General features: G+C 34.7%; 1 protein-coding gene and 2 pseudogenes across 3 annotated transcripts; 1 reads left to right on the top strand and 2 right to left on the bottom strand.

Moving 5' to 3' along the window:
• The first annotated feature begins 57,146 nt into the window (after positions 1-57,146).
• Positions 57,147-280,083, top strand: SPATS2L (spermatogenesis associated serine rich 2 like). 3 transcript variants are annotated; one of them, XM_051985915.1, is made up of 12 exons: positions 57,147-57,264; positions 181,326-181,387; positions 209,812-209,920; positions 214,772-214,821; positions 219,763-220,003; positions 239,196-239,399; positions 240,504-240,639; positions 265,865-265,923; positions 272,078-272,187; positions 273,696-273,798; positions 277,366-277,583; positions 279,197-280,083. In XM_051985915.1, the coding sequence occupies exons 2-12, from the start codon at positions 181,349-181,351 to the stop codon at positions 279,590-279,592; spliced, it is 1,665 nt and encodes a 554-aa protein (XP_051841875.1). In that variant the 5' UTR covers positions 57,147-57,264; positions 181,326-181,348; the 3' UTR covers positions 279,593-280,083. The 3 variants fall into 3 exon arrangements, with proteins under 3 accessions (XP_051841875.1, XP_051841877.1, XP_051841876.1); XM_051985917.1 differs by lacking the exon at positions 57,147-57,264 and adding an exon at positions 163,542-163,636; XM_051985916.1 differs by lacking the exon at positions 57,147-57,264 and adding an exon at positions 180,156-180,237.
• On the bottom strand, positions 73,963-85,680 carry LOC127554420 (60S ribosomal protein L6-like; annotated as a pseudogene).
• On the bottom strand, positions 195,307-195,435 carry LOC127558585 (uncharacterized; annotated as a pseudogene).
• Positions 280,084-288,358: the final 8,275 nt, after the last annotated feature.

Raw genomic sequence — 288,358 nt, 5'->3', positions numbered from 1 at the left:
GCAGAGAGGGATTATTTCATTTTCTTTCTCCCTTTAGAGTCACAGATTTAGTGTACCTAAAATATCACTTGATAAGGCTTTTAATAAATGCTTATTGAAATGCAGTGAATTAAGTTCTCTCCTTAAATATTTATTTTCCCCAATTCTTCATTCTTCCTGATTCTGGAGACCATAGATGGTGGTTGCTATTAAGGAAATCACTGATGCTAGGTTACATCTATGTAATAAACAACAAGTTTATTTCATTATTCTTCATCCTTTAAGAAAAGAGTAGGTCTCAAAAGAGAACAATCCTCCAAATATGAACTTATCACTGAAAAATTGTTCAAATGCTACCTCATTAATCAACTTCAGTAACCTGACATTATGTTTTGTTTGGGTTTTTTTAATGAGAGGTTAGAGCAAGAATATTGTGATTTTTCCTCATGTTGTACACCTGCTCTCTTCCAAAACTCTGAAATTTAGCTATGTTAAACACATGCAAAAAGTCGCTGAGGTTTCAGTCAAACAAGTCTTGATAATTTACCACTAAAAATAAATGTGTGCTCAAGAAGCAGCCACTATAAGCTGCAGTGGGGCACGTACTCTACAAAACCTTCTTAGCATCTGGGGAGAGAAGCTGTTGTATTGCATGGGGAGATGCAGAGTACGCGGCACAAAGAGAATGCTTTATCTTTGGGGGAGCTGGCATCTGCCGAGCCTCAAGGAAACGCAGGACAAAGCAGGAGCATCTCTGCTTCCAGCCTGGAAACGCAACGTGACTCATTGTTCTCTCCTGAACAGTTGCACACTCACTACTCCATAATTGGGCTAAATATTTGAGCTTGCTTTTCCTTTGCAGCTCCAACATACACCTATACTTTAGTATTGAGTGCAGGCTCCAAAATACATATTCATTGTGGAAGTGAAAAATGCAATTCTTTGTTCCCAGTGGGTTGGCTCACTCTTCCTCACCCCTTAAGCCCCAGATAGCCAGGTATATACAGGTGTGCCCCAGCTTTAAGAAAACAGCTTTTAAAAGTGGAAATTTAACAAAACCATTTAGGGATTCTTCTCATTAGGAAAGAACTTTTTCCTTTACAAAAAGATTCCCCTCTGGAGGTCTTTAAATGACCAATTCCTCTAGTGCCTTAAAAATGTGATTCGGTTTACACCTAGCTATTTAGGAACATATTTATTCTGTAAAACAAGGCACAGCTCTGTAGTTTGGTGAACAATATCCACAGGAATTTGTGTCACCAACCTCCATATTGCATCAAAATGTGATAGAGGAAGAATGGACTCAGAGGACAGTTGCTTAGTGGAAAAGAAATTTAAAAAATTTATTAGGCCTATTTTGGAAGTTTGAAGTAATCTGTAGTTTTCTGATGTCTATGTAAACTGTTCTCCATTACCATAGGCAACTGAGAAAAGATTGTAGACAGTCCTTCAATTTAGAAACTCCTAGATTGTTTCTTTCCCATGGCTGTCATTTTCAATGGCCTGTGGTGTTCTTGCTCCTCACCTCAATCTTCTGGCTTTCCTGACTTCTTTCAATATAAACTACAAGAAGTGTTCCATGGACTCCCAGTCCTAGTTTTTTCCCTTTGAGATTTCCCCCTACTAACACTGTTTTATATATTGTCTGGATCTAGTCATTTGTATATTATTTCCGCCATTAGAATGTGGGCTCTTAGAGAACAAGGAGAGTGTTTTTGCCTTTCTTTCTATCTTCATTGATTACCTCTGGTCAGCACCTGGCATTGTTGATCTACTCACTTCCAAAAGATAATTTGTAAATGAGTTTCTTTAGAAGTCAAAGTATTTTATCAAAGAAACAAGGCACTATACACATAGATAGGTTTCTAGGCTAACTGCCAACGCCTACCTCACCAGTAAATGACCACAGTAAAGGCAAAGTCAACATTTGTCTACTGACTAGAATATCAAAATCTCTGAATTTCACAATCTCTGAGAAGTAGAGTCACTAAGTCCAATTCATACCCCCAAAGAATCAATGGTGTAACATATTTAACAAATGATCATCCAGTCGGTGTACATACACTATTTTCTGGTGGTGTCTTTAATTTGATTCTTTTACTTTCTAGGTGGTCATTCCTAAATTCTCCTTGCCTTTCCAGAGATTAATCAGATTACCTCTGGCAAGGTTGGATCCCATAAAGACCAAAAAATGTGGGCTTTGGTTCCCAATCACACAAAAGGAAGTTGTGGACAAGAAGAAAATTCAAGTTCAGCATCAGCAAAATAGATACTGTAATGATTATGTTAGGATTATGATAGGTTAAGTAGATATAGTATGAAGGTTGAGAGATCAAGAAAGGCTTCATGGTTGGAGTGATACTTAATCAAGGTGGAGGGTAGAGTTTGGGGAGGGAAAAATAATTGTTCATATTTATATAGTACATAAAATCTTAAAGAAAAACTATACATAACTCAACTTTACTCAACAAACTTGCAAGGTGAGTAAATTATGAAGTATTATATCAATTTTATAGGTCCAGAGTGAAGTGATTCACCTACCAAGCATTAACAAGGAAGACTTCAAATCGGGATTCAAATCATACCTCTTAGGTCCCAGCTAACTCCAGGCCCAAATCTCTTTTCCTTGAACCATCCCTGGAGTTAGACAAGAGAAAACATTCCATAAGGAATCAAATGCATGAACAGAGAAAGGAAGCTAGAAAAGTGGGGGGCGGGGGAGAGGATAGGTGGGCAGTAAGTGAATAGGAAAAAGTAACAGATGAAATTAGAGACAGATTAGGATGCAATTGTGGAGAGCCTTAAATGTAAGGATCAAACATTTGGACCTTATTCAAAGGCAATGGGAAAACTATAAAGGTTTTTGAATAAGAGCAGAGTGCTATATGATTGAAGCTGTGCCTTAGGAAGGCCAATCTGGCTAGAGAGAAACTAGGCATGAGGAGACCATTTAAGCAGCTGTTGCTACAATAGTTCAGGTGACAGTCAAAGAGGGTCTGAACTGACGTTTATTCTGAATATTCAAAATACTACCTAACCAAGAATGTGCTTTAGACTGACTAAAAGATGTTCTTTCCCATAGCTGTCATTTTCAATGGCAAGAGCTTTTGGCTGAAGGAAAAGTCTCAGAGGTGAATGGGGTGGACTTTTTTTTGTACTCCTAGTTTATAAAACTGAATTACTCACTTGGATTCCTCTAGTTCACACCAGAGCAGCATCAATGCAATGCTTTCCCATTTAATTCCTTCCCCTGGTCTTGCTGGGGAAAGGGAGAAAGGACAGCCCGCATGATACAGAGGAGTATGGAGTGAGAAGATCTGCATTCAAATTCCACATTTAACATTTACTATGTCTATGTCCTTGTCTCCCTGGACCTTAGTTTCTTGTTTATCAGATGGAGGTAAAGGAGATGCTTCTGTGGTCCTTTGCATCTCTACCTCTGTGACCCTGTGTTGTATTTTCATGTGCTTTTTGGGTTTAGAAGGCAGGAAAGAGAGGAGGAGAATGAATGTCTCCCTACATCCTCTTCCTTAACCCCACAGGGACTCTGAAATCAATGGGATTGGAAAAGAGTAAGGACTGGCATTTTACAGTTTTCTTCTCTTTTCCTCCTTCCCCCCCCCTTCAATTTGCAGCAATTATAAAATTAACTCCTTATGAATAGCTATGGCCCTTGTACTTCAATAGACCCTGGCAAGGAAAGAGTGAGTAAGGAAGAGAAATGGAGAGAATGAGTGAGTGGGATTGACCACATGACTCAGAAAACATGTAACTATGGTTCAGAACCGATGCAATGACAATAAAGCAATATCTTTAACTGTTGTAACTTGTAATTATATTTAGAAGAACAGCTGTTTCCCTTCCTTTCCTGACTTGGCCGACTTTCTATTTCTTTTTTGGCTATTTACTTTTCTTTTCTTTTGTGTGAATTGCTAAACTTACTTCCTTTGATGACTATTATACACTCATTTCCTCCTTCCTTTTTGAAGGAGTTAAATACATGGTATGTACTCAATAAGAAATTGCTGATGTCCTTGTCTTTGGCTTTGACTGTCTCCATGATGTCAATCACCCAGAAGACAAGGGACAAATCCCCACCCTCACTTATACAGATATTATCTTGTATACTGAAGGCTATAAGTTATGTAGCACTTTACAAGCCTCTGTAAAAAAGTATAACTGCCATTTTATAGATTAGAAAACTGATAATTAGAGGGGTTAGATGGCAGGACAGTGGCAGAAGTGAGCAGAAGAGAAGACTTGAACTTGGTTTTTCCTGATTCAAACCCAGCTTTCTGGGTACTACATCACATTATGTTAATGACAAACTATGGAGTATTGTATAGAATAGATGAAAAGTATTATTAGTATTAACGGTATTTGCCCTTTTTAATCCAGCCATATGAAAGTTGTTTTCTTTTAGGATTTTATCTGTTACATTGACTAAGGAATATTGCTTTTTTCATGTCTACTTACCTGACAATTATGTTGATATATTGCCTCCTGCATTCATTGTTTACTAGGTTTCTGGCATTTCTTTTTATTAGCCAAATACTTTTCCTTCTACTAAATCAGACTACATATTAAACAACCATTTAACTTGAATATTCAGGTTATAATAGCAAAAAATAATAATAAAAAAGAGAATGTAGCATCATGGAAAGGTCACATCTTTAAGATTCTTAATAGTCTCATTTCTTTTATGTGGACTTGTCAAGTCACTTAACCTGGAATTCACTTTTTTTCAATTTTAAATGAAGAGATTGGATTAGATGATCTGTAACATTCCTCCCAAATTTAGATTTCTGACACTTGTGAGAGATCAGATTTTGAATCTCACCTCTGATACTTGCTAGTGTGAGATCATAAACAACTTATTTAATCTCTCTAGGCTTCAATTTCCTTATTTGTAACATGGAACTTGTAATATCGGGATAAAAAGAATCACCATAGTGCAATGGATTGAGAGCCAGCCTCCAGGCCAAGAAAACCTGAATTCACTTCCCAATGACTAGCTGTGTGACCCTGAGCAAGTTACTTAAGTTCTGAGAACCCCAGATAACTCCTCCTTAAAACTACAAATTGCAAGGAAGGTGAAAAGAATCTCCTCTACTGATGGCCCTCCTTATACCCATCCTTATTCTGAAACTCTTAAAAATTCGTTTCACAGTTGTTTTAAGGATCAGGTGAGATAAATCATACAAAGTACTTTGTCAACTTTAAAGGCTAGATAAATATTATCTATTAAAAATGAAAGCAGTTAGTTATAGTTATGTGGCTCCAAACAAGTAAAGGGTGCTTCAGCGTGAAATTAAACATTTTCAGTGAAAAGTAGGTATTTTGTTGGAGTAAAATTACTGAAGTCCATGGTTCAAAGATTTAGAGTGGGAAAGGATCTTATAGGCTATCAAATCTATCTGTTGCATTTTACAGATGAGAGGTTAAATGATTTATCTAAGGTCACACAGCTTACATAAACATGAGGCAGAATTTAAACTCAACTGTTACAGATTCCAGATCCAGACTATACCATGCTGTCTCTCCTTTCATGCCTCTTTCCCCCCACTTCTAAGATTACCTGCTTGATCTCATTTAGTCCTGGGTAGAGTCCTACCAACACACTAAGCCTGAGACTTAAACCCCTGTCTCAGAATAAGTTGACTCAATTTCAAGGTCATTTTTGCCATTCATGTACATACATATACACATATGCACATACACTTATTTTTTATGGAAATTTTCTTTTTTATAATAGCTTTTTATTTTTCTGGGAAATCAGGCAGTAGATCAGAGATCCAAATGAAGATAAAGAGGCAGGAATCAAGGCACAAATGTTGGTAGCAGTCCGTTGCTTTTCTTGCTTTGCTCACTTCAGTCAGCATCAGTTCATACAAATCACTCCCGATTTTTCTGAAATCAGCCTGCTTAACATTTCTTATAGAACAATAATATTCCATAATATTCATATATCATAACTTATTCAACCATTTCCTAACTGATGGACATCCACTCAGTTTCCAGTTCCTTACCACTACAAAAAGAGCTGCTACAAAAATTTTTGTACATGTGGATACTTTTCCCTTTATTATGATATCTTTGGGATATTGACCCAGAAGAGACACTGCTGGATTAGAGTATACAGTTTTATAATCCTTTGGGCAAAATCCCAAATTGTTCTCCAGAATGGTTGGATCAGTTCACAAGCACACCAACAATGTTATTACTGAACCAGTTTTCCAAACATCCCCTTCAACATTTATCTTTATGTCTTTCTGCCATCTTAGCCAATCTGAGAGGACACACACACTTTCTATGCCATTTTTGAGCAGCTAAGATCTCTCCTGCTACTACCCATTTAATTTATGTCTCTTCCCATACATGTTGTCTATATCCTCTATACTTGTGGACATATGTGCCTGGATTCCTGCCTCTCTATCTTCACTTGACTCTTCTCTTGGATCTCTGATACCCACTGCCTGATTTCCCAGACACCAACAACTATTTCCCAGATAATCTATGCTATATACCAACCCTGACTCTGTTGCTAGATCACTAGATCTTCTAGGTGCGAGATCATCTCTTCTTGTGTTATGCTGTTGAACTTAGTTCTTTTAATGACTCAGACTCCAGACCATCTATTCAAACTATATTTTTTTCAAGGGACTCAGCCCTAATGGTTAAGAGTTCAAAGGATATGAGTAGAAAATCTACCCCAAAAAAGTCACCTAAATAAAATAAACAAAAATCATGTTGACTTTAAAGTGCCGTCTCAATAGTAAGGCCATTGGGGAGAAACAATTATGTTCATACATTGCCAGCAAGAAATCTTAAACTGTGGATTGACTTTTTGAATAAATAATGCAGTAACTGGAATATGTGTAGAGAGTATTTACTTCCATACTTTTATAATTTCATTCATGAAAGAGTTCCCTCAATTGGTGCAGTTTACAACCTATTCCAACTTTCATATTTTCTTGAAAATCTTCCATTGGGGACCCATCAATATAGTTGGAGCCTTTGTCTGGATTTCCTGAAATCATATATGTATCAGTGGAGCACCTGGGCTATCCCTCAGTGATGCTTCACATCACATAATCAGCCTTTATTTTCCTCTCAAAGAGAAGCACCCTCCTTTCAGGTACCCAGATTTAGAGCTTCATAAGCATTCTCAAGTCTTTTCTTTAGCACCCCCATATTGAATAAGTTGACAATTCTTGTTGATCTGTCTCTATAAAATATCTTAAATACTTTTCCTTTTCTCCCCTCATGACCCTGGGATTGGCCACAGTACTAATTCAAATTATCATCACCTCTTTATTATTACAATGGTTCCTTAACTGGTTTCCTTGACAAAAGTTTCTCACCTTTCAAATATAACCTTCAAATGGATACCCCTAAACCCCAGGTCTGACTATTTCATTCCCTAGCTCAAGAAGTTCCAGTAGCTTTATACTGTCTCTAAGATAAAATATGAGCTCTTTTATCTGGCTTTTAAAGCTCTTCATCATCTGCCTCCAGCCTGCATTTTTGGACAGGTTTATTGAATACCTAGTGCTGGCCCTCTGGAGTTCAGACATGTCCTCTGGCCAACAAGAAGGAAAAAAAAAAGTTTTTCCACTGAGGACTCTTGATTGAATTATCAGTTCCTGCTTAGTAGCCAACCAAAAAGGCCTTTGTTCTTCCAAACATGATAAATAGATAGGAAACAAGAAAAAATACCTACATATGCTCTGAAGTGTAGAAATCCCAAAAGTCTCAGTCCAGCTTTAAGCTTTAATAGCTTTGTTAACTTAAAGCTGCACTAAGACTTTTGGGACACATGTAGTAGAGAGACAGACCTCCTCCTTTGTACATGACCACATATCCAGAAGCATGACTATCAGGGCAGGGCTCCCATTTGTCAGATTCTATTATTATCCCCAATTTACAGATAAAGAAACAAGCAAATAGAGTGATAACTAGAAAGTGTCTGAGGTGATACTTGAACTCAAGCCTGACTGAGTCCAGGTCTTGCACAGTACCTGGTATATAAAAGGTGCTTAATAAATGTTGATTAATTGAATTCAAGAAGAGGGAGCTCATCCTATGCATGGAGAGTGGCTTCTGCAAAGACACATGGATGGGGCACAGAATATCATGCCCAGATAAGTGGGTGAAATGTAGAGGATATGAAGGGGAGTAACTTAGAAATTAGTCTGAAAAGGTAGATTGTATTCAGTTAGCAAAAGATTTTAATTGCTAAAGTAAGGAGTTTGTAATGTATCCTAGGGGCAATGGGGCATAGAATATTCTTTGAACAAGGAAATAATGATCAAAAATCTATATTTTGGAAGATCATTTCAACAATAGTTCTTCTTTTTTTTTTTTCTTTAAAATACTTTTTCTTGAGGCAGTTAGATGGCGCAGTGGATAGAGTACCAACTCTGAACTCAGGAGGACCTGAGTTCAAATTTGACCTCAGACACTTCACATTTCCTGGCTGTGTGACCCTGGGCAAGGCACTTAACTCCAATTGCCTCAGCAAGCAATATAATTTTTTTTTCTTTTTCCTTTTTTCTTTTTTACAATTTTTTGACTGACATACATAGCACACATATGAACTCTCCATGTAGCAAATAAAAATAGTTAAATTGATTGAAAAAAGCAACTGTGTCTATCAGACAACTATACACACACACACACACACACACACACACACACACACACACACACATATATATATGCCATGATTTCTTTTCCCCAAGAGTTTGATGACTTTCCTTCTTTCATATGAACATGGATCTGGGTGTCAGTTCTCAACATTTGGCTGGCTCAAAGTTGTCCTGATATTTATTCCTAGCAATTTTGGAGGGATGTCCAGATTCAGAACTACAGAATGATAAGGTCACTCTTAAAGTGAACTTTGATTTGTGAGAGTGTGAGAATTAGGATATTATTTAAGCAGCTCCTTCCATCCCACCTCCAGCCAGGGCTGAGCATTGGCAAGAATAATTGGAGAAAGGGTTTTTTCCAGCAGAGATTGCCAACTCTGGTGTTTATAGTGTCTTTTTATGTTTTATTATACAAGGGAATTGAAAGGCCAAATAAAAGGATGAGTGGTGGTGGTGGTGGTGGGTGGGTGTGTTGCCCCAGACTACCTAAATTCTGAGATAGGGTAGAGGTAAAAAGAATTCACAGGCCCTCACTTAGCTGGACTAAAGTCTAGGGACATACCTTTGAAAAGGGGAAGTCAGTAAAATCTTAGAGCTACCTGGGTGGCCCTTTTATCCTAGGTGAACAAAGATTGTGGGGCTATTTAAAACAGAACTGAAGAGTTGTTGACTAGCAGAAGTATATGGCCTGGGTGGTTCCTGAAAATAACAATTGTTCGAGGCTGCAGCAGTGTCAGGAACCAAGTCAATGAAGTCTTAGCAAATGACAGTTCATAGAGCATCAGCAAGGTACAGTGAGGGCAGAGGACGTAAGTCAAGCTGTGTAGCTTTAGCAGATGACAACTATAACAGCACAGCTGAGGATAAAGCTCAGCAGATGACAGCTTGGGGGCCAGTGACAGCAGTTGAGGGCCATTCCCTAGCCCAAGAAAGAGCAGATTTGGGGCAGAGCTTCAGCTGAGTTCCTGGACCACGCCAAAAAGCTACAGCAGGTCTCAGAGACAGCAGACGCTAACAAAAGTTTTCTAGCTATAACCCAAGGCAGTTACTATTGAATTATTTAGAATCATTGATTTAGAGCTAAAAGGGATCTTTGAGGTAGTCTAGTCCAACCCCCTACATTTACAGATGACAAAAGTGAAGCCTAGAAAAATTAAATTGCTTGCACAAATTCATAATTTTAGTTAGTGGCAGAAATGAATTTAAAACTCATGTCCTCTGGCTCCAAACCTCTCAGAAACTCTTTGTTTCAAAGCATGAGTTTCCCTGGGAATTGTGCTCTTACCAATCCAACCCCTTTAGGGATACATGGAGATTGTGTCTATTTGTAAATAGAAAGGGTGGAAGTGCTGAGAATGATTCTATTGCTCGCTTTTTTCCTGAAATTTACTTTGCTTTTTTTTTTAAACTCATGTAAATACTTTGATCATTTATAATTTATTTATAATTCCTACTCTGTCATTTGGTAGAAAGTTCACTGGAAGAAGGCTCAGGACAAATATTGCCTTCACATTGAATTCAAATAACATAATGATCCAATAGTTGGGTGGAATACCCATTATACAAGATTAAATGTCTACTAGACTTTGTGTCATCTCCATGGAGTAAAATCCAGCATGTGAGCATAGTGATGACAGAATGTTGATGGATGCTAAAGCTGAATGGAGCATTTATGTGCTATAGAAACTTGGCATCAGAAAAAAGAATGTCAGGGAGGAGGGAAGTGCCAGCATGTCAGAGTACCAATGGGAACAGTCCTGACACTTCAATTTTGGATAAATCTAATTGTTAGAAAAAAATGTCCCCTAAATCAATCTTTTCTGCCTTGTTATAGGTTCTATACTTGGATTCCAATAGAAAAGGTTTAATCTAATTCAGTGTTCAGTCCAGTACTTAGCACATAATAGGTGCTTAATAAATGCTTATAGATTAATGGATTGAATTTCTCCTTAATTTGTGAAGTTGAAATGATGGCTTTTCAAATAATTAAAGAAATTTAATTATGTTCTTTGGTCAGTCTTCTCTTCTCCAGGTTAAATGACCCCAGTTCTTTGAATTGATTTTCATATGGCACAATCTTAAGGCCCTTACTATGTAATCTTCTTTTAATGTATTTCAGTTTTTCAGTATTTTCTCTTTCTTTCTTTCTTTCTTTTTTCTTTCTTTTTTCTTTTTTTTTTTTTTTTGAGGCAATTGGGGTTAAGTGACTTGCCCAGGGTCACACAGCTAGGAAGTGTAAAGTGTCTGAGGCCAGATCTGAAGTTAGGTTCTTCTGACTTCAGGGCTGGTGCTCGATCCACTGCGCCACCTAGATGCCCCCATTATGACTCTTAATGGAGCATTAGATCACTTAATTTTTTTAAGCTGCTATATCACACTGTTGACATAATGAGTACTGTCCAAATCTATCCCCAGATGGTTTTTTTAATATTTAATAACTAATATTTAGTCATGCTTTACTTTGTGAAGTTGATTTCTTGGACCTAAGTGTAGGACTTTATATTTAACCCTATTGATTTTCATTTATTTTAGACTTTATTCTAGTTATTGTAAAACCTTTTTGGAAACTGTCTCTTTCACCTAGCATGCTATCTAACCTTTCCAGCTTCTCATCATGGGACCTATGACTTTGCCCAAATCATTAAATATATATATATATATATATAATATACACATATGTGTGTATGATATTTAAAATTAACACAAAGTCCTAGCTAGATACCAATCTCTGATGGATCACAACCCATATTTTCAAAAAGTCCTAAACAGTGAATGCATATTTACATCATTGTATTTAGTTTAGCCTGATATTTGTGATCTCCTGTTCTTTCTATTGTCCTTCTCTCTAGGACTTTCCTTTCTTATTTCTCCAACCACATAATAATTGAGCACTTCATCTTTGCTTTTACTGTATCATTTCATTTAATCCTTACAAACATTTGTGAGAGATATTGCTGTTATTATTACTCCCATTTTATAATGACAAAACTGAGGCTCAAAAAGTTTAAATAATTTGTCCAAGATAACATATCCACTGAGCATCAAAAGTTTAACCCAGGTCTCTCTAGACTAGAGATCTATTGCTTCTTCCACTGCTCAAAGCTGATTAATTCACTTTCTTCTCTTGCCCCATAAACAATTATTTATTATATAATATCCTTCATGATTAAATTCCTAATTCTTTCCCCCCTTTACTTCCTTCCCATTTTATTTGTTTTTCCTTATTCTAACCATTGTTTTCATAAAACCATGGAACTTTTTATCCCAAAGAAGTCTTATCTTAAAACATTCATTCTTACAATCATCTCTCAAAGGAATTTATGACCAAAGAAGAACTAGAGATCATTACTGATCACAAAATGGAAAATTTTGATTATATCAAATTGAAAAGTTTTTGTACAAACAAAACTAATGCAGACAAGATTAGTAGGGAAGCAATAAACTGGGAAAACATTTTTACAGTCAAAGGTTCTGATAAAGGCCTCATTTCTGAAATATATAGAGAATTGACTCTAATTTATAAGAAATCAAGCCATTCTCCAATTGATAAATGGTCAAAGGATATGGACAGACAATTTTCAGATAAAGAAATTAAAACTATTTCTAGCCATATGAAAAGATGTTCCAAGTCATTATTAATCAGAGAAATGCAAATTAAGACAACTCTGAGATATCACTACACACCTGTCAGATTGGCTAGAGTGACAGGGAAAGATAATGCAGAATGTTGGAGGGGATGTGGGAAAACAGGGGCACTGATACATTATTGGTGGAGTTGTGAACGAATCCAGCCATTCTGGAGAGCGATTTGGAATTATGCTCAAAAATTTATCAAACTGTGCATACCCTTTGATCCAGCAGTGTTACTACTGGGCTTATATCACAAAGAGATCTTAAAGGAGGGAAAGGGACCTGTATGTGCCAAAATGTTTGTGGCAGCCCTGTTTGTAGTGGCTAGAAGCTGGAAAATGAGTAGATGCTCATCAATTGGAGAATGGCTGGGTAAATTGTGGTATATGAATATTATGGAATATTATTGTTCAGTAAGAAATGACCAGCAGGATGAATACAGAGAGGCTTGGAGAGACCTACATGGACTGATGCTGAGTGAAACAAGCAGAACCAGGAGATCATTATATACTTCAACAACACTACTATATGATGATCAATTCTGATGGATGTGACCATCTTCAGCAATGAGATGAACCAAATCAGTTCCAACAGGGCAGTAATGAACTGAACCAGCTACACCCAGCGAAAGAACTCTGGGAGATGACTAAGAACCACTACATAGAATTCCCTCTATTTTTGTCTGCCTGCATTTTGGATTTCCTTCACAGGCTAATTGTACACTATTTCAAAGTCCGATTCTTTTTGTACAGCAAAATAACGGTTTGGTCATGTATACTTATTGTGTATCTAATTTATACTTTTAATATATTTAACATCTACTGGTCATCCTGCCATCTAGGGGAGAGGGTGGGGAGGAGGGGAAAAATTGGAACAAAAGGTTTGCCAATTGTCAATGCTGTAAAATTACCCATACATATAACTTGTAAATAAAAAGCTATTTAAAAAAATTTTTTTAAAAAATAAAATCTTATCTCTCCACAAATTTATGTATGCCAGCATTGCTATAATCATCTGGAATGGTCTTTTTATTCAATATGATTGATCTCTTTCAGAATTATTCCTCAAAATGTGTTCTTTTGTATATTTCACATGACAGTAGTAATGATAAACTAAAAGGATCAAGTAAAGGGAAAATAAATTCAGTTATATGCAGTTGAATGTCCTACTTTTGTCTGATGTTAGTTTCACTTTGATTTCTCTAATTAATTTGCATTTATATTCTAGTAAGGCAGATGATTATCTATTTCTAATTTTTTTTAAAGTTTTGAAGGCCAAACTAAGATGAAGCTTTAGAGCCAAACTCTTTCAACAGTCACCTCCAAACAATTTTAAAATAACGCCTCAAATTGAATTTTGGAGTGACAGAACTAACAAGCACTTAAGGTGAGATTTTTTTTCCTGACCAGGAAAACTTAAGGAAGTCTGAAGGCCTTTCCAGAGCACATGCAAATGGTGGTAGAACCAGCAGTGGTAGCATTTTTGGCAGCTTTTAACTCAGGGGCAGTAAGGGAGTTGAACAACTGTACAGCAAGAGATTTTAGGGGTCCTCTTGCTGATACTGAGTGCCACTGGCACTGATTAATAACTCTTTTGCCCATAAACAGTTCTGGACTGTAGTTCAGGGCAGAGAGGGGGGCTTACGATCTGTCACAAGTGAGCAGGTGACGTAGACACATTTCTAAGGAGAACTAGCAGTTGCAATCACAGGAGAGCAGGGGTCCTGGTCACAGCTAAGAGGAGGGCTAGCAGTAGCATCTTCAGGGGAACAGGATTCCTTCTTGGGGAAAGAACAGAGTGCAGACCAAGAGAGCAGTGATGATACCTCTCCTAAGATAACACCACCTTGGAATCACCAAAAACTTTCAAAACTAGATTTGAATATGGCAACATAAAAAATCCTAAAACTTGGAACAATGCCTTCATTTCATCTAAAATTCAAAGTCAATAAATAGATGGGGAAAATGAACAAACAACAACAAAAAAAGAATTTGATCATAAAAAAGACATACAAAGGCAGAAAAGACCAAAACACAAATTCAAAGAAGACTATGACCATACATAACTCTGACTTCTGCTAAAAATTGCTTGTTCATAAACCATGAAAATTTATTAATTAGGTAATGATTTTTATTCTTTATAAATTTGATTCATTTGCCTCTATATTTGAAAAGTGAGGCTTTTGCCAGAAGGTAATAGAGGAGAAATTGGGAAAAGAAATTAGAGTGTTGCAAGACAATTATGAGGAGAGAATTAAGAGTGTGGTGGAAAAAAAAAAGACAAATACTAAAGTAAACAACACTTTAAAAAAACAGAATTATTGTAATGGTAAAAGAAACACAAAAATTTTCTGAAGAAAAGAACTAAAAAAAAAACACACATAAATTAGTCAAGTGGAAAAAATGTATAAAAGCTCATTAAATAAAGTAATTCCTTAAAAACTGAAATTTGTGGAAGGGTGGCTAAGTGGTGCAGTAGATAGAGCCCTGAAGTCAGGAGGATGTGGATTCAAATCTGGCCTCAGACACTTAGCACTCCCTAGCTGTGTGCCCCTGGGCAAGTCACTTAATCCCAGCTGCTTCAGAAAAAAAAAAAATTTAAACAGTAACAAAAAAACAATAAAGTCAGAAAAATGAAAAAGAAAAGAAAATGTAAAATATCAGAAAAAAAAAACTATCCTGGAAAATAAATCAAAGAATGATAATTTAAGAATTAATGAACTGTCACCTGAAAGTCATTTTAAAAAAAAGAGCCTAAAGTTCACATTTCAAAAAAATTACTAAGAAAAACTATGCCAATATCATAGATCCACAAGGTAAAATTGAAATGGAAAGAGTCACTTGATCACCTCCTGAAAGATCTGCAAATGAAAACATTCAGAAATATTATAACCAAATTCAAGCACTTTCAAATCAAGGAGAAAATATTGCAAACAGCCAAAAAACAAAATCAAACAAAACAAAGAAACAAAATTGAAATCTCACACCACCACTACCATCACATAAATTCTTATAGTCAGCCATTAATTCATCCCTCCCCCCACTCCATGGATAGTGTCTTGTACATAGTAAGCACTTTAAAATGTTTGTCAGATTGAATTTCACTGTGACACAACGGAAAATGAAAAATGTGGCAGTATTTGGTGCCTTTATTTCTCTCCAGCCTACACTCTTGATTCTCCAAGTCTTTCTTTACAATATCCCCAGAAACCTTTTCATTCTGCAACCTTCCACAATCCTTAGGACATCACGCATTATTAGAAGTACCTTCTGCCCTTATGGCAATTACTTTTACCTACTTTACTCCTCTTTTACAATAAAAAGTCCCTTTTATGTATTATTTTCCCAATTAGAAGTAAGTTCCTTAATAGAAGAAACAGTCTTTCTTTGTTCTTGAATTTTTTCACCCAGACCCGAGCATAACATGCCTGATACATGTTATTTAGTCATTGTTCAATGGTATCTAACTCTTCATGACCCCATTTGGGTTTTCCTTGGCAAAGATACTACAGTGTTTTGCCATTTCCTTCTCCAATTTATCTTACAAATGAGGAAACTGAGGCAAAGAGGATTGAACGACTGCTCAGGGTCATACAGCCAGTGTCTGAGTCTGTATTTGCACTCCTGAAGATGCCTTCTTAATTCCATACCCTGCCTTCTATCCACTGTTTCACCTTGCTGCCCTGCCTGGTACTTAATAAATGCTTACTGATTGACTTTGAACAAGTGACTTAACCTCTCTGATTTTTAGTTTCCTCATTTATAAAATATATAAAAATGATGGAACAGATGGTCTCCAAGGTCTCTTCCAATTCCAAATCTATGATACTATGAATTGCATTAAGCTTCAGCAATCATGGAAACATAACAGATGCTACTCAGTGGATCTGATAAGGGCACAGATATTTCTGTGAACAATACATATCACTGTCTTACAATAGAAAAACTCAGTTACTTTAAGAGGTCATGTGCAAGTATTACACATAGTCTGCAGAAAAGAGCCACTGCGATGCATCTTTCTCAAATCTCCAATATAATCCTATGTTTAGAATCTGATCTTTTTCATTCCAACAAATAATTTTTGAGTCCCTCAAATCCAGATTCTCAATGTTTAAATGCCATGTGATTTAAAAAGGGAGGGGAAAACCCAGCCAACACCACATTGACTTGTTTTCTTTCTTTTTCCTAACAGATAGGTCAAAAATATAATGAGCATAAAAGCTAAATTATGCCCTTTCCTTCTGAGAGGGTTCCCATACCAGGAGAGAGTCTGAGGCATCACCAGGGCAACGAGCAGGGAGCTTACCAGTTTGTGAATGTCATCAGGCATTATGATGCATGTAGAGGCATATTGGCAATTTTCACACTTGAGGACCACAGTGGACCTGCATGCTCTGCTGTACATGTGACCGTGTGCGGGGCAAACCTATGAGTACGAGATCTTAGGTCTGAGTTTCTTAAAACTGGATTTGTAGTAGTGCCTTTAGCTCACTTACACAACAATTTTTTATAAAGCAGCTACAAGGTGCCAGATATCATGATAGCTGTTGGGGCCATAAACAAAACAAAACAAAAAGGGGGAATAAGTCCCACCGGAATTTTCATTCTATTAGAGAAGATAAGAAAGACTTCCCTTTTATTGTCTGTTGGTGGGGTACATGTAGGAATTGTTGTTGGTACCATACACAAAGAAATTATCAGGAAATCATGTTTCTATGGCTTTTCTTAAGATCCTGAGTCCATTTTGGTCCAGTGTCTTTGGGTAATAAGAGGTAGTTTAGAATTATAGAATCATAGATTTAGAGTTGACAGGTATCTCAGAAGGCATCTAGAAATCACCCTCATTTTCCTGAAGAAACTGAAACAGAGAGAGTTTAATGACCAAGCTCACACAGGTAACATCAGCAACACAAACAATTTGAACCAAAGTTCTTTCACTACAAAGTTAGCTTTTCTTCCTCTGTAATAAGACATTTACGTGGTGCTTTACAGTTTGGAATTTGGTTTTGCTTTTTGGACAGGATTTGTAATTTTGGTAAATGACTTACACAAGCATCATGCATCAGAGGAAAGACTTGAAACCAAGACTTCCTAATAACAAAGCACTTTCTCCTTCACCAACCCTATTAGGTAGTTCTAGTATTGTGGCCCCTGTTTTTACAGATGAAGAAAACTGAGGCTCAGATAACTTGTGTCTAATTCATACTTATACAACTGTGAAGAGAGCCAACTGGGTTTCAAATCCAAATCTTCTTCCCAATCCAATGTTCTTTCCCTTATTCCACTTTCTCATAAAATTTAGAATTGGAAGGGACCTTAGCAATGAGGATAGACACTCTACAGCTGGAGGGCCAAATTCAGCCACTGTCTGTTTTAGTACGGCTTGGTGAGCTAAAGATTTATTTTTACATTTCAAAATACAATGCAAAAACCATTCTTAGCAGCAGGACATACAAAAATAAGCAGTAGACAAATGCAAGTTATATTAGCTGATCCCTTGCCATCTAGTCCAAGTCCCCTCATTTTGAAGATGAAAAAAATGAAATATTCACTATATTGGTAAACAGATAATTGGGCTGTGATTAGCACTAGATTCTTCTGAAACTAAATCCAGAGTTCTTTCTTGATGTTAGACATTGTCTATTAAAGAGGACCTTCAAGAAGCCATTTAATTTGGAAGGTACCTTTAATGCTTCATATTCTACCCATGGAAGAGATTTTTTAATGACATGAACCACTTGAAGCCCATGTCAAATCATCCCATGTATTGCATGTCAATGGCTCTGAGGCACATTTAGCTCTCACATGGATAACTACATGCTGGAAGTTTGGGAGAGAAGGAAAGGAAATATTATGCTTTATGATAAGCTACAGCATGTTCTGAATGGCCTACTGATTTTCATTCTGGCATTCCCTAAGATGTAATTATCTAAGCTGTTTTTGCCCCCCAAATACTGAGTTACCCTGCTACCCATATGGTACCCATTCTGTGGGTAGATTGTGGATTTTCATTTCCTGTACATGTCTTGTATTTTTTGCCAGCACTAATTTCAAGTTTGGAGCAAATATAAAACAGCACTGTGCTTAAGAACTTCTGGAACACCAGCAGTTTAGAAATTCACTTGTATTGTGATCATATTTACCAAAGAAAGTATCAGAACTCAACTGTGATCATGAAAAATCTGTCAATAGTAACATATATCAATATAATTAAATGTTTATATCATTTCAAATGGAGGTCTGAAATAATGGAAGAAAGCTGTCAAAATGAAAAGAAATATAGAATTAAAGGCAAGGAAAATGGATTAAGAATAATTCATTCTTAATGTACTTTTGGTTTCAAATGCCCTCCTATGACCTAAAAATACTTAAATAGATTTTCATTTTTAAGTTCCATGCAAGCTCCTCTTGTTAATCTGTGATCTGGGGCACCTAGTTTCCCCCAGAATTTAATTTTGTGACTAAGTTATTAACCCCTGAAAACACAAGTCTTGATATAAAACAAAACAGCTATAGCAGTATCAGAATTAATGCTTAGTGGTAATTTGTATTATAATGCAATATTTCATACACTTGGCACATCTTAAGGTCATTTTTGTCTTTATAGATCTCTATTTAGTTTGGGCTATTTTGAATAATTTTTCCCAACTTCTTTTACTTAGTCATCTTCAAATGTTTAGCCTGACAAAGACCAGACAAATGTCCAAACACAAGTTTGTTCATTGCTTTAAATGTATTATAAAAGGGTTAGGAAGAGGAAAACTTAGGGCAGGTAACAGTGAAGTAGGAATTGATAGGAGTCAGATCTCTTTATAGAGTCCCCCAACTCTTTCCATGACTACCTAAGGTTAAGGTTAATGAGTATTCCGTTAATCTCACCAGGAACATCACCTGGTATGTGAAAGCTTTTTGACTTGCTTAGGTAATCTAAAAATGTACTCATTAGCTCAACCCTTTTGGCTCTCAGATTTCTGCCATAATCAGGAAGCTTGAGAATTACATTTTATATATTCCTCCTTTGTTCTGCTTATTTTCTAAGAAACCTGAGCACAGTATTTACAATTACTTGCAAATACACTTCCAGCTGAAGGTTGCAAAATGGATTTTGTTCCTACTTAATAGCCTCCATTGACATAAAATAAGACATTTTTAAGCTAGTTCTCACTCAGATTTTGAATTGTTAATGATTCTAAAGCAATAAAAAGCAGTGTTGTGGGTTGGGTTTTTATTTTACTTTTCAGAGCTGGAAAAGAGACATTTCCACCTCCAATATTGTACTGAAATTGTCAGAGTGGGCTATTTCACACATCATAATATGGGAAACATTTGAAGACACAGAGATTGAGCCTCCTGATTGGCAGTGACCTCTTGCAGTTACGGTGGAGCAAAATAACATTTGGAATAGAATGTATTTTCTTTCCTGAGAAAATCTTGTGCTACCTCTATTTCAGGAAATTATTCAATTGTGTGTGTATAAGAAGTCATATATAAAGGAGGAACAGAATTTTTAGAAAATGACAAGTAATCTACGGTGTTCATGGTAATGGTGTTTTTATTGGTTGGGTGAAAGGCTTCACTTTGGGGAGGCGCCGGTTACCATTTTAGTGCCCTAGCATAGCAATTTCATAAATGATACTGACTTGAAAGAGCTAATGCATTTCAAAATTGCCTAACTAATGGGGTAAAGTGGCTAACCCATCAGGTTAGAACTGAATCTAGGGCTATGTATGAGAGAGGGAAGCCAAATAACCTAGCCTCTTACATCAGCACTTCTACCTCAGTTTCCTTATCCATAAGGCAGAGATGACAATATTTGTACCACCTATTTAAAGTGTTGTTGAGAGAGATAAAAGGCCTTTAAGGATATGTAGTTTTGTTTTTTTTTTTTTTTTGGTATCCCCAGAATTTAACACACTAACTTGCATTAAGTAAACACAAAGATTACACTGAATCATGGATATTGGTTATTGTCCTTTGTTCTCAAATAAGATCAAAATGACATCACTATATCGGGATCAAGGCAACATGTGTGACTGTGGCTGATCAGACCTGTATGGGTTCAGAAGGCTCTCCACAGGTCAGCTGCAGATAATCCATATGAACATTTAGAGTGGGAATGTCTCTAAGTTCAAGCATCTCACTTTTCCTTTGAGCTACTACACTTCTAATTTGCTTACAGAGCACTTCTTTGATGCAGGCATTCCATGCTGGGTGGTCCTGTGCCAGTGCCTCTCATGTCTTACAATCAATTCCCAAGTTCTTCAGAAAGACCTTGAGAGTTTCCTTATATAACTATGTAATAAATATTACTTCTCTTCTATCACACAAATGTTAGAAGATTTAATTTTTTCAACATTTTTTCTATTTTTAATATTTAACATTCAATTCCATGAAACCATTAACTGCCTCTTAACATATTTTGATCATCATAAGTACAAATCAATTGATTATAAATATATGTTTAGTAGACATCATCATCTGATTCTTGATGAGAAGAAAAAAAGTTTCATAATTTGGAAATACAAGAAATCTTTTAGGGTCCTATGATAGATGTGCTAGAAAAGACAATTTATTAAATGAACTGGCTCAACAGAATTAATGCATGTTTGAAAAGCAAGCAATTAACTTTTTGATCAATAGTACAATTAACTCATCGGTAACAGATTTCTTTAATGTACCATTATACATTGAATATGCCTTATTTCCATATTTGAACTCTGATTTGCTATCTGAATATACTATATTGAAACATTGTAATTTTGAGTAGATATGAATCCAATACTAATCAAAATCACCTTTTAACAAATATTTTTAATTAAATGAGAAGATGGGAAAAAGCACCAAGTGGATCAACTCAATTATTCTTACTAGTCTTATATAACACTAAATCCTATAATTGTATTGAATGTCACAAAGCTTTCACTTTCAGTTCAGGGCCAATTTGACATTAGAAAAATCACAATAAAGCTTTACCCTTTAAAAATAATTAATACAGGAAAGATTTTAGTCAAACACCTGAGTCAGAAATGGAAAGGTGGCCAGAAATGGGAAAAAAAAGTGGGCGGAGAATTAGAAGATCTGACTTCTTTCTTCTTTTTCTTTAAGCAAATGACCACACTTCATTTTTTTGATGTAAAATAAAGGGTTTAATTGCATTATGTTTTCATCTCTTTTTCAGTTCTGAAAACCAATAAACCTATGTAATAATAAGATGTAAACCAGCTCTCTAATCACTGAAGGCTATAACTGGATTTTTTAAGTATAATTATTCCTAACACATCATGGGGGGTAAGAGAGCTACACCCTCAAAGCAATCTGGAAAATCCCCTTAAAATTTGTATCAGAAAAAAAAGTTTGCATTATTATGGTATTAAAAAATAAAATTTGTTAATGTTATATAATATTATATATACATATGCATATATATGTATATTTCTGAGTTTCTAATTTTTTGTGTTGTTTCTTGGCTTTGACATGTCATGTGAAGCTTCAATAAAATTCCTCCAAAATTCCCATTTAATTTTTTATGCTTACTGATATATCAAAACTATGATGGGCAAAATCAAAATGTGGAAAGAAGAACCATACATATAATAAGCAACCACTCTCCTGAAATCACTTGAAAGAATTTAGGAATGAAGTCCTTTGTTCAAAAACAGAGCTTCTCTAATTGTTTATCTGATAACTGAATCTGCACCAATTCATTCATTTGGCTTGACTCAATTCTTATGAAAAAGTAAACATACTAGACTTCCAGAGATTTGACACATTGCAAAATTGCAGAATTGCAGAGTTGGAAATCAGAGTCCATCTAGTAGAGCTAATTTAATGCATTACAGATTAAGGATTACTTCTATAATCTCTCCAAGAAATGACCCAACAGGTGACCCCACATATCCTTTGTTCAATGACCTCCAATAGACATTGCTACCTTTGAAGGTATTACATTTTACTTTAGGTAATTCTAAAGTTAGCAAGTTTTCCCATACAAAGTCTAAATTTGTCCCTTTAGAATTTCTATCTCTTACTCCTAGTTCTGACCCCTAAAACCAAGAAGAATGCAACTAAATCCTTTTCCACAGGAGAATTCCTTATATATTCAAAGACAGTTATCATATATCCCTTGACTACTCCCCTCTCCAAGTTTTGCCAGTTCCTTCAAACAGTTCTCACATGGTGTGATCTTCTAGCATTTCCCCCACTAAATTGTGAACTCTTTTTGAATAGATACAGTCATTTGCTTTTCTTGGTGTCTTCAGTGCTTAGCACAGTGGCCAACAAGTAAAAAGAGCTTAATAAATGTTTATTAGTTAAACAACTGACTTACACAATGCTAGTGACATTACTTTGTGTACTCTTCACCTGATCAAATAACCTATGCAAAATATGGTATCTGGAACTGAACTATTACTATATTAAATGGGATCTGATGAAGTCAGAGAACAGCAAGATTATCATCTCCCCTGTGTTGGACACTAACCCTTTCTTAAATGAATTCAGAATCACATTAACTTCCTTAACTGCTATGCCAAACTACTAACTTCTATTAAATTTGCAGTTCAGCAAATACTCCAGATTTTTCTCAGATAAACTCTGTCTAGTTCACCTTCCTCATCTTTCATTAATGAAGTTGCATTTTGAATCCAACTGTAAACTTTATTTTGGGGAGTAAGAAGACTGGAAAGGCATACCCGTAATTTCATAATTGTCAGGTACATCCAGTGAGAAAAATCCCTTTACCAATGCAAAATTTTACCTACTGTATAACTTATAGTCTTAGAAAACTGACTTGGACACTGAGAAATCAAATGGGATTTGTCTAGTTACAGTCAATATTTTATCAAAGGTGCAACTTGAACCCAGGCCTTCCTTACTCTGAGGTTACTTCTCTGTACATTATGTCAAACTGCTTCTCCACTTATGTTTATCCTAATTAAATTTTATTTTTCTTAAATATAGCCCAATATTCAAGCACAGAGGTCAGCAAACTATTGCCTGCTTCCCTTATCTTCCCCTTTGAGTTGTTACAATCCATATCTACCACTTAATCAAAATCCTGCTATTCTCTAGATACCCCCTAAATGACTCCCCTTATTTCCATAACAAAATTCAGTACACAGCTCAAAATCCTTCTGTACTCACCAACTCCTGCCCTCATACTAGTAGATTTCAACATAGATATTGATTTTCCATCAAATACTCTTACCACCCTATTCCTCACCCTACTCATTTCCCATGACTTATTCCTCCATCCCACCCACAAAGATCTTTCTGTCACTTCCAAACGCACTTCCTTGTCAAGGAATTCCAAAATTCCCCTATCAGACTACATTCCATTGTATTTCCACCTCTCTCTTTCCTTTTTCTTACCAACCCCTACTCTTTGTCTATCCTGTGATCTCCAATCCCTTGAATTCTCAGTTTTCTCTCAGGCCATCACCCCTATACAAACTACTTTCTTGTTTTTTCCCCCATCTTGACTCCTTGGTGAGCCACTTCAACACCACATCGTCCCCTTCTCTTGAGTCTCTGATCCCCTTACTTTGCTGATTCTACCCCATCAATCCTTAACCTTGGATCTCTCCTATTATCTGCTGCCTTTCCACACATATGCAGTTGAATGAAAATGAAGAAAATCGTGCAATCATTGTAACAGGGTCCATTACCAATTTAACATCCATTGGGCCCATTCTCTAGCTAAGTTGCCCTTCTATACTTCCCTTATTTAGTCATTATCCCATTCTCCACAGTAGGTATTCCAAATGTTTTCATCCCTCCTCAAATATCCCATGGTTTATCCCTTTTCCTCCACCATGCTCATCTGAGATCCTTGTCTCATATTTTACCCCAAAAATACCCCATTTGCCATGAGCTCTCTTTTCTCTCCTCTTCTTCATCTCAAATCACTTCTGTGCTCTTTATTATGATCTCATCCTTCACCCATCTCACATAAAGAGGTGGTCCTACTTCTTACCAAAGTAAACAATTTAATGAGCACAATCCAATTCTGTCCTTGCATCCCCATCAGACTATCTTTTCTGTCATATCCTTCTCTCTCACATATATTAAGCATTCCCTGGCTATTGGCTTCTTTTCTACTGCCTGTAAACATTCCCACATCATCTCTCATCTTCAAATAATTGTCACTTGATTTTTTCCACTATTATCTCTCTTCTTTTTGTAGCTAAATTCTTTGGGAAGACTGTATGTCATAGGTGCCTTTACTTTCTCTGTTCTTACTCTCTTATCAATCCCCTACAATTTATTTTTCAATTTTATCAATTCACTAAAATTGCTTTCTCCAAAGTTACTAATTATCTCTTAATTGCCAAATCAAATCCCCATTTTTCTTAACCTTTCTACATCTATTGACACCATTTATGGCTATCTTCTCAATATCTTCTCTCTAGGTTTTTGGGACATTACTCTCTCCTGATTCTCATCCTACTCATCAAACTGTTCTGTCTCAATGTCCTTTTCTGCATCCTCAACCTGTTTAACCATAAGCATCCTCTTGAGCCTCTTATCTATTCTCTCTATATTATTTCCCTTGGTGGTTTCATCAGCTCCCATGGATTAAATTATTATTTTTATGATGATTATTTTTAAGTCTACCTCTCCTGGCTCCAACTTTTCTGCTGATCTCCAGTATCACATCTCCAACTGCCTTTCAGCTATCTCAAACTGGATGTCCACTAAATATTTTAAATTCATCATGTGAATATAGTTCAATTGAAATCATTATCTTTCTCTGTAAACTCTCTTCCTTCAAATTTTCTTGTTAATATGGAGAGCAGCGCCATCCTTCTACTCCTTCCAGACTCACAATGTGTCATCCTTGACTATTCACTGTCTCTTACCACTTTCTAACCAATCCATTGCCATGGATATCAATTACATCTTTGCAAGATCTTTCATGGAATATGTACCATAATAACATCTTACAAATGGCATTTATTAGTTTTATGCCCATAAAAAATGTGTTTCACTTATGTGAAAATTTGACAAGCATATAACCTTCTCAGTTGGAGGGGAAAAGGGGAAATAACAAAAGTGTGAAACAAAAAAGAGAAATATTCACTTATTTTAAAAATCAGATATTATTTTAAAAACCCAGCATTGCCCATCTCCATAAAGAAAGGGAAAAGGAGTATTTTATTATTTTTCCTCTGGTATAAACTAAGTCACTAAAACAACACAATATTCACTTTATTTGTTCATTCCATTTACATTGTTGTAGAATACATTATTTTCCTGGCTCTACTTACTTCATTCTTCATTATTACATATAAGTCCTCCTAAATATCTCTTCATGTTCATTATTTCTTATTGTTTTGCAATATTTTATCACATTCATGTATCACAATTTGATTAGTCTCCAGTTGTTGACTAATTGCTCTGTTTCCAATTTATATGAATTTCTAACTCACATAATGAATATTTTGATCTGTAAAGGACCTTCCTGACTTTAACATCCTTGCAGGTATATGCCTAACATGAAAATTATAAGGAATATTTTTGATGTTTGGACAGGTCCATCTCTTCATTACCCCTTTTGGAGTTTGCTTGACAAAAATTCTGAAGTGGTTCACCATTTCTTTTTCCAGCTCATTTGATAGGTGAGGAAACTGAGGCAAGCAGCATTAAATGACTTGCACTTAGTCACACTGCTAGTAAATGTTTGAGGCCAAAATCGAACTCAATAAAATAAGTCTTTTTGATTTCAAGCCCTTTGTGCCACTTAGCTGCCCTCAGAGATAATGTTAGTCATTTTAAAAGCATAATTTCACATTGTTTTCCAGAAAGATTAGATCAATTTATAGCTTTGTCAGCAATGAATCTGTTTATATGAAGCCCCTCCATAATTGAATGAAGTCATCTTGTGTCATCTTTGTTAATTTTTTAGCAATGGAGTTAAAATTCAGAATTGTTTTGATTTTCATTTCTCTCATTATTTGTGTGGTTAAGAGCAATTTTCCATATAGTTGTTAAAATGTTGCTTTTGTTTTTAAGAATTGTTTGTTCATCTTTTTTTAAGTATTTATCTACTGGGAGGACATGACTTGTTCTTGATGAGACCACATAGACTCTTTGTAATCCTTGTTTCATTTTCTAGATGCTCACTATCCCTTTAATAATATTATGTTCTAGAATTTTTTCTAGGAATTGAAGTCAAGTTCAGTAGTCAATATTCTGACTGATTCTATTGCTTGTTTTAACCTAATCAAGAACTTATTCATTAGCTTTGTCACACTCTTTTCTGAAAGCAAGTTTTTATTTCCAATCGAAAGACTAAATGGGGAAGAGGGAGGGGCAAAATAACATAAAAGCCCTTTAGGAGGGAATGTCCTCAGAGGAAAGAAATATTAAAGGAAGGTAAATATATCCCGATTATCTTTCTCTTCACATTTCTGACAACTAATACAAGATGACTAGCATTTCAAAGCATTTAGCAGCCTGGAAATACTAAGTACCCAGTCCCCTGCAATAGTTTCAGAAGCCTGCAGCAGCCTGAGTCAAGATTGGTTTAGTTCCAACTTGCAGTCATTACAATCCAAAAGATCCCCATTTGGGGAAGGTAGATTTATTAGATTACTCACCTCTGAAAGTAACTCTTCAAGTTTTCTACGAAGGAATAAATGTTATTCTCAAAATGGGAGCCTGAAATCAACTAGTATTATCCCCAAACACAAATACATACATGCACTGATAGCTGGCGTTTATCTCTTTAAGTTTCTTTGGACAGATACAAATCAGTCACCTAGGCCTGGAAACCCAACATAGATCCAAGAAGCTCAGAAATATCCCAGGTTTCAGGGTGTTAATTACGTGTTCCTCCCTACATGACTTTTTAAAACATAAAATACTGTTTTCTTAGTATTTTATATCACAAAACTTTCTCCCAGTATTGCTTCCCCTCCTTCTCCTAGAGAGTTCTCTTAAGGAAAAAAGAAAAAAAAGAGGAAGAGACAAAAACATCAGTAAAACTGATCAGTATATCAAAAAAAATCTGACAATATATGCAATGTATCATATCCATGGACCTCCCACTTCTTCAAAGAAATAAGTGGGGATGGGTGATCATTCTTCTTTGAAGCAATTTGTATTCTTAGTAATTTTTTAGTGATATCTTTTGATTGTTTTGTAGTTAGCCTTTCCATCTATATCATTGTAATCAATATATGCTATTTTCATGACTCTGCTTATTTCATTTTGTATCAGTTCATATAGATTTTTCCATGCTTCTCTATATTCATCATGTTCATAAATTCTTATGACATAAAAATATTCGATCACATCATGTACTATCCCACAATTTGTTTGGCTATTCCCAAACTGTTAGGCATCTACTTTGTTTCTATTCTTTTGCTACCACAAAAAAGTTTTATTATAATTGTTTTTGCATGAAAGACTTTCTCCTATTAATGATTTTTTAGGGTTATAAGTCCAGTGGTTGAATCTCTGGGTCAAAGCACATAGACATTTTAGTTGCTTTACCTAAAACATTTTTTTAAAATGGTAATTAGACATACTATCTTTCTACCTCAGTCTCCCTTGTCCTTCTGCCAACTCCGAAGGCCCTGCAGGGATCTGGATCAAAGCAAGTCAACGTTTATGCTTAACAAAATTAATGAGCAACATGGCAAACAGCCAGATAATACTGATTTTTTACTTTGCTAGAAAAGTAAATAGCAACATGTCTAAAATTACAACAAATCCAAAGAGATAAAAACAGTTGGTGTTAGTCCTTAAATCTCTAAACAGAAAAAATTATGATTTTCTACTGACAAAAGCAGAAATAACACTGGATTTAGAATAAGAAAATGTGGGTTCAAATAATGCTATTTACTACCTATACTTGGGTAAGCCACTAGACAACTAGGCTTCCATTTCCTTATTTGTAAAATGAGAGAAATTGGACTATATTGCTTCTAAGTCTCCTAAATGTACAACTTATATCACATGAAGACTGGTAATAGATACTCCCACAGAGCAAATCTAACTTCCTGTAATTTTGTTGAAAAAAAAAAATCTAGCCAGTTAATAATTTGAACACCTACATAAGGAATCTACTGGGGCACTGTGTCCAACATATGATACAAACCTATTGTGCTACATTTTTATGTTCAAGCAACACATAAGTCTTCACAGAAAAATATAGTACAGAATGAAGAACTGATAAAATATGCCTTATAATGGAACTTGCCTCAATATAATGAGCTCACAAGTCTGAATACCCACTTGTGATCAGAACAGGCAACCATTTTTGATAGCTGGGGAGCCTGGAAGCCCCTATTCAAAAAATTTCTCAGACTAGGAGTCTTTGGAGAATAAGACTCAGGTTTTCAGGTCTATGGTAATCTGAAGTTCCTTTTTTAAAGTGTTATTTTTTATTCAGCATGGTTGTACTTCCAGTTTATTGATCTTTAAATTTAATTTCACAAAAGTACCTGAATAAGCAACCTGAGGCTTTTCCATAACTTCTCCAAGAGCTAGAATTTAACTTCCTTATTAGCCTTTTAAACAGTTTAGGGCTCTAAATTTACAGATGAGATCTTATTGGAAAGGGGATGGGAAAGAGGCGAATTAATGAGAAAATAGGAAAAAGAAGCAAGTGATTAGCATTACTACACATATACTGTGCATTTCCTGTGTGGGACCCACTGAGCTAGTTGCTAACTGTATATAACATAGAACTATAAAATAGAATTCTGTCTTCAAAACCTATACTTTAATTGAGGATGTAAGATTTAGGTATGAAAAGATAAATAACTATATAAATATAATAATAAATAATAATATATATAATAAATAAATAAATAAATATAGGATATGTTAAGGCTAAATAAATATTAACAACTAAGTGCTAAGTTTTAGAAAGTACAAAAGAAAGAATGATTACCAATATCTGGGATACTCTTTAGGAGTCTTAGAATCATAGACCTTTGAATCTGGAAGTGTTCGGACAGACATCTAGACTGGGGTTTTTAACCTGGATCTATAAGGTTATTAAAATATTTTTATAACTATATTTTGCTATAATTGTTTTTCTTTATCTTGGAATTGTGTTCATTTAAAGAACATTATTCTTTTTTGAAGGGTAGCATTTCTTATTTTTTTTCACATTGAATAGTATTTTATTTTTCCAAATACATGAAAAAATAGTTTGCAACATTTCACCTTTGCAAAACCTTGTGTTCCATTTTTTTTTCTCCCTGTCTCTCTCCTGCCCCTTCCCAAGACAGCAAGCTATCCAATATAGATTAAACATGTGCAATTTAAAGAACATTATTCTAAGGAGAAGAATGTAGGCTTCATCACTGTGCTAAGAGGGCCATGATACAAAAAGATTAAGGAACCTATTTATACCAATCTTGTCATTTTACAAGTAGGATATTTCCTGGAGCAGGTCTGGAAGTATACTAGTACTGAGGCAAATAGAAGAAGAGAAAGGAAAAAAAACTGCTAGACAGGGAGACTGTGTGAGCAAAGAAATGTAAGCTAGAATGCAAATAAATTGTCTGAGGAAAATTGCATAGAACCACTTGCCCTATTTTTGCATACGGCAAAAGGTAATTTTTAAGAATTAGGCAAGAGATAGAACATGGATACTAGAGAACAAGGATTCTGCTTTTATTTTTATGCCCTCAGAATCTAAAAATAATGTTTTGCACATAATAAATACTTAATAAATATTTGTTGAGTTGAACTGGAGGGCACTGAATGACAAAGAAGTTTGAGTACTGTCCTATGGATAATGAAAAGCTATTAAAGGCTTTTGAATAAGGGGTTAATGTGTTCAAAGTGTTATTTTAGAAAGATTGTGTGAGCCAGATTGGGCCAGAGTGAGACAGGAGATAGAGAATTTAATGAACAAAATATTGCTGGATGCCAGGTGTTAGATAGTGAAGGCTTAGACAAGGAAGATAGCATTGAAAATAAAACCGAAAGGACAGATCAGAAAGATATGAGCTCTAAGACAGAAAGGAAAGTCATAAAGTACACCAAAATATTCATAGCAGCATTGAAAGAAAGCAGAAAATTACAAAACAAATTTGGAAAATTATTAATCAAATTATAACACACTAAAATAATGAAATATTACTGAGTCATAAGGAACAACAAATATGAGGAATTTAGAGAGTAATGTTGAATTCTATAGGAACTAACAATATATCAATTATATGAAATTATCATAATCAGGAAAACAATATACAAAACAACTACAATGAAATAAATGGGAACAAATAAAACCAAACTGAATGATAATTATAATGACCAATTTTTAGAGAAGGTGATAAGGAAATACAGAGAGACAGGAAAAAAAAAATACATTTTTTGTTGGAGAGGTGGGAAGAATATTTGTACACGTTTTCAGATAGTTGATATTAATTGGTTTTGTTCAGATGATTTTTTTTCCTTTGGTACTAGAGAAAATTCAATGTGGAACAGGAAATGGGAGATGTTTATATTTAGCCAGAATAGACTATGATGTAAAAACAAAGCTCATCTTTTTGAAAAAATTTTTTTTAAAAAAGAAAGACATTACCTCACAGCTAAAACATGATTGTAAAGAGATCAAATTATCAAGTCAGCCAAATCCCAGCTTTGCCAGTTGTCTCCTCCTCCTCTGTAAAGTGAGGGGGTTGGGCTAAAATGATCCCTACGGCCCTTTGAAACTCTGAATCTTATTGCCCTCCAGGGACAGTTAATAAGTTGTTGAGACAGTAAAAGGTACAAATTTATGGAGATTTAACTATCTCAACAACCTGCGACAGCGAGACTGGCTTCTCAGCATTCCTAATAAAATAGTAGAACCCCTTCTTTTTTGTGGGATCCTTGTATCAGCCATACTTAGGAGGAAAGTGATTGGTATTTTCCACTGGAGAATTCCTAACCAGAAAGAGCCTCAAACTTCTTTTTATTCCAAGACTTCCTCAAAGTTTTTAAATGCCATAAATTAATGGATATTAATCACTCTGATCCAGAGCGAAGACTGTATGATCCAGACCACTCCTTTCAGCAGGTTCATTTAAACCAACTGATGATATACTTAGGAAAACTCTGATCTGCAAGAAGCAGTCTTAACCCCTAAAATGGCTATAAATCCCTTAGAAGTCCTAGTCTCCTTGTCTTATTGGGGGCAGAGCTGAGGCAGGACACAGGAATAAGAGTGGTTCTCCTTCTTAGGGTCATAGTGTCATAGACCTGGAACTGGAAGGAATGTCTGAAATAATCTAGTCCAACCTTTTAATTGTACAAATAAGAAAACTGATGGTCACAAAGGTGAAGTTCCTTCATTTAAAGATGAGGAAAATGAGCTCTGAGAAGATGAAGTGATAAAGTCATACAGTTTTAAGTTTACAACTTGAATTCAGATCCTCTGTCTCCAATTCCAATATACTTGTCAATTTGTGGCAAAATGGGTTGCAGTTGAGCTGGCCTGGGCTCATGGTGTTTTACTTTCAGGTAATGTTGTATTTCCTTCACTCTCCCCATTTCCATCACTCTGCTAACTCATCATAAGATTTGAGACTGCTTCTCTATTTGGTGTAGCCCATTTGCCAAAATGGTTTACTAGAGTGCAGCCATTGTGCATATTAGTTTCTTGGAGCCACAGGTGAGAATTAGGTGATTCAGAGATGCTAGTCTTCCCTGAACACACCCTAGGGCCTATTTGTGTCTGAGCATTCTGAGTTCAGAGTGGTCTGATCAGCCACAGTCGAACACCTGTAACCCGGCTTTAACACAGGTCCTCAGGAACAAAGGACAATAACTAACCAACCATTTCCCTCACCCCCCAGATAGCTTAGGGATTCTTTGATTTCATGTCATATTTACAGATCTATAAAGGAGCAAAATTCTCTGGGTAGGAACAAGGAGAAAAAGAGAAAAAAAGTAATACACATTATCAATAACAAAAATTGATGGGGACAGGGTCGGATGTTTTGGTGTAAGAGGAAGAGAAATATGAAGGGGATACTAATGACGGTGTGATATGGTAGAAAGAAGGGTGAATTTGGAGTCAAGAAAATCTCGGCTCAAATCTAGATTTGAGCATTTGACTTCACCTATGGGCTTCAGTTTTCTCAACTGTAAAATGAAGAGATGATCAACAGCTTTTAGGTAAAATGGTATGTTGTGTGTAGCAGATGGTTTGGAAAATTATACTAGAAGTACATGGCTGAGGCAAGTTTGGCAGCTTCTTCTCTGTTGTTATTGCCATGGCCAAAAAGAAAAAAAGCAAAGAACAAGAATATATCTGGAGTAGGAACTCTGGGTTATCCAGAGGTCGGGTACTGAACTGCCTCCAGAGTGTGAGATCAAATTGCTTCAAAGCTGTAACCTCTGGGGTTCAAGGAACTAAGCACAAATTTATTTTTAGGCCACATAATCCTTTTGAAATGTCTTTAATTCATCTTTTTTTTTCTCTTTATCTTTTGTATGACCATCATCTCAATTCAAACCCTTAATTGCCCCATATGCGTGTGGGCTGTCATAACAGCTCCTACCTGGTTTACCAATACTCTGCAGCATCATGCTCTTGCTCACCATATTAACCTTCCTAAAATGACAATTTTATCTTGTCTACGAGGAGTAAGATATAACTAAATGATTAAATGACAATAAAATCTGCTCAAAAGTTTCCACTGACTCCTTCTTAAAAGAAAAATGACAACACTTGGGGGACTGGTTGGATATAGGGAACAAGCCTGAGAGAGAAAGCAATGATAATGATAAGTCTTAGACTTAGTTTACTGGACAGTACTTTTTTGTTGTTGTTGTTGCAAGCATTTTTTTTCCTTTTTTTTCTTTTTCTTTATTTTTTTTATTATAACTTTTTATTGACAGAACCCATGCCTGGGTAATTTTTTTTTTACAACATTATCCCTTGTACTCACTTCTGTTCCAACTTTTCCCCTCCCTCCCTTCATCCCCTCCTCCAGATGGCAAGCAGTCCTATACATGTTAAATATGTGGGACAGTACTTTCAACCAAAAAAAAAAAGATGGAACAGTTTTCGTGGGGAAGATAATAATTTCAGATGAGTCTAAAGTTCCAGTGATACATACAATCCAAGAAATTGGACTTTGGGAACTGGAACTCAGGAAAGAGGGGGCAGGGCTGGAAACAATCATTTAGTCATCATCAGCAAAATGATGGAAAACTATGATAGTAGAAGCACTCCCTGAGGAAGAAGGGGAAAAGAAAGAAAAGGGCAGAGAGCTAAGGACTGAACCTTAGGGGTTACCCATATTTAGGAGTAGGAAAAAGAAGACAAACCATTGGAAGAAACTGAAAAGGAGCAAAAAAGTAGGTAAAGACTCAAAATCATGTAGTAACATGGAAGCCAAGATAGGAAAGAATAGAAGAAGGGTGGCCAATCAACTGAGTTAGCTGTTGTGTCAGCAGTAAAGATCACAAAATCAGATTTGCAGACAGAAGGGACAATAAAGTTCATGGTTAATGGTTTCATTTTTTAGATGAGGAAAATAAAGCAGAGAGATTCAATGACTACTCTGAGGTCATATAGCTAGTAAATGTATAAGGAGAAATTTATACTCTGGTCTTCCTGACTTCAATCCTAATTCTCTATCTACTCCACCATATTGCCCCCCAGAAGGAAAAGGGGGAAAGTACAAGCATTAGATCTGTATGTTAGGATATTAAGAGATCCCTGGAAATTATTATTTTTATTTTTTTAATTAAAGCTTTTGATTTTCAAAAATATGCATGGATAATTTTCAACATTCACCCTTGCAAAATTTTGTGTTGCAAAATTTTCTCTCTTTTCCCCTCATCCCCTCCCTAGATAGCAAGTAATTCAATGTATGTTAAACCTGTGTGATTCTATATATATTTCCACAATTATCATACTGAAGAAGAAATATATGATAAAAAAGGGGAAAAAAATGAGAAAGAAAACAAAAAGCAAGCAAACAACAACAAAAAAGTGAAAAATACTTGTTGTGGTCCATACTCAGTCCCTTCTATCCTCTCTTTGGGTGCAGATGGCTCTCTTCATCACAAGAAACTGGCCTGTACCATCTCATTGTCGAGAAGAGCCATTTCCAACAAAATTGATCTCCATATAATCTTCTTGTTACCATGTACAATGATCTCCTGGTTCTGCTCATTTCACTCAGCATCAGTTCATGTAAATCTCTCCAGGCCTCTCTAAAATCATCTTCCTGATTGTTTCTTACAGAACAATAAGACTCCATAACATTCATATACCATAATTTGTTCAGCCATTCTCCAATTGGGCTGAACAGTTTCCAATTTTTTGCCACTACATAAAAGGCTGCCACCACAAACATTTTTGCACATGTGGATCCCTTTCCCTCTTCTGTGATCTCTTTGGGATACAGGCCCAGTAAAATCACTGCTGACTCAAAGGGTATGCACTTTGGGCATAGTTCCAAATTGCTCTTCAGAATGGATGAATCACTTCACAGCTCCACCAACAATGTATTAGTGACTCTGGCGATTCTTAAGAGTCAAGTTTTAATAAATTGATAAGGATGAAAGTTCAGTTACAAGGGTCTAAGAAATTAAGAAGGGCAGCTTAATATTATGAGTAGAGAGACCAAGTCATGGCCAAGAAGTCTTAAGTTCAAGTCATGTCTCTGACACAAACTGTATGGTCTTAGACAATGCTTATAAGACAATAAATGGCCAACTTTGATGGAAGAAAGACCCTGTGCTGATGAAACCATCAGTACAGGCCAATCCAAGGCATGAAAGAGTATAACAAAAAAAAGTCAGAGAGAAAAGGACTTACATGTGCAAGAAATGTTTGTAGCACCCCTTTTTTGTAGTGGCAAGGAACTGGAAATTGAGTAGATACTTGTCAATTGGAGAATGGCTGAATAAGTCAAGATATATGAATATAATGGAATGTTATTTTCTATAAGAAATAATGAGCTGATTTCAGAAAAGCCTGGAAAAACTTACATGATCTGATGCCGACTGAAATGAGCAGAATCAAGAGAACATTGTGCACAGAAAGAACAAGGTTATGTGATGGTCAGCTGTGATGAGCATGGTTCTTTTGCAAGAATGAGATGATTAAAGGCAATTCTAATAGATTTGTGATGGAAAGTGCTAGCTGCACTCAGAAAGAGAACTATGGAGACTGAATGTGGATCAAAGCATAGTATTTTCACCTTTTGTTGTTGTTTAGTTTACTTGGGTTTTTCTTTTCTCATGTTTTCCTCCTTCTGGATCTGATTTTTCTTGCCCAGCAAGACAAATATGGGAATATGTTTAGAATAACTGTTGAATTGCTTTTTATCTTGGGGAGAGGCAAAGAAGGAGAAAGGGAGAAAAAATTGGAACAGGAAGTTTTGCAAATATTAATGTTGAAAACTTTGTATGTATTTGGAAAAATATTATTAAAAAAAGAAAATAAGCCAACAAATGTATATGCTTTTCTAAGGATAAGTATATAGGATAAGAATAATAAAGTCAGATAGCTATATAACAAGTGGCTAGAGCACTGGCCTTGGAGTCAGGAGGACCTGGGTTCAAATCTGCCCTCAGACACTTAACACTTCCTAGCTGTGTGATCTGAGGAAAGTCATCTAATCCCAATTGCCTCACAAAACATACAAAAGAACAATAAAGTCCAGGGACTGGTTGGGGAATAAGGGAAAAGTCAGATAACATTACCTATCTACTTTATCTCCTACTATGTTCAATACTACATCTCTACTCCAATCCTGGTGGTCTCTTTCCTGAGACTACACTAATATGTTTATTCTAAAATGCAATATTTGTGGATCCAATTTTGACCCTGAATTATATACTATTTTGTACTGTTACTCAAGTACTTTTTTATGTGTATTCTTTATCTTCCCACCTAGTAATCTTAGATATAGGGTTAGTAGGAACCTGAGTATTCCTTCCCTCTCATTTTACAGATATAGAAACTGAGATCTAGAGATATTAATTAATTTGCCCAAATTGACACAAATAGCAAGTATCAAGACAAAATTTGAACCCAGGACTTCTAATTTCAGAGCCAGTGCTCTCTTCATTTTATCACCATAGCTTCCTTTTGTAGAGAAGTGATATTTCTTTTATTTTTTCCTCTACTCCTTGCACAGTGCTATTACATAGATGAGACCTTTGATGAATAATGAATGAATGAAGCTATCATTGGACAACTCTGTCCTGGTTTCCTCTCGAATTTTCAATCAATGTATAGAGGCGTCAGTCACTGTGAAAAGGGAGGGAACTGTGGATCCAATCTACATTTTAGTGCCATAATATTGATTATTGGTTATATATATATATGCAATAATATTGGTCATTCTCTGGGAACAGTCCTATATTTCCAGATAATTCCCACAGTTTGTAATTCCTTTGACCAGTAGCTAATTGCCCATTTACTGGGAGATGTGATGCTTCATAAGCAGCCACTCCTTTCATGTCACAATCCCAGAATACCAACACCAGACTGATGAGAACATCAAATCAAGGACAATCAGTTATAGCTGAAATCAGTGATGTTTCAGTATTCAGAAATTAGAATTAGTGGCTGGATTGAATCCATTTGGCTATACCTCTTGCTTCTCTTCAAGTCTTAGGTACAATAAATTAGGAGCACAACACCTAGTACATAGTTTGTGCTTAATAAATGTTAGGTACCTGACAAAATAAAAGATATCTAGGGTAGTGTAAAAACTCAAAATCATGTCATAATGGTAATTTTAAAGAATCGGAGTTGTTTAAGTACAGAGAAAAGAAAACATAGGTGGGACATAAAATTCATCTTTCCTTTCTTGAAGAATTGTCATGTAGAAGAGAGATTAAACTTATTTTTTTTCACAATTCCAGCAATGGACTCTAATAACAATAGATGAAAGTTAGAGGGAGACAGGTTTTGTTCAATAAAAGGAAAAATCTGAGCTTTCCAAAACCAATATGGACTGTCTTAGTGAGGTCGTGGGTTTCTTGTCATCTGATATAAGTAACCACCTATCAGGAATGCTATAGAAACCATTCCTGTAGCTGCTGGGAGGCTGGATAAGATAAGCAGTACAGCACTATCCAGCTCTGAAACCTTATGGATTTTGTTTACTCCTTTGGAGTAAGCTTTAATTCCTCACCCTGCTTCAATTCTCTTATTGAATCCGAGGCCAGGAATTATTGATTCTACTTCCATATCTCTCACACCAGTTTCCTTCTTTTCACTCATATTGCAATCACCTTAGACCTCCCTCATCACTATTGTAATAGCTTCCTCATAGAGTTACCCGAAGGTGACCATATTACCCTAGGCTCCAAAGGCTCTGGTGGCTCCCTCTTCCCTCTGGGATCAAACTCTTCTACTTGGCATTTAGAGGCCTTTGAAATTCAATTCTGGGCTATCTTTCAGGACCAATTGTACCAGGCACCCTATGGTCTAGACAAACTGGTCTTGTATTTCCTATCTCTGTGGCTGGAAAACACTCCCCCCTTACTCCTGCCTCTTAGCATCTTTCACTTTCATTGACGTTCAAGTGAAATGTCACTTCCTACATGAGATCTTTCCCGATCCCCTAGCTACTAATCCCCCTTCTCTTTTCTGTTAGCTCATGTACACTGCAGATGATTGTTCTAAATTTGCTTATTCATATCATTTTCCCCTACTAGAAGACCCTCCCAACAGATTCCGTTTCAGTGTGTCCTTATAGCCTAAACATCACAAACAGTGACTGGAACACAGTAGGTGCTTCATAAATACTGGGGAGCTGAATGAGTAAGTGTGCTTTTTCTAACCTTGCTCAATGTGCACAGAATGAGAACTAGGAGAAGACGGCTTAGTTGGCTTGCAAGGCCTCATGCTGACAGGAATCAGAACAGCTTTATTGATTTAAACTGCAGAAGATAAGATAAGTTTGCCATTTAAAATGTGGCAGTTTGGACTTGCCGACTTTATGAAAACTCTCCAAAGTGCCAAGCTTGCTTGCTATATGACAATTCTTCTTTTAACTCTTGCATTTTGATAACTCAGAAATGACTCAACTAATTTTTAATGAAAACCAGTTCCTCTCAAATGCCTTTTTAGATGTTTCTTGGCCAAATCTATGAAAAATAGATATTTAAAAAGTGAATTTGTCTGCCATATGTTACCACTCTGATAATTTCAGAGGCCCACAAGCTCATATCTCAAGGGCTAGAAAGCACCTTAGAGATAATTTTATCCAGTAGTTCTCAAAGTGTAATTCTTTTAGAATATCTGCAAATGTCAAAAGTATATTATAATAATAAGGTGAATTATCATTAGATGTAATCCACACACACAAAAGCTCTTTGAGTGACCCTCAATCATTTTTCAGAGAATAAAGAGGCCTTGAGACCAAAAAGTTTAGGAAATGATGATCTATTCCAACATCTGCATTTTACAGTTGAAAAAACTGTGACCTAGAGATATAAGTGATTTGCCCAATATCACAGAGGTACCAGAGTGTGACAGAATCAAGTTCTGAGTCAGTGCTCTTAAGACTGGAAGAGTTTTAGAAAGATGATTTTAGTTCAGTGATTTACAAATTGTTTTGATTTACAAGCTATTTTGTCAGAGTCAAAAGACATAAAGGATTACCTCCATGACCCATTCCATTTTCCACTGTAAAACAACCTATAGTCCTATGAAGACCAACACATTGCACCATAACTAGGATGGGGACATTTTTAAAGGGTGCCAACTTTAGAGGGTACTAACAGTGCTTTTCAATTCTTCAGCTACAGAAAGAAGATGGAGCTTAACACCTCGCTAAGAAAGGTAATTGGCTAAAACAACAACAAAAAAAAAGAGTCCTAGATGGTGAACTTCTCTACTTCTCCACTCCATCACCTTTACTTAGCCTCATAAGATTATCCCTCTTACTTCCTCTTCCCCACATTTCCCTCATCCTGAAGGCTTGCTGCTTGCCACTTCCCTTGGGTGTAGTTTGTGGTAATTGCTCCAGGTTGAAGAAAGTCAAGTTACAGTTCAGAAAACTTTAAATTCAGGACCCTCAACCACAAGTTTTTCTAAAGATTTCTTACCATTTTAAAATGTAAAATAAACAATAAAAAAAATCCATGCTCTCCTTTCTATCCTATCTGCTCACTATTGAGTTAATTTTATGTATTTATTTGATAATAACAAATATTATTGCAGCTATACCTTTAAAGTTTTTGTGTCCTAAAATGTAGCTTTAATTCTGCACTGGAAAATATATTTAAGACAACAAAAGGTAGAAGTAATGTTGGAGGTGCTGTGGGAAGACAGGCACATCAATATACTGTTAGAGCAGCGAATTGGTCCAACCCTTCTGGAAAATAGTTTGAAACTATGATAGAAAAGTGACTTAAAATTCATAGCCTTTAGCCTAGAAATACTACTACTGGGTATTTACCCCTAAGGAAGTCAAAAGCAGAGGGAAAAGCCCCATAAAAAGCAAAATGTTAATAGCATCACATTTCATACTGGCAACATACTGGAGAGAAAAATGAGTGCTCATCAGTTAGGAAGTAGCTAAACAAATTATGATATAAGAATTAATAGAATATGGTTACACTATTGGAAAGGACAAGTAAGAGAAATTCAGAAAAACTGGAAGATTTATATGAAATTATACAGATCAAAAGACACAAAATCAAGAGAACAATATCTAAAAAGATCACAAGAATAAAAAAAGAAAGCAGACATCAGGACTCAGATTAATGCAATGACCAGTCCTCCAGTCCTGACTCTGGGATAAGCATACTTCTCTCCTTTAGGAAAAGAAATGCTAATGTATATGTGGAAAAATGGGCATATGTTGATAGGATGTCAGTGTCTTTGTTTTACTTACACATACTTCTTTGTTAAAAGACAGAGCTTTACAGGAAGAGAATCACAGTTATTGGAAAATGAGAGTGATATTGAAAAAATTGGGTTTTTAAAAATAATATGCTCAGAAGACATTTTGGTATGCTTTGTGTTTTGGATATTATGAAGAATTAACTTCAAGATTATAAATAATAGTTCCAGATAGATAAGAATTCACTTTATTTTTAAAAGAACTATGGACAAGGAGGAGGATTGAAATTTTCTATTGATAATTCACCCCAATATATAATGGTTCTTTGGGGAAATTCTTCCTTCGTGTAGAACCTAAACCCTGCATGCTGCAGCATAAGCCAATCTGTTTTGTCCCCAGGAGAGAGAGGGAACAGCTGGTCAACATCTCTGTATAACTTGAAAAGAATTATTAAGTCACTTCTCAATCTTCTTTGCTCTAGGTTAATTCAGCTAAGGTCCCACAGGCTTTGCCAGTTGGTCCTACTTTTTAACCCTAAAGTAATCCTTTCTGAACTATTTTCATATTCTGTGATTGAAATTTTCAAAATCATTTTCTGTCTCAATTTTTAAAAATAATGAGCATCAATTGACTGGACATATTTACATGGTCATAAACATAAGAATTCTTTCTTGTTCTTATGCTATCTATTCTCTTGCCCCTCAATTCTAAACCTCCTATTCAACATCTAAATATAATTTGTAAAGATTCTGTGGCATTACATCTTAAAAGCCACTGTATTTCCCAGAGGAAATGCAAGTTTCTATGTAGCTGTACAAATAAGCTATCTTTAATTTTGATAGAAAAATAGCAGTATATGCCAACCCTGTTGTGTCGAGTAAGCAATGTGGTTTTATAATAATAACTGATGTTTATACAAAGCTCTAAAGTTTGCAAAGTACTTATATTATCTCATTTTAGTCTCATTACAACCCTATGAGGTAGAAATTTAAAGTATTATTACATTCCTTTTAAAGATAAAGAAAGTCTCATAGGTTTTGACTTGTCAAGGGTCATATGGTAAGTGGAAGAAGATGGATTTGAATTCAACTTTCCTGACTCTGAATCTATCACTCTATCTACTCTATGACACATATTATTTCTTCTATAGTCTCTTATTCCTTTCCCCATATTCTATAGACTATTTGCTTTAGGATCTAGAAGACATGGATTTAAATCTTGCCTCTGAAATTTAATACGTCTTTGATGGTGAGTAAATTAACTATTCCTCAAATTTAGTGAGAAATGCAAGTCCTTTTAGTTACAGACTTTATTCTTTTGGCTTCTACAACCCCATCTGATTGAAAAATCACCATTTCTTCTTAGATACTACATGTTAGGTAGCATAGAAAAAATAGTTGATACAAGTGGATAGAGTGCCAGGTCTGGAATCAGGAAATCTCATCTTTCTTAGTTTAATTGTGGACTCAGACATTTACTAGCTATGTAACTCTGGAAGTCACTTAATTCTGTTAGCCTCAGTTTCCTTATATGTAAAATGAGCTAAAATGGCAAACCAGGCCAGTATCTCTGCCAAGAAAACTCCAAATAGGGTCACAAAAAAGTCAAATATGACTGAAAATGATAAAACAACACTACTATATTCTACTTATGAATCACCTCAACATCAAGTTCATACTTAAATGAGTTTAATTAAAGTATGATAAAATTAAGAAACATTAGACATATTTATCACACATAATAGGAGTGAGATTTAGTTCCTTTCCAAGGTCAGCAGGGGTAGGCACCAGAAATAATAATATATTAAGAAGTTAATGAAGTAAAAAGACTAGTTTACTTTGTTATACCTTTATGAAGTGTGAAGGGGCTCCCCTTATAAGAACTGACAAGGTAGCTGGTTATTGACTAGGGTAAATTGATCACATCTCAATATCCTTTAAATAAGTGAGTCTGTGAGTCCTTGAAGAAGCTGAATAGTAAGAAAGATAAAGGCCTTTTTGATAGGGAACAGCTTTTTGGAGTGTGAACCAAATGTCTTTAACAGAGACCAACGTGTACGAAACTGCTACCATTTACTGTGGAATCTCACAATTGACCCCTCAAATATCCTTTGAACCTGTGAGTATATTTGCTCCCTAGGAACCTCACCTGAAAATGGGAGAATGCTAAATTGGAGCGGTAACTCTCACAGGATGTGTTATTTTTATGTTGCAATATGTCAATCACTTCTTATCTCCAACCCTACTTTCAGACTGGATTCAACCTGAACCTTTTACTTTCTTCTGTCTTCCCAGCTGTGAGAAAGAGAGACAACTCAGATGTTCAGTGGCTTATAATGAATTTCTCACCTTCTGGTAAAATGAGACCAGGATTCAGGCAGTTAACTCACAACAGGTTGTCCTTGCAGGATTATAGAGTAGTACAGACACTTTTAGTAATTTTCTTGTTGTAGGTGCAGGTGCCTGGATGAAACAGATACCTGGGTCCATAGTCCTACAGTTCTGGGTTTTATGAAGTCCAGGTTGTATTTGTATGGTTTGTGCACCTGTCTATCCTTGAAATCCCAGGGCTAAAAAAACGAATGCTCAGAGACTGCTGCTTGCCTGTCATAATTCTAATAACAACAAAGAACAGGGGGACAAATGTGGCTGCATTAAGCCTCCAGCTGCTGCTGCTTTCTCCTCTCTTTCTCTTTTCTCAGGTGACAATCAAACCAATGGTATACACGTTGGCACTAAAACAAGCTGGAAAATATGCTGGTACTATGGAGCCTATGAAAACACTCTATCCTAAGGCTCCCGGAATGTGCCCTGATACATTCATTCCCTATTTTACTTTTAGTATGAGAAAATTAAAAGCACATTGATGGGTCATTTTTCAGTCATGTCTGACTCTTCATGACACCATTTGGGGTTTTCTTGGCAAAGACAAGTTTGTTGTTTCTTTCTCCAGCTCATTTTACAGATGAGAGAATGGAGACAAATAAGGTTAAGTGATCTGTGCAAGATCACATAGTATCAGAGGCCAGATTTGAATTCAAGAACAGGGGTCTTCCTGATTCCAAATCTGGCCCTCTATCCACTGCACCACTTAGCTGCCCTTCAGAGTATGGACTTATAGACAAGGTGATAGTACAAATCACTGGACCATCAAATCTCTAAAATGTGAGTTCACAGATTATTTAGTTCATCCTATATTTAAGAAAAAATCATTTCTTTTAAAATCCCTCAGAATTAGTTATCCAAGCTCTGTTAGAAGCTTTCTGGTGATAGGGCTCATTTCATGTTAATAGTAAATTGAAAACCTTCTTCAGAGACTTTTATGTACCAATCTTAGTTCTTCTATTTAGGGATAAACAGGCTATTCCTCTTCCATGGAATAGCCCTTCAAGACAGCTACCATAATTCCTTGGGTTCTTTATTCTCCATTCTAAATATCCCCAGATTTTCCAAGTAATTGTCATGTTGCTTTGTCTATGGTGTCTTAAATAAAATTTTGGATCAATAGAGCCGACAAAAAGTTTAGAGTGAGATACTTTCCCAGCCTGAGAAAATTTAGGAGGTCAGTGGAGCAGAAGGAGAAATCTATGACCTGGTTTGAAATATAGCAACAGAGATGGCAAAAGCAGCTTTGGAAGTTCTCAGCTCGGAGATGGTAAGGAGGTTAGACAACTGTTCAGAAAGAGACTATAGGGGACCTTTTGCTGCTACTAGATATAGCTAATGTTGACTGGTAACTCTATTACTTATGGGCCATTCTGGGACCCAGTAGAGAGAAGAGCTTGTTGTGGGTCACAAGAGAGCAAGTGTGCTGCTCTCAGTTCCAAGGAAGAGAGGAATGCAGCCCTTTCCAGCTACAATGGTGCAGGAGCCATTTCTGGGGAAAGAACAGTGGTGAAAATAGTCTATTCAGACATAAAAAATCTAAAGCTTATGTCAGTTCTTTTCCATACTCAGGAAAATAGAGAACAAATTTAATATAAAGCTCAGTCAAGAGATAGATTGGGAGAATGAGTGGAAAAATAAGAATTTGACCATAAAAAGTGACTACAGTGACAATCAACAAAGACACAAATTCAGAAGACAACAATGTGATAACAGCTACAAGCAAAGTCTCAAAGACAAATGCTAATTGAATTCAAGCCAAACAAGAATTTCTAGAAAAGTTGAAAAAAGAGGTAAGAGTGGTAGAGGAAAAAAATGGCAAAAGAAATGAGAGTGATGCAAGAAAATTATGAAGAGAATGAAGAGCTTGGTAAAAGACAAAAAAATACTAAAGAAAAATAACATTTTAAAAAACAAAATTGGCCAAATAGTGAACAAGAAATTAAAATTCACTGAATGAAAGAACTCCTTTAAAAAAAGCAGTATAGACCAAATGGAAAAAAAGGTAGAAAATTTACTGAAGAAAAGAACACCTTAAAAAGAATTGGCCAAGTGGGAAAAAAATTTACAAAAGGTCAATGATGAAAATAATTCCTAAAAAAAATTAGAATTAGGCCTTCATGAGACATTAAGAAATGCTAAGAAAAAAATTAAAAGAATGAGAATATAGAAGAAAATGTGAAATATCTCATGGGGAAAACAACGAACTTAGAAAACAGATCTAGGAAAATTATTTCAGAATTATTATAATATTGGAAAGTCATAGACAAAAAAGAGAAGGAGGAAGAGAGTAGAGATCATATTTCAAGAAATTATCAAGGAAACTGCCCCAATATCTTCAATCCAGAGGATAAAATAGAAATTGAAAGAATCCACTGGTCAACTCCTAAAAGAAATCCCAAAGAAAAAGCTCCTAAAAATATCATAATCAAATCTCAGAGCTCTCAAGTCAAGCAGAAAATATTGCAAGGAGACAGGAAGAGAACTTCAAATATTATGGAGCTACCATCAGATTCACACAAGATTTAGTAATTTCTATGTTAAAGGAATAAACAGCTTAGAATATGATATTCTGAAAGACAAAGAAGCTGGGATTATAACCAAGAATAATTTACTAAGTAAAACTGAGTACAGGGGAAAATGGGCATTTAATGTTAAAAATAGAAAACTTTCAAGCATACGCAAAGAAAAAAAAACAGAGTTAAATAGAAAGAAATCACAAGAGATTCAATAAAGTTAAACTTTTACATTCCTACAAGGAAAGGTGAAACATAACTCCTAATAATTTTATCAGTAGGACAGTTAGAAGCCATCTACATAAAGAGAGGGCATAAGTGTAGGTAAATTAAGTTTGAATAATCTCTCAAAAAAAAAACTCTAGGGAATGAGAGGGAAAAGATGAGGAAAAGGAGAGATAGAATGAAAAAAATTTCTCACATGAAAAAGATGTTGCATGTTTCTCACATGCAAGAAACAGCTTTTACAATGGAGGAAAAAATGGAAGGGTGGAACCATGGACCATTTTTGAACCCCATTCCTTTCAGAATTGTTTTAAAGAGAGAAGAATATACATGAATACTCAGTTGTGTACAGAAAACTATTTTGTCTTATAGGAAAATAAGAAGAAAAAGGAATAGGAAAAGGGGTTGGGAGGAGATAGTAAAGTGTAGGACAGATTAGGACAGGCAGTGATTAGAAGCAAAATAGACTCGGAGAAAATAGGATTAAAAGAGAGAGAAAAGAAGAAAATGGAATGGAGGGAAACGCATAGTTAAAAATCATAATTGTGAATGTGAATGGAATGAACTCACCCATAAAAGGAAACAGCAGAATGGATAAAAACCAGAATCTAACAATATGTTGTTTTTGAGACACACTTGAAATGGAAAGACAGAACTAAAATAAAGGACCAGAGCAGAATTTTAATATCCTTCAGCTGAAGTTAAAAAAAAAAGGCACTTGTGACAATCATGATTTCAATTATAGGAAAATAGACATAAGTTGGAAGAGATTGTCAGGAAAATTGCATTATGCTAAAAGGTATCATATACAATGAAATAACATCAAAAATGTTTATAGCCAATTTCTCTGATAAGGACTCATTTCTCAGATATATAGAGAATCGAGTCAAATTTATAAGAATATAAGTTATTCCCATTGATAGATGGACAAAGGGTATGAATAGGCAGTTTTCAGAGGAAGAAATTAAAGCTGCCTATAGTCATATGTAAATTACTATCTCATCAGTATCAGAAATGATCAGTGGAGATATGGGAAAATATATACACTTGATGAATTGTTGCTGCAATAGTGAACTGGTTCAACTATTCTGGAGAGCAATTTAAAGTTATGCCCAAAAGGCTATTAAACTGCATGTATATCTTGTCATCTAAAAATACTACTATTATATCTATCTCAAAGAGATAAAAGAAAAAGGATCAAAATGTACAAAAATGTTTATAGCAGCTATTTTTTTGTGGTGGCAAAGAATTGGAAATTCAGGGGATGCTCATCAATTGGGGGAATGGCTGAACCAATTGTAACATATAGTTGTGATAGAATACAATAAAATGATGAGGGATGTAATTTCAGAGAAAAATGGAAAGTTCTATAAGGAGTGATGCAAAATGAAGTGAGAAGAACTGGGAGATCATTGTGCTTAGTAACAGTAATGTTGTAATGATGGTCAACTGTGAAAGACTTGGCTAACCTGATAGACACAATAATCCAAGACAATTCCAAAGAATCCAAGATGAATAAAAACCTTTTCACATTCACAAAGAGAAATATTGAACTCTGAGTGCAAATTGAAATATAATTTTGTTTTGTTTTGTTTTTTTGCTTTTGTAGAAATATAGCTACTATAGGAACACATTTTGAATGATTTCACAGGTATAATTGATATCATTTACTTACCTTAATGGGTAGAGGAGAAATGGAAGGGAGAAAGAATTTGGAGTTCAAAATTTAAAGAGAAAATAAAGTTTAAAATAAATAATAAATTTAAAAAGCAAAGAAAAAAGTCAAGATGTTGTGGGTATGTTTCAGCTTAATATTAACTACATTTATTCTGGAAAGATAGTTTCAACTTTCTTAGAATACAGAAAAATGCAAAAAAAATTCTTATAAGACCCTGATATTTACCAAGAATAATTAATGAAGAAAAATGAATATTATTCCCATCTACACTCAGATTCCATTTGGTACTGTTAATATAAAAATTGACCTATTCCTTTCCAAGACAGGTTAACCTTTTCCTCCTCAGTTATTGGAGACACAGAATCTTTTTAGCTGAGCTCTAGTAAGTTGAAGCCCAACCCAAACCCATTTCTGTCACTGTCTTACTATCTCTCTCTGTCCCTCTGTCTTTCCTTGGCTCTTTTTTTTCCTGTCTCCCCATCTCTTTATCTTTCCTTGGTTTTGTCTTTTTCTATCTCTGTCTGTCTGTCTATCTGTCTATCTGTCCTCTCTCATCATTTGAATTTTAAACTAATTAGTCACTTTCCTAAATCTCATTTTCCTAAATCTCCTTTTCTAGTCTTCCCTACTGTTCCTACACAGTCTCTGCCTAGTTCGATTTCCGCTATAGGCTTCTCTCTAAACTTTCTTTGTTTTGTCCTTTCATCACTACTATTTGAGTTGACCTTGAACAAGTTAGTTTCTCTTTGTGAGCTTAAGTTTCCTCATTTACAAAATGAAGAAATGGGATGATCATTAAGCCCCCTTCCAGTTTTAACATTTCATGTTGCAATCCTTCTCTTATGTTTATGCTTTTTATGGGTTCAGTTAAAAAAAAAAGAAAGAAGCTAAGCATTTAAAAATAATTAAACAATGCAAATATATTGTTTTTTATTAAAGATTTTTTATTTTCCAAACACATGCATGAATAATTTTCAAAATTCACCCTTGTAAAACTTTGTGTTCCAAATTTTTTCCTTTCCTTCCTTCCTCTTAGACAGCAAGTAATTCAATACATATTAAAGATGTGCAATTTTTCTATATAGATTTCCACAATTATGCTGCACAAGAAAAATCAGATCAAAAAGGGAAAAATGAGAAAAAAAGCAAAATATAACTAAACAACAACAAAAAGAGTGAAAATACGATGTTGTGATCCACACTCAGTCCTCACAGTCCTCTCTCTAGGTATAGATGGCTCTCTATATCACAAAACCATTGGAACTGAACTCAATCATCTCATTGTTGAAGAGAGCCGCATCCATCAGAATTTTTCATTGTATAATCTTGTTGTCCTGTACAAGGATCTCCTGGTTCTGGTCATTTCACTTTGCATCGGTTCATGTAAATTTCTCCAGGCCTCTCTGAAATCATCCTGCTGGTCATTTCTTATGAAACAATAATATTTCATAGCATTCATATACCATAATTTTATTCAGCCATACTCTAATTGATGGGCATTCATTCAGTTTCCAGTTTCTTACCACCAAAAAAAGCTGCCACAAACATTTTTGCACATGTGGGTCCCTTTCCCTCCTTTAAGATCTCTTTGGGATATAAGCCCAGTGGTAATACTTCTGGGTCAACCCCTTTGGGCATAGTTCCAAATTGCTCTCCAGAATGGTTGAATTCGTTCACAACTCCACCAACAATGTATTAGTGTCCCAATTTTCCCACATTCCTTCCAATATTGTAATTATCTTTTCCTGTCATCTTAGCCAGTCTGAGAGGTGAATAATAGTACCTCAGAGTTGTCTTAATTTAATGTAAATAAATCATAAAAATTACATAATTTTGTTCATTCTTAAAACCATCAAAAAATCCTAGTATGTTTACGTAGTGAAAATTTTAAATTACCCTTATGGATTATGATTTATGCATTATAAGCATAGGGAATAATTTTGAACAGTATAGTTATATCAGCAATAGATGGTCATCTAGACCACATTATAGGTACATCCAAAATGTCCATCTATTTTTTAATGTTTGGCTAAAGAACAAAAATATCTCTTTCATATCCAATGTCCCAGATTTTTGTACCTATAAATGTTTATACAGAAACAGTAATCCACATATTTCTTATTCATTTATGCTTAGCTCACCAAAATGTTGCTTTGTTAAGTTATTTGATGTGCATGAAGCTTTTTATGAACCTTTTAATAAACATTAAATTTTTTTTCTTTGAAACAGAACTCTTTTTTTGCCATAGGTAAATTAATTTGGATACCAAATATTTTATGTTTGCTTTTAAATTCAGTTATCTCAGTTATTAGAAGTGTAAAAGTCTGATTTTAAAAATATTAATAAAGTACCTTGCACTTGCATTTAATATCTAAGCCAAGTTAAGAAAATTTAATTAATTTTCTCTAAGATACCTTTTTAAATTATTTTTATTGTTTTCTCAACTTGACAAACATCTTTCCAATTTTTTAAAACTACCTTTTCATTCACTAAGAGGTGAAGGGCTTCATTTGTACTGAGACATTTCATATTTCTATATTCTGTCTTCATCTCTCTTAGAATATTTGTCTTCTTCCAGGTACCACCATTCATGAAGATTTTCTTGGTCCCCTCAATTTCCCCAGTTGGTATTGTTCTCTCCTTCCTCAAATTGCTTTGGTTTTATATGTTATATCTTCTGCAGATAAAATGTAAGCTATTTGAGGGCAAAAATGTTCTAAGTTTGAGCATTTGGGGAAGTGAAATTGGGATTTTATTTTCTGAGTCAAATACAGTACCTTATATAAAGCTTAATTGAATTCTTATAGGCTCATAGATTTGAGTTAGACAACATCTTTGAGGTCATCTTATCTAACTCCTTTATTATTTTACAAGATCAAAGAAGCTGACACAGAAGCTGACACATAGATAGTTTAAATAATGGACCTAAGGTCTCACAGAGATTAAGTGGTGAGATAAGGATGTGAATCCAATTCTTTAGGTTCTTTAGGTATTACTGTACCAGTCTGGGTTGTACAATCTGGGCTATACCATAGCTACCTTAAAAAGAAATTCCATGAGTAATTTCCTTGCTTCATGGAAATTCTTTGGTGTTATTCACTAGTCTTTTTTCATAGTCACAATTTACTGAAAAGAAAAAAAAAATCATGGATGTAAAAAAAAAATCATCTCTTCCTTCATGCTTACTGCAATATAATTGCCTTTGATATATTCAACCATGTATTGTTAATTGACTGATTAATCCACCAATAAGCACAACTGCCCAATATGTACCAGCCACTGTGCTAGGCACTGGAGATAACTCAATACCTACTGACAAAGTGCTTAAATTCTATTAAAGACATTAAAGAGATATGTCTAGATATAGATATACTTAGATAGATAAATGGAAAGAAAATAGCAAAAAATGCAAAGTAACTAAATATAGAGTACTAGAGAGGAAGGGCACTAGCAAACGGTAACATCAGGAAAGGCTTCAAGTAGAAAATGGTGTTTGAACTAAATTTGAAGGAAAAGAAGGATTCTACAATACAGAGATGAGTGAACAGGGAGTTCACTCTAGGCTTGGCTAACAGCCAATATATAAGCACAGGGACAAGAGTTGGAGTACTCTGTGTGAGTCTGACTTGGCTATGTAAGTATAGTCTCACAGGTTGTGGTAGCTGCAGCAGAAAAGAATGAGGATAGCTTAATGGATTTAATTAGGACATCTTTTAAAAGCCCTTTGAAGGAAAATCATATGTCCTATGTATTTTAAAATTATAGTTATTCTTGAGTTGGAAATGTTTAAGGCTGAAATTGGTCCTTTTTCAAGAAATAAGGAGCATAACTTACAGGTCAGCACAGATTTTAACATGAATGATTTAGTTTTACTTCTGGTATTTACAATTTCAAGGGCATTTAAGTGGTGCAAAAGATAGAATGCAGGGGATGGAGTCTGGAAGACCTGCATTCAAATCAGATTTCACACACTTCTTAGCTTTGTGATCTTGGGCAAGTCTTTGGCTCAATTTCCTACTCTGGAAAATGACCTGGAGAAAGAAACAGCAACCTGCTCCAGTATCTTTGTCAAAAAAACCAAAAAACCCTCAAATGGGATCAGGAGTCAGACAGGACTGAAACAAATGAACAACAACAACTTAAAATCCCTCCTGAAAAGTAGATATTTGAAGTTGTATTTGTATTTTCCTCTGGTGGGCAACTCATCTTCTACAAGCAAACTTTGCACAAGGTGGTTGAAGTGATGGGATTCTCACACTAAAGCAACTGAAGAAATGCTTTGCTCTAAACCCTATGTGAGAAAAGCTGTCTCACTCTTCCACAGTCATACTTCATCAATCCCTTATCACAGCTGGCTTGGACAGCAGGGGTCCATTATGTCAGCACATTTGAACTTTGCCAGAAAGGTGTTTGTATTTTGTCAGAGTCTGGGTTTATTGATGATGTGTGATTTATGATTCTTTGTACACATAGGGACTCATTATATTAGATCCTGGCATGTGATTAGCATAAGCACAAGTATGCTACTGAAGACCTCAGAAGTGTATAATCTATGCAGTTACTGAGATCTCCTAAGACTAGCGAGGAGGAAGGTTAGGGATTTGGAAATTTTAATATCCCATCACACAAGAGAAGTATGTGTCCTCCACCCTCTTGTTTCTGGAATACTGTTACCTACAATGCCTTGATCATGCATAATGATTAAGAATCCACACTTCTTTTCTCATTTGTACCTCATAAGAGTATATATATATATATATATATTTATATGTTAGCATATAAGCACTTGAAAACTTCCAAAGTGTACATTGGACAAATGTAATGGACAAAATACAAACACCTTTCTGGCAAAGTTCAAATGTGCTGACATAAAGGTACATTTGTACCTCATAAGAGTATGTGTATATATATATATATATATATATATATATGTATATATGTTTATATGTTAGCATATAAGCACTTGAAAACTTCCAAAGTGTACATTTCTTAACTCTGTGAAGTAGATAATATAAAGATGGTATTCCCATTTTGCAGATGAGGATAAATGTCTATTGAAGTCTTAACAATCCTATTCCTACAATATCCTTCACAACCTTCCCATTCTTTCCACTTACACAGTTGTATCTACTCTACCACCAATTTAGGCACTTATTACATCTCTTTTGAATTAAAAAAAATACACTTTATTGATGCCTTTTTCATTTATTTCAGTGTCCTTTGTGACAAAGAAAAACAACTGAATGAAAATGTCCTAAAACAGAGATTGTATTCGACAATTTATATCATATTTTGTTCTTGTATTCCCCAACCTCTCTGCCATGTGGAAGAATATCTTTTAATATCTTTTCTCCAGAATCTCCATTATATTTCAACTTCCTTTTAGTGAACTCTTCTTTTGCATCGTTGTAAGCATTGTATGCATTGTCCTGGTTCTGATGGCTTCTCTTTGCACTGAGTTAATAAAAATCTGTCTGAGTTTTCCTGAATTTCTGATATTCATTATTTCTTACTCCACAATAATATTTCATTATGTGCACACATGATAGTTTTTTTTCAATTGTGCCTTTCTCATTTTTTTTTTTTTGCAATCAGAGATTATTGCTTGTCTGAACTCTTAAAACAGCCTCCTATTGCTCTCTATTCCTCCACCAGGAGTTCTTAACATTTTTGTGTCATAGACACCTGTGACAATCTGGTGAAGACAATGGACCTTTTCTTGGAATAATTTTTTTCCTTCACTTTGTTTTGGCTGCACTGCCTAATTTCAAATACATGGAACAAGATGCCCTCATACCATGTACTTCACTGTGTCTCCTTTCCTGCGTCACTTTTGTGTGGTCTTCCCTTTACATTATAATCTCCTTGAAAACACTAATGTCAACTCTTTCCCTGGCACGTAACACAGTGCATGGCACATAGTAAGCACTTATTAAATGATTACTGGATTGAATTATTGAATTGGATACATTTAAATTTATAAAATAAAATGCCTGGTATTGCAAAGAAAACTAATGATATTGAAATTCAATTATCAAATTATTTTAAAAGTTTATGCCTCCCTCCATGCTAAGAACCCCAGCTCTATTTACTCCTTTCCCTAAAATACTTTCTAGGCTTCCAAAGAGATAGTCTATAGATCTAAATATGTGACTCCCCTATATGGTAAGCTCTAATGGCTTCCTATTACCTCTAGGAACAAAAGCAAACTCACCTGTTTGATATTTAAACCAATCTACTTGCTTTCCCTAGATGATCTCCTCTCTTCTGTGCCTTTGCCTTTGCACAAGCTGGAATTCTCCCACAGAGTCCCCCATCCCATCTCCACATACTCCCTCCTCCGTTCTGCCTCCTACAATTCCTAATTCTTTGGGTTAGTTGGTTGTTGCCCTTTGTTCTTAAAGAGAACCAAAATGACATCATTATGTTAGAACAAAGTTAGTGTGTGCAACTGTGGCTGATTAGACCAACATGAGCTCCGAATGCTCTGCCACAGGTTGGACACAATAGTCCCTATGAACATTTGGGGTGGACTCTCTAACTTTGAACATATCACATTTCTTCTGAGCTAATTTAATTCTCATTTGCTCCTAGAGCACAGCCCCTTCTTTGATGGGGGCACGCCATGCTGGGTGGTCCTGTGCCAGTATCTCTCATATTGTACAGTTAGATCTAAAGTTCTTGAGACACCTTGAGATAATCATGAGAGCTTGCCCTGTGTGAGTTTCCATAAAATAGTCTTTTTGGCTAAGTGTAAAGATCAGTTCTAGTCGCCTCCTATATAAGGTATTTCTGCTGCTGTCCCCTCCCTATTCCCAATAGAAAGAAAGTTTCTTGAGGTCAGGGGTTATTTTATTTTTTCCTCCTTTCTGATCATAGAGCTCTGATGAGAGACTAAAGCATAATGGAAAGTAGAGAATGAATTTTATGATTTTTATAAAGGAATTCCTGGTGGTGGATATTCCCTCTACTAATGCAGTTCTATCCCTTTTCTGAAACTTACACTTGCAGAGAGCAATAGGTAAAAGTGAAACCCAAGTATTCTTGGCTTTGAGGCCAGTTTTCTACCCATTATGCCATATTGCCCTATTGAGCAGAATGGTTTCTGTGAATACTACAGAAAGTAGTCCAAGTGAGAGGTGACTGAAGAAGGCAAGAAAGCCAGATGGTCAAATAACTGGTGAAGGAAGCACTTCACAAATGTTTCTTGATCGATGAAATGGATTAATGAGGCTTTTAAAATTTTATTTATTTCATTTATAATTTATGGAATAAAACAAGCATCTCCATAACATAGTAGAATAAAAAAAATTTAATTGCACACGAAATTGCAAATCTATTATGGAAACCTGCTGTTCTTTTAAATATATAATAGTTATGTAAATTTCTTTTTTTCTTTTACCCCACCCTAAAGATGGCTACCATTAGACACACAAGAATGCACGTACATACACACAGACACACACACAATCATTCTTTACATACTTCTATTTGTCAGTGCTTTCTCTAGATGCAGAGATCATCTTGCTTCATTTATCTTTTGTAATTAATTTGAGTATTTATAATGGTCAAAATCACTCACCCAAACTTGTTCTTAAAACAATGTTTCTATTACTATATACAATATTCTCTTAATTGATTTAATGAGATTTTGCAGATTTAGGCCACTTGCTCACTATCACAAAACTTCTGAGGCAGGATCCAATTACTAGGTATCCAGATTTGATCCTCATGCGAGATCAGCTATTCCACACAGCCTCATGCTGAAAAATAGAAGTCTAGACCTCTTTCTTTATGATGTGTAGTTGCTGCAGCATTCAACTGGAAGTCCTCTTTCAACATCTTAGAGAGAAGTCACTAGGTTCAATTAATCTCTACTTAGATAACTCACAGAGCTAGATAGTCAACCTAGTTTCTTTCATGACTTCCAGTACCCAAATCATCAACTTTCTAGTAGACATTTCAAACTGGATTTCCCATAAGCAACTCAAATGAAACATTAGGAAAATTACTTAACCTCCCTGAGTCTCAGTTTCCTCAATTGTAAAATGAGGTAGTTGAACTAGTCTCTGAAGGTCCGTCTAATTCTACTTCTCTGATCCAATGATCTTGTATCTAAAACTGAACAAATTCTATTTCATCCAAAATGTGTCCCCTCTCAAGAGCTCCTTATCATTCTTGAGGGCACTATCATCTTTCTAGTTACACAGGTTAGAAACTTGCATCATACCAGTCTCCTTATTGTCACTTGCCTCACACATCCAACTACGAAATCTTATTTTTTTTCCTTAAGTCATTTCTCCTATATTCTTCCCTTCTTTAGTCATTTCAGTCACAACCCTCTTTACCTCTTGCCTAAAGTACAGTAAGTGCCTTCTAACTTGTCTCCCAGTTTCACATCTCTCCCTACTTTTATCCATTCCCCATTCAGCTTCCAAGGTTATTTTTCTCAAGTGTTTGACAACGTCAAATCACCCCACCTTCATTCAGTAAATGTCAGTGGCTCTCTATTACAACTAAGGTCAAATATAAACTTCTCTGTTTGACATTTAAAGCCATTACCACCTGAACCTTCATAACTTTCCCATATTCTCCTAGTTTATTCCCCTCCATGAACTCTATGGTTAGACTATAGGAAGCTAGATTGTAGAGGGTTTTAAAAAGAGGAAGTAGAAAATGGATAATGGTGTAGAAAAGAGCTTGATAACCCTAAGATTATTAAATGAGCATAACCTCTAGCAACTCTTGTCTAAGTAAATTCGGAGAAGCTTTGCACAAAAGATTGACCACAAAACCAAGGATTTTTTATTCATACAATTCATAGAAATCACTTCCCAAAACTAGGAAGCATTCATGATGTAAAAAATGTCCATAATGATGAAATTATAGCTCTTGTAGAGTTTAGAAGTAAATCACCTTATTTACTCCTGTTCCATCAGAGAAATGTTTATGTTCAACATCTTCAGGGAAAAGAATGCAAATACAGAATAAAAACAATACAGCATAAAGGAATGGAGGAGGAATTTATTCTTCTGATTAGTCAACTTTCTAAGATCTAACTGAAAACTTAAGGCAAATTTCTTACTTTGGTTCTTTATCTGCAAGTTGTTTATATTATTTATTTAACTGATACCCTGAAATTATCAGCATCCTCTAAAACAGGGATTCTTATTCGTGTGTGTGGTGTGTGTGTGATATAAAGCTCTTTGGCAGTCTAAAGAAGTCTATGGACCACTTTTACAAATAATGTTTTTAAATGCATAAAATTAAGGAAACCGGGTTATAATTATTAAATTTCCCCCCAAATATTCTCAGAAATCTCAGGTGAAGAACCCCTATTCTAAAAGTGAAAGTGCTGTTATTGCCATTTACCCCCTTTTAACTTATGAACCATGTTGAAGGAAACGAAGTTCATTTACCCAAGACAGAGAAAGGGTGAAAATGTTAGCCACGAGAAACGTGTGTGGGTTGTGTAATAAAATCGCTGAGTAAGTAGGTGCCAAGGGGGAGAGAACATGATGGGGTGATATGGAAATGGTTTGTGGAAAAAGCAAAGAAAGCAGTCCAAAGCTAAAGGGACAGAAGGTATGAGAAAATCCAATGGTCAAGTAACTAATGAAAATAGGTAGAAGGGAAATTTGAAAGAAAGACACAGGTTTTTCTTAATGTTCTGGTTACTGAAAGGTTGTTAGAAAAGTATATGTGAAAAATATAGAAGGGGAAAAAGAGAGAGAAGGAAGAAGAAGAAGAAGAAGAAGAAGAAGAAGAAGAAGAAGAAGAAGAAGAAGAAGAAGAAGAAGAAGAAGAAGAAGAAGAAGAAGAAGAAGAAGAAGAAGAAGAAGAAGAAGAAAGAGAGACAGAGAGAGCGAGAAAGAGAAACAGAGAGAGAGAAACAGAGAGAGAAAGAGAGAAAGAGAGAGAGAGAGAGAGAGAGAGAGAGAGAGAGAGAGAGAGAGAGAGAGAGAGAGAGAGAGAGAGAGAGAGAGAGAGAATGAGAAGAGGGCGGGGGTTGGGGGAGCAGGGAGAGAAAAGGAGAGCGTGTTTGTGTGCCTGTATGTATGAGTGACATTGAGAGGGAGGGAAGGAGGGAGGAAAAGCCTGAGTGAGTGAGAGGGGGGAGTGTCTATACGTGGAGAAGAGGGACGCGGAGTTGTGTCAGTGAAGGAATCCAGTTAGGGGGCTGAGCTAGGGCTATGCTCTCAGTTTTTAGCGCCAGCAGAGCAGGACGAAGTAGGGACGAAGAGGAAACCCGCGGAGAAGCAGCTCGGCGCCCAGCCCTCTTTCTCCTCCTCCTCCTCCTCTTCCTCCTCCTCCTCCTCCTCCCGTTGGCTGTGGGGGCTAGCAGCTGCGGCGTCTTCTCTCCACCCTCACTCTCTCCCTCCACACGGCCCGGGCCGAGCAGAAACAGTCCAGTGGCAGAGAGGTAAGCAACTGGGGGAACACTTGATGCGGTGCTTTAGTCCAGGGCTTAAGGCAGTGTTGCGGGTACAGTTCCCTAGCCCCCACCCCCACCACTGTCCTCTTCTCCACCTTCTCCGTCTCTCTCCTTGCTCAAGCTGTGCCCTCCTCCCCGCAGCCACCAGGGGTTTGCATAACGGGGGGAAAGATGAAAAAAGAAGAGGGGGATATAAAGGTGAAGGACAAGAAGAGGGACGTGCTTGTTGGTTTCGAAGCTTAAAAGGGCATTTTGCACCTTAGTTATAGAGGTATTCCGCCGCCCCCCCCTTCTCCACCCCCCTTTCTGGAGCTACACAGAAACCCTCTGAACGCTGGGGTGTGGTGTTAAAACACGCCTGGATATTAATGGTTTGGGGAACGCTCCGTAGGCTGGACTTTACGTGAGAATTGTGATCCCATTTTTTCCTTCCTCCTTCAACCCTCCCCCTTCCCCTTACAAAGGAGAGGTTGCGGAGGGGGATGGCGGAGAGCCACTTTGACTCTTAGTCCAGTTCATTTTATAGGATGAAAATGTTGGCCAGCTGCGATCCAACGTGGAGCAGCCCGCCTTTCATCCACCCCCATCTCGAAAATGCAACTTCACCCATTGCTGAGGTCTGCTCCTCCGTTTCAATACGCTGAATAGCCTAGCCCAGCCCAGTCTTCCCTTTACTTACTCCCGGGACTAGCATATCCTCCCGCTAAATCACCCGTTTTAAATGAGATTTTACATTCCGAAGTCAAAGGTAAAACCCTCTCGTCGCCACCTTCCTCCTGCTCCGATGATTTAGTGGAGCCATTGGGAGCTGTAAACATCAACCGAAATTATTCTTCTTAACATGCTGTATTCAGTATTTTATTTCTTTCCAAGTGAGACTCGAAAGGAAGTTGGATTGCATTTTATAGCTCTGGTCGATATTATTACTTGAAAACAAATGATACTCAGCAAATTATAAGACTATTCCTGGAGTCTGCTCCCTTGAATTATGCCCATACAGTTGTGATTGCAGGGGAGAAAATGCTGAAACAGCACCATATTTTCATCAAATGTTGCATTACAGTTTGTCTGAGTTGCCATATGTTCACATATATACTGTGATTACTGGGCAAGGATAGAAGCTAAATGTTTAGTGCATTTTTCTACAGTATTTTGTGAGACAGCTTAGCCAAAAAAATAAAATAAAAACAAAAAACATGTCAAATGTTGTAAATGTATGTGTATGAGGTTTGCTTACTAAGATGGTAATAAACCAAACAGGACTGGACTTTGATGCGTAAAATTTTGACTATGATTATTTGGAGATCAATATTGTATTCTCACAGCTCTGTTAAGTAGCAGTCTTTATTGCTTTGCTTATGGCAAAATTTGCCACCGAGTATTTAAGTAATTATTGCTAAAATTGACTGAATAGCTAACAAGCTGCACTGCCCAATACTGGGCTCTGTAATGTTTAAAGCAAAACAAACATCAACAGTCACTGAGGCAGCCTGGGAAGAAGGAATAAAAAGTACCTCAAACACACTTATTTGCTGGTTTCAGGTGTAAAAGATGGTTTCCCTCTTGAGAATATTGTAAATGAAGGATTCACATTGCTGACTTTTTTTTTTTTAAGCTTCAAGAGATTTTAGTTGTTAAGAATCTTAATTCTGCCAGATGTCAAGGTTTTGAAGACCTTGAAGCACTTGGATTAAAGGTCCTATGTAGATCGCACCTGAGACTTGTTTCTGAATCTCCAGTATGAGAACTAGTGAAACAAAAGTCTTAAACTTCAGATAAGGCATCCTTTTCTTGCACTGCATCAAATTGAATGTGGTATAAAGAGATCACCATCCCAACATTTAAAAAAAAAAAAGAAAATTGTCATCATATCTAATAATTACGACCTTCTCTCCTGCAGGCTTATCATCATAGCAAAATCTAAAGAAAAATTTTCATTGTCTCCTTTAATTTTAGAAAATGGGGGGTTTTACTGGGTTTTGTTTGTTTTTTGCTTTCATAAAATAGTGAGTGTTTTGCAAGAAGAGTTTGGGACCTGTTTCTGGTGGATTCAGATATTACTTTAGGAATTTAAAAATCATTTTGCCAGTTAGTCTTTAATGAAGAATTTATCAAAGCTCTTGATTTATTTTTTTTCTCTAACACATTACATCAAGTATGTAATTTGTGGCTGAGAAAAGACACAAAAGACAGAATGAATCCTAGTTGTGAAAAGAAAAAATGGCAAATTCAATGTTTTTCAAAAGACAATTCTAAAATAAAGATCTCACATTGTAATCAGGACAAATCATCAACCCCCTGTGATTTCTGATCTCAATTGATTTCAAGAACAGCAATAAGTTACATGGATAAAAGCAATTACAGTGAAACCACTGTACCAACCCTAGCCACCAAAATGACTAAAAGTATTATCTATGTGTGATTGTTTTTTGCTGGAACTAAAGTAAACCTTTGTAATGATTTTCTATTTGGACAAAACAAATAGTCCTGCAATCCCTAATCAAAGTTTTGGAATAAACTCAAGTCTCCATCATTTGTTGAATCCTTTTTTGGGGAACAAAGTACAAGAAAACATCAAGATTTTTGCCAGTGTGTGTGATGGGGGGGAGGAATTAAGATAGCCATCTTTAGAATGTAAGAAATGCTACTTTTATTTACAAATAAGAAAACATAAACCCAATAAGAGGATGTGTTTTTGAAAATGCTGTTTCTTCTGATTCCTGCTTCCGATGAAAACATTAAATGACTTTCTAAGTATCTACTTAGTTGATTGCATTAATTTTGATGGACAAAAGCATCGATAATTCTTTCAGGCTAATTTTATTTTACTGAGCTTCTTGATAAAAAGTCTATTCAGTTTAGTATTGTGCAGTCACTGATTTTTTTTTCAAGTGGTCATTCAGGGAAGAGTATTGATGGCCTTTTGAGGTTTTCCAGTGAGCTCTCTAAGCATCCACAAGTAATAATAAGTGGCATTACTCTCTGGAAATTCTTAGTGTTCATAACCTTGATATCATAGTGCACAATGGTAAGAAATAGCATATGTAAAAGCAACTCCATTTAGCCTATTTTTTGATGGAGGAGTTGAGCCTTAGGCATTTAAAATTTTGTCCTAAAACAAAATATTACGTGAAGAGAATATTTAGCCGCCATCAATTAATATTTAGAAAAGTTAAGTAGTATAGAAAAAGAAAAACTCTTGGGAAGAAAGAAGCCTGGATTTGTGTCCTAATAGATTTAAAGCTATAAGGGGCCCTTTTATTTACAGATGAGGTTACTGAGGCTCAATAACTTATCCAAAGTCACAGTGTAGTAAGTGGCAGGACTGGATTTTCATCTGGCTTCTTTAACTATAAATACAGTTCCTTTTCTATTGTATAACCCTGTCTTCTGATTTAACCTCTTGAAGCCTCATTTTTTTTTCAACTGTTTCATTGCACTGCCTAACTCACAGTATTGTTGTAAATAAGGAATTTGGTAAACTATAAAGTGCCATATGGATATGAAATGTTACTATGTTTTCAGGCTATAGCAGTTTCTTCTTCCTCATAGAGCAAACTAGTTTTAGAAGAAAGTGACCCAGGACAATAATGTTGGAGTTGTGTCTGATAAAAATTGAACTGATGTTCAGAAAGATTTATGCTAGTACATCTTTCTCACCATATGAAAAATTAATTGTGTTTGATTCAAAGCAGAGAAGTCTTGCTTAGTCATTGCTCCACACTACTTTCAGAATTAGTTTTGGACAAGACATTTTTAAGATTACAAGCCCCTTAAGAACAGAGTTTATGTTAAAAAATTTTCTTTCCTATCCCCAGCACCAGGCACAGTATATAGCATATAGTAGGAGCATAAGAAATGTTTTTTGAATGAACGAATGCAAATTATTCCTGTAGGCAAGAAACTGCTGACTCTCATGGTTGTTTTGATAAATTTACAAATAGTAGCCTTTATGAAACATCAGTGTATTCAGAGATTTGAGGGGGTCTGTTCAAGGTTATGTGTACATATTTCTAATTGTGCACAACTCTAAAATGTACTTTTGATATATCATCATCTAGGGTAATAACATAGTTAAAAATACATAGGTTATATGTAGGTTAAAATATAGAAAATTCTATACTGTGGAAGATAGGAACATCACCTTTTCCCTCTTTTCTCTCCTTTTGTGAAATGGGATTTTATGGAAGTGTTATTTCTTTGACACCTCAAAATGGTTAATTTGGTGTTCTTATGTTGTGTTATGTAAATAAACCATATGTTTAGTTTCCAAAGAAATTTATATTGTCAGTGTTAATATTGTGGAATAATATCTCATGAGTAGTGTGGATCGGAAAATTACTTCATGATGTATCACAATAACATATACATTATAATTTTCTGTTCTTAGTCATTTTCATAATTCTAGATTAATTGAATGGGCATTGTTTTTCATTATTACTATTTGAAACTTTATGATAACTTTCCCATCAAGATGTTCATAAGAAAGGTTGTCTATGTGAATGTGTCTTGAACACTGACCTTACCCAGACTTTAATTCCATATCTCCAACTCACTAATTGGATATTTCCATGTAAATGTCTTGCTAACATTGCAAATTCAACATCTGAAACTAACTCATCTTTAATAAAAGCCTTTTCCCTTTTTGTGATTTCCCTATTTCTATTTAGCAACTATCATTCCCCTAGTCAACCAGACTCAGAACCCAAGTCTTCTTTCACTCCTCTCTCCTTTCACACGTGGTTTATAATCCTATTTTTTTTCTTTCCTTCTAGCTCAAGCATTTTTTTCTTCTATAATTTGTTGTTTCCTTTCTATTTCCACCCTAAATGAATGCTCATTACTTCAAGTGAGGATTATTACAACATATTCAAGAGAATGACTAGTCAGTCTTTGCCCTTCCTTTCCCATCATTCTGATTAATTCTGTATGCACTTAGAAGTTTAAAATTACTAAAATGCTTATTTTACCATATCACTTCTTTGACCAAAACCCTTCTGTGGTTCTATATTCCTTATAGTATCAAATGAAACTCTTCAGCCTAGCACTTTAGGCTCACCACATTCTGGCCTCAACATGTCTTTCCAATCTTACCTCCTACTACTTTCCAGATTAAATACTTTAACCTAACCACATCAGTGATTTTCTTCACTAAGTCCCCAAAATGATAAACACATTTTCATCCTTTGCTAATACTGTGCCTCTACTGTGAATGTTTTTTTCCTCCTTTCTACCTGGTAAAATCCTTCCACTTCATTTGTTACTTCACTTCCAAATCTTCTCTGGTCATTTAGCTCACATTGATCTCTCACTTCTCTAAATCCCTACAGTTTCTTCTTATTATTGTTTATTATTATTGATTAGTATTGCTATTATTATTATAAATGGAGCATTAAATTTGGTATTAAAAAAATCTAAACTTAAATCCTGGACCAAATAAGCAACAGGTCACTCAACCTCTCTGGATCTTAAATTTTCACTTTTTATAAAATGAAGGGCTTGGCTTAGCTCTAAGTCTGAAAAAAAAATGTCATAGCATGTGACATTTAACCTTAGCATTGCAAGAGACCTCAGCAGTGCTCTTGTTCAATCTTATTTTACAGTCAGGAAATGTAAACCCTGAAATTAAGTAACTTGCCCCAAATCACAAGGTATCAATGGAAAAGCTAGCATTTGAATCCAGATTTTTTGACTCCAAATCCAGTATTCTTTGCATTATGTTATGATTTCTAGCTCCTATTTTGTCATGATCATATACTTTCCCATATTAATATTATGTTAATGTTTCATGTACTGATGCCTTTTTTCCTTCTAGATTGCAATCTCCTTGAGGGAATAGACTGTGCCTGATAATTTTTTGTATACTGTATCTGGCACAGAGTAAATATTTAAGAAATTTTAATAAGAGAACTATAAAGGGAGATATTTTCTGGCAATGCTGATTGCCAAACATTACATGGGAATGATGAAACGTGAAATGGTAGGAAGCTTTTTAAAATTTGTTTTCAATGGCTTTAATCAATCTCTGTGATAACCAGCTGAAAATTTTGAGAACTTTATATTTTCCAAAGTTAAGAGATAATGATGGACTATGGTATAGCTATGACATCTTTGCACTAGCAATAGTTTGCATTATTTTAAGATCAGAGTTGGGAGTCTTAACATTGAACAAGAGTTGAGTATTTAAGCTTTATGTCAACATTAAAAAAATCAAATTATACCAATCAAACATTTATTAAATGCTTACTATGTAACAGACACTGCTAATTAAACTGTCAACTATATAAAAATTCATACCACTGGGGCCTCTAGGTGCCACAGTGAATAGAGCACTGGACTTGGAATCAGAAAATTCATCTTCAAGTTCAAATCCAGCCTTAGAGACTTATTAGTTGTATGATCCTCATCAAGTCACTTAACCCTATTAACCTCAGTTTCTTCATTTCCACAATGATCTGGGGAAGGAATTGGCAAACCAGTCCATTATTTTTCCCAAGAAAATCCTAAATGGGATCCCAAAGAGTTGAATACAACTGAAAGAACCCAACAACAATAACAACTTTATGCTTATTAAACTATGATCTGTATAAAAATTCAGCCAGCCACTTATAGTCTTTCAGACTTTATTTCAACTTTCTTCATTCTGCAACCAACATGTCCAAAGCCTCTGTTGAACATCTGGCTTTTTGAGATTAAGGAGAAAATCTCAAAATACCAATACTGTATTTAGAATAAAGGGCTCATTCTGATTAAGCTATTAGTTAAAACAGGTATGAGAGGTGAACAAAATGGGCACGTTTTAGAAAATGATACAGAAAACAAAGAAAAATTAATGTAGGCCATCTATGCCTATGAGAGCCTCAAATTTTATTCTAATATGGGAGACATAGAGAGCACATAACTGAAAAACAGGTTGTGAAAGGAAGTTTAACTTGGAAAGAAATTCCTCTGAAGCCTTTGTCATGCAAAACATAGGTCCCTGCATGCTGAAAAACACACTCTGAGGACAGATATTAACCATATATGTAAATGTACACCTTAGGCAAAGATCTCAAAGTTTTAGCATCCCTTCAATAAAGACATGACTTGCAACTTGTCTAGAGATGAAGAATCTTTGCCTCAGTTGCTACCTAGCCACAATTGCTTAATGAGTATGGCCTCAGTCATCCTGAACATTTGACCTGAGTTCTCTCATTCCATCCAGGACCATCTCCAGTCATCTTGATCTGTAACTTGTCACTGGACCCACGTAGCTCTAAGGGGAAAGTGAGGCTAGTGATCTTGTCTAGCCCTCCCTCACTTAAATCCAATTCACTCATATGTCATGGCATCCCTTCCTTTGATGCTCTTTGAAAACAAAGGACAAAACAACAAGAAGGGGCAGATCGTGGCTTGGGGGTCCTGGAAATTGTTCCTACTAACTTTCAAGGAGTTTGCTGCATCGAAGCAAGTTCTAAAAGTTTAGATGTTATCAATAGTTTTCATTTTTTACTTTATATACAATGGCTTAAATCTATGAGAGGCAGCATGGTGATTGGAGAGATCTAGCCTTGGAATCAGGTAAATCTGGTTTCAGGTCTGCCTCTGACATATTTGCTGAGTGACCCTATGTAACACTTTTATTATGATCCGAATCTTAACTCAGGCCAGTAGTAGAGGGTCAGATTTGGGTCTAATAGGCAGTATTGTCTTCATGGACCATAGTATGTAATTGAAACAACTTGGAATAAGTTTTAAAAGGATTTAATTCCTAATTAAATTTAAATAAAACAATATTCCCTTTAATATCCATATTCATCACAGCAATCAATGATACTCTGTCAGGAAGACAACAATTTTGCTAGAACTTCTAGAGGGTGACTCTAGGTGGACAGCTTTTTATGCCCTTAACTCTCTGAATCAACCTGGTCCCATGGAGATAATTTCCCTGTTTTCTTAAAGTGAAATCATCCTACTGTATAGTAAAAAGATAACTTCCTTGCTTCATCATCCAATTTCTCAGTGCCCAGGCAACTCTCCAACACTAATTTTTTATTTTTTTTCTAGTAAATTTATTTAATTTTAGTACATATTGTTTTATGAATCATGTGGAGAGAGAAAAATGTTTCTTTTAAACCATGGGAGAGATAAAAAACAGAAAAAAGGACTGAACACAGCATGTGTTGATTTATATTCAGTCTCCTTAGTTCTTTTTCTGGATGTAGATGGCATTTTCGGTCCAAAGTCTATTGGGATTGCCTTGGATCACTGAACCACTGAGAAGAACCAAGTCTTTCATTCTTGCTATTATTGTGTATAATGTATTCTTGGCTCTGTTTGTTTCACTCAGCATCCGTTCATGTAAATCTTCTGAGGCCTTTCTAAAATCAGCTTGTTCATCATGTTTGTAGAATAATAATATTCCATTACCTTCATATACCGCAATTTGTTCAACTATTCCCTGATTAATGAGCTTTTTTTCTTTGTTACCACAAACAGAGCTACTGCAAACATTTTTGCACATGTGGGTCCTTTTCCCTCCTTTATGATTTTCTCGGGATACAGATCCAGTAGTAGTTCTGCTGGGTTAAAGGGTATGCAGAGTTTGATAGTCCTTTGGGCATAGTTCCAGATTGCTCTTCAGAATCCACTAGATCATTTCACAACACCAACAATGCATTAGTATCCTAGTCAATAATTAATTTTTAGATGCTGACTGCATTAGTATAGTTCCCTATGTCAATGCAATCATCAGTATGCATAGTGAAACTCAATTAAATACTCATGTGGTCCATATGTTTTCCAAAATTAACAAGATGGTAGTTCTTCGAACTTTACTACACATAGACTAAAAACCATGATATTTTGTTCAGTGATCATATCAGATCTAAGAATCAGTGACCAATTTTATCCACTGCCTAACTAAAGTGGGAAAGCCATTAGAGATCTCACAGAGTCATATGAACATATGAAAGGTCTTCAGATTGCTGCAACTAGGTGTTGCACTTTACCATCTATCACCTAATTGACTAAAACAACAATCATCTCACAAATAGAACCAGTGTCATTGAGTTAATTTTTTGATAAAGCTTATGAAAAGTAAAGGTCTCTTAGTAGAATACTTTGATCATTCCATGCTAACCCTTAAGATTTTAGAATCTAAGAGGTAAAATCAGATTTACATATCAATGTTATTAATGAGTAAATATCCAAAGAATAGAAGGTTAGTCTTGTGGCCTTTACACATACCAGTTATGTAGCCATAAGCAAATCACTCACTTTAACCTTTTGGTACCTCAAGCAAGTAAGACTCGCTAGAACAGTGTTGGTGATCTGCATTGGAGAGGGAAGTTTACACACTAGAAGTTCATTACCCTGAACAAATCATAGCTCCGAATAAAAAACAAAATTCTCCAAGACTTTGCTTACTAGACAGTCACCATCACTGTAGTATTGTGCCTTGAACACACTATATTCTCAACAAATATTTGTTAAATGAATGAATGCATGCATGAATGAACAGTAACCTAACACTAATAGTTGTCTTTGAAATGGGAAATACTGAGGAAGCAAGAAATGATTTGTGGCAAAGTCAATATAATAATTCATTGTCAACATTGCCAACTCACCATAGTTTAGAACAAAGTACTACTTTGTGGAATTCAACATCCTGTAGCTCCAGTTAAGTATGTGACACACTGGAATACTCAAACTGGAGAGGTCCAGAGCTGGACATTTTTCCACCAAACTGGAGACTTCTTTTCAATGTTAAAGATATGCTGTGAGTAGTTCCATTGTGGTATCACTGAAGATCTATCTTGCAGAGACCCTAATGGAAACAGAAACTTCAGTTAATAATTGCTTCATTCTGACATCACAAATCAGGTCTCAGGCTACTACCACTGTGGCAATGGAACAGCAAAGCAAGAACTGTTGTAGGGATGGCATTGAAACCTGGTAAATAAAGGAAGCTGGAGAATGAAGAATGTCAAGAAATAATTTCTTTGAAAGAGGTGGGGAGGGAGGATACAAAGGTACCATTCTGCATAATTGTTACTCATAGTGTTTCATTTGGAGAGAGCTCTTGCCTTTTGTAACCTCTGCCATCCATTTGTAATTTGAATAATTACGTTCGCTCTGTTGATGAAGATGAACAAAAGTCTGTTGTGGTGGCTGTTGTTTGGTGTGATTGTTTTGTTCGGTCATATCTGACCTTTGTGACTCCATTTGGAGTTATTTTGACAAAGATCCTGGAACGGTTTGCTATTTCCTTCTCTAGTTCATTTCACAGATGAGGGAATTGAGACAAATGGGTCTAAGTGATTTATCCAGGGTCATACAACTTGTGTCCAAGGCCAGATTTTGAATTCACAAAGATAAATCTTCCTGCCTCCAGATATAGTGCTCTATCCATTGTGTAGACCACCATACTGCTTCTGTTCAAAAGCCTAACAGTTACATAAAATTGAAATACAGTGTTTTAGGTAAGCCCTAAATGAAAGGAAAGACTTGGTATAGTGGAAAGATGCCAAGCTCAGATGAATTTAGAGTCAAAAGGCTTGAGTTCAGATTTTTGACTTGTTCCACTTATCTGTGTAATCTTGGAGAATTCATTTAGTCTTTCTGGACCTCAGTTTCCTCACCCATACAATGAGGGGCTGGACTAGATTCCTGCTAAGGTTCCTTCCAGCTCTAGAATCCTAGAAAGGACTATCCATCAAGTATCCATTTCTCATACTCTTACCATTCATATCACACAGATAATGAGGACAACAGTAGTTAGTCCAAAATATTAAAAGTAGTAGCCACTGAAAAAATTAAGACTCTCCAAAGGACTTAAAAGAACAATTTACAGGCATTTAGAGAACTTCAATAGTTTCCTAGATCAGTGGTTCTCAAACTTTAGTTCTCAGTGTTTTTATACCATTAAAATTATTGAGGATCTGTCCAAAGGTTTTTTGTTTACATGGGTTATATTTATAGATATTTACCATATTAGAAATAAAAACAAATTTTGAATTTGTATATCTTCTGAAAAGGTTTCAGAGACCCCCCAGATTTCTCTGGATCACACCTTGAAAACCACTGCCCTTGATTGGTGACATCAGACCCATTAATTTCTTAAAACAACTCATATTTTTATAAAGCTTTAAATGTATTCTCCTCAAGCTAGTCTTCTGAAATAAGTTGTCCTTGTAGACAAGAAAATTAAGGTTCATAGAAATTGAGTGTCTTGATTATGGTCACACTGCTTTTGTTTTTGAAATGGTATTTGAACTCAAGTATTCTAGGCTTTTAAATTTAAGTAACCTTTTCCTAACTCCAGGATGCTTCCCCAGAATGGAAAGTGTCAATCAACTAGAAGAAATAATTTACTGGGGATGTAGACTAGTTAGAAGTTAAAATTGTGGGAACAGTTTTGATAAATTGGAGCAAAACCAGAGATTATTTTAAAAAATTAGGATTTAGTGTCCCTTGAAATAGATGCAAACTTGGATTATACATTGTAACTGAAAAGAAGTGGTCAGGAGGTGGTATAGTGGATAGGGTTAGGGCTTGAAGTCATAAAGACTCATCTTACTGAGTTCAAATCTGGCATCACACATGGAGTAGCTGTGTGATACTGAGCAAGTCACTTCACCGTGTTTGCCTCAGTTTTCTCATCTGTAAAATGAACTAGAGAAGGAAATGGCAAAGCACTCTAGTATCACTGCCAAGGAAACACCAAATAGGGTCATTAAGAATTGAACACAACTGAAACAACTCACCAATAACAAAAATAGAAAAATAGAAAAAAAAACAACAAAGAAAACAGGGATGATTTTCTTAAGCTTTGAATTATTTGCAATCTTTTCCCCCCCTTTTGTTAATAATTAGCAGTCACACTTTTATATAGATAGAGGATATAACTGGCTTTGTGATATGATTGCAGGACTTTCTCTGCCTTACCCTCCCAAAAAAGGTACCCTACCACTCACCAGTGCCTGAAGTATCACAATTTGGGTTCTTTGTTCCTTTAATCAAAGGGTTTCTAATAATAACAGCTATTATTTATACAGTGCTTTAAGATTTGCAAAGTGTTATAACAGAGGTTATATATACTCCACAAGAATGGTCTTTTTATCTATACTTTTCAGTTAGGAAACTGAAACTCAAAAAGGTTAAGTCAGATCCCCAAAGGTAGTCAGGACCTGAGGTAGGGTACAGATTTGATCTTCTGGACTCTCAGACCTCTTTGCTTCTATATAGCCAGTATTTACATAGCTTCTATGGAATATCTACATGCTTCTTTTTCTTTGTTAAAATTCAAGCAACCCTAAGAAGGCTAATACATTGAGACTTCTCAGTCTTTTCCATTAAATCTCAGTTTGTTCAACACATGGTCTCGATGGGAAGAGTTTGATGATAACAACACGAAAATTGCTTGCTAGGGGAGATACATGGTGATGCTTGAGGACTCTGGTGACATTGCTTTGATCTTGGTTTGCTGATGGATTTGATTAAGGGAAGAGGGAAAGAAAGGGAACATAAAGGTGACTGAGAACACCTGGAACTCTTTTCTCTGCTTCACAATTTTGGCAAAGGCCAGACCTGACTCTAGGTGGCCATTTGTGAGGCTGCCAGCTGGAGCTATGACTAGGGAAACATAGAGCCACTGAATAACCTTAAGAGAACTGACCTGTGTGGGCATAATGTATGAATATATAATGATAGTTTTAGCATCCCTGGATATTCTGATTTTAATCCACCACCAAAATAATGTTTTATTTTTATCCTTTACTGTTAAAATGCTTTCTTTCTATAGAAAAGAAAAAAAGGGGGGAAATCCAGCGAGGAATTATCTGAATAAGGAAGAACTGTATACAAATTAGAGACCAGGGACAGATTCACACTCATTTGTTAGTACCATTCTTCTCCAAACGGTGGGTGCTTTAAAAGTTCTTTTGTTGCATCCTTTATTGTTGATAGGATGGGGGATGGTGGGAGGAGATAAACTAAATGGAGAAGACATAATTTTAAATGGAAGCAGTAGAGTTCCCAGGGTGAGCTGCCTTCCTTGCATTATAGTGATTGCTAAAACATAATCAACCGAGGATGTTTATTGAGGTGTGCTTTCTGCAGTGATGAAAATTCCATCTGACACAATGCCATTTATGATAGGCAGGTGTTTTCTGTGGGATTGTGTACAGTTTGGAATGTTCAAATGGGAAATCAGAAAACAGAATGCTAGCTACTGTGACTTCACTAATGTTGGAGGTGCATCCCACCCCCAAAGAAGTTTGACTCTTAAAAGATACATTGGACTATTCATAACTCATAATCTTGCCTAATATCTACCTGAATGCAACTGGTCATATCATAGCCATGAAAGACACAAATGACATTGTAATTTAATACCCAAACTACAAATTATTGAACAGAAGTAAACCCACTACCATAAGGAAAATTCAGACTGGAGGCACTTTTAACCCTCTCTCTCTCATTGCCAGAATTACAGCAGAAGAGAAATAAATTCGTGTGTTGTTCTAACAGCCCCTTCAGAGAGAACTTATGTGCTGCAGTGAATTCTTTGATATAATCAGCGAGGGTTGCCATGGCAGCATTAATTTATAATTTCCATACTTTTGTAGCAGACTGGGCCGTTGGGAGGGGGTGTATTTAAATTTATTGTGTTTTTTACCCCTCATTGATTCAAATGAAAGGAAGATTCTTCATATCCATTTGACTAAGTGTAAGGTATTGTGTGGGTTTTTTTAGTACCCAGGCTAGGGCCTGATTGTAAGTTACTTTAAAAAACTGAATTATTTCTTTTGGATTATTATGACATTCTTCAGGGAACAACCATTTCAGTGTATAGACCATGCTTTATATCAAGGTCAACCTTCTGACAGCCTTAGCTCTCTAAAGCACAGCCTTCAACCCTGAAGTACATGGAAATACCTGGAGCACCCAAGACAGCTGTCACAGAAGCCAAGCATGGCAATGCTTCACTCAAAGCTTTATTGACACTAATGTTGCACAGTGCTTAACCACTTTAGTTTTCTGGTTTCTCAGTCCACTGAACATTCTACGTATCAAATTAGGACAAGGGTAAGGTAAAGAGATGCTAGAGGAAGGAACCATGATATTAAGTGTTAACTGTAAGTCTCATATCAAGAGGTGAAGCAAAAAACCTAAAAAAAAAACATTCAGCATTATTTTCCACTGCTATATTGAATGTTTGCAATGGAGCTAGTCCTTTGGGCACTTAAATAGAGTTTTGTGGAAGAATTAGACTAGCCACACTATTTTGAAGGCAAGAGTCTTTAATATTTAGGAAAGATCTGTGGTATGGAACTTAACAAAAGGCACCCAAAGCTTGAGATCATAGGGAAGGAAGGGAGGGCAGGTAGGGACATCACAGGAAGGCTCATGTCCAACCTAAACAGCTGTCATTACTGCCAGGTCAGATACAGCATCTCACATCTACTCCCCTTCCCCAAATTAGGCAGTGGCTGAGTAGTTCAAAATAGCATAGGAAAGTACAGGGAAGGGATACAATTAAGAATACTGCTAATGCATCATGCCTGATGGTCTTTAGTTCACAGTGGGAACAGGGAATCTATGGACTAGGTACATAATAATATCAAACTGACTTTATAGAGGTTACAAAAGTATAAACACACTAATATATTATTGGTGGAACTGTGAATTTGTCCAGTCTTTTGGAAAGAAATTTGGAATTATACCCCGTCATTTTATTGTGCATACTCTTTGACTCAGAAATACCACTACAAAGCTTATAAAAACCACCCAGAGAGAGCAAATAAAGAGAGAAAATACTTATAGGTACGAAAATATTCATAACAGCACTTTGGACTATAACAAAGAACTAGGAACAAAGAGAATTGGAAATTAATATATGTTAATATGTATTAATAGTTTGCAAATATGCATTAATAGTATGTTAGTATGTATTAATAACACATGAATATAACTAGTAAACATGAAAAAGAATGTTCTCAGAGAAACTTGTGAAAACTTACATGAATTAATGCATGGTAAAATGAACAGAAGCATGAGAATATGTACATATAATAACTGCATCACCATACAGAAAAACAGCATTGAAAGACCTAAGAACTAGGATCAGTGAAATGAATGCCAGTGTGTCCTGATTCAGGGGACAGAAAGAAATATGTCTTTTTGGACCTGACCATTGCGAAGATTGGTTTTATTTAACTATGTTCGTCACAAGGAACTTTATTTGGGGAAATAAGGAAGGGAACGATGAGGAGATGGTTGTAGTGAGAGTGCTGCCAGAAAAAGTTAAGGCAAGATTGTTTTCGAAGCATTTACAAAAAACGGACAAAAGAGAGCAGAAGGAATTTAGAAGGAGATGTAGACTAACAGGGCAGCTTTGAAACTCACAGGTTGAATTTATTGTGTAATTTTAAAAATACAACTGTATGTAACAGACATTTATACTGTTGTATATAACCCTCTTCTATTTTTGTATATGGAAGTGTTCACAGTGATGTTTATTAAGTTTAGAATAACAAAAAAAATTAAATTTTTCTGCTTTTTAGAGCTGTTCAGGTGACTCAGGACAGCCTTCTCTTCTATTATCATCACTGGCTCATTTTGCTCATAATGTATAAAATTGACCTGTAAATCCTGCCCTCCGGATCCTTCCCAAAGATGTGTCCTTCTTCAAGGACTCCTGCCATTCACTCAAATACTTTTTTCTTTGTAATAGTTTTCTGTCTGAGTCTTTTTCTATTTCCTAGACCATTGGCAGCTGTCTTTGAGGCATCCACAGGAACCGCCTGCTGGTATAAGAGAGATTTTCATGAATACTGGGGTAAGAGGCCAGGAAAAGAGGAAGGGGAGGAACATAGTATTTTGGCTGCCTCAGTAAGCACTAATTAACTAGTTTATGAGAGGAAAAGCTGCTCCTTATGGCTGAATAATAAATTTGGCGAAATGTTTATATTTCTTCTCAGGCAAAGATGGTGATTTCTAAAGTATGCTACCAGGACAATGTGCTAGTTTTCTGTAAAGTTTTTTTTTTCTAGGTTAACCATCCTCATTTCTTCAAATGTGCCACAGACAACAAGGTTTCTAGTTCTCTATGCTACTGGTTACCCATCTCTGTATAGTCTGAATACTCATTATGTTGCTGCTATTATTATCACTACTGTTACTGCTACTATATTATATTTGTAGTGCTTTAAAACACACACACACACACATCGTACATTTTCTTATTTGAATCTCACAATGATTCTGTGAGATAATTAACAGATTAATTAATTAATTAATGTGAGATAATAGAACAGAGAGATAGCATTTATCAGTCTCAATGTGCCAACTACTAGAGATAACAAATCCAAGAAAGCATGCAAGATCCTGGCTATATGGAATTTACATTCTGATGGGAAAGAGAATATATAAAGAAGAGCTAACAAGAGGAGGTTCTCATATAAATTTGGAAACATATGATTTGGAAACAGTGGCCAGAATATGGGAGTGAAAGGTAAGGACAAGGAAAAGTCACAGATCAGGAGCAGGAGTGCTTCCAGGATTTCTGGGAGGGAAGTGGGGATGATGGTCAGGTAGCAGGCAGCATGGTTTGCAGCTGGTAGAAGCACTATTGTCCCATTTTACAGATAAGGAGCCTGAGGCTTAGAGAAGTTGTCACTTGCCCACAGTCACAGAACTAAATGCACAATTCCAGCTCTGGAATGACCAAAACAGAGAAAAGTGGTTCTATTATTGTAACCTAAAACTTTTGTAGCAGCCATACCACTTTGGTGAGCTTTCAATTAGTGCAAAAAAAAAAAAAAAAGCTATTTTTTAAAAACAGTTAAGCTTATATTCCCCATCTTGTACATATCGATAATTTTTATCCCTATTACATTTTATATTAATAATTATAAGCCCATCGTAGGACCTAAAGGATGTTAAACATCAGCTAATCCAAGCCTATAATTTCATAAATGAGGAAACAAAGATTAAATGACTTGTCCAAGAGCATATAAAGAGAAGTCGATCCAAGATTTGAATCCAGATTCTTTGCCTCCAAATCTAACACCTCCAGATCTAATCATATCTAAATCTATTAGTCTGATAAATTACTTTTAATCTGGAAACAGATTTAAAAAAAACAAACAAGATAAGTTTGAGAACTAAGCCATCTGGCATGTCATCCTCAGGTTGACATCTCAGTTTGTATTTCAGTGGTCTTTTGGCACTGTCATTCACCCCTGTATGAATCTTTCCAACTCCAGGGGTATCAAATACATCATCTATAACATGTCTGAGTACAGCCCAAACCAGACTAAAATAGAATTGAGAAATCTTTAACAAAATAAATAAAAGTACAATAAACAAAAACATTAAAAGCTAAGCCAATATGTGGCCTGCAGGAATTCTTATCTGTGGATAAGTTGTTCCATGTGATTTTGTCAAGGGCCTTAATTAGCCTTCAAATATACTTTGTTTACATTGAATTTTTAAATTTTTTTTGTCCCCTTTGACAATATGGTGAAACCTGTTGATTTATTTTTTTAAATGATAACTGAATGCTAAGTTTCTATTGGAGGTTAGTGAACATAAAGAACACACAAGTTCATGTGCTCACCTGCAATCGGTCCACCAGGAATCCTCTTAGTTCCCAAATTAAGAATCCCTGGGCTATGTTATTTCTCATTTTATTTGGTCCTGTAACACAGTGAAGGAAAAAAAAAGTTAATTTAACATTACTCTTTCTTAATTCTTTAAAAATTGTTTTGGAAAAAAAGTACTTGGGAAATTTACTTACCTATGAGTCAATCATATTTATTAATGTATTAGTATTAAAGAGGATTTCCCTTTATTTCTAAACTTCAGCTACCTTTCCAAAATTTTTTTCTTGGGAAGATTGAATTGACAAATGAGAATGGGGTCCAGGGATGTTAAAGAGGTAACATTCACAAATGTAACTCATTAGCATCCATGTTTATTGCCTTATAAATATAAACAATGAATTAGGCTGGGTCAGATCTAAAGAATATATGATCCTTTATGTGACTAATGTGAAAGTGTTAGTGGTGTAGCTGTAATAATATTTTAGTGCAATTGATTTGTATACTTTAGTACTATTAATTTTTATCAACTTGAAAATACAGCATCACTATAAACAAAAACTCTTTCACTTGCAAAAAAAAAAAAAGAAAATACAGCATCATTTTAAAAAATTTCTTTGTGGTACTATTGAAGTTTTTACATGCCACATATGTTATTAATAATGGACATTTATATAATACTATACAATGTATACAGTATGTTATTCAAAATCAACCTATTGTGTTGGTAATTCAAGCATTTTATTTTTATTTTATAAGTGAAGAAAACAAGGTTCAACAAAGTTCACATCTGAAATTTAGTAGGGATGTTGTCTTATATTTCCGTTTGAAAAAAAAATCAACTTCACAGGTATAAAATTAGAAAAATAGAGTTCTGTCTGTCTGTCTCTCTGTCTGTCTCTCTCCCCCTACCTCTCCAGGGAAGACTCAGCCATACACACAAACCTTTCAACAAGAGCAGCCATTTTTGTTAAGTACTTTGAGATTCAAGGACAGACCTGTTATGATGTTAGTATATACATTTCATAGACATGGTTTATTTATTTTGTGGCTTCTTTATATATGCCGAGTAAGTAACATTGATTTCAGACAGTTATGTACCAATTTTCTTTTGTCTACAATAACATCTAAAAGTTTACAATACACCTGGCGGAAGTCACAGAATATTAATATTCTATAGCACATCCTTTGACAAGTACTGGCTTAAAGAACTAAGGAAAGAATCCCAATGTGCTCTTTCCCTTGACCATATATGGCTCATGGTGTTCAGTATCTGGTGGCCCAGAAAAGAAAGGGCTTTGATAAACTGGAATTATCTATAAGGGCAACCAGATGCTGAATGGTCTTAAGTTATTGTCATAAGATGATAAGGGGGAGGAAATGAGGAAAAGGGAAGCTGGAAGAAGAAAAGCATCAAGGAGTACATGTAGTTGTCCTCAAATGTTTGAAGGCCCATCATGTGGAAAATGAATTATATTTGTGTTTTGGGCCATAGATTACAGAATCAGGAGCAATAAATAAAAGTTGAAGAATTTAACTTCTTTATAATTAGTTGTTGATAAGTGGGATGGTTTACTTCAGGAAGGCCTCTGCTAGAGACTGCTTGGTATCAGGTAACTTAGGATAGGGATTCCTTTTGAGGTATGAGTTTTCATAAGCTCTGAGGTCCTAACTCTAAACATTAAAATTCTAAAATTCTGAAATTCTTTGAATCCCAATTTTGTCACTTATTATCTATGTGAAATTGGGCAAATAACCTCTGATCCTTAGGTTTCTCATCTATAAAATGAAGAGGTTGACCTAAATAACCTTGTAGGATCCCTCCTAGCTCAAACATTCCTTTGTTTCTATAATTTTGGCCATGATTCCATGGGTAATATCAGTTTCAGGACTTGAAATCAGGTCTTAGTCAGCAGACTTGGATCCAGTGTGCTTTATACTGTGCTAAGCTATGCCAAATGTATAATTCCTATCTTGAATATTTTAATCAATATACTAAATAGGATTACTTTTCAACTTGTGCCAGGTTAGAAAAAAAAAAGAATTAAAATAATGACAGTTAGCATGATATTGTTCCTTAATGTTACAAGTAATTTCACATCTCATTTGATACTCTTAATAACCTTATAAGAGAAGTACTATTATCTTCATTTTGAGAATGAGGAAATTGAGTCTAAGAGAGATTGAGTGATTAGCCCAGGGCCACACAGATGAGGCAGAATTTGAACTCAGGTCTTGTAGTCTCCAAGTGTAGTGCTCTATCTACTTTAGGGCTTCTTAAACTTTTTCTACTTGTGATTCCTTTTCACATTTTCTGTAATTTTTACAGCATCCCAGGTAGATAGGTATATAAATTAAGTATACAAAACAAACATTTACTATAGTAAATCATAATTTCACAACTCCTACATTCAGTTACAAGTCTCTGTATGGGGTCACTACCCACAATTTAAGAAGCTGGGACTATATCATCTAAATACTCTCTGAGTAACATTAATGAGCCTAATCCCATCGTAAACCAAAGAATAGTGTGTTATCTTGAATGTAAGTTATTCTCTTTTGTGGTTAAATTATTCTCCCAAGAAACCACAGTATGATTTCGACAGGCAGGGGAATGTTATAAAAAGTATACCCATGTTGGAGTCCTCCATTTGAGGACATTTGAAGAGCCCTCGATTTGAATTCCCCCTTCAACACATAGAGCCTTTTTGTGTTTTCATTTTTCTCATCTATATAAAACCTACAGTTCCTTAACTCACCAAATTATTATAATATTTAAATGACAAATTAGGTATAAAGAGTGATATAAACCTCAAAGCTCTCAGTACAGATATTAGTACCATTATTTTGTAAGTTACCTTTTCTAGGATGTTAATGGCCTGAACAATTGGATTCACATCAAAATAGTTTTAAAGTTCAGTAGCTCACTGCTCATGGAGTGACTTATTCATGTATGTCAACAATTGGCATAATAAGCATAGTCCTGGTGACCTCATCTCAAGAAAGCTGGAGACATTTCAGTTGTCAAGAGGAATGGAAAAGAGGGCCCTCATAAAAACAGTCTGAACAGATTATGGATCTTCAGATCAGAAGAGAAAAGCTGAGGGAGAGGTGTATAGTTTAAAATCATTATTTTTTCCCATTAGAACCAAAATGCTGAAACTAGAGGGCATGCCACAAAGAATGAAAGTTAGAACAAATAAAAAGAAATACCATTTTACTTTATATTCTCAGTAATAAATTTAGGATTTCTTCATTCCCACTCCCATAAGAGATAATATCAGCTGAAAATTGTTATGAAGGATTTTGATAAAACAATGAAGGATTGATCACAATGATGTTTTAAAGACACATAAGTGGTTGTAGAATATATCTCTACCTACTTAGAAGTCATTTTTATGGAGAGCAAATACTGTTAGTAGAAGAGAGTGCTGGACTCAGTTTTAGGATACTTGCATTAAAATCCTGGCTCTGGAAATTTAGTATTCATGTGACTGAGTAGGTCACTTAAATACTGAGCCTCAGTTTCCTTATCAGTTAAATCAGCTTAATAGTACTTGTATCAACCTATCCATGAATTGTTATGAAAAAAGCACTTTATAAACCTCAGAGCACCATATAAATTAGAGTTAGTATGGAGCATTCTACAAAATGCCACTTAATACCACTGTGAGAGATAGAGTATAATAGAATCAGTCAAGAAAACTAGAGTCTTGTTAGTTTCTGCCATGAACTATCTCTGTGTCCTTAAACATGTTGCTCTCTATCTCTGAGCCTTACTTGCCTCATCTATTATATTAGAATACTGAGTTGGAAATCCCTAGGTTCCCTTACAAATCTCATATTCTGTGCTTCCTTGATAGAATACTTGAATTAATGCATTGGTCTAACTTAGTATATGGTTTCTCTTATGTTCTCATATATAGCAGAGTAAAACTCCATAATAAGCCACTGTAGGTACAGTGCAAAGGGAACCCATTTTGGAGTTTGAGGATCTGGGTGCAAATCCCAGGAGCTATTTTACTTGCTGTCTGTGTGACCTTTGGGTAAATTGCTCCAATCTCACTATTAGTTCAGTATCTATGATGCTTTAAACAAAGTGGTGGGATGAAATGTCAGAAGTTTTGAAAGACTGCAAAGAAAATTTAGCTAGATCTTAGAATATTTTAGCTACTCCCTTCCTCTTTGTTGAATAATCATGCAAACTTCCATTTCATTTTAGTCATATGGATCAAACCATGGATTCTTTTTTCTCTGAAACACTCAGAATAATCCATATTGAGTAATTAAAAGAGTTTTAATAACAAAAACCTAGATTTAGAAGTAAAAGGAAACAGAGGTCATCTGGTCTCAGACCCTCATTTTATAGATGGGGAGACTCAGTCCTAGGGGATTTAAATGACTTGTCAAGAGTTGCATAGATAGAGTTGTGTTAAAGTTAGTATTTGAATCCAGATCCTTTAACTCCAAATCCAGTACTTTTTCCTCTACTCATAAGGAACAAAAATAAAGTATGTTGACCCTGAAAAGAAAATAATATAGTTTCACAGGCATCAGAATTAATTAATGCTTGAGAATAAGAATCTAACAAGAAGTCACTGATTGATCATTATTTATGACATGGCACACTAGAAAGAAGCTCACACCAGAATACAATTACTCCCTGGTGTGAACTCCATGGGGAGGACACATTAAGATGGAATGAACCCCTAAATGATTGTTCAAATAGAAAAGTGACAGGCTACCCAAAATGTTGGTCACTTTGAGCAGTCATCTTTGTAGCTCTCAAACCTAACCTCTGGTGGATTAGAGTGACAGTCAATTTTCTATGAGAAAGGTATAATTAATATGAAGACCAAGGATAGCTTATAGACTTTTGCAGTGTTGCAGGCCTTGCCAGTCAGCACTTACTGCACAGTTTCTTAGAACAAAGAAAGAACTGAAGCTTCTTTTAAGCCGGAGGATGGGGATTTGGCATTTTGTCAGTTTCAGCTTATAATGAAAAACATGAATTAGGGCCTAGTAGTAAAGAAAATCTCTCATAACAAAGCAGCACCTTGTATTATATTTTATAACCTGCTTCTAGGCAATGAAGGCTATATTTTTCTTTTCTAGTTCATAGGAATTTCTAAGACTCTTTGGCTTTTGAATTCTAATCCCCAAATTACATCCCAGAGAATAGTTTGACTGGACTTGACTTCCCCATCCATAGGCATTGGCTTCCTTTCAACCATTTTGACCTTTTAGAAAACATACATTGCCTGTTTTTTATGAGGTTAGAGATTTGGAGGGAACATCTTGTAGGAATTGGCAAATTTAATCCCAAGTCCAATACTGTTTGTTAATATTTCTCCTGGGATTGCCTTGAAAAGAAGATCATGTGGTAAACGAGGCTTGAATGCCTGAAATATGAGATAGACAACATGTTATCAACTAAAAAGAAAAAGTAGACTTTTAAGATCATATAGTCTAGTTCTCTCTTTTTCTAGATGAAAAAACTGAGGCCTAGAAAGAGAAAATTGCTTGTTTGCTGGGTCATGTAATCATTAGCTCTGCTTAAATTGGAATCTCCTGACTGAACCCAGTGGTCCTTCCATTTTATAATTTCCATAGATTCTCTCTTCTCAGATCCACATTTAGATAGCCTGATCTAGGAAAATTCTTGAGTGTTTTATTCCCTAACTCTTTATTTCTGTTTCCTCATCCCTTGTTCCTACTGCTAGATCTGAAGGCATTTTAAAATGATTTCAAGTGAGGGTAGGACAAAGTAAGCAATGAATGAATGGATGGAGAGATAAATAAATAAATTCTTGGACAAATTTCAAAATCCACTTGTGACAAACTCCACTCAATGTTGTTAGCACTGAGCTGCCTTTGCCCTTAGCAGAGCTAAACTCCTTTGGTTATACAGCCCTTACTGGTACTGCTGATTGCTGTAGCTCCTTCCTCTCCCATCTGTCTATTAAAGCCTTAAATCCTGGCACGTTGCTTTTTTTTTTTTTTTTTTTAAGCTTCATGCCTCATTCTCTAATTCCTTTGATGGGAAAAGCTCAGGCCTGCACACACAGATGGGGTTCCTACAACCTAATAAAAACTCCCAGGGCAGCCAGTTGCTATTTATTGTGACCAAGGCCTAGTGTATTCTTGTAGACTAAGCATATATACACTGTATTGTTCCAAGATAGGAAAGCGACAAAATTTCCTCATTTGAAGTCACCTGAGAAGACATCTAATCTAGCCAATTTCCAAGCAATAATCCTTTCTACAGCTGTCCCTGACAGGTAATCCATCTAGTTTCTCATTGAAGAATTCCAGTGAGTGGGAAACCACAACTCCCCTCCTCCCAATATTTGTGTTGTTTACATAATGTAGCTCCACTAATAAGAGCTCAAATACACTATGTGCTTTAAACTTGTGTAGGAAGACCTCTTTTCCTTTTCTAAAGTTCTCCATAGAAGGTAGAGCTTTCCCTCTGGTTCAGGGGTTTGTAGTCATGTACTCTTCAGCAGTATGGCAAAGCTGATGGGCTTTTTCTCAAAATAATGTTTTAAAAGGAAACATGTTATATTATAAAGGAAACTAATTATTTTGAAATATAGTTTTCAAAATTTTTAAAAATCCATGGATCCCAGATTAACACTCTTCTCCTGTTCCCCCTAACCCCCCCTTCCCCCGCCCATGTACTTGGAGGAGGATGCCATTGTACAATTTGATCTGTTCACCACAGAGCTCTCATTCTTAACACATAACCAAATTATTTCTTTTTCTGGTCATGACACATCCTTAAGGTCCTCATACCACTTTTCACACAAAAGCCAATGTTAGCATTGTTTTAGAGCTATCATGTGCTATTTCATTACCTCTAAGTTATTTTGTTTTTTAAAAAACTGTTATTCTGAGCTTTAATTATCAGAAAACAAGTTATATTTCAATATGTTCAGAACAGAAAAAGAGAATTTAATTTAATCCAGGAATTCATATTCTCTCTCTCTCTCTCTCTCTCTCTCTCTCTCTCTCTCTCTCTCTCTCTCTCTCTCTGTCTCTCTCTCCCCCTTCCCTTCCTTCCTCTTTCTCCCTCTCTCTCTGTCTTTGTCTCTTCATATCTATATTTATATATGTATGTATATATTTATATTGAATTTTAAAAAGAATATGGCAAATTTAACACATTGGTTCCAAAGCTATTCTCTGGTTTGTATCTCCTTCTGAACCTTATATTTCTTTGAATTATTATAACAACATGTTTAAAAATACATTTTAAGGTTTGTAATTCTCTTTATAAACTTTACTTCATTTACATCATTCTATGTTGATGTACTACAAGTATCATTATCCCTCTTTTATACAAAACAGACTCAGAGAAGTAAATTATTTGCGCGTGCCCACACGCACACACACACGTATCTAGAGCCAGATTTTATTCCATTTCTTTCTGATTCCATATATAGCATGCTATGCACTATGCCATGCTGTTTCTAGATATTTTTATTTTTTTGAGGTTCTGTGTTTTTTGAGATGTTCTTTGATTTTCAACCATTTAGCATCACTGGGAGAACACTGATTTTAAAAAGAGACTGTTTGTGGCAGCAACATTTTATATCATTCAAAGCACCATGTAGTTTTTTCTCATGTAGTTCCTTTTACTCAGTTTTGGATCTAGCTCAGTAGTTCCCTATGAGTGTATTCTAATTTTTATCTATAGTACTATGTGTGTGTGTGTATGTATATATATAAAGATACATATTTTTATGTATGCACATACATACATACATACATGAAGAAAGTGAGAGCATGTATATAGACCAACTCAATGTGCTTTTTAACTACTTTGTTTTCTCATTGTAGATTGTTCAATAATGATAAATCACATTTATGTGATAACTTTTCAGATTTTACTTTCCTCACAATGGCTCTGTAAAGTCAGTAATGCAATTATCTATAGATGATGCAACTGCAGCTCAGACAGTTGAAATAATTTCCCAGTATCACAGTTTCTGTTAAGAGTCTTATTGAGAACCCAGGCCTTCTGACATCAAATTCTAAGTTCCTTTCACTATACTATGCTGACTCCTACACTGTATTATCTTAAAATATGGAAAATTAATTGATTATAAAAACAATTATATTTCAGTCTGGGGAAGGAAAGAGAAAGGAAGAGATAAGAAGTATCTTGGAGTAGTACAAAAAAGTGCCCTGGACTAGGAATCAGGAATTCTCTTTATTTTCCACTGGACAAATCTATTGATTCCACAGATGGGCTATGAGACTTCAGGGAATATGGCCCTAGAAACTACAGGGGTGAGCTCCTGAAGCTGTTGATTCAATTCTATTTGCCTTAGTCTTCCACTAGACTGTAAGATCTGTGGAGGCAAGAACTATGTTTTATTTAAAATTTACATACAGATTAGGTACTTATTGGAGATTGTTTAATGAATGGCATGATTTTGGTGAATTTGTAAAAATATAAATACTTCTGAACATGGGAAGCTGTCTTGAATGTGTGAGGCTCTGGAGAGGAAACTCGCACAGCACAATCAGGAAGTACAGAGGCCTTGAAGCCTGAGACACCTGGATGCGGTTTTCTGTGAGCAGCGAGGACCACTTGGTGAGCGGAAGCTCTGGTCGCACTGAGATCGCATCATCAACGGGAGGCGTCTCCTTCTCTAATTGGCTGGATGTGACCTCATAGACCCCATATAAGCAGCGGGGACCAGGAAGTAGATGGAGTTCAAGAGGAGTCAGCAGGAGGTCAGTAAGAGTGCAGGAAAGGGCAGGATATGAACGTGTGGAATAAAGATTTTAAGCTTGGGCCAAGCCACAGTCCTCCAGTGCTCTGTTGAATGTGAGAACTGCTCGGTGAGGCGGTGGCCAGAGATCTCTGAAGACCTCTGACTGGGTAAGATTGGTAAAGACCCATCGTAGGAGACAGTGGCCAGGGATCGTCTGAAGGCCTGGGAATTAGGCATGACTGATAACCAGTAATCTCTGGGTGGAAGGTTACACCAATGTCTCCACATTTTTGTTTGGTTCAATCTTTTATTCTCTGCACTTTTATGCAATGATGTTTTCTGCTTTTCCCATGGTAAATTTCATCACAAAAAGCCTATTTTGTATATTATATAGAAAACCCCATCAAAATGAATATATATATAGTGATAAAATATTACCCAAATATGAACTATTATAATATTGTTGTTTTTGATTGTAGGTAGTCATTTACTTCAAGTACTCATACAACAAAATTCCTGTATAACAGAATAATTTGGTTAGTCTTTTGGAATGTATTGAAATAGGATTCAATCTATATATTAGGCCTGTCACAGTTTTGCTATTTTTCATTTCTACAGGTCAATAAATATGCCTTGATAGTAAAGCCAGTGAAATCAATATTTCTTGCTGTAATAAAGCAACAGCAACAATAAATTCTTACCACATATATTTTATCATAAATGTAACTATTTGAAATATCCTCAAATGTATATCACCAACACAATGCCATGAACACAATTGTAATGAGAGAAAAAACCTGGAACATTTATAACCCCATATTTTACCTCCTTGATTAATTCTCATGTCTCCACAGCAACCCTAATATTTATTGCACTCACCAGATAAACATGAAGATCTCAGAATATGGAATCTCTCAAGAAATCATAATTGATTTCCCAAGGTTTTAGGTGAACTTGCGTCTAACCTCTGCTTTTCTTCCCATAGGTACACTTTAAGGCATGTCTGAAAATGCCTTTCAATTATTATAATCAGACTACCCACTTTACATTGTTTTGGTGAGGAAAGTTTTTTGTAAGCTATCTATGTATAGGTGTGTTCCTGAGAGAGAGAGAAAGTGGGAGAAAGAGAGAGAGAGAAAGTATGTAAACTACAAATGAACATTATTCTGGATATCACCTACCTCATTATAAACAATATATGCCTTTCTTTTTAAAATTTTTTAGCTATTCCAAATAATTTAATAAGAGTTTTCTTCAAGGCCTTTGAAACACCTGTTTGTGAGAATAAATTCAATTAGAGAGAGAGAATACAGAATATAGGTAGCCATGGGGCTGATGCATTTTCTTCATTTGGGGCAGGATCTGAGAGTTCATCATTTTCTTATCAGCCTTTGACTACTCTGTAATCTTACATTTCTCTTTTTGTAATCTTACCTTTTCTCTGCCAAAAATCTCTCCTTCAGGATGTTCAGATTTGCAGATTCTTTTCTTGAAGTAAGCTTCAGTAGGATGATTGGGAAATTTACATCTGAAAGATTAATCCTGGTCGAGGTCACAGTGACAAATTTCTGGCTGGTCTTTTACAGAGGAATAGGGTTGATGGTCAGGAGCAAGCCACTAGCCAACTTGCTTCAGGACAAGCACTCACTCGCTCTTGTGATAAGCAGGATCATAGCCATGCTTGGGGGATTCTCGTTCCAAGGTTCCTCACATGCTGGCTGGAGGGGTTTTTTGCCAGGACTTAGCAGCTTTCTAGGCACATTCTCCACAGGGTAATACCCAGGCATTTTGCAGATCCTTACTACATGAGTTCCTACATTTTTGTCACCTTTTGCTGGCTTTGAAATAGTAGCAGGCACCTTCTCTCTCTCCTTCCTTTTAATTCATGTTTTTGGTGCAGTGCATTTCTCCTTGTACTTGGCTCACTTGGAATACATTGCAGACTCCCTCAGGTCAGGATTGGATTCCATCTACAATGCTTTTAAGGTTATTTTCATCACCTTTTCAGTTGCATCTTTCTTTTTGTTCTTCTTTTACTTTTTGATCTTCTTTTCTTTGGATTCCTTTTAGATTTTTTTGTCTGCCATCTTGAGAGAAGGGGAAAAGCATATCATGCCTTTCTTAATGCAACCCAAGTGTCTTCTGATGATTCCAAATCCTGCAGTTATCTATCTTATGAAAAGCTGGAATTTGTGAAAGTTATTACTACTTTTTTTGCAAATCAATCAACAAGCTTTATTAAAGCACCTACTATATGTGAGGTGCTATGGTGAACACTGAAGATCATAAGACAAAAAGAAAACAATCTTGGCTTCCGGATTTATCCAGTAGTTTTTTTTCTAGTTACATCTAGAAAGATGTAACATTCTATGAATGTACATAATTATTGTGAGTAAACATTTTGGGTTGTGTTTAAAAGACCCTTAACATGTTAGATATACAACTAACTCTTTATGTTAATGTATGTGATTTTATATTAGTAACTATTTGAGATCATAGGATTTAGAGTCAAACCGAGACTGTGGAGATTACTCAATTTAATCCTCTCAATTTACAAAAAATATATAGTCAGTAAAGTTGAGTTTTTTAAGTAAAGATAAAAAGATAGTTTTTTTAATTTTATGGTTCACAAACACAGAAAGTTTTGAACTTTATCAAAAGTGTGAAAAAACATTTTAAATAAATCTCTTTAATGAAGTATTTTAATCACTAAGCTATTCCTTCTGAAAAGCTCTCATTTATGAAAAATTAAATGTATCTGAAATTTTTTTCTGGACTAAAAAATAAAAACTGATCTTTAAATCAACAGTATTTGGGGACAGAAATAAATGTTTCTCACACAAGTAGCTTTGCTAAAATAGATTTTGTGTGGAGATGGAAGCTGGCCACAAAGTACTAAAGTGAAGTTAATTAAGCACCAGAGCAGTGAATATTTCTTTGGGTTGTAATATATAGGCTTATTTATAATGTAAAGAATCCTTCATAAAACTGCTAAAGAAAAGGGAATACTTAAAAAAAAGTGTTGGTCTCCTAACTGTTTGGGGCTGGAGTTCTCATGTCTTTTTTGTGCTATAGACCTCTTTGTCATTCTAGTGAAACTTGTGGGCCCTTTTTTAGAATAATGTTTTTCAATGCATGGTAAAAAATACATAGAGTTACAAAGGTAATTCATTTCCTTTGTGTGGATGTATGAAATCATGGATCTATATTTATGCATAGAGATAGATATATAGTATAGATATAAATGTAGGTAGGCATAGATATAATTACAGGTATAGATAGATTCTATATATCACAACTTCACAAACTCTAGGTTAAGAATTCCTAGCATATAAGTGAGAATTGTGTCTCACTTGTTTCTTTTCCCTCACAGTGCCTAATATAGTATTATAATAAATAAACATGTTGAATTGCTTAAGACCTAGTTTGGCTTAAAACCTAGTATTCCAATTAGGTACAAGTTGAGTAAGTGAATTTTCTGTAGTATAGGGTGGAGATCTTGCTTTTCACAGCTTCTGACAGGATAATCTATCACTAGACAGTCATAGGAAGAAGAAAAAAAATGAATATATATTGTATAAGATTGGGAGGGAAGGAAGGTAAAGTAGGGAGGCGTAAGTCTGAATTAGATTCTGCACCAATCCTCTGCTGCCACTCAAATCCATAAAAAAAAGCCTGAGGGGGGTTGGGAGAATGCTTAGGAATGGGGAGGTTACCTTGACTTGGCCTTCCAAGCTATACCTGAGACTTAGGAGGGTTGTAAGTGATCTGGCCATCTCAGGGAGTGGTACAAGCCAGGATCCGTTGTTGGATACGTGCAACTTTGATGATGGGTCGAGGAACCTATATCATAGGAAGACAGAGGACCAGGTTAAGGCCATTAAGAATCTGGACTAAAAAAAATAAAAAGATACTTTATAATCTACTCAAATGCAACTCCTCTGGGTAAACATTGGTAGTAATAGAGCCATAATGTCAAATTTAACAGATCTTGCTTCCCACAAGCCAGCTATAACTGCCCTGCTTACTCTCATCTTAATATAAATAAGCTCCTTTTTTATGGGTATACCCTTAAAGGAATATAATTTTATTCCTCTTAACTACATATAGTAACTTGAACCAGCTTGATAAAAAGGTTGCTTAATAGAGGTCCTTTAGAGAGACATTATTTAAAGAATAGACAAAAATGGTTTGTAATTAGCATATTTTTGATTTATATGTGAATAGATGCTGCTACAGGTACTAGAAAACATTTTGCTTTATTAAACCATTCCCTATAGCTCCCTGCAATCTTGTTTGCTTAACTTATTTAGCAAAAACCTTTTTTCTTAAAGAAAAGGTAAATTTAGTCTAGTCCCTGTGCAAGTATCTGGGATCCTAACTCTCCTTTAATGTTTTGTTCAATATCTACGTCTTAGAATTCCTATACAGCTTAAATTGTTTTCTTTTTCTACTGAACCTGAATTCATGTACAAGTTGAATCACAAAGGGGGGTAATAAGTGTGAGTTGTTGGGTTAGATTTCTGTGTAAAAATACGTATTTTATTTTCTCACTACTCGATCTCATGCAATACTTCTGAGATATCCTAAGTCAAATTCCCACAAGATACACACAAGTAGAGGGGATGCTCATTCTTTCTCAAGGTTACTTTTGTTAAGATTGTCAAGGAAATGCTCCAAAGAAAGAATTAACATGTTAACTTCTGGCATGCTTTTCTCATCAGGCAAAGAAGGGCACAACTAAATCTATTCCCTGGAAGGAATTGCCCAATAATCAGAAATCTTAATTGTTCTGTTGGAAGTCAATACAAAACTTGATGGAAGACAGTAGCAATTGACAATTGTTGTGATCAATTTGTGAACACAGAATGAATTAGTACAGCTGTTATTGATCATTATAATTATAGAACACATACCATAATTGACCATGGTTATATGTAGGAATCATGACTTTCTTGGCTGCTCACACCAGAGGGATGCAGCTGGAAACCACTCTACTGAGATTAGCTTGTCTGTTTGTATTAATCTCAAACATATGGCTTCAAGGGCAAACTTAAAGAATTTTCTAATTGCAGCTCAAAGGACTTATTCTTGTTTTAAAACTCTTTCCTGAGACATCATTGATTGAAATTATTTTCCCCTCAGTATGATTCTATTGCCAAATAGTTTTATCAGAATTAGAAAATGGCAACTGAAATCCACAATAATTTGGAGTAAGGGCCAAATTCAATTAAGAACATTCAAATCCCACATGGAAACATAAGCCATATAAATCTATTTTAATTGTGAGCCATGACACTTATCTGGTCATGTTTATTTTGAATGTTAGTGCCAAAGTTGGAGTTGGACCCAGAACTCAAGCTCTGTAGATCTAATGATTAATCCAGGTATCCAATGAATCCCTTAATTCATTTCTTAATTAGGTCCCTGAGAACTCCAGGGTTCCTTGTTTACAGTTCTGAAAATCTTTCTTACAAAGTAGGATGTATGTAAACATTTTGTTTTGAAATTTTGTGTCTTTAGCTCAGAATTAAAGACACCCCCAAAGCCCCAAATTGCCTTTCCAATTATATTGTTGATACTCTTTTCTGTTTAATGAATTAGTCATGTTCAGTGCTTCATGATCCTGTTTGCAGTTTTTTTTGGCAGAGATACTAGAGTGGTTTGCCATTTCCTTTTCCAGTCCATTTTTAGAGAGGAGGAAACTGAGGCAAACAGGGTTAAGTGACTTTTTTAGAGTTACACAGCTAGTAAATGGCTACTGGCTCAACATCCCATAACCTTGCCTTGGTAGTAGCAGTTCTCAATGCCTGGAATACATTCCTCCCTTTATCTCAGAAACTTTATCATTTTTCAAGGCTGTGTTCAAACATCTATCTCCTCCTCTAGGAAGTTTCCCCTTAATTTCCTATGGTTGTTATTGCTTCTCCTTACTCAAATTACTTTGTATCTGTGTAGATGGGCTTTCTCCCTTGTAGCATGTTATCTGCTTTGAGGATTCTGTAAATAAAGCAAGGTGTGCTTTACATATAACAAATATTGAATTGAACTGAACTACCATTAAAAATTCACACCAGATGAAAACAGATTGCTGTATTGGATTTGGGTATGGCCAAAATATTTTCTTTGTCCCTCTTGTCTTATTACACTAGGAGTTCAGTTCAACAAGTTTGTCATCTAATTTTTTCAAATAATTATTTTGTGCCATGTGCTGGGGATACAAAAATAAATGTGACTCACAATTGAGTTCCCAAAAATAATATAGTAGACATGTTTGCAGAACTTCATTTCTTTCAGTATTTTGGGTGAAGAGAGCCTTGCTTCCTTAGTAGAGATTCTATAGTATATGCTTCTGAGAGTATTATGCTTGATCACAGCATGATGCTGGATGTAGTAAGGACTCTGGTGGTAGAGAGGGCACTACAAGGCAGGAGGTTTTTTTTTTTATGGGGCTGTAAGGGGCTAGCAATAGAGCCTGCCACAAAAAAGACAACTACTGAGCTGTGGTCAGGTAAGTGACCTGGAATGGTCTGGCCATGGCATCTCTGGACATAGCAGCCATGAGACCTCAGAGGTAAAGTAAAAGATTTAGACCATCCTCCATTTTTCTACAAGAGATTCTTGGGAAAGAAAATCCAAAAGGCAGATTTTAACATAGTCTAAGTGTTCATCACTGGGGCTGTGAATTCTGAAGTGATGCTGTGCTTTAAAACCATTGTCCCAAGGGATGAGAGGGAATCAAAGAGGAATTAGATTATAACTCCCCTGAAAGGGTAGAAGATTGAACTGTTGTATACAGGTACATAGAAAGTTTATTTTTGGTGACTTTCCTTGTTATTTGTATTGTTTTATGTCTTAATTAAATGCTTTTGCTATTGGATTTTTGTGTCACTTACATGTTCTAATAAGAGACAATGGTAGCATTAGATGGGATCAGGGTTGTCATTTGAATAAGTATTCAAAACACTCTCCTTTACTTATATTGAACCTGTGAACAGATTATAATAATTATAATATTTATATGTTATATAATATATATTTTGCATACATATGTTATATAATACTTATTTTATATAACTTATATAATACTTATAATAGATAACATATACATATGTTATCTAATACTTATATATTATATATATATAACTCTTTAAAATTTACATAGTACTTTTACTTCTAAAAGCAACCACTTCTATAAGAATGACAGGAAGGATATGAATTATTACTCCCATTTTCCAAATAGGAATACTGAAGGTCAGAAAACAAAAATTAGTTGCCCAACATCTCACAGAAGTAGGATTTAAACCCATGTTTAAAGTCAAAGTTCAAGTACCTTTCCATTACTCCATCTTAGCTCTAATAATAGGAATTCACATTTATATAATACCCTGTAAAATACTTTTCTCATGAGAAACAACTAGTTTAGCAGGAGGGAGAAGACATCTGTATAGATAATTATAATACAGAAAAGAGTGTGAAGCATGAAAAGGAGAGTTACAGCCAAAGCACTTTGGCAAATTTGAGGAAACAGGTAATATTTGTATCCAGGAGTTAATGATGTGAGAGGAGACTGAGTTAGGGTTAAAAGAAGGCATAGTGGAGAGAGTGGAGAGAGGAGGGATTTTACAAGTCAGAGAGAGAGGTTGGGAAATATTATAAGCATCAGGGATAATGGAAGTGTTCAAAAGTATGGGGAATAAAGACAGAATAAAGAATAGTTCATTTTCACTGCAAGGTGGAATACATGAAGAGGAATAGTATGATAAGTCTGGAGGTGTAAGTTGGAGCCAAATTATGGAAGTCTTTATATGTTCCTACATCAAGAGTTTATACTTTATTGGGAAGATAATGGGAGAACTAATAAGGCTTTTGAAAACTTCCATGGGGAAAGAAGACAGATTAAAAAATGACTGACTATACTCTAAACATAGCATTTTTTTTCTGTTAATTTTTTTTTACCAGAATTTATAACATGATTACAATGTTAATGTCCTCAGACTTTCCTTGATTTATCTAAGGGGAAAGAAGTAAAAAAATTCTTTTAAAATCTTTAATTAATATTTTATTTTCTCAAGCTACATAACACTGGCCCAGGTTAATGGACAAGTATGATTAAGATGCATTATTTTTGTTATCCAAGAATAAAAGCAATTTTAAAAAAATTTAGACTATCACATAGTAAAACATCCTTATTGTGCATGTGCTAGATAAGGGGAATAGAAAATGATTCAGCTTTAATGTTGACTATGCTCAGTGATCAATTCTATTGATAATTTCAAGTGCATTTCTTCAGAGTTCCCATTTCATGAATATTCAGAAATGAAAACTTTAAGGCTACTGCAGACTAGTCTTTTAACTATATTACCATGCTGGCTGAATGAAGGTTATGTAACCTCACAATATATTACTAAGAGTTGCTGTGTAATCTTCCTCCTTGGCAGTTAAAAAAAAAAAAAAAAGCCTATCTCTTAACCACTTTGGATGTGAGCCAGCCTAAAGGTAGAGACTAGATGAACAGCCTCCTACTATAATTTTGTGATTAAATTTTTGCTGTTCACATCAGAGCTTCCTAGCTAGAGCTTAGGAAGACTAGTTTCAAGTCTCATTTCCTATATATATAAGCTATGTGACCCTGATCAAGTCATTTAAACTTAGTGCTCTAAGAAATTCTTTAAAACTATAGATTTTAAAGAAAATACCAGTCTATATTCATAGTAGAATTTTTCTTTATCTGGGAGTCCTCTATATCAATGAAATTACAGATCTGTTCCCAATCCCTAATCTGATTGTGTTTATCCTCGTGAGTGGTATGGCTTGGCAATCAGAGGATTCTGGGTTCATTCCCTAATTCAGCAATTTAACTGCTTGTGACCTTGCACTAGTTACTAAATGTTTAATCTGTAAAATGAAAAGAGGAGGGGGCAGTTCCAAAACTTTGATAACAGGTAAGAAGAACTGTTGTGTTTTTTCCCTTTGACACAAACTAGCTAATCTGATTACAGATTGCTCTGGACAAGGGGACAAAAAGGACTAGGACTGTTTAATAAATGCTTTCAAGCCCCTGGAACCCAAGATAGCTGGTTTGATTTATCTGGATTACATGATTATCTGAAGTTGCTTTGATTATTTTTGTGACTAGGAAGAATGAAGTTACTACCTCACTTTGTGAATTTGAAATGAGCCACAGGTTATGGATGACAAAAACAGTTATGTGTATCAGTGCAAGGTACATGTTGATCTAGATCCCATTCCACTATCTGCAGAGTTAGCACAAAAGACCTTTTTCCGATCTCCTTTGACACCAGAAGAAGTTTTTGCCCTTTTCTTGGGCACACTGCCTATATACATTCTGTCTTTGCTTCCTCTCTGCCAAAAAGAAAGCCTAATATAATTTGTATGTAAATGACTGATTTAATATCTCTTCAGTCTTGACCTTTTTCACACTGAGAACTGCAGTTCTCAAATTTAATCCATGTCCTGCCTTAGCTGGAAAAATATGGAATTATTGATCTAGAATTGGAAGAAAATTCAGAGGTTGTATGGTCCTAAGAAGGAACTTAGGAGAAAACAGACATTAGGAAGTATAGTAATTTTCCTAATACCACATCAAATTGAAATTGTGATTAGAGCCCAGATTTTTTGATATGGAATCCAGTCTTCTTTCCTTTCCACCATATGTCTCTTATTCCAAGAACTATTTATCTTATTTGCAGTCATACTTATAGACACATACATATATGTGAAATACATGTGTACACACATATATGTATCACACATATGCACATATATTTCATGTGTTTATATGTATGTTTGCATGTATACACACCCACACCTATATGTGTATGTATAGATAGATAAATGTCTGTACACATATATACACACCCACCTATATGCTTATAGGAAAACATCATTTTTGGCTCCACTCTGTGCATGGATATGTGATATTAATTATATGGGGAGAGGGAGAGAGGAGAAAGATACATAAAGAATACGAGATGGAAGAAATCCCGGTAATACGATGTTCATTTGGTTAGCAACCAAAGGTTTTTTGAAAGGCTTATGAGCAACATGTACTTTCTCAGTAATATGTATGAAATTTAAGACAGTATGAATTGCATTTTGAAACTGTTGGCCACTTTAGGTGGCCAAGTGGGGAGAGAGTCATTGCTGGATTCAGAATCAGAATGTTTAGCTTTTAAACCCTGCCACAGACATTTAATGAGCTGTGTGATTCTGTGCAATTCACTTAATAATTCTCAGACTCAGTACCTTCATCTGTAAAATGGGACTAATAATAGCACCTTCTTCACAGTGTTACCAGAATCAAATGAGATAACATGTTAAGCATTTAATAAACCTTGAGAATTTTCTGTAAATGTTTGCTGTTAACTACATGGTGACTCACAGTAAAACAACTTTGGAACCTCCAAACCATTTTACTTTTCTGTTTGAATTGACCTGTAAATTCAAATTTTTAAACATTAAATAAAAACAAGGAAAAATACAATTTTTATATAATTAAAATATAAATATATATTTATATATTTTATTTTATTATATATTTTACTTTAAGAAAACAAATATTTATAAAAATATAAATAAGCCAGTACTGGCTTTTAATTAAATAGCCAGTTAGATAGCTGGTCATTTTTGTTTATATGATGACTAAATTCACTTTTTCAGCCAATTCAATTTAGCAAGCATCTATTAATGACTAATTGTGCTGAGCACTGCAGTGTGCTAATGATGCAATGACAAAAATAAATCACTACCTATATTCAAGTATCTTATATTCTGCTGAGCAAAAAAACCCCAACAAAACATGTACATGGACAAATATATGCAGCATATATGCAGTGCAAATTTAAAATAATTTGAAGGGGGTGAGAGATCACTAACAACTGGGAGGGAGTTTCATTAGAAAAGGCCTCCTTTAGGAGATAGCATATGATCTGAGCTTTGAAGGAAGCTGGCGATTTTGTAAGACAGATAAGGAGAAAGAGCAATCCATTAATGGGAGAGAGCTTGTGCAACGACACGAAGGCAGGAGAGGAACAACCATTTACAGAGGACAGGAGAGTTAGCGTAAGGCCAGTTTGGAAAGATAGATTGGGAACATGTTATGAAGGGCTTTGGATGCACACAGAAGAGGTTTATCCTAGAGGCAATAAAGCATAACTGAAGCTTCTGGAACAGAAGAGTTCATGGTCAAACATGTACTTTAGGAATATTAATTGGTCAGCTTTGTAACCAATGAATTGGAGAGCCTGGAGGCAGAAAGATCAATGAAGAGATTATTGCAATACTCTAGACAAGAGATGGTGTAGGGATGAATGAGGGTGGAGAGAAGGGACTGGTTGTAAAAGAAGTTGTGAAGGTAGAATCCACAGCCATTGATTGGCAGTTGTTTGGGCAGTGGAAGGATATAGACAGCAAAGATGCATTTTAATGCTAAATTGTTATGTGTTTATGGTATATAACTTCACAAGACTGTACCAATATTGTTGATGATATATTAAGTTAAAACCTTGCCTTTCTAAAAACTAGTTGTAACCTGTAAGTAACACAAATTACTGAGAAGTTGAAAGGAATTACAAGGAACTAATGCTGTGTATTATTGAAATTGATGTATTGTTGCCAAAATAGCAGGAACCAATATATGAATGTTGTGATTTTAAAATATTCCCAAAGTAAACAGAAGCATATTGGAACTGAGGCAAAAGTAGGAATATCAGAATTAAAATGAGAAGAAAAAAAATGTAACTACAGTTTTTGAAATCCTGAATGGTGAAATTCTTATCATAGCAAAAAAAGTCTTTTAGGTAAAATAGTAATACTACTACCCACAAAGCTACTTGGAAGTAAATGTCTAAGAAGGCATATAACAGGAAGAAGGCTAACAGTGAGTAAACTGCCAAAAGAAGAGGAGAGACCAAGTAATTTAATTAGCAAATGTGGTATCCTTCCACATTGTAACTTTCCCAATCAAAATTGCAGTGTATCATGGGTCAGCATAAGAAATTAAATGGCAATTTCTTGGAAGTTTTGTGAAAGCTCCAGGACAACATGTAATGGTCAGCAGGTATTATAGAAAAAAGTATAGAAACTTAGAAATGTGTAAATATGTGTATTGTATTGTATAATATTAACATGCTCTATCTTTTAATACCATAATAATTCAGACTTCTTGTCTGATATGAAGGGAGGGCCAAAAAATTTTACACATATTTTCCAGATTGCAAGAGCACTACCCCGCTACTTCTCACAGTGTGAAAGGGATAATTGTTTGCTTTCAATTTATATGTTTGGGTTGGAAAAACCTATCTTGTAGAAGCTATTATCTTTTTTCTAAATGTGAGATACAAGGAAAGTTAATCATTCAGGTCCTAATTAATTATCCCTTTCCACTAAATTTTAACTTTAAAAAAAAATTACCCCTTAATCAAATCTTGACTTTTTCTTAGGGCATACATAGAATGTTAGAGTTAGAAGGCTCTTTAGAAGTCAGTTCATCTAAAAACTCCGTTTTACAGAAAGGGACAACATGTAATGGTCAGCAGGTATTATAGAAAAAAGTCTAGAAACTTAGAAATGTGTAAATATGTGTATTGTATTGTATAATATTAACATGCTCTATCTTTTAATACCATAATAATTCAGACTTCTTGTCTGATATGAAGGGAGGGCCAAAAAATTTTACACATATTTTCCAGATTGCAAGAGCACTACCCCTAGAAAGAGACCTAAAATGACACAGTGGAATAATACCCTCTTTTTTCATCTCCTTTTTTGGGTCACACCCCTCATTCTTTATTCCAGAATGCACTGAAACAATAAGATTACAGTGTTGAGAGATGAAGGTCATCTGGTATAACATACCTGCCCAAGATAAAAAGTTAATTACATGTCAGTGCTAAGACCAATGCATGCACCTAGAACATGAGATGGGTGTATTGGAGTATGTTGGCTGTGCTGTCCCATGCTCTCTGCACACCTGTGCTTCTGATTCCAATCATATCCAATGCTATTTCTTAGCACTATTAATGCTGAGCACTTTCTGCTTTGCTTTCTCCATGTGATTTCAGAAAGAAATTATTTCAGCTTTTATAATATGTAGTGTGTATGCAGAGAATAATCTCTCATATTTAAGCCTGCTTTTAAGTCTCTCCAGCTAACTCCTGGCCCCCAACCAATCTTTGAAGCTCAACATTTATGAGAAAATTACTTTGTTAAAAAATATTAAAGAATGTCCATGAAATAGGGTGCTGTGGTAGCAGTGTCAAAATTATCCTTCACAATCAGCCAGAAATCTAGATAAGATGACGGTTAGCAGTCAATCCCTCTCTCCAGCTTCGCTTCCTTAGATTGTGTTCTTAGATTTTTCTCATCTAAAGGTATAATTATTCTATTTATGATTTATAGACCTATCTGACTAGCTACTCTACTTCCCATCTCTTGTCAGCCAACCACCATTGAAAACCTCTGTACAAGTCATGACTTTAGTAAGCTGTTTAATTAAATTAAAGCATGATAAAGTGCAAGCAATCAACATATAAGTCCCCATATCTAATCTCTCCCTTCCCTCACAGAATCTTCATGCCTGACCTTACAGAGTAAAAGAAATAAAGAAAGTTTATATACTTAGTGCAGTTCCCCTGTCTCCCAATGAGCATAGAAAGGGTTGACAACAGTTACTCATGTCAGTCAGCAACGTCTGGGAACTATAGTTCTTTCCTGGCTCAAACAACAGTAGGAATTTTACCTGGTACATATGCAGGCTGCATTTAGTGTTCTGTTATGGGAATGACTGGGAAGAAACTGATCTGACATGGTGTGATCACTGTGAATCTGGCTCAAATTATCTTAACACTATTACTATAGGAGGGGCTATGAAATGTCCTTTCTTGATTTTGAGAAAAGGTTGTGCCTATGGCAGCAAACTTTCCCCTTTTCCACCCCTTAATTTCCTTGCTTTTAAAAGTCTTTTACCCCAGTGATACCCCCACTCAAACCTTTGGGAAATTAGTTTCAGGATTTATTTACTCTTTACCCCAAAGCCTTCTGGGAGTTACAGTCCCTGGGAAAGAGCATGCAAGTACTTAAATTCGCTACACCTATTATTTACTCCAGCATTCTTAAGACCTTTCAAACCAACATTTCCACTCCCTCCCAGCTGTGAACATTTTGAAACACATTTAAACAGAACAGTTTTTAGAAAGATATATGCAAAGTTTTTTTTTTTCATCAGTAGTCTGTTCACTGATGTTACTTGTGAACAATAACTGACAAGAATAAGCTGTGTAAGAGAAACAGTCTGATGGGGCAGAAAATGTATTGGATTTGAAATCAGGAGAATGTGGTTGTGCTGCCTTTCACTCCACTGATTTGCTGTGTGAATTAGGGTGAAACATTTCACTTCTTTGTTCCTCTGCTTCCTCACCAGTAAAATAAAGTATTTGAATTAGATTAGATGTTCCTAATCTGGGATCTACAAACTCCCCAAAGAGTTAATGGATAATTTTCAGGTGAACTGTGAAATTAGATGGGAAAATATGTACCTTTCTAAAACTATACTCTGAAATTTAGCATTTTCTTAAATTATGTATTTAAAAAAAACAAACAAACACCATAACATTCCCAGAAGGATTTTGTAAGTTTCACCATACTGCCAAAGGAGTTTTTTTTTTTTTTAATGTCTATAGTGTCCAGAACAATGCTTGTTGAATGAATGTTTATTGAATGAATGATTCTATATTGGCTCTTAGTCATTTGTATTTCTGCAATAAGGAAGCAAGCATAAGCAAAAAGTGCATATGTATCTATAATATATTCTGTGTTTATCTTTTTTTTAAGGAAAAAAAATGGGGAGCAAGCTTTAGAGTTTCATATTGATGTAGCCAGAACAGCTGGAGATGGGTCTGTCCCATTAAAATCATTTATCATTATCACTTGTAATGAATGCCAAAATCCTCATAATCAAGAAGAAGCGTACATATGTATATCATAACCAGTATTCTGTATTATGTACATTTAAAAACTGTTTTGCTCTAAGAAATATTCTTTCAGGGTTCCAGTACATTGAAGAAGGAACTGTTGAAGTAACAAGTATCAGACCTTTATCTAATGTCTATTTCAACAGGGCCCTGCTATAACAGATTCTGTAGTTCACACTTTTTTTTTTAACCCTGTCCTCAATATGTTATCAACCCAAGACCTTATACTAACTTCAGTGATGATTGATTATTTATTATTATTAGTCAGATTTTAAGTGCTGACCCCTGAAATATTGTTTCTATTGGCAGCTGTTCTAAGGCTTATAGGTGTCTTGACTAATTCGCTGAGAAAACTAGCACCACAATAAATCAGTTTAAAAAATGTTGCTATGAAATAATGGGAAAGATTGTGTACTCAAGACTCGATAAGCCATAGCACTTAGAAATTCTTTACATGGGAAAGCAAAATAGAAAGCTAGTGTGATTCTCAGGCTTGAACACTTGGATTTAGAAAAAGCTGCATCCAATATGAAAGCATTATGGTATCTTTGTTTTCCTGACCCTGAGATTTTTTGGCTCTGAAAAGTGAATCAGTACCAACTGTATCTCTAATTACATACCTTTTTGTGCTCAAAGAACTTTCACAAAAAGATTTCATTCTTTCAATGGAAGTACCTTGAATGTTAATTCTTGCTACAACAGCCATAGTTTATAAGACCTATTTAGAGATATATGCAAAGAGAACTGAAGTGTATGTACCTTGTCAGCCAATCTGCACCAGTGCTTGAGTCCTTAGTGAGCACACAAAGAGTTATAAGAGAAAAAAAAAGACACAGTCTCTGCCTTTAGAAGCTTACAGCCTAGCTACAGAGCTTATAACCCAAGAAGCCATATGATATAGTGGGTAGGGGCAGCTAGGTGGTGCAATGGAGCACTGTGATACACGCCACCTGGAGTCAGCATAAACCTGAATTCAAATTCAATCCCAGACATTATTAGCTGCGTGACTTTGGGAAAGTCATTTAACCCCCATTTGTCTCAATCTCCTTATCTGCAAAATGATGATAATAATAAGTACTTCCTACAGTTGTTTTGAAAAATCAATTGAATTGGTAACTGTAAAGTATTTTGCATAGTGCCTGGCACATAGCAAATGCAGTATTAATGTTAGCTATTATTATTACTGCACCTAAAGTCAGGAAGTCCTGATATCAAACTTACCACTCAGGTATATTATCTTGAACATGTCACTTCATCTCTATGTGCCTCATTTTCCTCCATCTGCAAGATGGATGGATTGGACTTAATGACCTCTAAAGTCTATCAAGATTAGTATGAAGAAAATGCACTATTATATGAGTACATTATGTTAAAATTGTTATTTGTAGAATTTAAAAATTTAGCAAGATGTAAATTTAGTTTCCACCGTCCCTGAAAATAATTACAAAGTATCTTCTCTTTAGTTCCACTAAAATTTTTTCTCCAACATTATCTTTCATGGAGGTAACCTTGAGTCCTTGAACACAGGGCCAGCAAAAGGTAAGCTGTGGCAAGACATGCAGGGTTAAAATACGTTTTTTGAGTGTGGTTCTAGTGATGGACTATCCATGAGTCATCTGAGAAGCAGCCTCACTAAGGTTGGAGAGACCTATCACCAGTTCATGGTACAAAGTCATAAGCTTTTTAGGGACATAGGAAGTTTTGAAGATGATTTACTAACTCAAGGAAAGGTGATGAACTGTATTGGTGAGTGAAAGTTTCACACTGGTGAAACCATAGATTATTGTCCTATCAAAAAAGAAACCTTTTTGTTATATCATATTCTGTCAGATCTCTCTAGAACTATCAATATTGAAGTAGATTCTTTGATTATATAAATTATCTTTTGGAAAAGGGATTACCTAATACTTAGACTTGTATCTATTGGTAGATCAGTAGAGAGAGTTTAAGATGGCAAATTTAGAAATAAGCCTTCTTAAACTAAGAGGTACACACAAAAAACTTCCCAGAAGGCACAGTACATGGAAATAATTTAGAGATCAAAAAATATTTGAGTTGTTCATGCAGGTCACCATCTTTGTTAGGATAACAGATAATGGATCAGAATATGCAAAGTGTGCTGGACTGGTTTCATCTGCATTGGCACAACATTAACTGCTGATGAGGTGCCTATGAAGATCTGGGCACAAATGTTGGATTCCCCAGTGCTGTCCTTAGTATTTATGCAGTAGAGTGCTAGTCTACCATAAAAAGGAATGAGTAGAAACTTAGGATTGCACTGTTTGCAACAGAAAAAACTAAGTATGGAATGTTCTTGCATGATTATATAACAAACAGAAAATGTTGCAGGTTGTTGTATGAGAGATGCACTGGAGTGTATGAGAGACAGATGAACTGTGTGATTTATAGACCAAATTCTATAGGAATACAAATAACTGACCAAGAGCCAAAAACATACTTAGTGGGATGACTGACTAGACCCATTTATGGTCAAAAATAGAAATGACACAGGATCATCAATTTTGATAGCCAGTGGATCTGTGCCCTCACCTCACTGAACAAAACAACTATGAATTAATGCGATTCTTAAAATATTAGCTGTGATAGATTCAATTAAATTCAATAAATTTTTATTAAGTACCTACTATATATACGGCACTTTGCTACACAGTAGACCACAAAGACACAAATAAATAATCTCTTCCCTCAAGGAGCTTGCAGTCTATTAAAGTAATACAAATTGTATAATAATAAAATAAAGTGCAAGGAAAAGTGAGGCGGAAGATATTAAGAGGGATTGGTTATCCATGAAACCTAACAGAAAAAGTTGAGAGATCCAGTTGTACAAAGTAAATGGCATACTGGCAGACAAAAGGTGTTCATGCAGCTTCCCAAATGCAGCTTCCCAAATGCAGCTTCCCAAAATGCTTAATTTATTCCAGAGGATAGCTCACATAGCAGAAAGCTCTGAATTTTTAGCTCTGTGGTACTTAAAAACAATGTTAACTCACATTTATGCAGTGTTTTATGGTTCTTGAAGTAGGTAATAGAAGCATTATCTCTTTTATTTTATGAATGAGGAAACTGAGACCTGGGGATCAGGAGTGTAGATTTATAGATGAAAGGAATCTTTTTTTAATACAGCTAGCTAATCACCTTAATTTATAGTTGAGAAAAGCAAGGTCCAGAGAAATGAAGTGACTTGCCCACAATCACATCATTATTAAGTGGCAGAATCAGGAGTTGGGCCTTAGGTTTTTGACTCTAAGCCCACTTACTATACGGTCTGCCCAAATACCTATATAACATTATTATTTTACAGATTAGATTTAACACAAGTATAAATGTTAATTCTTTTGGTTAAAGCCTAGGGCTAAAATCATCTTTCCTTATGTTGGCCTCTTGACTCATAGATTTATGTGATTGATCACAAAGGGAACCATATGACAGAGAGTAAGTGGATCAGCATTAATTGATTGCCACTACTGGAAACAAAAAACCCTCAAAGGCTGATGTCCTGTTAATAGATTGTTAGACTATTATTTTCATATAAGGAAGATCTGTCATTTAATGAATAACACCACAGATGGCATTGGTTGGTCCACATTATATTGCTCTGAAGACTTGTGGTATTTGGTAGTGGAAAGATTGCTGGACTAGATGTCCAAGGTATCCAGGGTTTGAATTTCATCTGTGATTCCTCAATTGTGTGACCAAAGGCATGTCATTTTATCTCATACCTAGGTACCTATCTCCTAAGGTTGTTATAGTACTCAATTAAGATAATGTATAAAAAACATTTTGTGACTCTTAATGCACTTTACAAATTCCTATTATTGTTTCACATTATTTATATATACATATATATATATATATACATGTACGTATCATCCATATGCATATCATTTTTATATGCTTTTAAGAATTATACAACTTCTCCATTTTCTGATAAGCTCACTTTCTCCTATTGATGAGTTCCTCCTAGAGCTTCCATTTTGAGCAATGACCTAGACCAGATATCTTTCATTACTCAGACTTTATCAGCATTTCCCTGTGAGGATATCTCTTCTCTCTACTTTTCAGCTCCCTTTTATATATTGCTTCGCCCCATTAAAATGCATCCCTGAGGCAAAGACCAAGTAAAGGCTTGTATTTCTATGCCTGATGTTTAGTGCATTGCCTAGCACAAAGTTAACACTGAACACATGATTGCTGACTTTTTCTCCTCCTCTGCCTCCTTCTCCTCTTTCCTCTCATTCTAGTCCTTTTCTTTTTCCTTCTCCTACCCTTTTCTCCTCCCTTCTCTTTACCTTTCTCTTCCTCTTCTTTTTCTCCTCTTCCTTCTCTTTCTTCTCCTCTAGTCCTCTTCTTTTTCCTTCTCCCCTTCTATTTTCTACTCTGTTATTATTTTATTAACAAGTTTCAAATATTACTCCCCCAAATTTTAGTTTTTATATTGTCCAATTTTGCTAACATGTACTATTCAATTCCACATACACACACATGCACAAACATATAGAACAATGTATATCTATATTTCCTTAGGAATAAGTTCCTACATAGTGATTTACTTTCCTAAAGAAATAATAATTCACTGTAACTGAGGAACATGAAATAATTTCAACTTGTTTTCCCTCTAAGCTACAGTATGTAAATAGACCATAATCATTAGCATTCCAACAATTCTCTATAACTTTATAATATAGTCCCTAATTATGCTTCTTAAACTGTTTTTAGACCCTTGAGAATATTACTATAATAAACTAATCTTCAAAGTACTGATTTATTGATAGTACTCCTAAAGAATGTCTAAGAGTGCAGGAAAAAAGGGACATCATTCTGAGATATATCTAATAGAGTCTGCTGAAAATCCTCTAGTGTTTGCTTCTTATTTATTTTACCCCTAGATTTAATTAGCTCTTGTGGATTAAGAATAGATCTCCTAGAATGATTATAGATTCAGGGCCTAAAAATTATCACTTACCTTTTATAAAATTTTCTATAAGCAAAAGCCTTTTGTTTTTCTTTCTAATTTGTATATTTAAGAACACACACACACACACACACACACACACACACACACACACACATAACATTTAGCCAATTTTAAGAAAGTTCTATGAATATTCTTAAGGGCCTGTGTCTTTTCTACAAAAGTGACATGTATAAAATCAATGACAATCAACAAAAGGAATATATAAAAAAAACTTTACCATAATGTTTTTTACACAGAATATGTTTATATAGCTTATAGGTTTTAAACTGAAATAAAATTTGAAGATAATTGAAATTCAGCTTTCCTACTTTACACGTAAAGAAACTAAGGCTTAGAAAAGTTAGAGCAATTTTAAAAAATATATAGTTTTCATTAAACTTTGACCATTTATTAAAGTTAATTTTTAGAAGATTGGGCATTTTTAAAGCAGAAAAATTAGTTTCTTTTTAATTTTTACAAATTAATTATTTTTAAATTTTTATTTTATTTTTAATTTGTTGAATAAAACAAGCACAACATAGTATAATTAAAGATGATTGCACATGAAACTGCAAATCTATTATGTCTGGCCTGCTATTTCTTTTAAATATATAATAGTTGTGTAATTTCTTTTTCTTTTTTTTTCCTCCTTCTACCCATCTCACCCTGGAAATGGCTACCATTGGATACAAAAACACACACATAGGTGTGTGTATACATATACATATATTATAGATATACATAATTATTCTATACATACTTGTATTGGTAATTTCTCTGGATGCAGATGGTGTCTTTCCTTATTTTCTTTTGTGTATTTAAAATAGTCAAAATGACTTATTTATTCAGTCATTCTTAAAATAATGTTCTCTTGGTTCTGCTTATTTAAAGTGGCCCTACTTAAATTTTCTGTATTTCTCATCTTAATCATTATATTGCCTTTAATATATATTTGTATAATCATTCTTTTTATAAAAAGTATTGTTTACTAAGTTTTCATCACCAACTAAATTGTAAGAACAGAGGCTCATGTATTCTTAAAGATCACTTCATTTTACATATTTAGTTAAACTTTTTATCTATGTTTTTTTTATCCTAGAGAATGGACTTATAAGAAATCTTGCACTTGAAACTGACTTTAAATTTGATAAAGAAAATTTTGAGCTTCCAAACAATGAAGTGTTCTTTTCCTTCTAGAATAGTAGCTTCTGAGATGTATTGTAAAGTTTGTGAATATAATAATATTTAGCCCAGATAAAGACTGAAAAAATTCTTCGTACCTAATAATATTCTCATTATAAACAAGCTCAATAAACAGGAAGATGAAATAATCCCCTTTGCAAATTTTATTTTTTTGGAAAGCTCTTTTCACAAACCTTGCTTTAGTGGTGAAATGATACATGATTTTATTGGTTCAAGTTTTCTTTCTGCCAACCCCAACGAGTTTCAGTGGTTGATTAATTATCTTTTAAGAATTATTTTGTCCAAAAGATTCAACACCCAGCAACCAATCTAGTGGTGTACCTACTCATATATAATTAGCCTATTTCTCAGCTAGCAGCAGAGACTTTCACTAGGATCTTTATCAAATTCTTTCCTGTTTAGCAGAACCTTACATAGCTTTCCCTTGAGTATAAAAAATTTTCAGAACCCAAGGTCACCTCCATATGTAATAGGACATTGAATTGCGGTTTTAATAGTGATATCTAAATTTCAACAAAGTAAATTCCTCCAAGACTATCCAAATATTCATAAAATCTAATCTAATGATGTCTAATTAAGTGTTTCTTTAGAATTTTAATGCTGGTCCCAGACCTGTGTTTGAATAAGGACAGGGCTGTTAGATAAGGAACAAGAAAAATCAAAGTACAGGTTAGTTGATCTGAGGTGAAAGGTTAGATTATAGGAACACGGTCCATAAAAGACAAACTATAAGTCAAAAGTTCTTCACATTTTTTTTTTTTTTTGGTCATAGATCCCTTTAACATTCTGTTTAAAAAAATTAATTGAAGAAAATGATTAATTTCAGTTGGAAGTTGGTGAGAATAAAGAAGTCCTCCCTGCACTACTCCCCACCCCCACCCCTGCCTCCCCCACTCCCCTGCTCCAGTTCACAAGTCCTATGAAATTCACTCCATGGATCCCAAGATAAGAACCATTGCTCTCAGAGAACCAAAATTCTAAGAATCTGACTAGGATCTAGGAGAACTTTCAGGAGAACCAGGAGGGACCTAGAAGGAACAGAAAAGCAAGAAGAGGAGTAGGAATAAAAGAAATGGCAACATTGGAATGTTGGAGAACTTTAGGCAAAGATGGCAGGTTCTATGTTGATTTACTACTGTATTAGAGCAAAATGAAGGCTTTTTTTATTTTCCGTACAGTTTTGTTCCTTACATAATGCCATACTGCTGTTTCTTCCAGCAGTTTCAAGTGCTCCTTCCTTCTGCTTCAGGTAACTCCAATAAGGTAGAGCTTCGAGGATTCATGGGATACTGAGGATCAGACATTCTCACAGTCAGAAGAAGGAACAATCCCAGGCCATAGGAGAGTGTCAGGATGCTTACCAGTTTTTGGTGTGTTGTCAGAGTTGCATCTTTCAAGTTTCATATGGTACTTCTGTTGAGCCTTCAGAACAATAAATCTATTTCCATGATTTCCTATTCAAGATCATGACATTAATGAGACCATGTGCATTGCCCTGACCTCCCAGATTGTTAGAAGGTCCCTAATAAGTCAGACCAGTCTCAATGGCATAAAGATACCTATTTTTAGGCAGCAGACTAAAATTATATATTATTTAGTCTAACCCTGTTGTTCTCCTTTTTGTTTTCTTCAGTCTTCACCAAGTGCTTTGTGACATTGCCTAAGTTTCCAGGGTAATCTTTTGAAATCCCATCTTGGTAAACAACTTTGTTGCATTTCAGCCATAGATATGAAGACACTGAGCTATTCCATGATTTCCTAGGTGCTCTATCCCCATACAAAGTTTCTTAACCTGGAGACCTTTAAATGTTTTGGTAACTATTGCAAAATGATTGATTTTGCTTGTAATCTTATGTATTTTATTTTGAACTTCTAAAAACACATTGTTCTTAGAAAAGGTCCATCACAGACAGAAGCAGCTACACCCAAAGAAAGAACACTGGGAAATGAATATAAACTGCTTGCATTTTTGTTTTTCTTCCTGGGTTATTTATACCTTCTGAATCCAATTCTCCCTGTGCAACAAGAGAACTGTTCGGTTCTGCACACATATATTGTATCTAGGATATACTGTAACCTATTTAACATGTAAAGGATTGCTTGCTATCTGGGGGAGGGGGGTGGAGAGAGGGAGAAGAAAAATCGGAACAGAAGTGAGTGCAAGGGATAATGTTGTAAAAAAATTACCCTGGCATGGGTTCTGTCAATAAAAAGTTATTTTTTAAAAAAAGAAAGAAAGAAAAGGTCCATCACTTCACCAGACTGCTAAAAGTACTTTTGACTAAGAAGTTTCAGAACCTCTACTTAGAATGTCTTAAAAACTATGGTAGTATATTATTACTTTCTGCCCTGGAGGAAGAAATGTACTATTCTAACTCTTAAAGAAAGAATTAGCTGGATATGATTTTATAGCACACACACATGTATAGATAGAGAGATAGATATAGATAGCTATGGATATCTTTTGAATTCAGAATTTGGGTTCTAATTAGACAACTGGATTGCCAGAAAAATTTGAATACTATTACAACAGCAGCTGGTACATGAGATGCCTGAAAGTAACTGCAGTGAACTCCACTGATGATTATATCTGTTGTTTATCATAATGGATAGATGAAGAATTAGGAATATTTTAGGAGGCATAGTGGAAAGAGTATTGTTTCTGGAGTCAGAGAACATGACTTCAAATCCTGCCACTGATAATTACTATTTCTGTGTTTGTAAGCATATCATTTAGTGTCCCAGAGCCTCAGTTTCCTAATCTACAAAAAGGATTATTTAAACCAGATAGTCTTTGGGCTTATAAAGCTCTAAAATAACTATTAAAAAACCAGTAGGGTTTCCCTATCCCCAAGTTATAGAAAATATATTTGTTTACTTTCTTCTTCGTCCCTTTTCTTAAAATTCACTTTAATTCAGCAAACATTCATTAGAACCATTCAGAAAAGCAACACTAATGAGTTGCCAGTGAATTTCTAAGAATCAAAACTCTTAAAGACTCATAAAGACTTAAAGCACTCATCAATAGGAGGCAATGCTCTAAACATTCCTGCAGTCCTCAATGTAAATTAAATAGAATCTAAATACTAAAAGATATTATAAAAAGTCAGCTTTCTAACTCTTTTCAAAATGCATCATTAACGTAGAGGCTTAGAAAAGGCACCTACCTTCTTTTCACTCCCTCCAATTTAGTAAAAGAGATAGTCTTCCCTATAACTTTGCTTAGGGCCATCCCTGGGATATTATCCCAGTATATACTTGGAAGGCCTCAGGTTTCAAGGCAGTGGAAAGGACCAAGAGGTAATAATATCTGTACAACAGAATACAAGAAACATCAAGTCAATTCCTCCTTCATTATTTACCCTTACCAATGCAGCACAGGCAGCCCCTTCTCATTTCCATCCCACTGCCATAGTTTTCCACTAAATTCTACTACTTTGACATTTCTCTCAAAGAACTTTCACTGAAAAAATACATTCTTTCAGGATGAGCTATGTCTTCTAATTTGCTTCTTTCCAAACCAACTTCAGATCATGGAGATCAGGGTTACATTGCTATTTTTCAGGTATGGCATCCTAGTGCCATTTTCAGTTTCTTATTCTTTTTCCATCTTCCTTTACATCCTGGCCACATAATTCACCTTGGCCTATTTTATATGTTTTTCATTTCCCCCACATTTCTCAAGCCAAACCACTTCTTCAAACTTGGTCTTCTTTAATTGCTAATTTTACTGATAGTTGAAGGAGAGTTAGTTCTCTCAGTGGCTAGATCACTGGGCCTTCTGAAGTCAAGAAGACATATAGCTTCAGATACTTACTAGCTCTATGAGCCAAGGCAAGTCATTTAATCCTATTTGCCTCAGTTTACTCATCTGTAAAATTAGCTGGAAAAGAAAATGACAAGTCTCTCTAGTATCTTTGCCAAGAAAACCCCCAAAAGAGTCACGAAGAGTCAGACACTTGAAAAAAGTGACTCAACAATAAAACTGCTAGTTGACATTTTATATAATGAATTAAGATTCTTAAAGAACATTACAAATACGTTCTTATTTTATGATCACAATGATCAGGTGAGGTAGTTACTACAGGTATTGTATACCTATTTTTATGGCTAAGGAAATGGAGGCTGAGAGAGATCATCAAGTGGTTAATATGGAATTTTAATGAAGTTTTCTACTCTGCTAAAACTGAATGTTCTCTCCATTCCACTGTCATTCTTGGTTGGTGGTTTTTGATGACACTCCTCACTGCCCTGACTGTTACTATTCTTTCTACTGATCAGGGTGAAATGTTTCAACTAAAATAATGTTTCATTCAGCCACATTTCCTCTCTGCCTTAAAACCTTCCATTAACTTTCCTGAATACATATATTAGGCAAGAAAAAAAGACAAGTCAAGAAAAAGAGACAAAAATGATTTGTTATAATGGGGAATTTGCCAAGAATGATGATTGGGGAGGAAAATGTGTAGCATCTTACCACACTGAACTGCACTGAATTCTTTCCTTCTTTCTGGGAGAGCTATTTAATTTACATAGACACACATGCAAGCAAGTTTGAAGGCATAATCTTTTTCATATTTTCTTAACATCTTATGTAGACATGGGTTATAGATTTTGGGTTTGGAGATAATCAAATCTAGTATTTTCATTTTATAGATGAGGAAACTAAGGCCCTTAGACATGAAATTACTTTCCCAAAATCAAATAAAAGTGACAGATGTAGGATTGAACTCTTGTTCTCTGACTAAATCTGATCCCTCCAACTTTTTCTGTTCTCTAATAGTACTACATAAGAGAAGAAAAAGCTTCACACTTTAAGATACACACTAGGTCAGTAGAATCAAGGACAGTCTGTTATAAACGTTGGTTCCCACACTGCTCTGACCAAGTTGTATTGTGCACCTGGCACACTAACTATCTTAGGATTCATCATTTTTCCCAGGCCTTGTGTGCAGAGAATCTGCCTTGGGTCACAAGCTTTGATAATTTAAAGCACATGAGGAGGCATTAATCACGGAGATCTCAACTGAGATAGACTAAATTCATTAAGGTGTCCTCTTTGATGAATCCTGCAGAAATTGGCATAGAAAAGGAATTGTTGCTCTTATCCTGAGATTTTTTATTCTCAGGAGAGCTGTTGCTGTACTTGACCAGGGATTTTCTGTAGGAAATAACCTGGAGAGTTGCATCTGTCAATATATCTTTTTGAGAATGTATTTTTATTAAAAGGTTTTTTTTATTTGCCTCATTAAATCCATTTCTCTATCTTAATGCAGGTCTTAGGACCAGCATGGGGTCTAAAACCCTCTCATTATGTACAAAGCCAAAGAAGTCACCTGCTATGGATAATTATTCTTTTGGGGCACACAGAGCTAGCATAAACCCCCAAAGTCAGAGAACAAACTTTAGGAAACTGTATGTAAAGCTAGAGTGGAAACCCAAGAACTACTTGAGTGCAAGAGTTCCCCAGAGTGATAACTTCTTCCTTTTAGTCTGTGCAAATAATATATATGGATAATGCAGCAAATTTCACTTTGGCTCATGCAAAATGAGGTGGTCAGTCTCAAAATCACTAGTGCCAATGAGCTTTCTGATAGTATCTCATGTAGATTGGCTTTTGCTGCTGCCAGAAAATGACTAGAAACAGCTGTCCTTGGGCATCTGACTAAGATTCCACACTTGCTTCATATCATTCTCTACATTCTTATATCATTGTGTCCAAGCCTACCTACTACTGCTGAACTGCTGCTGCTAGTGATTACATCTGTTGTTACTTGGGAGCTGGAGGTAGAATTATCCCTTTCTTCCAAGATTATTGTGCTGATCTGATGAGAAGAACATGCCTTTGCTATACTTACTCTCCAATTCCATACCTTCCATATTTCTTTCCCATAACTAAAATAATTGCCCAGTCCACATGTACTAAATATTTAAATCTCTTTAATATGTTTTTCTTAACAAGAAATCTATCTAGAAAAAGTACAAAATGGATTTCCAGTATTTCTAAACATGTCTCAACAGACTAATTTGATGACTTTTGAAAACAAATACATATTAAATAATAATAAAGACTTAAGCCCATGCCAGTCTTACTACCTAAGAATATAAGTTTCTGGAGGGTAAGAGGAAGGTAAGATCGTACCTTTATCACTATGTGAGTGTGCTTGTTTATGTATATGTATATGTATATATTTTTCTGTATGTGCACATGCATCATACATACACTCTGTGTGTGTGTGTGTATGTGTGTGTGTGCAATCTGAATAGGCTTAACAGAAAGAAAAAAGAAACCAGTACATTTTAGTTTTAGGAGATAGTACACATTGTTCCTTCCTAATCACTTAACAAATCTGGTGTTATAAATAACTTTTCTTTCATTTTCTTCTTTAACAAAGTCAGAATTATCTCTCCATAACAAATGTATTTTTAAACTGAAACATGTATTTGTAATATCTCAGTTTTCTCTAATTTTATTGCTGAATTGATTCCAAGAGAAGACATTTTCCCTCAAATGTCACTTGTTTAAAACTATAACATAGCTTATAATCTATGTTATTTTTTGGTATATTTGTGTATATAGTTTTCCTTTAAAAGCCTATTCATTTGAAGATTACAGCCTGCATTAGAGAACAGCCTACATTCAGACTCCTTTGTCCTTTCTGAATGTAATTTAGTGGAATGAGTATTGTACTGGGAGACCAGAGTTCCAATCTTGACTCTGATACTACCTGCTGTGTGAGATGAGCTAAACATAAAACATTCTAGAAATGTCAATTATATCAGATCATTGAATGAAGGAACTGGGAATGTGCAGTCTGGAGAGGAGCAACATAAAGGAGAGAACATATTTTTTTTTTTGCTTTCTAGAATATTTTTATTAATTTCCCAAGTTACATGTAAAACTTTTTTGGGGGTTATACATGTACATTCATTTTTTACATGTTTTCATATGAATCATGTTGGAAGAGAAAAATCTGAACAAAAGGGGAAAACCATGAGGAAAAAAAACAGAAGAAAAAAGAAGTAAATATAATGTGTTGATTTACATGCAGTCTCCATTATCCTCTCTCTAGATGCAGATGGTGTTTTCCATCCATCATTTATTGGGTTTGCGTTGAATCACTGAACTGTTGAGAAGAGCTGAGTCTATCACAGTTGATCATTGCACAGTCTTGCTGTTTTCCTGATTCTGATTTGTTTCACTCAGCATTAGTTCATGTAAATTTTTCAGGCCTGTCTAAAATCAGTCTGTCATTTTTTAATAGAACAACAACATTTTATTACATTTTTATATCATAACTTTTTCAGTCATTCCCCAATTGATGGGCATCCACTCATTTTTTTAATTCTTTGTCACCATAAAACGAGTTGCTACAAATATTTTGCATATGTTTGTCCTTTCCCTTTTTAATGATTTCTTTGGAATATAGTGCCAGTAGTGGCACTGCTGGGTCAAAGGGTATGCACAGCTTGATAGCCCTTTGAGCATAGTTCCAAATTGCTCTCCAGAATAGTTGGATCATTTCACTACTTCACCAACAATGCATTAGTGTCCCAGTTTTTCCACATTTTCTCCAACATTTATCATTATCATTTTTGTCAATCAGATAGGTGTGAAGTGGTACCTCAGAGTTGTTTTAATGTACATATCTCTAATCAATAGTGACTTTTTTTATATGACTACAGATAACTTTAATTTATTCATCTGAAAATTGCTGTCCTTTGAAGGAGAGATCATCAGAACTGTCTTCAGGTTTTTGAATTAGTTCTGTCATGAAATGGATTAAACACATTTTGCTTGACCTCAGAGTCCTAAACTAGGAGTAAATGGTGGAAGTTACAGAAGATTCAGGTTTTTCCTAAAGTAAACCTTCCTATTAATTAAAGTTATCCAAAAGAAGAAAGCTTCAGCTAATAGTGAGTTACCCTCTTAGTGGAGGTCATCTAACAAAGGCCCAATGACCAGATTTTGGGAATGTTATAAAGAAGATACTTTGTCTGGTATGGGTAGAATTCCATGACTTCTGGCCATTGATAGTCAAAGATGATGATGATGATAATATTGATAATGATGAAGCACAACTAGCATTTGTATGGCACTTTAAGGTTTGCAAATTATAAATAATTATATTTATTATAAATCATATTTATTGTGCATAATTATAAAATAATAAATATAAAATTTTGTAATTAATATTTTTATTTGATTTGATTCTCACAGCAACCCTAGGAGGTAAGGGTTTCCATCATTCTTCCCATTTTGTAGTTGAACAAACTGAAAAAGACTGCCAAGAGTCAGAAAACTAATAAATGGCTGAGGCAGGATTTGACCTCTGGTCTTCTTGATTCCGGGTCTACTACTATATCTATTATGTTACCTGGCTGTTTCCAATGTTGTTAATAGAATTGTAGTAATAGTATGCTGCTGCTGCTGCTGCTACTACTACTACTGTTACTACTACTACTTTTACTATTATTACTATTACTGCTGCCGCTACCACTTGGGAATAATTTCTACTAATATCCTACTCTGATATTGAAAGGAGGCCTCTGGAGTTCTCAAAGTCTATATATAGCAGGGGGTATGCAGGCTTTCTCAGATCTCATCCAGTTAGATTTTCACTAGGTTAGCTGAAGGGTGATGACATTTTCTGCAGACAATTTTCTAGGATAATCTACCAAATTGTAAGGGAATTGTAATCTGCATTAGTGAAAAGAGCACCACTGCTGACAAAATCAGATTCTGAATAAATGATTACATCTCATCTCTGAATGAGGGGGTTGGACTAGATGGTTCTAAAATTCTTCCCATCTTTAGCATTGTGTAAGTGAATAATAAAGATCATATCCTCCTATGTTCCTTATGATGCTTTCTAGACCAAATACTTTCCCTTCCTGGGCTTTCAGTTTCTTCAGATGTAAAATGGGAGGATTATCCTCAATGACTCTTGAGGTTCCTTCTAGCACTGTTTTATACTAATATATTAGCAACTAAAAAATAAAGCACAAAATATCCATCAAGACTTCTTCAGTGTTCTCCCTGCCACTTCTGTTACAATAAACTTTTTTTCATATTTATTTTCAAGTTTTTAGCCAAACTAAATAATTTTAGCTAATATATTTAATTTTATTTTCTATATCCTCAAATACCTACTGCATATGCCTTTGTGATCAGCAGGGAATTTTTTTTAAAATGCAACATCTCTCATTATACTCCAGTTTCTAAAGACATCCCTGAGGGGATGAAATGTCAGCTCAAAGATTCTCACATTTGTTATAGATTGTAACCTAACCTACAGAAGTTTAACACATAATTTGAAACAAAGATTCCTTTATTGGAGAAACTAAGCTCAGGAACATGCAATATGATTTATCACTGCAATTTAAAAAGAAAATATGATTTAACATTTTTAGGATCACATTTTCAGTATCTAAACTGATTATGCAAAATTGGATTCCTGCATATATAGACTCTACTTTTTAAATTGGAAAATGAGTTTCTTTGATGGAGTGGAGATTTCAAGTTTACTTTTCCATTTTCCTTGTCAAATAAAAATGAGGTGTTCACAATCCATTGATTGTGGACTAAATACCTTTGTATTGAAGAGTTACTCCTTAAGTTGTTAGGATTTGTAACATAATTGAAACAATTATAAAATTTAACATCTGCCTCTCAATATATTACTCATTTAAAAAATATGAAAGCTAAGTTTACCACTCAGTGTAAGTATTGATACTTACTAGACTTTTATCAATACAATACTTTATTGTTAATAAAGCTGAAGACTCCCTCTTACACTATAAAATTAGATCAGATCAAACCAAAAAGGATTTATCAAGAACTTCATATGTGCCAGCACTATAGTGAGTGTTTGAGAAACAGAGAAAGGCAAAAATGAAGTCTGTATCCTTAAAAAATTTACATTCTAAGAGAAGAGATAGCATGCAGAAAATTACACACACAAGAGATATAATGCAAGCGGAAATGCAAGGTAATCTCTATGGGAAAGTGCAAAGGAGGTGGGCGATGTTCCAGAAAGGTCTTTTGCAAAAAAAAAGTGGGATTTTGCAAAAGTTGAGGCTTGAAGGAAGCTAGGGAAGCCAAGAGATGGAGGTGAAGAGGAAAGGAAGGAGAGAGTTCTTAGCATGAGAGACAGCTAATGATGAGGCTATCAGGAAACCAAATGTGGAGTGCAAAAAATAAGAAAGAAATGAAACTGGTCATAGAATCCAGGATGTAGTAAAAGTATAAGGAAACTGGAAGTTTTAAAAGTTTCTAAAGCCAAACCCAAGGTTTTCTATTTGATTCTGGAGGTAACAGGGAGCCACTTGAGATTATTGAGTAGGAGGGTGACAGATCTGAGGCTTAGAAAGATCCTTTTGGCAGGGTAGTGAAGAATAGATTAGAGAGGATTGGCAGCAGGAACTTGAGTGAACTTGAGACAAAGAGACCAACCAGAAGGTGGATTGCAATAGTAATTACAAGTATGAAGTGATAAGGATCTATACTAGGATGACATGGCTTTGTGATTGGATAGAAGAAAATATGAGAAGACATGAAAATATGAGATGTATTTTATTAGATAGAGAGATGTAACCACATATATGAAGATAATGAGAATTGTGAAGTTAGAAACAAAACTGACAATAGAGAGGATATGTGGGGTGCGAATTAGAAGTCAAGAATGGCACTGAGATCACAGTTTTAGATAACTGGGAGGATGGTGGTGCCCTAATCAATAATTGTGAGTTTTAGGATAAGGGCAGTTTTGGGAAGAAATAGAATGCACCCCGGGGCATGTTGAGTTGGAGATGTCTATGGAACATTTAGTTTGAGATGTCTGAGAAGCAGCTGGTGATGCAAGATTAAAGGTTAGGAGAGAAATTGGAGCTTGGGATAATAATGACAATAAAAATCTATGGGAACTAATGAGATCACCAGATGAAATAATACATAGAAATTAGAGAAGAGGGCTGGAGGTAAAGGCTTGGGAGATACCCGTGAATAGTGAGTATAACACAGATGAAGATCCTAGAATGAAGACTGAGGAGTGATTAGACAGTTTAAGAGGACAAAATAGACTAGTGCCATGAAAATATAGAGAAAAGAGAGCATTCAGGAGGAAAGGAGGGTCAATTATCAAAAGTAGCAAGAGAAAGACTAAGGAAACATCATTAGACTTAGCAATTAAAGAGTTCAGATGTTAGAATATACAGCTTTTCACTTCATAGGATCATAGATTTAGAGCCAGAAGGGATTTAACTCAACCCTTTGATTTTACAGATAGTGAAATTAAGACCCAGAGATGTTGTGATTTGCCTAAGGTCACATAAGTAGTGAAAGAGATCCTAATAGGAAATCAGAATTTGAACACATATCATGACTTCAAACCCAGTACACTTCCCCCTATACCATACCTTGCTTGCTAAGATAACTGAATATAATTTGTTTTTTTTAATCAGGATGAAAAGCTTGTTTAAACAAATTTTTTTCAAAATTTTTCCTCTTGAAAGAAAAAATTTGCATTTAAACATAAACTTGTGTCACAAGTTAAAGCTGAATAAAATTGAAAATATCTTGCTATAAATCCTGAAAAAGTAGTTTAAAATAGAAAGGCAGCAGTCTTTCATTATGTAACATTATGTAATGATAAGACACAGGTTCAGCATTTAGATAAGAGAGGTTTTGGAATATGCTGACCAGCTTATTAGGTACCATTATTGTTGGCTTTCCTTTTGAATAGGGGAACATGGAAAACTGATTTCAAAGTGATTTGCTAGTATCATATATAGAAACACCATTAACAGCAAAACTAATGATTAGTAGACACAGTTCTGACAGTGTTCAGATGGCCTTCAATTAGCTTTGGGCTAAGCAGCTTCTAGCAGGAGCCAGTATTGATTTTTCAGGATGCCTTCCAGCCTCTCAAAAGAAGTGACACCATCTTGTCAATCATTTGAAGTCAAAGAAAATTGACTTCAGCAAACAATCTAGCACAAGTTGGGTGAACTTGGGGTTCTGGGATGGAATTAAAGAAATCAAGAAGGAACTGAGGAGAGAATAATCCAGCAATCCTTATCAGGAAGAGGCTTATTGATTCTATAAGTCACTCTTCTCATTTCTTTTGGATACAAAGGAACTGAAATGGAAGAATGGAGGTTGAACGATCAAGGATATAGAATCAGGTCATCACTTTGTAGATGAAGAAGTTGAAGAAGCTAGGTGACAAAGTATATTGAACATTGGAATTATCAGGAAGGCTTGAATTCAAATCCAATTTCTTACACTTATTTGTGGTATAAATCTGGGCAAGTCACATGAGCTCTGTCTTCCTCAGTTTCCTCAGTTGTAAAGTCAGGATGATAAAAACAGTATTGTTATGAGGATCAAATGAGATATATGTACAGTACTTTGTACTTTACATAGTAGGCATTTAAATGCTTGTTTCCTTCCTTACTTCCTTGCCCAAAGTTACATACATAGACACCTTTAGAAGTAGAATTTCAATCAAGGGCCCTTTGAATCCAAAACCAATGTTTTGTTTTCATATCTGAAAGAATATAATTCTTTGTTTTGGCTTCACCTTCCTGCAACAATTTACTTGGCTACCGAGAAAGGAAAATGCTAATACTGCCTTTTACCCTTTGCTGCAATTAGTCACTTCTTCAGGTCAAAGAGACATCTTTGAAAGGAACCTAAGGACCTTACAAATATATTTGGCAAGAAGATGCTATTTCATCACATGTGACAAATGGCAGTCAGAGGAATTGTGACAATGGAAAGAACCTTGAAAGGTCATGTTATTTAAAGCTCAAACTTTAAAGATAAAAAATGAAGGCTCAGCGAAATTACATGATTTGCCCAAAGTCACATGGTTAGTAAGAGGCAAATTCGAGACTCAAACTCAGGTCTTCTGACTCTCAGTTTCTTCTCTAATAATACCTTCCAGCGAATGTTTGTAGAACATATATTCAAGTGTTTTTGCTATCCCATTCAATTTTTGTTTATATTTTAATTGATCAATGTCTCTCCTTAAATTTGGCTCCCCAAAGTGAATTTTTAAAACTTCAGATATTGTAGGACAAAGGAAAAGTATGTTGAGACATCTATCATTCTGGACATGGCACTTTGGTTAATGTAGCCTATAATCATATTCAATTTTAGGGGAAAATCAAATCAAACTGGTTTCATATTAAGCTTTCAGCCATTAAAATACTCAGGTCTTTTATTTCTTAACTGGTATTTAGTCAAACCACTGCTATTCAGTTGTACTGAATTTTTGAGCCTCAATGCAAGACTTTACATTTATCCTTATTGATTTTCTCTATCTTAAAACTGAACTGTTGTTTTGGACTCTGATGGTTTCATTAATTATATTAACTATCTCTTCATATTTTGTGTCACCTGAAAATTTAATAAGAATTCCATTTCCATTGATTTTAAAATATTAAATATACAGGACCAAGAATAGATCATAGGATCAAACCAATTCAGTACTTCCTCTAGGCTAACTTTGATTTATTAATTAATATTGATTTACTTAAATTAAAATTAATTAATCTAAGGAATTACCATTCCTTAAATATAATTACACATTCTTTTAATCCATAGGATTTAGTCCCTATTTTTAGACTTTCTCCTTACAGACCTATAGAGGCTTGCTGAAATCCAGATATACTGATTCCATGATATTTCCTTTGTCTACCAGTCTAGTGACACTCTCAAAAAAGAATATGAAGATAGTCTGATGTGATTTGTTTTTAATAAATTCAGATTAATTCCCTCAAACCATATTTTAATAAGACTAGATTGTTTTTGGAAATTTATATTATTTTTATCCACTAGCCTGTAGTTTACAGAATCTACCTCCCCATAATCCTTGAAATGGAACAATATGTGACCATCTTCAATCTTCTTCTCTCCTCTTTTCTCCTCTTCTCTCCTGTTTCTCCATATCAGCCTCATTCCTGCTCTATTTCTTAATCTTTCTTACTCTCTATCTTTCTCTCCCTTCTTGTTTTCTTTCTTCTACCCTCCTCTCTACCACTCTCTTTCTCTCAGGTTCACTCTTGTTCTCTCAATTGTATTATTTTTTTAGTCAAATACACAAATGAATCTGCTATCTCATTGGTTTGTTAGTTACTGCCAATGGTTCAGATATTGATTTATTCATGCCTGCTCAACCTATGTGACTCATCCTTTTTTCCCCTCCTCAAAAATGATAGTTACCCAGTGTGCTAGAGACCTTACTTACTTTCCTCCAAAATTAAGAGGTTATCAATAGAACATTCTGTATAATCTTCTACTCATAACTCTTTACCATATAACCAGTCCATTTTCTCCCATTATATAATTCACTGATAACATTCTATACTTCTATTCTTTTTCAGAGTTCCTAAGTGGTTATATATTGCAGCCTTCCATATTGTGCCTCTCCATTGCCCTTTGTGTGATATTTATCTTTAGTTCTTTAGAGACCATGACATTCTACAACTCACTGCTATATACCAACACTAATAAAATGTTATCATTAAAAAGATAGACCTTTGCTTTCATGAGAAATTTAGAATCCTCTTGCAGTTTCCCAAAAACAATCCAGTCCCCAATTCATCTCCTTTCAAACTCTCCAAATCAACTGTTCAGCTGTACTTTCTGTCCCAGATATACTCACATTTAAATAAGGTTCATAGAGTATACATCCAAATGCTTATTGAAATCTGAGTGACAGACCTTCTTCATGCTCATGATCTTTCCTGTGTTGATGTACAGGACAAATTCCTTCAAACAATTACAGATTTTTTTCTAGGAAGATCAGCAATATCCTGGGACTTCTTCAAATTGGCTTTACTTTCTGCTGAAGCTCTGCTTTATGAGATCATAATGTTTATAACTGTCTGTCATCCTTTTTGAGATTTTGCAGACAGTTTTATATTTAACCTATTTTGCCTTTGGAAGTCTTCTCTCTACATTTAGCAAGTAAGTCAAGTATTCGCTAAACAAGGCACTTTCTAGACTCTTAGTATCTCTTTATTGTGGCAAATAATTTACATATCATTTGGTTGCTTAACAAATAACTCCATTGTGTTCCACTCTGTCAATTACCAACACTATTTATGAGATCTGATAGGTACCTCTTATTTCATCTTTTTAGGAATCTGCAAGTGTGGAAATTCTTTCCATCATTGCTAATTGGGACTCATATTTAAATATAGTCTTAGAGAGTTGATTAAGGCATGGAGAGCTTAAATTTAGACTTTTCCAGTGATAATGGGGCCAATATTTGTCAGAGGTAGAATTTGTACCCAAGTCTTCTTGATTCCAAGTCTGCTTCACTATTCACTTTATATAGTGCTATTTTACAAAGTGTTTTTGAGGTCCTTGTTTTAATTTAATATAGTATAAGTATACTTAAATCCCCATGTTTTGTTCATTGGCATGTTGCCATAGAGATCCTTAAGTATTCTTAAGAAACCTTAAGAATCATTTCTGCTTCTCTTTTAAGTTTTTTGCCAATAAACCATTAGATCCCTTTGCCATTCTTCTTTCTGTATTACTATATGTGATGTTTCCTTATATGGATCTCTTTTATAATTGTATCTGGGTAATTTCATATTGTCACCTCCCTCTGTTACCTTCATTGGAAGTTTAAATTCTTCTTGGTCAGATTAACAAGTTTCTGGGCAAATAATTTCTTCCTAGTGCTCACTCAGATGCAATTCATCCATGGCCAAAGGCTTGTCATTCCTCTGTCTAAAGCTGTGGTTCAGAAAGCCAAATCCCATTCTCTGACATCATCTTTTTAACTAGGAATTCATTTCTTGCTCCTGTATGTTTTTTCTTTTGAAATCCTGCCTTCAGTCTAAAATAATGATGAAAATACCACTTGTGTTCATAATCTCTGAAGTTCTTGTCCAGTCCTTTATAATACCTGTGAGATTTTCCCCCAGATTCTTTCTGGTGGTATTATTTATCACCACAAGAAACAACAAGGATCTGTAATTAATCTTGACAAGTGTTATGAACTTCTCTGTCAAGTCCTACATGAGAGATGTAAGAAAAAGCATGCCTTCTGGTTTTCAATGTCAGATCTATATATGGCTGCCTCAGTAGTCACCAACCACACAGTGCATGGGTCCAGTAGAGAACTTCCAGCTTTTTGATAGATCTGGATCCTCTCAAGTATTTTAATAAGTACTAAATACTTCTTCTTGTGGTCCCTTTCAGCTCTAAGTCTGTGTTCCTATGAACCTTCCTTGAAAAATATCATTTGATTTTCTATAGGAAGATTTACATTCATATCACATTATTCCAATATTTAATGGTTCTTTCCTTTCTTCTAACTCTTCAGATTGCTATTTCTGCTTTTCCTCTGCCTTCTCAGAGTCTTTGTTTAGAAGACTTTCAGCAATTTTTGCTCAGTTTATATTATATGTGAGGATTAGTGCTATATGCTAATCTTCTAGCATCATTTTTTCATCCAGTTCTTTCTAAGAACTCTTCACATTACTTATGATATGGAGAGAATTCCTCTAGCCTTTGCAAGTGGTTGAATTTATATATGTATGCATGTTTACATATATTTCACATTATTTCTGTCGAGGAATAGAAGCTGGACCTTTAATTGGTATAAGGAGCAATTTATCACCTTCTTTGAAATTTACCATCTCAGATAATTATCAGGATCCCCAGGAGATTAGAGTCATGTCCATAGTCATATAGCCAGTATGTTGTTGAGGGCAAGATTGTAACCTACTTCTTCCTGGCTCTAAGGTTTTCTCTGTGTTCCTTATACCATTCTCTCTCAGAAATGATAGATAGATATTCATAAAGATATCTTTATAAAACTATATTTCTTTTTTAGAGGATTTCCTTATAGTTATGACATGGATATATTAAGTTCTCAGGAATCAGGCATTAAATGAACCTCAGAGAAGTGAAGGAAACCTTCATACTTAAATGTTAGAAGTGAGACTATAAAAAGCTCAAGTAGGGCATGCTCACCTTGAGCTCAGTCACTCCCAAAGAGGTTCCTGAAGAGCAAATCTACTTGAATCTTCAAAAATCAACATCCCAGCATGGTTCACAGTCATGTTTAGAAGAAGGTTTTGAAAAAAAGGAAAGTACTACAGTAAGTGAAATCAATAAGTGAAATCAATGGGAGCTCTGGGTGAGAGGCACATCTGTAAATTGCTTTAACAACTACATATCTGCTGTAGAAAGTGTGCAACATCTGAGCATTTTGTGTTTTCAGGTGAACGTTAACCATGGTTAGGATATGTTCCCCCCAGGAATTAAAGGATGAAAAATAGACATGGAATTAAAGTTTTGACCAAATAGTGCATATCTGCAAACCAAAAATAAACTAAATTCTTATTCTCACAATCCTCAAATCTTTAAAATTGATTTTAAAAATGCATGGTCCATATTTTATTTTACTAAAGAGCAAATAAACTTTTAAATTAATTTATGAATGCGGCAACTTTCATATATGATGTTGTTTGCCTGGTTTAGTTTCATTCCTAGGATTATGTAGTAAGTGTAATTATTACCAGAGGGATTTATCCCATGTACTCATCAGGATTGATGGCAGATTTACATAATCCTGGATGAGGTGGAAAAATTTGTGCACATTGAAAAGTAGTGACAGATGATTATTTTAAAAATCTTTTCCTGAAATATTTACAGTGGAACCTTAACCCATTCCATTGAAGTACTTGGCATAATATAGCTCTTTTATTTGCCCAGTTTAAGGAAGTTTAGTTACCATAATGAGGAATGTGCTTATAAATACCTTTTCAACCCATAGTCATCCTCCCTAAGAAGAAACTATACATTTTAATTCTCTTATATTCTTGGACTTCCTACTGTAATATTTACACAGAATGAGTATTTAAGAAATTTTTTTGGTTATTTTTAAATGTCCTTCAAGAATAGTGATATCCTAAGATACCAGCTATCTTGGTGAGTCTTCAACAATTTTGTTAATTTTGGGGTTCCATTTACCTCTTAACTTTATGTTTATTGAAGAAAGAACTGAGGACTGATCTCTATTACTGCATGACATCCTTTCCTTTTACATGAATGTGGGCTAGTGGGAGAGAGCCCTATAGTTTGTTGCCCAAAGATAAGTATAGTGAGTCATTTGTATTCAAGGTCCATTCAGTAGTATATACAAAATGATTTCATAAGGAAGATAGAAAAGGGCAGCTACTTAGAAACATAAAATGAGTTATCACAGTCTATATACAAAATGCTTGACATCTCAATTTTTAAACCACTAAGTCTACAAACTGCCAACATAGCCAGTTGAAAAGGGAGAGTGGAGGATGAAGAAAATGAATGCCTTTCCCCCCTTCTTTTATTTTCCTACTTCAAATTGTTGGTTTAGCCAATTTTGTCTCTTCCCTTCCCAACATACAGAATGAATTTTAAAAGTTGGTTGCTTTGCTATACAGATAGAACCTCAGAAAACTACCGATCTTCATTCTCCATAATCACCTTGAAGTTGGGGGAAGGGAGAAAGAAATCATTAAATAGGGTCTCAGGGTAAATAATATTTGTATAACTTTTCCTCCCAGTCCAACTTTCGAGGTAAGGGGGAGCTTATTAACACCCTTCCTTCCCTTTTGACTAGTAGAAAAAGTGGAAATTATTTCTTCACTGCCCACAGCAACAGAATGAAACTCCCTGGACAATTCCTCCCTTGTTTCCCTCCTCTCTTTGGCCTTGTGAGCAGAAAAGGTGAAAAGGTAACTAATCCCTGGTTGGTGGTGATAAGTGCAGCATTCCAAAGGGATTAACAACATTAAAAACCTGGACCTTCCAGAAAAAAAAATACTGCCACACAAATAGAACAACACAATGATTTTTCTTGTGTATGCTCTAAGGCAAACAATGGATCTTAACTGTCAAATATAACATAATTCTTCAACAGAAGAGTGTGTGTGTGTGTGTGTGTGTGTGTGTGTGTGTGTGTGTGTAAGGGAATAAGGCCTCTGGCAAAATATGTTTGAGAAATATACATGACTACATTCTGTAAGATGTTTGGGGATATTACTGTTCTTGAATACAGGGAAGAAGGGACTGTTTGGGATAGCATCTGTTTTGCCTTAAGGGTCACATCTGGCATTCATCAAGTACTTTATGATCAAGGCTGTTGCAAACCACCTTTATTTCTGACATTTCAGCCTAGAGGGGCAAAGGAGTGGGTGGCAAAGGCCATGTGGATGAAAAAGTCCATGTAATTGTTTAACCACATCTGAGAACAATTCTGGAAATGAAAATTTGCCCACTTATAAACTTGTCCAAAGTAGCATGGAACGAAATGTGGGGTTTTGATTGCACAATCTAAATGGAAGTCCCTCATATATGCTTGAATAATGGATTTGTTGAAATGTAAAAACAATATCATTCCTTTTTTGCTAATTGGGGGCTAGAAATATCCAGACATAGGTGTCTAACTACTCTTCAAACTGCCTGGCATGAAAATAAACTGTACACTTTTCAAAGAAATCATTGTCCCCAACACAATAAAATAGACCTGATTGAGTCAGTCATTGTCTCCCCATCACAATATTTTTCAGGATTCCTGTGATACAATGTTTTCAAATCTAAACCATAGGATCTCAGAGGTTGTCAAGGCCATTTTGTTCCTGGGAAAAATCCCTTCTGCATCATATAAAAAATATAAAACACCTGAACTTTGAATAATGGACATTTCAACACTTAGCTAAACCCAACACTCTTAACAAAGTCGTCTCTACTCCATTTTGGGATAATTCTAGTTGGTAAGAAGACTTTTGTTATGTCAAGCCTAAATATTTGATTCCACATTTTTCAACAGTGACTCCTCATTCTACTCTCTGATGCTAAGCAGAATAAATTTTATCCATTTTCTATTTAATAGCCCTTCATATACTTAAAAATTGGCATTATTCCCTCTGGCTCCCATTTATTTTCTTCTTCCTGTTAGTTATCTTAGGTTCTCTCTTCAATACTTACATTGTATGATTGATTATAATGATTTATACATTATTTTTCTAAACTCTCTACTGATATCTTTCTCACCTTCACCATCCTGCAAAAAAAATTCCATCCTTTTCTTTCATAGGATTGTAACTGGAAGGGATCTCAGAATTCAACCACTCCAGTTCTTTCATTTAAAAAATGAAAAATCTTAGCTCCAAGAAAGTTAAGTAACATATAGCAAGTAACAAACATAGGTCCTCTGATTAGAGGGTTACAGACACAGAAATAAAGAGAACAAGAGAAAATTGAATTAACATGAATACTGTTGTGCCATGATCCTCCTTTTTTTTCTTCTTCCCTGTTTTCGTTGGTTTGTTTGGAAAGCAAAATCTGAACTATCACTCATTTTTTTTTCTGTGAGAGAAGAAATGTAACCATTTTATATTTAATCAATGTTTTTTGTGTGTTTTTTTAAAGTAAAGCCAGTATTCCCAGTCAAAAGAATATTAAAATATTGTTGATAATTGTAACTTTTTTTAACCTCCTGGACAGTAATCTATTTGTTCTTTCTTGACTCCAAGGAGAACATTCTGCAAATACCAAAGAGGGCCTTCAGTAAAGATCCCTTACTAAGCTTTGTCTGGTGACTTCCTTTGAAAATGTGTCCTCGTTGTTCCCATAGATTGATTAAATGAAACATTTGTGGAGTGAATTATCTTTTGAAGAGGAGTGTCTTCAGGATGACATATTGTAGTAAATACATGTTTAGCTAATCATAAGCAGTTATTTGCCTCTGTCTATTACTTTATCATAATGAATCTATATGTTCAAACCTTTTTTTCACCTAACAGGAAAAAAATGCATTGAAGCTACCCAAGCATGTGTTGGGAGAAGAGTGTATATGTTTTCAAAAGAAAAAAAAATTGCTATTATACATGCCTCTAAAAAGATTAATTTTAAAAATATATTAGCTTCACAATCAGCACAGAATAACAGGATTTGTCTAGTGTTGCCAGCTGGAAGAAAATAATCACTCTCAAATAGTAAGCTCTGTTTTACCTGTTCTATCTCAGAAGTCGGGGTGCTTGCTGTTATCAAGAGATTTCCTTTCAGCAGCCTATCCTTTCATTTTGGCAGCATCCTGTGGCACACACAAATAGCTTTCAACTTACTACAGGGATTCATTTTAAACTAATTCCATTTCAAATGCTTCTCTAGGACTCAGAAAGAGAACATGAGAAAGTGCTTTGCAGTTTAGGAGAAAATACCATAGGATTTGTGCAAATGGTTTAGCTATTTGCTGTGACTGACCAAACCAGATTTTAGTGACAGAGGCAGTCAGTCCCTTTGACACATTGCCAGAGTTGTGTTCCATAGCCAGCCGTGACATTCAGAAATGTCATCTATAGATTACATTTTAAAAAATATAATATAAAGTGGTTTCTTGCCTCAGAAACACTATACTTATACTTAAAGGTATATACACAAATAAATACTCTTTAAAATTTTATTAACAACTTTCATTTATCACATTCATTTCTTTTTTTTTCTCATTAAAATATTTTTAACAGTTCCACCTTTTTTTTCTCCTACTACTCCCTCCCATAGAAAGAGTAACTCCTATTACAAGTATATAGTCAAACCTTCCCCCCCTCAAAAAAAAATATCCTTCATTGGGCATGCCTGGAAAAAATTATTCAGTCTGAATTTTGAGTCTTCTGGAATTGTGTGTGATTGGTTATTATTTTGATCAGAATTCTTCATTCTTTCAAAGTTGTTTGTTTTTACAATATCATTGTTATTATATAAATTGTTCTCCTGTTTCAGCTCACTTCCCTTGGTTGCAGTTCAGTCAATTAGTCATGTCCTTGGTGACTCTGTATGAGGTTTTCTTGACAAAGATCTTGAAGCTCTTTGTTATTTCCTTTGTCAGTGAATTAAGGCAAACAGGGCAAATGACTTGCTCAGAGTGATACAGCTAGTGAGTGTCAGAGGTCAAATCTGAACTCAGGTCTTCCTGATTCTAGCCTTAGGCACTCTATCCACTGAACCATCTCGCTGCATTCTCTTCCCTTTACAGACTTACAAGTCTTTCCAGGTTTCTCTGAAGCCATCTCCTTCATCATTTCTTATAGTACAATAGTATTCCATCACTTTCATATGCCATAACTTATTAAGCTATTCTCATTAATAGGGAATGGCTATACATTTCCAATTCTTTGACATTACAAAATGATGCTATAAATAATTTTGTACATGTGGTTCTTTTCCTCTTTCTTCAATCACTTTGGGGCAAAGACTTAGTTGTGGTGTTAGTGGGTCAAAGGGTATGCAGTTTAATAGCTTTTTGGGCGTAGTTCCAAATTGCTTTCCATAATCACTAGACTAAATTCACAGTTCTACCAACAGTTTATTAAGATGCCCATTTTCCTTTGGCCCCTTCAGCATTTATCATTTTCCCTTTTTTGTCAACTTTGCCATCCTGGTGAGTGTGTGTTAGAAGTTTTAGTAGTTTTAACTAGAATTTCTTTAATTATTAATGATTTGGAGAATTTCTTCATGTGGCTATTGATATTTTGAATTCTTCCTTTGAAAATTTCTTGTTCTTAAACTTTGACCATTTGTTAGTTGGGTAATGGCTCTTACTCTTATAAATTTGAACCATTTATAATTTCTCATTACAAAGATTTTCCCATTTGCCTACTTCTCTTCTAATTTTTGAATGGCTTTTGTTTATGTTTTATTTATTTCTGAATTAATTGCTTCATTCCCTCTTCACCTTGGGAGTCACTGAAGTGAGAAAGACCTAAATTCTAATTCTATCTCAAATACTTACTTTAGTGCTTTATCACCAACCCTAAGCAACCTATTTAGCATTGCTTGGCTTAGTTTTCTAGTCTTTCAAATAGTCTCCTACCTTACAGGATTATTGCAAAGATCCAAAGAGATAATACATGTAAAGCACTTTGCAAACCTTAAAGTGCTTTAAAAGTTTTATTATTCTTGTTCTTAAAATGCAATATTCCACAACCATCATTTCCTACTTCTGCAGAATGTGAGATCCATTTCCTCATTTTTTTCTTTAGGGGCAAGATTTGTGTTCATACTTTCACAACATTCAGTTTGACAAACAGGCCCCCTTGAGAAAAGACTTCCTCACCTCTCAAATAGAGCTCCTAATGCCACTGACATGGGAACTTCGCCTTATTAAAAAACAAAAACAAAACTTGGAATTGCTAATGAACCTGTGGCTTCAGAAAAGAAAGAAGGCAAAAAACAATTTAAAAAAAAAAAAGGAACTGACAAGCTCTGATTGTGGAAATCAGATCACTGACTGATCCACCTATGTGGAAGTCTTCCTCAAAAATATCTTCCCATACTCTGCATAGATTTTTTTTTCACTTCACTTTGATATTCTTTCTGAAAGTTTCGTGACTAAAGATTGCCTTGAATTAATAGGAATCTTTCTTTGAATAAGGTAAATTTCTCTGGAAGATAATATGTTACAGTAGAAACAGTCTGCAATCAGTACCAGAAGACTTTTTTCATTTATTTTTATCTCCAGAACTTAGCATTGTGCTAGTCAAAGAATAATTGTTTAATAAATGCTTGCTTAGGAACCCCTTAAATAGTTGTGTGATTTTAAGCAAGTCCACTTTGATTTGGGGGCCCTTTGCTTCCTCCTTTGACAAGTAAAGGAACTTAATTAGAAGACTGCTAAGGTCCCTTTTAGTTCTGGAGAAGAGAAGAGTCAGTTTTGGGGAGGTGGAGTGGAGCATGACAGCTGTCTGTAAGTTTTTGCAGTTTCATATGAAAAATCATCTTTTTTATTATGCTTTGATACAGAAATGCTTGTTTTATTCCATGAATTAAAAATAAATCTTTTTTTTTAAAAGATCTGTCATGTGGAGGAGAGATTAGCCTAGTCTTGTTGACTCCAGAGGATTGACCCAAGAACAGGGTGTAGAAATGCAAAAAAAGACAAAGCCAGAAGGGACTTCCGTCATACTGTGTATAACAGTCAGAATCAAAAAAGTTAAGAAAAAGGTGGTGGATACACTTTTTCTGAGAGCTGCTTTAGAAACACTTATCAGTACACAACTACAACTAGATCTCTGATTTTTTTTTTTTTACATTAGATGTACTTTTGAATTTAATTGGAATTTTTGACATATTCTCCATTGCTTTGTTAAGTCTAGATAATTTACAAAACAATAAATCCACCTCTGATTTGTTGCTTTTGCCAATTTATAAATTTAACAACTGACTTTCAAGAATCCTTTGAGGTAGCTGTAGCCCACCCCTAGCTACACACAGAATGAGGAAATAGTAAATAAATGGTAATTGTCTTTCAATCCTTGAAGACCTGTCCTTTAGAAAAAGGATCAGTTTTGTTCTACTTGGCTTTGTCAGGGGTTGATTATGTATTTTCAGGAGAAAGGAACAAAATAATTTTTGAGTTTATAGTTCTCTGAATGTGGTGCACAGGCTTACTACAGAAATGGGTCTTAGAGATGGCATGAACATACTAGAAACATCAGGAGGGGAGCACTAGAAAGTGCCAGAAAGGTTCTGAAAGGGAGGTAAGAAAATGCCAATGACAAGCTTCACTTGTTTCAAAGTCAAGTAACACTGACCTTGGACCTAAGGTTAGAGGAACAAACTTCTCACCTATATTTTACTTATTTATTCCTAATTCATTGAACTCAAAGTTAATGCCAAAATGTAGGTTAAATCAGGTTGGCCTAGAAATTCAACTTCCAATTTTATCATTATTGTGATTGGAAAAAAAATGAAGTTTGGAAAATAAGCTACTTGTGAGTTCAGGACTATGAGGTATGATAAATTGAGTATTCTAAATTCAGAGACGCTAGATTCAAATTTTGATAATGCTACTGATTATCTGCACCTTTGGGAATTTCATGTACCTTTCCTAGACCTCAGTTACTTCCTTTGTAAAAAAGAATAAAGATTGCAATAATGACCTCTGAGGTTCCTTCCACCATTGTATCTACAACCCTATCATCCCCTATATTATTAAAACATAAAAAATGGAATAGCATTATAACATAAAAATTGAAATCTAGAATTAGTATAATTTTTTAAATTTCAAAACTATTCGCTTGTTCACAATTACGTTTTAGTCAAAATGTAATAATTTGTTAATAAAAAATATTTAGTAAGACATACAATATGCCCGATGCATTCTGCTAAGTGCTAAGAGTAAAAAGTAAAAAATTGACAAAGCCCTGACTTCAAGGAGCTTACTTTATACAAAGGGATTCAGCCTAGACATTTACAAGAATATACAAAATAATGGGAATAGGGAGAGACCCTCACAGCTTGAGGGTTGAAAAGGAAAGAACTGCTAGAGAATGGCATTTGAGTTCAATTTTGAAGGGAATTAGGAATACTGAGAGATAAAGATTGCTAGGACAAAAAAGAGAAAGCCAGTAGTGCAAGAGGATATAGAGATGACAAATGGAATATGGGAACTATGTGGCTATGAAGACCTACAAGAAGGCTAGTGTGGTTAGACTTAAAGACAAACCTAAGAACTATATAAACACAACTACAAAACGCTTTTCACATAAATAAAATCAGTTCTAAGCAATTGAAGATGTTAATTGTTCATAAGTAGGCCAAGCCAAAATAATAAAAATGACAATTCTACTTATTGCTTATTCAGTGTCATACCAATCAAATTTCTCAAAAATATTATTTCATTGAGCTAGAAAAAAATAAACAAAATTAATTTGGAAGAACAGTAACAACCAAAAAACCCAAGAATATCAAGGGAATCAATGAAAAGAGTTGAAAGTAGGTGGCTTAACAATACTAGATTTCAAACTGTATTACCAAGTAATAATCATCAAAACAAGCTGGTAATGAGAGTATGGATCATGGATTAGATTAGGTATGTATTTTTTGTTCAGTCATGTCTGACTCTATGTGACCCTATGGACAAATGTCCATTGGGTTTTCTTGGCAAAGAGATTTTCTCCAATGTGTCCACATTTCATATATGAGGATCTGAGGAAATAGAGATAAAGTGATTTGTCCAGGATCATAAACCTGGTAAATATCTGAGGCTAGATTTGAATTCAGATCTTCTTCATTTTGAGCCTGGTATACTAACCGTTGCACTAACTATTTGCTTAAGTTTAGTATCACAAAACACATCAGTGAATGATCATAGTAATCTACTGTTTAACAAACCCAATGATCCAAGATATTATTCTTTGAAAAAATTGCTGGGAAAACTGAAAAGCAATTTGGCAGAAATGAGGTATAGAATAACATCTCATACCATATAGTGATGTAAAGCCAAAATAGTACATGATTTAGCTATAAATGGTGATATCATAAGCAAATTAGAGGATCATGGAATATCTTACCTGCCAGATTTATGTGTAAAAGGGGAATTTATGACCAAGTAAAATATAAAAAACATCACAAAATGTAAAATAGTTTATTTCAATGACATCAAATTTAAAAGTTTTTGAACAAACAAAACTAATTTAGCCAAAATTAGAAGGAAAGCAGAAACATGAAAAAAGAAACTTTTATAATAGGTTTCTCTGATCAGATCCTTATTTCTCAAATAAATAGAGAGCTGAGTAAAATTTTTAAGAACAAAAATCATTACTCAATTGATAAATGGTCAAAGGATTTGAACAGGCAGTTTTCAGATGAAGAAATCAAAACTATCTATAGGAAAATGAAAAAAAATTACTCTTGATTAGAGAAATTAATATGAAAACTATTCCAGAGTACTACCTCACTGCTATCAGACTGACTAATGTAACAGAAAAGGAAAATGACAAATGTTATAGAGGATGTAGAAAAATAAACACTAATGTTGGTGGAGTTGTGTACTGATCCAACCATTCTGGAGGACAATTTGGAATTACACTCAAAGAACTATAAAACTGTGTTCTTTAATTCTGAAATAGCACTACTAAGTCTATACTCCAAAGGAATAAAAGGAAAAGGAAAAAATTCTACATATGCAAAAATGTTTATGTGGTAGCAAAGAATTGAAAGTTGAGGGATGCTCAGGGGATGGCTGAACAAGTTGCAGTATATGATTATGATGGAATAATTTTGTGCTACAAGAAATGAAAAGCAGGATACCTGGAAGGACTTACATGAACTGAAGCAAAGTGAAATGAGCAGAACCAGGAGAGCATGGAACACACTAACAGGAATATTGTGTGATGATCAACTGTGAATGGCTTTTCTATTCTCAGCAATACAGTGACCCTAGATAGTTCCAAAGGAATTATAGTGGAAAATGCTATCTACCTTCAGAGAAAGAAGATGGTATAAAAATACAGACTGAACTTTATTTTTCTTGGTTTTCTTTTTGGATTTTTCTTTGATCTTCATTTTTTGGCAATATGGATAATATAGAAATATTTTACATTACTGCACATGCATAATTACATCAAATTGTTTAACTTCTCATGGAGAGAATATGGAACTCAAATTTTTTTATCAAAAATCTAATGTTCAAGAATTTTGTTTACATTAATTAAAAAAATAAAAATTAAATGCAAAAAAGGACATAGATAAGAGTCAAAGGTAGATTGGAACCAGGTTATGAAGAGCCCAATACCAAACAGTGGAGTTTGTATTTGATCCTGGGAACCATTGGAGCATATCAAATAGGGTAATGAAATAGTTTGCTTTAAGAATATTACTTTGGCCTTGTATGGAGAATAGATTGGGAAGGGGAAAGACTTGGGCTAAGCTACCAATTAGAGGGCTATTTCAATAATCAAGGCAAAGAGAAGATGAGGGCCTGAACCAGAGAAATTGTGGGACTGGTGTAAATAAAGGGATGCATTTAAAAGACATCGTGAAGGTATAATCAATAAGACCTGACAATTGGTTAGATATGAGCGTCGAGAGCCAGGAGGAAAGGGAGAGGGAAAGGGAGACTTCAAGATTGCTGATGTGAATGACTGAAAAAATGGTGGTATACTCAATGAAAATAGTAAAGCCTGGAAGAAAAATGGGCTTTGGGGCAAAATGTGAGACATTCTGTATTGACAGAGATTTGTATAAGACTTTCAGTTCAGAATATTCATTAGACAGTTTCTGACTTGAGACTGAAATTCAGGAAGGAAACTAGGCCTGGATATTAAGATCTGGGAAACCTGTATAGAGATAATAATTGAACTTTTAAAAGCTGAAGTCATTGAGAAATAGTGTAGAAGAGAAGAAAGATCAGGAAAAGAGAAAAGGACCTAGTAAAAGTCTATGAGTTATATTTCCTTGTACATTTCTATTCCCTAAGCACACTGGTTCATAAAGGTTTCTTATTTCAGGATTTTAGTAGATGAAAAGGATTTGTATTTCACAACTGTATTTGAATTTCACACCAGGAAGTCAAACTCATCAAATATTTCTCTGGGGTGTCATCTTTGATTAAAGCCTGAAGGCTTTGCTGTATTTTTTATTAAACAACAAACACAACAAAATACTGTTCCTGAAAATTTTAAGGGCACACAAAATCACATCACAAATCTGTTTATAGCAATAACATGGTTGTGCAATTATTTTGATGTAGGCATTTTTGCTAGCTATAAGAATCCAATTTTCTACATTAAAAATGAAATGTATTTTGTGAGATTTGAGAAATTGTTATATTTGATATAACTTACAAAACAAAAAAAAAGTTTCTGAGGAACACATAAGTTAAAATTTTTTAAAGTCCAATTATCTTAGAAAAAAAGCTGATTCCTTATTGAAAAAAATAGGTTATCCTCACACTGTGTCTAAGAAAAAAAAAACAAGCCCCCCCAAATAAGACATTGCTCATTTGGGGGAATATCATTGTTCCTATTTTCCATGTTTTGAATGGAATATTTGAAATGAGAACCAGCTTAGAGAGTGGCAAATTGCAAGCCATAAAATAAATGGGTTTGAAGTGAATTAAGTATCCACTTGAAAGTCAAAAAACTAAACATTTTCATATGATTTGGCAAATGCCTAATAAAATGGCCAAAGTTCCTAGAACTGTTGTTATCTAGGACCAAAGTAAGCTTTGTTTAGCCTGAAAATATGTTGTATGCTACATGGATTCTTGGAACACTATCTCCCTGTTATCTTCACAAATGGTTGTTTGTTCATCTGCCATTGAACACTTTCAATCCCTGATTTTTTTTTTTTGCCTGTATTAAGTTGGTAATTAAAAAAAAAAAATGTAGTAAATTGGGGCAGTTAGGTTGTATAATGATTAGAGCGCACCAGCCTTGAAGTCAGGAGGACCTGAATTCAAATGTGATCTCAGACACTTAACACCTCATAGCTGATGACCTTGAGCAAATCATTTAACCCCAATTGCCTCAGCAAAAAAAAGAAAAAAAGAAAAGAAAAGAAAAGAAAGAAAAAGAGAAGGAAAAACAAGTAGTAGATCAATGTGTCTATATTGTGAATCACCACCAAGAGAGAAGCTCATTATTACTAGTAAGTAAGGACTATTTGTATTCATAACTGCACACATACTCTCTCTGTTTTCCAAATAATTTAGGAATTAATAGCTCTAACTACTAATAAATATATTAATTGCTGCTGCAATATAAAAGATTATCCCAGGAATCCTTCTTTAGCTGTTAGCCAGTGCAGCCTGGCAGTTGATTGGAGGTTTTAATACTGAGCTCTACCTGTCACTTATCTTTCCCACTTTACCTACACTCCCACTTTTTTCAATTAGGATATAATATGAAATGTCTTCAGTGACTAGCTTTTGTATTTGGTTATTTTTCTAACATAGTTTTGGGGAAACCAATCTACATATTATTGGTTAAATATAAAGAAGGTTGGATTTGTGGTAAAAAATTACTCCATGGTTTTGAATCTACCTGATTAGAAAGGTGATTGATGATATCTGACAAAAATAAAAAAAATTCAGGAAAAAGAGAAAATTTTGGATAATGAGAAGATAAATTTGTTTGGGGACATGCTGAATTTTTTGTGTCAATGGACCTAATGGGCATTTGGGCTTAAGGAGAGAGGTCAGATCTGTGTGGATCTGTTGCATAGAAATGATATGAAAATAATATGAAAATTGCATAAGGTTACCACAGGAGAAAATATAGATAGAAGTCTAAGAACAGAAACTTGAGGGATGCCTACACATAAACCAATGTTCAGTTAATTCAAGAAAAGGATTTCATGGTTTTTTGTATTTGATTTTAAATTAATATAAATATTCTTTATTTTATGGTCGCATTTATTTCAAAGCACTTTTTAGATGCTATACTAGATATTATGGTTATATTATACTAGGATGGCAACAAGTATTATTAAAGACATTACTGGTATGGTTATCAAATATTCAGATGACAAAAAAGTGATGATTCATATTGGATAATCAAAATTGCAAAAAGATCAAATGAACAGCAGTATCATGGCACAAATACTGTGTGATATTCTCCATAGCTGATGACTGGATGATCATAGAATCAGGCTTCCTGGTCAAATTCATTATCTGTCCCACTGTTCAAGGCTGCCTCTATTACTCAATTGACAAAGCCGTCCTGATGATAAACTTTATTTCTTATGCAATGCTGCAGGGCCTTCATGTGCTGAGAAAGTCTGGCTGAATAATATAGTTGATTCTTTTAGTCCTCATGCCATGATTTAGTTAAGTTGACCATTCATCCTTGTGAAATCAGCTGTTAGAACTTAATTGCTTAATGACAGAAATGAATTTTGCTTCTTTGAGAGCAGTAAACAACTCTTAAATGCATTCCTCCAACAAATTCTGTGCTAATCTGCTGCTCAGAAAATTTATTTTATTCTTATATGTATAGACAGACATTCAAACTACAGATTGGACCCCAAGTCCATATGCCAATTAACTGGAGAATTATTCATTTATTCATAAAAAAATTTATTAAATGCCATTTGTCAGGAACTGTGCTAGATACTGGGAATGCAGAAACATAAATGAAAACAACATCTTCCCTCAAGAATCTTACATTCTCTTGGTGGGAAACATGCACTCTGATAAACACATACAAGACAATATTGGGGTTAAGGCATTGAAGATTTTTGAATGGGAGTGACAAAGTCAGAGGTGTGATTTGGAATATTACTCTAGCAACCTCATACAGAAAAAAAACTGGAAGCAAGTTAGGGATTTTATGTAACACAGGTAAGAAGCAGTGAAAAATTAAACTAGAATAATGTTCATAGAAATGTAATGAACTTGTTTGCCTTAGCCCCCCAACCGCTTTATGAAATTCCTTGAATACAGGAATATTTCAACATTTCCCATGCCTCTAACATCATGCTGAACTCCATGTATATTTGCTGATGGAGTAATATAATGGTATCCTCAGCACTCAGTACTTTAAAAAAATTCTTCAGTGGTCTGAATAATACAAAAGGGAGTATTAGGTCTATAAATGATGTGTGGTCAGGTAAGATTAGTAGGGGTTCATTACAAATTAGAGAAGTGATCTACCAGACAGCAAGCTCAACAGGACCTTGTCTTTTCTAAAAAATATATATATATATATGACTCAGCTGTTAAAAACCTGAGTAACAGGATACATGGAATATACTCTGCAGGCACTGGGAGACCTTCATAATTCAATAGAACAGGGATCTCATTGATGTGAATATTACTAGAGACTGCATAAATGACCAAACACCCACATCTTTCCATCCTTTTATCGATATCTTCCCATTAATTCCTCTACAATGTGTCACCTAACAAGTTATCCAACCTGTTGCTATATCTTGTGAATTATATTTTTGCAACATTTCTCATATTCATTCCCTTTTCTTTTCTGACACTGCCACCACTTTGGTGCAGATCCTCACACCTCAGACCTGGGTTATTGCAGTAACTTACATGCTGGTTTCTCTACTTCAAGCCTCGTCCCTCCTGCACTGCATCCTCCACTCAGCTGTCAAAATGACCTTCTCAAAGAGCAAGTCTGATCATGTCATCTCTTTTCATTCAATAAACTCTAGTGGCTCTCTTTTTTCGCTGGTATTAAATATAAATATAAAATAATCTTCAAAACCTTTATTAACTTGAATCTTTCCTACCTTTCCAGTCTTTTTACATTTTACTTTCCTCTATATACTATACTGTCCAGTGGCAGTGGCCTTCTGGCTGTTTCTCCCATGAGATACTCCATCTCCCAATTATGAGCATTATCACTGTTGTCCTCCGTGTCTGGAATGCCCAATCTCTTTATTTCCACCTCCTGACTTACCTAGTTTCCTTCAAGTCTCAACTAAAACCCTACATTCTTCAAGAAGTCTTTCCTAATACCCCTGAATACAAGTACTTTCTCTGTGTTGATTATCTCCAATCATATTGTACCTATCTTATTCATATATATATAGTCATTTTCTTGTTGTCTCCTCCATTCAATTGTGAGCTCTTTAAAAACAAGGATTATTTTCTTGCTCTTTATTTTGCTTATATCTTATATCCTTAATGCTTAGCACAAGGTCTAGGTGCTTAGGTGACTTGACTTCCTGACATTGCAAGGATGTGGGGCATGATCGTCAGTTATTCCCAGCTCTTGATACCTATCATATATATATACACACCTATATATGCATATATATATATAATTTATTTAGTTAGTTTAAATTTTAAAGCTTTTTATTTTCAAAACATATGCATGGATAATTTGTCAACATTGACCCTTGCATAGCCTTGTGTTTCAGATTTTCTCCCCCTTCCCTCCACCCCCTCTCTTAGATGGCAAGCAATCCAATATATGTTAGATATGTTAAAATATATATCATGCACCTTTCTGATGACTTCCTTTATAGTACTTTTTCAAGTTATTTCTTAGTTGGTAATATGTTGCAGCTTTTTCATCCCCACCACGTCTCTCCACTGCCCTTTGGATGACCCACAACTTTAATTTTTTGAAGGTTCTTTTATTCTATGATTCACGTTCAAGCAACATCACTGCAAGAATATTGATATTACAAAGTTGAACCTTTGTTTATGAGAAATGTTTAAGATAAAAGCATTGTCTTTGTTCCCAAATGCCATCCAATGAGCCTTTCTCCTTCCTCCTAATCAACTCTGGATCTAGTTCATTAACCATTTGCAATACCTGTTCAACATACTGTCTAAAATAACATGAATTGTGTGTCTTTCCAAGTGCAAATTATGGTCTATGTTATAGCCATTTTCTATCTACTTGCCTTTTTCTTATTGAATAATCTTTTGAGTTATTACAGATACAATTTAGAAAGTTCTACAGTATTCTAAGCACTGATGTAGTCAATAAAATGGCATTCAGAAACTGAGGCACTTGGAAAACTTCACTTTTTATAATCCCTCTTATAGTTGGACTGTATCTTCCTTGACAGTGGTTACCACCTTTGGCAAATATGAATCGTTGACTCATATCTGACTTAGTATTATCTGTTGCGTGATTTTAACTTGTGTAAAGAAGAAAGCTTTTAAGGTTATCAAGCTGCTCTATGATATCAAATACTTGTTGTTAGTAGCAAATATGATGAAATCTTACATTTTTGTACCCTTTGTCAATTGTATGATTATAAATATTTGGTCTTGCTAGCCAAGTGTCTGTTTTTCTCATGCTTTCAACAAAGATGCCCCCAATTCATTTGTAGATTATTCTCAGAAAGATTTTATAATGATGGTTTTAAAGGAAACAAAAATTATTTTCCTGCTTGACTTTTTCAGCAGTAAAAAAGTTTGATTTCTTCCAAGAATTTCAGATCTTCTCCTTAAGATATCTTAAAATCAAACTCTCAACACCCTAAAAAAATATGATTCCAACATGAACTTCCTTTTTTTGATTCTTGACATTTGATCAAATCCATCTCTCTTCCTATTTTCATTTTCTTTGTTGCCATCTTTTACTTCCTTATGTGACACATTAGGAACTGTGATATTTGAATCTAACTAAATATAGTGGCACCATGGTCACTGACAAAGAAAAAAAATTTTTAAGAGAAATCTTCACAGATATTTTATATCTTGGGTCTGTTGCTGTATTTTCATTTTTGTGTTTAAATGCTCTTGGGATGATCTGGCTTAATTAGGTCTCTTACCAAACTTTCTGGGAATTTATTTTTCCTTTATTGTTAAAATGTTTTATTGATTCTTTTTGTTTTTTACACCTTTCCTTCTTATTACTAGCCTCCTTCCATATTTACTGAAACATTCTTGTAAAAAGAGGAAAAAAATAAAATACAGTGATGATGACTAAAACCACATACAAAATTACACACTTATAACATATCAGTCCTATACTGAGGGCAAGAAAATATATGTTTGATCATAAGTTTGCTGGAATCAAGACTTGAACTTAATGAAAATTCTAATGTCTTTTTATGTTTAAATTCTATTTTTCTTCCACTGCTTTATAGTGTTTTATGAGGCACTCATTCATAATTTTCTACTATCTTCCTCCAAAAGATTTTTTAGAAATTATTTTATTGTTTTCAATCATGTTGCCTTCCCTTCCCTAAGATATCCCTTGTTGAAAAAAGATTTTAAAAGAGAAAGGAAAAATTTCAACAAAACTCCCCTACACATTAACTATCTGATGGCATATACAACATTTCACACCCATAGTCTTCTATCTTTGCAAAAAAGCGAGCAGAAGGGTGCATTTTTAAATGTTTTAGCTGAAGCCAAACTTGATCATTATAAGTACACTGTTCATTTTCATATTTTGGTCTTTCCATTTACATTGTTGTAGTTATTATATTGCTTTCCAGGTCCTATTTATTTGATGCCATATTTTCAGTATTCAATAACTTTACTGGGATTTAAATTTTTTTTATATTTATCATTTGTTATATTTGAGTAACATTCTTATATATTCACATTTCATAATTTATTTGACCATTCTTTAAGCCAATAAAACAAACAGGTAGATGGAGATGGACAAGCAGACAGCATTTATTATGTATTTACATTGTGATAGGAATTGTGCTGAAGCACTGGGGATATGTGTACAAGAAAGGAATTAATACATTCTCTGCCCTTGAGGAGTTTACATTCTAATTGGAGGGCACACATAAAAAGGAACTAGAGAGTAATGGAGGTGGCACAGAGGTACATGTATAGTGACATGATGTGGATATGGATGGGAAGTGAAATGGAGACATAATTCCAGACATGATAAGGCAAAAGCTTACCTGCCAAAGCTTGGGGATCCAGAGGCAGCATCCCAGTTTCTAGTGGGAAGATAAAGATGTTGGCTAAATTACAGGTAGCAAGGTATGATGATGGCTAGAAGTGACTGAAGACTTGGCTCTGCAAAATATAAGATGAAATCTCACATTTAAAGCCAAAGCTTTAAAAAATTAAAGCTTCAGAGATTACATCCAAATCTTTAGTGAGAAGGAAATGTATTGAATTTGAAATCCAGAAGCTCTGAATTCAAATCCTGACTCATTATTTATTAGTTATATGGTCAAATCTTGAAACTTCTCTCCACTTTAGTTTCCTCATCTCTCAATGTATATACATACATACACAATGCATGCATGCACATACATATTATATACATACTTATATATATTATATGTATAATATATTATACATACTTATATTGTATTTTAATCAAAGATTATGGGCAGTCCCCATCTTGTAAAAATAAGTTGATTTCCAGAAATTTATTTGTAAATGAATTACTCAAAACTTTACGAGATTTTTTTCTTATAGAAACTGTCATATATAATGATTATTTTTCCATATCAGCCCCTCAAAGACAATTTAATCCTTGATATAGCTAAACTCTGGTACTAGTGGCAAGACAACTTAATTCTTTGTTCAACAATGTTTGTATGGGAAAAATAAATTCAAAGTTCCGGTGTGAGATTCTGGGAACACATTTCCTGCCTCTCTACTTGAACCCTCAGTAATGAGGTTGAGACTCTCCCACTCAAAACTACTAGTCTTCTTACCAGGAAATAGAGCTAGGGATAGGTGGGTAGGGAGGGGGAATGTAAAGGAAAGGATTTGAATGCTGGCATAAGAAATTAAAGACTAGGGCAGGAAATAAAAGTTGTGAAGTTATAATAGAAGTGTATATGCTTAGGCAGAAGATTTTTTCCTATCTCCCTTCCTCCTTTTCCATGCCTCCTTTCTTTCATCACTATTATTCTAGAAGGGAAAAAGTAGGAGAATGGTTATACTGGCAATTAGAATTATAGATTTTTAGAGCTGGAAGGAACTTAGAGGCAATCTAGTATAGCCTTCTCATTTTACAAATGAGAAAACCAGGAAAAGCCAATTTCTGTAGTGAATTGGGTTCAAATAAAGTCTTAAACACTTTACTAGACATCTGATTGTGGGAAAGTCACTTAATTTCAGTTTACCTCAGTTTCCTCATCTAGAAAATGGGGGTCATAATACTAATGTCACAGAGGATCAAATAAGATAATATTTGCAAAAACAAAATCACTTTGCACAGTGTACATTCTGGCACATAGTAGTTACCACATAAATGCTAGCTATTATCACTATTATTATGAAAGTAACACTCTAAAAGGTTAAATAACTTGCCCAAAGTCACACAAGTAAGAAGAACAGAACTGGGATGAGAACTCAGTCTCTTTGCCTCCAAATCCAGTAGACTTTTCACTGAACTACATTTTTATCTTGTTCAGTTGTTTTAAGGGCAGCTAGGTGGTACAATGAAGAGAGCACCCGGCCAGGAGTTGATAAGATTCATCTTCTTGAGTTCAAATATGGTCTCAGGCACTTACGAGTGTGTCCCAACATGTCATTCATTCTTGTTTGCCTCAGTTTCCTCATTTATAAAATGAACTGGAGAAGAAAATGACACACCATTCTAGTATCTTTGCCAAAAAAACCAACAAAAACAATGGGGTCATGAAAAGTTGGACATAACTGAAATGACTGAACAACGGCCCCAGTTTGTTTCAAAGAAAGCATTTCTTAATCACTAAATCACAAAAAAGGTATAATTATTTACAAAGTAAAAGCATAAGACATGGCATCTTTTACTAAAACAATGAAATGAATGACTCAGTAGGGATTATGCTGAGGAGGGAAGAAAAGCAAAGAAGAAATAAAGAAAGGAAATCCAGGGCAATCACCAAGTTCTTTGACTATTAGTGTCACATCTGGTTTGGAAATGATTACCTCAGGTCTGTATTTTAAGAGAGATAGCTAATGAATGGAAATTACATTTTATAAGTATAAAATTCACATATTAGATAAATTTTTTCCTACTTTCCAGTGAAAATTAATACAGTGGTCTAATTTCAACACTAAGAATTATTTGGTGTTTCCTTGATCAAATGGTGAACACCGTAGATCACAAGGATGTATGATATTTATCTTGGAAAAGGAAAGCTTGAGTGGATGATGGGGAAAAAAATGAGATGGCTGCTTATAAATGTTTTAAAGCTTCTCACCAAGAAGATTTGACTTGTGCTTCTTGGCCTACAGGGAAAAACTAGGAACAATGGGTCGATGTTGAATAAAGGCAAATTTCTGCTTCCTGTAAAGAAAAACTTCCTACCAATTAAAATTATTTCAGAGTACTGCAGTGCTCCAGAGTAGAATGGGCTGCCTGAGAAAGGAAGTGAATTGCTTAGCACTGGCCACAAAGTCCCAGACTTAGTTCAAGTATTGCTAACCATTCTTTCTGATTATTCTTAATAGTCAGTCAAGAGCTTCCTAATTGATCTCTGCCTCTAGTCTCGCCTATATCCAGTCTATCCTCTATATCAGTAATGTCAAACTCAGGTATAAATAGGAGCCACTAAACTGTAGGTAAGGATCCCTATAGACCACATATGGGCCTAGAAAACCACACATCAATATTATTTTTGTGCTGCTGTATTTTTATTTATTTTAAGTATTTCTCAATTATATTTAACCTGATCCGGTTACTACCAAGTATTGTAGGTCTCAATGCTGCCCACATTTGACATCTATGCCACATGTATCATGTGATTATGCTACTTCCTTGCTCAAGAAATTGTCATGACTCCCTATTGTCTCAGGCTAGGAAAAAAAAAGACTTCTCTGTTTGGTATTTGAAGGCTTCCAGAGTCTAATTTCAGCCTACTTTTACTTACTTATTGCTTTGCACCTTTTTTTATTATCATTATTATCCTCCTTATCTTGTCCACTTGCTATTGCCCCTTCACAACATTCCATATACTTATCTCTGACATGGTCTTCCTGTTTTAAAGCAGAAAGGTTTAGAATACTAAACATTCAGTACAGAAAAAACATGGAGCTTGAACAGTAAAGCAGTCCAGTTTCATGGAGGAGATACACTTATAAAACAAAGGGGCATCAGGAATAATGGACAAAAAGCAGTCTACTGGGGTCCTGGATGAAGTTCTTCTGGGGATCCAAAAGGAAAAGGGCACTCTCTCCAACCAGTAAAGTGTGATAGATTTTAAAAGTTTTTTGGGGGGGTCAAATAGGATCAGACATTCAAAAGGAGGGAAGGGCCTGGACATGAGGATTGATGGTGATTGGTGTTAGTGCTGGAGGAAAAACTTCTGGGTAAATTGGTGACTAGTTGATATTCAGACTTTATAAACAGATCAAAGAGACTTTGGGTCATTTGTAACTAGGGGACTTAGTGTCCCTTGTCAGGGTTTTTGAGTTTCCCTAGGGCTTCTTTTTATCAGATCATAGAGTCTATTGGATCATTGAACACACACCCACGTGCACCCAGACCTTCATGCCTGCAAAGCACTCTCTTCATGTCCCCCTTGAAGAAGCTGTAACTCCCATCAAGGCTCAGCTCAAAGTTCACATCCTACCCAGAGCCTATCTTAATCCCCTAAACTCCTTCACGCAATTACTTTACTCTGAGATTCTGTGATTGTCTGGCTTACTTGTGATTCATGAGCTCAGTTGGTTACTGCTCTGTTCTCAGCAGGCTTAAGTCACAAACTCTCTCCACATGTGTATCAGCGAGCTTCATCCCACTTTGTTAAATTATGACAGACACCCTGTATATTATAATTATCTTTGTTTGTGTCTTATCCCCCATTAAGGTTGTTAGCTCCACAAGAGCTTTTTAGATAAGACTTTGTCTTATCTAAACTTTTGTATCTTCCCCAATTCTTGGCACTTAAAAAAAAGTTTGCTGAATTGACTGCAATTAAAATATATGCTTTTGATTACAAGAGGACCAACAAAATAGTGTGACTTGCTTTGTGTAAAAAATAACAAGTCATCTTATTTTGCTGGGTGAGATAATACGTAAATTTAAAGTAAATCTCCAAAACCAAGATTTTTTTCTTGTTCGGGGCCAGATTTCTTTTAATCCTAAATTTATCACTGACCTACCCTTATTTTCTAATTAGTTTAAATGGATCCCCTCCTCCTGCAATTCAGGCAAAGTAGACAATTAGTCATCATATTCTAGCTAATTCTGTACATTTGTCTACGTGCCCCATCCCAGCTCCTTTCTAGAAACGAGTATGCTACATCTTTACCTGTTGAAATTTTCTTCCTTCATATTCCTTTAATCAGCACCTCATCCTTTAAAGATTGTAGATTTTTAAAGCCGAACACACTCCTTTTCTTCCTAGTCTTCCATAATTTATCGCCTGCCAAAGGCTGCTGTAAGCTCTGGGCCAGAGGACTATAGTTCAAATAGAAGTTCAGACAATTAATTATCTGTCTGACTCAGTTTCCTGGTCATCCTTGCTGTAAAGTGAGCATAATAATAGCACTTAGCTTCCAGGTGGTTTTGAGCATTAAATGAGATAATACTTGGAAAGTGCTTGATAGAGTGATTGACTCTATACGTATTTGTGTGCTTCCTTGCTGGACTTTGCCTTTAGTACATTCTCATTTGCTTCTGGTGATAGCAAACATTCCCTCCTTTTATCAATGCAGATAACAACCCTTCCAAATCTTCTCATTCTGAGAGTCTCTCTGGCCCTTATGCTCACATAAATTCTCCAACATTTACTCATTCAACATTTTGAGGGGCTTTCTCAAGATTTTCTTCTGTGTCAAGCATACTATTATAAGAGCACCAGTCTTTCCACTGGTTCTCCATCTCTCTCACCATATAACTGACCTATCATTTTTTAACAATGAAAATATCTAGCATTTATATAGTGCAATTGGATTTACAAACCACTTTAGATATGTTATCTTTGATTCTCACAGTAGCCCTGTTGAATGAAGTAGGTGATTTTATTATCCTCATTTTGCGGGAAGTGGTAAGCTAAATTACTTGCCCACTGTTACATGGCTTTTCTCCTTAAGCAGGATCTGAATTGAGGTCTTCCTGTCAAATCCAGTTCTCTATTCACTATACTACATAGTTGCCTTCTTTTTTAATCATAGGTAATAAACATTTATATAGCATTTACTATATACCAAATGCTTTCCCAATGGTAAGCAAATTCATTTCCCTCTTCTTGCTTGATTTTGGGTTCAGATCATCATTTATCTTTTACTCTATCCAAGCTAACTTATAATCTGTATACTTTTCCAATCTCCCTCCTAGATTATGTTTGTTCAGTGTGGAAACAGTCATATTTCTGTTTTTCTGTCCACTGCTTAACCTAAAGTTTTGTAGATGTAGGGATTTAATACATGTTTGGTTTTATTGAATTTTGCTTTTTCTTATAATATTATAAGGCTCTAATGAAATGTCTATAAAGGGCTTTGCAAACCATGGAGCCTCAGAGTCATATTTGTTAGCTTTGGCTCAGAATAGGACAAAGTCCATAACCAATTCAGAAATTCATGACATCATTGAACATATAACACAATCTGTTGGCAGAGCACATCTGGACAGTGGCAGAGACAAATTGATTTACAGTTTCTTTATTGGCAAGTTATTCTGGGCAGAAATCAGAGCCAATGTAAATGATTTTGAATGACTCAAGTATTTGGCATGAATGTCTAGAGGTACATGCACATTTTAAAGAAAATAAGAACTCAGTCTTTTGGTATAATAAGAAAACAAATTTGTGCAAAATGTTTTCTTGGGGAGAGACTAACACATTTTGTTGAAATTTATCTAAACTACTTGGCATGCCTCTTTAAGATGTATCAAATACATATAGCATGTAATGTTTTTAGTTGCATGTCCTAGAGTTGAAAGTTAAGTTTAATATTCATATTGTGTTTTGGAGGCAGCATATTATAATAGAAAGACTTACAGATTTGAAGTTCAAGAGACTATGGCTTGTCTTGGCTCTGTAACTGTGTAAAGTGGATCGATTGCTTCCCTCTCTGGACTTCCCTTACTTATTTGTAAAGAGAGCAGTTTGGACAGAATAGCCTCTGAAATTCCTTCTGGCTATAAATTTATGTTTTATCTTTTCTATATGCTTCAAAGATGAAAATGTATGACAAATGCCAATGATTAGATGAATATAGATTATACTCTATTCTTTTAATAATAATAAATAGCTAAAATTTCAGTAGCAATATAATTAGGTTAGCAAAACATTTTACAAATTTTATCTTACTTTATCTCACAATAATCCTAAGAGCTAGGTGGTATAATTATCCTCATTTTAAAGATGGGTAAAGTGAAGTACAAGTTAAATGACTTGCTAAGATTCACACAACTCATAAGAATCTGATGCTAGATTTGAACTCATGTTCCTGATTTTAACTCTAACACTCTATTCTCTATGCCATCTAGCATATTATTAATATTATTTAAATGTTAACTAAATATTAATTATTATTGGTTGATGAATATTAATTAATTAGTTTGGTTTGTGACTATAGACTAAAAAGTCCATGAACTTTTTTTTAATAGTTTGCAAAATTCTTTACTTTTCATTTGAGCTCCACAATTTTTTTAACTCAAAAGAGTAATATATTTTTCCATTGGAACATGACTTTAATAGAGAAAAAACAAATACACACATTTCATGAATTAACTTTTTAAAAATTATAATTGATTTCCTTTGTAATCCTAAGTATTCTGTTTTATGCATTTAAAAACATTATTTTTAGAAATGGTCCTTAGATTTCACCAGACTACCAAGGAGCCCATGGCACATAGAAAGTTAAGAACCTTTGCGCTATATTTTGTAAAAACAAAAACAAAAACCAGGAAGGGTTCTTCCTGGACTCCAATTCCATATCAGACACTAGCTGTGTGATGCTTCTAAATCTCAATTTCTTGCAAAATACGCGTGTCTTCTTTTCTTTCTTTTTTTCTTTTCTTACCTTTTTTTTTTTTTTTAAAGGCATGTCAATGTAATCTGAATGAGATTTGGGATTTAAGAACAAGGAGGGCACAGAGCAACATGAGATAGGACATAGCTCAAGATGGGAATCAGCCCAGAAAGAAGTAAAGTTAGAATTATTAAGGGGAAATACTCCCAAAAGGAAGAGTAGCTTTATTGAGCGAAAATACAATAGGGACGGCAGTGAGCGAAGATGGAAATCAGTCAAGTTAGTGGGGGTCCTGGCAAAATAGGACTCTGAAGTCTGTAAAGACTGGTGGAATTTTTCTAAGTCTTATTTGGGTCAAGCAGGACAAGACATTACAGGGGAGGCGAGAAGAAGCCTGAACCTAGTAGGAAGGTTAAGCTTTGAGGACAGGTGTTGATACATACTGGAGGAATTAGGGGGGGCACCTGGGGAATTGGTGGCTTGTTAATGATCAAACTCCTTGTCAGTGAGAAAATGGGCTTTTGGCAGTTATTACTGGCTTTACTTTGGCCTCTTCATTTAGGAAGTGAGAGAGGTGACTGGGGTTGGCACAGACTGTAATAATGCCAGTATTATGGACTTTACAAGGTAAGTTTTGTTTATTTTTTTCATGAAGCTCTCCTGAGCTACTAATATGGAAAATGACTTGGAAACCTTAAAGAGCTATATAACTGTCAGATAGTATTAATTCATCAGAGATTAGTTTATCTAGGTACTTTCTCAATTGTTGTATAAGCAGAAGTAGTCCTGCATATAGGATTTTTTTTTTGCATATAGCTTAGGCATATGCACAATTCACTTTAAAATTGGAATATTGTCCTATTTATATCTAAAATTCTAATCTTAGCCTGAAATCAAAGGAGCCCCTTGGAATTAGACCAGTGTAGGTCTTTTTACCAATCTCCATATTTCAATGTGGAGGCGTTACAGTGACTTGGAATGTGGTAGCCTTTTTTGGGGGAGAGGAGAGGTCATACAGGGACCAAGTGATTAAATGTTTAGATGATTTCTTGTTATTTGGAAAAAGTCCCCAAATCAGGTCCATGCTTAGTGGTCAAATCTCTTTTAAAAAATGTAAAGAAGATGTGAATTAAGTGACAGTAATGGCTTGGAGTGATAGTTTATAAATACATGCTCACTAAAAGCCTTGTCTCAATTGAGAAAGATTCCTTTTCCTGTAGGAAAGTGTTAGACACATCTCAGTAGTCCTACTTAATCATCATTTTCTAAGAACTAAAGTTCCATGGAATCTCCTGAGATTACCCCGTCTTGTCTGTGGTGTAAAGCAGAGAGAGCTTCTTAAACTTTTTCCATTACTGACTCCTTTTCACCTGAGAAATTTTACATGGTCCCAGGGATATCAGTATATAAAATAGGTATGCAGATCAAACATTTATTGATAGCAGATCATAATTTTGTTATTCATTCAGTCATTCAGTTTTGAGGCCCCATGTAAGGTCATGAACCACAATTTAAGAAGCTGTAGAGAACAGCTGACTTAAATCCTATCTCTGTCATTTCACTACCTACATGATCTTAGAAGAGTCACATCTCCTCTCTAAGCTTCAGTTATAAATGGAAAGGAGTGAACTAGAAGATGATCTCATCTAAGATTTCTTCCTGCATTAATATTTTGTTGATAAATTTAACTGTAAACAACATCTCTCCTCATTCTTAGACTCCTTAGGGTAGCAGTGTAGAGGAAATAGAAGAAAATTATTGAAAGCCTTGTGAAACTATTTTGCTTAATATTGCATAAAATATTAACCAAAGGGAAGAAAAAATAGGACTTCCTTAATTCTTTCTTGAAAAAAATAGGGGAAAAAGAGGAAAGAGCAGTAGATGAATATACTAGACTATAAAATACTTGAGGACAATGATTTTATCTTATTTAGAACTATGTATCTCCCCCAGAATCTAGCATAGTGAGCACACTATTGTTGTTTAGTCATTTTCAGGCTTTCTCATCAAAGATAGTGGAGTGGTTTGATTTCCTTCTCCAGTTCACTTTGCAGATGAGGAAACTGAGGCAAACAGGGTTAAGTTCAGGATCCCACAACTAGTCAGTATCCTAGTTCAGATTTGAACTCAAGAAGATAAATCTTGCCTGACTCCAGGCCCAGTACTCTACTATACCATCTAGCTACCATAGAATACACAGTTGGCCCAATAATGAATGTTAGCTGAAAAAAATTCTAAAGGAAATTCAGTGAAATTACAATGAATAAACTTGATTGGAAAGAAGAGAAATGAAAAAGGACCACTTCCCCCCACTTCTTTGCAGAAGTATGGAACCACACACATACATGCATGCATGAGAGTGTGTGTTTGTGTGTACACACACACATATATATGTGTACATCTGTGTAGGTATGTATAAAACATATTATATGTCAAGCTTTTTTCAATATGTTGCTTATTTGCTTTTTAAAGCTCTTTTTATTGTTGTTCTTTGTCTAAAATGATTGCTAAAAGTGATGGACGGGATAAAAAGTCACTTAGAAAAAGAGATAATGCAAAACCAAAAGTTGTCAATAAAGTTGGCTTTAAAAGTAAAGGAATGTTTATTAAATTAATGGACAAAGTAAGATTCATAGAAAAAGGAGTAGTAACTTCTAAGATAATAATTAAGTAACCCAAGTAATCCTTGATTGAAAATGGAAGGCATTGGGACTAAGGTATGGAAAATACCCAGAAGTTACTAGATAGAAGAGTTTTCTTTCTTTTTCTTTGGACAAAGAGAAAAAGGCTGAAGGGGAATTTTAAAACCTTAGCAGGAAAAAAAAAGGGGGGGGGGCATAGAGGAAGTATGAGGATTTGAGCCAAGGTTGCTGCAGGCCAGGTTTCCGTTTGGCAAGGTGCTGGAGAAGTAATTTAGTCCTAGCAGCAAGAGGCAATTAACATACCTCTCTCTGAAACAAAGAAGGAAGTTAGAGTTAAGAGGCCATGGACTGAGAGGAGAGAGAGAGTAGGCCTGAGCTGTCCAGAACGTTAAAAACTAAAGACAAGCTGAGACCTGAGAGTGCTTTGGAGAATTTCTCTTTAATCAACAGGATCAAAAGAAGCAAGGTATGTGAAAGTGCTTTGAAAACTGGAGAATATTCTGCATATTATTATTATTATTATTAATTTCCTTCCACTGATGTTTGATTTCAATAATCACCTTAATTTTATGTGGTTATGAACCTGTTTTCCAAAGGTCTATATCTGAAGAATACACACCCTACCAAGTTCTACTAAGTTAGTGGAACTTCAGGTATGGGCCATTGATAGATTGTACCCTTCTTCCAAGGACCAAAAGCTGGTTAAATTTGACCACATGATGAAATCTGTCATTATTTTTATTTTTTACTGATAATAATGATCTGTCATTCTAGCCCTGTTTTGATGACTCATCTTGACCCTCAATGCCTTCAAAAATAATTTCTGATAAGTTCTAGCCATCTGAAAAGATTAGTAGTACAAGATTTGCAATGGACTGTGCATCTCACCTATGTAGACTGGCTCAGCTGTTTGGAAGGGCTTTACATCAGAAGGCTTAACAGTAGTTGATGCTTCAGCCACAGTAATTTCCACATCTAATTCTCATTAAATTACATCAGAAATCTTGGGGTTAGTTTTAGGTGCCAAAATTTGGGAAGGATCTTCATCAACCAGAGAATGTCCAGGTTAGGGTGACCAGCATGGTGAAAGGCCTTATGATCATTCCATATGATGATCAGATGAAGAAATGTAGGGTGGTTAAAGTCTTGCAAAAATATAATTTAGTGAGGACTTGATCACTGGCTTCATTTTTAAAATATATGAAGTTAACAGAGAGAAGAGAAGACAGACTTGTTCTGCTTGGCTCTGTGGCCAAAAATTAAGAGTAATGAGTAGAATTGTAGATTGTTTTTCTTGACATCAAGTAAAACAGTATAACAATTAAAATTTTTCAAAAGTAGAATGGGAAGGCAATAGAAGGGTAATGGATTCTTACTTACTGGTAGTCTTCAAGCAAAGGATGGATAAAGGATTATTATTGAAAGAATTTTTTTTCAAGTGTGAATTAAGATAAGTCCTCTGAAATCCCTTTCAATATATAAATTCTATCACTATGGTGAAGATAGCTTGGAAACTAGATTGTAAACTCAATGGAGGTTACCTAAATTTTCGTTTCTTAGAGTACCTTCCTCAAGGCTCTGTACACAGTCAGTACTTAATAATTGTTATTTATTGAATTGAAATTCTATGATCCCATTACTGATGCATTTATGTATATATAGGTGGTAATCATTTCATTTATATTTTGCTTCAAATAGTATTTTCTCAGTTCTTGTAAATGAAGGTAAATAGTACTTTAATAAAAAATCATGCTCATCTCTTAATAGCATTTCTAAATTTAAAAAATAAAAGAAAGTGGGTGAAAAAGCTTGTTCATGATGTTTATGTGATCCATGCGTCAACTTGACCTCAGAACCTGACATGGCAGACTGGATTTACTTTAGACAATTTTTTCTTAATTATAGTCTCTATGATTTATTTGATTGTACTTCAGAGATTCTCTTGAGATTATCAAAATGTGACTTTTGTTTCTCTAGGAATCATTAATTCTTCTGCAAGTTTTCAGGCTAACCTCAGCTATGGAACAGTTGGTTCTGTATACCTATTATATATCTGGCTTTCTCTAATACCACCATCACTACCACCTGTTGACCATCTCCAGAACTAAAGTAGAAAGTAACTAGCCTCTGAGAGCAAGATGGTGGTAATAGTGGTGGTGGGGTATTGAAAAGAGGTGAGGGAATGGAAGTAAGAGGGGGAGAGGCAGTGCCTTGTGATGCTATCCAGAACACAGAATTTAGAGTTGGAAAGAACATTAGAGATCATTGAGTCCAATCTTCACATTTCATCTCATAGATTCAGAAACTAAAGCATAGAGGCTAAGGGACTTGCTCAAAGTCACACAGGTAGTAAATAGCACAGATATTATGAATTTTTTAACTGCAAATCCAGGCCTATTTATGTTATGCCACACTCGAAGATGAAAATTGCAAGAAGAAAAAAGGAAAAAGATAAAAAGCATTTTTTCTTCTCAAAGTTTTTTTTAAAACTTTTTGTGCAGATTTCTATTTTGTTTCCATCATAACCTATCTACTTGTATTATACTTATCAAGTACATGTTACTTATTTCCTTCTCACTTCAAAAAAAAAATTGTAGATTATAAATTCCTTCAGGGCAGAAACTATAATTAAAAAAACCAAAACACAAAACTTCATATTTTCTACACTTGGGGCACTACCTTATACATAAAAGGTTTAATAAATATTTGTTGAAATGAAATAGAAAAGAACAAGGACCAAGAAAAGAAGAGAAAAAAAGGAAAACAAAGCCAGAAAGATGTTTCAGAGCTATTTGCATACATTTACAGCTAGAAGAGCCAGAAATATAACTGTTAAGAGAAGAATTGGAGCACCTTTTTCCTGGATCTCCTTTGCACCCCTCCTTCCATACAAAACTTTTTTATTTCTGTTGCTGTCCATATTACTATTTGGAAACTAGAGTGAAACCCTTGAATAAGGAGGGAAACTACAAAAATGACAAAATAGGGGTTCTTTAGGGTGACAGTGCCATGAGACAAGAGAAATACTGGTAATGGGCTGATTATTCAGAGATTTGAGGAAATGGAGAGCTTCTGTCATGGTTAAATTTATTTTTTCCCCATCATATAGGATAGTAGTTCAATTTTTAAAGAAAATAGAGCAAGATCTTGAGAGATGCATTTCTGTAGCCTTTACTCGATCTCTGGCTCATTCCAAGTCTTCTGTGAAACATAGAAGGGGTTTATTCTGTATAGTCCTTTGTGATCATGCTTGAAATGAAAAATGAAATCATGCTAAAGTCAACTAACATCTCTTTCAAGAAACAAAAGCAAATACATTGGTGGGGCTTTTCTTCTTAATCAATGCTTACTTCCTCAGCCTTTTTCGGTTAGCATTTAATAAAACAAAGCTTGCTTTGGGGTTTCTATTTGGCTGAGCATTTTTTTTTTCAAGATTGGATATAGTTAATTAAATTCTGTTGGCATTGGTCATCTTATAATATGTGAAACTAGGTAGAAATGAAAATGGAGGAAACCACAAATAGGATTTCATTAATTGCTCCAGTAGAGCTAAGTGAAATTCAACTTGAATTTGCTCTGCAGTTCTTTATTTGGAGGTGGATAAAACATTTAAGTTATAATAATATCAAAATGGGAAAGGGGGAGAATTGAGTGCATTAAATGTCCTTGCTAAAAATCCAAATCTTGGCCCATTATTATAAAAAGGGTAATGGAAAACTGGAAAGGCCACAAGTCTAAGAGCTCCATAACCAAAAATGAATTCAGAAAAACTGTCTCTTTCTCCCAGTCCTGAAAATATAAGGAAGTGTAGAAAAAAAGGTGGCAAATCTTATAGGTAACTGAGATAGAACAATCATGACTACAAACTTAAAGCAGTTACAGACTATCCAATATTTTTTTACTCCAATAAATATTTTTCACATTTCTTCTCCATGCAGACTTCTCTTAAGTTACAAAGATAAGATACCATCTCTTTTATTATGGAGTACATAATCTAATGGGTGGATAAGAAATATACACGTATGCCTATGATATTAGATAAGATGGTGAAAGTGTTATAATAGAGGGGAAAAATACAGCAAAAGTTTCTAAAATGAAAAGAGATTTGGTATAGTCAAGGGAAGGTTTGCTTCCAACTCCTATTGGTGGTCTCTTCTTCAGTTCCTTCATTTGTAAACTGCAGGATTTAGAATAAATGATCTCTAAGATCCTATGTTCCTGACTTCAAACTTTCATATCAACTGTTCCCTTTAATTGGAATATCATTTGTTATTCATTCCATCATGTTTTATTCTGCCTCTCTTACAAAATAAAACATGTTGTCATTTTCATGAAGCTTTCCCTAACAAGTTAAAGTCTTTCTACTGAACACAGAAATTTCATGTCAGTTATGTAAATTGTAATTAATGAAACCTGTGCTTTTTCCTTTGTTTAAAAATTTAAATATTTATTGATTTTTTAATCATCTTCATTCCTGAAGATGCCTCTTCCCTACTCAGCAGGACATTCCTTATAACAACAAGAACAAACCCAGAAAGAAAGGAAAAGAAAAAATAACTTAATAAAAAGAAAAAAAAATTAAAGGAGGAACCGGAGGAAGGTAGTTCAGCAAAACCAATCAACACATCAACTGAACGGGGACAGTATATACAGACCTTTCTGTAGTCCCCTACCTCTCTAAAGAAGTGAGTTTATGCTTAGGTTAAGTTTCTGATAGTCTCTTTCTGTTAATGACATCATTTTCCCATTCTCCTAGATTTGAGGTTATGTTCATATTTTTGGTATCTGTTACTTTATTTCCATTGATGATACCACCATTCTCTCAGTCCTTTCACTCATCTTCCTTATCACCCAATGCAGTAAATTGCCAGTCCTATAATTTCTACCTCCTCAATTTCTATCACATCTTTCTATTACTACCATACTCCCTTTAGTTCATATCCTCACATAGCCTCCTAACTGTTTTTAGTGCTTTAACTCTCTCCATTCTCTAGTCTGTCTTCCATAATCATCTTCCCAGTGTGCCATTGAGTACATCAAACTTTTAATCACAACTCTTCCATGGTTCTCTGAGGTCTATTAAATAGCTTCTTATTCTAACATAACTCCATTATTCTAGTACTACCTCCATCTGACCTTTCCAGATTTATCTCATATTACTTTGTTCCTGACCAAAGAGAAAGTTGTGTTTCACTCAAAATGGGCTTACTCAGAAGCCACCATTCTTATTTCCCCCACCTCTTTTCTGTGTGTATTTTCATGTACTGTTCATCACCTACCTATGGAACAGACTCCATTATCAATACCTATTGAAATTTTTTTCTTCCTCCAAAGCTTACTTAGGTTCTACTTCTTCCATTAAGACTTTGTAGATGTCACTCAGTCAGTAGGCACTCTTCTAAGGGCTGGAGATATATACTTTAAAAAATATGTCTCTGCTCTCAGGCAGCATACAAAAAGAAGGAAAAAAATAGGGGATGAGCAGAAATCATGGGCAGGATGGAAAAGTTAGCAAAGCCCAAAGTAATGTAGCCAGATGAGAAATGAGCAATTCTGAGCTTTACTCCCCTCTTAAATGGAAGTTTTGGAGTTCTTGGCCCAGTCTTCCACTCAGAGGGACAACCAGAGCTTCCAGCTTAAAAGGCTTGTACCTTTCCCAAATGTTTCATAGCACTTTTCTCCCTGATCCTTTATACTTACAACAACCTGTCTTGTATCCTGGTGATCTGTGTAGTCAAATCATCAAAAAAACAAAAACAAAAACAAAAACAACTTTAGAGATCCTTAAGCTCTCTTTTTTCAGATGAGGAAACCAAGACCCAGAGAAATTCATTGACTTGTTTAAAATGTCACATGGGTAGTAAATAGCACTCCTGGTTTCTGAACGTAGGATCTTTTTTTTTTTTTTTTTTTAAATTCAAGGATATTCCCACAATGTCACAGAACTGAATTAAGTTATCATTTGTGGTTTTCCTAAATACCCCTTTACTAAAATGAACTTTGAGAATAAGCAACTGTTTTATTTCTTGCACAACTTCCTTAGATATCTAACTACATTGTTTAGTACACCATGAATACTCACCAGGTAGGTTGACTTTGAACATTTTATAATATGTTCATAAGCACAAGTTAAAACCGGATAAATTCCATTCCTTGTGTGTACAATTCCATCAGACTTGATATAAATAAAATTGAGGCTTGAAACACTGTATATTTATGTAAGTGAAGCCGGTGATCCAGCATTTTATACATTGAAATCTCAGTGACTTGAAATTGAATTGGGTGAAATTTAGCAGAAAATCTTAGAAGGGAAATAATAAATGATGCTATTTTTAGCTGGAAAGAGTTTTTATAGTACTTGGGCTACTGAAGAAAAGTTCTCATTTATTTAATGTCTTGAGTAATGATCCAGAAGAATGATAAGACTGCTATTGCTCAAAATTCTAGATAAACACAATTCATTCAGCTAGTCCAAGCTGAGCCTCTATAACATACCTGGCAGCTACTTTAGGACTTACTGTGGTGGTTTACTCAGCATGGAAAAGATGCAGATGCTTTCCTCAAACACTGTATAGTATAAAGATTGCCATAGTGCCTAGGGAGAATACATTCATAGAAATGTACAAGCATATGAGCACAAAATGAGTGAAGCATTAGCACAGTGGGCCACTAGGTATCACATAGGGAAGAGAGCTGGACCTGGAGACAAGAAGTCCATAATTCAATTCCAGCTTCAGACACTTACTGACTTTGTGCCACAGTTTCCCCATCTGTAAAAGGGGGATAGGATTATTGTAAGTATAAAATGATACAGTTGTAAACAGCTTTGTAAACCTCAGCACTGGTTTGGATCAACTGTTAGAAAATAATTATCAGTGAGGAAAGACTGCATAGAGACTTGCTCTTATGGGCTGTGAAGATAGATATTAATGTAGAGGTAAAAGGCTTTCCAAATGATCTAGCTTATGCTGAGTTACAAGATGAATAAAGAAGGTGAGAAGATGAACTTGGCCAAAGAGAAATTTTTAGTAATGGAGTCAAGGGTGGTGGGATCCATAAAGCTGAATATGAGTTGATGCCTTGACTCTGATGTTGAAATGAAAGTTATTGTAGTGATATGTGATTGGATAAGCACTGAAAAATTATATTTTAAGGTGATCTTTAATATGAAACCAGAATGGCAAATGTTGTAATTCCTGTCTAGAACATATAAACTATAATAAAAGATAATGAATGACTAGCAGTCAACAGAAAAGAATAAAATAATATTTAATAGAACTATGGGAAGTAATCAGAAACAGGTTTTTATGAGATAATTTAAAATAATTTATTGAAACTTTTAGGGGCTTGAATATTCTTAACTCATTTTTAATTATATATTAGCTACCATAAATAACAAATAAGGTGATTATTTATTAATTTTGCTATTATAAAATGTTGATTTAAAAATTATAAATCCCTGTGTCTTTTCATATGTGGATTTTCAAATGGAAATTGAGAGGTTAATTTCTGAGCAACATGATTCCTAAAATTTTAATAGCAATATAAAATGATTAGACTAAGTCTTTATTTTTCATAACATTAGATCAACCTCAAGATTCACAAAATTGTATTCTTAATCTCTTCATTCATTTTGATATAATTACATGAGACCATCATTAAGATGGAGTTTCAGATATTCTCTGAGTAGTTTTCCACTTTATTCTTTCTGTAATTCGACTATTTATTTCCTATCATAGAAATATATCTATACTATGACATTAGGTCCTAGGCAATTAATTTTAGTGGTGATGAAAGAAGGGAACCCTAAATTGATACATCTTTCTTAGTCATATGACTAGGAAGGTAGATTTTAGTAACACATTTACTTTTGCTAAAACTAAATATTTTGTTCCACTTGCATGGCCATGGAGAAAAAATGATGGTATTGCTGGCAAGTTATATGCCCCTTAAAATGAAAAATCAGTCTTTTAGGCCACCTTTTAAGGTCTGGATTCATTAATTTTATTAAAAAACCTAGCACCATAGATAATCAGAGGGCCCCCTCCTTTGACATCCTCTTCTCTATTGGCTTTGTAAAGGAAGGGACAAGAAAAAGAAGAAAGAATACTAAGGAGCAACTTTTGGCCAACACTAGTATCAAAATAGCTGAAAAAAATAACAGGGCACACTTTCTTTAGTACTGATGTTCTCTGTATATTAGAGCCATTAACTAGTCGCATCATTTTGTTTTCTTAGAATGTCACTGCCAAGAGAATAATTCAGTAATATGGAAAAATAATGCTTTTCTATAAAAAGATTTTCAACACTTCTGATCAGAAATATATTAATAGGTCCAAAGCTAAACTTCATCCATGTAGGCAAATGTAATATAATTTGGGAGATACCAAGAAAGCCTCCCTACCTCAAGATGGAATTCCCACAGTTTACCATCAGTATCAGAAATTCTGTCAGCTTCATCATCCCTTTGGGTTAATGTCTTATGCTCTATAAAAATGAAAATTTTCATGCTCCTGAGGGAGCACACAGTATTTCTTATTGGTTTTTAGTACTTTAACATGAATTAGAGCAGAATATTTAGGTGGTTATCAAAGGAGGAAGAAAAAAAATCAGTATTAATATAGGCATATGTTAGACTACTAGGACAAAAGGAGTAAATGGGTGAAGATATAGAGAAACAGGTTACAAATTTGCCAAGAAGACCCAAATATATTAATGATGGAGGACTTCAGTTTTATTTTGGGTGTCTACCAGATTTGCTAGAAATTTCTTCTTGTCAAAGAAAAGGAGCCTTAAATTCTTCACTCACATTCCTGACAACCTGATTATTCAAATAGTTCAGTAAGTGATATGGTAAACTATTATTCTCGACCTCATTCTGACAAAGAAGGAAACATAAGTAGATAAATAAATAGTAATGATGGAAATCTTGGGGATCTGCCACAAGTTCATAATGAAGAGATTAAGAATCTGGGCCAGAAAAGGAAATGACAATTATAGTTTGATGAGAACACTAAATTTGTAAGTTTGTTAGCTTTAGAAGGTTCAAGAAGAAAGGACAGATTAAGATTCTGTAAATTAAGATTGTATGGAATAAGTCAGCTCAAAACATATGTGAAATATTCAAGAATGAATTTTTAAAGAAACAAATGCAAAAAAATTCTATGAGGAAGAAAAGGTAGAACTCCCTGTTTAAGGAGAAAAGGGTGAAAACCAATTTTGATTTTTTTTAATGTCTAAAAGATAATAAAGGTAAAGGTAAAGGAGTATAAGTACCAAAGAGTGTCACAACATAAGAATGGAGTCATGAGTGCTAAATTACAAAATAACCTGCATCTGGCAAAGAAAATTAAGCACACACTTTTAAAAAGTTAGGTTGGGAATGAAACTAGGATCAAGCAATAGATAGGGGCATTGCACAGAGCAGATGTGAGAATCATAAAAAAAATTGGAAAGAAGCTGAACTTTTTAAACTTTTGTACCACCAAGAAAATTACCTTTGGATTAGGAAAGATAGAACTAAAATGGCTAACAGAATTGAAATGAAAAATTAATGAACAAATGACAATAAAGCATCTCACTAAGCCCCCAATAAATTCATTACTTGGCCTAGCTGAAACACATCCTGAGTATATTCTAGGAAGTGGAGACTATCACTATTGAGCTATTGCTGCAGATCTTAGAAAAATCATAGAGAATGAGGAAGTGCCACAGGCAAATACTGTCCCTATTTTTTTCCCCACTTTTTTCTGCCCTTATTAAAAGAAAAAGAGAGAGAGAGCAAAATTTTCCAGGAAATTTGACTTTCATTCCTGGTAAATTTCTAAAATGTACTATTAAAGGAATGGTTTGTGAGCATTTAGAAAGTAAAGTTGTAATCACTAAAAGCCATTATGACTTTATCAAGAACAAGTCATACCATACTAAACTGTTTTCCTCTTTTAAAAATACATTTGCTTATATCTAACATTTGTAGATCTAACCAGGGCCTTTGATATTGTCAGTCTTGAAGGCTTATGAAAAATGTCAGAATTTGGTGCCTGGAAAATCAGCATGCTTGCCTGGGTTCCAGATAATGGATGATGCTCTCTTACGTTCTCAGTCATGAATGAAATAAAATAAAGCTGGGTTTGCTCCCATGCTTTCTCAGCTATGTTGTCAAACGCTTTCAATGAGGATGACCTCAAGGTTTGCTACCCACTGATTCTTCAACTTGAAAAGGCTTGTAAGCCACGATTAAAATGGAGGGAGTGTTGGATTTTTTTCCCCCCTGAGGCAATTGGAGTTAAGTGACTTGCCCTGGGTCATACAGCTAGGAAGTGTTAAGTGTTTGAGGTCACATTTGAACTCAAATCCTTCTGACTTCAGAGCTGGTGCTCGATCCACTGCACCACCTAGCGGCCCCAGTGAACGATTTTTTTTGTTTGCAGATAATTGTGCACTCAGTGCAGTCTGTGAAACAGAGATTCAACAAGGTATGGATCGATTGGTTCTGTGCTGCTTGTGTTAATTTTGGCCTAACAATTAACACCAAGAAAACACGGCCTCCATCAGCCAGAATCTTGCCATACATGGAGAAATTTTGAATTCTGTGGATATGTTCACTTACTTTGACAGTATATTTTTCAGGGATGTTCATATTGATAATGAAGTTGACATATACAAGATTAATGTTTGGAAATCTCTGAAGGAAAATGTGGGAGAGAAGAGGTATTAGACTGAGTACCAAACTAAAGGACTGCAGAACCATTGTGCTGATCTCATCGTTGTATCCCTGTAAAACCTGGACAATATACTAGTGCCACGAAATCACTACCATGTGAATTGTTTTAGGAAGATTCTAAAGATCACCTGGTAAGATAAGATACCAGACATCCAGGTCTTATTCTGAACTAAACTGCCAAACATTTAGACTCTACCGCAGAGAGCACAGCTCTGTTGGACTAGCCACATTGATTGAATGTCAAATTTCTATTTGCCAAAAAGGCTATTTTATGGAATATACACACAGAGCAAGTGCTCACAAAGTAGTGAGAAAAAGAGATATAAAGATACTCTCAAGGTCTCTCTTGAGAACTTTGGAATTGATTGTGTGACACGAGAGAAACTGGTATGATTGCCCAGCATGGTTTGTCCCCATCAGAGAAGGTGCTGTGCTCTGTGAGCAAAGCAAAATCGAAGTAACTCAAAAGAAACACAAGATCCACAAATACAAAGAATCTATGCCAATGTTTACATAGATTATTTGTGTCTAACATGTGGTAGAACATTCTAGGCTTGTACTGGTTTGATCAGCCATAGTCAGATGCTGTAATTTGGCTTTAAAACGTGATGTCATTTTGATCCAACTAAAACTTATAATTCAAAAGAATTTTGCAGATACAGTAAACATAGTGAAACATTTGAAAAGGGTTTCATGATGTCTTTATGTACAAGATAGAGAGATGTGGGATTGAAGATGGTATAATTAGGGCTTTTAAGAATTAATTGAATGACCTTGCCAAAGAGTAGTGCATTCCTGTCTTGGTGTAAGCTCAGAAGATCTCTAGTGAAATGTCACAAGTGCTATTCTTGGCCTTGATCTGTTTAACATTTTTTATCATTGATTTGATTGCAGTCTTAGACAGAATGTTCATCTCATTACAGAAATCACAAAACTGAAAGATATAGGGATGATAAAAACAGGATCTAAAATGGTATCAGCAGGCTGGAATGATGGATTGAATATAGTTTGATAAAATTTAAATTGAGATACATGTAAAGGCACATTTAGACTTAGAAATTCAACTGTATAAATATAGAATGAGAAGATATAGCTAGAAGATCTGTTGGACTTAGTAGACTGCAGCCAATTTCTGATTGATAAGATGCCATGCTACAAATTGAAGCTGCAATTGTTCACTTTTTTCCAAATGAGGGAATTGAGGCAAACAGGATGAAATGATTTGTCCCATTAGCACATCTTAGGCTGGATTTTAACGCTGGAAGATAAATCTTCCTAACTCCAGGCCTGACACTCTATCTAATCCCTCTGGGAGCCCCTGGTTCCCATTAAGGCCTAGCTCAAGTGCCTTCAAGAGGTATTTCATTAAATCTCATTGTTTGTGAGCACCACTATCCCAATAACTATGAATGTATAGATGTATATCTATCTACCTATCTATCTTTGTGAATGGGTGTGTGTCTCATATCTACTTATCTACCATGTTTCCCCGATAATAAGACACTGTCTTATTAAATTTTTTTTTTGGACAGAAAAACACCAGAGGGCTTATTTTCAGGGGAGGGCTTATTCTAATGAATATTGACAGCAATTTTAATAAACAGGTAAATGTGAACAAAAAAAAGTACCTTTATTCAATAATGTTTTAACCCCATCATGCTCCCTGAGTGCTCCTTCTATCCTCCATGATGCCCCCTGAGTTCTTCTTTTATCCTCCATCATGCCCCTTTTATCCTCCATCATGCCCCCTCACTCCCGCTTACATAACAGGTTTTTATGTTGTCCTGCCTCAGCTCTCCTCCGCGGCACTGCTCTCAATGGCGCCAGCAAGCAAATCACTGGGGAAGAACAGGATGACGCGCTCACTGCTGCAGCTCTGATTGGATGCAGCTCGGAGCGCGGCACGCATTTCACCGGGGGTGGGGGGAATGGTGCATACAGAGGGTACCGTAATGTAGCGTGTAGCGCAGGGGATCCCTTCACTACAGTAGCAATCTCAATAGGGCTTATTTTCGGGGGAGGGCTTATTTTAGAGGAATCTTACACAGTAAGGGGAGGGCTTATTTTCGGGATAGGTCTTATTATCGGGAAAACAAGGTATAATTCAATTTCATTCCTATAAGAGCAAAGACCATCTCACTTCTGTATTTTTATCCACAGCATCCAGTACAGTGCCTGGTAGACAACAGGCATTTAATGATGCTTGTAGTTTCATTTGTATTTTTAAAAGAACCTTTTATGAAAGAGGCACTATATTTAATTCTAGGTGCAGGTAGGTAGCACATCAGATAAAGTGCTGGGCTTAGAGTCAGGAAGACTCACCTTCCTGAATTCAAATCAGACCTCAAATGCTTACTAGTTTTGTGATCCTCAGCAAATCATTTAATCCTGTTTACCTCAGTTTCCTTATCTGTAAAATGAGCTGAAGAGGTATCTTTGCCAAGAACCCCCCAATGGAAAGAGCAAACCACTCCAGTGTCTTTGCTAAGAAAAACCTAAATGGGTTCACACAAAGTTGGACATGACTGAAATTACTCAACAAAAACAATTCGGTGCTAGGATTACAAATATGAAAGTAAGAATTTATATTCTATTGATAGAAATAACATGTACACATGTCATAAATTTAGGATTGGAGGATACCTGAGAATCATCTAACTCAACCTCCTTATTTAATATATGGGGAAATTGAGGCACAAGGGGGTTATATGACTTGTCCAAGCCCTACCTATAGTAAATAGCAGAACAGAAATTTGAACCTTTGTCTTCAGGCTCTGAATCCAGCATTTTTTTCCTCCTTCTATGCAGCCTACTTATAATTTATAAATATAAAATGTAGACAAAGTTGTGGAATGGTTGATGGAGGAAGTACCCACATCTACAAAATGATACCTCCTTAAGGAATGAAGTGCTTTATTGTGGTGATGTGGGTGATAAGTCAGCCATGTGATTAGGAGCCTTTTATAGGCTGACCTTTGGAACTATGACAAACTACAAGCTGCAGTGTGTATCTCCGCCTTTGCTATCTCTGAGAGCATTCTCAGGGGCCAGAGTGCTTCTGCCTCCATAAACCCGGGTGCCAGGTACCCAAGGCAAAGACCTTGTGAACTTATTACCCACAGAACACAGCAGCATCTCAGGAGGTGGCAGGTACATTTGAGCCTCAGGTGGTTCGGCTGCTGGCAAACAGCTGTTGTCTCCGCCCCTCCTGGGCCCTGCCACCTACCTCATTCTCTGGCCCCACCTGCTCCACTTAACTCTCTGATTACACACCGTTGGGCTCTGAGTGATTCAGGGGCTGAAACAGAGACAAGGAGCCAGCTGCCCAGGAAGGACCCTATTAGCCCAAGCTCACATCCTGTGAACTCTGCTTTGAAAACAAGGAGAGTTAGAAAACGTAAGTTGGGACTTCTATTTCAACTCTAAAAGGGATGGACTATTTTAGGTTTGTTCCCCCTTCCCCTGCCACCTTCCTCCAGAACAGGAAAATAATGAAAGATCAAGGGAAAGAAGGAAGAAATTTGTCATCATGAGAAGTTTCAGTGTAAATAATAAGGCCCAATTGTAACTAATGCCAAAACTTTCCTCCATTTACATTGAGAAGCAGAGTGGTGAAGAAAAATGAGGATTGGACTTGAAATGATAAGATCTGAGGTAGAATTCTGTGGGTTTAACCTTTCTGGACCTATTTCTTCATTATAAAACGGGGATGAAATAATGTATACCACTACTCTCAGAATTACTGTAAGGAAAATAAAAAATATTCAATGTGAACTATTATTATTACTTTCCTGTATTACATTTCTACAATTTGAAAGAATTCTGTATTTCTTAAACTTATGACAGTTGTGGTTTTGGGGGAAGCACTGACTCCATTCTCACTTTTAAGAAATTCACCCAATGTTTCATATAATAAGGAAGAGTTCTCTCCTATATCTCAGGAATATTATAAATTTACAAGCACTTGGCAAAGGGAATGTGACCCAAAGATGTAGCAGACCATACTGTAGTTTATTTCTCTAGGTTTTTACTCTGTGATGAATGAATAACTTTCTATCAGCAATGCAAAAAAGGGCTTATCTTTGCCAGGCTTAGAGTTTATCATTTCTATCAGTGCAAAATTCTATTTAATATTTTCAAAAATCAATACATACTTTTGTATTTATATAAAATAAAATGGATATTGTAAGGAAGTAAGATAAAAAAGTGTCCCAATTATATTCTGAGGTGCTTAACTTTATATTTTATTAAGTCAGTAGTATTAATAAATGCTGCCCATTTGTTCTGCAGTGATTCCCAGAGGGAGGTGGTGGCAGAAAAGGTAGTGAGTCCTGGGAGGTTTAAGGAAGAGACTTTTGATTGCTTCTGATGTGAAATAAACTTATGTGTGGAATTTTGTTGAAATTCCCACTGAGGAAATTATACATGCAAATTCCACAAGAGTAGTAATATATGATAAGCACTAACTATGGTCTTTTATTTACTATATAGATTGCAAACCATAGATTTGTAGGTAGGAGAACTTTTTGGATCATCTATTTTCAGTCTGTACAATGTATTTCATTGTACAGATGAAGAAACTGAGACCCAGAAATGTTAAATGATTTACTTAAGTCACACAGGTTATATGGAAAGCTACTAATTTGTTTATAAGGAAACTATGGTGCAATGGAGAGAGCACCCAACTTGGATTCAGGAAGACTGAATTCAAATCTGGGCTTAGATACTTACTAGAAATAGGACTCTGGGCAATTCATTTAACCCTGGAAAAAAAAAAAGGCAAAGCACTCTACTGTCTTTGCAGAGAAAACCTCAAATGCTCTTGCTAAGAGTTGGACATGACTGAAATGACTGAACAACAACAATTAATATGTTTGTCTAAGAAGTGCAGAGTTCCTTCTTATGCATTTTTAATTTTTACATAGTTCAGGGCACTTTTCCTGATACAAAACCACTTTGAGATGGACATACTTCAAAGTTGTTCTTGTAGCCTAAAGAAACAGGCATAATGGAATTGCTAGTACAGGTGGATACTTGCAGCTTGGTCTGGGTCACTCACATCTCTATGGGATTACATATTTTCTTTAAAGAAAAATACTTCCTATCTACAAAGCAATAAAAAGCTTAGTCAGGTATTAGCTTATATTAGATTATGTTTTCTTTTAAGGCATTTCTTTATATTCTTAAGATGTCAGAAACTTCAGAATGAAATAATTTTATATTAAATGGAAAAAATCATGACAAAGATCAATGCTAATAAAGCTTTCCATTTTCTTTTTTCACTCTCTCTCCCTTTTCTTGGCTTCCAGCCATTAAATTCTGTTTTATTTATCTTCAATGTCCTTTGCTCTCTTCCTCCATTTGCATCCTGAACCACGATTGGTTTGATACTTTATGAAAAAGTAATATGAACTTCAATTCATAAACGTTTGCCAAGACTTAAATGAGAAGCTCAAAGTTGGGTAGGCAATAAAATTAGTTCTATGATGCTGATGCTACTACTACCGCTACTGCACTGTTCTGCCCAGCTCTTCCTATGCAAGCAGCCTCTACAGTGAAGGTCATCAGAAGTTGGTGACTAAAAAGTTCTACTGAAAAGGTCACTGTCTTGATATTGCATTTCTTGCCCCAGATTTCTTCAAGTAATATCCTAAAGAAATGAATGTTTTTGCCTATCTGTGGGTGCTGGACTTTTCAAGCAAGAACTGACAATTAAACACCATTTAAGTAAAATATTATTTTTCCCTTTTTCTTCCAATAGAAAGCTTAACAGGCATTGATATTTTTGAACCCAAAACATAACTAGTGTTTCAAAAGAGGAAGGACTTTTAACCATGGATTTTCCTAACATTTGTCCTTAGAAGTTGTGTAGTGAATTTGCTAGAACTACAAGCTTATAACATCCTGGTACTTTTAAATTAACATGCAGCCTCAAGCTGTTTTTGGAATAAAAGAGAACTCACAGTTAATAACATCACATAATCATATTCTAATTATGCTAGTTTACTCCATTTCAGAACAGTTGTTGGAGAGTAGTCTTATAAATAATAATCAGTGGATAGCACGCCAGCAGAAATTCAAGAAGATCTTTGAATTCAAATGTGATCTCAGACACGTACTAGCTGTGTGACCCTGGACAAGTCACTTAACTCTGTTTGCCTCAGTTTCCTTATCTCTAAAATGAACTGGAGAAAGAAATGAAAACTACTCTAATATCTTCTTTGCCAAGAAAAGCTAAATGAGGTGAAGAGTTGAACATGACTGAAATGATTGAACAATGAAATTTATTTAGAGTAACCCAAAAGTGTCATGGTATTACATTTTAAATTAAGATATTAATTAACAAACATTAAATTAACCTACTAAACTTGTAAATCTAAAGTTATTATAGCACTTTACAAAATGCTTTAAATATATGGATGATCTCATTTTAGCCTAATAATAATTTGAAATTGATATTATTGTATTATTTATCTCTACTTCATAGCTGAAGAAACAAGGTTCAGAAAAGTCAGATAATTTGCCCATGGGTGCACAGCTAATTAACATTAGCAATATTTGAAAGTAGGAGTTTCTGACTAGAAATTTCATTGTACTATACCTCGAGTCTTAAAAAATATATAATGATTGGGACTAGATCATTGGTTTCTCAGTGAAAAGAAATTCTCTGATGAGGATAATGGGTCTGGCAATTTTCCATAGGTAAGTGACATGTTCTTTGTAATTTACAATCTTAGAGAGTTATCTAGAACTCTGAAATGGTAAATGAATTGCTGAGGGTCACAGAGGTCATAGGTAGGGCTGGAGGAATGACCTAATATAGGAAAACCAGAAAGTAAAACTAAGTACTCTCTTTTTAGAGAAATGAAACCAAAACAGATTATACTTTAAAAAAAATTGTTATTGACATTGAGTCATCAGGTTTTTTTTTTCAATTGTGAAATTAGGAAGGAAACGATTTCTAAAATCCCTTCCATCATAGGCTATTTGTAGAAATTTTATTTATGCTGATGGGACTGCAGAAAGAATTACAGAGCAAAAGTATGCTTGATGATTTGGAATATCTTCTGATTAACACATATTGTGTGTGTGTGTGTGTGTGTGTGTGAGAGAGAGAGAGAGAGAGAGAGAGAAAGAGAGAGAGAGAGAGAGAGAGAGAGAGAGAGAGAGAGAGAGAGAGAAGAGAAGAGAGAGAGACACAGACACAGACACAGACACAGACAGACACAGACACTGAGACAGAGACTATTCTGGCTCACTCGTCACTACAGTCTTTTTTTTTTTTTTTTTTTTTTTCCAGTCATGTCTGGCTCTTAATGACCCCATTTATAGTTTTCTTGGGAAAGATACTGGAGTGATTTGTTTTTTTCCTTCTCCAGCTCATTCGACAGATAAAGAAACTGAGGCAAACAGGATAAAGTGACTTGCTCAACGTTAAAGAGCTATTAAGTATCTGAACTCAGATGTTAACTGAGGAAGATGAGCCTTTCTGACTATCGGCGTGGCACTCTCTTTACTTAACTGCTTACCTTAACATAATACATATCCTCCATTATTCTGCTCTTCAGCATGTAGACATGGTCACACTCAATTTTTTAACCAGGAAATACTCCTGGGATCAATTTGCTAATTTTAAATCTGAAAAAATTCTTCCTCTCCTTCTTTGAAGCTAGTAAGCATAAAGAAAATCTGTTTGGAGAATACTGTGATAAATGGGTTTGGTTTGGTTTTTTTCTTGTTGTTTTTGTTTGTTTGTATTAACCAATGTTCTTAATGAGCTGATTCTTCTTTAAAAAAAAAAAAAAACTCAAAACTTGCCATAAATCTAAAAAAGAAAAGCCTGGTTAAAAAAAAAAAAGACTAAGTGACCCCGAGGGTTCTTCCATATCTGAAATTCTCTGATTCTGTGAATCTGAGTCATCCTAGTATTATAAAGACAATATTTCATTTCCAATCTGGGCTTTGGGTTTTTCCTCCTGAGGCAGCCTCATGGTCCTCACTGCTAGGAGCTTACCATCTTGGTTATTTCCACTTGGCTAGTTGGATACCCAATTGGCTTAATGAGCTGCAGCTCAATCCCTGAGCTCAAGTTATCCACCAACTTCAGACTCCCTCATAGTAGGGATTATAGGTGTGAACAACCATTCTCTCTTGGTGAAAGGTTTGTAATGGTCTCTTTGGACTTTAATTTCTTCATCTATAAAATGAATAGGTTGGATCAAATAATCACTAAAGGTGGCTAGGTAATGCAGTGGAAGGAGCTCTGGGTCTGGAGTCAGGACAACCTAATTTTAAATCTATTTGTGTGTCTCTTAGTTTCTTCAACTGTAAAATACAGATAGTAGGAACACCTACTTATCAGTGTTGTGAAGTTCAAATGAGATAATATTTGTAAAATGCTTAGTATGGTTTTCTGGCATATAATAGACACAGATAAATGCTTATTACCTTCTCCCCCCTACTTCTTCCCCAATAACTTTAAAAAGAATCAGCTTGGAAAGCTCTTGGCTCTCCCTAGTATTTAAGTTAATTGTCAAATTCAGCAAAAATAAAAATAAAGAAAGAAAGCCTCCAAAGCTTAAATGAAAGAAATTCCAACTTTTTTTCATATCCTTTTATCTCATAATTCTTTCACAAAAATATTATACATTACATCAAAACTTGTTCAAAAGAGATATATGGCTGGTGGATCTGCTTAAAAATAAAAGTTGGCCAGTTGACCAAGAATTTTAAAGTGCTCAATATCAGTATTTCATACTTATTAGGTTTTTTTTTCCCCTTTGCGAGTCACACAGCACAATTCAGAAAAAAAAAAGTACTTTAAAAAAATTGAACTGAAAAAAAGTGTTTTCTTTTATACCAAAAGAATACAAGGTCATAAAAATAATTCCTGAGGACCAAGCCAAGCAGTTGAACCAGCACCAAGTTGAAAAGAAGGGATCTGTGAATGACTATTATATCATATATCTTTCCCTCCATATCTTTCACTATCTGCTCATGATTCTGAGGATCCTCTTAAGGGAAAGAAAGTAATCTTTTTTCCTCTCCCCACAAATATCACTACCTGGCTAAGTTGTCAAAAATTTTCACTAGTTCTTATACTACATTAAAAAAAAAAAAACAAAAAACCTGTACATACCACCAAGTAAGACCTTTGCTGACTGACCTGAGTCTAAATGATATCTAATTGGTCAATGACAGGAAGGTTTTCATTCAGTTTCCATTATGTCCTTCCACTGTTTTAATACAAGAAGGTTTCAGACAGCAGTTTGGGGATGAAATATAAACTAAGAGGGTAGTTTGAGAAACACTGAATGGGTATTAGACACTACCAAATGAATACATTCTTTAGTAAAAGAGGAAGGGAAAGGGAGATAGTGCTTGAATAGAAGAGAGGTGCCAAAAGTTCCAGCTGAAATCTAGAAATCCCTAAATATGCCTTCAAAAGTCCCACTCAAAATAGTCCTTTATGGAAACAATGAAAGCAAATGAAAACTCATATTTTTGAATTGTGTTGCCTTATTATCTTTCCTTGGATTTATTAATTGAATGTCCGAAAATGCCATAATTTGTCCCTTACGTAGTTATATAAATTTATATTTTAAGTTAAATTTTTTCTTTTTGAAATAAGCCAACAAAACTTTTGATTGCCTAAGATACTTTCATAAAGTTCTATTTTATCTATGTTTTAAAATGGTATGAAAAAACCTTTGGTTCTTATAGGTCATGAGAAAGGAGTATAAGCTCAAAAAGATTTCAGGAAACTGAAAAGACCCCAGGTAGGGGCTCGATCATAGGTTGTGTGTCTTTCACCCAAAGATCTGCCTAGCAGAGTTTGGAAGAGGCACATCACCACTTTAGCTGCAGGATAATCCTATTACCTCATGAAAATCTTTTATTAAGCCCTAATGAATCTATGATCTGCATTAGTGTGGAAGGACTTCCCAGGTACCTAGGCAAAATCATATATCCTTGAAGTTTAAGGGTTAACTTATATTAAATAAAATTTTTGAATAGAAAACACGTCAGTTTGGATTTTTACTTTGAGCTGATCTTGCATATTTCCCTTTCGGTAGCTTTGCACACATTGTTAGCTTACTCTCTGCCTGGTATAGCCTCTGTAACAAAAAGAATACCAGTTTAGAAAGACTAAGCTCTTAATAAGGTAAGTTAGTTAAACTCACCAAATATTTATTAAATACCTATTTGTGCCAGGTAACATTACCAAGCATTGGACACAAAACCTCATGGTAATAATAGCTCCCATTCATGCAGCACTTTGGTAATTATAAAGAACAGTTGAGCTAGGCAGTGAAAGTAGATTTCCCCCCCATCTTGCAGATAAGAAAACAGAAACTCAGGGAAGGTAACTAATTTGTTCGGGTCACACAATTGAGTGTTGGGGTCATGATTGAAACTTAGGTCTTTTGATTCTAAGACTTATACCACCCTACCTCAATAACAGTCATTGTGTCTACATCATGTCTCTCTCACTGGACTGTAAGCTTCTCAAGGACAAGATACTGGGCTTTATTTATTTTTGTATCTTCTTTCTAAAATACTACCTTGAACATAATTGTTATTCAGCAAACATTTGTTGATTTGAATTGAGTAAGAATTAGGACATCATTCACTTTTATAAATTGCGCTTGTGGGTATATGAAATATACCCATATGAACTAATATGGATTATTCATTTAATAATTTTACAAATACAGTAAAGGGGAACAGGGAGAACCATTTTGATGATTTACCAAAATAATGAAGTTGATTTTCTTTAAGTTTTGCCATATTTTTTATAAAAATAGATTTTTATAACTATAGAATACATATTTCTAAAATGAAATGAAATCTTAAGGCATATGAATTAAGAAAAATCAAGAGGCTTTTTATTGTTTTTTAAGATTTTTTCCCCCAAGAATATATCTGAAAATCAGGTGATGTGAATTACATTATGATGTTATTACTGAAAAATAAATTATAGTTTAAAAATATTTTAAATCATCTTGACTCATTAAAATTACATTGAGAACATGATTTGATTTTTATTCTAAACATCTCAATTTTGTTTAAATTAATAGATAAGGACTTTTTGTAGTTGTAGTTGAATACATTCAATTTATCATTTGTTGGTTAATTGAGAAGGTTTCAAACATTCCAATAATAGTCATTTTCACCAGAAATCAGAAATCTTTCATGATTGTTATGAGGTCAGATTTGAATGTTCAACAGTAACAGTGAAGCAAGCACCTCCTTTAGGCAGCCATGGCCAGCCACCTCCACATTGTGAAGCCCTAGAAGGGCTCTTTGCACTCCCTCCCCATGTCTCATTCCTATTCACTTGCCACCATTCCTGAAATTCACAACATTCATATCTCATTTAGGAGTTGGCATCCTTTTAGAAATGGTATGCCCAGCTGTTTACCTGTTTCTACTAATTTAGGGAGAGAAGTAATGAGGTTACCTGAGGGAGTAGCCCTAGGCCCTGATGTAACAGAGAAATGTTAATGGAAGAAAAAAAAAAATCTAAAATGTGGATCAGTATCCAAAGGGAACTTTGGAATCCTTTTGAGTGGCTAGCAGGGAACATAATGCTTCTGCTAATTCACATTCTTGCCAAGACTAGTCCTTTGTATTGACTCAATAAAATCATTTAAATACTTGATTTCTTATATTTCATTTGATTTGAATTAGTAACAAATAATAAGTAACTTATATAGGGCATTGTTGGAAAAAATATTTGTGTTTCTATGTGTACACACATATCATCTCATTTAATTTTTAAAACAACTCTGTGAAGTAGATGCTATTATTATTAGCATTTTACAACTGAGGAAACTGAAGCTGAGAGAAGTTAAAGCGTTGCCAGACTAGAGCTAAAGAGTATGTGAGGAAGAATTTGGATTTCAGGTTTTTCTAACTCCAAGTCCAGTGCCCCAGATGCCACCTCGCTGGCTTACTGGCCAATACCATCCCCACAATAGAAATCTGCCTAATAACAGATAAATGCAATTAGGAAAAACAAACCAAGATATGCATCAAAGATGATTCAGTCCAGCGCTATCAGTTTCATAAATGAATAAGCTGAGATCCACGGGAGTTAACTGATTTATCTAAGATCACTCAGGAACTTGTATTGAGGTCCTCTGCAGAGGCAATTCCCTCTCCCCTGTTCCATGTTTGCTGATGTCTGTCTGATAGCTTATGCCAATCGGCAAGGGTATGCTGGAACCAGCTCAAATGGCTCAGAGCCAATAAATTTTTTGTATAAGCATTTACACCTCAAAAAATGGCAAATGCTACAAATCAAGATTTGATTTATTGTTTTGTTTATTGCTTAGATTTAAGAAAGTGACAGAAAAATATTAATAATAATACAAATTAACCTTTTTTGAGGCAATTAGCATTAAATTACTTTCTCAGAGTTACAGAGCTAGTAAATGTCTGAGGCTGTATCTGAAACTACCTGAGGCTCTCTTAACTCTAGAGCTGGTGCTCTATCCACTGTGCTACCTGATTGCCCCCCCCCCCCAATTAAGCTTAAAATTATGTTCTAATTTTCTTGTAGATCCAGGTTATTAAGTATTTGCCATCACACTCTTGCCTATAGTCTCAGTAAAATATATATATTACTGAGAGGAGAGAGGTGTGGTTTTTTTTATCATTTCTTTGGAGTTTTTGCAAATTATTACAATAATCTGAATCTTAAGATCTTTTAATGTTATGTTTTATCTTTTGTGGTTATTTTCTATTGTGGTAACTGAAAGTTAGGTGGCATAGGAAATAGAACTCCAGACTTGGAGTCAAACAAGTCAAATAGACCTTTCCCCTCACCTGAGGCAGTTGGGATTAAATGACTTGCCCAGGGTCACACAGCTAGAAAGTGTTATACGTCTGAGGCCAGATTTGAATTTAGATCCTCCTGACTTCAGGGCTAGTGTTCTATCCACTAGGCCACCAAGCTGCCCCTCAAGTAGACTTTAATTCAAATCCTGCCTGTGTGATCCTGGGAAACTATTTAACTTCTGTCAGCTTCAATTTCTTCTTCTGTAAAACAGGAATAATAATAACAACACCTACCTCCCAAGGTTGTTTTTAAGGATTAAATGAGATTACATAACATGCACTTTGCAAATTTTAAGGCATTATATAAAGGCGCTAAGTATTATTATTTTATTCCCTTAGTTCTATTTAGCTATGATCAATTCATACACATCTTTCCACGTTTCTGTGAATTCTTCATATTCATGTTTTCTGATGATAGTAATATTTCTTTATATTCACATACCATAATTTGATTCCCCAAACTTTGGATATTCACTTTATTTCCAGTTGTTTGCAAACAAAAAGATTCTGCTACAAGTAATTTCATATAAATGGTAGATTTTCTTCTGTCTTTGACTCTTTTGGGGTAAATATTTCATGGTATCTGAATATTATCACTCTAGTTGCCTTTCTTATTTGTTTCTGATTCTTTGCAGAAGTGTGGAACCAATTTGAAGCTCAACCAATATTGTATAATTGTCTATTGTTTGATAATCCCTGCAACATTAATTACTCAACCTTAATTACTTAGGGATTTTATTGTCTACTAGTATCCTGAGTGAAGAGTGAAACCACAGAGATGTGATTTTCATTATGAATTATCAGTGATTTGGGACACATTTTTTCCCTTTGGTCATTTTCATTTATTCTTCAGAAAACTGTTAGTATTCTTTGACCACTTTCTACAATCCTCTCCTTTCCATACCTCTTTCTCCACCTGCCAGAGAAGAGAAAATGGAGTTTCCTGTTGAGACGCAATCATTTTGCAAAATGTTTACTAAATGAGGTAGGTATTTTTATAGAGTAGAAGGTAAAAGTGCTGAGTTTGCAGTGTAAGAATTTGCCCATTGTTAAAAAAAAAAAAAGGTAAGCATAAAATTAAAAAGGAAAGGGGCATTTCTTCCACCTTTCTCCCTTGCCTGGACATATATATATATATATATATATATATATATATATATATATATATATATATATATATATATATATATATATATAGATGCTGATACTGTTGTACTGAATTTTCTACCCCTTTTGTTTCTCTTCGAAAGAAAAAGACTAGATATCTGAGTTTGAAACTGTTTATGGAAATAGGCTTGTCAGGACAGCAGAGATGCATTCAGAGAAATTAAATACAGGACTTAAAGACGTGTATGATGAGATAACATTACATGTCAGATGCATTCTTCTCCAAGCATTTGAGGGGGGGAAACCCTAAACAATTGAATGATAGAATTGCAAAACTGGAAGGAGACTTAGAGATCATGTAGCCCATCACATTCCCATATTATAACTAAAGAAACAACCTTCGAGAATTAAGTGACTTTTTCAAGATCATTCAGCATGTTAATAGCATAACCAAGACTGAAAATCATGTCTTATGATTTCAAGTGCACAAGAGTCTTTCTATTATAGCATGCTATATACATGGGGAAATTAGTGCCTTTCACAACTTACTGACTGGTTCACTTTCCCAAATATTTGAGTTTTTCTTATATAATCTTCACCTCAGGAACAATCCAGCAGGTGTCATCTGTACTCTCTATGTTAAGGTGATTTTATGAACAACAGGGAGAACCCCTCTTCTCCTCTTTTCCCCCAAGACTTCTAATCCCCAGCCACAGGAGTGGTTTTCAGCATTTGAATCCATGCATAGACAAAACAGTTCTTTCTGACCTCTAATCCTGTGTCTCTTGAAAATCTTTCCATGATTTTCCATGATTTGGGACATCCCATTTCAAGGAACACTGGCCCCACCAAATCCTGTCCATCAAAAGTGCCACCTAAATTTTTTTTTGAAATGTCCTTATAACAGCTAGTGTAGTAACAGCTAAGTTAGACTGCTGCAGATTCAATTGGTCCAACTCCTTTTGACCTGACTACACAATCCTATGAAGGACAAGGCCCTGGAGTTGTCTTTTTAACAAAGTGGCCAAACTTTTCAGATGTTTTTGATTATATGGGATAGCAATAAATCATGGGGAGGCAGCCTTTATACCTTTCTTTATGCTATGTATAGAAAAATTCAGATTATTTTTTCATGATCCTAAAATTTCAAGATAAAAAAAAATCACAAAATTACATGTTGTGAAATGTCCAGATCTTTGGCAATATGTAGGCAAAATATCCATAGGATTGACTCCTATCCTATTGAGTTTCCAATCCTATGGATTGACTCTGTTTTTTGTTTTTATTTTGTTCTCTAGAAACATCTACTCAGATATTCTTTATATTTTTTCTCCTCCCACTCCTATTTCTCTCTGCCTACCTCTTTTCATATTATATACCATTAATGACTATAAAAAATATCAGAAAGTAAGTAGTATCCATTTTGAATATCAAGTGTAGGAGTAGATGAGGATAAATGCCAACTGCTACTTAATAGCTAAGTTGTTTTTTCCCACCTGCCACGGTAGAAGATATGGAATTTCCTTTTAGGAAGGAGTTATTTGCAGAATGTCTACTAAATAGAAGAGGATTATTTATGGAGTGTGTAAAAAGAGCTGACTGTATGAGTAGGGAATATACAGAGTTTCTATCTCCAGGGAAGCAGGATGTATGTAGACCACTTTGAAGACTCTAAAAATAAATTATTTCTGCCTCTGAGAGCTACCTTGCTTTGATACTTGGAGGAAATCTATCTTCATTGAAGTGGATATTCCCTGTGGTGGTACAGATTACAACTTATCTATGCCTTCTCATCAAGTGCCACATTTGTCCACATCCTCCCCTCAGTCCTCCACAGGGGATCCACCAAACATGCTAGGGCCCTTCTTCAAGATTTCTTAAAAGTACGTAGGTACCAATGGATCAAATGGGCAGCCCAGCTGTTATCCTTGCTTCTTACTACGTAACCTATACCCACTTCCTTTTCTGATTATATATTTCTGACTTTTTTCAAAATCAAATCTTTTAATCTTTTATGTCATTTATTGTGTAAAAATTTTAATTGGCAATATTCTTCATCTTATTTATAGCCATTAAATGTCTTTCCTTTGCCATTTGAGTAAGCTTCAACTTTAGTTCTTCAGGATTCCTTGACTCACAGCCATATTGGACATTACTAAAAGACTATTGATGTTTTTTTTAATGGCCTATTGATGTTTTTAAAAATGGTCTATTGATGTTTTTTAAAATGGGTTTTGTTTCAGGGAGAATATTGTGATCATTAAAAGCACTGTATAATTTTCCAAATTCAATCTAGCCCAGTCTTACTCCTATTCAATTTTAGGCCTATTTCAAATGAATTATCTGCCCAAAATAGCTAACATTTTAACTAACTGGTGAACCATCTGTCTATTTAACCATGTATTGGTCTGGACAATAGGCATTCTTCACTTACTTGGTTCTTTCATATTGTATAGTTGTGCTAAAATCTTTGAAATAATTATGGGTTTCATTTCAGCAATTCTAGAATGTTCTAGGCTTGCTAAAATAGCATATAGTTATCTGCCAACAAAGTTACCTATGGAAACTCACACACCAACAAGAAATTTATTTCCTTTAGACCTTGTGTTGGACATCCTCCATGGCAGTGGCAAAAAAAATTTTTGACAAGAGTTTTATGACACACTGGATATTAATAATCAGAGGATTGTTCAGCAAAGTTATCTCTGTTATATCTTTCAAGAATTCATCTATGATTTTGACATATACTTGAATTTGTTCTATCAAATAAAAACCTTTTTAATATAAAAAATTAAAACCATGATTTTGTATTACTGTAGAATATTGTTTGCAAAAGCCTGCCCTGTTAGCGTCTCTTATCTCTTATGGATGTTCTTTATGTATGTGCAGTAAGTCTAATAAGATTTTATAGAGATGGGAAAGAAGATATGACAGTTAATGGTATTTTTTCAGTTGACATATTTTTGGCAGTACTAACATATGAGTTTTTCCCTAAGCTTTTGATAGCTTATTCTTTGCCAATACTCTGTGTATTGCCAATAAATAGTTGATCCTCAAAACTGCATCAATTGCCTGAGGGATGACTTCTGCAAATAGTTGATCTAGTCTAACAGCTTTTCTCATCCTAGTTTTCTTCAGTGCCATTCCTTCTTCATGCAGAATATTGAAGATGTGATGGTAGTCTGAATTGTAGTAGTTCTTCTATCATTGGTAAAGATAAGGTTTTGCTCAAGGAATTTGAAAATTTTCCTCTTTTCATTATTCTCTCTTCCATCAATCTTAAAGTACTCTTGTGATCATTTTGCTCAGCCTAGTAGCTCACCAAGCTTCCTATAAAGTTATTTCCATTATTTCTCTCTATTTTGTGAAGCAATACTGCTCATGACTTTCCATTATGTTCTTTTATAAAATTTTATAAATGAGTCTATATTCTAAAACAGTAATTTCCTTAACTCCCTATCTTTTTGTGTGGCAAGAAGGGAGAGCTTGTTGGCCAAGGAGTTTTCTAAGCCCTTTCGGTCCCTTTATTGTGGCAATTAATTCATATCAGTTAAACTTCTTTCAGAAAATGTCATTGTTTAGTTGTTTTTCAGTCGTTTATGAGTCTTCATGACTCCTTTTTGGAGTTTTCTTGACAAAGATCCTGTAGTTGTTTGCCATTTTCTTCTCTAGTTCATTTTATAGTTGAATAAGTTCAGTCAAATAGGATTAAATTACTTGCCCAGGGTCACACAGCTGGTAAGTGCATCTGAGGTCAAGATTTGAACTCAGAATGATGAGTTTTCCTGACTCTAGGCCTGACATGCTACTTAAGATGCCACCTAGCTGTTTGAATGTTGTTGGTTTAAATAATTGGTTCTTTTATCCTACTTCCTATTTTCCAGTGCCCATAGCTTAAATTTATTAGATTGGAATCACCTCATTTGTGCACAATAGCTTCCTGTTTGTACTCTTCTAGTTTGGTTTTATTAAATTTTTATTAATTTTATTAAATAGTCTGACAATATACATAAAAATCTGGTTCACAGATTGCTCCTTCTGCTATTTATTATTTCTCTTCATCCTCAACATAATGTCTGATATATACAAGATACATAATAAGTACTCATTAGCTGATTGAACATTAGAATATAACCCATCAAAATTTTTGTAATGCTTTTTGGTGCTCACTGTGTTCAAGTCTCCCAACTCTTTTCTCAGAAAAAAATTCATGAATATGTGTGAAACTTTTGTATAGTTTTGACTTCTCTTGTTTATTACTTTCTGAATCACATCTTCTAACATTTTAACTAACTTTAACCACTGCTTGCCTTTGCATTGAAATCAATGAATATTAAATATTGACAATTTAAATGTTCTTATCAAATTCGTTGTAGAATTTATCTACTTTTTTATCCCTAGCAACAGATGTTGCTGCATAAATTGTAATAATAATAAATAAATTTTCAAGGTGATCTTTTTGCAAATGCTTCCCTCATGAGCATGGTATATATGATGAACAAGTGTCCCATAATATTATGGATTATTCTTGCCTTTCATAGGAGAACCTGTGAGTATCTTTATGTTTAGCTGTAATTTCTATCTCTCTTCTGGTTTCATTTATAGTGAGTGTGTTAAGACTGGCATATTTTATTCCTTTCAACAAGACATCCATTCATTGGTTGCTAGACCACTAATGAATAGTCCTGCTTTCTAAAGACCAATGTAGATAAATATGGACTATCTTATTACCAACAGGCAGACTACTTAGTGATGACTTTTTTCCTGTGGCAATGAATATAACAAAGAAAATCCCATATCTACTACAAATCTATAAGACCTATTTCTGCCTCTGCAGTGAAAGAAACAAAGGAGCGAAAAGGGGGGAAATAAGATGCTAAAAAAAACACCTACAATGTTTTTAGGCCCACTACAGCTAACATTATAAAGTAATGTAAAGATAAACATTATAAAGATAACATTATGAAGTAAAATTCTTCTTTAAATTCTTGTTTTGGAAAGTGTTTATTGAGTGGTAACAGAATTAAAAAGTTGTATGTTCCATATCTCATCATAGGGGCAAAAAAACTGGACTTGAAATTACATTCTATGATTACTTGAGAAGAAACTGAGAATATTTATCTGTTGCTTAAAGTGTGTTCTTGTACTCCCTAAGAAAACCACGTATAGAAAAAGCTTGCAAAAAATTACAGAAATGAGTATCAAAGCCATTACTTAATTGTTGTTTGATAAAATGTTAAATATATCTAGTGAACAACTATTTTGACCTCTCTAAACCATCTTTCCCCTGCATTATAAATCATGTTTCTCCATTTTAAGCCTGTTAGTCCTTGCATAAAGGAGCTCAAAACCATTTAAAAAAAAAAAGCTTAGCAGTGATTTTCCATGTCTGTGACAAATTTAGATTAGATATTCATAGAGTACTTCCCCAGGTGCTTCTTCCACAACTCCTATTTGATCAGTGGACCAGCTTGGGTACTAACTTGATTATATATTTAGAATTTTAGAGGTAACCCTGAGAAATCAAGGTTTCTAGTACAGTTGCTCATGATCCCCGATAGATGTACTTCCTATTGATTAACAGACAATAGACTTAATTAGTTCTTACCAGAGATATTTAATAAGATGATATAGGAATAACAGTTGGCACAAAAAATCCTGCCAAAAAAAAATCTGGAGCAGGCTGTCCTTTTGGACATACACATGGTCCTTGGAAAAAGTGGCTTCAAATTAAAATGCAATTAATAGGTGCACAGGCAAAGACTACATGAATCTGTGAAAAACTGCCTAACTCCTACACTAGTCATCTTTCCTTCCCTTGTAGAGTCCTCATAAAGTTTTCCTTAAGGTTCTGGGCTCTGAGGTTCAGTGCCTTTCAAAATTCCAAATCCAACAGTCTCCCTGCCACACGAGTCACACTCCCTGAAGCTGCTTCCTCTCTTGGTGATTGTGCTCCTATACCTGCCTGTGCCCATGTGTTATCAGTGTGTCTCTCTACTCTCAGTTGGGAACGCTATTTCCTCTGTGCTCTGCTCCAGGGATATGGTCAGTGGAAAGGAGAGGAGAAATCGTGTGAAACTCCACCTCTGCCTCCACACCTCCTAAGAGCAATTTCTTCTCAGGGGTTTGATTCAAACTAGAATCCTCTGGTCTCAAGATTAGATCTTCCACCCCTGGGTTGGATGTCTCTTGACTAGGGAACTTAGAAATCATTCACATTATAAAGCTCCTTAAAGCTGTCTAACCTGTGTGATTTGCCACTTGTTCTTCTTTTTCCTCCTTGACTCAGAGATTCATACCTCAGGATAAAGAGTCTTGTCATATATCATGCTCATTGATCAGTCAATTGATTCTGTAGCTCAACCAAAGAGGCGTCCTTACCTGATAAAGATATCAGAGCAGAGAGAATTTGGATAATTAAGCAGAGGGAAAATAGAACTATACCCCTTACATTAAAAAAAAAAAGTTCACTATTAGTAATGTGAGCTAGACCTCTCGTGTTGGGAGGTTTGGAAGAAAAGCATCCTGTGTAGGAAACTTTTGGGTTTACCTGGTTTTCACATTGTATTTATTATTCAAATTCTAGCACTAGCACTGTAACTATTGTGTAGCACTGTAACTAGAATTTAAGTTCCTTGCGTTCAGGGACCACCTCTTCCTGTAATGCTAGTATAGTCTTACATAGCCCATAAATACACATGGAATGATTATTAAATGAATTAGGTACTTAATAAAAAGCATTTTTGTCGTGACAAATATGAATTTAATTTTCTTTTGAGACAGTATAAATGTGTAAAATCTTAGCTCCATACTCATTTTCCTCTAACTCCTACTCTTTTTTATGTTTAGAATATGAAGAAATAGATTTTGATCTATGTCCATCTACCTTTGTTAATTTCATTTCCATACAATCCAAATAAAAGTGACTATGTCCTCTATAAGAGTTAATGCAACATGTTTATAGAGCATATCTGAAGTAGAGCTTTAATTTTGAAGCATTTTTAATCTAAAAAAATTAAGAAATATTTATTCCTTGAGCAGAAGGAAATTTTATACCATGGCATAAGAAAAAATACAAATATAACATGTAGAAATTAACATTGTAAAGTTAATCTTTCTTCTATTCTTTATAGGTCTTATTTATAATAAGAGAAAAATGGCTGAACTCAACACTCATGTGAATATCAAAGAAAAGGTAAGATAAAGGAAGAATAATGTATTTTTTTTCAAGAATCCCATTGCATGTATAGCTATGTGTCCTTTCATATATACATATGCCCAATGTATAACATGCATGTACATGTGTGTGTAAGTATGTATGTATATATGTATGTATATGAATGAATGTACTATAGAGACTGAGGAAACTGAAAGGCAAAATATTAAATGACTTCTCCAAGTCAGAGCTAGTATTTGAAATCATTTTTGCTCCATCCTTGTCTAGTGCTTTTTTCATTACTGCATGCTATGGGGAAAAATACAAATATCTTACTTCCTGACATTTATGAGGCACTTTTTACCATCATTTTCAAATTTCTATAGCTCCCACAAATTTCAAGTGTTGAGAAAGAAGCAAATTCTTCACTTCTACTCTTACCAATGATTTCATCCAAGCAGATTGCTGCCCTCTAGCCTGCAGCCTTTCTTTGATTTGGTCTTAGAAAATGAGTGGCTTACTAAGAAATAGTTATTCAGAGAGATAAAAAGGAATTAGGTATTAGGAGGTCCAAAAGTTAAGGTGGACATTTTTTTTTAAAAGTAATGAACTGCAGAGTAGTCTGGGAAAAAATTCTAACTGAATATCGAGCATGTTAAGCAGGCTAGAGCCCCACATGCCCCAGAATGGGATGTGGCTGTGTCCAATGTACCAGCATAGCTGCACCTGTGCATCTTAATTTTCTCAGATAACAGAACCTTCTTACCTAATCAAATATGCAAAAATTGTTTGTGCTATACCATGTGGTCATGTTTAGCCTGGGGAATGTAATTAAATTCAAATAATTTAAAATTATATTGTTATATTTAATAATATTAAATAAATTAAATGTAATCAAAAGAGTCTTCCCCAGTGAATGAGGCTTTTTTTATGAGAAATGAATTCTATGACTATAATATATATATAACATATATATATATTCTATACTATTTGTTCTTTCCATTCATCCCTCCTTACTGTTGATTTTTAATTGTATGTCCTTTAAAACTTACATTAGATCTTAACTTTTGTGTAAAGTCTTTGCTATGTACTCCAATCCACAGTACCCTCCATTTTCTCTGAATCTCTCTTATTATCTTTGCAAGTGTTGTTCGTTTGGTTTTTATCACATATCAGGCCATACCACTTAGATCTGATTATGTTGTCACAGATTCTTAAAGTGCTAGGGAATACAGAGTCCATCTGGTCCAACCTGTTCTCAAACAAGAATCCCATGAACAACAAGTATTCCTGGTAAGTCCTCATATACTCTTCACTTGAAGACCTCAAGTAAGAAACCTCTTCTATTCTGAGGCAGACCATTTCACTTTAGGATTCCTCAGAAATGTTAGGAGGAAGCTTTTTTCCTGAAGCCAGTAGTTTACCTTCTAGGTCCAAGCAAAACAAGTCGAATAGCTCTTCATATGAAGACCCTTTAAACATCTGAAAAAGCTAGTGTGACTTCCTGTGCCCCTCCCCTAATTTTCTTTTTTCCAAACTGAGTTTCTCATTTCCATCATCCGAACGATGGGCTCTGTTAGATATCATTCTGATCACTCTCTTGGATGTACTTCAGCCTGTCATTGCATTCTTATACAGTTCTCTAAATATCATTTCACAAAGGGAAAATCCACATTAGCAGCAAAGTAGTACAATGAACAGTCTGATTGGCTTGGACTCAGGAAGACATGAGTTACAACATTAGACACTGTGTGATCCTGGGTAAGTCACTTAACCTGAATCTGCCTTAGTTTCTTTGATTGTAAAATTACAAAAGCAGATGAAACAATAGTTTGTAAAGCATTTGGCATAATCCATGGTACAACATAGATAATTAATACATTCTTGTTCCCCCTCTTTCCCAAATTCAGGATCCTATGCCATTTTCATTGTAATCTCAAAGAGCCATGTAGTTGCTAGATCATGCTAAGCACTAATATTGAGTTTGAATGTGCTAAAAGACCCAAATCTTTTTCATAGGAACTATTTAGCTACAGTTTTGGACTTGTGAAATTGCTTATTTAAATCCAAGTAGAGAATTTTGTATTGATCTTAGCTGAGAATGATGATGAAGATGAAAGTGATGATGATGATGATGATGATGATGATTGTTTTAAGATTTATAAAAAACTCTATGTAAAGATCTCATTTGTTCCTTATAACTACTCTATGAAGCAGATACTATTACTGTCCCCATTTTACAGATGATAAAATCAAACATAAGTAAGGTTAATTGACTTAACCAGAATCATTTAAAACTGTTAAATGTCTGAAGCAGAATTTGAGCAGAGTTCTTTCTAACTTTCTTACTTAAACTATCCAGTATATGTCCTTGACTCTTAGTAACTTCCACCTTCTTATATTGAGCTCATTTTTCTAGCCTGGCAAGATTTTAAGTGTTATTATTATCCCCATTTTACAATGAGTATTGTGGAAGCACTTAATTGAAGCCTAAAAAATTTGTATTTTATTCTTTTTGAAGAAAGGAGACACTGAAGATTTTTGAGCTGAAAAATGAAAATTTTATGCCTGTACATTAAAATGATTATTTTTGAGCATTTTGTGAGTTATAAACTGGAAAAGGGAGAGACAAGAAGGGAAATAATCAATTATGAGTTTAATTCAATCATCTAGGTTACAGGTGATAAGAGCATGAATTAGATCAGTAGCAGTTTACGTGGGATAGAAAGGAAGAATGTGAATGATATGTGTGAAGTCAAAATTTTAACATCCACAGCACTTTGAAACTGATTAGATATGGTGAAGGAAAATGAATCAAAGGGGAACCTCCGATTTCAAGGACGGTTGGCATGGTCGTTGTCTTCGTTCTCAAAGAGCACCAAAATGACATCACTATGTCAGAGTTTAGTTACAGTGTGTGCAGCTGGCTGCTCAGATCAACATGAGCTTGAAGTGCTTTGCCAGAGGTCGGACACAGACAGTCCCCATGAACATTTGGGACGGCTTCTCTAATTTTGTGCATCGCACATTTCTTTTGGGCTAATTCAGTTCTGCTTTGCTCATAGAGCACAGCACTTTGAAGAGCAAGCCATGCTGGGCAGTCCTGCCAGCATCTCCCATGCCATACAATTGATTCTGAAGTTCTTAAGAGAGACCTTGTATTGCTTTTTCTGACCACCTTGTGAGTGCTTTGACCTCTTTTTCTCCATAAAATAAAATTTTTGACAAGCACACATTTGGCATTCAAACAATGTGGCCAGACCAGTGGAGTTGTGCTCTCTGCAGAAAATTGGAATCCTTGGAAGTCTAGTTTGAGAAAGGCCTTTAGTATCTGGTATTTTATCCTGCCAGATAATCTTCAGAATCTTCCTAAGACAATTCAATTGGAAGTGATTCCGTTTCCTTGTCTGGCACCTGTGTGCTGTCCAGGTTTCACAGGTATAGGACAATGGCGTCAGCACAACTCTGGAGACCTTCAGTTTGGTAGTCTTTTGGAGAATATTTTATTTGGGAGGCTCCTAAGGAAAATCTGAATTTATATAGATAACAATGGTAGATTTTTGAGGAGTGTCCATTTAGTCATTTGAGGGATTTTGTATTTTGAAAGGTAAGCAAATGAAGAACTAGAAGGCACTTTGAAAATTCAAGAATAGAGTTCAGGAGAGAGATTGAATCTGAATATATACAATTGGGGGTCATTTGCATAAAGTTAATCATGGAAGTAATTAATGTGAATGGATCGCAATAACCAGATAAAAAATAAGAAATGAAAATGAAAAAAATGAACATACTCACTATAAAATGAACAAAGAAAAGTAAGGATAGAGTCTTAGGGGATAACTATACTTTGGGCATGAGAAAAGAATGTTTAAATAGCAAAAAGAGATGAAGAAGGAACAATAAGACAGGTTCAGAAATGTTGTGAATGCTCAAAAATTATCAAGAAATAGGTAATGGTTAATAGTATCCAATGCTGCAGAAAGTTAACAGGGGACTTGAGTGTGTGGGGGGGAACCTTTGTATTTGCTACCTAAAAATTGACTTTGTTTCATTGGAAAGATAGGCATGAAAGCCAGATATCAGGGAGTTGAAGACCAAGTGGGTAGTAAAGATGTGATAGCAACTACTTTTAAGAGAAGTTTCTCAATAATGATAATATTTAGCAATAATAATAATATTTATAATATTATAATATTTATAATATTATAATAATAATAATAATAATAATATTTATGTCCCAGGCATTATATTAAGAACTTTATAGTTATATTATTTGATCCTCAGAGTGACCCTAAGAGGTAAGTGTTTTTACTATTCCCATTTTACAGATCAACATATTGAGGCAAACACAGGTTAAGTGACTTACCCAGAGTCACACAGCATAGAAAGAGCAAGTGTTTAAGGCCGGGATTTGAATCTAGGATTTCCTGACTTCAAACCCATTCCTCTATTCAGTATATCACCTCATTATTGTTCAGTGATTTGAGGGCATCCAACTCTGCATGTGATTTTATCCATGTGATTTTCATGACCAAGACAGTGAGTAGTTTGGCATTTCCTTCTCTAGGATGTCCCCATTTTATAGATGAGGAACTGAGGCAAATAGAGATTATGTCATTTAACTAAGTCACACAGTGAGTAAATGCCTACAACCATATGTGAATTAATGTATTCCTGAATCTAGGTTCAGTGCTCTATCTATTGCCTGCAATGTGTCACCTAGCTGCCTATTACTACAATTATTACACCATACAACACAATATGGCAACACATGCTTCATTTTATGAGTAATGATAATATAATTTTATGATTACTTTCTGTAGCATTTTGATTTATATTTACCAAATTCTTAAAGTACAGGTTGTGAAAACAGAAAATGCCCAATACCTAATTATAATCCTCAGATAAATTTAAGAACTTAGCATGAAATTGCACTAATAGCATTTTAAAAAATATATCTTCATCCAGTAAAGAACTAATTTCCTTGGTTTTACTAATAGCAAGGTCGGTGTAGCAAGAATGATAAAAAGTAGATGGATGGTCTGACTTATGCCATGGACTACAGACAAAAATTGGAAATAATGATTCTCTTATTTGGAGAACCTATATTCTAATTGTGCTAGATATCACTAGAGAGAGATCAATTAATTAAATAATTGGGTTCAAAGAGATTGTTAAGATCATGTACAATTGTTTCTAATGACAAAGGCATTTGTATTTTCTATGAAGAACCCTAATGTATCATTTTCAGATACATTTAAATAAAATTAACACACATCCAGGTCCAGTTAACAGAGAACACAAGCTTCCAGATTTCATTCCAGAAATACTTTAAAAAAAAAAAAATTCACCATTATCATTCTCTCTTAGGAAATGGTCATTAAATTTTCTTTGCCTTTTATCAGAAAAGAGAGAAACACTGACAGAGGTTAGTGCCTAATGCTTATGCATAGAATATTGCTGGTGTTGCTTGGCAACCAGCAGAGATTTAACGGAAAGTCTTAAGGAAATAAATGAACAAATGGAAATGTCAAAATCAGTTTTAGGTAGAAAAAAAGAATCTTACCACAAATTCCAACTTTTGTTTCAAGTTATGTGATTGGGAGTCAGAGGCTATCTGATTTCTCCTGGTGATCCTTCATCCTTATGGTTAACATTAAGGAGAATGGGAAGAAATCAATATAAATGCAGAAGAGCTTGTCATTCAGAAATCACAAATGTTTCACTCCATTTTGGTAAATGCTTCACATGTACTAAACAGTAAATAAATAGACATATCGGTAAATAAATGACCCCCTAAAATAAGTCATGCATGTTTTTACTATTAAAAAACAAAAAAAAGACAACTTTTATTGATACGTTTTTACTCTCTATTCTTTCTTACATTTGGTTTATATATATTCTTTGTCCCATGTGATGCCCAGATGGTTGCATCTTAATGTAATTGGGCCCTATCTTTCTTATCTCCCTCTAAGGCTACTAAAAACATGGCAATTCTGACCATCAAAAGGTCTAATCTCAAAGGAAAATGAGTCATCAGAAATATAAACTTTGTCAGAGGTTTCTGGAAGAATAAGAATATTTAGAAACTCCTTTTTCTTAAACAACTATTGCAAGTCATATGTATGAAGGAGAGATATAGATATATAGATATTGAAGAGATATAAAAGAATTAGTTCATCTGGAAAACTTGACTGATAGTCATGAGATCTAGATACTAGTCTCAACATAGTCCTATGTAATTCTGAATGACCCAAATAAGTTTTCTGGGCCTTGGTTTCTTTAATCTCTAAAAGGAAAGGATTGTATAATCTGTTCTCTAAGCTCCCTTTCAGATATAAGAGTATGTTTCCTAGAATATGCAGTTGTACAGTTTTTCATATTTCTAATCTTTTAGTTATGATAAAACATGTCAGGATTCTTAGGAAGAAAGAGAGCAAATAAGTTCATAGAGTTGTGGGAAAACAGAATAAGAGCTGGATATAATCTGTAGATTATTTAGTCCCAAAACAATTTTGAAAGGCAAGAGATATTTTTTTCTTTTTTTATATAGCTATTTATTGACAAAATATATGCATGGGTAATTTTTCAACATTGACCCTTGCAAAAACTTCTGTTCCAACTTTTCCTCTCTTTCCCTGCACTCCTTCCCCTAGATGGGAGGTAGTCCCATACATGTTAAATATGTTAAATGCAATATATGTATACATATTTACATAGTTGTCTTGCTACACAAGAAAAATTGAATTTAGAAAAAATAACCTGGGAAAAAAAACAAAAATGCAAGCAAACAATAACAGAAAGAGTGTAAATGCCATGTTGTGGTCCACATCTCCCAGAGTTCTTTCACTGGGTGTAGCTGATTCTGTTCATTAGTGATCAATTGGAACTGATTTGGATCCTCATTGAAGAGAGCCACTTCCATCAGAATTGATCATCATGTAGTATTGTTGTTAAAGTGTATAATGATCTCCTGGTTCTGCTCATTTCAATTAGTATCAGTTCATGTAAGTCTCTTCAGGCCTTTCTGAAATCATTCTGCTGGTCATTTCTTACAGAAAATAATGTTATATTCCATAACATTCATATACCACAATTTACTCAGCCATTCTCCAATTGATGGGCATCCCTTCAGTTTCCAGTTTCTAGCCACTACAAAAAGGGCTGCCACAAACATTTTTGCAAGTACAGGTCCCTTTCCCTTCTTTAGTATCTCTTCGGGATATAAGCCCAGTAGTAAACCTGCTGGATCAAAGGGTATGCACAGTTTGATAACTTTTTGAGCATAGTTCCAAATTGCTCTTCAGAATGGTTGGATCTGTTCACAACTCCACCAACAATGCATCAGTGTCTCAGTTTTCCCACATCCCCTCCAACATTCGTTATTATCTTTTCCTGTCATCTTAGCCAATCTGACAGGTGTGTAGGGGTATCTCAGAATTGTCTTAATTTGCATTTCTCTGATCAATAATGATTTGGAGCACCTTTTCATATGAGTAGAAATAGTTTCAATTTCATCATCTGAAAATTGTTCATATCCTTTGACCATTTATCGATTGGAGAAAAGAGTCAAGAGATATTAAGTAGCTTAATGAGATCATAGGTAATAAAGTAGGAGAATCAAGATTCTAGGTAATGGATGACAATAATAATCCATTTTTTAAAAAATCATATAGCTACAATATCAGATATGGCACTAAGTCTTTTAATTCTATGTACAAATGAAGTCATAAGTTAAATCATTAAGGAATCACAGTGCTATTAATCAAATAGTTTGACTTTTTATAAACTTTTACTTTGGAGATCCAGTCAAATGGATTTTTGGTTGTACACAAATACCTAACCTAAGTTACTAATACCTAATACCTAAACCAAGTCAGTTTTTTCCTGGCCTTTTTCAAAACTAAATATGGTTTCCACATTTTTAAAAATGGTATCTTCTTAACTTTATACCACACTGGAGGAAGAATCAGCTTTAGCATAATTTAGTGTTAAATTTAATTTTATTTATTTAAAGATAAAATAGAATAAATAATGTCTCAACTTTATTGTACTTTTAGCAAAAAAAATCTAGTGGATGGCCAACATTAACATTCTCCTTTTCTTCAATCTTCATTCAGGCAATACTTGCTAATTGTGGGTACCACCCAAGGCACTGTTAGGCCTTCTTCTTTTCTTCCTTTATACTAATTTATTTGGTGATCTCATAAGCTCCCATGGATTCAATTAACATCCTTATGTTGGTGAATTTCAGTTCTACTTATAACCTCTCTCTGGACTTCCAGTATTGTATATCCAACTTTCTATTGGGCACTTCAAATTGAATGTATCATAAATATTTTAAACACAGCATGTCCAAAACAAATCATTGTATTTCCTCCTAAGACCCAGAGATATTAAGTGGCATAGTGAGATCACAGATAATAAAGTAGGAGAATCAAGATTGCAGGTAATGACTGATAATAACAATCCATTTTAAAAAATCATGTAACTACAATGTCAAATATGGCACTATGTCTCTAATTCTATTTACAAATGAAATCATAAGTCATTAAGGAATCACAGTGTGGTTACTAAAATAGCTTTTTTTTTAATCAACTTTTACTTTGGGAATCCTGTCAAATGATTTGTGTACAAATAATTATCTAACCTAAGTTTATTTTCCTTCTCTCTTCCTTTTTTCCCCTATTATTGTCAAGGGCACCATCATCAGTCCCTCAGACTTGCAATCCAAGTATCATTCTGAACTTCTCATTCTTTCACACACACTCTCTCCCTCATATCTAATCAGTTGCCAAGTTCTATCAATTTTACCTTTGCTTGTCTCTTGTATATGTTCTTTTTTTTCTGCTGACACTACCATCACCCAGGTGTGGACCTTTATAACCCCATGCATGAACTATTGCTACAAGCTTTTTGTTGATCTCCCAGCCTCAAGTTCTATTCTCCACTCAGCTGTTAAATTGATCTTTCTAAAGAGCAGGTCTAACCATGTTACCCTCCTATTCAATAAACTCAAGTGAATTACTGTGACTTATAGAACATAAAATCTTCTGTTTCATATTCAGAACCGTTCACAACTTGCTTCCTTTCCTCCCCTCCATCACCTCTCCCCCTATATTTTTATTGTCTTCTTATACCTTCTTCCCCATGCTCTTTGTGATCCATAAACACCGGCCTTCTTACTGTTCTTTACATTTAGACACTTTATTTCCAGAATTTAGGCATTTTCATTGACTGTCCTCCATGCCTGGAATTCTCTACTTTCTCATTTCCATCTTTTGGCTTCCCTGGATTCCTTAAAACTAAAATCCCATAGAATTTTAAATTTGTTTGAATTTTTTTAATTTAAAAATTTTAAAACTAAAATTTAATTTTTAAAAAAATTTAAATTAAAAAAATAATTTAATTTAAAATTCTATGGAAAGCTTTTTTAAATGTCCCTTAATACTAATACTAATTTCTTAATGTCCCTTAATACTAATTAATACTAATATCTTGCTTGCACATAGATAGTTACATGTTTCTCCCATATCAGACTGTGAGCTCCTTCAGAGCAGGTTTTGTTTTTTGCCTTTCCTTGTTTCCCCAGCACTTAGCATATCTTAGCACATAGTGGGTGTTTAATAAATGTGCTTGTCAACTGACTGATTAGAATGAGGCAGAAAGCTATAAAGATTATTACCTATGAATTCAAATATTCACAATGTAAACAAAAAAAAAACCATAGGTTTTTTCTCTTTTACTCTATTTCTTCTTTTACAACTATGATCAAGATGGTTTTATATGATACAAATGTATTACTTATATAAAATTACTTATGTATTACTTATATAAAATTACTTGCTATTTAAGGAAGAAAGGAAAGGGTGGGAGACAGGGAGAGAAATTCAGAACTCAACATTTTGTAAAAATGAATGCTAAAAGTTTCTTTATATATAATTTAAAAAATAAAATACTGTTGAAAATTTAAAAAGAAGTGGCACATAACAGTATGCTTACACAAACCAGCCATATTTCCTCAGTCACCATTTCCATAGTGAATGTATACATTTGGACCCATCAACTCTTTGTCAGGAGGTTATCAGCTTTGTCTTCAGCCATCTAAAATCATAGTATATCATTTGTATTGATCAGAGTTCTACAATTTTATTTTATTTGTAAGGTTATTTATTGCTTAAATTGTTATCTTGGTGCTGCTCACTTCATTAGGTCATGTTACATCAATTCATTTAAGTCTTAGGTTTTTTGAAACCTTCCATTTTACCATTTCTTATATTGTAAAATCCCATTATAGTTATATATCATACTTTATTTGGTGATTCCCCAATAGATGAATGAACACTTCATTAATTTCAAGTGTTTTTACTACTGTGAAAATAAATTTGATAAATATTTTTGTACATTTGAGAGTAGTGAAATCTTGAGAAAACAAGTTAGACTGTGGGACACAGTATGAAAAGGCAATGTACAAACAATCTGACCAGAGCTTGTGGGGGAAATCAGGAAACAGGTAGTTGCTCTATCCACTACTTTAAAGGTCACAGTACTTAGGAAAGCAGTCAGAACATCTGTATACAATCTGACCCAAGAATCCCTTTATCTTCTCTCCAGATGTAGATGTGGTGAACCAGCTAAGCTTACATTGTCTAAGATCCCAAATTAGAGCTCTAACTTAGATCTGTCCTACTTTTTTGTTCCAATTAAGATACCAAAAAAAAAATCCTTATGAAAAGAAAAATACCTCAGAATAAATCAAATATCACAATTCATCAGAGAAAGTACTTGAAGCAAGTAGTTATACCTCAGAGTATATATATATATATACATATATATACATATATATGTGTGTATATATATATATATATATATATATATACACACACACACACACATATATGTATGTATGTGTGTGTGTATATATATATACATATATATGTATGTATGTATGTATATTTATATTTATATCTTTGAATCTAAGTGTACCCATTGCCTGAAAGCAGATTTCAAAATATGTGGGAATGCATTTAATGGACTTAAAGTTTCATCCTGCCTTGGCATTATGTGCAGGCTAACTAGTAATTCTGAGAAACCATGGGTGAAAAAGTAGGCACAATTATGGAAACTATGCAGATGCAACAATTAAAATTGTCTAGAAGGATTTTTCTCCACATAAAGCTCTTCTTTGATGTCTCAGTGTAACATAGAGGTGACCTTAGATTCTATGCCAGGGGAACACAAGTTACCTCAGGTCCCGCCTAACTGAAAAAGTTGATTATGTAGTGCAGAAGGGAGTATGTGCTCCAAGGAAGAGCCCAGCTACATTCTGGAAGGCTCAAGATCAGGAGATTGGTGATTTTTGTCTTTGTCCCCATCTGGAAACTGCCCACTCGTGGTGGGAAGTGCATTTTGCACCTGTAGAGGGACTGCCTGCATTGTCAAAATCATGAAGTGCCTAAGTCCTATTTTACCTAGTGTTTGTCTCAGTACAGATTAAAAATGTATATACCACTGTCAAGCATTTGAAGATTACAAAAGGCTTGACAGGTGAGCATTTAAAGGTCAAGGTTTTTAGATATGAGAAAATACTCATGAACTAATTTTAAAAATTGAAGTTACCTTGTAGAATTTTATTAATCATTTTAACAGAGAGAAATTCTGTTTTATCATGTCATGTGCTACAGCAGGTCAAGAATTTAATCTTATTTCTAGGTCCATTAAAGAACTTATTTCTAAAGCATACTGTCAGTTTTTGTTTAGTATTATGATAACCACCTTTACAAAATTGATTGTCCCACAAAATGTTGAAATATTTGACATAGTTAAGAATAGTTCACAGGCTGATAAAAGGACTACCATTTTTTAAAGTTAACTGGTTTAGACTAGATGGTTTTTTTTTTCCCTTGAAATTTCAGTGAAATCCATATCATCATAGTTTTATGGGCAAAATGGGGACATGGGAATCTGATAAAAATAGCTTATCTCTATGTAGTACTTTGGTAATAATAACAACATGTATTTACATTGTACTTTAATTTTACAGAGCATTTTCTATAAACAATACTGTAAAAAAAACTTATTGTAAATATTGTACCTATTTTAGGAATAGGGAATCAAGCAAGCAATGTCTGATTTAGGAGATAAATTTAGGTCTCTGTTGACTCTAGGTAAAGAATTCTTGCCACTATATCCTTCCATTTCAAACTTTCAAGGGCCCTGGTTAGGGATTCTTAACCTTTTTTGTGCAATGGATACTTTTAGCAATCTGGTGAAGTCTAGATCCTTTGTCAAAAAAATATTTTTAAACATATAAAATAAAATACATAGAATTTCAACTACACTGAAATAAAATTACCTAATTTATTATTTTTTACATTCACAGATCCCAGGCTAAAATCCCATGCTAGAGGATGACTTTAAAAATGAAACAAAAACCTCAACATTTCAAAAATACTTTGATTAAAAATAACTTGTAGATGATAGAAATATTATTTTTGTTTTTACAAATTTCCTTTCACATGTAGATAGGAAGTTGAAAGGTTAGGAAATTAATTACTTGTATGGTATGGCAAATGAAATTTAACAAAAAGGTTAGACTGAGGCATGCTTGAGCACATGACTATTAAAAATAATATGGGCTGTTAAGAGAGTTGCAAGAACTAGAGAGCAAAACTATAATAGTGGGAGATCTCAACCTTGCACTTTCAGAATTAGATAACTCAAACCACAAAACAAATAAGAAAGAAATTGAGGTAAACAGAATATTAGAAAAATTAGGTATGATAGATCTTTGGATATAACTGAATGGTGGCAGAAAGGAGTATACTTTCTTCTCAGCAGTCATGGAACCTATACAAAAATTGACCATGTATTACAAAATAAAGACCTCAAAATTAAATGCAGGAAGGCAGAAATAGTAAATGCCTTCTTTTCAGATCACAATGCAATAAAAACTACATTCAACAAAAAGTTAGGGGTAAATAGACCAAAAAGTAATTTGAAATTAAGTAATCTCATCTTAAAGAATAATTGGGTGAAACAGCAAATTATAGACACAATTAATAATTTCATTCAAGATAATGACAATGATGAGACATCATGCCAAAATTTGTGGGATACAGCCAAAGTGGCAATAAAGGGAAATTTTATATCTTTAGAGGCTTACTTGAATAAAATAGAGAAAGAGAAGATCAATGAATTGGGCTTGCAACTTAAAAAGCTAGAAAAAAGACCAAATTAAAAAACCCCAATCAAATACTAAATTTGAGATCCTAAAATTAAAGGAGAAATTAATAATATTGAAAATAAAAAAAACTATTGAATTATTAAATAAAACTAAGAGTTGGTTTTATGAAAAAACCAATAAAATATATAAACCTTTGGTAAATCTGATTAGAAAAAGGAAAGACGAAAATCAAATTGTTAGTCTTAAAAATGAAAAGAGAGAACTTTCCACGAATGAAGAAATTAGAGCAATAATAAGGAGTTACTCTGCCCAACTTTATGCCAATAAATTTGATTATCTAAGTGAAATGGATGGCTACCTCCAAAAATATAGGCTTCCCAGATTGACAGAGGAGGAAGTAAATTGCTTAAATAGTCCCATGTCAGAAAAAAAAAAAAATAGAACAAGCTATTAATCAACTCCCTAAGAAAAAATCCCCAGGACCAGATGGATTTACATGTGAATTCTACCAAACATTTAAAAAACAATTAGCCCCAATGATATATAAACTATTTGAAAAAAATAGGGAATGAAGGAGTCCTACCAAATTCCTTTTATGACATAGACATGGTACTGATATCTAAACCAGGTAGATTGAAAACAGAGAAAGAAAATTATAGATCAATCTCCCTAATGAATATTGATGCTAAAATCTTAAATAATACATTAGCAAAAAGACTACAGAAAATCATCCCCAGGATAATACATGATCAAGTAGAATTTATACCAAGAACATTTGAGAGTATAGGGATAAATGGACTTTTCATTAAAATAATCAGTAGCATCTATTTAAGTTTTCAATTAGCAATAATCGCACCTCAGTTAAACCTCATTGGCTACGATACTGCCACTGCGCAAAGCTAGTAGTAGCAAATATTTTAAACCATCAGTAAGCATCATATGTAACGGGGACAAACTTCAACCATTCCCAATAAGATCAGGAGTGAAACAAGTTGCCCACTATTACCATTACTATTCAATATTGTATTAGAAATGGTAGCTTTGGCAATAAGAGTCGAGAAAGATATTAAAGAAATTAGAGTAGGTAATGAGGAAACCAAATTATCACTCTTTGCAGATGATATGATGGTATACTTAGAGAACCTCAGAGATTCTACTAAAAAGCTATTAGAAATAGTCCACACCTTCAGCAAAGTTTCAGGATACAAAATAAACCCACATAAATCATCAGCATCCTTATATATCACTAACAAAATCCAACAGTTAAAGTTACAAAGAGAAATTCCATTTAAAGTAACTACTGATAGTATAAAATATTTAGGAATCTATCTGCCAAGGGAAAATCAGGAACTATATAAGCAAAACTACATAACACTTTCCACACAAATAAAGTTATATCTAACCAATTGGAAAAATCTTAAATGCTCTTGGATAGGGTGAACAAATATAATAATGATTACAATACTTCCATAAACTAATCTATTTATTTAGCTCTATACCAATCAGACTCCCAAAAAACTACTTTAATGACCTAGAAAAAATAACAAAGTTCATATGGAAAAACAAAAGGTCAAGAATTTCCAGAGAATTAATGAAAAAAAAATCAAATGAAGGTGGCCCAACTATATACCAGATCTATAAAGCAGCAGTCACCAAAACCATTTGATATTGGCTAAGAAATAGACTAGTTGATCAGTGGAATAAGTTAGGTTAAAAGGATAAAATAGTCAATAACTTTAATAATCTAGTCTTTGACAAACCCAAAGACTACAGCTTTGGGGATAAGAACTCACTATTTGACAAAAATTGCTGAGAAAATTGCAAATTAGTATGGCAGAAACTAGGCATTGATCCACCCTTAACACCATACACCAAGATAAAGTCAAAATGGATTCATGACCTAGGCATAAAGAATGAGATTATAAATAAATTAGAAGAACATAGGATAGTTTACCTCTCAGACCTGTAGAAGAGGGAGGAATTTATGACCAAAGAGGAACTAGAGATCATTACTGATCACAAAATAGGAAATTTTGATTATATCAAATTGAAAAGTCTTTATACAAACAAAACTAATGCAGACAAGATTAGAAGAGAGGCAATAAACTGGGAAAACATTTTTACAGTCAAAGGTTCTGATAAAGGACTCATTTCTAAACTATATAAAGAATTGACTCTAATTTATAAGAAATCATGCCATTCTCCAATTGATAAATGGTCAAAGGATATGAAAAGGCAATTCTCAGATGAAGAAAGTGAAACTATTTCTAGCCATATGAAAAGATGCTTCATTATTAATCAGAGAAATGCAAATTAAGACAACTCTGAGATACTACTACACACCTGTCAGACTGGCTAGAATGACAGGGAAAAATAATGCAGAATGTTGGAGGGGATGTGGGAAAACAGGGACACTGATATATTGTTGGTGGAATTGTGAACACATCCAGCCATTCTGGAGAGCGATTTGGAACTATGCTCAAAAAGTTATCAAACTGTGCATACCCTTTGATCCAGCAGTGTTACTACTAGGCTTATATCCCAAAGAGATTTTAAAGAAGGGAAAGGGACCTGTATGTGCCAAAATGTTTGTGGCAGCCTTTGTGTAGTGGCCAGAAACTGGAAACTGAGTGGATGCCCATCAATTGGAGAATGGCTGAATAAATTGTGGTATATGAATATTATGGAATATTATTGTTCTGTAAGAAATGACCAATAGGATGATTTCAGAAAGGCCTGGAGAGACTTACATGAACTGATGCTGAGTGAAATGAGCAGAACCAGGAGATCATTATACACTTTAACAACAATATATAAGATGATCAATTCTGATGGACCTGGCCATCTTCAGCAATGAGATGAACCAAATCAGTTCCAATGGAGCAGTAATGAACTGAACCAGCTACATCCAGCGAAAGAACTCTGGGAGATAACTATGAACCATTACATAGAATTTCCAATTCCTCTAGTTTTGTCTGCCTGCATTTTTTATTTCCTTCACAGGCTAATAGTACACTATTTCAAAGCCTGATTCTTTTTGTACAGCAAAATAACTGTATGGACATGTATACATATACTGTATTTAACTTATACTTCAACATATTTAACATGTATTGGTCAATCTGCCATCTGGGGGAAAGGGTGGGGGGACTTGGAACAAAAAGTTTTGCATTTGTCAATGCTGAAAAATTACACATGCATATATCTTGTAAATAAAAACCTATAATAAAGAAATAATATGGGCTGATGACTGCCTCAGATTCCAGCCAAAGACACAAGCAAAAGAATAGCTCCTCTTTTGTAGATTTTGGGGAGTACATAGTAAAGAATACCACAGGTAAGTGACATTGTAAGGTTGAGGGTAGCATAACTGGTTACGGAGCTAAAGCATAGGGAATAAAACAAATGATTAGCAATAGGGAATGGGTGCTAGCAATAATTCCCTTCTTCCCCTCCTGTTTTAAGAGGTATTTATTGTTTAAGTCCACCTGCAATTTAGTGATCAAGATTTCTTTGAGTAGTAAACCAGACATCCTTGAAGAATGACTTGGAGGTGTAAAGATAGCAGGCTCAACTCTGCTGAATCCGCCAAGATTATCAGAATTTCCTGAGGCATGAATATAATTAACAAGAGAACTGGACTTCTAAACTTAACCCATTGCAGGCCAGCTGGATTATAATAAGTTCAGAGGTACAGAACCATGATTTAGGCAATAATAGGACAAAATCAGTTAACTATAAATAAGTTCAATAGGAAAATGATACAAGATCAATTCTAATTTAGTAAAGTTATATGGGGCAGTCAAGTGGCCACAGTGGATAAAGTATGAGGATTGAAGTCATTTTTCCTGAGTTAAAATATGGCCTCAGATACTTAATAGCTAGAACAAGTCACTTAACACTGTTTGCCTCAGTTTCCTTATCTGTAAATGACCTGGAAAAGGAAATGGTAAATCACTTCAAAATCTTTGCCAAGACAACCCCAAAATGGATCACAAAGGGTTAGCCACTATTGAAATAAATGAATAATTACAACAATAATATGGAGTCATATGTGTTCTAATATAGCTGGGAGTTAAACCCAGTTTTTCCACTTCCAATCTAATGTTTGTTCTACCATATTTTCAGACTTTTGGTACAACAGTCATATCTATTTGGACAACCATACCAAAATTTTATAGATTTATGGATAAGTATATACTTTGGGAGATAGTTTCTAAGACATTCTCATCAACCCTGAAATTGTATTCAATATTTCTTTATCTCTATCAGTGGTGTTACTATTATCCCAGACACCTAGGTTCCAAACCTTGGACCTATTTTTGATTCCTTTGTGTCTACATTCTAGTCACTTATCAACTTGTGTAAATTATACCTCTCCAGTGTTTCTTGTACTCCACACAGGCCTTCATTATTTCTAGTCTGAACTACTGGTCATCACCCAGCCTCTAGTCTTTTCTCCACTGTAATCTATTCCATATCCCAGTATGACATGATTTTTCCTGAAACAAAACTTTTATCATGTCAGCCTCTGCTCAGAAACCTTTAATGAAATAGCCCAAAGATATGTCTTTTTAATTTTTATACTCTACATTCAAGTAAGCTTTGTATTCTTGCACTCAACCTGAGTACTTTTTTTTTAATAGTATAGACACAGAATGAACATTTGTTAAATTAATGGATCTTATTGCAAGTAGGCAGACTCAATATTCTTAATAAAACTGAAAAAATTGAACGAATTACTTTGTGATAATTCTATCACTAAAGTGTTCAAGCAAAACTTGTATGACCAATTTTCAGAGATGTTTTAGAAGTAGGTCCTGAATTGGTTAGACTAGATCCCTTCTCCCCAAGATCCATATTCAGCTCTGAAATGTTTTAAAATCACAGGATCTCAGCATGGAAGGAATCTCAGAGTTAATCTAGCCCAAATTGTAACTGAAAAGACAGTATCTCTCCTTCTCCCCCCTCAAAGCAACCTTCAGTGGTAGTAAGCAAGCTTTTTTACTAAGGCAACTTATTTCCACTTTTAGACAATTCCAATAATTAGGAAAATTTTTCCTTATATTGCGTTCAAATCTGCCACCCTACAACCTCTACTACTTCATCCACTTTTGTTCTTTTCAGCCAAACAAAATAAATGTGATCCTTTTTTCCCCATGACAAACCCTCAGACACTTGAATCATTGAGTCCTAACTCTCTGATCCCCAACTTCCAACCTTTTTCTTCTCCAAATTAAACAACACTATGATATTTCCTTTAAGCAATTCTTATATGGCTATGGTTTCAGTCCTTTCCCCACCCAGATCACCTACTTGATTTTCTCTGGAAAAGCTCCAGTTTGTCAATGGTTTTCCTAAAATGTGGCAAGCAGATTGGCAAGCAGATTTGAACACAGTTGTCAGGATGTAATCTGGTCAATACCCATCAGAGTAATATCTAGCATATAGGTACCACTTTAAAATGTTTATTGAATTAAATTGGCTAGGGAAGACTACAGTAAGATTATCATCTGCCTTTGTGTGATCCCCATATCTTCCTACTCCACAGTTCAACCATGGGTATTGTTTTGTTCTCCTACTATACTTCCTTTTAGTAAGCTCAGCTCCTATGGTTCAAATGTCATCTCTATGCACACGACTCTTAAACTTATACTCCCAGCTTTCACCACACTCCTGATGTATATTTTTCTTTTTCAATTGCCTATTAAGACATGTCCACTTGGAAGTCTCATAAGCATCTCAAGCGCCCAAAATACAAAAGTGTACTCATCATTGTTTCTCCTTAAATCTTTTTCTCTTCCTAACTTCCCTAATTCTGACAAGGACAACAAAGTTCTTCCAGTCATCAAGGTTCACAACCAGGGAATCATCTTTAACATTTCCTTCCACTCACCTCTCTACATCAGTTTTCAAATTTTTGTCAGTTCCATCTTGCGATACATCGTGTTTCTATAACCTCTCTCCATTTCCATGATGGCATGCATCCTAATTCAGGTTTTCATCATCTTTTGGGCACTATTGAAATAACTTCCTAATTAATGTTCATGTATCCAGCTACTTCTCCTTTTCAATACATCATTCACACAGCTCTCAAAATGTATTTCTAAATATTGGACCATGTTACTATCTTGCTCAAGAAGCTTCAATTGCAATCCTGTTTGTCATTGACAGTCACTCAATATCTGGATCCAGCCTATTTTTCTAGGTAGATTACACATTAATTCCCTTCACATATCTATATTTTAGCAAAATTGACTTATTTTCCATTCCCTACACCTGACATTAATTTCCCCATAATTGTACAGACTATTTGAAATGCCTGGAAAGTTCTCCCTTTTCTCTTCTATTTCTTAGATCCCTTCAGGAATTAACTCAAGTGCCATCTTCTTCAAGAGCCAATTCTTGATTCTACTAATTCTTAGTGCCCCATAAAAATGTAACTTTGTATTTATGTTGTATGCATGTAGATAGTAGGATATAATATATATATATGCATATATGTAAATATATGTATATGTGCGTATGTATAATATATATCCATACGTTTGTATAAATTTACACGCAAATAATATTTACCTTTCTGTGTGCATATTGTATTTATCCTACCTTTCTCCTTCATAAACCTCCCCAAACCACCAAAAGAAAAATGTAATCTCTTTGAAGGTGAGGATAATCGTGCTTTTGGCTTTGTATCCCTAGTGCCTAACACAGGTATTTTAAAAGTGCTAATTGATTTATTTCTCATTCTTCATGTTGTGCTGCTATTAATGAAGCCTTCTTTGATGATCTTATCATAGCACTGATTACTATTAAGCTCACAGTGTAATATAGTGGATATTACACAGTGTAATACAGTGTAATATAATAATATAGTGGAGTCTTTTTCGTATTACCTAAGTCTTTTTCGTATAAACCATAGCTACACTTCTCTCATTGTTACAGAATTGATATTCATCATATTAAATTCAGCTTATCATTCTTAACTTAATAATTTTGCGAGATCCCAAGTCTTTCATCTTATATATTAGTTACTTTACCCAAGTTGATGCTATGCAAACTTCATAAGGATGACATCTGAAAAATCATCAAAGCCATCAATTTAAAAACAAAACAAAATACAACAACACCTACAAAAGAAAAGGACAAAGAAAGCCCTCTAGGGTACCTTATCCTGAGGTTCCTCCTTCAGGATGACTTTGAATCATTAATGACTTTCCATTCATGAAGTTCTAAATCCATTTAGTGATAAATTCTAGCCTCCATATTTCTGTTTTATCCATAAGAATATCTTGACAGAATTCATCAGTTACTGAAACTGAGTTATATTATGTCTATGTCATTTGGCGATTCTCTGAAAACTACCTTTTCATTACTTTGTCCAAGCACACAGTACATTCTTCCTAGCAAATCTGAATTTCTGCAATGAAAAGGTTAAATTTAGTTTGTCATCTCATTTTTAATTTAGTCCAAAAATTCAAGCCAAGTAGAACATGACAGCACCTCATGCACATCTGCTTGCTGGTGGAGAGTAGATCCCAGAAAAGGCAATTAAATTGTAGTATTATCCTTGGTATAAGAGTATTGGACTGCAAAGAGCATTTTCTTCCCCAAAAAGATTCAGAGGAGGACTGCCTTCATTAATGTGTAGATAATATTAGAGGAAGAGCAACTGAAGCAAAGCATACACAGATGAGCTGCTTTTAAGGAATTCGTAAATAGCTCAGCATTTTAGAAATGCTGAACTAACCAAGGTGATTACGAATTACCTTTCAAAATGGTAGAAAGAGTGGAACCCTAGAAATAACTTGATATATTTCTCATTGATGTGGAAAAAGTAGGCTTGCTGGATGGTGAATTGTTTTCCTTATTCTAGATGATACTGTTGAAGATGGAGTTATTTAATAATGTGAAATAAAAAGTGTACTTAGTGATGGAGATATGCTGAGTAAGTGGCTACCCAAGGGTGATAGACAATGACATCTATTTTTATTGGTATAGAAACCAGATCTGAGATTTCATTTGTGTATGAGAAGGGAAAGAGAAGAGACAAAGCATTTATATAGTACCTACTATGTGTCTGGCATTGTGCAAAATACTTTCACTTTCATAGTCTCATTTGATCATCACAACAATCCTGTGCAGTAAGTACTGTTATTCCCATTTTATAGTTGAGGAGGCACACAGGTTAATCAAATGACCCAACGTCAAAAAACTAATAAATACCTGAGGCTAGATTTGAACTTGTCTTCCTTATCTTAAAGAAATATGGAATCCCTCCACTCATGCAGGTAAGCACCTTCTCTGAAACTTACAGTCTTACAGAGTTGCTTTTACAACACTAAGATAAATCATTTGTCTGAGATCACAAAATCACTGGGTATCAGAAACAGAATTTGACCCCAGTCTTCTGGCTTAAGATCTGCTCTCTATTCAGTATGCTCTTTCCTCTCATCTGTCTATTTGAATATCCCACAAAAATCCATGAGTAGATTTTTTGACAATGAAAATAATAAACAAATCTAACATTTCGCAAAAATTCCTCAAACCCTACTATTGAATTGCAAAGAGTTAAAAACTATGTTTATAATTTTTAGGTTGAATTGTAGTTACCATTTGTATTTTTAGATACATGTTGTTGGAAAGGTTCTACAAACTCCTAAATAATTTGATTCAAAATAATCAACATCGTTGGTCTACAGAATAGGACAGCTGAACATTCCAGGTTTCTCTACCACAGCCAATTAGCTAGAAGATTAGAAATGGATTGAAAAAATCAAATGGAACAGAAGCCATGGTCATTTCTTGGACTTTTGCAATCTGAAACTTAAGCATAATTAAACTGAAAATTCATTAGCTACTGAAAATTATTAAAAGAAATGTCACAAAACTATTATGGTTGGGGAAAAAATCTTAAGGAATCTAAGAATTGCTCTTAAGTGAGTCATCCTAATAATAGGATTCATTTCAATTCAAACCAACATTTGTTAAGTGATTTAAGTACTGTAGATACAAAAATAAAAAAAATACAATCTGCCCTCAGGTAGATTAGAATCTGCTGGGGAATCAAGTGATGATGTGAAATAAGTGGTCTAGATACACTGGTAAGTACAAAATACAGATATGCATTCAGGATATTGAACTATCAAAAAGCTCAAAAACGTCTCATTGTTCAAGATAGAATAAATGCCAGTAGGAAGAACATAATGACAAATAAAACAGGAGAAAAGTAGAAAGGAACTGTAGATTAAAACACCAAAAGGTAAAGTCTAGACAATGTCAGGTTCAAAAGCAGTTATTTAAAAAGCAAACCAAATTGAGCAAGTGAAAATTTAAAGTAGAGAAATCAACATTTGGAATCTTAAATTTAAGGTAAAAATTTAAATTGGGAGGAAAAAACAAATTATAAATGAAGTAGTAAGATCCTAATTTATTTGGGCCTATCAATAGTTGGATTTTCTTCGACCCCCAAATTCTTTAGGAACATGCTGAAAGTCAGCTCCCAATAACCTGAAATAAAATAATTATGAAACCAGTCTGACATGTACCAAATAAGAATGGAATAATCCTTTTTGATTAAAGACTTATACTACAATATAAGCTTAAGGCAGAGCCAAAAACAGGAACAAGCTTAATGAACAGCAATGAGTTCAAAAGCTTTATCATATGTTATTATATGTTATACACATGTACACTATTATACATTATTATGTGTTATTTAAGGCAGTGTGTTATAGTGTCTGAAAAGCTCGCCTTAGAGTAATAAATAAAAACAAGAAGTCAAATCCTCCTGGCATATATTGTCTTTGTGATCTGGTTAGTCACAACCTTTTAATACCTGTGGACAATTCTCTAAGATTATAAATCACACATAAGTTGACAAGTGATACTAGTAGAGAAAATTTGTTCACTGGGAGTTCTTCACACCAAAAAAAATTTCAGGTCTATCAATTTCTCATTCATGAAGCATTTTCAAAACTTTCAAGCTATATAGTCAGCTAAGCGGTATAATGGTTCGAGCATTGGACATAGAGTCTGGAGGACCTAAGATTGCATCCAACTTGAAACACTTCCCAGCTTTGTGAATGTGGGCAAATCACTTTTTTAAAAATAAGTTTTTATTGATATTTTCTCTTTCTTACATCACCATAGATCCTTATATCACCCTCCCAAAAAGCCATTCTATTTGACAGGTAGTATATTTTTTTAGAGAAGAAAAAAAAAGCACAATTAAATAATACATTGAAAAAGTCTGACAACATATCCAATGTGTAATACCTGTGGACTTCTCACCTCCACAAAAGAGTAGGTTGGAGTTTCTTCTTATATTTTTTCATTTAGTTTCACTTACATTTTGGTTTTGATGTTTTGGTGACATTCTTTTCATTTACATTGTCATAGTTACTGTACATACTGTTTTCTTGGCTCTGCTTGCTTCACTCTGCATTAGGTTCATGGAGAGCTAGTTTCCCATGCTTCTCTGTATTCATCAGTCATATCATTTCTTATAACATAGTAATATTCCATCATATCTGTGTCCTATCTACAATTCTTTTAGCCATTCCCTAACAGATGGCTATCTACTCTGTTTCCAATTTTTAACTCTCCCCAAAATTACTGCTATGAATATTTTGGAGGATATAAGAACTTTTTTCTTGTTGATGACTTTTTTAGAGTATCACCTGGGTAAGTCCGTTAAACTCCTTCTCAGTTTTCCCAATTGTAAAATGAGAATAATAATGGCACTTATCTCTCAGAGTTGACGTAAAAATCAAATAAGATAATATTTGTAAAACATTTAGCACAATATCTGGCACATGGTAGAAACTTGTTAAAGACTTGTTTCCTTCCTTCTTTCTACTCATTCAACAAATATTTCTTATTTACCTACTTTGTGTTGGGCACTGAATTAATCACTGACACTACAAAAATGAAAACAAAACGATCCCTACTATCAAGGAGTTTACATTCGATTGGTACACACAATATGTGCATATAAAAGTAAATACAAAATAAATATAAGATAATTTCAGGGGATATTAACAGCTTAAAGGACTAGGAAAGATCTTGTGTAAAAGATGGCAGCCTGTGATGAAATATGAACAAAACTAAGGATTCTAAGAGTTACAGGTGGGAAGGGGAAATGTGTCCTGAGGCAGAGAGAGAAATGGGAGATGGAATGAAGCAGTCAGCCTGAGCAACAGTATCCTAAACAGCTTTTTCCTGCAGCTGCACCCTAACATTATCCTTGGTAGCTAAAATTATCTTGTGAGAAAACCACTTTAAGACTTAAATAATTAAACCTTTTTATCAGGAATTCTCCTCTTAAGTGAAGATAGTGAGGTGGTGAGACTCCTGTGTGTATGTGTATGCATAGAGGTAAAGATTGCCACAAAGAAGAGCAGAACTGGTTATCATTTTGTCCATACTCCTTGTTTTGGAATTAAGAAGACGGAAGTTCAAGTTGGGAAATTGATAAATTCAACAAGAACATAGAAGTATCATACAAGTATATATACTGTGTATATATTAACTTGTATAATGTTATCAATCATTTCAGTCATGTCTGGCTCTTTGCGACCCTATTTGAAGTTTTCTTAGCCAAGATACTGATATGGTTTGCCATTTCCTTCTCTGGTTCTTTTTATAGATGAAGAAACCTGTCAGGTAAACAGGATTAAATAAATGACTTTCCCAAAGTCGCACAGTCTGAGGCCAGATTTTGAACTCAGTAGATGTCTTCCTGGTTCTGGCCTGAGCACTTCATAATTCTATGTATTTTACCTTATAAAATGCAATGAAAAATTTTATTCACAGAGAGGGTTCCTAGGCTTCACCAAATTGCCAAAGTAGTCCCTCAAAAAGGTTAAGAACTCTTCCTTTATATAGTCACAGTAAAAATATATAGTTTTAAATATCAAGATTGACAAAGAGTATTACTTCCCTCACTCCAGCCAAGCCTGGGTGATTAAAATAGAAATAAATCTTTCCAGAGAAATTCATTAGAGTTCAAAGCTTCTGTGGATTATCCAAAGTTATATAGCATCTAGGTTTAGTTTTGTTTCTTTAGAGCTTGGAATTTCTCTTTTAATTAAATATCTTCCTCTGGGAATTGAGTGTAGTATGCTCAGTTAGGTGTGACTAGCAAAACTCAGTTAATAACCTCAAATTCTGAAAGAAGGAGGTATCTAATACAGCAATGAGGAAATAGACAGCAAAAGGGGTGGAAAAAATGTGCTCTATATGCAAATCTGACTGCTGATGTGGAAAAAAGGAGGATAGGCTAGACTTTAAAAAGAAAACTAACATTAATCAAATAAATTAACCAAAACAATGGCATTTTAAAGCATCTGGGATATTCTGAAGAGATGTGGTCATAATGTTGATAATTACTAAAAACTTTAGATAATATAAACGAAAGGATAGTGACTTGAAACGCCAGAATCAGTTTTAACAAAGAAGTCTATTATTATTACTAAGTGTAATTGTAACTCTTATTACTAAATGTAAATTAACTTCAGAATGCTGGTAATTAGCTAGTAGATGAATGTTACTGGGAAACATACTCAGCTAATGATTTTTTTGTTTGGTTCTCAGAATTTCAGAATTGGAAGGGACCTCAGAGGTAATTTAGTATAACTTGAAGCACAAATCCTTCTAAAACATTTCTGACAAGTCAGAAAGAATATGATGGAGTAGTACAGAATTCCTGATCTGTAAAGTAACTTAGAAATTATCTAAATCAATACCTTTATTTTAATAGATGGAAAAATTGAGGCCAAAGGATTTAAGCAGCTTGCTTAAGCCTCCATTTGGATAGCAGCAGTGACGGACAGCTCACAGTTTCCCAAAGCAAATTATTTCACTTTGGGCCAATACTAATTGTTAGGAAATTTCTCTGTTTTGCTAAGTGAGATTTACCTTCTTATAACCACTTACTGGTCTTAATTCTAACTAATTGCCTTCTGCACCTTATCACTATCCTTCCCTCTTACATAGTTTCATTTTATTGTAATATTCCCTTTATTGTGATGGTCTGGAACTGATTCCACACTAGTTCTGAGGTATACCTGTAATCATAATTGTCAGGTTCATGAGGACTGAGTGAATATTTATTACAAGTATAGCTGTCATATAACAATTATTCTTTCTAACATTGATTACAGGTAATCAGAAATGACTTTTTTCTTCCCCTGGCTTTTATCCCTTCTCTGGCAAGTGAAAAATGAAATGACTAAGGAAAAAAGGGTTTGATTTTGAGCATATCAGTTTATTAAGCAATGCATGACAATTGCCTGACAAACCAGTACCAAGCCTTCTTAGCTTAGGCTTAGACCCCAAATATAGGAAGACACAGATGTATATACATTTTTTAAAAAGTAATCAAACAAGGGGGCAGCTTGATGCCACAGTGGATAGAGCAGCCTCCCTGAAGTCAGGAGGAACTGAGTTCAAATTTGACCTCAGACACTTCACACATTCTGACTGTGTGACTCTGGGCAAATCACTTAACCTCAGTTGCCTCGGGGGGAAAAAATTAAGCAAGATTGATTCATTAAAGGAAACGTTACATTAGGTAATATAATTTCTATTTAGAGGAAAGATTAAGGATATTCCAAATTGGGAGAGATGGTAAACAGATACAATCCCTGAATTCAGAAAAAAAAAGAATGCTCCACTTTTCCAAAGTATCTAAAAACAGTCAAAGTAACATGGAAACAATAAATGATTGATCAGTATAGGGTCAGTTTTCAGATAATACATATGGATAGCTTGAAGTGTACAACTGTGAGAAAACTCTTTGCATTCATTTTTGAATCTGACTGGATTTCTGATCAGCATAACCATGGTCCTCCGTTAAGGAACTCCAAGTGGCAGAAGGGCTGATCCAACTTCCCAGCCATGCAGAGCTAGGTTCAAACAATGAAAAAATTCCCACAATTTAATAGTTTTCTCACAAGATGAAAGTTGGACTAGGCACATAATTGAATAGAAAGGGAACTGAGCTAGCTCCAGAATTGTCACAAGATGGAATCAGTGTGTTTCACCCAATTCCCACAATTAACCACTGGCTGTCTTAATCCCTTCAATTCTTTTTCTCCTTCCACCAGCTTCTACCACTATTAACATTAATTGGTTGAGTGAGAGAAAAGTGGTGAGTGAAAGCAGTCACAATTGAACTGCTCTATAGGAAGCTGGTCCAACTAGATACGTGCTCTCTGTCTTGTCACTTTGCTGTTTATTTTGGATCTTAGGACTTCCAACTTTGCACTACTCTAAGGGAGAAAAAATGGCCTAAGAGAGAGCAAGGAAGTTGACCCCCTGGTACTGATTACTCACTGCCACATTACCCTTTGGTAATAATCTCTGCACCCAAGACCTTAAGCAATTTGGCAGCGTCTCCCTTCTCCTAGAATATAGGTAGCAATAAGAAACATGAACGTGAACACAAATAATAAGCCCTCCAGCCACTCTATGTTCCCCTTGCTTCAATTTGACCACGTCCTTTTTATCATTTTCCTCCTTTTAACAACAATGGTATGATGTGGTTAGCTTTTGAATACATGTCACTTGCTTTTATATGCCAGTTGCAAGCATCCCCAGAATGGGGGCAGGCTAGCTCATCTTCAGGGATATGGGTAACAGCTGCTTCTCTCCTGTCCCCTCCCCTTCCTTATTATAATAACAGATTGGTTCCATAGTGGTAAAGACTTACATTGATTTCATGAGACTTGTTTATATTTCTCTTGCCATTTGCATCATATGAGAACATCTTTTGACAATTATAAGAATATGTCTTTGGTAAGATCCAGGTAGTGAACATTTATAAAGCTCAAAATTTTTTTAAAATCTTGCCCTTTTAATTTACAATTAACTCAATTTAGAAAAGATATATTAAAGCTTTAATGTGTATGTGTATGCAAGATACTGTGTGTATATGTGTGTGTACTAAATATACTATGTGTACATATGTGTATGTAGATACATATATACACAATTTACAACATAATTTAATCAATTTAGCAAATATATTAAACATTTACTGTGTATGTTACTGTGTGTGTGATTATATATATATCTATATGATATATTATGTGTATCTATACATACATATGTATACATAATTTACAATATACAGTTTAATTCAATTTAGCAAATATATATTAAACATTTACCATGTATACTTCAAGACTTCTTTACATTTCTTTTCAATGTGTTTTTATTTTTTTAAGATTGAGGAAAAATTATAAATGTTTTCTTCTTTGTTTCCCTTCAGATTTATGCAGTTCGATCAGTTGTCCCCAACAAAAGCAATAATGAAATAGTGCTGGTGCTACAACAATTTGATAATAATGTAGACAGAGCAGTTCAAGCCTTCATGGATGGTAAGCCTGAATTTTTCATTGAGCCAGAAAGATCAAAAACAGCCTTTATCTTTATCTTGTAAGTTCTTTGAGAAAGAGAATGCCATATTTTCCCCCAGACCTATCACTAAACCTTCCAGAGAGTGGTTGGTTGCCTAATAAATACTTGTTGAATGATTGAAAGTTGAATATTCAATGTTTTTCACTCTCTTAATTTTTCTTCTAACAAATGCTAACCAGACCAAATGTTGCCTAAATTTTTCGTGAATTCCCTTGGGTCCATGGCTCACTTAAAAAAAAAAATAAGAGAAGTGCTAAAAATTACATTTCTCTGCTAGAAAAACTTTAGATATTTACAATAAAAAGTAACAGTTATAATCTTACTAATCATGGGCAATTCATCTTTCCTGAATTCAGACCTGACTAGTATTTTGACAATCAACTCCATTCTTTACTGATGGTCATAGTGTCCTATTGAGAATGACAATGATTTAATTAATTACATTAAATGAATGACATTAAATAATTTATTGGTTTGCTTTTTTTTGTGGGAGGGACATATGCTTCATTCTGGACTATGAAGGTCATTTACCATGTTTGGAATTTAAAGCCAAAGCAAACCAACATATCTGTATTTGTCCTTATGAATAGAGCCCTTGCACTTGGGATTTAAGGGGCTCCATAAGCTTGTCTCTGATTTCTCCTATTCATGAAGTTATCCCTACGTAAGCAAAATTTCTCTTATTTATATCTAGCTCTGTTCCCTACTCATATCTCTAGGCCTTTCCCCTCCCCCCCCCATGGTAACAAAACAAATTTTAACTTTGCTACAATGAATAGAAAACCTTTGAAAGATTGTAACTTTTAAAATGTTGGTAAGTTTGGCTTTTTCATTGGAAAAAAAAAGTTTACATTTATGTAGTCTTAAGGTTTGCGAAGCACTTAATGTATATTATCTCATTTATGCCTCTCAACAACCCTATAAAGTGGGTGCTATTATTATGTCCATTTACAGATGAGGAAACTCAGACCCAGGAAGGTTAAATAACTTTTCCATCATCATTTACTAGTATCTAAGGAAACATTTGAACCAAGCTCTTTGAGATTCCAAGTCCAGCTATCTTAACTAATGTGCCACCTTGAAGCCTCACAAATTGCTCTTAGGAACAAAGGATACCTTTGTTCTGTTTCCTACCCCTCTAGATCCCAATTGTCCAGACCTGCTCCTAGAATGAGATGACTAGGACCAGTCTTCCAGCAAAGTCCAAGTGACCTGGGGCAAAGTGCCTTATATTTAGACAATAAAAAAGTTAGCATGATTCCAGTAAGCACCAATTGGAAGCAGAAGAAGGGAAAATTCCTGAGTTTTCATAGTTTGCATAGATGTAACTAATTACATGCAAGTCAGATGGCAGACACAGTGGAACTGGCACAGTATCTGTCTTGAGTACTATCTGATACTATTCAAATGATTGCTGTTATTTAAGTTCCTTTTTACACCTCAGGTCAAACCTGACCCCACCTCCCTTTTATCTTTAACTCTGGTGACTTCTATCTAGCTTTACATTTCTGTGTTCTTTGCAAGAGAAATTGATGCTTCAAATAGGATCTGTTAAAACACTTTGCATACCTTGGATTGATGTGGTTCCTCACCAATTGGACTCCCACGCTCCCTACAGGAAATGTTTTGAATACAAAATCGTCCTTCTGAAAAGCATAGTAATTGATAGACTGTCACCAAATCAATTTGTATTTAAATAGTCTTCCATGAAAATTTGTCTCCCATGAAAATTTCACCTTGCCAATGTTGTTGCCTCATTAATAAAGTTTTCTGATTGCTAAGAAACCACTATTCACTGGTTGGTAGACCAATAGAAATCCTCTTAAAAACCACAAAGAACCAAGATCATTTGTTACAAGTCCTTTAAGAGGCATTCGATTTGTAGAAGTTTAATAGGCTTCAAGCATTTTGAAATTCATGTGCACAAGTTATTTATGGGTGGTCCGAGTAGCTTTAAACATTCTGAATAGAGTTCAAATTGAATTAGAAGAATTTCGGGACATGATACTTGGCATGTAATAAGCATTTAACAAAAGCTATTTCATCCATTTTTCATTCATTCATGATATTAGTTCTTTTTCTTCTTTGGAATTCCTCTTTTAAAATTCATTGTCCAGATTACTGTTATTTGATCACAAAATCATAGAATTACTAAGTTGCAACAGGCTTCATAGACCACCTAGCTTAATAGGTGTCTGCACAAGAATCCCCAGTAAAATGAAACCAAAAAATGGTCATCCAAACTCCACTTGAAGATTTTCAGGGACAGGGAGCTCATTTACCCTTTTCCAAAGGCCCCTTCCACTGTAGAACAATTCTAATTACTAGGGCAAATGGCAGTAATTTTTACCCTAATTCTGCTGTCTGGAATCAAACAGGAACACATTGAATTCTTCCTTATGACAAACATACAAATATTTGAAGACCTTGATCATTCCCACTCTCAGTATTCTCTTCTTCAGTTTAAACAAGCACAAGTCCTTCTAATTCTCATAAAGTTACCCAAATCTGAATGTTTGGGAGAAAATTTAATGTTGCACAACTAAGCAGAAAATAAGGATCTCTTCTTGCAGATGGAAAATACAAAATTAGGGAAATTGGTTTAAATTATTTCAAGAAAACTACAGATTTGCTCTAAGAATTCTTGGAGGATTGTAAAACATTCTGAGGAGTTTACCAAAAAAGACATAATTTTTTCTTCAAAGGTCTTCAAAATGATTAACCAGGACAATCTTAATAATTTTGGGAAGTTTCAAGAAAAAGTAGCCCAAGTTCATATAAAGTCTGAATTATAAAATATTTTTTAAAATAAGATTTCCTTATGTCAAGTCCTTAAATAATTTATTTGAGGCCAGCATATTGACTGATGGAGTCCCCGCCTTAATGAATAGAAGGATTGTATAATTAGTATGTCAACTCACTAGTCAAAGCAGTAATGACAATGATATTAATGATATTATAATATAAAAAGAGTGACATCTGAGAATTAGGATTCTACTCATTTACCTTAAACACAGTGGTCTGAAATTTTTCTGGTTTTCAAAATTTCCTTTTTCATAAGAATTCTAGAATTTTATAAGTGGAAGCAATGACTTATAAAAAAATCATTGAGGTTGACTCACTTTATAAATGAGGAAACTGAAGCCCAGAAAATTGAAAGGACACATCCAAGGTTACAGTTAGCTGTTGGCAGAATTCAAGCATAGTGCTTTTTCTGCCAGACTACTCTTACAAAGTTTTACTGGAAAAAGATTATATTGGGCATCTGGGTGCTAGACCAAGTTTAAATCTAGCTTCACATACTTAGTAGTGGCGTGATACTGGGCAAGTCATTTAATATTTTTTGGCCTCAGTATGCTATGAGAATAAAATGACATAATATTTTGTAAAATTCTTTGTAAATTTTAAAGTATAAATGCTAGGTTTTTATTAATCCTACCACTACTACTATTGTCATTATTGTTGTTATTATCAAAAGCAGGCGATATAACAAAATTTTCAAGTAGCCTGGAAGATTTGGAGAGTACTAATTTACACAAAAGGCAGCTAGATGTCACCAAGTGCACAGAGTCCCAGCCTGTAGTCAGAAAGATTCATCTCCCCTAGTTCAAATCTGGCTTCAGATACTTACTAGCTGTGTGATCCTGGGCAAGTCACTTCAACAAGTTGCCTCTGTTTCTTCATCTGTAAAATTAGCTGCAGAAGGAAATAACAAACCACTCCAGTATCTCGGCCAAGAAAATCCTGAAAAGTGCCATGAAGACTTGAACATGACTGAAACAACTGAAAAACAACAATTTACACAAAACAGTTTTCTACTAGCAATTATTAACCACTTATTCAATCCATACTACTTGACATGATGAAAAAAGTCTTTCACAACCAAATATGAACAGTGATTGTCTTATGTTCACCATTTTCATTTCTAGCCAAACAATCAGAGTACTGACAATTTCAGTCTCTTGAAAATTTTGACCTAATGGGACCCAATTTTTAAGTTCATAAACAACTGCTAGACCAATTACAATTTAATCCAGTCATTAAAACAGCCTCCTTAAAGTAATGAATAGAAAAATTCATTAATAAATTAATAAAGTTCATTATTCATTAAAATTAGACTTATTCTGAAGATTTACATACTTGAAAATATTTTAATGTATTTTAAAAGTATTCCATAATCTAGAGCTTTTCATTCATTCAAGTTAGCCTTTCCCCAATTAGCATGAGTTGGAGGAGAGTTATATATTGTCTGTATGTAAATGAAATGTGATAATATCTGAAACTAAAACTTACATTACTTCAAAGTGACAGTCTCATAAACAATTACATTATTGTATTATAAAAATCAAGATTATATCTTCTGTTGCATGATATGGCCTCTGTAGTGATCAAAATTTGGAATGATTTTGTTTGTTGGATTTTTTCACTGAAGTTATAGATATACTTTTCCATTCATCAAGTGTGACAAGTTTATTAATATTACCTTTGACAGCATATTTATGAAGAAATGTCATTGTCTCTGAGATAATTTAGTAAAGAAATATAGAGAATATAGTGATAGAAAAGTTGTAGGAATTAATATTTCAGCAAGGCAAAAGTCCCATGATAAGTGACATGAAAATGGAATTTTAGGAACTACAAGAAAATATATTTTGGATTTGTTGGGGGGAAAACAAGATTTCAGCTGTTAAAGCAGAATACTTTAACAAATAAACCAGTTAAAAAATTCTCCTAAGATAGTATAGTGATGATATCTTTTTGATTGTTCTTTTATTTTCTCAGTATGTTGACTGATCTTTTTCTTTGTCTAGGCAGTGCAATTCAGGTACTGAAAGAGTGGAATATGACGGGGAAGAAGAAGGTAAAGTATTCAGTGTTGATTTTAAAACAGTTGCAACCTCATCCAGATTCTTTTGTTTTTATGCTTTAGCATATTGTTTTGTGCTGATTTTATTCATGTCTATATCTGTATTCACAAAACTTACCAAAAAAGTGAGTATTTCCCATTATTAGCCTCTTATACTGTTCTGTGCATTGACAATCTTAGGTTTCGGAAACATCTTCTATCCTCAGGTATCCTTACAGCTTTCTAGTTAAAAAAAAAAATTGTAAAGAGAAGTTAATCCAGAAATTTAAAGGATTCCAGGCCAAATATATCTCAAATTGCCTAGAGCATGAAGGATGAGAGGCATCATATAGCAACTCAGATAGACCAGAAATTTTTAAAGAAACTTCACATGCTTCCTCAAATATAAGAAATCTGGACTAGGTCTGGGTTGCTTTATGAAACTATTTCTGGTAATATATATGAGTATATGGGAGTGCAACTTGTGTAAGTATACATATATTTATATATATGACATATATGTATATATACACATACTTGCATTTATATCATATACATGAATGTATATATTTGCAGGAATATTATATTAATACATTGAACATGCTATTTTTCAATCTATGTGTACATCTATATACACATGTGTATTGTATATTACTGTGTAACACCATGTGTGTTACATGTATCTAGGTGTATACATATATTATATGTGTATATGTGCATATGTATTTTAAATGATGTCTTATAGAAACACACCTATATATCTACACACATGCATTATATACAATATATATATATATATATATATATATAAATATATATAAATATAAATATATATAAATATAAAATACGTGTATATGTGCACAAGTACATTAATGGCATACAGTACTATATTTGATATGTATTTTCTGTGTTCATTATGTATATGTACATATAGGTGTATCTATACATAATCTATATACTCAAGTGCCTATACATTATGTAATGTATGTGTGTGTATACACACACACACACACACACACACACACACACACACACACACGTGCACACCTACGTCAGCCAAAAAAAAAAAAAAACAGGCAAAGAAATTCTCCTATTTTATAAATGTGTGTGTGTGCATGTGTATTTGATGAGGCAATTGGGGTTAAGTGACTTGCCCAGGGTCATACAGCCAGGAAATGTTAAATGTCTGAGGCCAGATTTGAACTTGGGTCCTCCTGACTTCAGGGCTAGTGCTCTACCCACTGCACTACCTAGCTGCCCCCTCCTATTATATACCGAATTTATTGAAAGTTATTCCTCTCACAAGTACCCTATTTAGAGTCTAATCTGCTCACACATGCCTATCCAGAGGGCCCGTACCTGTTGAGTATACTCTGTTATAAAGACAGTGACCTGTTTCAAGACTATAGGCCTGTGTACAAAGAATTTATTTCTCATTCTCTCCACATCCAGAGAAATGTGTATGATCACAGAATTCATAGGATTAAAGTTTTTGAGGCAGAAGCCATTAGTTCAATCTTTTTATTTGATAAGTAAAGGTAAAGCTTGGAGTGGTTAAACGACTTTCCAGAGAAATGCATGAAAGATTTTGTCATATGCATTGCTAAAAATCTAAATAAATTCTATCTTCAGCACTATTACCTCTTTCTAGTGTGGTACCACTATCAAAAAAGGAATTGAAATGACAAGATCATAGATTGAGACTTGAAAAGTACTTCAGAGGCCATTGATTGCAAACCTTAAAATGCTATGTAAATACTAGCTATTATTATTATTAAAGAAACTAATGTTCAAAGAAATCATTGACAGAGTAAAATTTTTAAAGGACATGTACAGAAGATGAAAGCAAAGACTGGGAACAAATTGGAAATACAAAAAGCCTTGCATGGTCCTTTAAGAATAGTGTCAGGAGTGTTAATGTTCTGGCAATCTAGCAAAGAAAATTTAGGACAACAGAAAGGGCTTTTGTGCTGCTTCTATATTGTGGGGGGGGGTCAAGGTCGGGGAGGAAGAAATGAAAGGCTTGGGTTAATCTAGTTTGACCTGTTCTTGATAAAGTCATGTTAGTTCTTAAGGATCATTATTTCTTTTTATACATATTCATTTTCTATTCCTTTATTAATATTTTCTGGAATTTTTCCTGGACTATAGTCTACCTGGACTATAATTTGAACAGCAAGATAACATTTATCCCTTTCCTAGTCCCACAGTCTTCCAAATATCACTGATAGTGATCAGCACTCACAGTTGCCAGTTCTTTCATTACTCTAAGATGTAGTTCATCTGGGTCTGGAGACTTGAACTTATCAAGGGCAACTAGTTACTCTATTACTATTTTCTTATTTATCTTGGGTATCAGTTTTTATTAGCTATTTTTTCCAGTTCTTTCCAGGCCAAAGATCATTCTCCTTGAAAGAGAAAACAAAATTCGAATCAAGCAGCAAACCTTTTTTTAAATGTTGGTTTTTATCCTCTCATCTACCCTAAGCAGAGACTGATATCGCCTTTGATTTTTCTCTTTTCCTTATGAAAACTCTTTCTGTTGTTCTAAATTTAACTTGCCAGTCTAGCTCATTCTGAACATTAACACTCTTGACACTATTCTTAAAGGACCATGCAAGGCTTTTGTATTCAGTCTTTGTTACCTGTTCTTGCCTACATCTTTTGTACATGTCTTTTGAAAATTTAACTCAGTTTACAATTTCTCTGAATATTAATCTTTTTAATAATAATAATAATAATAGCTAGTATTTCTATAATGCTTTAAGGTTTACAAAATGTTGAATATATATATGTGTGTGTGTATGTGTGTGTGTGTGTGACATATATAGCATATGTGTGTGTGTTCTTATTTGATCCTCACAACAACCTTGGGAGAAATGCTATTATTATTCTCATTTTATATTTCAGGAACTGAGGTTGATAGAAGTTAAGTGAATTTTCCATGGTCATAAAGCTGCTAAATATCTTAGTAGGATTTGAAATTGGATCTTCCTGACTCCATGTTCACTCCTCTACCTGCCTTTACTTAAATAATCTCTTTTTACTGTACTTTTTTCTTCCCATTTGAATTATCTTTTTTTCTCTAGGACTGACTGCATCTATATCATTTTAGTCCACAGTTGTGCTACTTATTTATTTGAAGTCATGATATGTTTCATATGGAAGTATATTGGCAATAACTGATGAAAAAATAAAATTAATCCATCAGACTTTTTTATAAAAGAATATAAGGCTCATATTAGCCTATGTATGCCTGGTTTCCTTTTCCTTCTTTATTAGAACTTTGTCATGATTTCTATAATTTCTACTCTCTGTGTTGGTGAGAATAAGATCAAAGATCAAATCACCTCCCTTCTTTGATTGCTTTAGCTTTTAAAAGATGGAATTATTATTGACAAATTAAGAAATTACTAGTTTTTCATTTTTGTCAGAGAGCTTCAGCAGATATCTAAATAATTGAAACTATTCATCACTCTTACAGATCATGGCTTCATATCATGCTTGTTATCTATTTTCCAACATTTTTATTTTTAGAAATTCTCTCTACACTTATTTGGTGATTTCTTTAGTTCCCATGAATTTAGTTATTATTTCTATCTAAATGTTTCCTTAATTTATATTTCCTGCCCTTTACTTAATTCCTGTCCAGATTTACAACCACTTAGTAAATAGTCCATCTATTATCTCCCTTGAGATTACCTAATTGAACATATTCAAAAGCTGAATTCATCTTCTTCCCCTCTAAATCCTTCTCTTCTCCTTCAAAACCCCTCATTTCTGTTGAGGGCAACAAAGTCATTCCAAGGTTCTAGCTTCAGATTCTTGGAATTTACTTGATTCTTTTATTTCTTTCATTCCCATAATTCATCAATTGCTAATTCTTATCAATTTGACTTCCACACCATTCCTGGCAGCCTTCCCCTACTCCCTCACATACACATACATTTAGGTCAGATAGATCATCTTTTGCCCGTACTAGTGCAATTACTTTCAGTCTTTCCCCATCTCTAATCCATGGTTTGAACTTACTGAGATGATCTTATTGCACAAGTATGATTTTGTCTTTGATCAGAACAATAACTATTCATGGATCCTTTTGGTCTATAAGGGTAAAATTGTAACTCGGGTTTAGAAAGCCCTCTGCTATCTGTTTGCACTATAACTTTTTCAACCCTATTTTATTCTACAATGGACTATTTCCCCATTCCCAGAATGCACTCTCCTCACCTCCAACTTTTATATAACTTATTTTTCTTCAAGGTACCAGTCATACCTGTTCTACCTAACTTTCCTTGAACTCCTCTCTTTCCCTCCTCAAATGTTTTAGGATACTTTGCTTGATCTTTCCTTTGCTCCCCACACTTCTTACCTTATATAACACTTATCTATCATCCACATCATATTAACTCTCCACTACTACCCTATCTGTCCCTAGTAAAATATAAGCTCTATAAGGGCAGAAATCATTTAATTTTTTTTCCTTTTAATTCTCAGTACTTGCTCTGACACCTTGCATACAGTAGGTGCCAGTAGGTGCTTATTACATTTTTAAAATTGCATTTCATATGTTGCATTTGGAAGCATGATATTTTGGTCCCTCTGAGCATTTCAGGAGCATTATTTATAAACATTGAATTATATGCTATAAATTTCTCCATTGATTTCTCAGATACTCGATGCATCACCTACCATTCAGTTTTTGGTATTGGTTTGGGGGTATTTTTGGTCTAACATTTTAACACACGTGCATTTATTACTTAAAAATTTTGGTAGGCAGTGAATTATATGTGGCAGGTAATTGTTAAATAATGCAGCTCTACCTCCCCCAGATTCTGTTTGAACAGTTGGAAAATGAATGTGAAAACGCATTTCATTCAGATTATATAATTGTTCTCTTTTATTTCAAGAGTTTACATGGAATAATGTTTCTTTCCCCATTATTTCTTTTTCCAGAACAATAAAAGAAAACGGAGCAAGTCCAAGCAGCACCAAGGCAATAAAGATGCTAAGGATAAGGTGGATAAGACAGAAGCAGCCTCCCTAGTGCCACCAGGAGTGTACAACTGCCACATGAATGGTTGCGACAAGGACAGTTCCTCCACTGAGTCTGCCCAGGAGAAACCAGAAAGGCTCCCTCGGGAAAAAAAACCCTCAGCTACCGAGGAACCACTTCAAGTGCAAGCAGAAGTCACAGGTCAGTGTTCGTCCCTAGGACCACAGACAAGCCAGAGCAAGTACAACTGTTACAAACAAACGATTTGCCATCTGTCTGAGAGGTATTCAGTTGAAATAGAATAGTCATAATATCAGTCATAAAACCTTTCTGTGAACATCCTGAGAGAAAGAATGAATATCCAACCTGTAGCAGAAATTCTGAAGGAAGTTAGGAAAATGCTCGTGGCCATTTATCAAGAAATAGAACATGCACTTAACTGCTGATTTGTAACATCAGCCGGTATGGCACTGTAGCTGTGGCAAAGTGTCTAAGATGCCTTGAGGCAAGCTGCCATATTAACTCCTTGATCAGTAAAAGTTTTTAACTCATAAAAAAATACGATAGAGGATTTTAGAGATGGATTTTTGAGTAAATCATGGAAATTGTCAAAAGAAATAGGATTGTTGGTTTATAGAAATTATTTTTATGGTGTATTTTGCTAAAACATACCAGTTCTGTAAAATGAAGTATACCTATTTTATAAGAAAATATTCCTTTGAATATAACATGACATATTAGACAATTTATGTCTCTAAAATGTGCAGTTTTTTTTAAACTTCTGGACATAGTTTGTTTTCTGTCTTTATCATAGACATAATCACACAAATTAACAGAATTTCTAAATGTCTAAATAATATAGTCATCATTTCAACAAATAACTATATCTACTACCTTGCTATGTTATTTGGAAAATCCTCTGTAAAATATGAAGATTGGATTTGGATGATGAGATCACAGATTTGAAACCAGAAAGGACCTAGATGCCATTATATAGATGAGGAAATTGAGGCTGAGAGCAGTCAAGTGTCTTATCTAAGATCATACAGTGTAGCACTTGAAAAAGCTAGGTTTTGAGCCCAGGTTCTTTGACTCTGGTCTTTGCCTTGTGGTCTTAGTTCTTCTTATTCACAAATCTTTGAGCTAATTATTTCCTTTCTGTTGATCTCCTTTTCTTTTTAAGTAAAATTAATAAGTTGGACTAGCTAATCAAGGGCCCTTTGAACTCTGGGCTTTTACTGTGTACAAGGTTTTATTTCAGGGGATGTGAAGACATATGACACCACAAAGACTAAATTAAATTGTAGAAATATCACACACACACACACACACACACACACCAAAAAATGATTAGCAAAAGATATATAGAAAGAAGAGATCACATTAAACTGGAGTGGACAAGGAAACTGTCGAGGAGAAGATAGGATTATGATTACATCTTGAAAAAAAAGGAAGAATTTTGAAAGTAGAGGAATGACAGTCATTTGATATAACAAAAACAAATGTAGAGAAGCAGAAAATTCACAGAATGTGGTGATTGATGAATTTATATTAAATAGCTAAAATTTATCAATATTGTCCCATAGTGATTTTATAGTCTTAATATGAGCTGAAAACACCAATTTTCTGACATTAAAAAAATGTGTGACAGAATCAAGAACTATACATATAACTTTGATCATAAAATGACTACTTTACAAAAGAAATCACTATTGTCCAGTATCAATCTGGAATTGGTTTGCTTTTTCTTTAGTGTTTTATTATGCTATAAGTTTTACACAGCTTTGATTTATTAAGCTTGAAAAGAAGGAAATTAAATAATTAGGAGTGGCAGAATCCCAACTTGCCTTGGTATTATTTTCATTTGAATCACTTTCAAAATCTAATTGCTCAAGTTATCTTTCTGACATTAATCACAAACCAAAAGCCCATCAGTATAACACATTAGAGGAAATGCATTCCAGGTGTACTGATTGTTCTCTATGGGAGTTTTTTTGGCAAGGTGAATAGAAGGCTGGTCTTTGATTGAGGAAGACCTGGGTTGAGTTCTAACTCTAACCCACACTATTTGACCCTGGGCCAGTCATTTACCCCCTCAGTCTTCCAGGAAACCTTCCAATGTCCTAAGTTACAAAAATTACTGGAGGATCAGGAAAAACAAGTGAACATTAATTGGCATCTTCTGTCTATTTTGCCATATTCCAGGAAGGCAAAAGGAAAATGCTTTCAAGCAGTTCATATTCCTAGAGGTTAAACAACATGTACACATGTAAAGAAACATGACATAGGTCTCCAGGAATGGTTGGTTACAAAAAAGTATTGAAAACATATGCAGAATAATGCAAGGTGATTCGCGGGGAGACATTTGCAGGGTCTGTGTCATGGAGCCCTTTGGCAATCTTTTAAAGTTTTTTGGACCCCTTCTCAGAAGAATTTTTTAAAATGTATAAAATAAAATATATTGTATTCAAAAGAAACCTAATTTTGAAAAACAAATATCAAAATATTCAAAAAACAATATAGTAAAATATCTTGTGGTAGACTATATGAACTATAGTGAATTTGAATAATGAAAATAAAGGGTATTTTAAAGTATCTTTAACAACTCTTAACATAAGAAAAGAAATTGTGATTTCTTTTAATTACAAAGTCACATGCACTGTTAATAACATTGTAGTTTGTTGCTTATATTGATAATTAAAGGAAAAGACAAATTTCAGTTAGAAGTTAATGAAAATAAAGCTTTAATTTTCTTCAAATTCTAGTTCACTGATCTCCATAAGTCTAATTAGAGACTCCTTAGGCAATTAACATAGTGCCTGGAACGTTTTTGTTATTATTCAGTCAGTCAGCCACATCTAATTTTTCATCACTCTGTGGATCATATCATTAGAGGTCCTTCTGTCCTCCACTATCTCTTGAAGTCAGTTCAAGTTCATGTTCATTTTTTCCATGATGCTATCTATACATCTCATATCTACCCATATCCTATGCCATTTTCTTTTCCTTTTGCCTTCAGGCTTTCCCAATGTCAAGGGTCTTTTCCAGTGAATCCCATCTTCTCATTAGGTGCCCAAAGTATTTAAGCCTCAGCTTCAGTACTTGACCTTACAAGGAATATTCTGAATAAGTGCTGAATATATTGAATAAATGGTTGACTGACAGTGGATCCAGGTCCCTGCACTAGGGACACTGCTGACTTTGGACACTTACAGGAGGGTTTTGGGTCTCAGATTCCATTCCAGAGGGGAGAATTGAAGGATCACCCAAGTCCAGAGGCACCATCCCTCCATACCTCAGGATAAGAGGTGATTACACTAATAATCTACTATAATTTTTTTTAATGATTAAAAGAGACAGAACCCAACCATAGAAAGTGATTATGAGAATAGAGAAGATGGGGATTCATCTTCAAAGGAGAATAGGGAAGCAAAAAGGCCTCTCCTATCTTATCCTAAAGAGTAATGTCATATGGTCACCTGCTCAAAAAGAATTCAAAAAAGATTTTTAAAATCAAATGAGAGAAATTGTGGAAAAATAAAAAGATTGTGAAAAGAAAGTCAATCAACGAAAAAAGGAGATCCAGAATCTTAAGGGAAAAAATGAGTCCTTGAAAACTAGAATTGAGCAAAGGGAAGCCAGTGAAGTTATGAGACCAAAAATAATAAAATATAAATAAAGAAAAAATAGAAGAGAATATGAAATATCTCATAAGAAAAATAGCTGACCTGGCAAAGAGATCAAGAAAAGAAAACTCAAAAGTAAACAAACTACCTGAAAACTATGATTAGAAAAAAGAATCTTGATCCAATACTATAAGAAATGATTAAAGAAAATTGTCATGAAATGTGAGAAGAAGAGGGGAAAGTAGAAATAGAAAATATCTAACAATCACCACCTGAAAGAGATCCTATAAGGAAAACCTAGGAACATAATAGTCAAATTCTGAAACCCCCATGATAGGGAGAAAATGTTACAAGCAATAAGGAAAAAAATTGAAATGTGTTGGAATCACAGAATAACATAGCATCTAGCAGCAGCTACATTAAAAGACTATAGTTCTCAGAACATAATATGCAAATATGTAAAGACACAAAAGAATTGGGATTGTGGTCAAAAATATCATACCAAGCAAAATTAAGCATAATCCTGAATGAAAAACAAAATGAACATTCAATGAATTGCCAGATATTGAGGATTTTGATGCAAAAAGACTTGGACTTATAGAAATTTTGACATATAAGAGCCAAGAGAATATAAAGTAAACATCAAAGATTAATTACAAGGGACTAAATAAGGACAAATTTATTTTGTGTACATGGAAATATAATCCATATGTCTAAGATTGCCTTTAATAACTGGGTAGTTTGAAAGAAAGATTGGGGTAGACCTTAGTATGATATGATTCTAAAAAGTATACCTTGTAGGAAAAGGTAAAAATTAATTATGTTATACAAATGATGAATGAGATGAAGAACTGACACAGAAAAATTAAACGGAGGAGGAAGACTAGTTCTGAACCTTTACTCTCATGGGAATGGATTAGAGAGAGAAAATACAAATATATCTAGAAGAGCATAAAAGTCTTCTAAATTTATAAAAAAAAAAGAAGAGGAGGGAATAGTATGGTAAGAGGAAAGTATAGAAGGGTAGTAGAGGAGTAGAATAAAGTATGTAGATTAAGTAGAATGAGATAATAAGAGAGGGAAAGAATGAAGGGAGAAAATAAGGAAGGAATCCTTGGAGGGGAGAGAGGTAGGTTAAGTTAAGCAAGACAAGGTAGTTGGTAGAAGTAAAACAGGGGAGTCAACAGGGATAGGAAATAAGTGATACATGCAAAAATAACAATAATGATCAGAAGCATAATTTTTAAGGAAAGAAAACAAAGCATACAAAATTTAAGCTAAAATAGAATTAATCAAAAGAGAAAATTAGGGAAAGTATATGTCAGCCATAATAATCAGCATTGTTTTCAACTGCTTAAAATAACTATAGAAAATTAAATAATGCTGTGATATAGAAAATGATGAGTTGACAGATTTAGAAAAATATAGACTTAGGCTTATGAAAGATGATATTATCCATCTTTAGAAAAACAGAAGACAAGCAAGCATTAATAGAACCTTATATAGATGTATATGAAAGTATATATGTACAATTATGGATATCTTTATGTATGTGTTTGTGTGCATGTGTGTGTGTGTGTATGTGCATCTGCACTTAATTGTTCTTGGGGAAGATGAGGCGGGGGAAAAGAAGGAAAAAAAGAATAAAGTAAAAAGTACATAGCAGGGAACAAAAGAAAGCAAAGATGGAGAGCTCTGAACAAAATGTGTAGTATTTATTATATAGGCTTTCTTGAAATAGAAATTTTTTTTATTTTGAATTATCTTTTATGTTCTGCTGTGTATATGGCAGTTTTTTCTATTTTGTATTACTTTTAAATAAATAAGTTTTTAAAAGGAAAAACAAACAAACAAACAAACAAAAAATTAACCCTGCACTAGATTGAAGGAAGAAGCTTCCACATCGTGAATTCCCTTGCACTGATGAAATCATTCAAATAATTCCTTCCAAAAAAGTTTTGTGTTCAGATGTATTCTACAAATTCAATTATGTTCCAGAAATGTATTGGAGGAATTGCCAATTTAAAGAAACCCTTCTATAATCCCATAAACAATGATTAAGAACCCTCCTACTATAGGCAAGTAATTCTATAAATCAGCATTTCTGCGATTTATATCTTTTGGTAGCTACTGTCTTCTTAGATTCATTTTTCCTTTCACTCCTGCTATTTCTTTTTGCCAGTGGTTCATTCAGAATATCTTTCATTTATTGAGGCCTTCACAACAAGACAGAAACATGGAACTGCTACATAGGTTTTTGTAGAACAGAAAAAATACCCATTTTGTAATAGCATTACTACCATACTATTGTAACTGTAAAAAAAAAAAAAAGATTTGGTCTTAGCTAATAACAGGCTTATAGGCGTTATTATCTCCCCATCCTCTCTGGAAAATAAATTGACAAGAAAGCTAATATAATTTTCACTGTTTTCATGATTATAATTTTTACTAGGTTTCATGATGCAAATGAATCAGCATATTCCCTGGAAAAACAATGCACAAGAAAGTTTTTCACTCTAGCTAAATTATTGCACTTAGGGAATCATTGACTGGTAGAGCTGAGAGAGATCCACTTTGTAGAGCTTTACTTGTCAAGTGACTTGTCTAAAGTTACACAGGATTAGACTTGAGGTATCATCTGACTCCTGCTTCAGTGGGCCTGTCCTCTCCGCACCCCCCATTTTGTTTCAAGTGTTTTTATATGTTTTTATTGCTAAAGATCAGTTGCAGGAAAAAAAAAAAGGAGGGGCACCTTAGCTCTTGAAAGCATAAAAAATAAATTACATGACTAATAATAACTAGCAATTACCAATAATAACTTAAGAAGCAAAACATAATAGCTTTGTGAAATTCCAAGCAGATGGGGGGATTTTCAACATGACTAAAAGGCAATCTTCAATCTGTTCACGGATGTTCATTTATCAAACTTGCTAGTAATGAAACAGGCTCAAGGAAACTTGCTCTAGATAGCCCATTTGGGCAACAGACTGTGAATCATATGTTTTCTCTTTTTATAACACTTTGACATTCAGCATCTCCCTTTTTTCTAAAGCTTTAACCAGTTAAGCTAGCTTCAAGAGATGCGCAGGTGGTTCAGGGGTGTTAGTGTGACTTGCTAAATGAAAAATATCTACAGAAAGCAGAGGCCAGAATTACAGGGTGTGGTTTTTGATTTTGGTGGTGGTTGTTTTAATCCTCTGTCATTTAAATTCAGAAATACCTATGTGGTCATTGAGCATTACAATGAAAACTCCACAAAGCTGCCAAATTGACATTCCTAAAATACAAGTTCATGTCACTCACTCAAAAAAATCTTCAAAATCTTACTATTACTTCTCAGATAAAATAGAAAATTCTCAGCTGAACATTTAAATCCCTTTACAATCTGGTTCCCACCTACCTCTCCAGTCTTATTTCATTTTAATCCCCTTTCACTCACTTTCTCTTCAGTCAAATTGGCTCAGCAGCTCTTCCCTGAACCCAGTTTTCCATCTGCCTGCTTCCAAGGTCTCCATGTAGTGGCTCCCCAGAAAGCACAGCTCAGAGCAGCTTTCCTATTTGTACTCTCTTTATCTTGAAATTACTTTATATGTATTCTGTGTTCATGTATATATGTGTATATATGCGTGTATGTGTATATATATGTCTATAGGTATGTAAATACACACACATATATATTATAAATGCATGTATATATATTTGTTGTTGATGTTTTTTGATCATTTCAGACTCATTGTGGCACTATACAAAAATGATAGAATAGTTTGCCATTTTCTTTTCCACCTCATTTTACAGATGAGAAACTGAGATAAACTGGGTTTAGTGCCTTGCATAGGGTTACTCTGCTAGTCAGTATAAATAAGTTAGTAAAATTTGAAGTCAACAAGATAAATCTTCCTGATTTCAGGTCTAACACTCTATCTACCGTATTACCTATTTAATTTATGTCTATGTGTGTCTTATGTATGTGTGTGTATATGTATGAATATGTCTATGTCTCTTTCTTGTCCCCTCTGTCATAGAATATTTGAAGATAGAGATTTTCATTTTTGTCTTCATATTCCCAACACCTAGCATAGTGCCACATATATGGTAGTTAACCAAGTGGCAAAGTGGATCAAGTGCTCAACCTAGAGTTCAAATCCTACCTCAGACATTATTAATTATATGACCCTTCATCAGTCACTTGAACTGTCTCAGTTTCCAAAACTATAAAATAAGGACAATGCTAACACCTAACTCCCAGGGTAGTTGTTATGATGATATGAGAATATTTGTAAAGGGCTTTACAAATATTAAAGCTTTCTATAAATATTATTATTATTGGAGAATTAATTTTTTCATCTTGCATTAAATTTAATATGTCAACAGAAAGATTTGAAGTTTAAAGGTTTGTTATAAATTGGTTCTTATACTTAGTACTCAAAACTTCTACATAAAAATTAAATTTCAGCATACAAGTATTACTCTAAAAGTTTTATATATCTTTGTAATATGTACACATACATGTATGTGTGTATATTGCAGAATGTATATTAGCTCAAGCTAAAGCAATTACCTAAGGCAAGGAGCATTATGTTTCTTAGAGAGAGACAGAGAGAGAGGCAAAGAGAGAGAATCAGATATGACCAACAGAAAAAAAAAATTCTTTGCCTTTTCTCTCTTTTCCTGAATCTAAATCAGACTGACTAGTAAATCCCCTCCATTGTAGGACCCCAATGTCTGCTTCTCTCTTTTAGCTCAGAGATAAGTCTTCTATAGATTTATTTTTATCAAAGCATCCAGAGAAATCTGGATTTGGTATTTGATTTTTTGGGGGGAGTGGGGGTGGGTTATTTGTTCCAATCAATAGCTGCCATAATCTGCTTGCTAATATATGCATGATTCCATTTTACAAGCTTTTCTTCAATTTAATCTATGTCTAAAGGAGCATAAAAATTGCTATTTTTCCTGTGAAGTGTATATTTTATGTTTAAAGCAGTGCATTGGCATAGAACAATAATCACATTCTGCAACTGAGAATGAATCAAATTTTACTAGAATTCAGCAAATATATGGAGCCCCTGCAAGAAGGCACCTGCTAAGCAGTGATGGGGATGTAGAACTGAATGACACTGTCCCTACCTTCGGGAAACATGTTCTTCAAGCACACATGATCATGGAGTATCATGGATAGAGCAGTAGCCCGGAAGGCAGGAGGATTTGAGTTCAAATTTGCCCTCAGACACTTAACATTTCCTAGCTGTGTGACCCTGCACAAGTCACTTAACCCCAACTGCCTCAGCGGGGGAAAAAATATATATATATATATATATATATATATATATATATAGTTACTTTGGAGTGTGTGTGATTTTCTCTGTCCATGATTTTCTTAAAGGTAAAGATAATTTAACTTTTAAGGTCTAGTATATGACTATACCTTTATAGCTGGAAGGGACTTTAGCAATAATCCAACTCCTCCATTTTAAGGATGAGGAAATTGAGACTTAGAGATATTAAAACTGTCATGCAGGCAGTAAAGTATTCTAAATCACCATGGCATTCTTTCTATGCTTTCTGATCCATGTACTTGTTTTTCATGGTTTCTTCATGTCTTTTGTATTCAATTTACATATTCTTTGTTGCTGCTCAGTAGATTTTCAGTTGTGTTTGACTCTCTGTGACTTCATTTGGTGTTTTCTTGGCAAAAATACTAGAGAGGTTCGTCATTGCCTTTTGCAGATGAGGAAACTGAGGCAAACAGGGTTAAATGACTTATCCAGGGTCTGACAGCTAGGAAGTATCTGAGGCCAGATTTAAAATCAGGAAGAGTCTTTTTGACCCCCTACTGTCACTCTATCCACTTGCACCACCTAGCTGTCCCCATATATAGTCTACTAAGATCCACACTATACAGACCACATCTTCAGAAAGAATCACACATGTTGATTCTTTTGGATCCAATGTGTAATATTACTATCTTAAATTATTATAAAGACTTTTTTGTTATGTCTGCTTTTTTGATAGGCTGTTGTAAACTGCCATTTTGTAATTGTTTTCCTATCTCCTAAACTAAGTTACATGAGATATAATCATTATAGTATTTAAGAGTGGTAGAGAAGGAAGAACTTATTAACTGAATTATATTGATTTGAAGTGGTCAAGCCTTTATTTGCTACAGAAAATGTAGGATATATATTTGGTAATCTTGAGATCAGTTGCTTAAGATTGGTAGCTATATTAGTTAAAAGATAACACAAAGTGGTCAGAATCTCATGCATTTTTATCTACTTCTAAGTGAATAACTAAAGTATGCTTTGAGCAATATGAAAATTAGGAATTTCAGAAGCAGACACATTTAAACCCAGTAAGTAATTTTGCTAGGCAGTGCCATGTAAACCCCTGTTCTCTTTATCAGTGCTTCATTTAGAAATGCACTTATTAATTTATTTAACATAGAGCACCTTTATAATACTATGTTTTGCTTAGATGTGCTTTTCTGAAATTACATCCACAAAAGTAGTCATTGGCACCATCTTAAGTGAGCATATAAATAGCTGAGAATTAGTTTCAGGATTGCTATGTAGTTGGTATAATCTCTACAAGTTAGGTTTGAATAACTTATTTGTAGACATAAAAAACTTCTTTCAGTAAACCTCAAATACATGTAAATATACAAAACTTGAGGAGGATGGAAATTAGGAACAGAAAAGGAAAAGACATTTGGAAATTTTCAAATGTTCAGGATTTGAAAAAAATGTTTGATTTTTTTTTTAAACATAAACTCAGGGGCACATTTATGGTTCTCCCAAGAAAAAAATGTTTTCATGAGATGTGTTTAAGAAAAAAGCCAACCTCTATAGTTCATCAGTGTGAGAAAAAGTGAATAAAAAAGCATTGAATGTATTCTATGTGTTTCTCTGAAGTCACTGCTTCAAGTATCAAACTTGACTGTAAGTGCAAGAACATTGTTAAGCTTCCTATTTACTTACAAGCTTCTGCCATAATCCTTCTTATGGCATTTAAAATTGGAGACATTTAAGTCAATGGTGGCAGAATTCATTGTGGTACTTGTAGGATATGTAGAAGAATCTTAACCAGAACTGTCAAAGAGCACAAGTATCACAAGCCATTTTTTGTGGAGGAAAACAGAGATGTATATCAAATATTTTTAATTAGATTGATTTCAAATGAGGTGACTGCCTGGACTCAAAGAGTAGTCACTAAATAGTTCCCAGTCAATTTAGAACATGGTCTCCAAGAGATTATTGTCCCTGAGATCTATGCTTGAATCGGTACTATTTAATGTTTTTATCACGGATATGAAGAGTTAGATGTCATTCTTATCAAATATGCACATGACACAAAGCTGGAGAGGTTAGGAAGAGGGATGGGGAGAAGAATGTATGAGGTCACCACTTTTGCTTAAGTATTTGTTGTATATTAAAAGAAGATTTAATCACATCTGCAAGTGAACCATACTACACTCTGGCTACATTTAATTGGGAAAAACAGAGACAGTCAGAGTCTCAAGGTGATATTAATTCTGCCCCTTTCTTCCAACTGGTGGATCAATGAGGGATATATTGTGCCTCATCTAAGCAGTGACAGAAGTTACATCTTCCTTCCTTCTCCTTCTTCTCTCTCCTGATTCAACAACAACAAAAAAGCTGTTGGCAGCAGCCTGAAAATGGATTATATTATCTACCACATCAGATATATCTGAGAAATTTTAGAAACTACCAGATCTTCCCCTTCTCAAGATCTTGCTGGCCACATCTTTTTGGAAGAGGAAAGAAGAAGGAGGACCCAGACATCCCTGGCTGGGGAAGTATCCTCCCAAATCATACAATGTCAATGTAGCCTCTTGTAATATACTTCCAATAATTCATCTCCACAAGCAGGGCCCATTTTCTTGAAGCTTCCAGAGGATCCCTGTAACTGAGGTTGTAGGCAGAAAACTGACCAGCAAGAATTCCTAAGATGCTTTTTTTTTCATATGAGTGGCGTGACTGTTTTTTTTTCTGTTTACAAGATGTTCTTTTTTTTTTAATAACTTTTTATTGCTAGAACGCATGCCAGGGTAATTTTTTACAGCATTATCCCTTGCATTCACTTCTGTTCCGATTTTTCCCCTCCCTCCCTCCACCCCTTCCCCCAGATGGCAAGCAGTGCTTTACATGTTGAATGGGTTGCAGTATATCCTAGATACAATATATGTGTGCAGAACCGAACAGTTTTCTTGTTGCACAGGGAGAATTGAATTCAGAAAGTATAAATAACCCAGGAAGAAAAACAGTTTATATGCAAGCAGTTTATATTCATTTCCCAGTGTTCTTTCTCTGGGTGTAGCTGCTTCTGTCCATCTTTGATCAATTAAGGCTCTCCTTATCGAAGAGATCCACTTCCATCAGAATACATCCTCAAACAGTATCGTTGTTGAGGTATATAATGATCTCCTGGTTCTGCTCATTTCACTCAGCATCAGTTCATGTAAGTCTCGCCAGTCCTCTCTGTATTCATCCTGCTGGTCATTCCTTACAGAACAATAATATTCCATAACATTCATATAGAGTGGCGTGACTGTTAACACTTTCCTCCCATTTTGTGGTAACCAAGTAGTTCTTTCTCCTGTTATTCTGGGATAGAAAAACTGGGTAGTTATCCCTATGGTGCCTGAGGTGAACATCCTTACAATCTTTCTGCTATTTAATTCTAAGATCAATGTAGCAGTAATGGAAAAGGAAATAGTAGCATGATGATAGTTAGCATTAAAGGAAAAGAAGTCCACATAACATTTCAGGATTTTATTGCATGTTATAATTTAAGTTAGTCCAAAGCTAGTCCTCTAAGATTCCTAAAATATTAGAGTTGTTAAATATATAGTAACATTCTAGAATTCAAATTTTCTAACCCTCAAAAATTTTTACTCACAATGAGTCAACTATTGGTAAACGTCAGAAACCTGAAAAAAAAATTGCCAGGGAATCTATTCATATTTCTGCTTGTTCACATCCTAATTCTCTGATAATACCCGCCCTCTCCCCCATGCTAATTAGCATTATGTTACATTTAAGCAGTTTTTGAAGCCCAAGTAATTCTTTTCTTATTCCACAGCTGCTAGCTAGTGTATTAGGTTGTAATTTTAAGCCTTTATTTTCCAAAAATAAAATGTCTGTTCTTTGAAGCTCAAAAGAAACAAGTTTTCTTTATAGTTCTGATTTTAACAATGCCTCACATTTAAAAAAAAATCTCATCTGCTTATCTAAAGAGAGAGAATAGAACAAGAAAAAGTCCAGGAGAACCTGTACCTATGAATGGCAAATTTAAATGGGAACATTTTAACCCTAATTGTAGCATCCACCCTTTATTGAAACGATGGGGTCACTACTTTGATCAGTCACCACATATACATTCTTAGAGTGCTTATTTACATTATTCACACCCCTTGACCAAATATTTCATTGTGTGCTATAATTTTCTCTTAATTAAATTTTAAAGAGTACACAATAAGAAGTTCAAGCTAAACTGTACTTTCTTTGATGTTCAGGCAATTTAATGATGGATTTAGCTTGAATCAAATTTGCCCTCCAAGAGCAGCCTTACTGATGAAGTAAGTGTTAGGTCAGGCAGTCAGTAAGATTTTCCTATCCAAACTACTTTCATGAATATTGTGATCATTACTGTTTATGGCAGTGTAAGGCTGAAGCAAAGAACATTTTCATCTGTCTGTTTTCATGTGTGCAGACATTTCAAGTGGACCATAACGAAAAGGGATGGGCCATGTATTTTCAGCAGGCTGGGCTTATGATTCACAGGTCAAAGAATCATATTAAGAACTGGAAGGGTCCTCTGAGATAATCTACTTTAACACTCTCATACAGAGATGAGAAAAATGAGCCAAGGAAGGTTAAATGCTTTTGTCAAAATCACAGAGTACCAGAGGCAAGATTTGAATCTGGGTCCTTTGACTCATTGTTCAGTTATTTTATTCACAACTCTTCAGGATTCCATTTGGGGTTTTCTTGTCAAAGCTACTAGAGTGATTTTCTGTTTCCTTCTCCAGGTCATTTTACAGATAAGGAAACTCAGACAAACAGGGGTAAGTGACTTGCCCAGGATCACATAGCTAATAAGTGTCTGAGGCCAGATTTAAACCCAAAGAGATGACTTTCCTGTCTCCAGGCATACACTTAGTTGCCCTCTTTGACTAGTTATCCAGAATTATTATACTACTTAAAACAGAGTATCTCTTAATGATGTAAATGTCAAAATTATCCTTAATTTTTCCCAGTTTTAATTTAAAAGTTTGCTTAAAAGCCTACTTAATTTTTCACCTTTCTTTCCTTTTTTTAAAAACTCAGAATAGATACTTGTGAAATTCACACAGATATCCAAAGCATGTGCAGAATAGGTGTAGAATAAATGACCTAAACTACTTAAGAGCTCAGAATGAATTTTTTAACGAATATGTGCTGAATAAATGACCTAAACTACTTGAAAGCTCAGGATAGATATTTTAACAAAACCTATTATGTGATTTTGTTATGAAAGGAGTTTTTATATCCATTACTCTAAACCTTTCAAAGGGTAATTTTCTGTTGTCTCTCATTTTGTAGACCAATAAACTTGAGATGGCATGGTTGTCATTGTACTTAATACTGAGTCAGTGCCAGAGGTGGAGAGCTTTACAACTCAGAACTTCTGGTACTTAGGTTCAGGATCCATTTAGCAGTAAGAAAAAAGGAAATGGTATCTTGACCATGGTAAATATTAAGGGAAGAGTAATTCACATAATAGCTCATAATTATAGGACACATTGTAGTTTAAAGTGTTCTTTCCTGACAACAAGCCTATAATATAAAAAGTGAAAGTGTTATCCCAGTTTTATAAATGAGGAAACTGAGGCTTCTGACTCCTTTTACTATAATACCTTACTTCTCATAAATGTTAGTTGAAGGTTAGTTGAAGAAAATGGTATTAGAAAATTAATAACTTGACATGTTATGATAGCAACAACAATGTTGGAATTGTTATTTTTATTAGCAATATGGAAATTAAGTGAACAAATCCATTTGAAGCCCTTCAGCTAAATCTAGCTTTCAGTAAAATCTTAGTAGAAAATACACTTTGCTCGAAATACACTGTCTTTCAACATGTACAATTAGACAAATATTTTTTCCTGAATTTCTTATACTTGCTACAATATTAACAGAAAGGAAGAAGAGAAAAAGAATGTCTATCTATTCCATTATGGGTTTTAGTATTATTAATTTAGCATATGACTGAACCTGTTCATCTATAAAGTTAGAGTCTTAGACTAAATCAATATTTCTCAAACTATATTGCATGATCCAAGTGTTTCATGTAATACAATTAGAAGTTCTTTGAGAAAACATTGATAATAGCTTCTCTTCTAAATTAATATAAAATTATGTAAGTATCAAAATATTACATATATCATTTACATGAAAGCATAATAATAATAACTACCATTTAGATATATGACTACTATATGCCAGGCATTGTTCTAAATACTTTATGATTTCTTTCTTTCTTCACAACTGGGCACACAGAAATTGAGGCACCTTGAGGTTAAATGACTTGCCCAGAGTCACGCAGCTAGCAGGTGTCTGAGTTTTGATATGAACTCAGGTCTTCCTGACTCTAAGTCAGTACTCTAGTTGCTGTACCACCTAACCACCTTTTATTATTTCTTTTGTGGTCCCAAATTTCCCTAAATCCTAGGAACATGCCATCCCCTCCAAAAAAGTTAATCAAATCAGCACATATGGGGTGTTTTAATATACTTCAAGACCAAGAATGTCCCATGGACAAATTAGTTTGGGGAATGGTTCCTGAGTAAATGTATTGCTCTGAAATTCCATTTTAGGTTCATTGAACATTTCATGTTTAAAACAAGTCTGTTAGTTTGGCAGAACAAGTATTATAATTTCTATTTGACATATGAAAAAAAAAACAGGCCCAGATTGATCTTCAGTGATGAGCCCCATCAGTGTGTTGCTATTTTGATGTCCTTGTAGTAAACTCTTTTTAGTTCTTGAAAAAAGAAAAAAAAAAAAAAAAAAGGAGGGCAGCAGGCTCAGAGAAGTCAAGGAATCTGCTGACGGTCACACTGAGATTCAGTGATTTAGCTGGAACTACAGCCCAAGACTTAGATGTCAGGAACTATGTATCCCTTCCCTTTGTTTCCTCTTGTTCAAAATTAAGGTATATAAGATGTCCATCTCTTGCCTTTATGAAAATACATCAATTTCACTATTGATACTTTATTACCAGATTACTTTCAGGATGTGCTTAATTATACCTTAAGTACAGATTTTAATTTCTTGGAGTTTGTTTTTAAAATTTTTTCTGAGTATAACAGACCCTCCTTTGTCAGTGCCAGTTGAGAGAGGATTACACTAGTTATAAGGAAGAAATGAAAGTGAGAGGGCTCCAGAATAATACTGGCTCCAGGTAGTTCTGCCTCTCAATAAAAACCAGTTTCACAACTTATATCTACTTTACTGACCAAAAAATATGCTGGGCCTGTAAGAAGTTTAGTGAGAGATAATAATCCATGTCTCTAAGGTACTCATTTAATATACCCAGTATCAATATAATTCAATCTCAACCAAGCATTTGGTAAGCATGTATTATACGTACTAATACTGTACAATGTTCAAAGATGGGAAAAGATTTAGTCCCTGCCTTTAAGGAACATTTATTCCAGTAAGCCTATCTAAAAGATACAATTGTTAATATAAAAAGACCCCCCAAAACCAAAGCTTTAAAGATAATCTATTCCTGGCAATGCTAATATTTATAGTACTTTATGGTTTATAAATCATTTTATAAATATTCCTTCATTTATTCCTCTCAACAGCCCTGGGAGGTAGGTATTAAGTTATTATTATCAGTATTTTGTACATGAGGTAACTTAGGCAGACAAAGGTTAAGTGATTTGCCTGGGATCACACAGCTAATAAATGTCTGAGGCAAGGTTTGTTTGAAGGCTCCAGGCTCCTAATGAATCAGAAATGCACAAATCACAGGAAAATTGTAGAGAATGATTAAGTCACAAGATTTAAGCCCTTATTAACCCCAATTAAAAAAAAAAAACTTTTGTTTGACTAGTTTTTTTTTCTTTCCCCCTTTATGCTTTTTTATTTATTTAAGAAAAAAACAAAATTAATTTTTTAAATTTAATTTAAATTTAATTTAAAATTAAAATTTGATTAACTCTTTTTAGTTTGTACTTAATTCAAAACATTTTGCTGAGTTCTAAGGGTAAAAAGATGATCAAATTTTTTTGAGTTTTTTTCCACATGAAATTTACATGGATTATGAAACATATATACAAATAATAATAATAATAATAATAATATATGTACTATATACATGTATATATACACACATATGTGTGTATATGGAGATATGTATTATTTCATCTCAACAATACACTCAGAGACTATCAGTACCTTGCCTAAGGTCTAGTAACTATCAGAGGCAGGAAAATTATAATACAAATCATAATAAGGTAAATGATTAAGAAAATAAACTCCCAGAGGTTAGAAACTATTTCCGTTTTTTGTCTTTGTAGTGGCAGGGTCACACACATAATAATAAAGTGTTAGTTTTTGATTGATTGATGAGGCCAAAGGAGCATGAAACATTTAGAATAGGTGAGATTATTTCTAGCTAGTAGAATCATCTAGACAGCTAGGTGACACAATGGATGGGATACTGGGCTTAGAAGCAGAATGACTACTCTACCTGAATACAAGTCTGGCTTAGGATACTGTTTGATGCTGGGCAAGTGACTTAAATCTGTTTTTCTCAGTTTCCTCACCTGTAAAATGAGCCAGAAAAAGAAATAGAAAACTATTCCACCATCTTCAACACAGATGTGACTGAAAAACTGAACAATAGCAACAAGTGTAGAGATGGGAAAGAAGTCAGGTCACAAGACAAGATTAGTAACTAAAAGATGAGTGGAACAGGGAGTGCAGAAAGGAAAGTTGTATAAAATAAGACTATACAGGTAGGTTGCAGCCATCTAATCATCTCGAATGCACTTTAGTGTTCAAATAGTTGCTGAGGCTTTCAAACAAAGTATCCTTTTTATGGCCTTTAAAGACTTTCATAATCCGGCTCCAGTCTACCTTTCAAGACATTTATTATTCCCCTTGAACTAAATGGGGCTTACTTGCTCACAATAGCACTGAATCCACCATCCCTTGTCTTTGTGGGTTGTTTGTTCCCATTTCATTGTGATTCCTTTGTATTTTGTGTTTCTTTTTAAATTTACTGATAGGAAAATGAGAAGCAGCACAGGAATTCATGAGTTAGAGTCAGGAGACCTAGGGTTCAAGTCTTGTTTAACATGTTCTGATTAGTATGATACTTGAAAGCCGATTTACCTCTGTTTCACCCAAAGAATATAAATTGCCAGATGCGCTAATGTGATATCAAGAATTTCCTCAAAAACAGTTCTCTATCCCACATAAATTCTCAGGTTTGATCCAAAAAAATCCCAATATTTATACATTGTTTCTTTCAATAGAATGTAAGCTCCTGGAGAGCAAGGACTTTTTGTTTTTTTATTTTACATCTCCCTAAGTGACTGGTACATAATGAGATCTTAATCAGTGCTTTTTGATGGATTGAATGTGAGGCTAAATTGCTGTTATTTTCTTCTACAGTTAATGGTAAGTCTTTTAAAAGTTCTTAGATCGGCATGTAACATGATCATCTTTAGAAAAATGGCTTTGACAGGGTGGGGGAAGGGGACTAAAGGCCATTTAGGAGGGTTTTATAATAATCCTGGCAGGAGATAACTGGTGATGGCCTCAATCAGGAAGGTAGTAGCATGAATCCAGATGACAAAAGGAGATTCAAAAGCTTTATGGATCTGTGGAGCAATCAGTCGGATATAGTGACAGAATGCATAAAACAGGATGAAGGAGGAAAAAATGAAAGATGATTGTGAGGTTTCCAGCATAGGTGATTGAGATGATATAGAGAAGAGCAAGAGAAATAGAGATTTAGAGAAATATGGAGAAATTTGTATGAAGTCAAGCCTGTCAAATAATTTATATAACAACAATGTAAAAACAAATAAATTAAAATTACTTAATAACTCTGATCAGTGTAATGACCAGATATAATTCCAGAGGATACATATGATATCTATATGCTATATATCTCCTGACAGACACGTGATTGACTCAAGGTGGAGACTGAGATCATTTTTTTTTTTTTTGGATATTGTCATTTGTGGCAATTTGTTTTGCTTGACTATATAAATTGCTTTTAAAAAGTTTTGTTTTTTATTTTTTTTCCAGAGGGGAATGGGAAAAAGTAGGAGAGAGAAACAATAATGGGTTTTTGTTGTTGAAAAGGAATATATTTAATTTTTTGAAAAACAAAAATAGACACTTTAGAGGGAGGAGTAGTTTCAAAAACTAAGAAAAAGATTCAGGATTCAGTTTTGGATGCGTTAGTGATGATGAATGATGATCATGAACTTGGTGCTTTGAAAAGTTAGTGATGTTTTTGAAAGCTTTATCTTGAAGAAATCCTGCTTAAAACTTCTTAGGCTTTTACTGATTTGGGGAAAAGGGGGATATGCTCAACTACTCCGTTAATGACAATCATTTGCTAGTTATTTTTCTTTTTTGCAGTGACAGGTATCATTGCCCACATTTAAACAAAACAATCTTGCATCTTCATTGCAATATTGGCAATGTTTTTAGCTAGCATTTGGTGTTTTCTTACAGAAGGCAGCAGGCTTCAGCGGCAGAGGCTATCTCCTGATGTGAATCCAAAACCTGTGCCCGGAACAGAGAGGTCAGATGGCCTGCAAGCTTCAGCCCAGCAGTACTGTAACACAAGCAGACCCAAGTCAAAAACACCTATTGTTAAGTCATGTGCCCCTGCAACTCATCCTGAAGTAACAGCAGATGATTTGCTGAAAAAGAGAGGTAAAGTGATTTCTTTCCTGCAAGCAACTCAATATGTTTTATGTATCCACTAAAGAGGTTAGATTACAGGCCTTTGCATCAGCATTAATGTTTATCTAGAAGTGACCTAATATCTTTTAATGAAAAGAGAAGATGCAGTTGTATTTCTTTCTGCAATAAATGTTCATAAATACTAAGTGTTCTTTCTTCCTTATTTATCTGACAGTTTTCTACATTTAAGTAGATCGTCTTCTTCCTAAGTAACCAACCAATAATATGACCATTATTTTCATAAGCTTAAATGCCCGGTTTTACATAGTATTTTACTAAAATTTTCTTTATCCAAATAGCTTATAAAACATAGGTTTCCAAGCAGTAAATTTGAAAAATGTGAAATGAAACTAATCCCTACTTTAGATATGCTGCTATGTCGACATCAGAAAACATTCTAATCCATTTATGTTTAATTCTAAGATGCCCACTTAAAAATAACTCATGAGTAGGAATTGTAGGTAACACACTCTATAATAATATTTTAATATTAAACCATGTTATGCTATTTTTGTGTGTATGTATGACTATACAAAAAAGAAGAGACTTATAAAAATCACAGAATCTCAGAGGTTCACAGGATTTTAGAGAGCATCCCTTGACTTGAATGAACTGCCCCTTCACCTCTGCCTTTCATTCAATGTGCTCCATTCAATGTGCAGATAAAGTATAAATTCCTAGATAACTTTTTTCCCTTCTTCTAGTAATTAGCATTAGTTTCTCCCCCTCCCTAAAAGATTATGTCATATAACAGGGCACAAAGGTTGAATAGGCCGAAATGACCCTAGCAGAGAAGCTTGTTAGTGGCAGACTAGAGACATTCCCATCCTTTTCTACTGGGAGCCTCCAAGAAGCCCAGGGAATCATCTTCCTTGCCCAGCTTAAGTCCTTTAATGAGAAGTTTGTTGTGTGCTTCCAACATCCAAGAAAGGCAGGGCCTTGGCTTTCTTTTTGTACTATAAAATAAGACTCAAAATTCTATTTAGGAATGTTGTTTTTACAGATGAAAAAGTCCTCCAGCTACCTGGTTGCCTTTTGACCATTTTTTTTCTTTTGTTTGACAATTAATCTTAGGTCCTAATATTGAGAAATCAGTGAAGGATTTGCAGCGCTGCACTGTATCTCTGACCAGATATCGAGTAATGATCAAGGAAGAAGTGGATAATTCGGTGAAGAAGATCAAAGCCGCATTTGCTGAGTTACATAGCTGGTAAGTCATTCATTTGACTCAGGAACTAGAAAGTTACTTATAGCAGATAGGGCACTTTTGCAGGTGCCAGAATCAGAGGGGAAATTCCCATTATTTTTTCCATAAAAATCACAAAAAAAAAAAAACCCAACAAGTTGCCAGTCAACCTTTTAAGCAAAGTTGAAGAGTAGATCTGGGAAGAAAAAGAAATAGAGTATATTTCAATGAAAAGAAAACTGATAACACATAATTCTTTGAAGTTTGGAAAGCTAGCACAAAAGAATACAAATAAGATGGAACAAAATACTTTACAAATAGATGAGATATTTTTGACCAATCCATAGAAGCTTAATAGCATGAATTCTATCAGAAAGAAATTTTTTTTTCTAGCCATATCAATCTGAGATAAGGAAATAACCTCTTGTAACAAATTTAAGTTAGGTCTTGAAATTCCTTTCTTCAGCAGCCTTTAAAAACAAAATCAGCAAATACTGGCTTTAGATGATTTGGATTAGTCTTTTTAAAGGGAATGAATTTAACAATAGCTGGACTTTCCTTAAGCCCCTCTGAATCTATGAATGCCAAAATCTAGATTGAAAAGTCTATTATTAGTAAAGGTCAAAGTACAACTGATAACAAGATACTACTTTGATAAGAGAGATAATCTGATGCTGCTTCTGTTCAGGAGGGAAATAAACATTTATATAGTACCTACTATATGTCAGACACTGTGCCAAGTGCTTTTCCAAGAATTATATCATTTAATTCTCAATACAACTCTGTGAGGTAGCTACTATTTTTATTTTTTAATTAAATGATCAATTAATTGTCCATGTATTTACTTATAAACTTAGAAAAACACAAATTAACAATTTCTATGTTGTATCATATTCATTTATTTTGTGAAACATTTCTCTATTAGGTTTTTGTAATTTGTATATTTGTTTTGTAATTTGAACATTTGGTTCAACCACTAAGTTTTATCTACCTCATTCACCATGTTTGATGACTGTTATTTAGACTTCCCTAAGAGCAATGTGGTATAAAAAGAACAACTATAATCAACAGCTACCATTTATATAGTATTTTATGGTTTATAAACTACTTTATATATGTTAGTTACCTCATTTGATCCTCATATCAACTCTGTGAAACAGGTTCTTTTATAATTCCCAATTTATAGATAAGAAAAATGACCCTGTAAGAGGTTAAGTAATTAATAAAATAATATTATATAGCACTTACAATGTGCCAGGCACACTGCTAGGGGCCTTACAATTATAATTATAATTTCACTCGATTCTCACAACACTGGAAGATAAGTACTATTATTATTCTCATTTTACAGATGCAAAGATCTTAACCTTTGACTTAGCCTGCGTTACACAGCCAATAAGTATCTAAGACAGAATTTAAACTGGTCTTACAGACTTGTGGCCTCATACTTTATTTACTGCACCTCCTAGCTGCAGAGCAGAAAGAGATTTGGCAAACCCAAAGGATGTGGTTTCTTCACACCCTGGTTCTGCTATGTAGGTGGCTGTATGACTCATAAAATCAATTAAAGTGATAAATAAAAATCACTGACAGTCACTTTCGAGGTGCTTGTTTCTTCATTTTTAATATAAGGAAAAGTGGAAGATATGATTTCTATGTTCTTTTCCAATTCTAAAGTAAAATTCATGTTCCCTACATATCAGCTAATACCCAGGGTCATTGCTATATGTGAACAACTAACTTGAACTCTACTCATTTCCTAATTTAACATAGCTCTTTCGTATATTAAAAAAATTATTTTCCCCAATTACATGTTTAAATAATTCTTAAATGTTTTTTAAGTTCCAAATTCTATCCCTTCTTTGCTCCTTCCCTGAGATGGTTTAAATAATCCAATATATTTTATACATAACACTGCTATTCTTATGGAAGAAGTAAAATATGAGTACCTTAAATACAGAAATTGTTGTCATTTTCATCTTTGTAGCCCCAAACTAACTTAATATTTTATACATAGTTGATGCTTAGTAAATGTTTGTTCAACTTAATTCAGCCACAATAATGATACATGCCATTTGGGATTAATCTAACACTGACTGATGGCTTTTAGAACCTAGCAATTATTTCATTTCACAGAAAGGCTAAATTAAGAAGCAGAAGAGAACACAACATATTGAATTAGGAAAGATTCAGTGCAGAACAATCCCACAAAAATAAGGAGCTCTTGCACCACTCTCTAACCTCCTTCCAAACTTTTTTCAAGCTAGATTACCCTTTCTGTTGTCTATAGTCTTCTCTGAAGAATTGTCCACTGATGGTGGTTACTGGTATCAGGGAATATCTAGTTCAACTCACTTATTGTATAGATTAAAATAATACTCTCCTGAGGCTCAAGGAACTTAAGCCTGTGACTCATCCAAGTTCCCACAGTTAGGAAAAGCTTAGTTCACCTGACTTTAGAGCCAGTACATTTCCCCCTGTGTTATGCCATTAGTATCAGATGAAGAAGACAGCCTTACATTTTAAGAATGCATTGGACAGCATGTGATTAGCAATTTTGAATAATCTGAAGCACTAGAAATGTGGTTTCATTATTGCTGTTATCATCAGTATGATCTCTCTAGACTGATGGAGAGTGGCTGAATAATAAAATCTTACAATTTCTAACCCTGTTTTCTGCTAGAATTATTCAACTACTTAGAGCAAGTATTAGAGAGGAAATTAAAGAATTTTAGTCCTAAAAGGGATTGGACTGTAAACCAATGAAAGTTCAATGTTTTCATTTCATTATGATTAACATAACAATAGCTCACATTTACAGGGTGCTTACTACTTATAAAGCTTTTCAAATACATTACATTCCCATTTGTCCCCCAATAGACCTGAGAGGTAGGAATTATAAAGTAACTTATCATCTTCTCATTTTTAGGTGAGGAAACAACTCAGAAAAGTTAATTTAACCCAAGGTCAAGGTCACATAGGTATTAAATGGCATTGCTGAGACCTTCTCCTTCCTTTTGTGAGAATTTTGTAAGATCAAGACCCAGAAGAAGGATCTCCCTCAAGTTCTCATAGTTTAGTGGTTGAGATCTAGGATTAAAATCAAGTTTGCTTAATGAATAGCTCAATTCTCCACTCTTCCAGATCTGCCTTTGGTAAAGTGGAGGCTTTTGAGCTGTCAATTTGAAGTCCTTGTACCAAACAAGATCCTGTTCTGTTTTCCCTCCTCAATGCCCTACTCATGAAGCAGTTCAGCCATGACCTCAAGTCCCCTCAGTTTCTCCTAGATCATGGGAATACCTTTCTTCCCTTGCAGGACATGACACAACACCATATGTGTCATGAGATATCTTAGGATTTACAACATATTCTTTGAATCTTTCTTCAGTCCTTAGCAGCTGAAAGCACAGAGCCAGAAAAAGCAGTTATCCGAGGAAGCTATAGCTCAAGAGAGTTTTCGCTGTAAATCACAAAATATTTTTAATGGAAGGGAAGTGTAACTTCTAAATGAGCTCTGCACAGCAGCCCTGCTGTTAACACAGTGACAAAAAAAGTCATGGACTTGGCAAAGGGATACTCAGTCTTCATCAGGTGGGGATAAGATCAAATATATACTATATGCTATTATTATGAAATAAGCATGGTACTTTTTTTTCCTGATTTAACTTTTAACCAACTTCATCCAAAAATAATTCTTTCTTAAATGCAATACATTTATAACTGCCAGGATACATGGGATTGCAACAATTTATTTCAATTCTATTATTAAGTGCCTAATACATGCAAGATACTGTGCTAGGCACTGGGAGTATAAAGACAAAAATGATAATCCCTGGCCTCTAGTAGTTGACTTTCTATCTTTATTCAGTTATCTATGTGCTGTTTTTCTACATGGAGTAGAGTAGAAATGGAATTCAATTAGAAGTTAGCAACTATGGCTCCTAGTCCTATATCTGCCACTAATTAATTCACTGTATGACCCTAGAAAAGTTTCTCTATTTCTATGGGACTCAGTTTCTCATGTGTAAATTAAGAGGCTTGACTTAGATAATCTCTTAGACCTCTTCCATCCCTGACTACCTGTGTTATCTTTCAGGACCTCAAATCAATTAACATTTGTTGTGTACCTACTATGTAGAAAGCATTATCCTTTGTTCCTGGGGGAATAAAAGCTTAGTTTGAAATATATTTTCTGTCTCATGAAACTTTTAGACTTCACATAGTTATAACACAAAATCATATGTGTTAAGTTCATGAGAAAGAAACCAAGTAAGATAAAATGAGAGAAAATGCTGAGGGATCTTTTTGCCAACTAAGTGGGTCAGAAAAAAACAATGCAAAGATTTCCATTGGCTCTTTATGTACCCATTAATAAACCTCTTTTAGGGATAACTAAGTGGTGCAGTGGATAGACTGTCAGGATGATTGGATTTCAAATTCAGCCTCAGATACTTAGTTGTTATGTGACCCTGAATAAGTGACTTCACCTATGTCTGACACAGTTTCCTTATCTGTTAGATGAAAATAATAATAACACCTACCCTGCAGGGTTATTTTTAAGAGTAAATGAAATAATATTTGTAAATCACTTAGCACAGTGCCTGGAAAATAGTAATTTTTATAATAAATGTTTGTTCCTTCTTTCTTACATTGAATAGCTGTAGTCTGTGATCTCTTCCAACCTTGGTTACTTATGTAGGTGTTTAAATCAATCTTTTTTTCTTATACTGTTATCAACTCCTTGGGTAATCCAGTCCTTTCATAAAGACATATTTATTTTGTGATCTCATAGCACTCTCTAGACTTGGAACTTATTCAAAGATAAATGAAAACTTTGCTTACAGGATTCTGAAATTCATTGTTTCTTTAGTTGTGGGAATAAACTGGTCCAGTTTTTCTAAAATAATGTAGCTTAAATCCATGGAAATTAAGAATTTATCTAGTGGGAGAGGGGAACATGTGTTTTTATACTAATGGAATATGCTTGCATCAGCTTGCAGTGAATCTATTCTTCATTTTTCCCCATTAATCATATGAGGAATATATCATTAAGTAAACAGAATTATTTTAAGGAGTTGGAATTAAAAAAAAAAAACAGTCTGGAATTTGGTATAGTTCTGACAATTAGAGCTTTCTATAGAATATTCTCATTTTTCCTGGAAGAAATGAGAAGTTATTGACACATGATGGTTGAATATTCAAAAGAATGCATAATGTTCTAACATCTCTTTAATTTATAAAATAAATTTTACAATGTGAGCATCTGTGTGAAAAGTCACAAAGGAATGAGTAAAGTTGGTTCTTTTGTCTAAGTAGAGTCAGGTGGAGGCACGCTGGATAGAGTATTAGGCCTGGAGTCAGGGATTCCTAAATTCAAATCTAGGTTCAGATGTTTACTGACTGGGTGATATTGGGCATTTCACTTTACTCCTGTGTGCTTCTGTTTCTTCATCTGTAAAATGGGACTGATAATACTTTTCCCCTTCACCCCGACTAGAGTTATTATAAGACTCAACTGGGCTAATATTTATAAAGTGCTTAGTACAGTGCCTGCCACATAGTAAGCACTTATATAAATGTTAACTATTGTTATTTGTAAAGCATTTTGCAAACCTTAAAGCACTAGATAAATATTATCTATTTTTAGAGTTCTGGATCTGGAGGACCTGGGTTCATATTTGACTCCAACACTGAAATTCTCTAGACCTTAATTATATCAACTGTAAAATCAGAGTATCCAATTAGATAATTATAGCTAGCATTTATATAGTGATTACTGAACACCAAGCACAATTTTATCTTTGGAACCTCACAACAATCCTGGGAGGAAGATGTTGTTATTCCCATTTTGCAGATGAAGAAACAGAAGCAAATAGAGCCTAAGGGACTTGCCCAGAGGCACTAAGGCAGTAAATGTATGAGGCAGGATTTTTAACTCAACTCTTCTTGACTCCAGGACTGGTGCTCTATCCACTGCCCCACTGTTTCCTCCAGCCCACATGCCCCAAGCTCTAAATCTATGATCCCTTGAAAACAATTACTGTCAGGTTTAAATGTTTCTTGGCTGAATCAATCCCACATTTTTTGGTTTGTCCAAGTTGATTCTAATGGCTTAACATGGACAAAAAAAAAATTCATTATATTTGGAAAAAATGTAAAGAAAGGACATATTTGATAATGCTGTCATATCCTGAGGGAGAAAAGGTATTCCAATATAGAGATGGAAAGATTATGTTTGGTTCCATTATCAATTTGGCTTCTAATTAAAAGCAGTCTTGGAGGAGATGTAAGAGTATAATAAACCTGTGTATGTAAGATTTGGTAATGGCACATTTTTAGTCACTTTTGCTTACAGAGAGAAAAGGAATATTGGTTTGAAAGAATATTTCTGTCTAAAAAACAAGACATATTTATATACCTTCTTCTCATTAAAACACTGTCAGGGCCAATTCTGGGCAAAAAAAAAAAAATTATAAATAGGTATTTTTCTCCCAATACTAACTAACTAACTCCCAATAACTAACTTTGTATAGGTCATCTTATCTTTTTAAGACCAGTTCATTCATAAGTAAAATGAGCTTTATGAACTATGAACCTGCACCAGGCCTCCCTTTTTAAATTTGTAAAATGAAGGGTTTGGATTAGTTGACGGGCAGGGAGCCTTCCAGCTCTGCCATTGCTATAGTTCTAACTGTGTCTTTTTAATGGCATCCTCTCCCTGAAGTACTCCTTGCTGCAACCCAAATCTTTCTCTGTGTTGCCCATTAAGATTTGTCCCCATTTTTTGAACCTCTCCTTTTCTTCTTTCCCCTCATCTAAAGTTTGTCTATGCTGTATGAAAATAATCTCTGGCTCCCCAATACCCCTCTTGGTAAGAAATCCTCAGATGCATAGGAGGCTGTGAAAGGAAGGAGACACAGTGCTTTAAACCAAAGGGTGAGTCAAAAGTAAACACTGACTCCTTTGACTCCTTCTTCTAAGGGAACCCAAATGAGAACTAGCCAGTGATAGATTGACTTCAGAACCCATGCAATATTCTCTAGTGGCTGAAATAAGTAAGAAATTCAAGTAGTATATGCATTTTTTTGCATCTATCATCACTTTAGTTTTGATTCAAATCAGATTGTTTTCCTTTTTTCGTCAGATTTAATTATTCATAATTTGTTTTATAGACAGAGGTTTGTAACTTTTGCTCATATTTTTCATCTTACAGCTGCAAACTATATTGTAGTTTTTGTGTTCTCTTCTAGTGTATTCCCATCTTTTGTTCCTTTCCTGTTCTTCTTTCCCCTCATTCAAAGTTTGTCTGTGCTAGGTGCCAAAAAATAAACTCTTGCCTCTCCTCCCCAATATCCTTCTTGTTAAGAAATCCTCATGTTCATGGTGGTTCAGTTATTTTTCAGTCATTCCAAATCTCTATGACCCCATTTGGGATTTTCATAGCAAAAATACTAAAATGATTGCACCATTTTCTTCTCATTTTATAGGAAAATACCATTTTCTTCTCATTTTACAGGAAAAGACCATTTTCTTCTCATTTTACAGGAAAACACAGTTAAATGATTAGCCCAGGGTCACACAATTTCTAAGGCCAGATTTGAACTCAGGAATATGGGCTTTCCTGACTCCAGGAGCAGCACTCTATCTACTGCACCACCCAGCTGTTGTCCTAAATCTAAGATTACTTGGGGGAATTAAGATCCTAGATGTAGAACTATTTTTAAAAAATACCTTAAATGTCATCTGGACTCCCTAGGAAAATCAGAGTCATAGGTTGAGAACTTTAGAGGTAAAAGGAACTCTAGAGGACCTGAGGCTAGCCCAGAGAGGTTAAACAATTTGCCAAGGTAGCAGAGCTTATGTCACATTGTTCAGTTATTTTCAGTTGTGCCCAACTCAATGTAAATTCATTTGACTTGAAGTTTTCTTGGGCACAGATATTGGAATGGTTTGCCATTTCCTTCTTCTACTTGACTCTAGTGCAATTTCTATTTAAAAAAAAGATTTTGGGGGTTTCCCTGAACTTCAAACTTAATATGAAGAAACAGCTAAATAAACAACTGGAACCACTCAGAGAAGCAGCAGGGACCCTCAGTGTAGTATTCCTGACTAAGTCTCAGATATAAAAAATGGAGAATGGGAATTCCTTGCCATTGACTAGAGTGATGAAAAGGGATATATGAAAATGCTTTACATTTTTAAAAATATTTTGCCATTAGATGAAATGTGATCCATCTGTAAATATTAAAGGTCAAATTACATTCTAGTTATCTTGAAAGACAATTATTTTTATTGATAAGGAGAAAATAGAGAATTTCAATTTTTATAGCTCAATTCTGCTATAAAACCAAAAGGAAAAATAAAAAACCAGAGACATAATCTAACTAACTCTTATTGTTCTTTCTGATTTTACTTTCTCTTTAAAAAAAAATTCTCATTTTTCAATGCATAAAGGGAGCCATTGGAATTGAGGTGCCTATCAGCGCTTTGATTAAAGGTGTTCAAAAAAATTTGCTATGAGAAATAGATACTAGGTTATTCTATTCTTGGACAAGAAGCATGGCATTCAGTCAATGTTCAGTCTCAGGGCTATAAAGATTGTTCCATTCTGAAACAAGAAGCATAGCATTTCATCTCTAATAACAGAGGTTAACAGGCCAGTTAGGAAGGTTCCATTCAAAACCCAGAATAGTAACTACTATATACAGCTGAGTGTCTCAGCTGGCATCTTACATAAATTAAGAGCCAGAATATTTGGAACAATATAGTTGGAATAAAAATAAAACAATGCTTTTCTCTGAACAATTCAACATCTTTAGCATAAGGGCAATTATAATGGATTTAGCATAAGTGTAGTCCACATACAAGTATTATTTTTTCTGACTGATGTTGTAAAACATGAAATTATCCATTAAGATCAAAAGATTGCATTCATTTATTTCCAAATCAGACCAGGTCTTTGGATTAAATAGGCATTAAACACAAAATCCATGTAAAATAAACATATAATAAGAACATTCAATCCCAGTCAGCTCAGGAAGTGTGCCAATTCTACAAGGTAGAATTACAGAAAAGACAAAAAGTCTTGACTAGCTCTGCTATTCTATGACCTTAGGCAAGTCCCTTAACTGCTCTGGGTTTCTATTTCTCAAGTATTAAATTAGGTTGTTGAACTAGAAAATCTTCATTTCTAACAGCCTATCATTCTCCAGTGGACACAATCTGTATAAATAAGCCTTTCCCAATTAATCCTATTTCTTTTTATCAATTCTTGGTTTTATGAAGGGCCCATTTATTTATTATTTTGTGCTAAACATTATACAAAACACATTAAGCAAACTAGATCTCTGTCCCCCTAAAATCGACTTTCTCCTTAGTTGTACGCTAGAAGAAACTATACTTATCAATGCACACTTGCAAAGAATGCCATCAGAATAATGCCCCAGCAAAAGAAGGACTGATAAATATTGATGCTTTGAGAATGCCTCATCCCCACCAGACCAATAAACAGAAGTAAATTCCAAGATTCATTCTGGAATTGCAAAAAGGCAAATACCACAAAGATGGAGATGCTCAAGGTTTCCACGACTTTGAGACTAAGGCAGCTCCCTGTGGTATAGTGTATTTTAAATCCCACCTCCACACAGTGTCTCACTTGTGAAAATGTGTCATTTTGAAGCTAGCAGCAGCTTGCTCTTTGGAGTTGAGAACTTCTCATTTGCTATTTCCTTTCCTCCCAGAGGTTTGCAATACTGCAAACATTTCCCTGGGGGCATAGTAAAGACTCAACAAATCAGTTGACATGAAGGAAGAAGTGGTTGATAAATACCAAAAATACAAAAATACCCTTCTCCTCCCCTCCATGTTGAATACAGTTCCCAGGAAACCGTCATAAAAAGCACCTTGTATTAAGAGCTTTCCTGAACTACATTCATGGATTAACTCACATTGTGTCAGTAGCACACTTACTATTACAAGTCAGCTTTTTCTTTTTCCTCACTGAGAATCTTTGGGGAATATTAGGAGAACAATAATGGATATAGGATCCGGAGTAGATTTTGATAAGCTCTGGACCTTGGAGTCTTCCAGACCTCACTAGTAAATGAAGGCTCCCAGACAGCCCACCTAATACCATGGTTTTTAGAGGGGGCACTGGAAATTATCAAGGTAGGAAAAAGAATCTTGGGAATAAAAGAATATAACTTTACAGTTTTTCTTTTTCATTCTCCCATAGGAAAGTGCTATCATTTTTCTTATCTATCTTATCCAAAGTTTGAGTGGAAAACTGGGGGGAAGGGGAGATGAATTTGCTCCTACATATGTTTATATAAATGCAAAATAGATGGCAATACTAAAAAGTAAAAGATGATGCCTGTCATCCTAATTTAGCAATAAGAGGGCAGAACAGCACTGCAAGTCATAAGAGAAGTGTCTTGTATTTATGCTGCATTTCTTCCAAAGGCAGTAAACCACTTTGCTCCAATTGAGCCTTATCCTAATGGAAACACAGCTGCTTTCAAGGGTTTGTTAACTCCTTCATGGCACCAGACAAGCATTAAGTAAATTCTGCCCCTCAACAGTAAGATATCTATGTATATGTGTAACATATACATATACATATATAATTTTGTAACTGTGGAATGCTCTACCAAAATAAGTTATTTATATTTACTGTATTTACTGTGATCATAATTATAAGAGACATCAAAGCAATAAATCTGAGGATTCTATGTTTCTCAGCTTTTTTCACTGTATGAAATTTAGACAAGTACAACAATTGTGTCTCAATGATAAAACAGAAAAAAATAATTTCTATCTGGGGGAGGAAGGGAGGAAGGGATAGAGAGAAAGAGTCAGAGATAGGAGAGAGAGACAGAGAAAAAGAGAGAGAAGGGAGGGAGAGAAGGGAGGGAGGGAGGAAGGAAAGAAAGAAGGAAGGAAGGAGGAAAGAAGAGAAGGAAAGAGGGAGGGAGGGAAAGAGAGAGGGAAGGAGGGAAGAGGGAAAGGGGGAGAGAAAGAGAGATGTTTAGGCTTAAGGTAAGGAGGGGTGAAGGGAAGAGAGATGATCATATTTCTAGAGGGAAAACCCATATCTCTAGTTCTAAATAATTATGAGCCATTTCAGAGGCTCTCAGCAATTCAGAGGTCTATCTACTAAAATATGATAGGTTTTCATTTGTACCAATTGAGGACTTTCTTTCTACAAGCCCTTGAAAATCATAGATCAACTGGTCTGAAACATTAATATCTAGCAGCCCTCTAGGGTGTTCAGGTGTTGTCCACTCTTTTTAGCATAACTGACCCAACTCTTTCCAGTCACATGTATTAGATTGCATCTTTTATCTTTGATAAAAGCTTACAAGTCTATTTGCACCCACCATAGGTCTTTCTGTTATTCTATTTTATACCTACAATTTCAAGTTTTCTGACAACCTGATTGTGATTCAAAACTATATATGATCCCTGATACTTGAGTAATTTTTATAATTGGGAATATTTTTTACAACAATGTAATTACTACACCATATCTGCCCATTTTGTCTTCCCATACATTCATTTAGCATACTGGTGTTAAATAAACAAAACAAAAAAATCTAAGTATGGTGTTTTCTGATAGGGAGCTATGAAACTTCCCATTGCAGCTTATCCTACCTGCTCACTTTTTCAATTTTATGGCCCATTCGAGGTGTATTCACTGATGGATTAAATCTTTGGACTGTTTTTCTGAACCTGTGTGATCATCTGAACAATGTGCATTCTTCATCCACTCTACTATTCTTCTGTGAATGACACTCTCTTGAGTGGCCATGGATCTCATTTTTAGGAGGCTCTGTAATGTCTAATGCAAATTGATGGATCATCTGCATCTGGAGAACTTAGCCATGTATAGCAAATCCTTTCTTTTGGCCTTTGTAGAGGCTATGACACTTAAATGCTTGTTGACTATTAACTCTTATTATTTTTTCCTGAACGATATGTGACACTTAACAAATAGAATCAAATTATCAGTATGGATAGTCAGCAAAAATTTATTAAATGACTACTATGTGCCAGTCACTGTGCTTAGTGCTAGAGATAAAAAAGAAAGATAATCCTTGCCCTCAAGGAATTTACAATCTTAGTGAGGATAAGGATATCCTATTTTTATATCCTTTAAAGGAGACTGATGATCCTCTGGTATTTGAAATTTATTTACAGTGCTTTTCATTTCCTTAGTTCATATGTTTTAAGCTCATTGTTTCCAATCTAAACCTTTGGATAATGGATATTTCATAATATCCAAGGAATCAGAAAAATGTGGCTCATAAATGTGTATGTGTGTGTGTGTGTGTGTATAAAATGTATAAATAAGTAAATAAATGTTCAAATAAAATGGTTTATTTGAGCACAAATCCAACATGAGATACCATAGAAGCTAGGGTGATCTGAGGTTATATTATAGAAATTTAGCATCCAGAATATATGTATATAATTTATATTTTATATAATATTTATTATAATGCTTTAAAGTTTCCAAAACACTTTTCATTTACTGTCTCATTTAAGCCACACAAAAAGCTTGCGATATTGGTACTATAGTTATTATTTCCATTTTACAGATTAAGAGACTAAAGTTGAGAAAAAGTGAACAACTTACCCAAAGTTGCATAACTCAGACATAAAATAGAGGATTCAAATTTGAGTCTTCCTGACTCTGTGTCTAACAACGAACCACAATGGCTTTCATAAAGATAGTATCAACCTCACTGTATTCTTTGCTGACCTTATTATAGCCAGCTAAAGTTCCAAAAGCGTATTATTCAGCTCTGAGAAGCATATATTAAGAGAGGCATGAGGCTGATTTCAGAGAAGTTTGGAAAGATTTATGTGAACTGATGCTGAGTTGTGAAGTAAACAAAGCCAAGAGAACATTGTACAGAGTAACAACAAGATTATTTGATGATAAACTATGATAGACTTGTTTTTTTTTGTTTTGTTTTGTTTTGTTTTGTTTTTCAAAAAAGTGGTGATTCAAGGCAATTCCAATACTGTTTTCACATGTTGTTATTATTGTTGTTGGTTTGCTTGTGTTTTTTTTTTCTCATGGTTTTTTCCCTCAATCTACTTTGTTTTGCACATGACAAAAATAGAAATATGTTTTCAACCATTCTGCATATTTAATTTCTATCACATTGTTTGTTGTCTTGGGGAGAGTGGAAGAAAAATTTGGAACACAAAAGTTTTACAAAATTTAATATTGAAAACTATCTTTACATGTATTGGGAGAAAATAAAATACTATTTAAAAAAAGAAATCAAAGCGCCTATAGTCATATAAAGGGGGGGGGGGTGTACTACATGTTACAGTATGTTGCATACTCAATTTAGAGTGAGGAAGACCAGAATTCAGATTCTTCCTCTGACACATACTAATTATGTCTCTGGGTAAGTCTCAGAGCTTCAGTTTTCTAATCTGTCTGTGCTCCACTCCCCTTCTACCTTTAGCTCTTAGAACAGCAACCAAATCAATATACCACCATTTGGAAGAAGACATTTTAATCAATTTTCTAATGTCTCCACTGACTCTCCCTGTGATTTCCCCAACCTAAGCACTCCTTCCTAATACATATTGTCTTACTAGAACATAAGTTCCTTAAGAGAAGGGACTGTCTTATTTATTGTATTTGTTTCCCCATCATTTTGTACAGTTTTTAAACAGAGTAAGTACTTAATAATGTGTTTTCATTTATTCATTCATCTATAAAATGGAAATAATAACATCCATTGTCCATATGCTCAAATGAAATATTTCATATAAGAGTTCAAATAGCTAGCATTTATATAGCTCCTTAAAGTTTGCAAAGTAGTTTGCAAATATTTTATTTTATTCTCACCAATTTTAGGAGATTGGGGAAATTAATATACCCATTTTGTAAAGACAGCTGAGACTGAGAAGAGATTAAGTAATTTGTCCAGAGCCACATTGAATTCAGATTGAATTTAGATCTTCTTAATTCAGATTAAACGCAGGACTTCTTAATTCTAGATTTAGGGATTTATCTACTGGGCCATTTAGTCTCATTAACAGATGCATGGACATAATCAGGATGGTAAAGGAATTTGAAATCATTCCAAATAAGGAAAAATAAAAGGAAATTGTAATACTAAACCTGGATAAGAGGACATTTGGAAAATAGCATTTTTTTCAAATATTTTTAAAAAGAGATTTGATTCTGTGAGGCTTCAAAGATTAAAACTAAGACCCTTAGAACATTTCTTTTCTCTAGGGTTCAATTTTCTTATCTGTAAAATGGTCATCATAGTATTAACACTTCAGAAGGTTATTGTGAAGAACAAATGAGATTGAGTATATGAAAGCACTTTATTACCAAAGAGCATCTTTTAAAATGCTATTGTTGTCACTATTAACAATTAGAGCTTCTAAAAATGAAACATAAATACTTGAATATGTGTCACTGGAAATACTTAAGTAGAATCCAGGAACCCAGTGGTCAGGGATTGGTAGATAGAGTTTTCATTGAATGGAAAGTCATACCAAATTTACCCCCTAAAGGTCTTTTACAACTCTTTAAGTTCTTTGAGTCTCTATTTTCATTTTAGCAGGGAATTAGTGCTTAAATTAACTGCATGTTTAATTAGGTAGGGGATAGCTAAGTGGCAAGTGGCAAAGTAGATAAAGTACTGGACCTGGTATCAAAAAGACTCCATCTTCCTAGTTCAAATTTAGCCTCAGACACATACTACCTGTGTGACCCTGGGTAAGTTAGTTAATCCCATTTGTCTCAGTTTCCTTAGCTACAAAATGAATTGGATAAGTAAATGGCAAAAAAAACCCATAAAATAAATAACCTAATATCATTGCCAAGAAAACCCCAAATGGGGTCACTAAGAGTTGAACATGATAGAAGCAACTGAACAACAACATAATTTAAAAGTAAAAAAAGCTTTGCCTCCTTATTATATGGATAAATGCCTATTGTGACTTTCTAGGGGAGAGAGGGACAAGCCTATCCAGGAGAAAGGGATTTTAGTTTGGAGAGAAACAATTAAATGTTGAACAAAACACACACTACTCCCTTGCATGAAAGGCCATGAGCTGTATAGAGATTAGTTTCCCCTAAGACTCAGAAGAACATAAGTGCTAGAATATAGTTGATATTCCTTCAGCTAACGGGAGGAAGCAATAGCTTGCCCAGAAGCACTTGGGCAAACAAGGGCAGAGTGCACTACATGCCCACTTGGGAGGTGATTTGCTTGAGTGACAGAAATGACTCATCATGAGCACAGAGGTAGTAATGGACAATGATCTGGAATGAGAATATATAACTTTGGTAACAGTAATCTGGCTTTTCTGGGCCTCAATTTCCTCAAAAGAAACTCGCAGTTCAGAGAAAAGTGTGTGTTTAAACAGAAAATGACTCCCTGCCAAATACTCTTAATTCACTGCATAAAGGAGTCAAATTTTATTTTCCCATCCGGACTTGTGAGTTCATTAAGTGTAGGGAAGTCCTGGAGAGGACATGTGTCAATGAAGATGAACACCAGCTTAGCAACTTACGGTCATAGAGGAATATAGTTTTACTCACACTTTAACTGTTTTCAAGAATATCAGAAATGAAAGAAGCCTCAAAGGCCATCTATTAAACAGAAGCCCCCCCCCCCATTTTCCCAGTCTCCTCTGCTCCAGTGATCAAGGTCCTTTCTAAACTGAGCCACTCAGAACTGAACCCAGTAGTTTAGCTGTGAAGGGACCTGCAGGGGAAGGTTCAGAAGGACTCTCCCTCATTCTAAACCCCAGGCTTCAGTTAATGCAGCCTCAGCTTGTACAAGGAGTGAGGAGGCACAGTGGATAAAATGCCTGGAGTCAATAAGACATCTTCCCAAGTTCAAATCTGATTTTAGATATTTATCAGCTATAGAACTCTGGGCAAGTCACTTAATCCTGTTTGTCTCAGTTTCCTCATCTGTAAAATGAGCTGGAGAAGGAAATGACAAATCAGTCCAGTGTCTCTGACAAGAAAAACCCCCAAACAGGATCATGAAGACATGACTGAAACAACTCCACAACAAAGCTTTACTTGGTTTTCAGGCTTCTTTGTCTTACTGTTTCTTCATATTAAGTTTGAGGTTCAGTGAAACCCCCCAATTTTTTAGTAGAAATTGCCCTATGGTCAAGCCTCCTTCAGACTCTACCTGTGAGGATTGATTTTTTTTAATATACTCCAATGGAAGAATTGGTATCTGTTCCTATTACATCTTAGGAGATTTATTTCATCATTCTAAGATAAAATGAGACCTTGATTCTATTTATCCACATGTTCATATATTCACAGCTTTCTATCTTCATCTTTGTAAGAAGCATATTCAGGATGTTACATTTGATATATGTATTCATCCAAATCTTTAATTTTTAAAATGTTGAACAGTCTAAGATCAAGCACAAATCACTACTAAGGCAACCAATTCAACAAACACCTAAGTGCCTACTCTGTGCAAAGAATTGAGAGATGTGCAGAGAATATAAGAACCCAAAAAAGTAAAAACTCCTTCCTGCCCCCAAAGAGCTTCCACAATGGAGATCTCCTTCCACATTACAGGTCAACACTAATCAGTTACTTGGTTAATAACATTCAATTGTGCTCATCTCTCTGCCTCACAGAGTTTCTGGCTTCTTCTTATGCTCATCTCAAGTGCCAACTCATACATAAGTCCTGATTAGCCCCACTACTAATGCCATCCTCACTGGAAATTATGTCTACTTATTATAATTTTTCATTTACTTTAATGTGTACATATTTCTCCTAATCCCCCCCTCCAACAGAATATCCTGGAGCTCAGGAAACTTAGTAGTTTTTGTCATTATATACCCTCAGCGTAGTGTGGTATCTGCAACTTTGCTAGTATTTACTGAAAAAAAAAAAAAAAAGAATCAGTTTTAAACCTACATAACTTTACAACTTCATACAGCTATCATTTATATAATACTTCAGAGACCATCAGAGGTAGTTACTATTATTATCCCCATTTTACAGATGAAGAAATCAGGGCCAATTGAGATAGAATGACTTGTCCAGAGTCACATAGCTAGGACGAGTCTAAAGCTAGGAGCAGCTAAGTAGTACAGTAGATAGAGCACCATCCCTGAAGTCAAGAGGACCTCAGTTCAAATCTGGCCTCAGACACTTATCCCAAGTCGCTTAACCCTAATTCTCTCAAAAAAAAAAAAAAAAAAAAAGTCTAAATCTGCATTTAAATTTCAATCTTTCTAACTCTGGATCCTGTTTTCTACCCACTATGCCATTTAGCTGTCCCTGATAAGTAATGTCATCTAGCCCATTTTCTCTGCCTTTGTCTTAACATTGTAATTAGTTTCCTAGTTTTTCCCCCTTCTCTTTCAGTGTGTATATATAGTACACTCAGTCATATATGTGTGCATACATACACACACACACACATACACACACACACACACACACACACACACACACAAATCCCTTTAATTGTGAACTCTAAATTCTGGCTTTTTATTTCTGACAAGTCTCTAAAATCAAGTTGATTCCTTTTATAGCTATAACCCACTTATATAGTACACCAAGTGTTTCATTTCTGTGAGGGTTTGTATTTGGAAGAGAAAGAAGCTGAAGCTTTTAATCTGTGTGGCTGAGTCATGCAGTATTACTAACACATGCTTCTCTGGTGTCATTATTTGATCTGAAAAAATGCTATTCAACAGATTGAGTCCCTGCGAAAATGACTTTTTGGTCAGTTTATAAGCTTTTATTGTATCTGGTTGAACTGAATATGGCTTTGATATCACCAGAGTGTTCCTAAAGGTGATGAATATTTTGGAATGAATCCAAAAGAACTTGATCACACAGGGTCTTCCAATGTGATTGCAAAAGTTAAGCTCCTTAACTGTCTTCTTTTCATTATATTTTTGGTTGGATGACTTACCTGCCAAAGAAAGACAGAGTGCATTTTCTATACTAGCAACAGATGAACTTCCTTTCTAAAGTTAATGAAATTCTAAAACATGAAATGTTAAACCAAATTTTCTGAGTTTCCCTCCCACCTTTTTCATGAATACAGATCTTTTTATTTTCCCTTTTGTACCTCCTTATCCATGCTCACTAGTCCACTCAACTATTTACTAGCACAGCTCACTCATCTTCCTTCTAATGTTTTGTGAATTGTTTTTGAAACAACAACAACAACAACAAAAAGATATCACCGTACAACTCACCATTGGGTTTCTCAGGTAAACCTGATGAATGTCGTCTTTGTTCTTTTATCCTGTTATTACTTCCAGGACTTGTCTCTAAGGCAGCCTACACTTGGAACCCACTTCTCTACTTACAAACTACCACACTATCTCAGGCCTACATTTGAAGTAATTTAGGTAATTGCTACCTCCCCTATGATGCCAGGCCCTACCCTTATTAGTGGGAAGAGTTGTTTGATGTTGTTTATTCTATGTCCCAAATATCCCCCCCCCCCCAGATCTAGACTGGAACTTCTCAAAAGAAGCTCTGATTCAGTGATTTGAGAACAAAGTAGGGGTGGTGTGTGAAGGAGAACAAGCAGAAGAGCCAGTAAAAAGCATCCATTGTTGATTGACCTCAGAATGTGTCTGTGATCTCATTTCTGTCAATGATCTAAGATCCAAGGAATTAAAAAAAAATTAGTAGAAAGCATGTGGGTTTGAATATCAGAATAAAGAGAGTTCTAAACATGAAGCAGCCCAAGTCTTTGAAGCTCAAGGAAAGAAGCATTGTTGGCCTAAATTCCATAATGTAAAATGGCCTCCAGTTACCTATCTAAGGCAGTCACTTAGAAATGCCGTTTCACCAATAAGAACTAGCCATTCTGATGAACTGTCAGAACTCTGAAACCTGTAGGAAGGTTAAACCTGGAGCAACAATGAGGAAAATTTTTAAGGACATATTAGGAAGGGTTGTTCTTATCCAAGGACCCAGTTCTCCTCCCCACTTCCCCACACTGATCCATGCGTAGGAAATCTAGGATAAGATGAGTCTGAGGGAAGTGGGGTCAAAAAAAGTGACTATCACAAGCCTAAAATGACCATGGCCAGAGTTATGATCAGTGCATATCCTAACAGGATTAAGATACCTACAGTTTTCAGAAACCATCTTTACTAACTAAAAACCTAAAACTTTATATGATATCCAGCCTAGGCAGAATGAGACCAATTGACTCTTAGCAATAAAATCTAGAAGAAAAAATAGGAAATGGCAGGATGGAGAGGGAGCTGGCAGAAGGTAGCAAGAGGATCAGTCCAGCAAAGAGAAAGAACAAGAAGGATACAAAGCCCACTTGTCCATAAGTGTTAATTTCCACTCAAGCAAAGGACTGCAAGAGAAATTATTAACAACTAATGATTTGGGGACAGCTAGTTGGTGTTGTGGATAGAGCACCAGCCCCAAAGACAGGAGGACCTGAGTTCAAATCTGGCCACAGACCCTTAACACTTTCTAGTTGTATGACACTGGGCAAGTCACTTAACCCCAATTGTCTCACTTTTTGAAGAGTGAGCTTCCCTGTGGGTCTTTAGCATTCAAAAATGCCACTGACCTCTTTTATTAATAAAATGTCAGCATTATTAATAGATATGATTAATTATCCAGACACTATGTCTCTCAAACTCTTAAATGTCAGAGTTGCTCCCATGTATTTCCACAGCTCAGACTGCTATAATCTGCCTTTGTATCTTTCTCTCCCACCTCCTAGGAAAACCTTGTTTAATATGTCTCTTCTGAGAATCTCTAAAACTAGTTAAACAGGCAGGCAGTATGATGGTCAGCATTCTCTCAGCCAATTGGGAGCAATACCTCCCATCAAACCAGCATGACAAAAGTGTTCCATCTGGGGTAGAAACAGGTTTATCTTTTCTTTCTATTTTTGACCCTTGTGTAATTCCTAGTTGTATAATAAGACGGGGTAAAAACTTTTACCCAAAAGAATGATTAAGTATTTTTTTGTGTGTGTATAGAATAGATTAGTAACAAAAGGGCAGGTAAAACTTGTGTGAAACAAGAATCAGGCTCCGTAGGAAGAGGCAGCAACTTTGAGATAATAGTAAAGAACAAGGAAATTAAATTAAGCTTCCTAATGAAGAATAGTAATAGTACATCTACCATGATATTTTCCTAGACTGTATGAGAAATGGGATGCTCCTTCCCAATCATATCACTTCTATAGCCTTCTTAAAGGGGCTCTTTACTATCTTCAGTCTTAGAAAAGGAAGTAAATGGGTAAAGGACAGGAACAGCCACTGGAACAGTAACCTCAATATTCCTGGCATTGTAGACACATTGATCATACTGCAAAAGAGGATCAAAGAGCCCTTGGTCATACATACTAATACTTGATGTCCACCCTGAAATTACAGGTCAGAGTCAGACATACAGTGTCATAGGTCTGCACAAGACTGACACATTAGATCTTACTGAGGTTCTGTGCTGCATTCCTGCCTCCCAGTGAGAGGTGTCAAGATAAAGAGTAGAGGGTGTAGGGACAATGTCAGGAATTAAGGAGGGGACCCTCTCTCAGCCTTCATCCAAGGTAGGTCCCTAGTAGGGAAACTATACAGCCACACACTGGTTCACTTTTATGCATTCACCGAAACAAATACATTTACCAAAAGCTGTCAGAAATCAAACCATCATTCCTCTGTGTTTGCACAGTTCCTAATCTCAATGTGATAATAAGGAGCAAGACCCAAGGTGAAGGAAAATGCTTTTTCATTACCTCTGTTGTCTTCACTGATGGAAATGGAAATTATTTATGCTGGGAACCCTAACTATGCAGCTTCTCACTCATTTAAATGATTTATACCACTTGAGGGAGCCAGAAGGACTCAAAAACCGCATTTATATTCATTTGGATTCATTCTCCCCATGAAGTCCCACCCCCTTATTATCTTCCCTATTTTCTTATTCTGTACAGTGACTGCAGGGAAGGAGATGTGCTTTCATTTCCTGGATTCTTCTCCCTGCCAATTCTCACCCCTTCTTTCTATTTTCCTTCTGATTTCTGATATTATCTCCCCATTCTGTTTCCACTTGATAGGTGATGAGTTGAGGGAGGCTGACACAAAAGTCACTTTCTCCGCTGGAAGGTACTGATGAAATTGCTTGGGACAGGATGATCTCAGACAATTTCACTCACTACAAACCTACTTCCTGAGAAAAAACCCATCAGGGAGAGAATGTGGCCCTGGTTTAGCTCTAACAGGGAGATATTAGTTGATGTGCTGCTTTATTTTAAACCCCCTTTAAATTCCTCATTCTCTACCCCAAATCCATAAATGTAATGTGTCCTTCAGACTAGTAACCGTTGTAGTCCATCTGTCTCAAGGAATCAATCCTCATTTATATTTTGGGAGAGTAGATTCTAGGGGGCCCACCCAGTACACTATTACCAATTCTTTTTAGTGCATCACAGTTTTATTATATGTATCCATTATGTTCAGGTTGTAGGTAAAGGCCTTGATCAGAGTGAGTTTATTTTGTTTCCACCAAAGTGTCTCTTCAGTAGTCAGGCTGCATCGTATAGTAGAAAGAGCACTGATCTGGAGGCAGAGGACTTGGATTCAAATGACTTACATGTTATTCCAAGCAAATTATTTGATTTCCTTGGATCATAATTTCCACTTCTTTGAAGAAGTTGGACTATATGATTCTAAAGCACCTTCTACTTCAGATCTATTATCTTATGTGACATAGGATTGGATGGGCTCTCTTCTAGATCCCAATTGGTTTTTAAAAATCTATTCTATGGGAAGGATCCAGAAAAAAAGAACCATTTTTATAAAATAATCTTTTCATAGTGTTTAACTATATAAGACCCAGAAGAGAAGGCATGGCATTCCTTTTTTCCTTAGGCCTTGTTGTTTTGGTAATAAACACTTTTCTTTTACAGCACCAAAATAAAACTTTACCGCTCAAACAGGTTAGATGAAATTAGAAGATTTTGTTTGGAAGTGAAAAAGGGAAGCCATCAGAAAAGTAAGGTCAATATATCAGCCCTGCAGGTTTTGTTTATTAAAATATGTGTTATTGGATATCCTCCAAAATCATCAATTTTGTATTTTGATCTTGAACCCTTGTGCTATAATTGGTGAATATTTAACATTATTGAACTTCGAAGATCTTTTAATGTTAAATTAATGCTTCAGATTATTTGATCATTTCTATATCCATAGAAAAATAAATTCCTCATCTTCTTTCATTGCCATGTGGTTGGGGGATAAAACCCTGCAGTGAGCAGGGGGCATAAAGGAATAGGAATCGCTTTCATATCATCCATGGACGATGTGACCAATAGTCCCAAAGCTTTGAGAAACAGCTGCAATAACATTTCTGGCTAAAGGATTAAGAGAATCAGATGATGGAATTCATGTCCCTCATAGAGAAATTCAGCCTATATTTTGGTGGTAAGAAAACATGAGAGGTAGCTGTAAAGCCTAGAGACAGAGGAGACAGGCTTTCAGATTCATGAAGCTGTATAAAACTCATTGAATAGTCAAGAAAATCTGAATTCAGCTTTGGTTTCAGAAATTTACTAGCTGTGTGATCTTGGACAAGTCACTTACTCCATTTTCGTCAGTTTCTTCATCTATAAAATGCAAATAAAAATAACACTTTCAACTCAAGGTTGTAGTAAAGATAAAGTGAAATTTGTGAAGCACTTAGCACAGTGCCTGGCACTCTGGGTTTAATGAAAATCACTTTGTTGTAGTATGGAGGGTAAGCTGGAGTAGGAAGAGACTTGGGACCAGGAGACAAATTGAAAGCTATTGCACGCCTAAGCAAGAGGTGTCAGGTACTAGCTTTGGGAGTAAAAAGAAGGGATCAGGTGAGAGCAGTGTTAGGAAGGTAGAATTAGTAAGATTTGGCAATTGATTGAATAAATGAGGTGAGAAAGTTTAAGGAGTCAAGGATAATGTTGAGGTTATGAACTTAGAGGATCAGAACAATAATGAATCACTGGTAACCTTGGAGAGATTTTTAGTCAGGTGATGGAGTCAGAAGCCAAGATTGAAAAGAATTAAGAAAAATGGGTAGGGAGGAAACCCAGGAGGAGTCGGGGTGGGGGAATGAGTACAAGCCTATAATTGGATCGTATGCTGCCTAGATAGCGAAATTCAGTGACAGCTTTCAGTTGTATATTGCTAATGAAACTCTTCAGTCTGATGCTATAAGGTTTCTTTGCAATAGGCTCGTCTTTTTAGGGCTTATCAGTTCCTAGCACTCCACTGACTCAGCAAAATCATACCTTCTTACCCAAGAGCTTTGAAAACAGTTATCTGTGTGTATAGCTCTTGGATTGCAAAAACTTTTAAAGCTGTTCAAGGTCTGTTGAATTTTCTAGAGGACTGGAAAAGTGTAATTTAACACCAAGTTCCATGACTTCATTTGCTTCCTCAAGTGTGCATAAAACATATCAACACTTCCCTAACTAATGCCATCTTGTACTCTACTGATAACAGGCAATGGGTCACATATCACATCATCAACTATAACATGATTTGCAATACTATCAAGAGACTGTGCTTGGGTAGGAAGTAGATTGCCCATTTTGGAGTCAAGTATCAATGTACAAGAGTTTATTAAGCTCTATGCATCAGGAATTGCCCTGGTATTAGAAATAAAAACAAAAATGAAAGTATCTTGCCCTCAGAGGGTTCACATTATATCTGTGAAGATCCAAATTTAAATCATTTCTCTGACACTTCTTAGCTGCTAATTCTTAGCATGGCTAATTCTCTCAGCCTCAGGGCCCTCATATGTAAAGTAAAAATAATAATACCTATTGTAACTACTTCACAGGTTAGGTATGATACTCCAGTAGAAAGTATATCCAAAATGCATTACAGACTTTAAAATGATATATAAATATAAGTTACTAGGATCTTAGGACAATAGTTCTAAAGCTAGAATGGAACTTAGAAGGCATCCAGTCCAATCCCTTCATTTTACAGATGAGGAAACAGAACCAGAGAAGTTTAATATATTCCCCAAGTCATCAGAAAGTAAGTGGCAGAGCTCAGGTGTGATGCAAAACCAGAACTCTTGCCCACTGTACTTTTGTCATTTTCATCATCATCATCATCAAATGAATAAATATTATTAATAACTAGGCAATCTTAGATGTGACTATCTCAAGGCAACCATGTATATCTAAAATGGATAGAGTCAGTGTTTTCTTGTGAGATAGATAAGCATAGTATTAACATGTTAACATTGTTCTCCATATTGTTCTTTTGGTCACAGCAATGATTGTATCTAGTCCACCATGTTTTTACATTAAGCTGTGCTATATTTCTGAGTAATTGATGGCATCCTATAGTTGTCATGCAAGGTATCGACTAGCTTTTAACAGCTCTCCAGGAGAATTCATCACAATTCATATTAATTCTGGGACTTCTTAAGTGGAAACAGCTTCCAAAACAGCATTTCCAAGTCACTTGCTGCAACGCCCCTACAGATGTCTTCATTCTCCAGGTGGTTCATGTTTAGTTTTCCCTATCAATCAGTTATCATTCTCAATGACTCCCAACCATGCTTTCGTGATATCCCACAGAGGCACCAATTACTGCAATGAGCTCTGCAAAATTCTCAAGAGAAAATTAATTTGAATTGACTTTAATTTTCAAAAGTAAATAGGTCATGTAGCACTTGTTTCAGAAAAATGAAATATCACCAAATCAGACCTTAGAAAGCTGCAATGTGAAGAAAGTTGAGGATTCATTAAGTGACTTAGATGATCTGGAAGCCAGGTACCAAGGTATCAGTTGTATTTTTAATAAAAACCAGATTTTCAATGGGTGCAATTATTCATCTTTGTATCTTCCACCCTTAACACACAATGCCTTATGTGTATAGTATGTGATCAATAAATTCCTATTGAATTAAGTTCTGGTAGTATTGATAAAATAAATATCATTTAGAGCTTACCTTCTTTCATTGGAGCAAGTAAAATAGTGTGATAACCTAACACAAGCATTTGTAATAGCTTTTTTGTTAATCCTTAAATTTTCTTTAAAAACATATTTCTCTTTCACTCATTGTTTATCAAATTGTTTCTTTCCCTCAGAGTAACATAAGCTTCTTGAGGGCATGGAATTTTCCCTTTTTGATCCCAGGAGCAAGTACAATGCCTAGCAATACTAGCTGATTAAAAATGTTTGGTCAGTCTTTCATTAATGATTTGTCTTTTTCTTTCAGCATCATTGACAAAGAAGTTTCATTAATGGCAGAAATGGATAAAGTTAAAGAAGAAGCAAGTAAGTAATGGATGAGTACCTAATGTGGACTTTTGGGTTAGGAAGGCAGATGGGGAATTTCTAGATTGAATTACAGTGGTCCTTCTTACTCCAAACAAAGCAAGGTGGCAGATCATGAGAAAGTGCCAATAGAATTGTAAATGTTTTTTCTTCACCGGTTCTGATGACATGTAGGAGGCATGTTAGCATGGTTTCACAGCTTCTGTAGTTATGACACGGTTGCATTTTCATGGAACATCATCTTTCTTCAGTAAAAGTGGATGAGCACAGTTTTTGCATTTCTCAGCCTTGGCTTGTTTTCCTCATCACTTTCATAACCTTTCAGAAAGAGTGGTAACAGTGGATTTTACTGTATATAGTCTCTGGCAATGCTTTCTCATCACAATGCTAGGGCAATATCACATCATTTTCTCAGAGGAAAAAAAAAGCCCTCGGGTTCTTTTCTGACTTTCTTTTCTTCCCCATGCATTCATATCAGAAGCCAAAAAGTATTGAAGTTTGAAGGATTTCTGAAGAGTATTTCTCTCCTAGAATGGTTTGGGACTATGAACACAGTCCATTCTCACATAATTGAAGCAGTTATATCAACTGAATCCATCCTCCATGCGTATAACAGAACATCAAATTGATCTTTCCCTTTTTCCGAATTCCTGCTTCACTACTATATGTGGAGTGAATAGACAGTATCTTGAAATCGCCTGGATATTATCTTCAAATTGTTCTCCAGTTGTTTCATGCATCTTGTTTCCTCTGCTTCTTCAGAAAAGAGATTGTATCTTCCCACACAGTACCTAGCATAGTGTTGAGCATAGGCTCATATGCAGAGAAGTAAAAAGGCTGGGATTTTCCCAGAGAAAACAAATACTGGTGTGGAAATTCCATCATGATCCTTCTATAAAATCCTTAATCATAGGATCTGAGAATCGTAGGTAGAACCTTAGAGTCCACCCCCTCATTTTTCAGATGATGAAACTGAGGTCCAAAGGAATTAAGTCACAAGCTTAAGATTGCTTAGGTAGTAATTGTCAGAAGTGAAATGTGATCTAATATACTTTCCATTACACCATTCTGCCATTTTTAGGAAGTTGTCTGGAACACATAGAGAAGGGATTTGCTCAGAGTCATATAGTAAATAAGTACCAGGTGTAAGATCTGAACCCACATTTTACTAACTTCAAGCTAAACTCTCTATCCACTGTACCACACCGATTCTATATATTGAGCATTCTTCTGGCTTATTTTTTGATGTCAAAAATTTTATCCCATGGAAACTTTCTGCTCATGCAGATAAGCAATTTGTAGCCTGGGGTATAGAGAGCTTAAGTGACTAGTTTTTGATCATAAAAGTAGTATGAGTCTTTAGGAGGACTTTAACTAGGTTCCTGATTCCAAAATCTTTTGTTTCCCTCTTCCTTTCCCTAAAACTGTTTTCTGTTTTGCCTGCCAAAAAAAAAAAAAAAAAGAAGAAGAAGAAGATGAAGAAGAAGCAAATACCCTTTCAAGGGGAGTCATTCTCAATATATTGAATGTAGGTTAAAAAAAAAAAGAGAAAATCTCAACTCAAGAAATATCATAACAAAGTTTCTCTAGTATTTCTGGTAATTAACTTCCCTAAAAGAGATCTAAAATAATTTATCTTTATAAGAAATCCTGAATCAATATGGTTCATTTTATAAACAACAAACATTAACTGTCTATTAATACATATCACATACTATTAGACACTAATCATAAAAAGAAAAAAACAAAACAGAATAGTCCTTGATCTCAAAAAGTGTACATTATCAAAGAAAACAAGAGTGCCACATAAATATAAACAAAGTAAATTTCAGGCACAGAATTGGAGGATATACGAGCACTTTGGGAGATAAGAAAAGGCTTCATATAATAGGTGGTATTTGAGTTATTTTGAAATTAACTAGGGATTTTAAAAGGTGGAAGTGAAGGTGATACATTGAAAAAAATACAGTACTGAGAAAAGGAAATACTCAATTCATGTCCCAATTCTGAAATTGACTAGTTGTATGACTATGGACAATAATCTGGACCTATTTTCTCATCTGTAACATAAGGAAGTTGAACTCAATGATTTCTAAATGAATTTTCACCTCTTGAAGTCTATGATTCTTGTATTCCAGTGTATTCCTAAAATTCTAAGGGACTTTATTTATCCAACAGAGAAAATACATTTCAGCACTCTAGAGACGTTTAAAAAATGTAAGTAATAATATAATATTAATATATCAGGTCCTGAATACAATAATGGATAAGGTTTCTCATTCAATAGTTCCTCTCTTTCATATTTCTGGGGAGAAAATGATAGTTTCAAAACTTCCTTATAATTCTATTTATACTGATATGATCAAATGAAACTCAGATTCAGTCCTGAATCTTGACTGATGTCTTTGAGGTGATAATACTGGCCCCAAAAGAAGTACTGCTTTAGATCTGAAGTTTTAAGGCTTTTTCATAATGAATATCTTTGAAATGTTAATGTAGAATATATGTAAAATGCTTCCAAAGACTTGCTGATGCATGTCTTCATGTCTTCATTTACATGCACATTTACATTAACTTGAGAGTGGAAGGAATTGGCTGGAAACTCTGCACCTGCAATCTTATTTTGGGGCCCATTCATGTATTTTTGCATGGAGTCTTTGGTTTTTGACTGTCACTGTGGTGGATGCTAAAGTCTTACTGTCTCAAAAAAAAGAGCAATGATATCTAATTGTCAGTTACCCCAAAATCACATATTAAAAAAAGTCAGAAAGCATTACTAGTTCTCTTTGGGATCACTTTGGGATTTTGGGAATCACTGACAATGCTTGGATTAAGAATGTTTCACTTGTAAATCAAGCTTCATGACCCTGAATGAGCTGTTTTAATTTCTCTAGGTCTCAGTTTCCTCATCTGGAAAGTGAGGAAAATGGACTAGATATACTCTGTTGCGCTTTACAGTTAATACTTTATGTTTTTATTATTCTAGCAGTATACCTAGTTTCATCTTGAATATTCAGGACCATCTCTTTCCTCTTCTATGATTCTGAAAGCCTATCAGTTAATCTTATTATGCTTTCTATTTCGCAAAAATTGCTTCAAAACTATTTGACAATATAATATGCCTTCTGGGTCTCTGGACTTCCAATCCTACATTTTTCAAGTTGAATTGGTAAGAGAATTTTGGATCCCAGACACTTTTCTTTTTAAATTTTAAAATTTGTATTGATAGCTTTTGTTTTTTTTTATTTATTTTTATTTATGAACATATCCCTTCCAGTTACTACATAGTGAATTATTCTTTGTGATAAAGAAGAGAAAGATGGGGGGAAGGGAGAAGCAGTTCAGCAAAATATTGACCAATTCTTAAAATGTATGTAATTTGCTGTCTTTCACTTCTACAAAATCTTCCACAGTTCTTCACCTCTACAAAAGAAAAAGGGAGCTGAATTTTCTCAATATTTTCATCAACCAATACATGGCATTCATTTGTCCATAGGATTGTAGGTTTAGAGCTGAAGAGAAATTAGAGGCCACCTATCCAATCCTCTCATTTCATAGACCTCAGGAAACTGGCATAAGATAATGAAATTTGTCAAAGATGACAGACCTAGTAAGCATTATCATCAGGATTTGAACCCAAGTCCTTTGACTTGATGCTCTTCTCTCCACTTACATAGTTGTAGTTCATGTAAATAATTGTTTTGCCCTTCCTGTATCAGTTCATATTACCCCCCCCCCGCCCGCCTGCCCCCCATGCTTCTCTGAATACTGTACTTCAAATCCATCTTCTCTCATGATTCAGTAATATTCCATGACATTTATGTATCAATTTATGGGCATCTATTTTATCTCTAGTTCTTTTCCACCATAAAAGTGCTGCTATTGAGCACCAGTCCTGAAATGTATGGCGAGAAATAGGCCTGTTAGGATTTGGATTACTAGGCAGACTCCCAATAAGGATCCAAATTTTCATCAGGCAGAAATGTTAGAAGGTGCAGGGAGGTCAATCAATGAGTAGTTAATGATTTTTATCAGTGGGTGCGTATCTATCCACTGTACCACAATGATTCCATATATTGAGCATTCTTCTGGCTTCGTTTTTGAAAGAGGACCTGAGTACTTCATTCTTGAAGAGAACACTTAACACTTCCTGGCTGTGTGACCCTGGGCAAGTCACTTAACCCCAATTGCCTCAGCAAAAAAAAAAAGTAGTGTTATGAATACATATACATATGTGCACACATATACATACACATGTAAACCTTTCTTTCCATTTAAGTTCTTTTTGAGATATATGCGTAATCATTGCTTTGATCTCTGAGTGAAAGGAATTGGGGCATTTTAGAAAAAAGTTTTTTTTTAGCATAATTCCAAATTGTTTTCCAGAGTCACTAATCTCAAGAACTTTCAAGTGATCATTTTGGTTAAAAACAACAAAATACCACACCCAAAAATAACTATCACTTTCCTCTAATTCCATCCTGGTAATAATCCAATCACCCCAAACATCATCCTTTCTCACATCTTTCATATAAATGTCTACCACTGCCACCACCCCCACTCTTACCATCCCCATAACCAAAGGGAAAAGTACAAAAAAATTTGAATATTTTAGCAGGTTTCTACATATTCTGAGAGGCTGTACAGCACAGATCAATCCCTCCTTGGATATATGCTTTGGTAAATCAGGGGAGGGAGGGTAAGTAATCAAAAAGGAATTATAGCAGCCCGACATTCAATTGGGCTACATGATTTATGGTTTGATTATTTTATTAATATCACAACATCACTATCACTGTTAAGTTTTATGAAAAGATATGTCTATCACAGTCTAATGATATGGTATATGGTATAGTAAGGCATTTTAACTCCTTATTCATTCTTTTCTTTGTTTCATGCAGGTATTTAAATGCCTCTTTTTGATAGTTTCTATTTTAAGCTCTCTTATAATCAGATATCATGTTATTTGATCCTGTAGTCCTAGGGGTAAACCTAAGAATTTAAAATGATTGACTGTACATACATTCTCATTTATATATTTTCTTATGATAGTGTTTGTCTAATTGAAAGGGGCCCAATGATTGTAGAACTTAAATGAGATATGAAAGTTTGTTAAAAGATAATATTGAAAATGCAGTCTTACAGTATGTGTTTTTATTCACTGTTTTATGGGCTCTAATGTATTTTAGGAACTGTCACAATTCACATGAAATGCCTGTGGGCTACTAAGTCTATTTGGATCTGGAATTTAGCTGACAGATGCATGAAAATATAGAGGCTAAGAACTCCCTAGTGTCTTCTCCACATGTGCAGATGCTGAAGAATACTCTTCTTGGACCATTCCAGTTCAAGTTGGCATTGACTTACTCTAGCAAATGTGCCTTTTGGGACATTTACGATACAGACATGAAATGCTTAGATTTGGAATTTGACTCCTTCTGTAGAATGGAAGCATATCATCAGCAGAGGCGTCTGGGAATCTTTTAGATCCCTCAAAGTACTTGGTATCACGTCAAATATGGGTGTGTGACTCAAATAGCAGTTAATTGTCCTAAGTGAATCTGGATTGATAAAATATAGAATATACCCATCAATCAATTCTATTTTATTATTTGATGTTTCATTTATTTTAATACGTATCATGAATACCAGATATTTTCTAGGTATTTTTCAGAATATAGAACAAAATATTTTCTTCTTCACAGTGAATTCCTATGCATCACACAGTGATCTAGATTTACATGAAATTTAAAGTTGCTTTTAAACAATTTGCAATTTTTCACAATCTCTATTTTAAGATATTTGTTTCTCTTTTTAAAAATATTTGTTTTCTCATTTGAAATTTGAGATCTTCAAAAAAGATTAGGTGAAATGCCTTTTTGGATTTTTGACAGAAAATGGAGAAGGTAAAAAGGTAGGGAGGAAAATTGTTAATTAAGAAGAAGAGGAGGAATAGTTTGTGAGAATAAAACATAGGGAAGTTTATATAGCAATCAATAATAGTTTGCATAGGGAACCAGCTTTAGTGATCAGATCAGAAAACAGCATGAATATGTATTCAAAAGTCAATATAAAAAAGGAAAATTGATTTTAAAATATGTCCTTTGATGTTTAAATTTCTGCTCTTAATATATTATTTTTCCTTCTTTGGCAGTGGAAATTCTGACTGCTCGTCAGAAAAAAGCTGAAGAATTAAAGAGACTTACTGATCTATCCAGTCAGATGGCTGAGGCGCAGCTGGCTGAACTTCGGGCGGAAATTAAGGTAAGTTTTGAAATGTCAAAGCCTGAATGCTGAGCCTGAGATAAGATCACCATTATTTTTGTTTTGCACTCATAGTGTTTTTCTTCTAAGAATTTGACATAATATGCTAGGTTGAAATGGAGACTAGAGATGAGTAAAAGTCACTAAATAACAGTATTTAAGTATAAGAAAGTATGGAAGGATTTATTATCATAAAGGAGAAGGAATAAACTTTTTGTTATATTTACTGAGAACATGACCAGAGGAAGTGGGCTAGTAGAGGGGTATGTGTTTGTCTGTGTGTGTGTTATTGTAGCAAAAGAGATGGTGACAGAAACAGAACTTTTTATGACTGAGAATTTTAAATTCAAATGTTTGAACAGAGCAAGGGTTGGTGTAGAAGGGTTTGGTTTTTTTTTTAATAGCTTTTCATTTTCAAAATATATGCAAAAGAGAGTTTTCAACATTCACCCTTGCAAAACTTTGTGTTTCAGATTTCTTTTCTTTCCCCAATCCATCCCCTAGAAAACAAGCAGTCCATTGTGTGCTAAACATGTGCAATTCTAGTATATTCACGTGTATTCTATAAATACATTATTAATACATTACCCAGCCCCATGTCCAAAATACTTTCTTAAAATAGGAAAACAGTCTAAACATCTTGGAGTCAATGTTGTTCAAATCTCAGACGCAAGTTTTAAATCCCAGCTCTGACTCGGCAATTTTGACCAAATAATCTAATTTGTGTACATCTTAATGTTGTCATCTTAAAAATGATGGAATCAAATGAACTGAGGTCCCATCTAGTCCTAAATCTCTGATCCTCCTTTCTACCTTACCTCTGCTTATGCTTCCCCCCTCTCCATCCAAAAAATCTCCAGAGTAGTCTTCTAGTGACTGAAGGAGTACAGGATTGGAATAAGCTCAAGCAAGGCAGATGAGTTGCCATCTTCAGAAGAGCTCATCTCTGCTTAGTTTATCATAATCCTAGTTTGAGAGGAGACTCTGAGAGGAATAAGAAAGTAATAGTTTTCTTCCTCCTTCTTTGAATAGGAGAGTCAGGACCTACTCACATAAGGTCATTTGGGGAGCATCAGACAGAGAACATCACCAAAAACATATCACCTAGAGCCTGTAAAAATTCTTGAAAGTCTTCTGTTAGAGAGTCATCCCACAGAGTGCAGAAAGCTTTCAGAACTTCCAGAATTCCTAATTAAAATGCACATTCTCCTATAATGGGTAGTAACACCATAGGATCAGCTGATCTCAGCTGAGGGTAGAACATCATAAAATGCTAGTTAGGGACCAGGAGTTCAAGAAGGAACTGAAAGCATAAGGAATAAGGTCGGGGCAGGGGACAGGGGAAATTCAAGGAAATTCAAAATTAATGTTTTTGTGGCATTTTATTACAAATGAGTTAGAGCTGATTAATCATTGATGACTTGACTATTCCTGTATTTAGAGACACTGATGAATATTTTCACTAACTTTTTTTTTTTACTTTAATGTCTAATTGTCCTTCTCTTAAGCACTTTGTCAGTGAACGCAAATATGATGAAGAACTAGGAAGATCTGCCAGGTTCTCCTGTGACATCGAACAGCTAAAGACCCAAATCATGCTCTGTGGAGAAAGTGAGTCTTGTACACTTTATGAGTTCTGTGAACATATTTTATGATTTTCAATTATCTATAACATGCACAGTCCTCTTCCTATCAACTCTAAAACATAGATCAGTATTTTAATCATCCTTTTATCAAATTGTAATTGGTGGTAGGGAATATTTGTATATGATTATCTATGTATAAAGAAACTTACATGCTAGGTACTCATTTAATTCAGACCATCCTCTAAATGCAAAATAAAATAGATTTAAGAGTATTTCTATAGGAGTCTCTTAAGGTAAGTGAAACACACAATCACATTTGGTCTCAAACATTCCTAACATACATGGTGTTAAATGATAAAGTAAAAATTACATAGAAGAAGATGAAGTCAGGAGGAGCAGCTGCTGGACCTGATCATGTACTTACAGAAGAAATCAATCCTGAAGGGATCAGTTTTTTAAATTCCCACAAAAGGGAGGAAAAATCATGGACTGTTGCCCCCAAAAAGGTGACTGAAAAGACATTAGCAACTACTAAGTGTTGTGTCTATTTTCTCACCCTTGTGAATTCAATCTGTATAAGAGTGTTCTACATACATATTGATGACATATGAAAAGGGAAAAGAGAAATTTTTGGTTTCCCATTGCATGCTACATCTTCAGTCACTGGATTGACATATACATATATACATACATACATACATACACATATATATATAATATACAAGATCTGAATGAATTTATTGTTTGTAGATTTTATATCTGTTCACTAGAGAATACAACTAATCTTTTTTTTCACAAGATGTCTCCTATGCATATATTACACACCTACAATATTTCTTGATAGATGTAACAACAACACACATAACTGTTCAACAGGCCTCTGATATTCAGAAATATCAAGTGAGGCATAAAATATTCTGCACAAACACCAAATAGAAAAGGGATACTCTATAATTGGTAAGATCCTTTAGATGCTCCTATTTGTAACTTACAATGGGCTGACTGTTTTAAGCCCCAGAATACTTATTGGGATGTGCCACAAATACTCAGAAGGAATCAGCCTGATAAAGCACATAGGAGAAATTAAGTGGAAGAAAAATGCGTGTTGCCCAGATCATGTCATGCAGTTAGATAAGTAGTTCAAGGAGTTAATCCATCTGGAAATACCTGGAAATATACTGAAGATAGATGAGTTGGGCCCATAATTGAATAACATGAAGAAAGCTAGCTGGACCACATTTTGGAAATTGAGTATTCTAGGCTGCGCGTGTGTACACACACATACTTACACACGGTCTTTTAAGCACAAACATTTACTTGGTGATAGTAAATGGCTATCAAAAATGATTGCCACAGCGTCCAGAGAACTAAACTGCTGCTGATCCATTAGACAATAGAGAAAAAAACATGGTCAGTTTATATAGAGTTATCATGTTACCAACAATGATTTGTGTGCTAGAAATGATATAAAATATTTTCAAAATGTATAATCAAGAAAAGCTGATCCTGTAATATAGCAGGAGTAAGGAAGAACTACCTACATAGCAGGGGATCTTGACTTGGGGTCTGTGAACCTGCTTCATATGTATGTATATGTGCACATATGTATTATACTATCATATATATATATACACACACATATATATATATTTATAAACATCTGTGTATATATAAAAAAAATCCATGTATTTTGATAACTTACTTAAATTTTTCCTTTAAATCCTATGTATTTTATTTTCTACATTTAAAATCATTATTCTAAGCAAGAGTTCTGAGGTTTCTGAAGCCAGATTGCCAAAAGGGTTCATGATACCTACTCTAGAAGAGCACATGGTAGATAATAGCTAAACTATTCTTCTGACTTAAAACAGCTGTGATTCTACATTAGCCTTCCTAAATCTGATAATAGTCACTTGTGTTTTAAAGTGTTCCAGCTGCTATCTGTTCAGTGTGTCCTTGAGCTTAGAGTCTACTCTTTTCTTTGGTCAAAGGCAAAGTACAACTTCATGGTTGTAAATAAAGACTTCATTACAGATAATTAGCCTATTTTATCCCCCATTAAACCTTAACTTGACCTAACAGTCAAACTTCATACACTACTTTCCCAATTTCAAGCCACTTTCCAGTTGGAAATGGGGGAACGAACAATACAGTAGATCAAAGACAGCAGAAGGAGGGAAAAGGGAAAGCCAATGGCCTGGAAGATCTACAAACTAGTAGATTTAAACCTGGATAACAGAATTGATCGCACCTTCAAGAGGTTATCTTTTCTTTACACTCTCAATTTCTTTCAGAAGAAATCTGCCCAGCCTCTCCATTCTCTTCCTGGCTTTTTTTCTTGAAAGGGAGAGCAAAGGGTATAATTTCTAATAGAAAGCCTGACGGACTGTCGTAGTTTCTGCCTGGGCTTTCTGGACAAAAACAAAGTGAATGCTCAGTGACTGTCTTCAACCTTCCGAATCTCCAGAGATGATTCACAGCTCTGCCTGAGGCATGGTCTTCATTCCAGTGCCATCTAGCGGGGAGATACATACCTTTGCCAAGTAGTCAAGACAAGAAGCAACCCTCAGTGGATTGTTCCTTTCTTTCCTCAGAACTAATGAGAGAAAGCCCAGCAATCGCAGACTAACAATGGGGTTGTAAAGCTCTTACATTGTACATAACACGGACTGCTAAGAAATGCCGATTTTAGAAAGAAGCAAAGAAAAGTAACCAACATGGAATGGAATAATTAGCGCAGCCCATGAATTTTTGTTGGTGGTATTTCCAGCCCCCAGGATTCAATCCAAATTGGTGATTATCAGTCCCATGGGAAAATCCGAAGTCATGCCATTCCTCATTGAAATCAAGAGAAGAGCTCTCTTCTAAGAATGAAAGAGAAAGCTGGTATCTTAGGGTGTAGTAAAAAATATCCAGCATAGTTAATAAAAACTCAAGTGAATTCTGAATTGTAAAGTCCTGCTTTTCTTTTTTTTTTTTTTTTTTCCCTTGAGGCAACTGGGTTTAAATGACTTGGCCAGGATCACATAGCTAGGATGTATTAAGTGTCAGATCACATTTGAACTCAGGCCCTACTGACTTAAGGGCTGGTACTCTATCCACTGTGCCACCTAGCTGCCAAGTCCTGTTTTTCTTGCTCTCTTTTCTAGGACCTATAATAAAAGTCATCATCTGTCAGAAAAGTTACATTTTGGAAAAACAACAGGAACTACAAGTATTAGTTGTCTAGTAACTTAACTCCAAAGAGTGTACCAGCTTAGTTTCTATTCTACTTAAGTGACCTTTGGAATCACCTGTGGTTACTGGTCAGAAGCTTTATTGTGAGAAGTACATAAAAAAGGGATTCTCTTTAATAAAGTGCCAGATAACACAGCATTAATAAATACAGAACATATTAGAAATACTGATCAGTCTGAACTTTAGCATCTAGAAAGGGAAGGGGTGCTGAAGGTTGAAAATGAACCTATCAACTGACAAGTTTCCTCATCTACAAAATAAGCAAGGAAAATATATAATTCACTGGTGAGTTATTGAGGTACCAATGTTAATTTCACACCCTCTAACACTGTTATTTGTTGTTGTCATTTTTCAGTTTCACATCCAAAAAACAATTATTCCTCAAGAACACCCTGTAGCTCTCTGCTGCCTGTGGTGACTTCACACACCGCCACATCTGGAAAACAGAACACCTATAACCGAAAACCACCAAGTCATAAGACCTCTGACAACAAAGCAGCTATCACTAAAATGCCAAGTAATCTTCCAAATACCAATGAAACCTCTCCCCAAGTCATACCAGCTACTAAACAGGTAAGGCAAATCTAGTCAAGGTCAGTGGTAGTGTTCAGTCATATCTGGCTCTTCATGCCTCAATTTGGGATTTTCTTGGCAAAGATACTGGAATGGTTTGCCATTTCCTTCTCCAGCTCACTTCACAGAGGAGGAAACAGAGGCATACAAGGTTAAGTGACTGAGAGTCACATGGCCAGAATGTATCTGAGGTCAGATTTGAACTCAGCTCTTCCAAACATTAGGTCTAGCATTCTAACTACTATTGCTGTATCAAGGTCATGAGGGACTGCAAGTTTTCTAGTATCATCTAGTCATTTACCTAACATCCAGTGGACTAGCTCATTTTTTTTCTAGTTGTAGGAGGAGAAGAGACCATTAAGACACTTAAATTCTATCTCTCCCTGCCTCTTTAACTCACCCTTTAAATAATATGACCAATTCCCATTATTCCGGTCTCCTTGAAGTTTCATGCTTTTGGATTACCATCATGAGAAAATATGTTACATAGAATATAGAACCCTATATTCGAAAGTTCTAACTTTACATGTGTTTTGACAAAGAGTGATGGTGAGCAGAGAAAATATGCATAGAGTTGAAAAAAAACTACTAGTAAAGAATCCATTCAAATATATTTTAATTAATTCCCAGTTACCACCTTTTTTTTTTTTTTTTTTTTGCTGAGGCAACTGAGGTTAAGTGACTTGCCCAGGGTCACACAATTAGGAATTGTTAAGTGTCTGAGGTCAAATTTGAACTCAGGTCTTTCTGACTTCAAGGCTGGTGCTCTATCTACTGTGACACCTCACTGTCTGTCCCTACCATCATAATTTATTTCCAATAACTTTTTCATAGATGAAAGTGGTTTGTGCAAATCCAGAATGAGAGTTAGAACTAGGACTACATGAACCTTATTTTATTTTACTGTATGTCTAGTTTATAGATAAGCCGTATCTGTTTTTCCTTTTGTTGGATATGAATTTTCAAAGAGGATCACATGTTAAAACAGCATGAGCTGTTCATATGATTACTTTTTCACTATATAAGCAAATGGTCACCCCTTCCCCATACCTTTCCAACACAACATAGAAGCCTTAAATACTGGTTCTAAGGGGCTGTTTTCTTAACTTTCCTACTGTTCCTCTAATGCATCCTTAAAAGATGTGTCTCTTACTTTCACAGAATATTAAATGTAATTAATTAATCAAGTTCAGTCAAAAGAATCTTTCTTATAGCTGCATAACATGGTATCTCTTACATCTGCTAAAATGACTTTTTAGTGCACCTAGAATTACAGAATCTTATTAACACTGAAAACAGTTCCTTTTTTTCTTAAATTTTTTTTACAAGTTTTAAACCAGCATAATGACCTGGAACATTTCATTTATTCATTTCAATTGATACAAATCTTTATTTAAATGTCTGATTTGTGCTTTAAATACAGCTAAAAGAAGTTTTATCCTTTGAGATCCAAGATTTTGTAAGCTGTCATATTCTTCTGGGGGTGGGAGGGAAACATGTTGACTTAGAGACATCATAACTAATAATATTCCTGGTTTGGGTTTTTCCCTGCAGTCTTAAAGCTAACACAAAGTCAAAACTGTCTAACAGCTAATTGTTTTCCTTCTTGGTAGAATGGCCCTTCTAATCAGAGACGAAGATTTAATCCACAGTATCATAACAACAGGCTGAATGGGGCTGCCAAGTCACAAGGCAACATTAATGAAGCAGATTATCCCATAAAGGGCAATCCAAGACATGATCATAGAAGACAACAGCACAATAACTTCCGGCCAAAAAATAAGGGCATCACCAAAAACCAAGAGTCACCCATGGCAACCAAGGCCCCTGAAAACCAGGCTCATTCAGAAAAGCCCAGGCGAAAGCAGCATGCAGTAGATACCCCTGAGGCCAGGCCTTTCCGTGGGAGTGTTGCTAGGGTTACTCAGTGTAATCTCTGTCCCACAAGAATTGAAGTATCAGCAGATGCTGCAGTTCTCTCTGTGCCAGCTGTGACTTTGGTGGCCTAAACTATCATTCCTAAAAAAAGAGAAAAGCAGCTTTCACCCAGTTTTGGTTCCCTGCCCAAGGTGCTGATCTAATTGCTGCCAAGAGAGTTGATCAGAGTATGCAAATCCTATATCGTCAAGACATCTTCTCTTGATAATTTGTACCCATTCTAATAATCAGCTATAGCTTGCTTCATACCTTTCATGGCTTTGCTTGATGCGTTGAAGCTTCTTTTCATCAAGACATTGCATTTTAGCCAAGCAGTATTTACTCATTCATTAGACGAATCAAGATGTAAACTAAAGATCAAATGCCCAGTAGCAACTTTATTATGTCGTAGCAGTTGTATCAGTCTGTTGGTTGTTTTTAGAGAAGTTAATGTTGCAAAACAAATCCTGAAGATCAGGCAAAAGTGATCTATGATATGCGCTTTTGTAGAATTGAACATCTGGTGTTTTCTGAAAAATTATATACATATATTGCTTTATTAAAATTGCTACATTTGACATTTGCTTGGGTCTTATGTGGATATTCTTAGTTCGAGCTTAATTTTTATTGAATGCACTATATACATTGTGCTTTTTCGGCAATCTATTAATCATTTGAGACACCACACAGTTACATATGATATTGTTTGGGTAAGTACACTTAGTTTCTGCAAAATAAACTCCTCTTTCATGTATACCAGGATAATTTCACACATAGAAATACATCTCTATGCATATTATCTTGGCCACCCTACCAGGTATGAAGAGGGGAAGCTGATCTAAGCTCAATGATTTATTGATTTCTGTAGTCTTAACAAACCTAATTAATTAAGTTCATTTAATTAGACCTTCCTCTCATTATTCCCCAACTCTGACTGCTGTTTGTGATACTGCTTCAGTTAGGCTTCAGTGCATCAGAGGACTTACTGGTCAGCTCCCTTGCACAATTGCTAGCTTTCAGTTCCTAGTGTTCTACAAGTGTTTTAGCACCCCAAATTCACCAGCTCTCTTCACAGAATCATCCTGCATTGAGTACAGCATCAGTATCCTTGCTTTGCCAAGCACAAGATGTTTGTTCTCTCTAGTAAGTTTTGAGAAGTCTCTGGGACACCCATGCAATTAAAAGAAATTAAAATGTCAGAACACACTCAAGGAATGAAGAATTGGTTCTTCAAACATAGAAGAAAAACAGCTAGCACTTCAATTGGTGTTTTCCCATATTAACTTCCAGACTCATGTTTACAGGTTGCAATGTATACCAGTGTTCTTTGCCAACACCTTAAGTGCCACTGTTTCTTAGATTAAAAGCAAAAGCTGACTCATAACAATAATAAAATACACAGATACACACATACAAATGTGTATATGGGTATGCACACACATATATAGAGGAGAGATATTGAAAAGTAGCAAGATTTATTACATTTATTCTAAGATATGATTTCTTAATCAATAGCTTGTAAATATTTGCTAATTTGTTTATAGTCAATAATTTAATGCAAAAGTTAATTAAAATGTCATTAAATGACATCAACTAGTAAAAATAATATGATTCTGGGAGCCTCTGCATTGTATTAGAAACTTTCATCCACAAAAATCAGTTTAAGGATTGCTTACATTTTTTTTTTCTAGTTCACTAAGGGTTAAAAATTCCTTCCAAAAATACCTATGAAGATAAAAAAAATACATATTAAATACCTTTTGTAAGCTGAATACTATCTTAGGCATTTGAAAATAATAATCAGCTAGAATGCTGGACTTTAAAAGTTGGGAAGACTTCTAAATCCAAATCCTGACTGACTTTTACTAACCATATGACCATAGAGGCAAGTCATTCAACACCTTTGTCTCAATTATTTCCTCAGACATAAAATGGTGATAATAATAAAATGGTGATAATGAAAAAGAATTATCGTGAAGATCAAATTCTTGCCAAATGCTTTGCAAAGTTTTAAGCTATTATTATTACAATGACATTTTAAATTTTGTATAATTTGTGTTATATTACCTTCATCCTTATAACAAGTCTGAAATGAAAGTGCTTTATTACCTTCATTTTACATATGGAAACTGAGGCAGACAAATTAAATGACTTGCCTAGGATCAGATGCCTTGTAATTATATGAGGCAGGATTAATATCCAATTCATCCTGATTCCAAGACTAGCACTGAACTGATCAGCTGCCTAGATTTAAAATTTACATAAAATGTGATCCTTGTTTGATGGAATTTGTGGTCTAGAAGAATCAAATAACCAGTACTAATTGCTAAAATATGCAATATTACATAATAAGTGCATGTGAGAGTTACAAAACAAAGTGTAGTTTGAGATCTGGAACAGAGGAACAGGAAAAACTGAAACTGAAACCTTCAAAATATTATAATTCCCCTGCAATTTAACAGATTTTTTTTTTTAATCCCAACTACACCTGTGAAATTTAGGGGTCTTTTGAACTTCAAGTTAGTTTTAAAGTGAAATTACAATGAATTGGAGAATCAAAATTTTCACTCATGTTCCTGTTAAGCCAAAGCCTGAAAACCTCAATACACTAAGTTTCAACAAACTAATTAAATATTCACTGACTGCCCTTAGAAGACAATAGTGTAGAGAAGAAAATGCAAATAAATCCAAGAATATATGTAAATGATTCTGTTTACATGTCAATTACCCCTGCTAATATCAGCAGAAAAAAAAAAAAAACATTTGTCCATGAGGTGCCCGTAGATAAGATCCAATGAGATTAAGTGAAAGCTACCAAATAAGAGAATAAAAGTAATCAAACATCTTGACCAGGATGTCTCATTTGTGTGATTCTTGACTACAAAAGTTTAGGGTTGATCTAAGTAAAATCATGAGAAGTCAAAAGTGGGCACCTGGGCAGCTTTTTTACCTAGATCATGGATCATCAAGGGTAACAGCCAGGATTCATCAATAAAATATTGTAAAAACAATTAACAAAAATTTTAAAACTTTAATAATTTAACAATTCTACTGAATAGAATGCTGGTTACAGTCCCATTCGTATGCTGCTAATGCTAGAATGTTAAATTGTTTGTATGATTTGTGAAGATAATTTTTTTTTCCTTTTACACTTGTTTCCAAAGCAACATGGAGCTTTAAAAAGTCATATATGGCTCAAGAGTAGCAGATTTTATATCTCATTGCTTAATTTTGGTATTAAGGGCATATACCTAAGAACTATGATAGCAAACATAAAAGGAAAATAGTGTTAAATAGAGGTAAACCAAAATTAAAATATTCTACAAGGGAAAATACAATTTCACAAACAGTAAGCACCCTCTTCCTATTTGTAATACACTTAACTAAGTGCTGGGGAAAGAGGAATAAGATGTGACATAAGACAGATATGACTAAGACAAAATCCCTGTTCTGATGGAGCTTCCAGTCTTAACTACAGTCTACATAAACGAAGACTTAAATTCGTAAACTATTAACCCTCACTTGTTGCTTCACCAATAGGTTGAAATTACTCACATTTTAACATTATAAGGACATTTCCCCATCTTCTTTCTCAAGCTACTTATCTCACTGACACACTAAAGACGTGAGGAACTCACAGATCTTAGTTATGGTCTTAGATCATTCTACTGAAGCAGCACTCCAGATAACGGCTCTTTTGAGAGGACTCCTGGAATTATTTTTTCCTGAGAAAACCCTTCACATAAATTTTATTACAACTTATTTTTAAAAAAATAAATTAGTTCTTTCACAACATATTTTCATCATATTTTTTTGAAAAATTCATTTTCATGAGCAATTCATGATTTGTAATTTGGATTGTAAGCACTAATCATTATTAAAACATAGGAATATTCTTTTTATGTGGTAAAATAGTACTCCAAAGAAAGTAAATTTTAATATCAAGTGAATTTCAAAAGAGAAAATGCCACCATTTGACTGGCTTATCATATAATCACTGGAGAGGGGCTGTGGCTTTAAAGATCCTCTAGAACAACCTCTTGGGAATAATTAAGTGAAATGAAACAAATTAGTTTGAGAGAGCAAGTACATACATTTCTGCAATAAATTTTATTTCATTGTAGATGATTACTACACTAAACAAAATCAGTACTACTGTACATGATTTCCACAGAAAATTAGGACACAAAAATCACTTCTTGGTAACAGAATATATACATTAATGTTTTTCAAGCCTCAATGAGACAAGGCTTTTTTCTTGGATTTCTGACATTTTAAAATTCTTGCCAAAAATCACAAATGGAAGAAATCAACTAGCCCACTTTCAAATTCCAGCTTTTCAAAAACCTTTATGAAAGACTTTGAAGACTTGTACAAAGTTAAAACTCCAGAGATGAGAGACCTGCATCCATCCAATCCAACAGATATTAAGCATCTTCTGTGTTTAATGAAGAGTGCCATGAATCAAGGATTCAAATGAAGTTTGATAACAGTTCCTTCCCTTGTTTACAATGTGAGTAAATTATGACATACAGAAAAAGCTATGAGGCATGGTTGTGCTAAGAACAGTGCTAGGAGAAAGTGGAGGAGAAAAGGTTTTTGATAGGACCTGCCTTTTTTAAAAGGCAAGGGGAGAAAGAAGAGGAAGAAAGATTACCCTAAGTCCTCTCTAGCTCATATTTAAGAAGTGATACAGATGAAGAGCATATCTGTGTAGCATCTGTGCCACAGATATTCATGAAATAATGTCTAATGTGTTAGTGAAGGCAGAGATGTTAAGTTCAGCCTCAAACAATATTAAAGCTCTAAGACTTCTCTCTCTCCCTTTTTACATGACTCCTATTTTCATCTTTAAAATACCAACCTTACCTGAAACTATATGGTCTCTTCCCTCTCATTCACTTAATGAATCCGAGGAAGCAGTGGGTTGGGAAAGGAAGGTACTAAGATTGCTTTACTTAAAAAAATTTTATCCAACAAGCCTTGGGCATTTGATTGGGAACAATCCAGGAGATGGAGAAAGGGATAAGAACCTTCAGGAACAGAAACAGAGCCTCTGGGAACAATGGCAAGCAAATAGGACAGGTAATCAAGATAACAATCCAAGACTGTTTTGTTATTTTTCAATCATAACCTGATGACCTATTGAAAAAGACCACATCTCAGATTTATAGCAGGAAAGGTTCTTAGAAGCTGAGTAGTCCAGTCTTCTTCATCTTATATATGATGATGGAAGCTGAAAGAGGTTAAGGGCCTAGCCCAAGGTCACATAAGTTGTATGGGTCAACGGAAAGGCATGTACCAAAGTCTGCTAGTGCTACTTCATTACATCACTACAATCATGAACATTTGAATTCAACAACATAGTTAACCTATTTATATTTCATTTTTCAAGTCACCATCTGGGATGCTAGAGGAAAACAAAGGCCAAAACTTCTCAAAGAGCATACATTCTACTGGATGAGTTTCCTTCTCTGACTCCTTTACTAGAAAAACTTATTTCCAGAATGTTTTAGCTGCACTGATTAAAATAACAGATGCTGCATATTAATATTTTTTTTTCCCTATGTGATAGAAATAAATTGCCATTTAAAAAAAAATTCTTTTCTGATACCTCAACATATTATGGCAACCCTTGGTTCTCAAGTTATGCCAAGAAAACACAAGATTTGGAAAAAAGTTATGGATTATGGACTATCATCTAAGAACCTAGCAAGTTAAATTTTCAGAATGTCATTACTATACGGCTGGTCATGCCCACAACAATTATGAACCTACCAATGGGCAAGAAAAGGTTGTTATCCACATAAGTGGAATCAACATTTATAATGGCTCATTATATCTTTGATGTATGGTATAAAAAGTTTATTCAGTATGTATCTAAAAAATTCCTCTCTCCTAAGACATTGTGCTCATTAGTTTTACATACCTAAGGGTCCATTTCCAAAAGGAAATGGAGATATGTAAAATAAAACTATAAAATAAAAGGTTATTATTAGGCAGGTGGCATACAACACTTAACAGTTTCTTTAAAAAAATTACTGGCTTAAAATGCAGCTGCCAGCATCAATTTTCAATATAGAAAATTGTAAACATATATGGTCTGTTTGGGGCAACATTTTGGATAACGAAGAAAAATTAGGTTCTCTGTAGCAATAGATACAGGAATTTGCCAAGAATTCAACTGACAATGTAGCCTTCATTTTACTAAAGACTGTACCATCATCCAAATTCTATGAACATGGAACTCTGGAAGCAGCTGGAAACAAAACAATTTTTTACATTAGGTATTCTGGTTTCCTTTAGTCTACACTGAATAAATGTTCAATATTCTGTGTACTAACTGCAAAGCCAATTTAAAAGAATCATTCATTCATTATTAAAGAATACATAGCATTTAATTGATGATTCTTAATGGATAGTTTCGGTATAATACATATGGAAAAGCCTTGCCATCATCATTAAAAGTTTTTAGACAATTAAAATACATCATCTGGAATAGAGTTCAATACTTAGAAGCATGGAAATACATATGAAAATCTCTCACCATCACCTTTAAAAATTCTTGGTTACTTGATAAGCACAATGCCTGGAATAGATAACCCATTTAAAATATTTTTCATATTTTGTAATAGTTTTTCTCCCCTTGCTTCACTAAGTACAAATTTGCAGAATATGGTATTCTGATCAAGATCACGTACTAAATGTTTCAACATAAACGATATACCATGAATCCCACAATATATCCCTTTGCCAAGTGATTCACCAATGAATTCACTGATGTCCACATAGTACAGTTAATATGTAATTTTACAATCTCTCCAAATTTTTATTTAAATAGAACCTGGGAAATACATAAATCTTTCTTGAGTATGAGAACAAGGCAAATTGGTTAAACTTCTGGTGAATAAATTGCCTCCATGGGAAGACTACTAAGAGCCTGAACTTCTATAATTATCATAGGGAATGCGACACATTTAATGGTCTGGAGGCAAATCCCCAGCAGGCTCAAAACTCAGTGTCTGATCAGTATATCAGGCTTATATGTCACCTACCTACTTCATTGAGATGTAGTGATGAAGCTTTAGCGGTCTCCATATGGCTTTAAACAAAATGGGGGGGGAAAGATGACATCTAAGTATGAGTTATGTATCAGTTTTTACTAGTAGTAATTATAATAATTGGCAAAATTATTTTAAAAGCACACTATAAATGCCATTGGTCCTTAACAATTATTTATATATTATCAACTGCCTTACCACAATCCCAATCTAACCACAGCACATTCATTCTCAAAACTCATTTTCATCATTTTTCTGCCTACAAAATAAAGTCCAAACTTCTCTGCCTGACATTCAAGACCTTCTATTTCTGGCCATAATCTACTTTTCCAAACTTATTGTTTATCACTCAAAGCCTTTGCATCAGTACTACTTACCTTTCTCTGAATAAAGCTCATGTCTTTCCAGCTAGGAGCTTTCACTGCTACTGCCATTTCCCCAAAAGAAATGTTCTTCCTCTCCTTTGTTTCTAAAAATCTTTTCAACCCTCTAAGGCCCAGCTAAAATTTCACCTCTTCAATGAAACCTTCCCAAATTACCTGTAGGTAAAAGTGATTTTTTCCTTACTATTAATCCCTATAAGAATGAGTGTTCAAACTAATCATTTGAAATTTCCTTTTTGCCTGTCTTTAACTTTTTAATTGTCGTCTTCCCTAGCCATATTGTAAACTTTTTTCATTGTATTCCCTTTTGCAGAAAAGACACTCAAACAAGTAACTAATACCCATTTAACAAATGGAAACTGCACTTTACAGGATATCAAAGTACTAGAATTCTAGTATCCTAAAAATCCTTACCCAATGCTCTAGACAATGAGTCTGAAATTAGAATGTTTTTACTCCATGAGATACTGTTGTATTGACCTAACTGGTCCAAACACCATCTTGAATCAACATAATTCACTGGGAACAACTAGAAGTTAGTGAAAACTCTCGTTAAAAAGACAGTCTGATTCTAACCCCTTTATATTTAGTTTATACTGGGCCCAGCATTTCTTTTTTAAACTATTAATAGCTATTTGCTGTGATTACTTAAAGAAACTTTTATTTATAAAGATCAATTTGAGGACCATGTTGGTAATAATTTGCAATTTTTTTCATGACTTAAAAATGAATTTTTCAATCATTTTAACTGAACTGATATAATAAATGTTAAATCCATTTACCACCAGACCTCAATGTACCAAAAATCTTTGTGGTTTTCTAAATTTTTTTTCTTTTTTTTGGCTAACTCCAAATCCTCTCCTCTAATGGCTAGATGGAAGAGATCTTTATCTATGTAAATCATTATTCAAGAAGAAAACAAGGTAAATTAAGATTATATAGTCTGAAGGATACTGACAAATGTATGTCATTGTTATAGATTCAACACCTATCCAACTGGAAAGCTACTGGATACTAATATCAAGGTATCTAGTATCTACTGCATATTTTGGAATATGCAAAACAAAATATCATTGACCCACAATCTATAAGATATGCTTTCAGGTCATTTCATCAGCAATGGTAGACTGTCTTAAACCAATCACACACCCAATTTTCCTTAGGAAAGTATTTACATTTGTTATATCACATTTAATTAAATCTTTGTACTTTGCTGTTCCGGGAATTTTATTTTATGAAACTAATGATTGTGTCAACATAGGAAAAAAGTTTAGTAAGACCAACACCCTCCATTTGACTTTGTTTTCTGGCAGCAATTTTAACTTTCTCTCCCCACCTTTGGTTTCTTCAGTCTCCTTTACATTCTGCCCAAACCAAATTTAGAGAAATCCAAATGAAATATTGTTAAACTAAA

This window comes from Antechinus flavipes, chromosome 3, assembly GCF_016432865.1.
Source record: "Antechinus flavipes isolate AdamAnt ecotype Samford, QLD, Australia chromosome 3, AdamAnt_v2, whole genome shotgun sequence".
Lineage (NCBI taxonomy): Eukaryota > Metazoa > Chordata > Mammalia > Dasyuromorphia > Dasyuridae > Antechinus > Antechinus flavipes.
Note: the sequence above shows the minus strand (reverse complement) of the source record. Positions and strands in the feature narration are given on the sequence as shown.

Excerpts from the sequence above, each read along its gene's own strand:
- SPATS2L (XM_051985915.1), top strand. The coding sequence starts at position 181,349 with ATGGCTGAACTCAACACTCATGTGAATATCAAAGAAAAG. Across the intron at positions 220,004-239,195 it reads AGTGCAAGCAGAAGTCACAG|AAGGCAGCAGGCTTCAGCGG; the intron begins GTCAGTGTTCGT and ends GTTTTCTTACAG. Across the intron at positions 273,799-277,365 it reads AATCATGCTCTGTGGAGAAA|TTTCACATCCAAAAAACAAT; the intron begins GTGAGTCTTGTA and ends GTCATTTTTCAG.